Source organism: Canis lupus, chromosome 8 (genome assembly GCF_048164855.1).
Source record: "Canis lupus baileyi chromosome 8, mCanLup2.hap1, whole genome shotgun sequence".
In the NCBI taxonomy this organism is placed as follows: Eukaryota; Metazoa; Chordata; class Mammalia; order Carnivora; family Canidae; genus Canis; species Canis lupus.
Genome location: NC_132845.1, coordinates 54,727,205 through 54,940,384, shown reverse-complemented (window position 1 = coordinate 54,940,384; position 213,180 = coordinate 54,727,205). Strand labels below are relative to the sequence as shown.

Below are 213,180 nucleotides of genomic sequence, written 5' to 3'. Positions count from 1 at the left end.
ATCATGCCATATAGCCTGATGGCTTTGCACCTCATTTCTTCCAGAGTTCAAGGCTGTGATGTTAGTCTGACATGTTCTCTGTATTTATAACAGCTTGATTTTTCTTTAAGTGGAAGTTGTGAGTGAAACCAGGGTTGTAGTCAGAAATCCGGCCACTCCACCACTGCAGGCTCTCCTGTGCCTTTCAGAAGAATCCGTAGAAGCCCACAGTATACTAGGCCATCTCAGATTCATTGTCCCTTCAGAGAGGGGTAGGGAAGGCACGTGTGGGTGCGGCACAGTGTGGCTGAGGATGGGCAGCACCAGTGTCAGGGTTCCCAGTCCATGAATGCTCGTGGTGGGGAAAGTGCCCCTTTACTGTTGCACTCAAGACTGAAGTGCAAGTTCCTTCATTTAGTAGTGCTTCCTGTATGTCTATGTGTTGGGGATATGACCATGTCCTGAAGAGCTCAGGGTCTAGTCCTGGTCAAGTTGGTTGATAATAAACATTTCAGTGCTTACCGCCATGCTCTTTACTCCTTGCTTTTCCTTCAAGGCATCACCACATTCCCGTCCCTCTTCCAGCCCACTTCCTGGAATTCTGCCTAGAAGGCTTCTCTTCCAGGTACCTACATGGCCCATGCCCTCATGTTCTTCATGTCTTTACTCAGATGTCATCGAGTAAAGTCAGTGGAGGTCAGTGGTCAGCAAGGCCTCCCCTGACCACCCATTTAAAACATTGCAACCTACTTCATGTTCTCTCCCTCTTCTCTACTTTATTTGCTTCATGTAACTTGTCACTAACTACCACAGTGTATATGCAGTCTGTATGCAACATCAGTCTATCTGCAGTATATATGCAATGTGGAATATATGCAATATATGTAATATTTGGTCTATGTGCAGTAGTATATATGCTGTATCCGTCTATAAGCAATACATATGCAGTATATAGTCTATATGCAACATATAGTCTATATGTGATATACAACATAGAGTCTGTAAACATATATAGTAGGTATGCTCATCTCTAGAGCTTGTTTACCTGCTGTTCTTTTCCCAGTACCTCAGAGAGTGCCAGGCATATTAGTACTTAGTAAAAATCGACTACCTGAATCAGTGGGTTTGCTTGAGTAATTCACTTAACCATACTGAGCCCCCTTCCTATCTAGAAGATGAGGAAAAACTGTGCGGGTTCATGGAGTGTGAGGGTTACAATAGGAAGGATGCTCATAAAGCATCCAGCACAGTACCTGGCATAGAGAAAGTGCTCAGGGAATACTGCCATTCATAATCATAACACTAGGCATGGGGAGAGGGGCCGACCCTCATGGGAGCTTCATAGAGGAGGAGCCATTGGCACAGAGCTCCTATCTTCCTGACTGGGGACCCCAGGAATCCAGCTTTCCAGGAAAAATCCTACATTCCAGGAAAGTAGGGCAGGAAAGCAGGAAGTGTAGATGGAGGGAGAAGGGAGGCCAGCAGAGGCCTCATCTAGAAAGACCTATTATGACTTAGGTTTGTCCTGAAGTAAATGAGTATCCAGGAAGAAATTTTAATTTAGGAGAGAGATGAGATCCATTTTGTGCCTTGGCATGGTCACCATGGCAACAATGTGGCACCTGTGAGCTCGGGTTAGAAGCTTGTTGCAGGAATCTGGGTGCAGTCTGTGAAATGCTGACCTAAAATAGTGGGTGGGCAGAGAGGCACGAGCTGCTCCTGGAGGGGAGACATGCTTAGGTCCCAGAGGCAAGCTGCTAGTTCCAGTTCTGGTATCATGACCTCCTAGCTGGACAGCCTTTGGCAGATTACTTAACCTCTCTGTGCCTCAAATTCTTCACCTGTAAAATGTGGCCATTAGTGTCTGCATGCTCATTGGAAGCCTTAATTGGGATGGTTGGTTTATTTACATTTAATACATTAATTACAAGTGTATTTGATTTTATCTCCTGTCTTACCATTCCTTTGATATTTGTCCCACCTGTTTTATGTTTCTTTTTCTCTTCTTTCTTGCCTTTCTTTTAGATCAATCAAGCAGTTTTTAAATTCCAGTTTTTCACCTCTGTTAGCTTATTATTCATCCTCTTAACTTTGTTTTCTTTTTAGTGGCTGTCCTTGTGGTATCAGCATCCCTGATTCAGAAGAATCTAAGAAAACTTAGTAAGTTTTGCCCCTTTAGGATCTCAGAACACTTTGATTCCATTTTACCCTTTTTACCATTTGTTACTGGTTGCCATGCATTACAATTCCATGTGTATTTATCAAGCACAGATACATAATACACGTAACTAACATTATTACGAATGTTGAAAGCCAGCATTCATTTAGATGAACCAGTACGTTCACCTTCCATTGCTTATCCCCCTCTTCCTGTTTACCACTGTGTTTCCTGCAATTGTTTTCCTTCTGCCTGAAGAATTCCTTTTAGTGTTTTTTCTTTCTTTCTTTCTTTTTTTTCTCCCCAGCCTGTGCTCACGATGCACTCTCTTAGCTTCTGTTTGATTGGAAGGGTCTTTATTTTGCCTTTACTTTTGGAGGGTATTTTCACTGGGAATAGAATTCTAGGTTGCAAGTTATTTTCTTTCCTTTTCAGTCCGTGGTCTCTGCTGTTATTTCTGTTGATAAGTGAGTTGATTATTCATCTCATGGTTTTCCTTTGAAAATGTGTTGCAAGTTTTTTTTCTAAATGCTTTGAAGATGCTTCTCTTTGTTTTCCATTAGTTTCACTTAAGTGTCTTTTTATCCTGTACTTTATGAATCAGGCCTGGAAACTTTTTAACCATTATTTTTTTTTTTTTTTTTTTTTTTTTTTTTTTTTTTTTTTTTCTTTTTAACCATTATTATCTCTTTATTTTTTTTAAAGATTTTATTTATTCATGAGAGAAACACACACACACACACACACAGAGAGAGAGAGAGAGAGAGAGGCAGAGACACAGGCAGAGAGAGAAGCAGGCTCCATGCAGGGAGCCTAATGTGGGACTCGATCCCAAGACTCCAGGATCATGCCCTGGGCCAAAGGCAAGTGCTAAACTGCTGAGCCACCCAGAAATCCCTAGCCATTATTTCTCTAAATGTTGCTTCTGATCCATCTTCCCAGCGCATTCTAGAACTTAGTATATGGTATTACTGTCCACCCCAGCTGCTCAGGCCAGACCAGGGATCCATCCTTCAACTCCCATCCTTACATCAGATCCATTCACAAGCCCTGTCCAGATCTACTCCCACAGCTATGTCCTAAATCTGCCCTCTTTTCCAACCCATTTTATATCCTCCTTTCTTCACTTTCAGGCACAGAAGCTACTTCTTAGTATCTTGAAGCGGGTCTTGGCACCTGGTGCTTCCTCTCAGGAATGCTCATCCCCCAGGTATTCATACAAGTCCTTTCTCCTCTCAGTGGCACCCTACCTAGGAAGTCCTCTTTGGACCCATGTATCCAATGCTGTCCTCTCACTCTGCATTCATTCTTTATCTCATTACCCTATTTAAATTTCATGGGCTCCATTATTTCAGTTTTATGCATATAAAGACTGAGGCTTGGAGTGAGTTAATAACTTAACCTAAGATCACACAGATAATGAGTAGTAGGTGTTGGATGTGAATTAGGCCTAATTCTACAATGCTTGTGGGTTTTTTTTCACATTATTACATCCAATTCCCTATATGATGCTAAAAAAAAAAGAATTAAACAATCAACCTATAGAACTGTATTTGGCCATGCAGTTACTAGAAGGAGAATCTGGATTGTATAAAGTCCTTTTCTTTGTAATCTCTAGGTGATTTTTATTATGGCAAATTCAAGAAGTGAGGAAATTTCTGTTTTTTGGTAACAGAATTTAGGAGAACCTCCCTGGCTCAATTTTTTTTGAAACAAAAAGTAATAACTTTAGACACAGAAAAGTTGCTAAAATAGTTTGGAGAATTCCCATATACTCTTCACCCAGCTTCCCCAGATGTTAGGGTATTGTGTAACTCTAGTACAACGTTTAATATCAGAAACTGATATTTCTGGTGCAACAGAATCACTGATACCACTGGTGCAACACCGTCAACTAAACTACAGACTTCATTCAAATTTCATGAGTTTTTTGGTGTTTTTTTTTTTTTTAAGATTTTATTTATTCATAAGAGACACACAGAGAGAGGCAGAGACATAGGCAGTGGGAGAAGCAGGCTCCCTATGGGGAACCCAGTGCGGGACTTGATCCTAAGACCCTGGGACAATGGCCTAAGCCAAAGGCAGATATACAACCACTGAGCCACTCAGGCACCTGGATTTCACAAGTTTTTCCACACCTGTCCAGTCTTGGGTCCCACAATGCATTTAATTGTCTCAGTTCCTCCAATCTGTGACAACTCGTAGTCTTTTATGTCCTTGACAATTTTGAAGAACACAGCCAGTTGGGTAGAATGTCCCTTTGTTTGGGTCTTCTCATGCAGTGTCACAATTAGATTGGGGTTTTGTGTTTCTTGGCAAGAATATCACAGAAGCAATATCCCCTTCTCACTATATGATATTGCTATGTCATATTACTGGTGATATAAGAATCTTGGTCACTTGGTTAAGGTGATGTTTTTGGGGTTCTCTACCGTAAAATTACTAATTTTCCCCTTTGTACTTAATAAATGTCTTGGGAGAGATATTATTAGCATGTAAAGATCTCAGACTTTGGCCAACTCAAATTTTAGAATCCATCAGTGGATCTTGCCTGCGAGATTTTTTATTACTGTAGCAAAAGAAAGACATTTTAAGAACCTAATTTTGTAAGAAGTCTAGAAGCAGAGCAGGTGCAGAGGTTAGAGCAGTGCTCATCAGTCATTGAGAACCATGGTTCTTCTGTCTGCCATTCTTAGCATGGTAGCCTTTGTCCGCAAACTTGGTCTTCTGTGGCTGCCACAGTTGTGTAAACATAATGGCCTAGGTCTCTCGACCAGTAAGAGACTATTTCCCAGAGACCATCCCCAGCCTCCTCTAAAAATACTTCCCTCTTGTTGACCAGGATCTTAGTTATCTACTTATGACCAAATTGCAAGAAAATCGAAGGAAGTGTCTGACATTTCCAACCAGTATTTGGGAGGGTAGAAGGGTGGGCTCTGGCAGAGAAGCCTGGGGGAGTGAGTTTGGGGAGACAGCCCAGCACCTGAGGCAGTGCCTTGCAACTCAATCTTTGTAAATCTCAATAAATCTTTGTGGAGTGAATGAGGTTCTTTGTCTCTTGCCTAAAGACATAACTGGCCATTACATGGAAGCATTAGAGCTCTGGATTGTAGAATCAGAGAAGAGAGTGACTTAGAGAGTAGATCAGGGGAAGGGTGAGGACATCTTGGCAAGGATGGCAGAATGGCAAATGCGGGTCCCCAGTGGGAGAGCTCCCAGCTCTGGAAACCCTTAAACTTCACTGTGCTTTGATCTCCACCAGGATGATGCACCTCTGGCCCTGTTGTTCCTTCTCCAAAACATGGAGAGACCTTCACATGCATTTTTGAAGGAAGGCAGAGAAACCTATCTGCTAGACCCAATTGCCTCTACTCAAAAGGCTCTCTAGAGGCAGGGAGGCCCTGAAAGGAGGTCCCTGCTCCATAAACTCAGGCTTATGGCTCTGGGGGCCGTGGGCACAGCCTGGTAGCTTGTTTGGTAAATAATGACATTGTTATAAATATTTAATAAGTCAAGGGACTGCAGCACATGCAAAATTGATGAGGTCCCTGTGTGGGAAATGCGGGCTTTTCTCTGTATGTGTGCTCTGGAGAAGGCAGTTAGAGGCTGACGTCTGCTCCGGCTGACACCTGTATTTGTGGTAGGGCTGATGAATGGCCGGAGGAATATTCGCCATGTTTAGGAAGCATCAATCCATCATGCTGGAGTTTAGGCTGAGGGAGGAATTCACGGCCATCAATATTCTCCGTGTTTATTAAGCACTGCGTGCTGCATGAGACAGTGAGTCCTGCACTGGTCCTGGGAGCAGCGCCTCCAGAAAGGGCACGGTGGCTCCTTGATGAATGACTTTAATAAGAAGCGGCTTGGAAGTACCTTCAAGTAAGAAACTAATAACAATAATTAGATGTTTCTTAATCATTTATTTATTTTATAATTTATGCCCTGCCTGCTTCCGGAAAAGGAATGGTTGTTGCTTGCAATTAAAACACATCTACCCAGGATGGTTCAAATGAAGATAAACATGAGATCAGAAACCATATTGAGGGAGTGAATTTTTCTTAATCAACTTTGCTGCTACCCGCCGAGAATATTGTATTCCCTCTCCTCAGCAGTCACCTTTTGCTCTGCAGAGCCACAGGATGTAGCAGATGTAAAGCAGTGGCTGGAGGTGTCATGGGGACAGGAGGATGAGGCGGAAGCATGATGTGACCTGTAGTCTCAGCATCTCAGCACTGGGCTCCCAGCCACATTTGCATTTCATTTATCATCGCTCCAAACAAATCTGTGTGTCTGCAGCAGGGTGGCATGAAAAATTAATGCCCCTGTGTCAGGCAGAGCTTGTCAGAGTGACAGTGCAGAAAGAGGATAACAAAGGGGCGACATGCGTGGCACTTTCTACTTAACAACCACTCTTGTGTTCCCTGAATGCCTTCTCCCCAAGCCTGTGGGTTGGGCTAATGGGGCTTTAGCAGCCAGGCCCTCTGTAAGAGCTCAGGACAGAAAGTCTTTCTCTGTGCAGTTGCTCTGGCCCCATGTCTGACGTGTGCTATTCCCAGGGTAAAAGTGGCAGTGGTCAGAGCTGGGTGACCAGTTTCCCAGTCTTTGCTGAGCCATCCTGAGCTCAGAGGAGCAGAAGGAAGGCAGCCACCTAGAGGTTTCTCAGAGAGCAAGGTAGGGCAAAGATGTGCCAGAGAAGCTCCAGGGGAACAGGTGTGCACAAGGACAGGGAGGAGAGGTTTGAGTGTCCGATGCCTCAGAACCTCCGTGAGACTATGTGGATTTGTTCCTGCACATGTAGATGTTCCACAAATATTTGCTCAGAATCTCATGCTGGCTTCTTTCTGACCTGTGGTGCTAGTGGTAGGAAAAGCCACACACTTCCTGCAGCAGGGATGGTCTAATGGAGCAGTTCTGAAATCATGGATTCTGAAGCCAGACTGCCTGGGTTCAAGTCCCAGCTTTACCGCTTCCTAGCTTTGTGGCCTTGGGTAAAATTTTTTTTAGCAGTTTTGTGCCTCAGTGTCACATATGTATTTAGAAAAATGTCTGGCTTGGCATTAATCGGGTTAGTGACTATTATTTCCCTGACCTTCATCAAAGGTGAGTGGACAAGGAAGGCCATGGAACTCAGTGATCTAGCCTTGAGGCACATCAAAAAGGTTCTTGCAGTCAGAGCTGTGTACCAAGAGTTAGGAGCCTACTCACCTCCGGAATGGCCTTGGGAAAATATACATACTCTTCTCTCTGGTTGACTCACTAAAAAAAAAGTCCCTCTTGCCTCCCCTCCCCACCAAGCATGAGTATAAATGTGATGCTAGGTTTATGAGGTGAACTACTCTGACCCAAACCAGGGCTGAGCAAGGCACTGTCTTCTTATGACAGAGAAAGGAGCATAGCTTTCCTGCCCTCTGGAAATTTAGTAGTAATCTTCAGGTACTGGATCTCTTCCCTCATCGCATATTAGAATCCCTGGAGGGATTTAAAAAAAAAAATCCTGATGTCTAGAACCCTCACCTAAAGATTCTGATTGGTCTAAGGTGAAGGTGGGGTAGCAGGATGTTTTTATGGCTCCCTCCATGTTCATTCTACAGCACATTTCCCATAGCATCTGTGGAATCAGTGAAAGGATAGAGAATGTTAGGTTTTTTTCTAAATGAATGGTGGAGAAATTTAAAAAAACGGCAGAGCCAGGCAGTAGGTTAGAGAATGCTTTAATGGGGAGCGCTCCCAGGTGAGGTTCTGTGACTCCTAGAGGTGGCCCGAGTCGGGGAAGTTGTGCAGGGGTTGGAGAGTGTGGGGTTTTTTTTTTTTTTTTTTTTTTTTTTTTTTTTTGAGTGTGGGGGTTTTTAAGCCTTATTGGTTCCAGGTCTGGATCTGGGTGGGCCCCTTGCCAAATTAGGCAAGGGAACACCGTGTCTGTCCCTAGGTGGTTGGCTGGGGGTGGGGATAGTACAGACGATGGGGGGGTGGACCCTGGCTGGAAAGTCCCAGATGGAAAGTTTCAGTTTTCCAACTAGGTTTTGATTTACTGGAGATGATGTGGTGGTCACGGTTGCCTTGGTGGGAAGATCAGCCATTTTGGGTGCCCCTGTCTCTCAGCCAGCCCAACAGAGAAAAGGACCATTGAGTACAGGACAATCCAAGGGACAAGTCCTGAGTTCTAGGGAGTAGGGGTTCTACAGTACAATCTTGGAGCGGGCATTCACAACCTATAGGGGTAGGGGTTATCCTGTAGTGTGTGATTAGTACCTATCCTGTACTGTATGTGATTAGCCCCTTGGGGAGGGGGTTATTGGGGGGTGAGGGGAATAACTAAATATATGCATAAATAAGAGAAAGAACTTTCAATTATTTATGAAAAGAAGGCTTTTCACAGACTGAATATGATAATATGCCATAAACCAAAGGGCATATTTACCTCAACTTTCTGCAATTGAGGTCAGTTAGACAAACAACCTAATGATCAAACAAAGCAGAATTTCCTTCTTCTGGTCTCATGATCCATCCACAAGAGGAGTCATTAATGAAGCTCACTCTCAGCTACTGGCACTGAACTATCTTCACCTATTTCTGAGAAAAACCTCTGGACACATGAAAGAATTCATCAAAGTGAAGGAGGGGAAAGTACCCAGAAGACTCAGGACAAGGTATACACTGTGAAGCCAAAGCCATGCTGTTGCCAGGAGATATAGGGGAGTAAGGTAATGACAGAAGCACAAGCAGGGTCCTATGAAAAGGTATCATCAGAGGAGCGAAAGAAATTTTGGAGATACAAAGCATAATTTCAAAAATCGGATAGCATAATCAACTGAATAAATTAAAAGGCTTTATCAAGGAACTCCTCTAGAATTTGGTTTAAAAAGACAAAAATCATAAAAGACAAGATATGAAACTAGATCAAATTATTCAATACTTATGTAAAAAGGAGTTCCAGAAATACATAATGAAGTAGATGGAGGGGAAGAAATAATCAAAGGAAAGAAGAAATTTGGTTGACCTGAATACTTAAATTTTGTGTCAAAAGGTTTCCTGATTTATGCTTAGGATTAGTTGAAAAAAAAAAACTCTGCACTTGGAGATGTTTTGTGGATTTTTATAAATTCTAAGTATAAAAAGAAGATACTAAAATTAGCTAGGGGAAGAGAAGAGCAAACTAAACCCAAAGCAAGGAGGAGGAAATCATAAAGATTACAGTGGAAATTTGTAAAATAGAGACTAGAAAAATAATAGAGAAAAATCAACGAAGCCAAAAGTTGATATTTTGAATGAGCCAACAAAATTGGCAAATCTTTAGCTAGACTGATTAAGAAAAAAAAAAAACTCAAATTATTAAAATTGAGAATGAAAAAGAGGACATTTATAATATTGTGATTGATAATAAGAAATGCATATTTGGTCTTCATCCTGGTTCCTGGCACAGAGCTCCTAAAACCTTTGGAATTTCCTGAGAAGAGTGATAAATATGAAAGGAGTGTCTTTTGTTATTCATACGAAGCCCCTTTAACCACATCTGAGTTCATATTATTGAGGTGACTTGCTGCCATCATACTTGTGAAAAGCTGAATGCTTTCTCCCTAAAATCAAGAATAAGAAGGATGTCTGCTCTCACCACTTCTATTCAACATTGTATTGGAGGTTGTAGCCAGGACAATTAGCTATAAAAGGGAATAAAAGGCATCCAGATTGGACAAAGAAGTCAAATTATCTCTAATTGCAGATGACATGGTCTTGTGTGTAGAAATCATAAAAAATCCACTAAAAATGATTAGGACTAATAAATGAATTCAGTGAGACTGCAGCATATAAGGTCAATATACAAACATCAATTGTATTTCTATACTAGTAATGAACAAATTGGAAATGAAAAGAAGAAAATAATACCATTTCCAATAGCATCGAAAAATATAATAAAAACACAAAAATAATAATACACTTAACAAAAGAGATTTAGAACTTCTACATTACAACTATAAAACATTGAAAGATATTAAGCAAGATTTAAATAAACAGGCTCTATATTGGAAGACAGTATTGTTAACATAGCAATACTCCCTAAATTAATCTATAGATTCAATGAAATCTTTGTCCAAATCACAGCTGACTTCTTGAAGAAATCAACAGGCTTATGCTAAGATTCATATGGAAATTTATGGAAACCAGAATAGATAAAAACAAATCTTGAAAGAGAAGGACAAAGTTGAAGGACTCACACTTCCTGATTGCAAAACCTACTAGAAAGCTACAGTGATCAAGACAGTGTGGTATTGCCATAAGGATAGACATGTTGATCAATGGAATAGAATTGAAAATCTAGATAGAGATCCTCATATTTACAGCCAATTGATTTTCAACAAAGGCATCAAGACAACCCAGCGGGAGAAAGTACAGTCTTTTTTTAAAAAAAATATTTATTTATTTATTTATTTATTTATTTATTTATTTATTTATTTATTCATAGAGACACAGAGAGGCAGAGATACAGGCAGAGGGAGAAGCAGGCTCCCTGCAGGAAGCCTGACGTGGGACTCGATCCTGGGGCTCCGGGATCACGCCCTGGGCTGCAGGCGGCGCTAAACCGCTGCGCCACTGGGGCTGCCCCAAAGTATAGTCTTTTTAACAAATGCAGGGATAACTGGATCTCACATGCAAAAGAATGAAGTTGAATGTCTACCTCACACCATGCAGAAAAATTAACTCAAAATGGTTTGAAGACTGAGATATTAAGTACTAAAACTCTTACATTCTTAGAAGAAAACAGATATAAATCTTTGTGACCTTGACACCAAAAACACAAACAGAAGGAAAAAAGTAATTGACATCATCAAAATTAAAAGTTTTTATGCTCAGGACATAAATGAAAAGTGAAAAGACAGCCCATAGAATGGGAGATAAATTTTGCAAATCATATTTCTGATAAGGAACTTGTACTAATATAGATAAGGAGCTCTTACAACTAAAAAATGCAAAGACAACTCCTTTTAAGAATGGGCAAAAAAAAAAATAGTTCCCTAAAGAAGATATACACATGACTGGGATGCCTGGGTAGCTCAGTGGTTGAGCATCTGCCTTTGGCTCAGGTTGTGATCTGGATGGAGTCAGAGTCTGGCATCAGGCTCCCTGCAGGGAGCCTGCTTCTCCCTCTGCCTATGTCTCTACCTCTCTGTGTCTCTCATGAATAAATAAATAAAATCTTAAAAAAAAATATATATATATATGTATATATATACACATGACCAATAAACATGTGAAAAGATGTCAACATTATTAGTTATCAGGGAAATGCAAATCAAACCTACAACGAGATAGCATTTCCCACTTACAAGAATGGCTAAAATACAAAAGATGTGATAAGAGTTGGAGAGGAGAGGAAAAATTGGAACCCTCATCCACTGTTGGTGGGAATGTAAACTGGTACAACCACTTTGGAAAACAGCTAGGAAGTTCCTCAAAAAGTTAAACAATCCAGTAATTCCACTCACAGGTATATACCCCAAAGAATCAAAATCAAGATGTTCAAACAAAAACTTGTACATGAATATTTATAGCAACATTATCCACAATATTAAAAAAGGAAAACAATTGAAATGTTGTGTGTGTGTGTTGTGTGTTGTGTGTGTTGTCTTGGTGTGCCTCTACATGAATGGATGAAAAAATGTGGTATACTCATACAATGGAATAATCAGGAACAAAAAGAAATAAAGTACTGATACCTGCCAACATGGATGAACTGTGAAAACATGCTAAGTGGAAGAAGCTGATGTTAAAAGACCACGTAATGTATCATTCCATTTATATGAATCCATTTATATGAAATGTTGAGAATAGGCAAATCCATGGAAGCATAAAATAGATTAGTAGTTACCTAAGGCTGTGGGCAGAAGTGGGATGGAGGAAGGGTGGAGGGGGTGGGGGGAGTTTGGGTGAAATAGGGATTACTTCTAAGGGATACAGAGTTTCTTGTTGGAGTGATGAAAATATTTTAAAATAGACTGTGGTGATGGTTGCACAACTCTGAATATACTGAAAACCATGTACATTTAAAATTGGTGAATTATATGATATGTGAATTATAGTTTCAATAAAGCTGTTATAAAAATAACAGTGGTAAATCACTGATATCAGTGAAAATTAGAGTTGGCCAAGTAACAGTGTGGTGGTTAAGCCTATTAAAATTGAGAAAAACGTTTTATTGGGAAAAAGAAGATTCTTTGTACCACAATTATCAACATTTTGACAGTCTTACTTCATCTCATAGCATATTTTTAAAGATCAATGATAATCTGGGACTATATAAGCTTTTACATATTTAGAATACATATTTAGCATTCTTTTCAGCTGTCCATAGATGAGTAGGAAAAACTCCTTCCTCTTGCGTCTTTCTCCTTTACTCTCACACAACTACCACACTCACAACACTTTGGACACCAGATGTATGGTGTTTTTCCCACACAAAGCAACTCTCCATGATACCAGCTGGGTATCCTACTGGATAGTCAATTCAATTCTGACACTAACTTGAGTAGCACAGAATCCATAGGTTAAGGGCCCAGTCCCACAAGACTGCCCCCCCTCCCCACTTCAGATGCAATTCACAAGTGGTAGGTCACAGGTTACCCACAACTTCTGTTGACTTGGCTACAAATCAGAGGTTTCATGATTACCTTCACCTCCCTACTTTGAATTCAAGTATTTGCTAGAGCAGCTCATAGAATTAAGAGAAACACTTTTTACACTTACTGGGACAACATATGAAAAGATAAAGAGATACAAAGAGCAAGGTCTGGGAGGGTCCCAAGCACAGGAGCTTCTGTCCCTGTGGAATTGGGGTACATCACCTTCCTGGTATGTGGATATGTTCACCCGCATGGAAGTTCTGCAAACCCCATACTTTGAGATTTTTATGGAGGCTTCATCATATCAGCATGATCAGTTATTGACTCCATTTCTACCCCTTTTCCTTCTGTGGGGAATGAGGAGGAGAGAGTTGGTGGGACTGAAAATTCCAGGCTTCTAATCATATCTTGGTCTTTCTGGTGACCAGCCTCCATCCAAGGGCCACCCAGGAGCCCACCCGGAGTTCTTTCATTAGACCAAAAGACACTACTATCACCTAGGAAATTCCAAGGCATTTAGGAACTCTGTGTCAGGAACTGGAGTCAAATATTAGAACAAAATAAGTTTTCAGTGCTCTGGTCACTTAGGAAATTACAAGGGTTTTAGGAGTTCTGTGCAGGAACTAGGGGCAGAAACCAATGTATCTCTTTTCTATTATTTCATAACAATACTTTTAAAGAATTATTATTCACTGAAGATGGGAATTGTCTATTTTGTTTTACATGCTGAATTCTTTTATGACTCAGAAATGCTTTCAGATGCAAGTAACAAGAAACCCAACCACAGTGGCTTATACGAACATGAGGCTACTATTTTCTTCATATGAGAAATCTGAAAGTAGGCAGCTGCTGATATTGGTATAGATGCTCAACAATGTCAAAGCAAATATTTATGGAATTCTCTTGGTGTGCCTCTACATTAACAGTCAAGACAGGAAGAAGGAAGAAGAAGACAAGGCGGCACTAACATCAGAAAAGCAAAAGTTTAAAAAAAGAAGAAAAAGCTTTCCCAGGAGTCCCACCAACTTCCACTTACATCTGGGTCACATAGCCACCTCTGGCTGGAAAGCGGATGGGAAAAGGAGGGTCAGGGATGAGAATGGGAGGCAGGACACCAACCAACAATATCTGCCAGGATCCCAATGTCTCTAACAGTTTTTGATGTATAGTGGGAGGTATCTTCATCATCCTTTATAAATATCTGTTGAATGCATATGGTAAAATATTTATTCACAAATATTCAGCCGTCCTCCATTGAGAGGATAAGACAGCCATGCTCTGTTGAACTCAGGCCTCCAAACTTTCTTTGGCCAATGAAATGGACACAGAAGTGGCTTTAAGAGCCAGGCTCTCTTTTCTCTGCCCCTGTGATCATGGAAGCATGTGTCAAAATGGAGCCTCTATCAGCTCAGGTCCCTGAGTGAGCATGATGAGAAGAATACCCAGTTTACCCATGTTATTTAAGCCACTGAGAATTTTTGATTGTTACTGCAGCTTAACCTTAACCCATCCTGACTGATACAATGTATGTACCCAGGCAAAGCAATGCACAACAAATCCCCAAATTAAAATTTTACAAACTATATTTCCCAATCCCATTAATAGCAAGACTATGCCTAAATTAAGATAAGTGGTAGCCATCTGGAAATGAGACAAAATAAAAAATAGCCCTTCTGTCAAAGTGGAAATCGATACTGAAAAAACAGACTAGACATTTAAGATGATGAGGACACTCTATAAAAATACATACGGGAGTGTGACTAAAGTTATTCTTAGTAAAATCCATAATCTAAAGCTGTTATTACTAAAATAAATATGCTTGAACACTGAAGATGAGAATAATTGGATTAAGAATTCAAAATAAGGAGCTAGAAAATGAAGAGCAAAATAAAAGTGAGAAGAAGAAATTAATAAAGATAAGAGCTTACATTAATCAAAAGCAAAAAAGTCAGTGGAATTGATTAATCAAATCAAGGACCAGAACTTTGAAAGGATAAATCAAATAGACAAATTTCTGGGAAGTGTGATTTCCCTCAAAGCAGGTAGAAATATAGATAGATACTCAATGTAAGGCATGAGAAAAGAACAATATAAACTGCTACAATATTTCTGGTGGGTGGATTGACACAACTGTCAAAATGTAAAATGTGCATACCTTGAAAACTTGATGAATGAATAAATGTTGGGTTGAACTGAATGAGGTTCTGAAATGTTGAAGTCTCATAGGAAAATACTACCTTTCTGTAAGAAGTTTGGAAGCCCAGACTTGATGAACAGGGTTAAACTGGAACCCCCTTCTCCATTAGCCTTTGGAGAAAGATGTGTCTCAATCATTTTGGTCCTGGAGACGGGCCATATGACCTTAGCCCCGTGATCCTGTGAATCGGTCCTGTACAAAGGGGGTGATCCCAGATATCTTACTTCCTTCTTCCCTTCTGGAAATGTTTTTCTGAATTGACAGACAAACCATCCCCAGGCTCCCAGAGCTTCCCTGGTCTCCATGGGTGTTCACAGTAATGGCTTCACTCACGGAGCTGTCCTTGCCTGATGCCTTCAGAGAATCTCCTTGAGGCAACTTGCCCCTTCTCATGCTATGAACCAAGGCCTTTTCGAACTCACGTTCACGTCCCCCTCCTCTTTCACAGTGTTGCCCTAGGCTTTAATCAGCATTTATAGCTAGAAGGCTGGGGCTCATTCTGAGCTCTGGACTTTACTCTGCCCTTAGCACCTTCATCACCCATGGGAAGATTTCTTTAATGCCCAGAATTCTGGAATGCAAAGTGCAGATACATCCAGGCTCCTGGCCTAGAGTAGTCAGTCCCTGGCCACTGGGATTCATGGCCAGAAATGAATTCATTCATTTATGCATGTTTGCATTTATTCGTTCACTTCAGTCAGTCAAAAACAATATTTATTTGCATAACTATTCAGTGCCGGAGTCAGCAGTGAAACCAACAGAGGAAAATCTTTGCCCTCCTAAAGCTAACATCTAGTAGGCCAGATAAACAGTAAACAAAATAAGTAGGTGAACTAAAGTGTATGTCAGTAGTAAAATCTATGGGGGAAAATAAAACGGAGGTGGAGGATAGGGAGTATGTAAGGCGTAGAGGCCCCACTGAGAAGTGACATTTGGATAAAGGTGTGAGGGAGTGAACCCTGAAGCTTTCCAGGAGAGACATATTCCAGGCAGAGGGAATGGCAAGTGAAAAGCCCTAAAGAGGAAGCTTATGAAGAGGATCCGAGGAGACAGCAGGGAGGTCAGTGGTGCTGGAGCTGAATGAGCAAAGGGATGAGTACTAGGAGGCAAGGCCAGAGGGAACAGCAGGGTGGAGGCCATTGTCAGAACCCTGGCTTTCTTCTGAGTCAGCTGGGAGCCACTGGGGGACCCTCGGAGGGGGAGTGACGTGAAAGGACTCTGGCTGCTGTGCTGGAAACGTACTGTAGTGAAGCTGGGATAAACATAGGAGGCCAATCAAGAAGCTTCTGTAATAATCTGGTGAGAGGTGATGGTGGCGTGGGCCAGGGTGACGGCCTGGAGGTGGGTGAGAAGGGGAGTGTGAAGAAAGGTGACAGTGACAGCTCCAATGCCAGCTTTTCACACCCAGATCTTGCACCTTCTGTAGGAATCCCTGCAAGGTAGCATGAGCTCTCATCCCTCATCTTCTAACTCCTTCCCCTCTGAGGGCCTGCATGAGGTCATCTTGGAAAGCTGTTCCCTAGAACTCTGATTCTCCCTCCAGAGGGCTCTGTTCCCCACTGTTGGATGAAAACCGAATAGGATGAGAACACTGAGTGAGCATGGGCTCATCTGAATTCTGCCTCAGCCCCCTTGCTCTCTTCAGTGACAGGAAAAAAACATCGCCGTGTAAGCTGCTCAATGAAAAACAATATTTAATTAGGGCTGAGAGAGTTAGACAAGCAAACAATTAAATGTTCTATTACGATCAGTCTTTAGCCATTTAAGCTTCAGTTCAATAAGGAATCATTATAAAGGTCTAATAGAAATGAAAATATAAATAGGGTAGTTTTGTGTTGCATTTCAACCATTGCCTCAGCCTTGCAGATCTAAAGTCGGTTTGACCATGGCAGGTGAAGGCTCCCTGACACAAGGAGACTTAGCACAGACAGGAAGGAGGTAGAAGGCAGGGATGTCCACCAGCTGGCGGGGGCGGAAGCGAGAGCCTTTCAGCTAAGCCTGTTTCATCCTGCACAACAGGGGCTTTTTCATTTTATTTTTAATGTCTGGGAAGCAACACGAGAATTATAGCTGGGAGGCAGGAGAGGCAGCTTAAAAGAAGCTTCTAGATGTCTTGTGAGACGCTGGATTATAGAATAAATATGTCTAATAAAATCCCCCTGGTTACCCACCTTTGAGGATTTGGAAATAACGTTAAGACTGTTTCTTGAAGGGATTGCTTCACTGCATTGGGAAAACCATCTGCTCAGGGCACCACAATCACAGCAGAGGGCTTTGGAATAAAGATATCATCCATCACTGCGGTCTGAGTCTCTGCATCCAGGACACCTGCACATCCTCCTGGGGATGTAGAGAGGCAAGTCTGGGTCACCTCTTCCTTGTATCCTTTCAATGTCTTTTTTCCTCTCAAGGAGTTCCCGTCTCTTCTCTGGAATATCCAGTGTGTCATAGGGTCTGGTGTGGATGTAGTCCTAAGATGAGTCACGTCTTTGGGACTGCAAGTGACGGAATATCCCACTCAAATTTGTTTAGGCACAATGGAGAACCTGTTGGCTTGTATAACTGAAAATTCTGGGGGCTGGATCTAGCCTTGGGCATGACTGGATCCAGGTGTGGAAATGAAGCCCACAGGAATGCATCCACCTCAGTCTTTACTCTGCTTTCCTTGGTGTTGGCATCATTCACAGACAAGCATTCCCTGGGTGACAGCAAGACAGCTTCTGGAAACGCCAGGTTTATATATCAGTCTTTTCAGCAATTTGGCAGTAGAGAAATGACTTCTAATACCTCTAGTCAAAAACAGTTTTGGTTACGTGCCCATCTGCAATCTGATTATGGTACTCAGAAGAGTGGAACACTCAGATTGACCAGACTAGGGTCATATGCCCATCCCTGGATCCAGAGGGGGGATTAGCCCCTACATTAATCACATGATTATAAATGGGAGAAGGGTAGCTTCCCAGAGGAAAATCAGCGTACAGTTTCCAAAAGTAGATGTTGGCTAGGTGTAGTAAGAGATTACCCGACATCCTTGCCTCCTGCTTTTCACAGTCATGACAAAAACTTGTAAGTCTATTTAAGCTTAGATACATTGGGCATAGTAGGATTGCTGTTGTAGCTTCATCACAAAGGCAGCAGCTGGGGAGAGGAGACAGTTTGGACCCCATGAGATGACAGAGACCCTTCCCTTGATCTTCCAATATCTTTCAGGCTCCAAACTCTGACTTGAAGTTCACTTATCTACTTTAGGATATTGTTCAAGACATGAGCCAGGGAAGAACACACATAAAATGAGGTACAGAGTAATGTCTCAGGCTCATGGATCCAGGCCTTGAGAAAAGACCCTCTTTTTTCATTGCATGACTTGGGTTGTCATCAACTGTAATATCTAGAGCAGAAGTTGGCAAACTTTCTGTAAAGGCCCCCTGGCTATTAAATATCTTAGGTTTTGCAAGGCTCTGTGGCAGCTACTCAACACTGCCACTGTAGTGCAAAAGCGGCCATAGACACAGTAAGCAGTAGGCTTGGCTGTGTGCCAATAAAACTTTATTTACAAAAGCAGGCCACAGACCAGTATTGGGTCATGGACCATAATTTGCTGGCCTCTGATTCAGAGCACTGTTGCAGGTTGGGCTCCTTGGAACACCACAGTGGAGACAGAATGCAAAGGTTTTTTGCACTGTAAAAGAAAAGGAAGGAGAGAAGGGAGAAGGCAAGATGGGGTCAGGGGAGCCCTGAGACTACATTGCAGACCTCATAAGGTTTCTCCCAATCCAGGGGGAGTGCTAGAGCCCAGGCTGCCTATCAGAGGAGTCCCACATGGGCAAAAATGACGAGGCCCTAGTACTACAACCTTGCTCAGTCATTGGCCAGGGGCCAACCCACAAAGAGTGTTACCTTGATTCAAAGGTAAGGACCCTGAAGGAGCTACCAGATGGAGGCTGTCAATTATTCATAGTCCTTGCCACTGGGCAGCTTGCTTCTCTCAAAGGGAGACTTGAGTGATGTATCTCTGGGTCTTCTACAAGCCCCTAGATCAAGAAGTAAAGGTGGGGAAAGAGGTCAGGGAGAAAGACTTGCTTGCACCAAAGTAGGACTTTGATCTACCTTTAGAACGGGCCAAAAAGTTTAGTTTTGGGACAAAAGCCTTTTTGTACAAAGCTTGATTTTGCCTATAGCATTCCTTCTCTTGAGAACCTGTGGTGACATTTATCAGTAGAATAAGAAGCCAAGGCCCTGGCTTCTGGCCAAACTCATTGTGGCCACCACATTTGAGAGTGATTAATCAAGCTCAGTTTTTTTTCCCCACTGGCAAACATTTGATTATAGTTTGGCTTCCCATGTGACGTTCTCTATAGTAGAGACTGTGATGGCCATTGGGCTCGAGTGGACAATCATGTTTCTTTTTTTTTAATTTTATTTTTTTATTTATGAGAGAGAGAGAGAGAGAGAGAGAGAGAGGCAGAGAGGCAGAGATACAGGAGGAGGGAGAAGCAGGCTCTATGCCTGAAGCCCGACGTGGGACTCGATCCCAGGACTCCAGGATCGCGCCCTGGGCCAAAGGCAGGCCCTAAACCGCTGTGCCACCAAGGGATCCCCAGACAATCATATTTCTCATTGTAAATGAATATTTTGAAATTACACCTTACGTACCAACTTCTGTTTCAGGTAAGTCCACTTTGGAGAAATGGGTCCACTGGCAAAGTCTGGACAACATTTCAGCCTTAAAAACAGAACTGGACTGACCACCAAGCAAATGCCACCCTTTAAGGCTTTTTTGGAACTCAAGAAGGCCACCTTCCTTAGAAACTCCCCTAACTTGTAAGCTCTTCTTTGGACCTTCTACGTTACAAATATTTGAGAAGGTTGTTTGGATGAAAAACAACCATCAAATCTTATATGATGTAAAAGGCCCTATCATTCACCAATACCTGTTTTACCATGAGGTCAATACCAAGATTAGCAACCATAAGCAGCATTCAAAACCCCCTGCAGTGGGTCAGAAAGATGTGTGGCTTTCAGGCAAAGACTGCACTTCCCTGCCTTCCTTGCAGCTGGCTGAGCATGGCCATGGATTGAAGTTCTAGTCAGTGGGATGTGGGGATAAACCATAGGTGTATCTTCTTAGTTATGCTTTTACAGAAAAAAGGGCACACCTTCCCCACTTTTTCCTTTTCTACTATCTGGGATATGGATGTAATGATTAGAGTAGTCATCTTGGGCCATAAGATGGAGCCATGCAATGAGGGAGGCAGAGAAACAAGTTAGAAGGATCCTCGTATCTAGGTGATTGTGCAGACACCATACCAAACGCTGACTGCCTGCTACCTAGACTTTTTAATGACAGAGAAATTAATTTATAACTTTTAAAGCCACTATTATTTTGGATGTCTCTCCTATAAACAGCTGCACTGATATCCTAATTAACTCAGGTCTTTTATTCCTCATGTATGCAGTGAGAAAGGATCAGCAGAAACTGCAGGCTCTAGACAAATGTTTAAAGGGATATAGCAAAGGAGCTGTGACCTGACGGTTAAGGAATGGTGGTCAAAGCCTGGTTAAGGAGATGGATAGCTCCGGCCCCAGTGCAAGGTCTTAACTGGGGAAGAGAGAGAGAGTAATCAGGAAACAGGAGAGAAAACCATGGGATGTTTGCTATATTCCAGGCACTGTACCAGTGCTTTACATATTATCCAATCCACTGGCCAATAAGTCCCAAGAATGTAAGAACTTTATAGCAGTTTGCCATTATATTCTCAGTTTCTGGAAAAGTGCCTGGCTCATAGTAGGACCTCAATAATATTTGTGGAATGAGTGGATAAATTATCCCACAGTAATTCAATGAGATCAACGGAAATACCCTGATTTTAGCCAATGAGGCTAAAATTCAATGTCTCAAGATTCAGAGACATTAACTCGCCCAAGGTTGCATGGGTGGTAAATAGCTGAACCAGGATTCAAAACCAGGTGGGGCTGTTGCAAAGCTTTGCCTCTTTTCCCTGCTTGGATATCATCTCTTTTGGGAGTACAGAATTTTATGCTTATATGGCCAGAGGAGCTGTCTGTCTTTCTATCTTTTTCTTTCTTTCCTTTTTTTTCTTTTCTTTCAATTTTATTTATTCATGAGACACACACACACAGAGAGAGAGAGAGAGAGAGAGGCAGAGACACAGACAGAGGGAGAAGCAGGCTCCCTGTGGGTAGCCCAATGTGGGACTTGATCCCGGATCCCAGGATCATGATCGGAGCTGAAGGCAGACGCTCAACTGCTGAGCCACCCAGGCGTCCCGAAGAGCAGTTTTTCTATATGGATCAGTGTTATTCAGACAACTAGTCTTAAATTCTGCTTTGAAGTAGCAAAGAGTCCCTTCAGGATATCTGTGTCTACAAGCAACAGGAAGGCTGAAGCCATTGTGTGAATCCATGGTACAAGTAGATCTACTGGGGGTAGAGAAAAAGAAAAATATGGAAGGAGTACAGGTTAGCCTGGAACTTATTTCTGTGCTTAGATCCAAGACAGTTGTTATGTGTGGAAAACACCCCTCAGAAACATCATTGTAGCTCTGAATTTTTGTGATAACCAGAGGGGCTGTTGGTGATGAGAATTAACCAAAGTAGTGTCCTTGAGTACAGGCAAAAGCTGTAACTCACCAGATATTGGAAAGAACAGACCAAGTTGCAAATAGATTTGTTTTTATCTTGGAAGAGGGGAGCTTCCCCCCCCCTTTCTTTTTTAAAGATTTTATTTATTTAATCATAAGAGAGAGAGAGGCAGAGGAAGAAGCCAGCTCCATGCAGGGAGCCTGACGTGGGACTCTATCCCATGTCTACAGATCAGGCCCTGGGCTGAAGGTGGCGCTAAACCGCTGAGCCACCCATGCTGCCCAGAAGAGGGGAGCTTTAAAGCATTTTATAGCATTTTTAAAATGAGGAGGATTCATTTGAAAATCTAGGGCTTGAGTAGCATCTGCTTTCTTTCTTAATTTTTAAAAAAATATTTTGGTTATTTATTCATGAGAGACACACAGAGAGAAGCAGAGACATAGGCAGAGGGAGAAGCAGGCTCCCTGCAGAAAGCCTGATGCAGGACTCAAACCCAAGAATCTGGGATCACAACCTAAGCCAAAGGCAGATGCTCAACCACTGAACCACCCAAGTCCCCCAGCATTTGCCTTCTTTAAGTGGGGCCTAGGTTGCCATTCACCAGGGTCCACCTGGCCAGCTGCCCTTGTTTATATCCTCAGTCTGGCTCTTGGTTCCTTCTACATTTATAACCTCCATTTTATTTATTTATTTTATTTTTATTTTTTATTTTTTTATAACCTCCATTTTAGAGCACAGAGCAGCGGGACTCCCCAGAGGACAGTGGGTGTGGGTCTTTCCTGGGTCCTTGCAGCCGAGGATAGATCACAGGTATTGACTTGTGGATGGCCAACCTGGAGCCTCAGGTTGGCAAGATCCTTACATGTTTGTGGCATCATGGCCTGAGCCAGGGGCCATACAAGGCCACAAGGGGTAGCCCCTTCCTGAGGAGGAGAGTGACTCTTCAACCCCTAGAGCTGCAGAATGTCCCATCATCTTGCTAGGTGTTGGGGAGGTTGGCCACTGGTACATGTGACTCTGAAGCAGGCAAATGGATGAATATATGCATGGGATCTGTGTGTGAAGGCACTTTCCTCAGGTGGTGTCCCAGTAAGTGGTGTGTGTGTGCCCGGGGAGAGGAGCTTTGTATCTGTCTGCTGACATCAGAGGGAGTTCACACATCGTGTCTGTGTGGCTGTGACAGATGAGGAGCCTGTGCCTTGAACAGAGAGTGTGAAGCGTGTGTGCAGCATCTGAATGAATGAATTAATTGTTATCAACACACAGCTCTTTTATCAGCATATGATTTGTTTAGTTGATAACAGTTCTCCCTCCTCTAGGATAATTCATTTGGATTTAACATCGAGAACAGAACTAAGAAACATCCATCCTAGTTTTGCAGGATGTTTGGGACTGATCCTCTGATTCTGGTTTGTCTGTCTGATTAGTTGGTTAGCTAGCTGGTTGAGTAGTTGTACTTTAAATAACCTGAGTGGGTTTCCTGTCTTTTCTGAGCCACATCTCTGGCTTGTTCTGTGGAGTCATCAAACCTCTGTTCCTGCTGCAGCTCATTGCCACAGAATTAATAAATTCCTGTTTAATTCATTCATTCATTCATTCATTCATTCATTCATTCATTCATTTTAATGAGTTTAAATAATCTCAGAATATATTAGATTATCCACTCCTTTGTGTAGGATATTCATAAGGATGGAAGTCATCTTTTCTTCTCTTAATTGAACAGGGATTGACTGCTGAGAGGTTTGGTATTCTGCTCAAAGATGTCCCTGAATATCCACAGCTGGGCTTCTCTCAGCTCTGTAAACAACAAGGGCAGGCCAGGGCAAAGGTGCTCCAGCATTTAGAGCTGGAACCTTGGCATGTGAACGCCTGTTTGTAGCCCTACTGAATCCATGATGGCTGAGTCCTCCCTTAATTGGCAACCATCTGCCTCATATGGTAATTCACAGAGACTTCATGCCAGCATTTAGGCAGCTTCCTGTTTTGCAGATGATCTGTGATTCATAATGAGCAAAAGATGGCTCTTCAGATTACCTGTCAGGATCAGCCTAACTCGGGGCTGGGGTCCGTAGGAATCTATCCTCCATGTTTTGAGAGGTAAGAGAGATCCAAGGGGCCATGGTAGTGCAGGGGTGATGCAGTGCAGGCTTGCTGCTAGCTTATACAATGCCTTTGTGTGAATTTGCAAGATGCACCCTCTCTGGGTAGACACAGCCCCCTGGCCACACAGCTTGTCAAAGGGAGGGCTCGTTCTAGGAAGAAAATGTGCCTCTTTCCCCTGGCACATTCAGCCCTGTGCCAGAGAGTGTGCTTTGGTAAGGAGAGTGTGGACTGTATTTCAGGCCCCTCTTGACCTCTTAGCCAGGTGCTTTAATGCAGAGTCCTGAAGCAGATGCCACTCATTCTCTGGTGGCAACTGGTGAGCCTCTCATGGTGCTGGTTCTTCCCACCTTGAGAGTATTAAAAACGAGATAACCGGACCAAAATGGAGTCACTTATGCTAAGCCCTACCTCACCAAACCAAGGCTTACCTTAATTAGAGTTTTGACTCTTTTTTTTGCTTCCTTCTTTCTGCTCCCCCCTGCCTATAAAATCTCTTGCCTTATGTAGCTCTTCAGAACTCCTTTCTATCTGCTAGATTGGATGTTGTCCACTTCATGAATTGTGGAATAAAGTAAATATGATCTTTAAAATCTACTCAGTTCAACTTTGTTTTTTAATAAGAAAAAGAACAATCTATCCTTTTTGCCTTCTCTTTCTCATGTCTTCCTCATGTCTCAACCATTCTGTTATGATATGGGTACAATTGGTCCCATTTTAGAGATGAGGAAACTGAGGATCAGAGAGATTTTTCCAAGGCTATGAAGCTTGAAAGTGATTGGATTGGGATGATTAGAACCCAGGGCTATCCACTCTAAAGCCCATGGTTTTTCAACCACATTTCCTTTAAAGATCATTGGATGGATTCAAATTTTGTGTGATCAGGATACTGCAGTATTGAGGTCTTCTCAATCCTGTGATAATGCGTTGGTGTAACTCTAGCTACCAACTATTTGCCAGGCTCTGTGATTAATGCTGGATTTACAAAGTAAATGAGCAAAAGGAGCTTTCTGTCAGGAGCGATTGACAAGTCCTGTCAGCCAACTACCTTGTGTCTATTTCTGGTGTCTCCATGTGAGGTACTTAGGGGAGATGAAGGAGTCCTGAACTGGAGGTCAGGGGTCTGGGAGCCTTGCCTCAGGTTGGCTGGTGATTTGCTATTGATGCCCTGAACAAATCATTCAGCAAGATGACCACCTCATTCAGTCGTTTTGCTGGGGGCTTTCCTGGTTTTGGCACTGAAAGTCCTATACCCTGGGAATATCTCACACCTCTCCACCAACCACTGCAGTTGATTACCATACACTCAACCCTAAAACTACCATCTGACTCCTTCAGGAGGTAGATCTCAAAGCCCTTTGCAGAAGAGGAACATTTTCTTTTGTTTTTTCTTATAGAAGTCATGCATGTTGATGGCTGAAAATAGAGATAATAAAAAAGTACTATGCTAAAATGGTTAATAAACATAAGAAAAGACGCCCACTTTCACTCTTAAAGAAATGCAAATCAAAACAAGATATCACTTTCACCTCTCAGTTTTTTTTTTAAGATTTTATTTATTTATTCATAGAGACACAGAGAGAGAATGAGAGGCAGAGACACAGGCAGAGGGAGAAGCAGGCTCCATGCAGGGAGCCCAATGTGGGACTCGATCCAGAATCTCCAGGATCACTCCGTGGGCTGCAGGCGGCGCTAAACTGCTGCGCCACCGGGGCTGCCCTCACCTCTCAGTTTGGAAAAAAAAAAAATGAAAGCATTGAGAACACATAGTTTAAGCTGGAGAGACTGTGGAGGATGCATGTCCTTCCATTTTTAATGGTGGGAATGCAAACTGGTGCAACCTTTTAGGAGGTCCATTTGGCATATCTATCAGCATCTGAAGGTGTACATCCTTTGTCCTAGCAAATACATTTTAAAGAATGGGTCCTACAGAAATACTTGCATGAATCCATGAAGATGTATATGAAATAATGTTCAATATGGACTTTTTTCTTGTTATAAGGGAAATTTGGAACTAATGCAGGATTCCACCAACTGGGGTGAACAATAAAAAAGTGAACATGGTGGAATTTTAGACAGCCTCTTCCTGTGATTCCTACAGACTAGGGTTTCCAAATGTCAGTGTGCATTGGAATTTTCTGGAGGTCTTGTTTAAGCAGGTTGTTGAGACTCATTCCCAGAATTGTTGTTTTAGTAGTCTAAAATGTGAATTTCAGATAAGCTCCCAAGTGATGCTCCTGGTCCCAGGACCACACTTTGAGAACCAGTGATAAAGAGAGAAAAGAGAAAACCTGTTTCAAGTGTGACCTTGTTTAAATCTGGGAGGAGCACAATCAGAAACAGGGCGGCATGGGCAGGGGTCCAGGAGGGAGATGGGATGTACCCTCTGATTTCCCCTCCCCTGGCCCGAAGTTCTCATCTGATCACTCAGAGCATAAGCCTGGTGAAATCCTTGGCAAACAGGAAGCAAGAATGCCTGGGATTCCTCAGCTGTGGGCAGAGGGAAAAGAGCAGATTGAGGGTTGGCCTTGCTAGCAAAGGTACAGGGTGGGGAGGAGGAGAGGGCCAGCTGGGTGACTTCTGCCACCTGTGTTTGTTGGTGTCTCTGCTCCTCCCTGGGAAGCTGGCATTCTGGTTTCAAGGACAACATCAGATGCTTAGGGAATAGAGGAGCAGGTGTTCTCTGGAACCAAACCTTGCAAATGAATTAACAGGTGCTGATTGCTGCCAGGCAGAGGTGTGTTATGTGTGGATATTGTTCTGCCTTCTTCTTTCAGTTCCAGGCTGACATCAACCACATCATCCCCTCATCTAGAGGGATGCTCTTGAACTCTCTCCATGTGCATACTGTGACTTAATTTGGGGCTTTCCTTAGGTACACAGTTTTGTACTGTCTTCCATGGCTAGGGCAATGACTGTGGCATGATGAAGAGAATGAGAAGGAGTGGGGAAACACCCTCTTTCTTGTCTCCTGTTTGGATACTCCTGCAATCCCCATCACAACAACCCTTGCTAAAATTTTTCTCAATGTCCCAGGAAAGGTCAATGGAAAGAGAGAAAAGGAAAATAAATCATTGCTACTGCACTGCTCCTCACCCACCCATCTGGGCTCTGCTCCATTGCTGGTCTCTGTTCTTTCTGTATTCTATCTTTTGTTTCCACCAGACTGGTTCAGGTCCTTTAAAATGCTATACCTTCAGAGGTACTTGGGTGGCTCCAAGTTGGTTAAGCATCCAACTCTTGATTTCAGCTCAGGTCATGATCTCAGGGTGGTGAAATTGAGCCCCCTGTCAGGCTCTGCACTAAACTAAAGAATCTGCTTAGGACTCTTTCTCTCTCTTTCTCATAAAAAAATAAAAATATTTTTAAAAATAATAAAATGCTGTTCCTTCTACTGCATGTTCTGTGCATCACTTAGGGCATTCTGGTGCTGACTCACCATTCATTGTCTTATTCTTTTTTTTAAGATTTTATTTATTTATGAGAGAGAGAGAGAGAGAGAGAGAAAGAGAGAGAGAGGGAGAGAGAGAGAAAGAGAAAAAGAGAAAGGTGCAGAGACACAGTAGAGGGAGAAGCAGGCTCCATGCAGGGAGCCTGATGTGGGACTCGATTCCAGGACTCCAGGATCATGCCCTGGGTGGAAGGCAGGCACTAAACCACTGAGCCACCCAGGGATCCCCTCATGGTCTTATTCTTTGATGCATTCATCACACATTACTTCATTCTGGACTTGACTTTTCTGGCCATTGAATTTTGTTACACATTCTCCCACTTGTCTCTGTTCTTCATCCTTCCAATTCATACCAACTTGGCTCTTTTCAAAAATTCTTTTAGTTCTCCACCCAAGCTTCACTGCCTTATGTTACCAGGGGTGAATCCCACTCTTAGTTCCCCCTGCTTTCCCTTCTCTTATCCTTCCAGTTCCAGCCTGTAGACAGAACAGCCTCAAAAGAAAAAGACTGGGCATTTCTTCTAGGGGAATCCCTTCCCTGAACTGGAGAAGAGAAATATGAACTTGGAAGCAAATGAAGGCTAGAGCCACAAGAATACAGCCTAACTCTGCATCAGCAGTACAGCTCGCAGCACATCTTTGAGCCATCAGCAAGCAGACAGGGAAGGGCTAAAGGTCAGCGGGTGGTGAATGGTGAACGGAGCTTTGTGGTAACGGCCTTTAGCGGCATCTCTGCTGTCCATGGTGCTGAACCCCACCAGGCACTTGCCTCTAGGAGACAAAAAGATCAAACAGTCCACATGAAGGACATTAAAACTGTCCTGGAACCTAACTAAGCCTCACCAGGAAGATGCACACCACTACATTAAGGTCTAGTTAAACTGTAATTATTTCAGGTCGTCTGGTTGGGCTTCAGGTCCACTGACCAAGGAGAAAGGAAATAACGAACAGATGGCCAGGCATTGTGCTTGATACCTTGGCTACATTATTTATCTTAATCTTTAAAATCCCCAGCAGGGATAGAAATTATTATCTTCATCTTACTGATGGGGAAATAGAGGCCCAGAGAAGTTGCTCACACTTTGACCAAGTTCCTGCAGCTATTAAGTGGTAGAGTCAGGGCCCAGACACAGAGGTGCCCATTCCCAAAGCTGGAACTGCTGACATTAGACCCATGTGCCCTAAGGCTAGTGCCGCTGGCTCTTTGTTAGGCAGCTACCCAAGAGCTGCTGACATTTGGGCAGGTCACCAGATTGTATGTTTTCTCCCTGGGACATTTCAAAATTCAGATCTTTGAGACTCTGAAACCATTTCAAAAGCCCTCATTGTCCTCAAAAACACACACCACACCCACACAAATGAACAAGCTTCATTTACTTTCTCATTTATGGGAAAAGGATGTGAATATAAGCAAAATTAAAATTGACTGTTTTATTTTAATTGACCTTTGATTTCCAACTCACTATCTCCCCCGTGTCCCCATTCCGGCCTCTTCCATCCCTTGTTGTGCTCTGTGAGTCATGAGGGCCTGAGGCTCAGCAGCTGTAATTGGTTTGTAACTTCCTGGAATGTCAAAGCCAAGATGGAAATTTTACGTATCACTCCACCAATTCAGTCCTAGCTTTAATAATAAGTTGGCAGAAGGGAAGGCAGATTTACAGCGGGAGAGAAATGTAATCAAATTTGGAGGTGAAATGCAATAAGTACAAATGCTAGTTTTCATTTGGAAGCTTCTTAGATAAATGTGATCTCACCCAGCTCCCCAGCCAAATCTGTTGTTTCTTCTCCTGGAGCAGTGGAGGGCCCTGCTGTAGTAATAATCTCAATGGGAGAGTTTGTTTCCAGAATTCTCCCTACCCCAGCCCCAGCAGAGTGACCCTGGAGGGCCGGGGAAACAATGGTGAAAGAGGCATGAAGAGTCCATTAGGGAGACAAGGCATACATGGGACCTCAAACTGAATGCTGGAGGGAAAAGCTAGAGTTGAGTACTTGCTAGATAATATACTAAGTGCCTGTGTGTATTATCTGTTTGAGTTTCGTGGCAACCCTATAAAGAAGTGATGTTATTCCTCCCATTTAATAGAGAAATAAGGTGAGTTTTAGGAATGGGATTGTCAGCTACATCAGAGAGAGAGATTCAGTTTAACTCTGAAGCTTATATTATTAACTCTTCTCTTCCAGGAATTTTAACAGCTAACATTTTTTGAATACTTCCATGCCAATCACTCTTCAGGTGCTTCGTGAGAACTTTCACAGCATCTCTGTGTGGTAAGTACTATTCCCATTATTATTTCTGTTCATCAGGCTAGTAAACTTTCTCAAGATCAAGACCGATCTTGTAAAAGTCAATGGGTGTCATGTGAAAAGACATCCACATCATTAGCTGTTAGGGAAATGCAAATTAAAATCACAATGAGATGCCCCGATAGAGATTGGGATGGTTACAATATTTTTTTTCCCAAATACTTCTCTTTTTTTCTATTTCAATTTTTATTTAAATTCCAATTTGTTAGCATATGATGTAATATTAATTTCAGGTGTAGAATTTAGTGCCTCATCACTTATGTACAGTGCCTGGTGCTCATCACAAGTGCCCTCCTTAATTAATCCTCATCACCTATAGGATGGCTACAGTTTTTAAAAATAGTGATAACATCAAATGCTGGTGAGGATGTGGAGGATCTGGGTCACTTGTTCATTGCTGGTGGGGATGTAAAGGGATGCAAGTGCTCTCAAAAAGAGTATGGCAGTTTATTAGGAAGTTAAACATGTGCTTACCGTACAACTCAGCAATTGCACTCTTGGGTGTTTGTCCCAGAGCATGAAGACCTAGGGTCACACAAAAGCCCATGCATGAATGTTCATAGCAGCTTCATTCATAATGGCTAATAATTGGAAACAATCCAGATGTCTTTCAACAGGTGAATAGTTAAGCAAGCCGTAGAACATCCATACTATGAATTACTAGTCAGCAGTAAAAGGAACAAAGCTACTGTTACATGCAACAACTTGGATGGGTCTCTAGAGGATTCGGTTGAGTGGGGGAAAAAAAGCCATTCCCAAGGGATCATAAACCATAAGATTTCATTTATATAATATTCTTGAATGGCGGAATTCTAGAAATGGAGATTAATGGTTGTCATGCATTAGAGAGGAGGGGAGGGAGGCAGGTGGCTGTGGCTATCAAAGGGCAGCACAAGGGATTCTCATGGATCTCGATAGTGGTGGTGTTCACATAAATCTATATATGGGATCAAATTGCATGGAACTAAATACACACACACACACACAACTGAATGTAAAACTGGTGAAAACGAGTAAGGTCAGTGGATTGTATCAATGTCAACTTCCTGGCTGTGATATTGTATCATATTTATACTAGGTGTTACTATTGGAGAAAATGGGTAAAAAGACCTGTGTCCTTTCTTTTTCTTAAAAGTGAATGTGAATCTGCAGTATCTTAAAATAAAACCTTTAAAAAATGTCAATGAGAAAAATAACTAGAGAGAGCACAGAGGGGAGAGGTTAAGGCACTTGCCCAAGTTCACACATGAGGCAATTAGACTCCAGAGCTTTAAGCTCCTGTCTTCTTTCTGTGCTGTCTCCCCATCTGATAGGAAACTGTTATATCCTTTACTTCTGGGAGTTTCCCCTTCCTCTATTCATCTGACTTTAGTGGTGTGATCGATAAAGGGGCCTGGTAGGCTGGTCTTTAGAATCTTTCCATCCATCTGATGGAAAGGCCCGGACTGGAGTCCTGAGCTCTCTCCTCTCTACCTCTGGGCTTCTGGTCTGCTTCCCACCCCCATGTACCTGCTACAGGTATTGTACAGACTCCCAACTCCTCCATAAAGGGAATTACAAGCTGGTGGTCTACAGGTATGTTTTCTTTGGCTCACACAACTATTACAAAATGGAATTCTTTTGACAACATTGAAAAATAAGGATATTCATTCCAAAATCTAGACTTTCAGATTGTCTTAAGAAACCTAGAGGATCTTGTATGGCAAAAAGCTGAGTAGTGCTGCCCCCAGCAGGGGGGATGTAGTTTTCAGCTCAGCGCACCTCAAACTCCAAGGTTCCCCACCTAGTCTCAGTGGGCACTAGATTGGGACCCCTGCTCTGTGAGTCTGGGTCTGCCTTCATCTACCAGCCCTCCCACTCTGAGATGGGGCTGTCCCCTTCCTCTGAGCTAGATCACAGATGCTGTGAGGAGCTTCCTTCCACACTCTGCTGGCTGACTTTGGATGAACCACCAGCTAAGGCACCTATGGGGAAGAGACAGTGAATAAGAGATGTGAATGTCTTAGAAGCAAAGTGCTTAAATGCATGGCCAATGACTTGGCTGGATCCTCATTTTTTAGTATATTGGGCTCATTTGGTTTCTGGGGAAGTTGAAAAGATGTCAAAGACCCATCTGGCTGGCAGTAAATTGAGAGAGTTTACTATTTTCAGGTATCTAGTTACTTGCTCCAAGCTTATCTCAGGGAGGATGATTTTTTCCCAAGACTTATAGGCCATAGGAAACATCTTCTCCTAGGGCAAGAATAAATAGTATTTTCCAATTTTTAGTCTTCTCCTGCGCAGCATCATAACCAGCCACATTTGTAGCTGGGCAGGATGCAGGGGTTGGGGGGAAGAAATGCCTCTAGGAGACAAGGAGGAAAGTTTTCTGCTGTGCCTTGGGTAGGTCCCCATCTTCTCATCCTGAACTCTTCATCACTTCAGGATTTTTTAACACCTACTAAGAATATTTGGAGGATATAGGCTTCTTCTAACCACTGCCGTGCTTGGGTCTACCTTCCCCAACCTCGTGTCTCAATGGATGCCAACATTAAATCAATCCCTTGTAGCAGTGAGACCCATGTTTCTTATGGCAGAGTCTGTGGCCAGGTTCTGCTCTACCTGACTGGGCCCAAGAATCTGCATTTTACTAAGCTACACTCTAGCCAGGTAAAACTCAAATAGAAGACTGATATTTAACTGATATGGACTAAATTTTAGAGAAAGATTAAAAAATAATCTTAACTCAAGAAGCTGAGTTTCTCACTAGGTGGCTTTGTTTTATAGATAAGTTTTGGCAGGGTAGAGGGCTGCAGAATTTAAGACTGGGTTTAAAGGCTTTAAGCATTGAAAATATTATGGTGTTCCCTAGGTCTGCCACCATTAATTTAGAATAAAGACACTACTAAAGCACAAAACACAAAGTGTATGTGTTGAAATAGCTTCCTTCTAGATGTGCTAATTGGCAAAGTTTAAATTAATTTGTTGAAATGGAAACAGTTTTATTTTGGGGCTGGTGTCCCATGGTGATGTTTGTTCTGCCTCATGAATCATCTGGCTCTGGTAACATTCATTAATTCATTAATTCATTCATGTGATGAGTATTGAGCTTGGCATAGTAGTTAACCAAAAGGCAAACATCTTTGCCTCTACAGAGCTTACAGTCTAATGCTGGTGAGACAAGCAAGAAACATAGTCAATATATAAAATATATGGCATGTTAAGAGTGATAAGTGCTCAGGAGGAAAATAAGGCAGGAAAGAGAGAGAGAAGTCCTGGGGGTTGGAGGATAGGTCATCAGGGAAGGCTTCCCAGAGGCAAGGTTTCTCAAAGTGAGCAAGTGAGTCCTGGAGAAGGCAAGTCTGGACAGAGGGAACAGAGCTTCGCCTAATCCTGGGAACAGCCAAGATGCAGAACTCTGACCCTCAGGTACTAAGCCCTGAGTGACCCCTAATCCAGAGGGAAGCCATGCCAGACTATTGCTCTCCTTTCATAGGAGCAGAATTGGACCCGCTCCTCAGTGTTGGTGGCCACAGGAGCTGTCACCCAACCTCTGCTGACAGTTACCACCTTCTCCTTGTGGGGTCAGGTCTGATCTGTTCAGTGAACCCCAGCTAAGCACTGATTCCATGCCTAGACTTGTACCAGGCATCTGAAGGTCAGAGACTGGTCAGCAAACCTGACACAGAAAGTTAGAATCTTAGTGTGAGGCAATGAGCAGGGCCATAGGGGTGGGGTCAGGAGCTGCCCACCTCTTTGACTTACTCTTATCCCACATCCCGCTCACTCAGACTCTAGGCTTCTTTCTAGGTCTCAGAGTTACCAAGTCTGTATTCACTGTGGGGCTTTTGCTATTTCTTTCCCTTGCATTCTCTTTCCTGAGGACTTCCAGGGGTGAGCCTGTGTGCTGTCACTCTGTAGCTCATCCTTTATTCCCTTCCTATCACTGCTACCATCTGAGATGATGGGTGCTGGTGTCTCCTCTCTCTCAGTCTCTCCATAAGAGCTGGGGCCCAAATTATTGTATTCACCCCTCCATTCTTGGGGCCTGACAAATAGGAGGCTCTCAATGAATATTGACTGATGAATAATTGATTGGTGTGTACTTGAGCAACCTACATGTCTGACCAGTTCTCTTTCTACCCACACCCCTCTGCCTACTGTTCAAGCTGGTGTGGCACATTCTTGGATGCCCTCACTGGCCATGAGAACTGTTGTCATTCATCCTGCAAGACTCAGGGCAATGTAATGATTAAAAACATGAATTAGGGATCCAAATAGACTTGCTTTGACTTCTGGCTCTGCCCCTTTTAAATGGTGTATCCTGGGCAACTTAATTAACCTCTCTGAGCCTCAGTTTCCCCACCTGAGCAGAGGATGCTTTCAGTAAATAGTCACCTTTGTTATTCTGTCCAAACAATGGTTATCAGATTCCTGTGTCCAGAAGGGTGACTTACTCTACTTTCTTTCCAAGATGAAAGCCTTGGCCTAGGCTGGAGCCCCCAGAGACCCCTGCAGAGAGATGGACACATCTAAAAATCCAGCGTCAGTGATTGTGCCGCTGGGGACCAAGAGTTAATGATCCAGGGATGGTTAATGAGCTTCCTCCTCTGCTCTCTCCCATTGCAGGTGGCATGGCAGCCTTCCAGCCCAGTGGCTGCTCCCTGCACCTGCCCCCTCCACATCCAATTTCTTTGCAGTGTCCTAAAAAGCTAACCAAGCTGAAATCGCTTATACCAAGGTTCCAAAACTCCTGCACCATTATCCAGTGTTCTTGAGGCCCCAACCTCATCACTGCCTCCCCATCCTTCCCATCTGCTGGGAGCAGTTGAAGGACCCAGTGATAAACGCTGAGATTGGTCTCTTCGGTACCTTGTGTCTGGCCCTGCTTGGGTGGGAACAGAATGAGGCTACCCTGGAGGGCTCTCTTTGGTTGTGAATTCCTGTGGCACCCCTTCTCATCCCTGAGCATTCTTCTCAGTGCTCTCCTAGGTAGCCCATACATTAGAGTCGCAATGATATTATCACATAATAAATGCCACCAGTGATTACCCCTGGAGAGGTGGCAGGACAATGTGGCTAGGAGCAAAGACTCAGGAATCAGGCTGCCTGGATTGAATCTTGGCTCCACCATTTAATAACTGTGTGATCTTGGCCCAAAATAATGTTAGTATTTATATCACATATAGCTTGCTTCATGGGAGCCAGGCATTGTTCATAAACCAGCAAGCTAATAGTAATAATAGTAGGAGCTATATTTATTGAAAGTCAGGCAATACTTTCATGAATTCCCTTAGTCTCCAGAATACAGGTATGTTAATAGATAACTTTTGGGGGGTGGTATTCAGGGCCGTGCTTCAGCTGGGACTGGACCAGAAGCCTATGAACCCCAGGCATTATTTACATGGATGAGTTACATCAGTGCAAGGGAACTATGATGAGGACATTGTAAGTATTCATTTCCAGGCTCAGAGATGGCATGTCTTCAGCCCAATTTAGCTCAGACCACACCACATCCTTTTGGCCCTTGTCAGATTTCAGCAGCAGCAGTGGTGGGCAGTTCTCCTGCATGCAGATACCATACCACCTCAAGTGCCCACCTTCTCTCTGCCTCTCTGTCTCACTGAGAGCTGGCTCAGCCCTTGGGGAGGCAGGGGAGATCATGCCCCCAGAGATAGACCTCAACCAATGGGATATGGGAGGAGGGATAAAATGTCTCAGCCTCTTATCCTTCAGAGAGACAATTCCTCAGAGTTCCATGGTAGGACTGAGTCTTATCCACAACAGTTACCGGGTGAACAGCACACAATTTATTGACTTTTCTTCTTTCCCCTATTACTCTTCCTACTTCTATTCTCCTACTTCTTGGGATCACCTCCCAAATCAACCGTTGACACTCAAATCCTTGACTCTGGCTCTGCTTTGAGGGATCCCAAACTAAGACAGTCACACAGTTCTGGGAGCTCAAGGGGACTGCCCTCTGGTCTGCACAGTGTTTTCTCTGCTGATTCCCAGAGCACTGACAGAGCAGACATGGCCAGTATACAGGAATGATGGGACTTAGATGGTGTTCAAGCACACATGCAATGTCTTCCAAGGCTCCCAGCAAAACTTGAGGTGGTATTGTCATGTTGGCTCCTTATTGTCCCCCAAAATGTATTCTTCCCTTCTTTTAATTATAGGACTCTGTAGGCTGATCAGTGGAAACTACATTTCTTAGCCTCCCTTGCAGCTCAGCATGGCCATGTTCTTGCCATTGGAATGTGAGAGGCAGTGATGTGTCACTTCCTGAAATGGAAATTGCTTGCCCTCTACTTTCTCTTCTCTTCTTTGCGGGGGCTAGAATGTTGTTGTTGGTGGTAGATGAGCTTTGACTTAGATGAGAACAAGATAGAAGGAACCTGGGATCCTGAGTGACATTGTAGAGCAATCACTCCCTGTCCAGGACTACTATCCACCTCTGGGATGTTACATGGGGGAGAAATAAACTTCTATTTTGCCTGAACTACTATGTATTTAAGTCTTTCTGCTCCAGCAACTTATCCTGTGCCCTAATGAAGGGATCTGAACAAGCAAATTACAAGTATAAATCATTTGTGCCCCAAGGCTGATGAGGCCTGGGGGCATTCAGGTTGCATAACTCTCCTGTGGTGTGCTGAGCACTACAGAACACCTGGAGTCAAGCGAGACCCAGGCTCCTCTCTGACTCGTCACAGACCTCAGAGGCCCCCTTCTCAGCTCGTGTCCTCCTCCCTGTAATGCTGTCTGCTTCCATGTTCTTTCTTCCAAACACACTCTTCCCAGGCTTGGCTGTACATTGGGCTTGGGCTTTCTTGTGAGGAGAGGGTTTTAAAAGGGATACTCAGCATTGGGGAACTGGGAGGTACAGTAAACAGGTAGGTAGTAATTCTAGAGCAAACATGCCTTGGCTTGTGTCTTCTCATCTTTATGTCCAGGTGGGGGCAGTATTCCACCTTTTGGTCATCCTGTACCTCCTTATCTATTGAACAGGTAGTGGTGACTTGTGGTATTAGTTTTCTATTGGTGTGTAACTACTTACCATAACCTTGGCAGCTTAAGATAACAGCCATTTATTACCTCACAGTTCTGTGGGTCAGGAGTGGAGTGGGCTCAGTTGGGTTCTCAGTTTCAGGTTCTCCAAGGATGAAACCAAGATGTCAGCTGGGCTAGGCTGTCATCTTGAGGCCCTGGTGGAAAAAACTACTTTCAGGGTCATTCAGAGTGTTGGAAGAATTCAATTCCTGCTGGGACTGTCCCATTATCTGGTTCTTACACATGGTCCCCTTCACGTCCAAAGCCAGCAATGGCACGTTAAATCTTTCTCATCCTTCAAAAGTCTCTCTGACTTTACTTGTCTGCTATCAGCTTGGGAAACTCTCAGGCTTTAAAGGGCTCCCATGTTTTATGGGGCTCTCCAGATAGCCTCCTTTTTGATGAAACTCAAAGTCAACTGATAAGTAACCTTGATTATATCTGCAAAAGTCCCATTTGCCACATAAGGTAGTGTGATCACAGGCATGATTGTGCGTCATATTCACAGTCATGGTCATTACAGCAGGAAACCTTGGAGCTATCTTAGAATTCTGCCCACCATGTGTGCTGTCCCTCAGATTTTAGAATGTTTAACCTTCGGCCTTCCTCAGGGGGAGGGAAGGTGATTTCTTAGTGTTGGATTTAGGGAAAGAGCCCTACTATGTCAACGTGTCCAAGGGTTCTTGAAGGGAGTGAGATTAAGAGCCAGAAGCACAATTAATCTTGGATGAAAGGAAGCCATTTTATTTGCTCATCTAGCCACATTTGTTGAGAACCTCTAGCTCTAGTGCTCTTGATCTGGCAGTCAATGGAATGGGGCAACCCTCCCCTCCTGGAGTGATGGTCTAGTGGTATAGCAGATATTAAGGATGATGAGGGCTCCCCAAGGAGAACTATAGGGGTCAGTGGAAGGGAAACTGGGGCTAGCATGCAGTTAAAAGTGAAGAAAGCAGGGATTGACACAGGTTTGAGGTTACATTTTACAATTTCTGTGAGGAATGGGAAGGCCACCATCTTCTTGGTGAGGCTAGAGCTCAAACACTAAAAGCACTGTCTTCTAAGAATCCTGGGATCTCCTTGGTTCTGCTGGTTCACCAAGAAACTCTATGACTTAGCTTATTAGCTTAGCTTGGGGGTCACCAACTTGAGTAGAAATGACTAAATCAGCAAAGCAGCCTGAGTGTAAAATAAGGAATAAGGCAAGAATGAAGGCAAATGGGGCCTGGCCTGTGGCCTCAGTGTCAGGGGGTAACAGGGAGCAGTGATATCTCTGCACAGTGGAGCATGGATACACCTATCTCGGGGGGGAAGGAATCTAGCTAATTGCACCATCAGGGACAGATCATCTGGTCTTCTGATTTTTAACTAAATTCAAATGATTTTGCAAAATATCCCAAAATATTTTAAAATTTAAGTAATTTAAAATTTAAGTATTTTTTTAAATGTAAGGATCTTCAGAGAGGTGACACATGTGTGGGTGTTTGTGGCCCAGGGCCAACCTGCAGGCTTCTGTTTGTGACTTTCAGTAAGTTGCCCTCACTGAGTCAGATTTGGATGCTCTGTCATCAGCTTTAACTGAGAAACAGTTCTGAGGAGGCATGTGGCCTCTGCATCTCAGAGTTCCCAGCCTGAAGTTCTGTGTGAGAAATGCCTTTGAGATATCCTTCTCAGGATTCCCTTTGCTTTCTTCTCTTCAATCGTGACCTTGAGAACAATCATGTTGCCCTTTCTGCCATGTGTGTTAGGTGCTCAGTGTTCAATTCTATTTATCCCACCTCCAGAACCCAGTATTTTGTCTTCTCTTTCTCCTTAAAGTCTCAACTAGGCAGCTGTAAAGGCTTCTGTTCCATTTCTTAGTACTTACTATCTGCCTTTGGGCAGGGAAGTGTTTTATTTAGCTCTGTATCTGCAGTGCGTGGCACGTGGTAGGCACTCAATAAATACTTGAGTGTTGGACCAATGACTTGAGTGTTGGACCAGTGATATGTTGACCATTATTTTTGGTTGATACCAGAAATGGGCATGTGTAAAAAGAACTCTGAAATTTGTGTAACTGCTGTTGAGAACTCATCTCTCAATGTCCCTTAATTAATTAAGGTGACCAACCATCCTCATTTTCCCAAGACTGAGAGAATTCTTGGGATGCAGTACTTTTAATCCAGGAAAACTGGAATGAGTTGGTCTTCTGCCCTTAAAGACCCAAAGGAAAATAAGATTCTCTCAAAGCTCAAAAAAGTTGAAAAAGCCCATTCCTCCTGCTAATCTGAGATGTTTCATTTTGTCTGTTGATGGGAGGTTTTGAAGCTTGCATGTTTCACTCTTTGCTTTGACCTCTGAGAAGCCTCAAGGTAACTTCTCGGTTGTAAGTCAGTAGCATCTGTCAGTCCAGTTCATGTGAAATGTCTCATTGCCTCTGCCTTGGTTTTTATTGTCTTTTTTTCTCTTTAAAAAATTTTAACATATGGTGCAAGTTGCACCCAGAATTACATTAAATTATTCTTACCCAGGGGCACGTGGGTGGCTCAGTCTGTTAAGCGTCTAACTCTTGGGTTTCAGCTCAGGTCATGATCTCAGGGTTGTGAGATTGAGCCCTGGGTCGGGTTTCATGCTCAGAGTCTGCTTGGGATTCTTTTTGTCTCTGCCTCTGCCCCTTCCTGATTCCCTCCTTGATCCTCTGAAATTATTCTTACCTGGCAAACATGAGATAATGTTTATGTCTTTTTGCCTTTCTTCAGGTGCACTACTATTCTATGTGTTTATTATTTCAGATGTTGGCAAACTTTGGTCTTTGGGCCAAATCAGGGACTGTTGCCTCTTTTTGTAAATAAACTTTTATTGGAATATAGTCATCTTCTTAATTTATGTATTGTCTATGGCCATTTCAATGTTACCATGGCAAAGTTGAATAGTTGTGATAGATCATGTGGCCCACAAAGTGGAAGATACTATCGGTAAAGTTTGCCAATCCCTGCTTTATATCAGAGACCTCAAATCCTTTTGAACAGATTTCAATTTAGAATTTAAAATTTTACATATATAGGTATACTTTCTGCTCCAAAATGTAGTATCTGTGTATATTTCTCTGTATGATACATGCTCATTATAAACATGTGAACTTTGCACAAATACGTAATGAAGACTCAAGACAAATATATAATGTAAACTCAATTCCTATGAGTGGCCTCAGTTATTAGTTGGTATAGATTCTTCCTCATTCCTTTCAGTACATAAACTAATCTGCATGTATCATTAAAACACTAAAAAAGAAATAAAGCTCCATGCGAGCAGATTTTCCTGGGTAAGCATTCTTAAATTCTCCATCAGCAGCATTTTTCAACTACATCTCCACTGACACACTTGCTGACATTCTCACTCATTGTTTCCAATATCTTTCCTCATTGATCTAGTTTAATCAAAAGCCTTTTCTAACTCGTCTTCACAACAGCAACATCACTGCAAGTTCTAATTATTCCTGGTACCTCTCATTATACTAATTATTCTTTTTTTTAATCATTACTAATTACTGTGACTTTAAAACATCTCTCAGAACCAGTGAGGATGTCAGATGCCTGAAGATAGTCACCTTGCTTCTAAACCATTAAGCTAAGTATTTAGGATGGTGGCTTCTGCTGATCATCACTTGCTTCTGGGACATCACTCAGCCCCAGAAGTCCAGGCCTTGTAGGGCATCTGTTGTCACCCAGAATCTAAAGTCCATTGTATTTTCTACATCCTGATTGGACCATTTTCCCTTATCCCCCTCTTCCCTCCACAGACATTTGCTCTGTGCCCTCTGGAATTCCCATTTGTAACCAGCAGACATCCCTATATTCTCAACCTCTTCTCTGACATTGTCTTTCATTTCTTGTCTAAGCTTACATTCAGAGGTACCCCAGCCTCCAAGACAGCCTTCCTGAGTGAGGTTGCTTGTTTCTGTCACCTTATGTACCTCAGCGTACCCATTTGCCACTTCCAAAATATTTCCTCTTTAAAAAAAAAAAAATCACTGAATCTTTCAAGTGGAATCCTCAGATTATGGTAGCAGTTGCTCCTCTTCGGCGTGGTCATTTAGCATCTCCTCACTCATTAAAGACTCCAGTGCCCACTTAGTCACTCTTCATTTCCATCCTATTCTCCTCATCATTCTTGGTGATTTCCACATTTCAACATTTACACAGCTAACTCGTCCAACCCTTTGACTTCTCCATTCCTTGGTCTTCCTATATGCCCATCATCTGTTTCTCCATCTCTCCTCACGCGTTCCTGTAGCATTGTCATTGATGGTAACTGTACAACCTCAGACTGAATTTCAAGTCTCTTAGTCTCTGACCAGTATTTCTTCTTTTATTCCAATACCACCACCCCACACATTCTCCCAACTCAGTTCAGCCTTGTTCAACAGAAACATAGTGCAAGTCACATATGTTATTTATGTTTTTCTACTGGCCACATTGAGAAGTATAAAAGAAACAGTTAAGATTAATTTTAACATTTTAAATTTAACCCAAGAGATCCAAAGCATTATCATGTTACTATTGTAGCCAATATAACATTTTTAGTGAGACTTTACATCCTCTGTTGGTCATACAATTTTTGAAATCTGTGTGTACTTTATACTTACGTGCATCTCAGTTCAGCTACATTTCAAGCACTCGATAGCCACATGTGGCTAGTGGCTACCATGTTAGATAAAGCAGTAGTTCTAGTCCACTGCCATAATTAAATTTTTACCCAGCCTCTTGAATGTCTTATGTAAGTTATGTGTCACATTACTATCATCACACTATTTCAAATAATGTGCCTTAGTCTGTCTATTCATCTAGAAAAAAACCCTCATTATTGGTTGGACCAAACCATCAGTCTATACCCAGGCAATTGAATACCACAGGGAAAAATCACACATCTGGGTTGCCTGCTGCCTTGCTTCACCTTAGCTTCATGACCACAAATTTCAGATCAGCACACAGCACGCCTCAGAAACTTCATCACATGATTCTCATTGAGTTTGCTTAATCACCCTCTGAGACTACCATTTCAAATGTTTCCACCTTTTCTCAAGCCTCTTTTCTTCCCCTCACCTTTCCCTCTCAGCAGATGCCCTGCTTCATTATTCACTACCAGACATCATAAGTGTAACATGTCTGGATGGAACCCTATACTTCCTAGCCTGTTTAATTCAGGTGATGGGGCCATCATCAAGCCCAAAACCTAGGAGTTGGCTTTAATCCCCTCTCATTTCTAATTTACCAGGACATCCTGTCATCCAAAAAAACCCTAAAATCTCTCCCCTTCTCTTGGGAGTCTAGAGCCACCATCTTGGATATCAGTCACCACCCTGCTCAGACTTCAGTAATAGCTAACTGGTCATCCTTGTTTCCATTCTGCCACCTTGCAATCCATTTTCCACTCAGCAGCCAAAGCAGTCTTTAAAAAACATAAATAAATCAGAGCATGTTGCTCCCTTTCTTAAAGTCCTCGTTTCCATGGCTACCGAGGTCCTCCATGATGGCCCTTGCGTCTTCAGTGTAATCTTTTGTTGCTCTCCAGCCCACTCCCCACACTGTAGTCATACTGACTTCTCCTCTCATTTTTGGAACACACCAAGCTCTTTCTTGCCTTCTGGCTTTTTGCATTGCTGTTCCCTCTGCCAGGAAAGATCTTCCCCTAGTGTTTCTCATGATTGGTTCCTTTTCTCCTTTTGCTTTTTTGGAGATATCTTCCCTTAAAACCCCATGTAAAGTCTCCTCTCTCCTCTCCTATCAGTTAGTTTCTTACCAGGTTTGTTATTTCCCTCAAGGCACTCGTTATCTGAAACTACCTGGTTTATTTCCTCATTTGCTTCTTTATCATCTGTTTACCCACTAGAAATAAGCTCCATGATGGTAAGGATGTTGTCTTGTTCACCATTGTATTTCTGAGCCTGGCACAGTACCCAACACATAACAAACTCAATGAATATTCACTGAGTGAATGAAAGAATGAGTCAAAGAACTGGATGTTCCAGTATTTCAGGGCTCCCCTCATTATTGTGAAATGCACAGATTCCCAAGACTGAACTTAAAAGCCCCAGCAAGATCATTAACCTCCTATCTGGGTCACTGAGATTGACAAAGCACCCTCTTCCCCCCACCTTGATAGAGATCATGTCTATAAATACTTCTGGATGTTTGAGCTATCCAAATGTGGTAAAACAGCAAGTCTAAATAGACTGCTTTCCTGACAGGGTTGGGTCAACGGAATATATTATCCCTCAGAGGCAGATGGGGTTGAAGCCTCCGGGCTACATCAGTTCGGGAGCTCAAGGGATGTTCATCATGCAGGCTGTACAAATAGGCTGTGACCTAGTAGTAGTTCTGGGAACTTATCATATGTTCACTTAAAAAAAAATCAAGCTGGCTTCTGTGTGGATTGGAAGAAGGTAAGAAGGGATATGGGGCATCTGTTAGAAGTCATTCACTTGCAGATGACAGAAAATCAGCCCTGATTGGTTCCAGCCATACCAGAATGTATTGACTCACATAACTGAGAAGGCCAGGGGTGTATGGCTTCAGGTATAGGGAAATCCGGGGGCTCAAAGCTACCATTGGCCAGGATATTCAGCTTGGTTACCTCTTCTCTCTTGAGTATGGGCTATACTTAATGACTTACCTCCAAAGAACAGAGTATGGGAAAGGGAGGGAAAACAAGGTAACTTTAATTAGAGAAACCTGGCAAAATGTTGGCCAGGTGACCAAGGTGAACAGTGACAGCCATTTTGATAATATGTACCTCCTGTTATGATGTGACCAGGAGGACACTTCACATCTGGAACATTTCTCCCCCAAGCCTGTAACTCTAGTTTAATCATGGGAAAAACATCAGACAAACTCAGATTAAGGGACATTCAGCAAAATATATGACCAATAGTCTGCCAAACTCTCAGTGCCATGGAAACTAAGGAAAGACTGAAAAGCCATCACAGGCTTTAGGAGCCCAAGGAGACATGACAGCTAAATGGAATATGATCTCATGGATTGGATCCTAGAACTGAAAATGTCATTAGTGGAAAAGCTAGTGAAATCTGAATAGAGTCTGGACCTTAGTTAATAGTGATGGTGTTGGTAATAGTGGTAATAGTGTTGGTTTCTTAGCTGTGATAAACGTACTATGGCAATGTAAGGTGTTAACCTTACGGGAAACTACGTGCAGGGTTTATGGGAACTTTCTGGACTATCTCTGCAACTTTTCTGTAAATCTAAAATTTTTCCAAAAGGAAAATGTTATTAAATCCTGAATAGTTACCCAAGTGAGTTGAAAACTTATGTCCACAAAAACCCAGCCCACAGATGTTTATAACAGCTTTACATGTGATTGCCCAAAACTCAAAGTGACCAAAATGTCCTCTAGTCAGTGAATGGGTAAATAAACTGTGATACATCCAGACAGTGGAGTATTAGTCTAAAAAGAAATGAACTACCAATCCATGAAAAAACATGGAGAGAGGAACCTTTTTTTTTTTAAAGATTTTATTTATTTATTCATGTGAGAGAGAGAGAGAAGCAGAGCACAGGCAGAGGGAGAAGAAGCAGGTTCCATGCAGGAAGCCCGATGTGGGACTCGATCCCAGGACTCTAGGATCATGCCTTGGGCCGAAGGCAGGCGCTAAACCACTGAGCCACCCAGGGATCCCCATAAGGCCACATTTTTAGAAACTCTGTTTCCCTATGGACACTGTTTCCTCTGGCAGCCCTTTATTTTTATTTTTATTTTTTTATTTTATAAATTTTTTATTGGTGTTCAAGTTGCCAACATATAGAATAATACCCAGTGCTCCTCCCATCAAGTGCCCACCTCAGTGCCCGTCACCCAGTCACCCCCAACCCCTGCCCACCTCCCCTTCTACCACCCCTAGTTCGTTTCCCAGAGTTAGGAGTCTTCATGTTCTGTCTCCCTTTCTGATATTTCCCACTTATTTTTTGGAAAGAGGAAACTTAAATGCATATTACTGAGTAAAGAAGCCAATATTGCATGATTCCAACTGTGTGGCATTTTGGAAAAGGCAAAACTATGGAAAGACGAGTGGGGGCCAGGGGTTGGGAGATGGAGGAATGAATGGCAAGAGCCCAGGGATTTGTTGAAGTGTCAGAACTATTCTGTATGATATTGTAATGGTGGGTATGTGTCATTGTGCTTTTGTCCAAACCCATAGGATGTACAACCCAAGAGTGAACCTCTAATGTAAACTGTGGACTTTGGGTGGTAGTGATGTGTTGGGGTGTAAGTTCATCAACAGTCACAAGTGCACCACTCTAGTGGAGGATATTGACAGTGAAGAAGGCTGAGGGTGGGGTAGGGGTACAAGAAAACACTTTGTACTTTCCACTCAACTTTGCCATGAACCTTACAACTGCTCTAAAAATAAAGTCTATTTAAAAAATATTTTAAAAATGAAACTGCCAGCTGGACTCAGTTTCTCTCACCTGAGATAGCCCCCATGCCTGCCTGCTGTCCAGTATAATTACTGACAGTATCTCCTTCTACTCTCAAAATGTCCCAATTTGGATGATTAATTATGTGATCATCCTCTGTGTAGACCTCAGCAGCTCCAGGCCAGCCTCCTCCCAGCTTCCAGGACAAGAGGCAGGAGAGATCCTTGTTTCTCAGCAGTTCTGACTAAAGTCCCTGCATGGAGTCTGACTGGCTCTGATTGAGTCTGGTGACCAATCTAGAACCAATAGGCTGGGGCATATTGTGTTCTTATTGGCCACATCAGGGACACACACCCACTATGAGCAGGAACTGGCCTGGAACTGACTCTACCCCAACCACACTAGGAAGTTGGGGTGTGTGTGCTTATTGGCTGAATTGGAGGTAGAAAGGATACCAGGCAGGCAAAAACACAGATGTCAACCCAATGTGGAGACAGTTTTCAAGTGATTTACCTTCCAGCTCCTAAAATTAGAATGGGCATAAGATTGCACGCATTATGCATTATTCTCACTCCCTTACATCATAGTTAGTGTGTTAAGAATTACACGTAACCTGCAGACTATCTCATCTTGGCCATAGTTCATAGTGATGGATTATTGCCATGGTGTTGTTTTCTTAACTGTGATAGTTGGAAATTATTGGGCTGCCTGTAAGTTGTGATTTATAGTTGCGTCAAGTTTCTTTTACATTTTCCCCATGTGCAGAGTAGAAATTTTGCTATGTCTGCAGAGGTATATTGTGAATTCCACCTGGTAAGTGTGTCAGTTGTAGGGAATGGGAGAGAACCATCATTTCAGTGGACAGATGGCCATTCTCTGTAACAAGAGGTTTCAGGGACACCCAGCAGGGCTGGCATAGTCCTCAGTGTGCTGAGTTCTTGGCAAGTCCCATCCACTTGGGCAGTTGATATAAGCATTGGTTAAAGTCACATCTCAGAGGGAGGACCGCCTCAGAGGGAGGAACCTTAGGGCGGCCAAAACAGTGTGACCTTGGTAAGTTACTCCATCTTTCCATGAGAATAAATGAGACTAATAATCCCGCTTCCCTCAGAGTATTGTTTTAGGATTAAATAATGCAAAGGAAGCATTTAGCAGTGAGTAGCACATAGTAAGAGGTCAATAAATATATGCTGTTACTTTTGTTATTTAATACAACTCCAGAGGCTTGCCTGCAAGAAGTCAGCATGGCAATCTAGGATGCCTTAAGGCAGTGTAACTCAAAATGTGGTCCTGTTAGAAAAGCAGACTCATGGGTTTCAGCTCTCTCTCACTTTCCAAGTCAGAATCTCTGGGGTTGGGGTTGCAGTTTGACAATCTCTCCTGTGATTTATCTGCATGCAGAGTTGAGAACCACTGCCTTTAAGTGGCTTTCTACTAACCTTAGCTTCCAATGGCAATGATTCCAAGCCATAGCCTTGCTGTTGTGAGAAATGAGGCAAGGGGAGAAGATAAAGCAAGAAGCAATGAGGTTTTGGGAGGGAGGTATTGGTCCCCGGGAATATTCTCTGGCCACTGAGACCCAGACTCTGGCTGAAGGTGCAGGAGGCTCTTCCTGTAAGAGTTTAAGAAGAGTGGAACCCTGAGGCCACACCTGTTAGACTTTAAACTGCAAAGGAGGGTGGGTGGCTATTTAAGGAAGCTGTTACTTTGCAAAAATCTTTCTCTCCTTTTCTGGCTGTCAGGACTATCCTGAGCTCTCTTGATGGTCCTTGACCCTGAAGGCTCCCTTTTGCACCTCCTTCCTCCCCAGCCTTTAAATACTGTTCTCTGGGACTCCATTCTTAGCCCTGTCCTGTGTGATCTCACCCAGTCAATAGCTTCAACCACCATGAGTCTATGGAGCCCTTGCTTCTCTCTGGAACTCCAGGTGAGTGCTCTTAATAGCCAACAGAACTTTCCATCCACCAATAGGCCACTCAGTCACGTCCCACTTAAAATGCCCAGTGGCAGACTCAACTATCTTCCTCTTTGAAACCTGGTTTTCTCTCTTTCTTCCTTGTCCTGTTGAATGCCTTATTCTACTGCTCCTTCCCACCCACACACACCTTATGTTCCAACTGCATTAGACTAGTAGGGGATTCTTGGATATGCGCTGATTCTCCTATCTCAATGGCTTCAGATTACCTTGGCCTGGAATCCTTTTCATCTAATGTCTACCCATAGATTGCCTACTCATCCCTCCTCCTCATAGAAAATGGCACCACTACCATCCAGTTGCTGAAGCCCCAGATCTGGAAGTCATCCTTGGTCTCTTTGCTTCTTCTTCTTACCCATAGCTAAGCAGGATGTTAGTAGTTTGTGCTGTCTTTAATCTGTGTTCAGGATCCATCCAGTTCTTTCTGCCCTTGCTGCCACCTGCTCAGTCCGGGTGTCTGTCCCCTTCACCATGCAATGTGATGTAACTTTGTCACAGGCTTCCTGCTTCCATACTTCTGCACCTAACAACCAGAACCATCTTTCTAAACTGCAGAAAATATCCCTCCCAGCTCTAAATCTGCCAGTGCCTTTCCATCTTTCCTAGAATAAAATCCAAACACCTAACCTTAAGGCCTTACATGACCTGGCCGCCCCTTTCCCCCAGGCTTTCTCCTGGATTGACTCTCAGTTCTTCATTCTCTTCATTAAACACACCTGTCTCAGTGCTGTCTGAGGGTCTTTGCATTGCCACTTCCTCCACTTGGACCCTCTTCCCCCAAATCTGCACCTGGCCTACCCATTCGATATTTTGGGGGAAGACCACCCTGCCCAAAGGAGCCCTTCTCTGTCATTCCATTCATAGTCTTAGCTGCTATCATTTTATTTTCTTAGCACTTATCACTGGCTAAAAACATCTTGTTTGTTGACTTGCACATGAGAGCAAAGACCAGATGAGTCTTGTTAGCTGCTGTATCCCTAGTGCCTAGAACAGTGTCAGGTTAGAACAGGTATTCAATAAGCATCAGTTGAATAAATACCTAAAATGCCTTTGCAAATCAGCTGGGAGCTGACTGCAACTAATACTCTTGGCAGCTGGAGGAATGAAGGCACAAAGGGAAGAAATGGGCAGCCCACCTGGCATCTGCTACCCACCCCTTGAATAGCATTTATCAGAATCTGCTCTATATCACTTATTTGTATATTTTCACATCTCCTTCTCAATTTATTGGCCTCCCAGAGGGCCAGCACTAAGATTTCCCCATTTGTCTGCCTTCCATAATGCTCAACACATGTGTTTAATAGATGGTATTTGAATTGAATTTAGCAGGAAAAAATTATACCTAAGAATTTTCTTTATTTGGGAAATTCTCAATGTAGACTCCACAGAAGGGTTAATAGAAATGTTTTTTTGCGTCAGAGTGGGGAGGCCGTAGCCAAGCTCCCAGAAATGTAGGTATGGGGAATGAGTAAGAATGACTTAATAAGTTTCAAATATGCTTAGCCATTGGGTGCCCTCCTCTCTTTGAGAAGCAGAATGTAAGTGAGTGTTGAGCATCGCAGATCTGGAGTCCTGGCACATAGTACTCCAAGGTGGGAGTATTTTTATAAGATGGAAATTTTGGGGGAAATTCAATGTGTTTTTTTGCTGCATGCCTTCCAGACATGATACCTAGAATTCATAGGCTGGAGGAAGGAACCAGAAGGAAGAGGAATAATTGAGAAAAATCATGGGTTTCAAAGTAGAGTTCAACCCTATTTGGTAAAACATTTGATGTGTCTTTTAATGGATGAGTAATTGAACAGAATAAGAAAGGGGATGCCAAACATAAGGCCCTTGACAAGGATTATCAATTAAGGGTTGGACAATTTCAAATCTATCCTCGTGCCAGACTCTCCACCCAGCTGGAATGGCTTATGTCTCTCCCACTCCTTGTTCTTAGACTCACAGCTGTTGGGGTTTTACCAGTCCTATCCCAGCTGGATGAAGACAGGTGACCGGGTAGGGGTGGAAAGGGTCCCATTGATTTAGGAAAGGGAGAAGCAGCTGGAATGGAAAGAAGAAATAATCTGTGACAAAATGCTGTGACTTGTCCCTTTGGACTCCAGGGTTAGACACCGAAAAGTAGAGAACAGAATGAATCACAACACCTCTGAAGTTTCATTGATGTCATGATACTGTCTACACAAGGAGAATAAGACTATGATGTCCCCAGCAAACTCAAAGGAGTTGTGTGTATTTGAACAGTGTTTAATGAGTCACCAGCCCATTCAGCCATTCTTCACATCATTTGAATAACCTACCTTTCATGTTAAGTGGCAGGGAGGCACCCCATTCATCAAAAGAGGTAGCTTAAGGAAACTTTGCATGCATCAAGGCTTTGGATGGTTCCCTGTATTTCCCATATTTGAGATCTTAGTGACTTATTTATGGCACTCAACAAATGCTGAATACAGTAGACAGTTGACTAGAACACTCTAAGGTTTATTCACCTGCCTATCCCAGTAATCTCACAATAGTTAGCATTAACTATTCAAATACTCAGACTGGAGTCTGGCCAGATTATGAAGATGGACAGTTGGGATGATGGGACAGACACTAAGTGTCCCAGTGCACCTGCAGTGGGCCCTACCTAGTGTGTGTCCTGGGGCAGCTCACATGAAGTCTTGGGGCCCCACAGGCAGATGAGACCCAGGGGTGAGAGAGACAGAGATGGTGATACATTTGGGAAGAAGGTGGGTCTTGTCAGGGACACTTCTTGTTATGAGTTGAACTGTGAACACCCAAAAGGATATGTTGAAGTCTTAACCCCTAATACTTCAGAGTATGGCCTGATTTGGAAACAGGGCCTTTATAACAGTAATCAAGTTACAAGGAGGTCATTAGGTAGGCCATGATCCAGGATAACCAGTGTCCTTATAAAAAAGGGGCAGTTTGAACACAGAGACAGAAATGCCCAGAGGGAAGACGATGATAAGATACACAGGGAGAATGTGGCCATGGAACTGAAGGGATGCATCTATAGGCCAAGGAATGCCAGGGAACACTAGGAACATCAGAAAGTACGTAAGGCTGGGAAGGATTCTCCCCTAGAGCCATCATAGCATGGACCTACTGACACCTTGATTTTGACCTTCTAACCTTCAGAACCATGTGAGACAATAGATTTCTGTTGTTTGAACCCACACATTTGTTGGTACTTTGTTACAGTGGCCCTAGAAAACTGGTAGACTCTAAGAGAAATTGGGGCCAACTGAGTGGGGGTAAATGCTCCATGACATGGTGAGAAGTACGCTTAGTTAGGGAAACTTCCAAGTCAAGAGCCAGGAGATGAAGCAAGCAATACCCTTCCCCCATTCTCTCATCATTCCCCAGTGTTTTTTCATAATGTGGGGCTGTACTGTGGGGGAAGAGCCTGGCCCTGTGTCTTTACCTTTTTATAGCACCCTGTATAAATGGCCTTGTGCTGGGGGAGAATATAAGGCTCTGGCACAGGCAATCAAGGTCTAGATGCTAGATGTGTAGGAATGGCATATGGCCACCAGTTTCTTGTTCCTGGAACCCTTGACAAAGCTGGTATGTGCTACAGTCCTGCCTCTGAAAGCAGAGGACATTCCCCTCCGTCTAGCTTACTGTCAGCAAACCTGAACTAGGATTACTCACTGGACAGTCCCGTTTGTTTCTCCAGAGGAAGCTATTCCTTGAATGGGCTCTGTGCTTCTGTTGCTAGGATGATAGCAGAGCAAGGGAGGAAGGCAGGAGGGCCGCAGATAAAAACGGGGAAGGTTCAGGTTATGGCTCAGGGCATAGTACATGCCCAGCAGTTGTCCCTTGGCATCAGATTTCAGATCAGCGTGGTGGAGAAGGAGTCAGGATGTAAGGAGAGAGCCCAGGAGTGAGCTCTTTGGTTCCCAGATTCCAGATTTGGGTCTGTGACTAATGCTGTGTTCCAGGAGGAGAAATGGGTGCAGGAGAAAGAGGCTGCGGGTACTGCTGCAGATGTTGGGTTCAGAAAAGTCAGTGCTGCAGAAAGACTTTTCAGGATTGGTGTAGGACCTGAGGGAAATGGAACTGACCCAAATATGCAGACAGAGGAAGGAGTGGGTAGGTGGGCTGGGCCAGGGCCAGGGCCAGAGCCAGGGAGAGAGCCTAACAATGATGGACCAGGGCACATAGAAGTAGCTGGAAAGAGACAGGTGTATAGTCTGGGAACTCAGCTTCATTTGGAATTCTGGTTGGTGACAGTTGATGATTTTATATGAGTGGCATGCTCTTTCTATTTGCTTAGTTTTTCTATGAACTCCTTGAGGGCAGAGATAAGCTTGGTTTACATTTTTAGCTCTGTGCCTCATTGAGCGCTGCCACAAAATAGATGCTCAAAAAAAAGTTTGTGGTTGCATGGATGATTACTATGGCTACCATGTGAATAAGTTATTTGTGGCCCTGGAGAAGAGAGATTTTAGTATGGTTGCTTTCTTATGTGTAGGGAGGGTGAGCTCCTAAGGATTGCCCATCTCTGTGGGAAAAACTGATACACAATCTGGGAATGGTGATTTTGGAGTTTACAGAAGGTCAACAGTGAACAACTATTCACTCCAGAAATGATTACTGGTGGGAGGTAGGGGCAGTGGGATGTGCAGTGCAGGGGTGGGGAAAGGAGTAGGCAAGGAGAAAGGATAGGAAAGATCTGGACTGGCCAAATGATGTTGGTGTTCACCAATTTGTGTGTTAGTTGGTGGAAATACCAGGACTCTTCCCTGCTTACTCAGTGAGGCTGCCTGGCCCTCTGGGCCATATGGAGAAAGGACAGATACTACTCTGGCTTAAAGAATTTTAACAAACTCTATGGGCCTCATGATGCTATCTGGCATCCTGGAAATCAGACATGCCATAGGGTAGGCCGGGCTCAAAGGGATATATATCCGATAGAACTTGCATAAAGCTAACAATCATTTTTACATAGAAAAATGTTAACCATTCTCTCCCAGTCCATTCTCCAGACCTCCCCACCATCTCCTATAACCCATATCCCATGAAAAGTGACAGGAGAGACACAAGAAGCAAGGCAACCAAGGAAACCTGTTCCCCAAGATGGAGATGGTCCTCCTTAGCATCTCACGTGGGAAGCTGTCACCTTGTGTGCCCTGGGAACCCTCTGACAAACTGCTGCTGAGTGATCAGGCTGTTTAGTGATCCAGGCACTGAGGGGATGCTTAGGCTCATATATTCATTCCCTCTGGCATTTGCATATCATTTTTGCCTTTTCCCCAAGACTCTTTTGGAATTTTGATGAGTTTCTTATCAAACCGAATGACTTATTTTGATTACATAGATCTTCATTTGTACCATGTCAAGGAATGTTCCTCCCTAGTCCATTTTTCTTTTTATTAGAGAATGCCAAAGGAGAAGAAAAAAATTTCACATATTCAATTTCCAGTGGCAAAAAAACAAAAAACAAAAAACAAGGATATTTAAATGCTCAAAAAGAGATTTCCCACAGGTTAGATGGAGAAAACACCCCTACCTAATTTCTTGGTGGCTGGCAGATACTTGCATCAAGCAGAACTCTTGATTTAAGCAATGGAAAAAGAATTTATTAGCTTATGAACAAAGGTCAGGGGTACAGTTAGCTCTAGACATGACTGGGTGCAGGACCTCAAAGTCATCAGGACTTGTCTCTGTCTCTTGGCTCTGCTGGACTGTCTAGGTCAATTTCATTTTTAGGCAGACCCTCCTCAGGTGGTGGCCATGACAGTCCCTCTGTGGTTCCAGACTGCATCCAACTAGCTTGCATATCTAGGACAAAGAGAAAAACTTTTGCCCAATCATTCTAGCCAAAGCCCTCGGGATGGCATTTGGTGTCTCTGATTGGTACAGCATGGGCTCTCTGCTCACCTCTGAACGCATCGCTGTGGATAAGGACATGCAGTGCCCTCATTGACCAGGCCTGGCTTACTTGCCCATCCCTGGGGCAGAGGAGTGGCCTATGCCTCCCCCCAACCAAACCTCAGGGACTTATAGGTTAATAGGGAGGAGAGGGGGCCAAGGAGGGAGAGTGGTTCTACAAAAGATACCATGGTGCTTTTGTCAAACAGGTTGACAGTACGCCGGACAGAAAAACGTGGCTATCGCTCTATTTCCATACACCTCCAACAAGAATAGCCTGTCTTTGTCATATGGCAGGTTGTCTAAGTTTGCACTGCCACTTACCAAAGACTTTCTTTTGTTGTTACTGAACAATTTCTTCCTTTTAGCTTCTATTCTAGATACAGTAATGAGGCATAGGAAAGGAGGAGCTCTCCATCTTCCTAGAAGATGCTTCCATATACCCTTCTTTCATTTGCTTCCTTTCGTCACTTAATGAAGGGAGTGGCAGCTTTGAAACACAGCTATTATTCTGCTCAGCCTTTGGGGAAGCCAATTTAATCACTGTACCCACCTTGTCATTAGCACATCCAAACAGTCTCCCCCCCTTTAAGGACACATAAAGGCAGCTTTTGTTTACACCTCGGAGCTAATGCAGTTTGAGTCTAGGAGTAGTGTTGGGTCCCCTATTGATACTTTTGGCCCCAGAAACTTCTCTGACTCTGCAAGAATGGAAGTGTGATATGAATATGAAAGTGAGCACCCAAGGTGAGGGTCAGAGATCAGAGGAATGATGGCTACACAGTGGCCAAGAGACTCTGAAAACCCAATTGTGCGGTAGCCAGAGGAAGAGGCTGCTTCTAGCCTGTGTCCACACAGGAATGGATATTTCTTAAATTGGCCAATGCAATGCAAAGTCTTTGCTGGGAAATGGCTCAATTCTTGGGAAGTTCCTGGATCTCTGCCTGCTTTGGCCAGACTGAGGTCATGTTAGGTCATCTCATTTCATCTCCACAATTCCTGTCAGCCCCACTCAAGCTACATGGACTGCGACAGGGGATGGGATGATTTTATCCAAAAAGTGTTGCCAGGAAAGCATGAGATGTCCACTGGTGCCTAGGATCACAGGGCTCCTCTAATGACACTTGTGCTCTGTGATAATGATAATGATATAGTGACGACAACAGCCCATAAAGCCCTGTAATTACTAGATCCAGTCAGGGGTGAAGTGTCTATAGCTGCATACAAGTGGAACTGTAAATGGAGTAGGAAACCCACCCACATCAGTGGTGATGGCCAGTGTGCTTTGACACAGTAGGGCTAGGTGCTGTGCGCAGTCTCCACACCCACCATCCCATGTAACTCTCAGCAGTCTTTGGACCAGCTACTGTCAGCCCTGTTTTTGTTTTTTAAAGATTTTATTTATTTATTCATGAGAGACACACACACACACACAGAGAGAGAGAGAGAGAGAGAGAGAGAGAGAGAGAGGCAGAGACACAGGCAGAGGGAGAAGCAGGCTCCATGCAGGGAGCCTGACATGGGACTCGATCCTAGGTCTCTAGGATCACACCCTGGGCTGAAGGCGGCGCTAAACCACTGAGCCACCTGGGCTGCCTGTCAGCCTTGTGTTGCAGTTGAGAAGCCCAAGTCCCAGAGACATTGCATAAGGTGACAAGTAAGCAGTGGCAGAGGTGGGATCTGAGCTCAGGGCTGTTCATGAACCCACAAAGGCATCCTGTGTTGTATGGGGGCTCACTCTGGGTGTGGGGGAAGGGTGGTACATGAGGCAGGCCCACTCACCCCAGTTCTCAGAGGAAGAAAAAAGGAAGGGAGAGCAGAAGGGCTCTGGGCATCTACCACCCATCTCAGGAAATCCACTTAGACCAATGGAAGAAGCCCCTTAGAATGGCGATGACTCTACAAGGATCCAGAACCACCTTACTGGTTGGACCTTTGGGCTTTAGGAGACTTGGTTTCTCTAGGACAGGGCTGGGCAAACTTTACCTGTAATGGGCCAAATAGTAAATATTTTAGGCCTTGAGGTCATAAGATCTTTAACAAATTTACCCAATTCTTCTTAGCTGAAAGCAGCCCTAGAAGATATGCCAATGAATGGGCATGGCCTCGTACCAGTAAAATTTTATTTACAAAAATGTGTCTGGAACAGGCTATAGTTTGCTTAAGGGCATTTAGAGAAAGAGATTGCTAGCACCCAGGCTAGACCACAGAAAGTGGGGCTTTTGCCACAGAATCAACCCTTCTGGAGGAACTTCTTCCGAATAAACTTCACCCAACCTAAACCTCTTTGCTCTGAGCCTCAGCAGAAGGGCCTTAGGGGCTCTTGTACTGTCCCCTCTCTGACAAATGAAAGATAATTGGTCATCAGCCTGTAGGGTCATCTGCAGGAACTGATATGGTGATGGAGAAATTGTCTAGCAAGTATAGCAAGTTTTTAAATTTATCTTCCTGCTGTCTTACTACTGTTGCATTATCTTGTTACTTCTCAGCTGGAACCTCTTCCATGGCTCCATATCACCTAGAGTAAAAGCTAACATCCTTGTGATAGCCTGTAAAGCCCTGCACTATCGGGGTCTAGATACCTGTTAAGCAGCATCTCCTACCCCTTGGCTCACTGCATCCACCTAGCTTCACTACCATTCCTTTTTAAATTTTTTAAAAAATATTTTATGTATTTATTCATGAGAGACACAAAGAGAGAGAGAGAGAGAGAGAGAGAGAGAGAGAGAGGCAGAGACATAGGCAGAAGGAGAAGCAGGCTCCATGCAGGGAGCCTGATGCAGGACTTGATCCAGGGACTCCAGGATCATGCCCTGGGCCGAAGGCAGATGCTCAACTACTGAGCCACCCAGGCGTCCTTTCCCTGCCATTCCTTTAACACACCAGGCACACTGTCACCACAGGACCTTTGCATTGATTGTTGCCTCTGCCTTGGATTTTTTCCTCCCATTTATCTGTATAACTTGCTCTCTGATCACCTCTGTCAGGTCTATGTTCTTATGTCACCTCATGAGAGCCTTCTCTGGCTATCTCATGTGAAACTACATTCTTCCTTTCCCATTTCCTCACAATCCTTATTCCTTTTTCCTGCTGTATTGTTCTCCATCCCAGGTAGCACCATCTGACATTCTATCCATTTTAATGATTTATGTGTTTGTCTGTAATCTTGCATTCAAATACAGGCTTTCAGAGTGCAGAGATTTTATTTTATTCACTGCTTTATCTCTAACATCTGGAATAGAACCTGGCACATAGTATATATTTAATAAACATTTGTTATATCTTTCTGTTTGATGTAAATTAATTGCACAGTTCTTATGAATTCCATTACATGGTTATATTCTCATTTATTTAACTGACTTCTTTCGATGGATGATGTCTACTGGTTCCAGTGCTTTGTTATTAAAAACAGTGCTGCAAAACCTAGACTGAGAAAGTCTGCAGACAAATGACCTGGTTTCTTCAGCAAAGAAATTGCAAGGAAAATGAGAGAGAAATGGGGCGGGGGGTGGGGAGGGCCTGCAGACTAAAAGAAATGAGACACATGTCAGTAAATAGAAGTGTGTGAACCTTCACTGCATCCTGATTAAAATAAACTCTTAAAAATATGTGTTTTTGATATTTATGGTAAAATTGGAAATCTGAACCCTGGATATTTAGTGATATCAGGAAAACACCATTAATTTTGTTGGGATATGCTAATAGTACTGTGTCTATGTTAAAATAATGATGTCCTCACCTTTTGAGATACTTAATGAAATATTTATTGATGAAATGATTTGATGTCTAAGGTATGCCTACCAATAAGACAGGGATAGGGAAAGCGAGAGGGATAGAGATAAGACAAGCTGGTCATGTATTAATAATTATTTTTTAAAATTTTGTGTGCTTATTCATGAGAGACACACAAAGAGAGAGACAGACGACACAGGCAGAGGGAGAAGCAGACTCCATGCAGGGAGCCTAATGTGGGACTCGATCCCAGGACCCCGAAGGCTGAAGGCCGACGCTCCACCACTAAGCTACCCAGGTGTCCGTGTATTGATAATTCTTGAAGCTAGAAGGTAGGTTTATGGGGGCTTATTGTACTGCATGGTGTTCATTAGTATATGTCCGACATTTAATAAATATGGTGCTGTAAAGTCTAATGTGGTGGGTAGGATGGAGTAGATGGGCTTTTAGATTACATAAAATTGTCTACGAGTTGGATCATTGTTAAAGATGGGTTCTGTGTACGTGGAGGTTTGTTATAACCTCCTTTCTCTCTATATGCTTGACATTTTCTATAATGGAAAAATCAAACAATTGCACTGGAGTGAACATTCTATTGCAAATTTTTAAAGTCCTCTCTGATCTCAGTTTCCTTAATTCTTTTTGTTTTGTTTTAAGATTTATCTATGTAGAGAGAGAGCACCAGTTGGGGGAGGAACAGAGGGAGAGAATTTCAAGCAGACTCCCTGCTGAGCAGGGAGATCATGACTGGAGCCAAAATCAAGAGTCAGACACCCAATCAACTGAGCCACCCAGGCACCCCTCAGTCTCCTTAATTCTTGAGGTGGCTTATTACAGAGCTGCTACCAGTGGTATCTGACCAAACTTTGTTTTGGCTTTGATATGCTAATATTAAAACTGTTAACAAAAAACTCCCAATTTACTGAGGGATCATTTACATATCATACACAAAATTCACCTGTTTTAAGTGTGTGATTCAGTGCTGTTTAGTAATTTGGTAGAGCTGTGCATCCATCACCATAAACTAGTTTTAGAAAATTTCCATCACTCAGTAAGACCCCTTGAGCCCCATTATACTTAATCCCCTTCCCCACCCCCCACCCCCGACCCCAGTCAACCACTAATCTACTTTCCGTCTGTAGATTTGCCTTTTCTGGAAATTTACCTAAAAAGGGCCCCTGCCTGGAATTTTTAACATTCTCTTCCCTACCCAACAAAATGCCATTTCTTACTCAAGGATGCTTCCTGTTCTGTTATCACTGAACCACGTTTTTGGAGACATATCTTCTCATTTCTGTTCAGAAATTTAAATGATTCCATTTCCTACATTCAGAGAATTATTATGTCACAGTGATGGTCTGTGACCCCTGCTTTACATAGAAATCAATGATATGCTAATAAGGCAGAAATGATCAAGGCTCAGAGAATGTCCTGCAGATTAATGAGCAGCTTAGAAAGCAGGCAGACAAATCCAAATCTGGAGGTCACCAACCCTGATAAGTAAATTTCTCAATAAATGTTCCAGGACCATGGCAGTTGACAAGGTCCAAGAGCCCTCTGGTATTTTTTGCAGTTCCAGGGCTCAGTTTTGCATTAGGTCCATGTCACGGATATTTGACCCCAGATCCTATGGGGACTTCAATATAATCACACTGCTGAGCTTTAGTTCCTTATTTACTGGGGATTTACATTTTGTGAGCTAGACTTCTCTCAGGATCCAGAATACGGATGTGGGACCTGATTACCTAGTGATTGAATAGTCTGTATCTCTTGGATAACTTTATTTGAAGATCCATGGAGGCCATCCACCTATTCAATAAATACAAATGAACAAATACCTAGTATGCGTCAGATGCTGTTCCAGGAATTGGGAATACAGAGATAAAGAAAAAAGTACTTCTTGTCTTTAGGAAGTTCACAGTCTAGTGATGAAGACAGACATATAGAAATAATGGTAAAACCTGAAAAATTACATATAAGGTATAGTGATAGTGTAGAGGGAGTCAGGAAATATTTGACAGAACTTATGCTTGATTTGGGTCTTGAGGGATGAGTAGGAGTTTGCACATGGCAAAAAGAGGGAAAGACCATTTTAAGAGATGGAACATATATGAAGCATGAGGTGTAAAATGAGATTTCCTTCCTTTTATTTTCCATTGAGTATGACCTTTCTCCTTTCAAAAATCTAAAATGAAATGCCTTTTTTATCCAGAATTGCTATCAGTTGAGTAGAAAGCTGGCATATGGATTTGAAGGATTATGTGAAAAATTAACAGCTCTGTAGCTTTGGAGGAGGATAAAGTTGTAGGTTGGGTTCATCCAGAGGGAAGAGTACCATGGAGGCAATGAAGGGAGCTCTGGAGCATCCTCCAGAAGAGACTTTCTAATGTTATGGTGGCAAAAGGTTTTCTGGACCAGTATGTTTTAGAGGGAGAGCATCTTCACATTTTAACATTTTCAAAAGGAACATCTGCCCATCCCTGCTTTATGGTGCCATTGTGATGTCTTCCTTATGCTCTTATGATTCTAGCCAGATTTATGTAGGACCAAAATAAAAAAACTGAAAAAAAAAAAAGATTTATGTAGGACCACCAAATCTGCAGACCTGACTTAGGAACATTTCTTTGTGCATTTTAGAACTTTCTTCTGGGATTAACTTTCTTTCTTCCTCAAATACTCCCTTTGTTAATTCCTTAATGAAGACATTATTTTATTCTATTTGTATGAAATGGCATTATTTTACTCTTGTTAGAAAATGATAGTTTAGCTAGGTATATAATTCTAAGTTGACATTTCTTTTCTATTAGCACTTTGAGATCTCAGTCTATTGTCTATAAATTTCCATTGAGAAGTATTTCTACTCAGATTTCTATTCCTTTGACTTTTATTTCTGGCTACTTTTAAGATCTTTATTATTGGTGGGTTGAGTCAGGGCAGGAGTAGTTTGCATATTATTCAGTTTCTGTGTGACATGTACAGGTGTAGATTTATTTATTTTTATTTGTTTTAAAGATTTTTATTTACTTATCCATGAGAGACACACACACACACAGAGGCAGAGACATAGGCAGAGGGAGAGGCAGGCTCCCTGCAGGGAACCTGATATGGGACTCCATCCCGGGATCACGACCTGAGCTAAAGGCAGACACTCAGCCACTGAGCCACCCAGGCGTCCCACAGGTGTGGATTTAAAACAACTTTTTGGATTTATGCTTTCTGAATCTCAGGATTAATTTTCTTGTTGATTTTTGAAAATCATTATTTCTTCAAGGATTGCTTTTCTTCATTCTTTTCATTCCCTTTAGTTCCTTCTTTGGAGGGGAAGTCTTGGGATTGTGTGCCTTTTCCCCATTCCACATAGTCAGGGCAAGGGCCAAGAGCCTCCTGTTTATTTTCCCCAGGACAGTGTCTTGAAGTGTGCCAGCTTGTGTTCGCCCAAACCTGCAGAAACAAGCCTGTTGCTAATACTCACATATTGTCGGCAGGGGTTTGCAAATGCCATTTGTGGGAGCCTGTGCACACCATTTATGGAGGCTCATATGTACTATCTTAGGGGTACACATGAAGTGCTGGGGGCTGTATTGGTCCTTTGGGGGAACTGCAGGTGAGAAGTTCCATGGGATTTATGGACAGGCCTTTTGGTGGAGTCTGAGTAGTTAGTAGGATCTGTGGCTGGACTTTTGAGATCCCTGTGGATGAGCCCATTTCTTTTCCCTAATTCTAGCTTCTACAGACTACTATGCTTATCTCTTCAGCAATCTGAGTGGTGTGAAGCAGAAGTGGGCCTCTTGGGCAACATCTGTCCAGGCTGGGGAAGCCAGGCACTCACTCTGCTCTCACTTTCTCCCATGGGAGAAATTGCAGGCCAGGGACCTCTCTTGGTACTGAGTGTGCCACCCAGGGGAAGGGTGACAGAGATGAAGTGGAATGGTTTTTCTGACTCTCCTCAATGCATTTGTTTTTGTATCTTGAAGAGGGTGCTGGAATTTCTCACTGGGCTCCCAGGGTCCCACAAAGGTATTTTCATCCATGCATGGTTGCCAGAATTGATGTTTCTGTTTGAGTAAGGAAGGACTGGCATCTGCTATTCCACCATCTTGCTTATATCACCTTGCACATTTCTTCCCTTCTTTTGGAAATAGGATTGGGTATATGTTCCAGAAGCAGTGTCTCTTTACTACTTATAAATTTATATCTCTATTTCTCTGTGCAATATTCTGGGTAGTTTTTTCAGGTCTGTTTTCCAGGTCATTATTTTTTGTCTTTATCTCTTTCTGATGTGCTGATTTATCTGTTCATTGAATTTTCCATTTAAATTATTATTTTATCTTCTAAAATGATATTTGGTTATTTTTCACTCTTGCCTCTGCTCTTTTGGGATAGTATTTTATTTCTTTCTCCTTTAAAAAGTATTTTTTTTTTATTCTGAGTCTGACAATTCTATGTTATGAAGTTCTAATTCTACTGTTTGTTGTTTCTGCTTATTTTCATTTCTGGTAGCACAGTTATTAATGTGTTTTTAGTTTTGATTAGTCAGCCAATGTTTAATGGGACATTTTCTGTGGAATCCAGGGAGGCTTGAGTTAGGGTAGGTACCTCTAGAGAGAATATGCATTTTCTTCTCCTGGGTGTTCTGAAGTACTACCAACCTGTAATCACTCTACTAATTTTACACCTTGGGGTTTTCCAAACCTTGCAGAGTGTGCAATTTAAATCCCAAATGCATGTAAGAATAATTCTGTGGTTATGAATTCTTAAGGAAGTGCTCTTTCCCTATCAGATCTCAGATTGAGTCAAACAGGCTTCCTTAGTCTTATCTCTTTGCCAGTGGGTAAGTTATTTTCTAGTCAAACTTTTCACGAAGGGCATAGTCCTTTGAGGATCTTGGCCTTATTCTTTCACCATGGGGAGGTCTAGGACTTTGGTCATTTGTTACCATGTAATTGTTAAAAATCTATAAAACTGCTGGGCAGCCCGGGTGGCTCAGCGGTTTAGCGCCGCCTGCAGCCCAGGGCGTGATCCTGGAGACCGGGGATTGGGTCCCATGTTGGGCTCCCTGCGTGGAGCCTGCTTCTCCTTCTGCCTGCGTCTCTGCCTCTCTCTGTGTCTCTCATGAATAAATAAATAAAAATTTTTAAAAAATCTATAAAACTGTAAAAACTGCTTGGTCACTGAGACTGGCAGTTGTCTTCAAGCCTCAGTGTCAATTTGCCACTCTGATTTTCAGCCCTCACTTCAAATTTGGTATCTGGAGAACTTCTGTTATTTGCATCCTAATGCATGTATTCATTTAGAAGGATTTCTACTACATTTAGAAGGATTTCTACATGTTTTTGCGTTGGGGATTTTTGTCAAGATGCCTAGTCCATTCAATTATTAGAAATGCAAACCCTATGTTGTTTTATTTCATTTCTTAACAATATGTAATGAACGTACTTGGTGCCAATAAATATTCATTTAAAACATCATTTTTATGAATGAAAGTATTTACCAATTTGCATATTTCTTTGTACATAAGAGATTTTTATTTCATTAAAAATATTCTTTATATAGACAAATTTAAACATATGGATTAATTTCTCCATTTTGAAAGTTAGCATTTTTTTAGTATGGCAAACAGGCAATTACATCCTTATTGTTGCTGCATCTTAATGATAACTTAAGATACTCCCTTGAACTTTTGTCCCAGATGTGGGTCTTTTGTTTCTTCCTTGTACAGATTTTTTTTTTTTCTCTCCTTGGCTAGCTGTCTCAGACCTCATTATCATTGCACATGCTTACCAATGCTATTTTTTTTAAAAAATATTTTATTTATTTATATGACAAAGAGAGAGAGCACAAGCAGGGGGAGCAGCAGGCAGAGGGAGAGAGAGAGAGAAGCAGGCTCCCGGCTCAGTCGGCAGCCTGACGTGGGACTTGATCCCAGGACCCTGGGATCATGACCTGAGCTGAAGGCAGATGCTTAACTGACTGAGCCACACAGGCACTCCACCAATGCTGTTTTTAAAGGGGAAAAAATCCAGAATATGTGTGTCTGTGTGTATGAGGGAAAGAGAGAGAAACAGAGAGGCAGAGAGAGATTGAAAACACAGGCATACTTACTTACTTACCTGCCATACACAAATCTTTATGAGAAAGGAGAAGCATATACACTCCTATGAGTGCAGTTTTTCCCCAAGTGGGCACCTGGAATCACCACAGTAGCTTAACTGGGTCTGTGGCTAGGACTATTCGTGCATTTCTTAGGGCTGGCATGGGCAATCTATTGATTCCAGGGTTGCTAATGACTGTGTGGAATACAAGAAGCTTTTGTGGCCAGACTGAATCCAGATTGGGAATTGCATGACTAACCATTCTTGAGACATTACCTGCTGAGTTAGTCAAAGCGGGTTTTATTTTTGATAAACTGTCTCCAGTTGCCCTGTGGCTACAGGTGAGGTATAGCTGGGAAGGCAGTCTGGGCAGAGCCGGGTTTTGCCCTGAGAACCTGGATATTTAACAAGAAAAGGGTTTCTTCCTGGTGCAGTGGAGAAGGACGGGTGTCCTTGGATAATTATTTGGACCCAACGTTCACATAAAGTGCAGCCTTCCCTCAGTATCACCCACAGAATGGTCTCTTTAGGATTATCTATATTGGGTAGGCATCACCTCTCGAATTCAGTTAATGCAAGGTTACATTAAAAGTGCTTACAAAAAGAACCACACACTCAGCCTTAAGTCAGCAGATGTTTCACACTGAAGATTCTGCAGTGTCCAAAGCTCAGTTTTTAGAATGTCTCTCACCTCAATTGAGACGACTGATGTCTCTAGTTCTGGCTTCTCCCAGGCATCCGATGAGGCTCCTCAGGACTTTTGCTGTATTTACAACTTCTTCCTTTTTTTTTTTTTTTTTTTTTTGTTAGTTGGGGGCATCTCTGGAATATCCCTAACTCGTTGGTTAGCTCCATGAATTATTCTAAAATTGATCAATCATAACTCTATGGTTTGAACAAAGGAAAGTGGAGGAAATGGAACTTTCTACCCGATCATCCATCCACCCACTCATCCATATATCCATCCATCCATTCATCCATCCATCCATCCATCCACACATCCACACATCCATCCATTCATTGGAATGTCCACTTAGTATCAGACACTGTGCTGGGCACCTGCACACAGAACTAAAAAGACAGGTCCAGTTCCCAATGGCAGAGAGCTAATACTCTCTTGGGTGGGACGGATAGGACACAAGTGATTATGGAATTAATTGTACCTGTAGTAGATGCTCCACATGAGATGTGTTGACTCTTCTCTAAGTTTGTTGCCAGAGTTGTTTTCAGAGTCCTATCACTTGTTACTTTCTCCACTGCAACTCCCCTGGTCTAAGCCACCAACATCTCTTGCTTCCTCAGTGGGTGCCTTGCTTCTGCAGTTGTCCCTCATCACACTTGACCCCTTCAGTCAATTCTCCATATAGCAGCCAGATTGACCCCATTAAGCATAATTTAGATCTTGTTACTGTTCTGTTGAAAACTCCCCGAAGGCTCCTCACCTTCTGGCCCATCTGTACCTCCTTTTAATAAAGGTTTATTTATTTATTTGAGAGAGAGAGAGAACAGGGGGAGGAGGAGAGGGAGAGAAATCCTCAAGCAGACTCCCTGATGAGCATGGAGCCTGGCATAGAGCTTTGATCCCAGGACCCAGAGATTATGACTTGAGCCAAAAACAAGAGTTGGCCACTCAACCAACTGAGCCACAAAGGTGCCCCCAACTTGGTACCTCCTTGACCTTATCTCTGACTTTTTCCCCCTACTCACCTGTTGCAGCCACACTGGCCTCCTTGTAGCTCCTGGAACATGCCACAGTCCCTCATCAGGGCTTTGTACTTGTCTTTCCCTCCACCTGGGATGTTCCTCTTTCAGATGTTCACACAGTTCAGTCTTTCCCCACTTCCGGTCTTTGTTCTATGTCACCTTCTCACCACCTTCTCATTTACCTGATTTGTTTTTCCTTAGCACCTATCACTAACACACTATGTGTTTTACTTATCTTATTTATCGTCCATCTTTGTGTTGAGGAATTCAGGTCCAGGAGAGCATGCATGTCTGTTTTGTCCTCAGCTGTGTCTCCAACACCTGAACAGTGCCAGGCATCTGGTATGTGCACATTAAGTATTTGTTGAAAGAAAAAGAGAAATGAACCTTTCTGCCTGCTTGGATGATTCCCTCTCTCACTAGGCCACAGTCTCTTCTCTCTGTCAAAGTAAAGAATCTGAGGGAAAGAGAAAGTGTGGGAAGAGGCCCCATTCACCTGGCATGGCCTTTCCCTGCCCATTTCTGCGATGGTGGTAAACATAAGACATCCTTAAACTCAACTAATCCTTCCTTGAGGGAGAAATACCTTGCTCTTGATCCTGGCTCCTGCTTGGGAAGGAGCAAGAGGCTAGGTGAGGACAGTGGCAGAGAAAAGAAATCTTATACTACATTTTTAGAGGCTGACACAGGGCACTTTTGTAGACTGATGAGTGGCTCCATTTGATAGTAGTGAGTAGTTGTTGCCACCTAGTGTGGTTTGGGTTTCTTCTGGGCAGGGCAGGATCAGTTTGCAGGTATCTTATGAAAGGGGTAGAGGCCACCCCTCTAGATGACCATACTTCTGAGCAGAGAAGAGCAGCTCTTTTCCACATTTGGGGGAAGACCAGCTGGCTTGAGCCATGATGATGGTACAGAGCCAAATCACACACAGCATTCAACAACTGAGTAGCTGAGACCAGAAATAAGGCACATTAACCAAGCCAGTGGTCAAGCAGCAATCTAAATAACCATGAACCAAACCAGAAGCCACGCAAGTCCAGAATCAAGCTGGCTAACATCAAGAGGAGACCCCTGCCCCCCAGCAAGGTGAAAAGCTAGAGTTGTCATGAGGAGTGCAGGGCAATGATAAAGAGTGGTCCAGGAATGGACTTGGGAACATTTCCTAAGCTCACTGAGTGGCCAGCTATCTCTTTCTGAATTCACTTTCCCCTGTCAAATCACACCTTTCTATTCACCTCTGAGGGCCGTATTGGCCATGGTTTTTCTCATGTCCTGTAGGGAGCCTGCAGTTACCCTCTTATACCACTAGGTGGTAACCCTGCTTTGAGGAGTCAAAAGCTGCGATTATTAGGAGCTGGGCACTGTGGTAGGCAAGGTTTTTACATACATTATCTCATTTAAACTTCAGACAACCCTGGGGAGTCAGTGCTATTATTATCCCTATTTTACAGATGAAAAACATTGAGGCTTAGCCAGTTTTGAGACCTTGGCCTAAAGCCACTCATCCAATAGGTGGCTCTCTTATCACACTGGCTTTCTAAGTGAGTTTGGGATTGGCAGAAACCAAGCAATGACTATTTTGAAAAATATATAGAAAAAAATCATTAATAGTGTTTAGTGCTCACTACAGAGCCCTTTCTATGTCTCAGGTACCAGAATAATGTTTTACAAACATGATCTTTTTTTTTTTTTTTTTAGATTTTATTTATTTATTCATGAGAGACACACAGAGAGAGGCAGAGACATAGGCAGAGAGAGAAGCAGGCTCCCTCTTGGGATCCCAATGTGAGACTTGATCCTGGCACCCTGGGATCCCACCCTGAGCCAAAGGCAGACAGACGCTCAATCACTGAGCCACCTAGGTGTCCCTACAAACATGATTTAATTTAACCCTCAAGGGATCCCTGGGTGGCGCAGCGGTTTGGCGCCTGCCTTTGGCCCAGGGCGCGATCCTGGAGACCCGGGATCAAATCCCACGTCGGGCTCCCGGTGCATGGAGCCTGCTTCTCGCTCTGCCTGTGTCTCTGCCTCTCTCTCTCTCTCTCTCTGTGACTATCATAAATAAATTTAAAAAAAAACTTAATTTAACCCTCAAATAACCGTGTAGATTAGACCTGTTATTATTCTTATGCTTGTTGAGGCTCAACGGGTTGAATTAATTGCTGTGTAAGTGCTTCTGAGTAGGTGACAGCCCCCAAACCAAAAGCAGAGATGGCTTATAGTTCATGATGCTCAAGTTCTGAGTAAGGTGTGGGGGTGATCTACGTTATTGCTCTCTAGCGTGGAAGTTGGGTCTCAGAAAGGCAGGATCCCCAGCTCCCACAAGCAGCGCAGTCAGAAGTCTGACCCATGTCCCAATACTGGCTGTGATTCAGGGATTTAGAGCTCAGGGATTTAGGGTGAGGTGGAGGACTTGGTCTTCTCATTTACAAAATACATGGTAGGACTCTCAATATAAAGGTTTCGAACTCAGATGCTTGCAAGGACCAGACAGGTAACAAAAATGAGTGACGTGGATCAGGTAGGGACTGTAGGAAACTGATGAACACATACTCCATTTTAAGGGGCGATCCCAGCCAATTGTTGCCACACAGGAATGAGTTGATTGTTGCTGGATCTCCTGATTTTCCAGGAGAATCCAGAAATGTAAATTTTTATGAAAAGAATCTCTTTAAAAAAAATACTGGCAGTAGATTCAAAGCTTAAAAAAAAAAAAAATCTGTATAGATGAAAACACACGCACACCATGAGCCGGATTTGGCTGTTAGAGCCTCATTTACTGTGCTCAAAGATGCCTACAGTTTTTCCAGTTCTGAGGTTCTCTTGTTCCTTGATGTTTAAGAGCCATGGTGCCAGACAAGTGGAATTGAGGAAGAAGAAGAAATTAGGATGGAAAGAAAATTGTATGGCAAGCTTCCACGGGACTCTGCCTTCACAGTGCTTCTCCTACTTTGGTCAGTTTCAGAATCACTCGGGACTTGGTTATTCTTACCAAGGCTAGGACTGTCCTCTCTCATCCAGCCTGGATATCTGTGTGCCCAGTGAGCTCCCCAGATGATTCTGACACACACCAAAGAGTGAGAAACCCTGTCCTGGGTCAGCTGTTAGTACCATGGGCTGCATGTGAGAATTACCCGGGGAGCTTTTAAGACCACTGATCTGCAGACTCTGCCCAGGGCCAATTAAATCAAATGCTCTGACTGTGGAACACAGGCTTTGGGTATTTTAAACAGCCCTCAGAGGATTCTAATGTGCACCCAGAGCTGAGACCCGCTGACCTGGATCAATGTTCCCGGTCAATGCTCTTCACACTTTAATGTGCTGGAGGGTGGTCACCTCTAGGATCTTGTTAAAAATGCAGGTTCTGAAACAGTAGGTCTGGGGTAGAGACTGAGATTCTGCATATCACACAAAGCTCCCAAGTACTGCTACTGCTGCTGTTGCCACTGCCATAGCTCTGGGGGCCACACTTTGAGCAGCAAGGGTCTGTGATGGTGTTTTCCAAACTTCCCTAATAAGAAGAATCACTTGTTCTGATTAAATATACAATTAAAAAATATTTTTATTTATTTATTCATGAGAAACACAGAGAGAAGGCAGAGATATGGGCAGAAGGAGAAGCAGGCTCCTCACAGGGAGCCGAATGTGGGACTTGATCCCAGGACTGGGACCACACCCTGAGCCAAAGGCAGGCGCTCAACCACTGAGCCACCCAGGTGCCCCTAAATATACAAATTCCATGGAAATAAATGAATAGCACCTATATAAGAATCAGCAAAAGCTATTTTTTTCAGAGCTTACTCTAGCAGCTACCTTGAGTTTTGGCAGAGACTCAAAGACAAGCAGGGAGTAGGAAAGCTTTGTAGTGGAAAAGAGAGAAGATTTGGGGTGTTTCCTGATTAGAGGCTATTGGTGTGGGGACGCTGGAGGGGGACTAACTAGAACTGGGGCCTCCTATGTGATTGCATGGAGGAGCACATTTGCCTTTCTTTGCTTGGTCCTAGTTGGAAGCAAGGCCAAAAATTAAGGAAGCTATTGATCTAGTCCTGGCTGTGTTGAGTTGATGGCTACAGAGGTTGCTCAGCTTTGTGGGTTCATTGCTGCAAATAATGGGTCAGAGCTCTATTTTTATATATAATCTGGCCAATGTCCATTTGTATATTCAGTCTCTCAATTCTTGGACCTTTTTCCTAGACTTTTTGATTCAGAAGTTCTGGCTTGGGGCCCAAGAATCTCCAGGTGATTCCTGTCATCAGGAAAGGGAGGGGAGGGTGCTGATGCACACCATGTGAATTAGTAAATGCCTAGGGACACAAGTTAACAGTAGCTACCCGGATGCTATCCCAGACTCACTGAGTCAGAATCTTGGGGTAATGGTGAGCAATCTACATGTTTCATATATCAGTTACCTAGTCCTGATCAATGAAGTGCCTCAAAACATAGTGGCTTAGAACAATAATGATTTATTATTGCTCATGTTCTGTGGGTTGACTGGGATCTCCCCAAGGAAAATTGTGGGAAGCCCTCCTCCCCCTAGGTCTATTATGTGTCCATTAGGAAGCAAGCTTGATAAGTACTAGGGAGTCATCAACAAATTAGGTTGAGTGAATCTGAAACTTTTTTGGGGGGAAGTTTTAGGTATCAAAGTGTAGTGATTCCAATGGATTCCAAGGGAGTTTCTTATGATCTAGTGACTACAGGTGTTTGATTTGCTGTGTGAAGCCTGGTCTGGTGGGAATGATATAAATGCTTGAAGTTTTGAATGATAGAGGTTGTAAGAAGGTACATTTCAAACAAGTTAGAACAATGATAGCTAATATTTACTGGATACATATTATATGCCAAATACCATTGTAAACACTTTGTGTATTTAATCCTCATTTAATTTTCATGACAACCCTATAAGTTAGATCCCATTTAACAGGTGGGGGTAAAGGCACAGAGCAATTTGTTAATTTGCCTGAAGTCATAAAACTGGTAGGGAGAAGAGCTGGGATTTGAACCCGGGTAGCCTGACTCTACACTGCATACACTCAAATATATTGTATATATTGTATACTCTCAAATAAGAGGAATTAGCTCCTTCTGAAGCCCTGGGTATAAACTCTCTTGTTCTATGTTTTCATGGGTTACAGGAAAGACACTGCTTTCCTGGCCTGGCTGGATTCAACAAACAGTGGTTGTCAGGCCAGAAAGGACTAGTCAGGGTGCTCAGTCTCCCAAAAGAAATTACCTCCTGTCAGTGTCCAGGCCTCAGCCAGAAAGAGGTGGCCTCTCTATTTCTCTTCCCCTTGCCCAGTGCCTGTAATTGTCCAAACATACCTACAGCCTGCTTGACAATCTAGAGCTTGTAAAAATAAAACCGTAGAGAAAACAGCCACATCATTGGTTGCTATGCCAACCTATGCTGCACCCAGGGCTATTTTCTGGGGGTGTTGAGGTAGAAAAGGTTCTGGAGGCTAGGGTGGGGGATATTCAGAGTCTGCCTCAGTGGATTTTGTGTCTAGTCTGCCCAAAATATCCTTCAGTGGCTTTTAATGCCCTTAGGATAAGGTCTTCCTGCATCACATGCTGTTTCTCCCCACCTGCTCCCAGATTCATCTCTTCCCATTTCCTCATTAAGTTCCCCATTCCCATTATATTGGACAATCCATTTTCCTTGCTGTCCACCACCTCCACACATTTGCACATGTTGTTCTTTATCAGAAACTCTCTTCATCCCTGCTCCCTGCTTTATTTATCCTCCAGCTTCAGTTTGTGCCACTTTTCTTGGGAACATCAAGAACTATGATGGGTCTGAGTTTTGCCTTCTTGCAAGCTAACCTGTTAGCTTTGCCACAGCTTCCTAAATGCTGGCAGAAGACCAGAGATACCTGGGTCAGAGAGAGAAGACAGTCTATTACTCACAGCAATAGCAGAGTCCAGAGTATCATCATTTTGCTTTGGTTTTCTGAGTCCCATTTCCCACAGGATGATGTGAAGAGGACTAAGTGACACTGTGCATGCAGTGGACTGCATTACAGGAGAGGAACCCAGAGCTTAGGGAACCCGAATCTTTTATACTGGGCAGTGAGCATACTGACCTAATGCTCCAGAGGGAGGTGTTATCTCTATCTTCCAAGGCTGTTCACTATGCAAGTATCCTTGAAAAGCTAGCCCAGGACAAAGGCAGTTAAGATCTCTGCTGTTAAGATGTGTGGAGAATTATGAGATCTATGGAGAATTATCTTGCAGTCACTCTGGGTTTGACTCTATTCCCCCTGGTCCTCCTAGTTAACTTCTTCCCACTGTCCTCCAGTTGGAGGGGACCTCCTTTCATTCCCCACTCTCATGGTCTACCCCAAATCCCTTTGAGGTAACTTCTCATAGAACTGTGCTTTTGTCTTTTAAGAGTACTTACCTCAGTCTGGAATTATATGCTCATTACTGAGATTATTTGGTTAACACCTATTTTGACATTATGCTAAATGCTTCATGAGAGACAGAACTATTTTCACAACTGTATCTGTGTTGCCCAACACAATGCCTGTCACACAGTGGGAACCAAATAAGTGTTTATTGAATGAATGGGACTACTGAATTAAGCAAAATAAAATGACTAAGGCCCAGAGAGATGAGGTGGTCTAGCCAAGGTCCCACAGCTAATTTCAGGTAACTAGACCCAAACTCCCTGATTCACAATCCACTTCCTTTACCTTCCATGGACACTTAGTCAGATTCTGTCTCTATATAATGGTGGAGTACTATTTGGGTGGGACATTGGGCATACATAAGCAATATCTGGTCCTGTTTGGCTATAAGATTTATTCACAGCCATTCTTGTCCAGAGCTCCCTTGAGGCCCAAAGTTGGAGTAAGACTATTAGAAACATAAGGGCTTAGTTTAGTGAGAAGTTCAGAGCCAAAACTATTGTGGAGATTATAAAAATAGTCCCTAATTATTCCCCTCCCTAAGTTCTTGACTTTGGGTACTTCCCTCCCACACTGACTCTGGGCTGGCCTTGTAACTTGCTTCAGCCAATGGGACACTGGCAAACATGGTATGAGTGGAAGCTCAAAAAGCACTCACATATTGGGATCTTCCCTCTCTCATCCACCTCAATGTTAATAATCTGGAATAGCCTACTGGATGATGAGAGATACACAGCAAGTCGTCCTCATCACCACAGCTCACTTGGATCCAATAACCAGACATGCAGATGAGGCCATGCTAGCCCATCTGGCTCTGCCCAAGCTGGCAGCAGACCACCGACATCAGTGGAGCTGGCTCAGGCCAGAAATACCAGCCTGCCAACTCATATATTTGTGAGAAATAATAAATGTGTGCTGCTTAACGCCATGCTGCTTGGGGATGGTTTGTTACCTAGCAAAAGCTAACTGGTACAACTATGGTGTACATTTGTTTAGGCTGAAATCTCAGCCTCACCATTTAATTGTCTAACCCAAGAGAAGTTCCTTGACCCCCCTGTACTTTAGTTTCCTCACCTGTAAGATGAGGATAAAAATAGATCATGCAGGGGCACCTGGCTAGCTTAGTCAGCAGAGCAGGTGACTCTTGATCTCAGGGTCATGAGTTCAAGCCTCACACTGGGTGAAGAGCTTACTTAAAAAAAATAGATTGTGTAATGTAAAATGTTAAAGCATTAAATGAGTTAATATTTTAAAAATTCTGAGAATGGAGCCTGGTATACAGTAAGTGCTATACACAAACATAGATATTATAAAAGATTATGGTTTTTTACCTCTCATCCCATATATAATTAAAACAAAAACTAGGGCAGCCCAGGTGGCTCAGCAGTTTAGCGCCACCTTCAGCCCAGGGCATGATCCTGGAGACTCAGGATCAAGTCCCATGTCAGGCTCCCGGGATGGAGCCTGCTTCTCCCTCTGCCTCTGTCGCTGCCTTTCTCTCTCTCTCTCTGTGTCTCTCATGAATAAATAAATAAAATCTTAAAAAAAACCCTAAAACTAAAACTAAAAAAAATTAGTACATGTAAGGATGTCTACAAAGTCTGTTTTGGAAATATTAAATGCTAAGCAGCATCAGCATTCACCACCCCCTCATTTTGTGTGTACCCCCTAAGTATTCTAGTCTGGGGAAATCCCAGCTGAGAACCCCTTGGTGGAAGGATTTTCCCTTGTCTCATGGCAGACATTAAAAAGACTCCAGCCAGCCTTTTCCCTGCAGGCGACTGGGTTTTAGCAGGCTTCATCTGTATTCCAGCCGGGGAGCCACAACACAGAGCAAGAAATTCACATGCACATTTGAGATTCTGTGAGCCCTGTTCTCCAGACCATGATCTGTAGGGAGGGAGGAGCCCTTCCTGCTGACCTGAGCCTCTGCCCTTCCTCCTCAGGGGTTGTGTTCATTGGAAGGAGAGCTCAGTTAACGGAGGTGCTCATCCACCCCAGCTAGGACCTTGCACATGCTCTGCATACATAGCCTTGGAAGGCCCAAGAGGTTACAGAGATTAAGGCCTTTTCCCACTTCCCTGGCCGCAGCAGTAGATACAGGTCTGTTTCTTTAACAAATTTCCACTGTATGGTATTAATAGAAAGAGATGGAGCTGGCTCCCCACCCTTGTATTATGTGATATCATGAAATCATCCCCTGGCGGAGGAGGGATGTCATTGTGAGTAGTCCTCTCTCCTTGAAGTCTCTGGTTTACATCCGGCTCATTATTACTTCCCAAGCCCCCAGTGCTCTAAAATCTTAACAGAAAAAAATATTAGAGCATAAGAGAAAAAGATATAATGTTTAAAGGAATAGCATAGATGATCCCAGCCTTTCTCAACCTTTTTAAATTTTATATTGTTTTCTTCCTGGGCACACAGGCTGTGGCATAGATAAGGGGTACAGAGAATGACTCAGAACACAGGCCTTGATGGCAAACAGATTTTTGTCTATGTCCCAACTGAGTTGCTTCCTGGCTGTGTGAGCTTGAGCATGCTGTTAATCTGGTCATACCTCAGTTTGCCCAACTGTAAAATGAAGATATTAGTCACAATTGGAAAGAGGTTGTTTGAAAGTTAAAAGAGATAGGCAAACTTGACATGCTTCTCTATCTCTACTCTTAGATTCTGGAACACTATCAGGTGCACTGCCACTCTCCTCCCACCTGATGGAACTATCTCATTCCATACAGGAGGAGACAAGACCACATACAAACTAGTGACAGAGCCATTCTCAGAGTGCAGGTCTCCTGATCTAGCCCTTGACTTGTCACTCTGTCACCCTCTTAAGAATCTCTCCACATCAACGCAGTGCCAGCTTTCCAAGTGTTGACCAGACAAGGTCAAGATACCACACCTGAAGGGTGGCTGATGCATTCTTGCTGTCAGGAATTTGACCTGTGACATTCAGTCTCAGCTGAAGTGGCCAAATCACATGTAGAGAGGTTTTCACATTGAGTAGGGGCCATGTGAGGGAGGAGTGTGTGTCACAAACAAGGGGCAATTGTGAAGAGACAGTATTTATAATGTAAAGAAAAGATAAAATGTAGATGATGGGGAAGCATCAGGAGATGCAGACAGTCCAGAGAAAAGCAGGCATCCAAAAGCAACTGAGAGCAGAAAAACCCTGGTCCAGAGTGGCTACTCAGAAGGTGTTTATGGAATGAATGCTGGAGGGGTGGAAAGAAACACTTGGAACTTCAGGTTCTGCTTATCCCCAGGTGCCCAGTCTCACCAAGGCCAACCTGCCTGTGACTCCTGCTCTTGGATTTCTGGGAGGCTTGCAATGCTTTATGCCTCTCAGGCATTCTAAATAAACCTCCTCACCTTATCTATAGGCTAAATTCTACTATCCATAATAGGAGATGCCCTGCTACAAAGTAAGGGGCAGGTGGTGAAGGTGTAGAAGGAGGAAAGAATGACCTAAGGACAGGTGGGAAGACAACCTGACAGCCTCTTTCAGGTTGAGCACTGTTCTGGTTACTCATTTCTGCTGTAACAAAACACTCTAAAGCTTAGTGGCTTCAAACAACAAAGTATTTTTATCTCTCATGGTTCTGTGAGTTGACTGGACTTGGCTGAGTGTTTCTTGCTTGGGGTCCCTGATGCAGTTGCACATAGATGGTAGCTGGGCAGCAGTCATATGAAGGCTTGATAGGGTTGTATGTCCAAAATGTACACTTACATGGCTAGCAGTTGATGCTGGCTGATGTTTGGAATCTCAGCTAGGGCTCTAGGCTGGGGTGCCTACACCAGGCTCATAGTGTGGCTTGGGCTTCTCAAGGTATGGTGGCTGGGTTCTGAGAAGGGGCATCTTGAGAGTGAGCATTCCACAAGGTCCAAGGAGAGGCTGCAAGGCTTCTTAAAACTTTGCCTTGGGACTTGCCCAGGACTCTTGCTGCATTCTGTTGGTTCAGCAAGTCACTAAGAGAATTCCAGATTCAAGAAAGGAGAAATAAGACCCACATCTCAATAGTAGGAGTGTCAGAAAAATGTGTGTCCATCTTTAATCTACTGCAGAGTCCAATCCAAATAAGCATGAAAATGTTTCCCCAGAATCTCAGCAGAGATGATGAGGGTGCATGGACCCTGGGTGGGGGTTTTGCAGGGTAATGAACCTGAAAGGATGGGGAGGAAGAAAGGGGCATAGTAGGGCAGCCTCCAAAGACCCCTCATTCCTCTAATCTTCATCATTCTCATGTTCATCATCATTAACTTGTTAATAAAATTAGCTAATATTCATAGAATGGTTTCTATGTGCTAAATTGTCCACAGCAATCCAATGGGGTAGTGACTATTATACCTAATTCAAGGAGGAGAAACTGAGCCAAAGACAACTAAATAACTGTATCACATCCACAGGGCAAGTAAGCAATAGCACTGGGCTTTGAACAAAAAGAATCTAGCTCTAGAGTCCCTATTTTCAACCACAATCCTGCACAGCCTAACATTATTGCCCAACTACCAATTACTGAGCACCTGTTATATCTCAGGCCCTGTGTTAAGTCCTTTGTTATCTCATTTAATACCAAATGGAAATGAGGAATATGGCTGGAACTCAGCTCTGGAATCCTACAGCGGGTATAATTGCCACTAATTGCACCTGATTAAGCCTCCCCTGCCATTCATTTTCTATTGCCTGTGCCTGGGATTTACCAGTGGGTAGGGGAGTGAGTGACTATGTCACAGTATGAGCATTAAAGACAGACAAGCCAAGTAAGCCCTGCCATTCAGGCCACCAAAGTGTGACATGGCTCGGAGTTTCACAAGGCAGCCATGGGGGCTGAGTGTTGGAATGATCTATGGCTTGATGGCTACGGCTCAACTGGATCTGGATAGTGTAGCTGTATCATTGTTTAAAGAATTCAAATATAAAATATTATATGTATATAATAAGTAAGGTCATGTGTGCTTTTACTGGGGTGCCTTTTTTTGACCCTCTCATGCACCATTTTGATGGATCAGATGAGGAAGTCTTGACCATAAACAAAGACGGTGTGCTCTTAATTCCCAGAGATGGGGAGATCTGTTGTCAAAGAGACTATCTTCACTCTAGAATTAAGAATGGACATGTGGGCTGATTAGCCTCGCTAATCTCTCCAAGCATGGACAATCCCTTGCTTACTTAGGTCATTGCACAAGGACACAGTGATCAATAAGGGTCTGTGAGGAATGCTACTACCAGGCTCCACTGCAAGGTGCTGAGGAATTGATTCCAACCTCTGAAACTGTCCCTGGGGGGCAAGCATGGTGGCCTCTTAAATGGCAACAGTGTCATAATCCACAGAATCCATTAGAACAGAACTTTGTTGGGACAGCTGGGGGGCTCAGCAGTTGAGCATCTGCCTTTAGCTCAGGGTGTGCTCCTGGGGTCCAGGGATCGAGTCCCGCATTGGGCTTCCTGTGAAGAGCCTGCTTCTCCCTCTGCCTATGTCTCTGCCTCTCTCTGTGTGTCTCTTATGAATAAATAAAATCTTTAAAAACAAAACAAACAAAAAACAAAACAAAAAACCCCACAGAACTTTTTGTTGCTGCTTGGGTCAGAGACAGTGGTTGGTTTACTTTTGTCACAGGTTCTACGTACAAGCACCAACATCTTAATGAAGCTGAAAGACTTGATTTAGTTTGACAATTAAACCAAACACACTTATGCTTCATTCTTCAACTTATTTGATTTCCAGATAGGTTGGAAAGCAAAGCCAATGCTGAAGATTCTGCATTTGTAGTGACTTTTGTATGAGTTTCTATTGTGGTTTTTAGCAGCACCTGGGTTAGGGAGGTGGTGGCAGAGGAACAGGAGATTGAGAGTGTGGGTGGCAAGCAGTTAGCTAAAATGAGGGATTGTGGGGTCTAGGCTGGCTGGGAAAGGTTGTAAAGCCAAGAAATTCACAGGCTGAGAAAAAGAGAAGGACAAGACTCTGAAGGCATCAATGTTATTGGCGCAATGTGAGAGAGTTTGCAGCTGAAGAATTAGCATTTATGACATGAGGCACTTCTAGGAGATGCTGAGAAGTTCCAGATATGGCACAAGTTGATACACGGGAGACATCACAGTTGTGGGGTTCGAAAACTAAGGGGCTTTTTGTTGGACAGGTCATCTCATGGACACTGAAGTTACCCATGGTAGGGATGTCAGTGATAAGGCTATAGGGAGAGGTGATCAGGCAGCATGAACTTCTCTTTTGCATGGGGTTGGAAGAGTTGGTAGGGAAGGACACAGTGATCAATAAGGGTCCATGAGGAATGCTACTACCAGGCTCCACTGCAAGGTGCTAAGGAATTGATTCCAACCCCTGGAAGGGGTAGGAAGAAGCTTCTCTGGTGGGGAAGAAGCTCAGGATAAAGTAAGGTTGGGAAATATCTAGAGGATAGATTATCTTTTTTTAAAACATTTATTGGGGCACCTGGGTGGCTCAGTCAGTTGGGAGTCTTCCTTTGGTTCAGGGTCCTTGGATTAAGCCCCACATTGGGCTCCCTGTTCGGTGGCAAGTCTGCTTCTCCCTTTTCCTCTCTCTCTCTGTGACCTCTCTCATGCTCTCGCTCAAATAAATAAATAAAATCTTTTAAAAAAATGATTTATTTATTTGAGAGAGAGAGAGAGAGAATGAGTGGGAGGGGCAGAGGGAGAGGGAGAGAATCTCAACCAGACTGTGCTGAGTGCAGAGCTCAACATGGAACTTGATCATGACCTAAGCTGAAACTAAGAGTCCTAGGCTTAACCAACTGGGCCACCCATATTCTCCTAGAGGATAGATGCTCTATGCTGTTTGCATCTTAAATGGTGGCCAAGAATGACAGAGCTATCTGGTGGCATGAACTGCCTTAAGTTTCTGGCTCAGGCTAATACTTTTGCAGGAGTCCAAGAGATGTTGGCTGCTTCTAACTTTTGCTCAAGATCTCAGTTAGTAGGTCTTGAAAAACAATATGTTCCAGAAGCAAATGAGGAAGTGAGTTGGGAAGCCACCATGGTGGACCCAAGTCTTACCTGAATGACACATAAGCACACATCCTTCTGTGGAATCACTTACCTATCCTCTTTTTATGTTTGTATGGAATTTTGGAGTGAAAAAAGTCCCTGATGGCCTCTGAGCCCAGAAGAAGCTCCCTTCCTATAGAAATTTCTACCACAACTTCTCTTGTACTGATCTAACCTACCTTATTCCCTCTAGGAATGTCAGTGGTGTCCACAATTGTAGTTGTGTTACAGATGCTTCCCAAATGGCGAGGGTCTTCTTTTTGGATCTTTGACCTACTCCTGATTACCCACAATTTTGTGTGTGTCTGACATTTGTTAGGGAATAATTATTTTAGATATTAACCAAGGAGTCTCTGTCCTTCCTTGTCCATTAAGTCAGGGGCTTTTATCATCTCTGAGGAGGAATGGTACAGTAGAAAAGCAGGTGAGTGCATGCTATTTGGGGAGAAGGGTCTGGAAATAGCTGAATATCTGGCCAGTGTAACTCTGCCATGGGAGTGAGCAGATCTCAGCAAGGATTCTGCATAGACAATGAACAATGGCCAAGGCAGGAGGGAAGCAGGGTGGCTTGGAGAATGCCAGTATGGGCGGTGGACAGTGACCAAGGATCAGATTCACCCTTGGCACTTGACCCTTCCTGCCTCCAGAATTTAGGTATCCTGCTCATCCTGGGAACAAGCTGGAGTGGGGCCTCTTTGAATTGCTGAGATTGTGTTTCTACCACCAAAAGAAAATGGGGCTTAGGATACCAATAAGATAGGCTATAGAACCATCCAGAAAACTCAGTTTGTGGACTGAAATTCTTACCTCTGGGGAACATTCTGTTAGGAATTCTAAACATCATGTCTTTTTCTTTTTAAGAATTTATTCATTTGAGAGAGAGTGTGTACATATGAGGGAGGGTGCAGAGCGAGAGGGAGAAGGAATCTCAAGCAGACTCCATGCTGAGCACAGAGCCCCTCAGGGCTTGATCCCACAACCCTGAGATCACGACCTCAGCTGGCATCAAGAGTGGGACATTTAACCAACTGGGCCACCCAGCATCCCTAATCATTGTGCTTTAGATTAAATTGCATGTGTGCATACTGATAGCAAGTGTTAGAAATAAAGCCTCATTTCCTCAGGGCAGTGCTGTGGCTCTGAGAGAACTAGGGGGGTAAAGGAGGTGGCTTTCAGAAATCACTGCTGGTTTTTTTAAATGATGGTCCCTGTGACAAGAATGAAGGAGGAGAAATGTAGATGAGAAGGGCTTAAGGGAGAGAAGAACAGGGAGGGAGGCTTGCTTCAGGAGATCTCTTTTAAGGGTGGAATTTCTGAGAGGACTAGATCTTCTACTGGAGAGGACAGGGCCAGCCATCAAGGCAGAGAAAATTCTGATATCAGGCCAAACCAGCTTGCCTCTCATTTCTCCTAGAGGTGAGCCACTGGGTGGTTCAGAGGAGGAGTGGGTGTCACAATTCTTTTAAGCATGGAGGCTCTTGGGTGGAGTTGGTGGTCAGGGCCCTTGGCCTCTGGAGCTTGGCCCTCATTAGCAGTCTCTGGTGTCCCTGGGTGTGGATTGGAATAGTTTAGACATAAATGCTGCGTTCCTGATTGACTTGTTTCCATTGAGTCCATACCTATTAGGGATCTGTTGGTAATTATCCAGCTTCACTTCAGCCCCTGGGGGCCTGTATTCTGCAGCAGTAATGAGTCTGAGCAGCCTCTCTGGCATAATAAACAGCACTGGAACGGGCACAAGGGCACTGGCTTCCTCTCTCAATAGGGCGACTCGGGGCTTCAAGGACGATGAAGAGACTCACGATCACAAGCAAGCTTTAATTGCTTTTGTAAAACTGCAGATGAGTAGCAGGCATTGAGATCCCCTGAGCCTCAGTTGAGAAGTGAGATCTTTATTCGTTTTGCTTGTTTAGAAAGTAGTGGGGATTAGTCACAACAACAACAGCTATCATTGAGTGAGTATTTATTATGTGCCAGGCTCTGTGTTAAGTGCTTTCTATATATTATTTTATTTAAAACTTATCACTACCTTATGAGCTAGGGGTTACTGTGATCCACATCTTACAGTAGGAGAAGCGGAGGGTCTTAAGAAATGATGTGATTTGCCAAGATGGTACAGGATGGATCTGGTTGTAAATTTGGGGATCCTGGGCAGGATGTAGGGGTCCTAGACAGGAGGCTATGAGGAGTCTATTCCGGTTCCCTTTGTCTTCAAGCTTGATGATGGGGTGGCTAGTTAAAGGACATGGAGGCAGTGGCACCTGGGTGACTCAGTGGTTGAGCATTTGCCTTTGACTCAGGGTGTGATCCCGAGGTCCTGGGATTGAGTCCTGCATCAGGATCCCCATAGAGAGCCTGCTTCTCCCTCTGCCTATGTCTCTGCCTCTCTCTGTGTGTCTCTCATGAATAAATAAATAAATAAAATCTTAAAAGAAAAAGATGTGGAGACAAAGTGATATTTTCATATATGAAATCATTGTCACAAGCCTTCCTGTCTCTCCTAAAGGAGAGAAGACACCAATAAAATCTCCTAAAATCTGCCTATTGAACAATCCCCATGGAAGTTACTGGAGGAACCCCAAGAGTTCACAACCCCTGAAGAGTAGTAGCAGGAGGTCCTAATAACCAACATACAATATCTAGGAAAGAGAGGCTTTTAACGTAATATAGATAATATGATTTTTTTTTTTTTAAGGAAAGAAGCAGCTGTATGCACCAGTGGTTGAAACGATGTATATAACCATCTGAGTGGTGAATTCTGGATGAAATTCTTATTTTTATTTTGTATAATGAACCTATTTTTAGTCTAAAATAATCTCTGAAAGAGTTATTTAAAAAGAAAAAACAACAACAGCCATTAAAACTCTCTCCTAAAAACTCAGCTGTGGATATAAACCATTTCAAAGAAAGTGGAAGTGAAATGTAACATCTTTGGTTTTATGGGATAAGCTAAAGCTGGATTCAGGAAAAATAATTGTCTTAAATGTTTTAGCCATTAAACAAGTAAAGAGAAAACAAATGAAATGAATATTGACCTCAAGAATTAGGAAGAGAAGGTCAACAAAACAAATACAAGAAAATCAGGACAGCACTTAAAAAAAAAAAAAAACCCAACCAAACTGAAGTAAAAAAAAATCTAAGACCAGAAAACATTGATAGCTAAATATAAGACCTGGTTCTTTAAAACAGCCAGTGAAATAGACAGACCTTTGGGAAACTAAGAAAATAAGTAGAATTCAGAATGGAAAAGGAACCAGATGTGTGGAATTAGAGGATCTTTTATAAGAATTACCAAAGGATATACTACAATATATTGTAAATGAATTTAAAAGTCTGGATGAATTAGCTTCTTTTCAAGGAAGATACAAAATGAGTGAAACTGACTTAAGAAAGAAATGGAAAATGTAGATGGACCAGTAGCCCTGAAAGAAATAGTGAAAGGTATAAACAAACAAAACTCCACTTCTCTGAAAGAGTCAATGCTCAGATAATGTTATGGATGAGTTATTAATTCATTCATTCATTCATTCATTCACTTATTCATTAGAGAGAGTGTGCAAGGCGGGTGGGAAGACAAGCAGAAGGGAGAGAAAGAATCTCCCTATTTCAGAGCCTAATGTGGGACTCTATCTCAGAACCCTGAGATCATGACCCGAACCAAAATCAAGAGTAGGATGTTTAACCAACTGAGCCACCCAGGTGCCTCTTTGTTTTTATTTTTAAATTCTTATTTATTTTTTTGTGTAAGTAGGCTCCATGGCCAATGTAGCGCTTAAACGCATGACCTCAAGATCAAGAGTCACATGCTTTACTGACTAAGCTAGCCAGGTGTACCTACAAATGAGGGTTTTTTTTTTTTAATATATAAATAATAAGTCATTTCCAGACTACCTGAGTAGGTAGAGCAAACAAAAAGAAGAAAAATTCCTCAAATTGTTTTATGAAGCTAGCATAACTGATAGCAAAAACTGATTATAGACATCACAAGAAAGAAATATTACGAACCAAACTTTCTTATTAATACTGATATAAAAACCCTAAATAAAGCATCATCAAATCAATTCTAACCAAATCTGTTCTAGCACTAACAGTACAATAAAGCATGACCCAATCAAGCTTAGTCTTGTAATGCAAGGATGGTTTGATATTAGGAAAGTTATCAACACATCTGATTATATCAATAAGTACAGAGGGAAGCCAAATGATCAACTCTGTAGATTTTGTTTCAAAAATGAGTAGTCATTAATATGCATTTTTCTTAACTACTCTAGGTAAACTCAGAATAAAGAAGTACTACTTCCTTAATAGGATGAAGAATTTCTATCTTAAAACAACTTCCACATTAACTTAAAAGCAAAATACTAGACATAATCCCATATGGTCAAGAGCAAAAAGAGATGCCAATTATAATCCTCATAAGATCAGTATTTAATACTGCCAGTTTTTAAGCAAAGATTTTCAAAAATAATAATATCTAGCTGGAGACAATCTGAGATGTGGCCTCTTCTGGGCATGCTACTTGGTGTCTCTTCAGATCTAATTCAAAAAGTTGAACATTTGAGTTACACAAATTGTATGTTCTTGTTGATGCAATTAAAACAACTGACATAATTCAAGCATATAAAATAAAATTAATAAACTTTTCTTCCCCTCAACAGACTAAATATTCCTAATATGCCTTGTTAAAATGTTGTATATTATCTTCCATATTTTCCTTTGCTTATATAAGCAGATGGAAACATATGAGTGCTTATGGAAGCTCTCTTTAAAAAGTGGGGAGTATGGGACACCTGGGTGGCTCAGTGGTTAAGCGTCTGCCTTTGGCTCAGGTTGTGATCCCAAGGTCCTGGGATCAGGACCCACAGGGGGCCTGCTTCTCCCTCTGCCTATGTCTCTGCCTCTTTCTGTGTGTCTCTTATGAATAAATAAATAAAATCTTTTTAAAAAGTGGAGAATACAGTGGCTCAGTTGGTTAAGCATCCAACTCTTAGCTCAGGTCATGATCTTGGGGTTGTGAGATTAAGCCCTGCCTGGGGCTCTGTGCTCAGTGGGAAGTCTGCTGGAGATTCTCTCTCTCCCTCTTCTTCTGCATTTCCCCTTGCTTACATGGGCTCGCTCTCTCTCAAAAAATTTAAAGGAACAATAAATTTTTTAAAAAGTGAGGAGTACAAAAGATATTGTTCTTTGGTTTACTTTTATTAGTTATCAGTTTACCACAGATATCCTTCCAGTTAATACAAAATACATGATTAAAACCAATGCCCATTAAGCATTTGTTCAGTAGTTAAAAAGGAGAGTGTCTGAGGAAGCCCATTCACAGTAGTATTCAGCCTCTCTCTGTGCCCCAGCAGTTTGGCTCTGGCCCTGAACTTGCATGCTCCAATATGCAAAATAATATCCCTGTAGTGATTTGGACCCACTTTCCTTAGACAGCAGGTTAATGACCATCTAATTGTTAGTTAAGTAAGCCTCTTGAGGGGCTTCAACCCTCCTTTAAATGGCTCAGCATATTTCTTCCAGCCACATTAGAACCTCTCTTTGAGGGTTTTGGTGATTAGGATATTCAGTAACATTTGAGTCTCCTGGGGATGCTTTCGTTGATGCCCTAGGTGAGTGTTTAGGTGTCTCACCCCATAATCTGGCTCTGAATCTATTATGGATGAGGGGGTGGAGAAATGAGCACTCATGCACAGTATGTGAAACTTTGGTACAAATTTATGTGGGGTAACTTGTGCATCAAAACTGGCATACTCTTTGACCAGGTAGTTTAACATAAAATATTATAATATAAATAAATAAATTTATCATGTAAATAATACAAATAAATAACCAGAGCTATGGGTAAGCTTTTTCTGGACAATGTATTTACAATATCAAAAAATTAGAAACAATCTTTATGCCCATCACCAGGAAATATAATTATGGTACATTCATGCAGTGGAATTCTATGTAGTTGTTAAAAACAATGTTAAAAGAAAAATGTTTACATCCCAGGAAAATAGTTATAACATGTGGTTGTGGGAGAGACACAATTTTGAGATATTAAATACTATATTTGCACATAGGCATGGGTAAAAATATTGAAGGAGTGTTTACAAAGTTTCCCACTTTTATGCATAACGGTCTGCTAAAAGTATCTTTGGAGGTTGGTTCTCTGAAAGTGAAACTGTAGGCTCACATATCACAAAGGATTTCTATTCCTAGAGAGCTAAAAACAATGAAAATCCTGACTTATGGTTGCTATAAATCTCATATGAAGGAGGGGGTTATTTAGAGATGCTTTTCCTGAGTCTGGGGTAGGAGGATTGTTGACATCATGGATCACTCAGTAGTGGTCACTGAGTACCTACTTTGTACTCACGCCTCTGCTGGGCACCGGAGACATGCCAGGGCACGAAACTGAATTCATTTCTTACTCTCATGTAGCTCATAGCCCAGTGGGTGGGACACATCTTACTGAAATAACTACATGAATGAATCATGTCATCAAAGAAAAGAACACATCAACTGTCCCCCTTAGGAGAGACATATGGGAAAATGGTCTTGAGCATCTTCCCTTACCCAGGACCTGCTGTCCCTTCCCTACTCTTCCTGGGAGCCCACCCAGGCTAGTGGTTAGGAGCCCCCAACCTTAAATCTTGCACCTAAACACTCATCTGAGGCATCAATGAAAACATTCCTGGGTGGCTCAAATGTTACTATACATTGTACTCACCAAAATTCCTCTCAAAGAGAGGTTATTGTTGTTGTTATTGTTTGCTTGTTTGATTTGTTTTTTCAGAGAGGGAATGAGTGGGTGGGGGGAGGGGATGGGGATGGGGAGGGGAGGGTCAAAGGGAGAGGGAGGGAGAGAATCTTAAGCAGGCTCCATGCCCAGTGCATGACATAGGGCTCAGTCTCACAACCCTGAGATTATGACCAGAACCAAAATCGAGAGTCTGAAAAAAAAAAAAAAAAACCAAAAACAAAATCGAGAGTCTGACGCTTAACCAGCTGAGCCACCCAGGCGGCTCTCAAAGAGAGGTTCTTATGTTATGTGGTGGTTGAAAAGAATATGCTGATGATCCATTTGTAGAAGAGGGATGAAATGCTAGCCAAGTGGCAGAGGAAACTGTCATCTCATTGTCTTAGTGGCAAGGGATAAGTGGGGCCCTTGCTGACTGCCTCCTCACCCCTCCACCCCCTGGTGCCCAAACACAGGACAATTAGAGTGAGGCTCCCTGCCTAGGACTAGAGCTCTTGAGGCCACCCCATGGAGAAAGCAAGGATGACAGGTGTAGGAGAAAGAAGGGGGAGGAGAAGCTTCATGAGATACCTCACAGTTCAGATTAGGCCTATTTGTTTTGTACAGCAGGTTTTTAAAAGTGAATTAGTTACCAGCATTTAAAAATTGGTGGTTTGGGGCAGCCCAGGTGGCTCAGTGATTTAGCACCGCCTTCAGCCCAGGGCATGATCCTGGAGACCCGGGATCGAATCCCACATCAGGTTCCCTGCATGGAGCCTGCTTCTCACTCTGCCTGTGTCTCTGCCTCTCTCTCTCATGAATAAATAAATAAAAATCTTTTTAAAAATTGGTGGTTTTATTTTAAAATCCAGATTTCTATCCTCTTTTGGAAAAATCACATGATTCTGGCAATACTGGTTCCATATCCTTGCATTGTAACAGTTCCCAAGAGCTGCTCTGGTCCTTTAGTTTACCTATAATTCACTTTGTGTCATCTTTCTAAGCCCTGTAATATGACTGCCAAGTTCAGCTGCATAGATTGTGCACTGCACAACTTCAGGGGGTGTCATTCCCACAGACCAATATGAACAATGTTCCCTCGAATTGTGCAGTGTGGTGAAAACAGATGCTCCTATTTTACTTGCATTTTGGATCTCTAGATTAGGGACTTTTATATATAATGTGCAATTTGCACAAAAGCCATATTTAAGAAAGTCAAGGGCCACTACTTACATCTCCATATATAGCAGTGCTTATTTCTGGCTGGTGGCATTATGGTTGAGTTTTATTCTCTTTGTGATTTTCCATGTTTTCACATTTTTCTGCAACAAACATGTATTCCTACTATAATCAGAGAACAGGAGGGAAACGACAATAAATGTTACATTAAGAAAAAAAGCAAATGAGGTGCCTTAAGATTCTGGCAGGAAAGAGAGCAGAGGCCAGCATCTACTTGCAAGCGAGAGGCTGGAAGCAGGCAACGAGAGGATTTCTAATGAGGCCAAGAGTCCAGGGAATGAGCCAGAAGGGGGCTGTGATTACCATCCGAATCTAACAGCCTTCTTTAGAAATTACTAAGTGCACAGTGTCCTGGGAACACAGGGAGACACAGAAACGGGCACAAGAGCAGGGTACACGGCCCTAGGAATGTGGATTGAGGTTTGCTTTCCTTTCTCTCTGTCCACCCAAAGGAAGTGAGCATAGGCTTCGAGCTTGGGAGAACTTGAAAAATTGCCAAGCTGTGGCTGGTGAATAAAAGTTCAATTACAATTGTGCTTGTTAATGAAATCCAAGTGCTACAGCAGGGAAGCTAGCAGAAGCAGCCCTCTTTCCTGAAAGCACAAACCGGGAAGCTGGTAAGGGTGGGGCTGGGAGTGGGGTGCTGGGGAGAGCAGTTAGGTGCTCCCCTGGGCTGGAAGTGCTGGGGGCGAGAGTGATTTCAGAAACAAATTGCGTTCAAGTGAGCAAGCTGTAAACCCTTTTGTACTTCAGTGACCTCATCTGTAAAATAAGGATAATAATGCCGTCCTTGTGGGATTATCATAAGAATGAAATGGTGTTACTAATACAAAGTTAGTTCCCCTTCCCCCCACCCCAAGCTAATTCAGTATGTGGAATATTGAGAACTTGCAGAAGGCAGACCACTGTGCTAGGCTCTGCAGGGAGGAGCGGACAGGGGGATCAAGATACAGCACCTGCATTCTTTATGTATGTAATTTTTTTAACATGACTTATCCCATGAGATAAATATATATTTTTTAAAGATTTATTTATTGGTTTGTTTGAGGGGAAGAGGGGCAGATGGGAGAGAGAGAGAGAGAGAGAGAGAGAGAGAGAGAATCTCAAGCAGACTCCATGCTAAGCTGAGATCATGACCTGAGCCAAAATCAAGAGTCTGGTATTAACCAACTGAGCCCCCCAGGCACCCCAAGATAAATATTTTTATAACAAATTTGTTTTTAACTTTTCATTAGAAATAATTTTCAGATTCACAGAAAAGTTGAAAAAATGGTATAGAGTTCCTATGGACCCGTCATACACCTTCCCTTAATATAGATATCTTATGTAATCCTAGTCTAGTTTTCAAAACCAGGAAATGAACATTAGTGCAGTTCTGCTAAGCAAACTGCAGGTCTTACTCAAATTTTGCCAATATTCCCCCCTCCCCTGGTGCTTTTTCTCTGTTCCAGGATCCTGCATTGCATTTAGTAGTTATGTTTCTTTTTTTTTTTTTTTTAATGATTTTATTTATTTATTCATGAGGAACACACACAGAGAGAGGCAGAGACATAGGCAGAGGGAGAAGCTGGCTCCCTGCAGGGAGCTCGATGTGGGACTTGATCCCAGGACCCTGGGATCACGAACTAAGCCAAAGGCAGACATTCAATCACTGAGCCACCCAGACGTCCCAGTTATTATGTTTCTTTTGTTTCTTGTCTTTCATAATCTTGACACTTTTAATGAGCACCTGTCATACGTTTTGTAGGATGTCTCTCAATCTGATTTTGTCTGATGTTGTCTCACGATTGAATTGAGGTTATGCATTTTTGGTGAGAATACCACAGAAGTGGTGTGTTCTTCTCAATGCATCCTACCCAGGGGACTCATGATGTTACTGTCTCTTAGAATGACTTTCTTAAAAAACAGGTAAGTTGACTAGCCTGATGTTCACAGACCAAGCAGAATCATGGACCATGTGAAAATGGTCTTGGAAGCAGGAGAGATTTATAGATGTTAGAAATGCAGGATTGAAATTAGGTAAGAGATCATGGTTGCTTTGGATTTAAGTTGTTATTTGAGTGTAGGTGTGACCTAAGCTAAGATCCTTCCAAGAGAAAATACAGAGCTTTAGGGTCACTGATTCAGTAGCAGAAGTAGCATTAGGAAGGCAGGGGGACACAGTGGGACTAAGGCTTCATCTGCAGGGGCAGCTGTACTCAACTGAGCTGGCTGTGGCCATAAAGGAATGTGAGCCTTGTGTGGCCTGATCTTGCAAGTTTTTTAGAGCATTCAGTAATGTGGATTCCCATGTGAAATGGACTTTAAAAAATTATTTATTTATTCATAAGAGAGAGAGTGGCAGAGACACAGGCAGAGGGAGAAGCAGGCTCCACGCAGGGAGCCTGATGTGGGACTGGATCCCGGGACTCCAGGATCACGCCCTGGGCCAAACGCAGGCGCTAAACAGCTGAGCCACCCAGGGATCCCTTGGACTTATTTTTTAATTATTGTTTTCCCCCAGTTTTATTAAGATATAACTCACATGTAACACTGTGTAAGTTTAAAGTGTCAATGTAATGATTTCTTTTTTGTGTGTGTGATGATTTTATATAGATATATATTGCAAAACAATTACCACGATAAGGTTAGTTAACATATCCATCATCTCCACATAATTATAATTGTGTATGTAAGGACGCCTGGGTGGCTCAGCAGTTGAGTGTCTGCCTTCGGCTCAGAGTGTGATCCTGGAGTCCCAGGATCGAGTCTCACATCGGGCTCTCTGCATGGAGCCTGCTTCTCCCTCTGCCTATGTCTCTGCCTCTCTCTCTGTGTCTCTCATGAATAAATACATAAAATCTTTTTAAAAATTGTGTATGTAGTGAGAACATTTAAGATCTACTCTCTCAGCAATTTTCAAGTATGTAATACTCTGTGGTTAACTAGTCACCAACCTGAATGAATATTAGCTCCCCAGAGCTTGTCCATCTAACTGGAAGTTTGTACTCTTTGACCAACAGCCCCCATTTCCCCTACCCCCAACTCCTAGCAACCACCTTTCTACTCCCTATTTCTATGACTTTGCTTTTATTTTAGATTCCACATAAAATGAAGATCATACTGTATTTGTTTTTCGGATTTATTTCACTAAACATAATGCCCTGAGGCTACATCCATGTTGTCACAAATGACAAGATTTCCTTCCTTTTTTGGCTGAATAATATTCCAGTGTGTGTGTGTGAGAGAGAGAGAGAGAGAGAGAGAGAGAAAGGGAGAGAGGGAGAGAGAGAGTTGGAGAGAGAGGAAGAGAGTTTCTTTATCTGTTCATCTGTTGACAGACACTTAGGTCGTTTCCATATTTTGCTATTGTAAATAGTTCTGTGAGGAAACTGGGGGTGCAGATACCTATTCGAAATAGTGATTTCATTTCCTTCGGATGCATACCCAGATATGGAGTTGCTGGATCATATGGTAGCTCTATTTTTAATTTTTTGAGGAACTTCCATTCTGTTTTCCACAGTGGCTTCCATCAATTTACATTCCCACCAACAACAGTCTGGAGTTCTGTTTTGTCAAACCTTGCCAGCATTTGTTATTTCTTGTCTTTTTAAAAAATTTTATTTATTTAATCTCTACACCCAAAGTGGGGCTCAAGAATGGCACGTTCTACTGACTGAGCCAGACAGGTGCCCCTCTCTCTTGTTGTTTTGATACCAGCCATTGTAACAGATGTGAGGTGATATCTCACTGTGTTTTTGACTTGTGTTTCCCTGATGATTAATGATGGTGAGCATTTTTGCATGTGCCTATTGGCCATTTGTATGTCTTCTTTGGAAAAATGTCTATTCAGATCCTCTGCCCATTTTTCCTTTTCTCTTTCTTTCTTTCTTTCTTTCTTTCTTTCTTTCTTTCTTTTTTTTTTTTTTTTGCTATTAAGCTGTATGTTCTTTACATATTTTTTGGACATTAACCGTTATCTGATACATGGTTTGCAAATATTTTTTCTCATTGTGTAGGATGTTGCCTCTTTATTCTGTTGCTTGTTTCTTTTGTTGTATAGAAATGTTTTAGTTTGATGTAAATGTTGCAGATGAATTAATTCAAAAACAGTAAGAGCAACCCTTTATGGGCCAAGCAAAACATGTCTTTTTGCTGGGTGTGGTTCACATACCACCTCTGGGCAAGACGAGCAGAAAGCTGAGAGATTATTATATTTGAGGTAGAGGAGGAGAGAAGTCAGCCCCCCAAAGTTAGAAGTCTTGGCCTGATGGCTGATGTAGCAGGGAAGGGCAGCACCCCAGAGACTGATTGCAGGGTAAGGAAGTAGCGTAAGGTAGGGATGTCAACACTACTGAAAACTGCAGAATGGCAAACAGTGTGGCAGAGACTGTCAGAAGCCTACTCCTTCTCCTTAGTAACAAAATTCAATTTTCTCTTGTAGATAATCTCTTGGCCATGTGATTAACTGAGTGACTACTGAGATGCAAGAGGAAATAGGTAGGGTTTCCAGAAAGTCTCCTTAAAAAGTAAGGGATGCATGCTTCTTTCCTCCTATCCTTCCTCTGGTTGCCTAGAATATGGATGTAATGGCTAAGCACAAGCAGCCATCCTGGACCATGAAGTGACTAAGGATAATGGAACATTAGGAGGCTGGGTTGCTGATAACCAAGGAGTTACCAGAGCAATCCGGGACTCCTCTTTTTTTTTTTTTTTTCTGGGACTCCTCTTTTCAAGACCTCTTACTTTTGCAAGAGAAAAATAAATCTCCATTTTGCCCAAGTCACTGATATTTTGAGTCTTTTGTTGCATGCATCTTGAGCAAGGAATGAGGAAAGGTCATTTGGAGAAGATAGTAGTTTCCATCTAAGGTTAAATCAGTGTTTCTCAAAATGGGCCATATGCCACCAGACATCAAGGCCACCCAGAGTGGCTATGCGTGTCCTAGGGGACCACCCCAGATCTTCTAAATCACCCTCTCTGGAGGTAGATCCCAGAAACTACATTGAAACTTGTCTCCTAGTGGTTTTATACATATTAGAATTTGTGACCTAGAAGAAGGTGTATATATAGGGAAGGAGGAAGGAAGTAGAGTATTAACCATTTGCCTAAATCCAGTTTTCCTGAAGTGGAAGGTTATTATATGCTGCCCTCCTTGTGGGAGAGTTATATATCCCTGCCCTGTTAAGCTCAAGCAAAACATTGAGATTTGCTTCTGTCAATCATATGTGAGCAGAAGTGACATGTGTCACTTCTAAGCAGAACCTATCAACATTAACACATGGTTTACCACATTTCAGTAATATTCCAGTTGAGGGCTGTATTATCAGCCTGGGTCCTAGGATGAATATGATATGGAGTGTAGCTGCACTCAATGTGTGCTGGAAATGTGGAGTGACTGAGAAATAACCTCTATGTTAAGCCACTGAGAGTGGAGGGTTTTACTGCAGCAGAACCTAACTCATTCTGACTGGCAGCAGCAATTTTTCTATTGACCGTTCACCTAGCTGACTCTATATGTCAATCTACGGCCATTTTCTTCCATTGGCCTAAGGAAATTTTTTACTTAATTTTTTTATTTCTTTGAAACGTTGTCTAAATTTGTACTGTTTCATTTTTTTTAAAGATTATTTATTTATTTATTTATTCATGAGAGACACAGAGAAAGAGAGAGGTAGAGATGCAGGCAGTGGGAGAAGGCTCCATGCAGGGAGCCCGACGTGGGACTCGATCCCAGGTCTCCGGGATCACACCCTGGGCTGAAGGGGGCACTAAACCACCGAGCCACCCGGGCTGCCCTGTTTCATTCTTTTGGATGTCTTTTCTCTCTTCTGTCTCCTGAATAACCTTTCTTTAATGTGTGTTTCTCCCCCAAAATATTCTCAGACCTGCTGCATTTTGTATAGGATTTACCAAATTCATTCCTTTTGATTATTTTTGTCTCCTTCTTGAATTTTGTTTTGTTTTGTACCGTGCATGCCTGAGTATATTTTACAAGCTAAAACCAAATTAATATGTAGCTGGCATTCTCACCTGTTTAAGAAGGCATTGCCTTTTGACAGCAAGGATGAAGACATGAGATAGAGGGGTTCAGAATTGCATTGAATTCCACTCTATTTTATTTTTCAAGATACTTAATTCATAAAGGAATTCTGGGATTATGAGACACTATGATACATACAACATTACTACCAAATGTATTTGTTACTAAATCATAAAACTTTACAGGAAAGGCTCCAGACAAGCTAGCAAAAAAATCACTAATGAATTTGAACATTCATTCATTCAACAAATATTTATTGAGTGCCTCAAATCTACCAGGGGTACAGCAGGGATAAGATGGGTGGCTGTCCTCGTGGAAGGCAGAGAGGCAGGGTTTAGGGCCAGTAGCATGACTGAGCAATTTAATTCATCCTGCCACCCTGGAGCCTCAGTTTCTCTATCTGTAAAATGAGGATGATCATAATTCACACAGTCATATAAGAAATGGATGAGCTCATGACACAGAGTTGGCAGAGAGCAAATGCTTAAGAATTGGTGGCTTTCTTGGCATTAGACAGATGGCTTAGAGGAAGCAGGGACCATGAACAGAGGTTGCTTTTCTAGAGGAAAGTGTGATGGTGGAGAAAGAAAGGTGGTAGGGGGCTGAGGGAAAGGCTCAGGACACGCAAGGATGCTTCCCAGCAGAGAGAGGATGGAAAAATACTGAAGACTCAAGAAAAGTGAGACAATAGGTAGAATCAAGCCTTGGAAAACCCAGGGTGGTGTGGAATTTAGGGCTTGGGGAGAAAAGTTAGATTGAACCCATGAGGTAGGATGCTCTGCGGAGGCAGTAGTGAGCCTCAGGGCTAGAGTGTAAAGGTCCTCAGGGATCCTGAGGCAGGGAGGCAGAAGCTGAAGGGCTCATTGGTCTCTGTAAGGGAGAGGACACTGATGTGGCAGCTTGAAGCGGTTGGGAAGGTTGGCAAAGTAAGGGTAGCTCTGGCCTGATCCCTTCCCTCTGGTTCTTCCTGTGGGGTCAACAGGTACCGAGAAACCTATGGGATGACGCTGGCCAGAAACACTCTCTTCTTCCTTGGCTTTTTAAGAGATTGCCTTCCTCCCCAGCCCCCTAAAATTTCATTTTTAAAGAACTCACATGATTTCTAAACTGAGAAGCATGACTTTTTTTTTTTTGCCCCAGGCTTCCTAGGAACCTAAAAGCAGGCAGGCTGTCACTCTGTCCCCAGAGTGCCTGTGCAGGAGGAGAATCTGGTCAGCTCCCCATCACTCAGCCCTTTGATGATTTGCCATTTGCCCTTTGTTTGAGAAAGGCCAAATGAGTTAACCTGGCTTACAAGGCCCATGGTGACCTGGCCTCACTTCCTCACCTGCTATACCTCACCTCACCTCCTCCCCAGAAGTGCCTCAGATTTTCCTATGCAGAAGGTAAGGCTCCTGTCCCCAAGCTATAACAAGCTTTTACAGTGGCATAAAACCTTACAACACTTTGCCGAAGATTGAGACCACCTCAGTTGTCCATCTCAAAGAATGGAGGTAGTGGGACCAAAATTAGAAGGAATACATTCATTGGCTTCTCTCATTTTCTGCTCCAGCTATATAGGAAACCTGGCTGGGTTGCTCTAGTAACTAACTGATGAGGGAGATTTTGTGCCATGCTGATGCTCACCCCTGGGCCTTTGTCCATGCTATTCCCTCTGCCTGGAACATATTTCTCCACCCTTCTTAGTCTGGGTAATTTCTGCTCATCCTTGGGATTGTAATTTGAATGGCCCTGGCTCCAGCAGCCTTTCTGGCTTCCCTCCCCTTTCAACTATGCGTCCATCCTCATTACAATTGCCTGCTTAACCGTCTGTCTCCTTCACTAGACTGTAGGAATGTTGTGTCCCTGGGCCTGCAGCCCAATTCTGTGCTCTTGGCACAGAGCATAAATCAATACACGCTTGCAGAATGACTCACCCAATGAAGGAAGGAATGAATGAATTCAGTGGTTGCCCAAAAGAAACAGTGACCAACTCTACCTGCAGGTGGAGGTAGTTGAACAGGCAGATGGGAGTGGGAAGGGCATTTAGGAGCTGGAAGGTGGGAGGAGGAGACAGCCTGGGTTGCTGGGAGTGGTTCCTTACCCCTCATTGCCAAAGTACACCCCAAGGTCTTCCCCTTTGTGGCTGGTAAACCATGTTCTACTTAAGAGCTGCCTTTCGAGGTTGAAGTTGATTTATTTTGGAATGTGGGTGAGGTCCAGAGTTAACAGCCAAGAAAGAATTCTTGAGACATCTTTGGTGGTAAAAAGGTGGTTTTATTAAAGTGCGGGTACAGGACCCATGGGCAGAAAAAGCTGTTGCACTGGGGTTTTAAGGGGTGACTGACTATATACTTGGGAGTGTGTGGGGGGACCCAGGTAAAAGGAAGGTTTTCAAAAGAACTTTTTAAAAAAGATTTTATTTATTCATGAGACACACACACACAGAGAGAGAGAGAGAGAGAGAGAGAGAGGCACAGACACAGGCAGAGGGAGAAGCAGGCTCCACGCAGGGAGCCTGACATGGGGACTCAATCCCTGGACTCCAGAATCACGCCCTAGGCCGAAGGCAGGCACTTAACTGCTGAGCCACCCAGGGATCCCCTCAAAAGAACTTTTGTATGCTAAAGAGGACATTCAAGATATTAGAGGCCTTGCCATTGTCAAGTTAAGGTTATATTTCCTTCTAGTAAAGCATTAACATTAAGACAGTTGGAAGTTTCCTTCTGGAAGTTAGGTTATTGATAAGAATGCTTTTTTTCTTGTAAATCACTAAGATGTTTTGTAAACTGAGCGAGATTCATGTCTTGCTGGACTGTGATCTCTATTAGTTAACCATTTGTTTTTCCTTCCCTTAGCTTTAGGGCAGCCAGGAGTGCCTGAGGAATGTCACACCTATCCCACCTGGGAGTGGGGGGGGGGGAGGCACTTGGGGGGTGTCAGCTTGGGCTTTGCCCTCAGCTTGCCTTCTGTGCCCTCATCAAAGTGATAGTCTTATTCAAAATATGGGTGCTGAGCAGTCACCTAGTGATTAAATCAAGACCATCCGCTTTGGAGTTGGACTTTCCAAGTTTAAATCCAGGCTTTGCTCCTTGCTGGTTGTGAGGTCTGGAGCAAGTCACTTAACTTCCCCTGAGCCTCGGGTTTTTCCTGACAAATGGGCATTATGATAATAGCACCCACGCCCTTGCGGAGATGCTAAAAGTGGCAGGGGAAGCGGAGCGCTCAGGGGTGCCAGGCACGCAGCAGGGCGCAGGCACTTGGGGATGATCCGTCGGAGAGGTGGGAGTTAGTCGGGTTTGGGGGCATCAGGCTCCCCTCCAGCTCACCCAGCCGGGGGCACAGGCGCTAAGCTCCTGCAGCCTCTCCGTAGGCGAATACGAGGAGGGGCAGCAGAGGTTCCGGGGTATCCAGCCCGACTGGGGGCTTGATGGGAGGCTTGCGGGCACGCGGCTTCCGCTGCTCCCCCCTCCTCCGGTGAAAGCAGCGCTGCGGCTCACAAAGTGGCCCTTTAAATGGTTTTTATAGCGGCATAAAGTGCCGGCAGGCTGCCGGCTGGGTCCCTCCCGTGACCTCCGAGCTGGTGGTAAATTGCCTCTCCTGGCAGAGGCGGCTGTGGGCAGCGCTGGGATCAATAGCCGAGCCTGGCTTGCAGGGGCCGCTGGCCGGTGCAGCTCTGGCCTGATTGCGGGCCCTGCAGCGGGGGCTGGGGTCAAGGAGGTGGACAGGCAGGGCTGCAGCCAGGCCACCGCGAGGCCCCATCCTGCCTGGGAGGCTGGGGTCCCTGGGTGCTAGGAATCCTGGGGTCAGAGGGAGTGTGTTGGGGGGCGGCGCGGGCAGAGAAGGCACTGGATCCTGGGTGTTAAGGGAGGCTGTATAGCCTGAGCCGGAGGCACCTGGCACTGTCCCCTTCCAGCCGGAGGGCCATGCAGGCGCTGGTGTCAAATTAGGAGGCTGTCATATAAGATAGTGATTGCAGACGCCAGCCCTGGCAACAAGTTTGGGTGTGCGGTTCTGCCTTTGTCTCTGCGACCTTGAGGAAGTGACTTCACTTCCAACCTCCCCTTCTTATCTGCAAAATGGAATTAGGAGGTAGCCCTCCGCAAGTTGATGTGCTCTCACAGGTTTGGCACATACAGTTCATGTCCAGGCTGCTGTGATCTGGATGCTTGTGCCCCCACCCCATTCATATGGAGTCGGCTACCCAAGGCCGTGGTATTAGGAGGTGGGGCCTTGGGGGGTGGGGGGAGACCTCTCCATGGGATTAGGGTCCTCATGAAAGAGGACCTAGAGTGCTCCCCCTCTCCTTCCAGCATGTGAAGACACAGTAAGAAAGGGGCTTGTCTGTGAAACAGGAGGAGAGCTCTCACCAGACACCAGATCTGACCGTGTCTTGATCTTAAACTTTCCAGCCTCCAGAGAGAAATTAACTTCTGTTGTTTATAAGCTCCCTCAGTTTATGGTATTTTTGTTATAGCAGCTGAAGGGACAAAGACACAGTCTTATGGCCCTGCAGATATGACTAATCGATGGCTGCAGTCTTCACCTAAGCGTGGATAGCCTCAGCCTTTGCTCTCAGAGCTGCCTAATCAGAGTTGGGCTCAGGATGAAAGCTAGGGCCCATCACTGACCTTGGGCCTTGGCAGACCAGGTGCCTCAAGCCACATCACGGTTACACCCTCTTACTCTCACCTAAGAATGAATAGCCCTGCACTTATTACCCATAAGCATGTTCCAGTTTTCACTACACTAGAGAAGTTTGTGTCGGCCAGTGTGTTTACACGTAAATGTAATATCTCTCAGACATAATTTAGAGGTAGATAAAGTACCTGAGGACATTTCATCTGCAGAATCTAATGAACTTCATCAGATACTTACTTAAATGGAAACTTTGGTGTATCATTTGCCTGTTAGGACCTATCATGAAGTTGTAATAGCTCATCAGATTTTGGAAATTGGATGAGAAAATGTATGTAAAGTACTTGGCACAGTACCTCGAATGTGGCGTGTGCTCAGTAAAAGTTAGCTAGCACTAATATTAAGATATCAGGGACCGCAAGCCATGGGGTGTGAGCATATATCAGTGTTTAGTTAGGATTAGGTTCTGCTGCATAGGTAGAAACTCTGTTTGATGAGGCCATGCCCATACCTGACCTACTTCCCTTTCAATCCCACCCTCCTAGCCACACGGGGTTTTCTTGAGAGCACAGCTAAGAAACTACTTTCATGTGAATCCCCTTGTTTTGAGGCCTGCTTGTGGGGAACCCATTCTAGGATAACTACTAACACTCACTGATATTGGGACCAGTCAGGTTCTAAGCCAGTTCAACTGATCAGAACTCAGTAGCAATCTTATCCCTGCTGGTCATGCTCACATCAATAGCAGCTAACATTTGTAACAGTTACTACAACAATTGCTTGACATATTTGAACTGATTCAGTCTTCAGAGTAACTCTGTGAAGTGGATAGATACTCTTATTATTCATATTTGCAGGTGAAGAATCTGAGAACCAGAGAGGCCAAGTGACTTGCCCACAGCTAGTAAGTGGTAGAGCCTGAGTTTAGATCTAGGCAATTTGGCTCTTAGAGTTTGGGTCTTAACAGTACACTCTAGTCAATCATTACAAGGGACTCAGGAGAACTCAGGCAAGGGATGTAAGATAGGGGACTGGAATGTTCAGGATGGCTTCTTTGTACACAAATAGGTACCTGGGCTGAGATGGCTGAAAAAGCTAGATGTTAGCTGGCACCCCTGCTCCCCTGCCCATCTCTTTTTGTCTCTCTGCCTCTCTCTCTTTTCACTCGAACTCTACTTCTGGCTAGCTTGGGTTTCTTCATAGCATGGAAGTTTCCAGGTAATCTGACTTCTTACATGGGGTTTGGCTTCCACCCAAGTGTGTAGCCAGAGGCTATTCACCCCCTTAAAGGCTAGACCAGCGGCACCTGGGTGGCTCAGTGGTTGAGTGTCTGCCTTTGGCTCAGGTCATGATCCCAGGGTCCTACATTGAGTCCCTCATTAGGCTCCTCACGGGGAACCTACTTCTCCCTCTGCCTATGTCTCTGCCTCTCTTTGTGTCTCTCATGAATAAATAAATAAAATCTTAAAAAAAAAAAAAAAAAGAAGAAGGCTAGACCTGTCACAGCATCATTTCTGCCAAATTCCACTGATCAAGTCAGTCATGGGCCAACCCAGCTTGAAGGGGAAAGGGAAAAGACACCATCTTTCAGCTGGAGGGGTGGCCAAGGATTTACTTTACCACAGGCTATGATGTAAGAAAGATATAAAGTTTTATTGTTAAGTTACTAGGATGTTGGGATTGTTTGTTACAGCAGTTGGCCTCTACCGACAAATACACCCTGTCATAATTCAAGTGTAGGGGCTCATTTACATCTTTTGTCCTATAGAAAGGAGTCCCTTTTACAAGGAGCATCTAGTAAATGAAGCAAAATTGAGAGAATTGAAGACACTGTACATGGAATAATTTCTAGTTCTTATGAAGACCTCCTTTTTTCTGATCTTCCAACTCCTTCACATGGAAGGAAAATAAGTTCAAGTGAGAGATATAAGGACTCATATTTGGTTCAAAGAAAGATTTTATTAAGGAAATCAAGCTGGTAGTCAAAATACCTATAACCAGACTGTCTTGGAAGTAATGAGCTTCCCATCACTGAGAGGTGTTTGAGCCGAGGCTGGTGTCACTGGATATTGGAGGAAGATCCCAGTCATCATTGCTCTCATCCCCAAGATGAGTTATATTCAAACCTTGTGAGATCCCAGTTTGGTGGGAAACTCCTATCCTAGAAGACCTGGTTAGGAATCTAAGTTCTACAGCATAGTAAACAGGTAACTAAGGAAAATGAGCCTTCATCTTTCTAGGAAGTTCCAAGGCCAGGTAATAAGAAACTGGTCCTTGGCATTTGATAGGAATAATGTATTTTGTGAAAGTCTTTTGTGGTCCACTGTGAATTTCTCTAGAATAGGAACAATACCTTAAACATACTTTGTTCCATCCTTCCTATCCCTCATCCCCAACATCCAGTGCTTCAGCATGACCTCCCATCCCTAGCTCCAAAATACACCCTGCATGGGTCAACTTCTTGTCATCTCTCCTGCTTCCACCTTGGTCTAGGCCACCATCATTTCCTGCTTATAGTACTATACCAGTCACCAAACTGGCTTGGCCAGGTATGTGTTCATCTCTCCTCCTGCAATCCATTCTGTACATTTGAGGCTGAGAGATCATTTTGACATGAATCATGTACACTCCTGACTAAAACTCTCCAATGGTTTCTCATGGTGATTACAATAGAGTCACAATTCCTGTTATGACTAGAGGCTTTATAGGTTGGGATTTCTTATTTCATTGACTTTGTCTTGAAAACAACTTAAGCTCAGCCATACTGGCTTTCTTCCAGTTATTCACACATCCAACACAATCCTACTTGCTTCTCCCCCTTCACAGAATGCTATTCTCTCTCATCATCTTATTGTCATCCTTATCCTGCTCAAGGTCACCTCATTAAGGGACCTTTTCTGATCAGCCTGTGTAAGATAGAGACCCCTGGGGCGCCTGAATGGCTCAGTTTGTTGGGCATCTGACTTCTGATTTCGGCTTAAGTCATGATCTTGGTGTCTTGGGATCAAGCCCTATTGGGCTCTGTACTCGGCATGGAGTCTGCCTGGGATTCTCTCTCTGTCCCTCCCCCTGCTCACGCTCTCTCTCTCTAAAATAAATAAATAAAATCTTAAAAAAAAGATAGAGACCTGTATCATTTCCCACCACCCTACACTGCCTTAATTTTCTTTCTGTCATCAATTTATCTTCTTAGTTATTTGTTTATCTTATGTCTTCTTCCATAAAATGTTATTTCCACTAGATGCCTGGGCGATCTTGCCTTCGTGTTAGAGCCTAGAACAGTGGCTGGCACAGAGTGAGCACTCAAGAAGTATTAGTGAAATGCATGAGAAAATGAACAAATATTTGGCACTCCCTCAGCCTTTAGCTCAGAGCAGGCAACCACTGACTTTGTTGAGGGACTGAATGGACTCCGAGATTGGCTGTGGCTTCAAGTTGTTGCTTATGTTATGAGCCTATATTTCAGTACATGCAGCGTGGTGATTTTATTCTTCAGAGAGGTCTTCAAAATCCAAGAAAGAATTATGTAGGAAACCACGGGGTAGGGTCAGCCCTGGGGGCTCCCTGGGGGGAGCTGCCCAACTCTATCTTGAGCTTCCAGAGATTTCTCCACCTGCCTCCTCCCTGGATCACCTTGCACACTCTCGCATGAACATCTGATCCAGCAAGGAGATGGTGGGAAAGTCAGTATCTTCAAGGCTTGATTAAAACACCATCCACACTCTGAGTGTGTTGGCATGGCCCTGAAAAGACAGATTGTCTGAGTGGATATAACATGTAGTCAAGAATTTCTTAAGTAAAAAAAAAAAAAAAAAAAAAAAGAATTTCTTAAGTGCTGGTGTCCGGATAATATTGCGAGACACGAATTTGTATTTCCTCTCTTTTCCTTTCTCCCATGCAGGCAGGTGGCAGGCCTGGTGTTTGATTGTTTCGGGGGAGGAATGTGTCAGGGCTGAAGGCAGAAGTATCCCTCGAGATTTCTGTTGTTGTTGCTGAAAGCCTAAACATGTTGAGGATAGGTTTGTGGGAGGAGGTAGACTGGCTTGGGAGATTCAGAAAGGAGAGAGACTAAAAAACAGAGAGATATCCCCTGGGCTGGGGGAGGGGAGGAAGGCCAGTAAGGCCCCAGAACAGTGGGAAGGCAGAAAAACCCCAGGGAGAAATGGTTCTGTGATGTGTCCGTGGACATAGAATAGACCATAGGGGACCTGCCATGTATCCTGTGTCCCACTCCTGGGGTGGAAACAGCACAGAGCAGAAGGCATCACACAGGGGTAACTGATGATTGATGATCTCGGGCCCCAGGCCTTGGTACTGCATAAAACCCCAGATCCTTGACAGTGTGGCCTGGGCTGAGCCAAGGGGGCCCCTAAGAAACCAGGATAGAGGTTCCCGAGAGCACCTGGAGCCTTGGAATGGGGAATTAGGCTGGTTATTGAAAAGAGAGAGATGTGACCGTTGGTGTACCCCTGACTTTTGAGACAGGGATTTATATCCACTCTGTATTTATTATTGATGGGCTGATTGCTGAGTGAGAGAGGAAATGACGGATGGGCACCGTGACCGCATTTCTAGTTGCCTGAGGGGGTGGCTGAGTCTGTACTTGGTTTCCAGCATGTCCTTGAGGAGTTCTAGAGCAGCTGCTTCCCCTGGGCTTCTGTATTCACAGTTAAGGAAGTAATCCATGCCTAATGATGCCATAAGCACCATCACACCTTCTTTGTGTAAATAATGTCTGATAAAATGAGGTGTGAGCCTGCTGTTGCAAAGAACACTTAGCTGTTAAATGCTTTCCTTTCCACTCCATTGGCTTTCCCTATTTATAGCTATTCCAGCAGAGCATTTGTGTCATATTTGTTTTCCTGCCAGCTGCTGGTTTCCTCATCTTCATTCTGAAGGGAAACCCACAGGTACCTCCCCAGGACCACCCAGTGCCCATAGCACTGGCTTCTGCTTGGGTCAGGTGTTAACAGACAAAATGCAAGGTGAGGCCCCTTTTCTCTCTCTCTCTCTCTGGACTTGGGCCAGAAGCTTCTTTTCCAGCTGAGGCAGTAAGAGTTTTTTGATCTGGGTGTAGCTGCTGGTGTAGAACCCTGCAGAGTTGAGGGGCCTATCCTGGGAGCACTATACTGAAGAGCCTGAACATGAGGAAGCTTTTTGTCTTGAAAAGAGGATGTATGGTGGGGAAGTACAGCTGATGTAAGGACTCCAGTGACTTCTAAGGAGGATGGTGAAAGACGAATACTGAAAGTAACATTAATACTAATAGTAATACTGGTCGTTAATCTTTATTGAGCTGTTTGCTATGTACTGAGCACTGTACTAAGAACTTAAATACATTCCCATTTAACCTCATCCCAGCCCCACGAGGTAGGTCTTGAGTAGGCAGTATTGATCAGAGGGGAATCCGCTTACAGGAGGAGATAAGATATTGTGGCTGGTGAGTAGAAGTAAAATGAATTATGTGGTACATTTGGGAGAAACCATAGAGGTCAACTACGTGTTGTCTGGAGAAAGACAAAGTGAGGAACTAAAAGCACAAGGAGCTGTGGAGTGCTTTTTGTTCTCTAACCCCAAAAGTGGATTTTAACCAAGTGGAATTCAGGTTTCAGGGAAGACTGAATCCACACTGGCCCTGCTTCCGGTTGCCCCGGTAATAGGACTCTCACTTTAGGATAATAACATTATAATGAGAAAACGCAGATGAAATAAGCAGTAATAAGAGAAAGAGCTGTGTGCGGCCCAGTGAGTGCCACCTTGGGGAAGATAGGCTGTAGATGAATGCAGGAGGGAAAACATTTGTGCCATATACAAAAGTTACCTGGAGAGAACTGGGCATGGCACAGATCTTTGGTTTATCCCATGGACTTTGGTGAAAAATGGAAGGGATAGTAAATCATGCAGTTACTTATCTACATTGGCTTCCTTTTCTGCCAGTGGCTTTCCCTACTTATAACTGCCCAGAGAAGTGTCTTCCTGGGAAATGGTGAAAGATTGTCTTCATGGCACTTGATCGCCATCGAGTCCATGGCTCTGTACTTGGCTTTGGACACTGGGGTCATGGCTGACCTGGGATCTCAGGGGACAGCACAGAGTTAGCCTTTGCGTCTGCAGGCAGGTAGGCTCAGGGCCACCACCAGACAGTGGTTTTGACAATCTGCTGTTTAGATTTTTCTTCCTGTCCTTACTACCAGACGGTTGGGCATGTACCAATGGAGTAATGGGAATTCACCAAGGGGTCAGAAGTTCTGGCTACTGATGTTACTGTATAGATGAGGAAACTGAGGCTCAGAAAGCCTGAGTAATTCAACATGTGCCAGAGCTGGGGTTAGAACCTACCTGTTTCTGACTCTAGTCCAAGCACATCATTCCCTTTGGCCTCTTAGGCCCCTTCTTAAACTTTAAGAGACCAAAGTGGGGCAAAGAGGATATAATGGTTTGATTATTTTTTAAAAAATGGTCACAGTCCTTTCCTTCTCTGAATCTTTTTGCCCTGCAAGGTGACATTGTCCTCCTATCAGGAGACACTTCACTGGGCTGGACTTGTTACTCACTATGGAAGTGATGGTGTGTCAGCTCTGAGCCCAGGCCTCAGGGGGCTCTTGTAGGCTTCCACTCATCTATTGGAACCCAGTCATTGCCATGTGAAGTAGCCCAGGCTGGCATGCTGGAGGACAGGAAGCCCCATGGGGCAGGGCTGAGGATCCCAGCTGACTGCACGTGCAGATCAGCCAGCGATGGCCTCAGAGCAACAGAACAGCTCAGCCAACCCAGGGACTCAGGGGCAACAATAAATGCTTGCTGTTTGATACCCCTGAAGTTCTATGATTGTTTGTTCCACAGCCCTACTGGGGTGATAGGTAACAAACACAGAAGGCTGTGGAGACTCCACCCTGGAAAGATGCCCAATAGAATATCAGACAACAGGATGGCGAAGTAGATTTGGTGAGTCACAAGGCCTCTAGGAATCTGAAACTCTATGAGGATTCTGCACTCAGAGATGGATAGAAAAAAATAGATATTATGCAATACCATCCTCGGGGATGCTGCCCTTGGAGAAAGAAAGGAAACCAACATTCTGCACCAAGTAGTCTGGATTCACTGTTCCATTTTGTCCTCACAGCTACCCCCAAGGACGCCATTTCACAGCCAGGGAGGGAAGGGGGCATGCTTAAGGTCACAGGGCAAGCAAGGAAGTGACAGAATGGGGATTCTCATGCAATCCGATGGACCCCAAAGACCGCCCTCTTCTCCATCATTGTGTTTGCCACCTAGTCACAGAGCACATATTTATTATGTGGGCCATGCGCTCAGCCTGGGATTTCCTGGTTGAAGGGAAGATAGTCTCTGCCTTGAGAGAATTAGAAGTGCATGGGAAGTAAGGTGCTGTAGGTGCCATGAGTCCAGTCTATTCAGAGTGTGGTTCCTTCTCAATAGAGAAACGCTGGGTTAGAGGGTTGTGGATTCAGGTAATGACTAATGAATGCATGATGGTTTCCAGTAACTTAATGCTTTTGCCTTGCCACCTTATTCCTCATCCTGACATGGGCTTGGGATTTGGACCCTGGTTGTGGATTTAAGGCAAGACTGAATGCAGGACTACTATTTTACTAGGTTCTGGATTTGACAGGGTTCTAGAATGGGTTATGGAGAAGGCTCTAGGGTTCTACTTAGATTGGACTTTGGCTTATGTCCAAACTGCCCTGGGAATTGTAGCATCCTTGCTTACCTTTGATTTTGGCTAGGCTGGGAACTAAGTTTTGTGCTCCATTAAGTTCTGTACTTGGCTTTGGACACTGGGGTCTTGGTTAAGTTGGAGTCTTAAATAGATAAGGCAGGGGAGTCTGGGACTGCCACTGGATAGTTCTTTCTTTCTCTTGCTCAAATAGCCCCTAACATCTCATCTCCCAGGAGTCTTCCTCATCCTCATTGGAAGAAGGCCATACTTTGTCCCTCACCCAGGAGTTGCCACATAAAAGCATGCTGTGAATGATTCTTCAACCTATTAGCTACTTCCCCAAACAACTATACCACTTCCCTGATACTTGCTGTTGGTGAGTCCCATGTTAATCTGTGTCCCAGAATCCAGAGCAGGAGAACTCTAAGGATAGATTCTGACCATAAAATGCCAAGGCAGTCTTTCTAAGAGCCTGCAATCAATGGATCACCTTCTGAATGGGCTGGGCTGCCAGGCTGAGAGTCGAGCCAACCTAAGGACCTGGGATACTTTCTGGGCTGGGTTTTTTTTGGGGGTGGGGTGGGGCAAGGGCATCCAAACAGAAATGAGTGCCTTATTTCTGCCGGGTCCAGGCCAGTGGGTGGCTGTGTACCTCTGCTCAGTAAAAAGCCACAGGACCAGAAACAAGTTTACAGAAGTAAATTTTAAGATTCTAGGCAGGAGAAGACAAGCACTGACAAAGATGGGGCCACAGCTGGAAGCCACATTGAGAGAAGAGAGGGGAGCCAGGAGATGGGAAATTTAATAATCACATTAAAAAATTAAACACCAGGCCCCAGTAGTTGTCGCTTTCCATCCGCTGAGATTCACAACACTTGACATCCAATTATAATTGTGGGTTCCTATAAAACAGCCCATTAACTGCAACTATAAATTATTATTGCTTATGTGGAGTAGGCTGCTGGCTTAGTAGCTGATACTGAAGATTATGGAAATTATTAACAAGCAACCATGTCTGTTTGAGTCCTATTGCTCTGCGCAAGATGTATGAACCTGGAGGAGCAAAGACAGCTGCCTGGGAGTTTGGAACTGCGTGTTCCGCCACAACATACCGCTGCCTTTGTATCTGATGGAAGGAGGGCTTCTTTCTCTGTGCTCCTTAAATTTCCATCTGGTCACCTTCCACAGCAAGGAGCCTACATGGCTGTGCCTGAGGATCTGAAATACAAATATGTGCATGCATGTACACCCCCACACCCCCACTCACATGCACATGTGCATGTGTGTGCACGCACACACACACACACACTCACTGGGTAACTCCTGCCAACCACTGTATCTCTGAAGAAGGAAGCATGGAAACACTTGCAAAAATTCTTTAAGGGTATATCCCATTCTTTTCTCAAGCCCTGAGTGAGCAATTCTTTTTTCCTCATTTCTCTTATCCAGGCCAGTGGGCAAGGATTCTTTCCATCCCCAGCAAAGCTGGAGTGATCAGCCCTGTTGGAAATTTTCTGTCCTTCTGTCTGGTCCTTTTACACTTTCCAGGAATTCCCCAGAGCTTCTGAATTTATTGGTAGTAGCTTTCTCTCTTTCTCAGGGTTACCAAGATTTTTGCTTTGTAATATTTCATTGGTATTTGAGGAGAGAATAGAGGTAAACACGTAGGCTAAATTCATTCTCTAGAAACCAGATGTTGTCCATTGGATTTTAAAATTGGGTAGGTTGGGACATCTGGGTGGGTCAGTGGTTGAGTGTCTGCCTTTGGCCCAGGGCATGATCCTGGGGTCCTGGGATCGAGTCCCACATCAGGCTGCCTGCATGGGGCCTGTTTCTCCCTCTGCCTGTGTCTCTGCCTCCCTCTCTGTGTGTCTCTCATGAAGAAATAAACTTCTAAAAATCTTTAACAAAATAAAATTGGGTAGTTTTTTTTTTAACAGCATGAAGAATAATATTAGTGACTGCTTTGCCAAACATTGGATGTGTATCATTACATTAATCTTGAGAATTCTGTGAGATAGGGACTATCATTACCAGCCCTATTTACAGATGAAGAAACTGAGACACAAAGAGGTCAAGCTCACACAGCTGATAAATGGCAGAGCCAAAATTCGAACTGGGGTTGTCTAAATCCAAAGCCTGTCCTTTGAACCTAGCCCAAGCTTTCTTTTGGCTAAAAATAGTATTTCTTAATTACTGTCTTTTTATAAAATGTAGTATCTTGTCAAATCTCAAGAAAAGATGAAATAGGAATAATCATAAAAAGCTTTCTTATTTTTCCTGGCTTAGGACTAACACAGTCTTTACTTAAATTCCTGAATCTTCTATTGGTGGCGCCCCCCTCAGCCTCACAGCCCCCTGCCCCCTGTCATTTTTTCTCCTTGGGTATCTTTACAGAAGGAGAGCTTCCTGTCCAATTCTGGGTTTTAAAAAATAGATCTGTCAGAGAGCCTGTGGGTCCTTATTCGATCTTTTTGTATCAGACAAAAGGGAGATGGGGAAGCTTGTATTTTTGTAGTTATCTTTTGCTAGATTGGGGTTTTGGTTGCCTGCAACGAGTAGGAAGTGAGTTTCCGGGGGAGTCAGCACTGTAGGAGAGAAGTTTCCTGCCGGGCAAAGCAGTTTCCTTTCTGAGTTTATTTTGGCAGCAGAAGTTAGTAGGGCACCGTCCTTCCCTCTAAGTGCTCTCATTAGGAGCTCGCTGCAGAAATGCTTCCATGTGGCTTGGCATGCTGTCTGGGGGACTCGCCAGGACCAGCAGCTCCATGGGCCCATGTCCTACGCCCCGTGTCCTGCTCCGTCCCTGTCACTCTGCATTGGGAATTCTTTGTGGAAAACAAGCATTAGGCTTGCTGCCTGGCAAGCCTCCCTGTTTGCCAATGTTGATGAAAGTCTCCCTACCCCATACCACCTACCCTTTTTATTTAGTTTTCTGTGGCCATTTCAACTGAGATTTGTGAAGGAGAGGAATTAAGAACACACGCTTACATAATTATAATAAAAATGCAAATTTAGAATTTCCTTTTTAACAAGAAAAGGGACTGAATGGATAAATATCCAAAGGTATATCTGGCTAGTGGAATTATGGGTGATTTTTATCCTTTTCTTTGCAGTCTTCTTATCTCAGTTGGGTATCTATTGCTTTTACTTAATACTTTTTTTTTGTCTTTTAATTTCAAAATTTCAAACATACAGGGAATAATATAACAGACATCCAGGTACCTACCACAGGCGTTTAACAAATGTTAGCATTTGCCCTCTTGGTTGCAAATCTTTTTTTTTTTTTTTTTTTTTTTTTTAGAGCCTCTATTCTTTTTATAATCAAAGGCTTCCATACTCAAAGTTAGTTCAGGGACCCTGTAAAGTCCTCCTGGAAATAATGAGTTTCTTGACAGTGAAACAGGAAGCTAACACTGTTAACGGGAGGCCAGGTAGGTAACCTGGCTGCCCAGGGCCCCAAACCAGACTTGGGGGCACTCGTCTTATTGCCACAGGAGGGAAGATGGGTGGGTATGCACAGCCTGGTGCCTGGGAGCCAATTCCAGAGTCTAGTGTCATCCACTCCCTGCCTTCCAGACCTCTGAGAGCCTTGCTACTCAAAGTGGGGTCCATAGATTGGTAGTATCCCTTGGCAGCTTTTTAATCTTTTCTGAGAGGGGAGGAGAAAATCCTTTAGTACTGTCTCTTTAAAGCAGCTTTATTAAAGTGTAATTGTATACAAAAAGCCCCACAAGCCCCGTGCATGTTTAATGTATACAGTTTGATGAGTTTGGACGTATGCATATACCCCCGATACAAGCACCACAAGTAAGATCCCAGACAGCCAACACCTCCCAGTTTCCTTGTGTCCCTTTGTGATTTTAAAAAATATACTACTTAACATGAGACCTACACTTTTAACAATATTTTAAATCCAAATATGATATTGTTAACCATAGGCACTATGCTGTATAGCGCAGATCTCCAGAATTTATTCATTTTGCATAACTGCAGTTTTATACTCACTGAATAACAACTCCCCGTTTCTCCATCACCACCCCCTCACCCCCACCCCCACCCCCACCCCCAGGCAGCTTTTTAGAAACACAGAAATGCACCATGCTTCTCACACATTAACATGCATATGAATCACCTGGGGATCTTGATAAAATGTACATTCTGATCCTGCAGATCTGGAGTGGGGGCCTGAGAGTCTGCATTTCTGACATGCTCCCAAAAGGCTGATGATGCAGGTCTGCAGCCACACTCTGGGTAGCAAGGTCTCAGAGGACTTTGCATTGCCCCAAGCTGAAGGAGGACACCCTTAGTTATATGTGGCTGGAATCTGTTCTCATTGTCCCAGCCAATCTTGTACTGGCTTTTAAATCTTTTGAACATCACCCTGCTCCTGGAGAGAACATTTGACCACTAGAATGCTTTATTTAGACTTTGCTCTCAGTTTTGAGTGCCCCAATTATTACACATTATTATCACTATCTCTTTGAATAGAGTCCATCAGGGTAAACCCAAAGTATAATCTATTCTGGCTAGAAAAAAGGGATACATTTCTATAACTTCCCAATCATTGTCCATTTTTGGTGTATCCCAAAGTGAGAGGAATAGTTTTGTTGGTGCATGAGAGGATTTTAGGTAGTATATTGATCATTTCTTTAGAATGTTAGTATTTGTTGGGATTGGGGGGAAGTAATAAGTTTTGGGGATCCAACCCTATCCTTTCCATCTGAATTCTGAATCAACTAGGAAAAAAGACAAAAGCACAAGGTGGGTGGGAGATTACAGTGGCATCCTTATGAGAAAGGCTAGACTGAAGCCTCACAAATACCCTCTTATGTCGCCCCCTCGCTGACACCTGGGGCAGCACACCTGAGGGAAAGAGTGAGGAACAGACCCAATAACATTATTGCCTTACTCCAGTCCAGCTGTACAGGGAAGGAGGAGACAAAAAGGTAAATTCTTGCCACCTTTGTCTGGTCAGAGAAGAAATGTTTGACAAGATTCTAGGGCTGTTTCATGAAAAATCTTTTCTTTGAAACTAGAGGAATGGGGACAAAGACATCCTCTCATAATGATAGTATGCTTTTGTATTTTAATTAATTCGGGCTAGTGGGACTGATGTGATCCATGAATGATAGAAATGTGAGGTTTCCTTTTAGAACAAACATAAGTAAGTAAAAAGGAGATGAGTAAAAGAAAAAGATTAAGGTAATGATAGCACAGGTACTATGTGGGTATGACAAAAATTGTAAAGATGGTGCTCAGATGTCTAAAGTTTGGGAAATGCTGGTCAAAATAATATTCCTTGAAATCTCAATGTCATATTTCGTCTTTACAAACTGCAGATCAGGCTCACTTGTTCTAATGTGCTCTGTGAGGGACAAGCAGCTTTAGTTCACTTGTTTGACCACTGATCATGGTTTGATTCTGTTTCACTCAATAGAGAACGTTTAGAACGAATAAACTAAGTCCCTTGATATATTATTGGCTTTGATTTCATGTATATAAATCATTTATGGTTCAAGTCATATGATCTTAATAGTATTGATCCAAAGCTTTTAATTCCCTCTCTCTCATTTTTCTAAATTCACTGCGAGAATCAGAGTGGTGGGTAGGATAGCAAATTCTGTTTTTTTTTTTTTTTAAATGGCATAAAATGAGACTGTCCTTCAACAATTTGACACAGTTTCTAAGTGAACTAGAAACATTTCCTGGCAAACAGGGAGACCAGTATCCTTTTATCCATTGGATGTCAAGGTTATATTCACAGGTGCCAGGAGACAACATGAGATAGTCAAACTGGTTGTCTAAATGGTGCCAGGTAGAGTTAGCTAAATGTGAATTATGCCAAAAAGAAAACCTTCATTTGGAAAAAAAATCTTGGCATCCAAGTGGGAAACATTAAATTACCTACTCAAAAAGTTCATTCACTTAGTTACCTGGGGGCCATTTTGCTGCCGAATTTTCCAGAAAGGTTAATTGCTAACACTTGTGCTCAAAATTGAAAGTAGTCTCCCAAATATACTTATGTAAGGGATGACAGCTTCCCTCTGCTAAAAAATTCCCTCAGAAAAGATAGAGTCATCTTATATTTGAGTCCTTAGAAAGTCTCCTTAGTAAAGGATTTTCTTTAAATTATTTAATTTTGAACTATGAAATATTGTTTGTACATTCTGAGGCGGATTCAGTGCTAATTTGGGATGTTCATGTAGGTCGCTGGATGGACTTGGTACCAGAGAAGGCATAAAAATTTAATAGAGATTTAGTTATTCTTTGTGATATGAAATTAAGGGCAAGTGTCAGATGTAATCAAGCCATTGGAAGGTTGTACAAAGTGAGATATTAGATGATTATGTTGACGGAATCATGATACCATCACCCCTTCCCAACCAATGACGGAAAAGTTAACGGTCCTAATATCCTGAGAATGGGTGTATGGGGTAGGGAGAAAATCCCCCTGGTGCCAAACAGTGGGACTCGACAGACAAGTGTGGCAGACAACTGTTTGATTAACTCAAGGCCCTGATTGCAAAGATTAATGAGGAGAATTTGAATAATGTAATTTCATGAGATATGAGACTGGGGAAAGCAGTCTTTTAAGTCCGTGTATCTTTCCAGGTGATTCCATTTTATTTTTTATTTTTTATTTTTTGGTGATGCCATTTTAAATACATCTGAATAACTAAAGTAAATGAGACATTACAGGTAGCTAGCTAGCTATTGCCTCTAAATTTCTAAAAACTTTATATTAGTTTGAACCGAATGAAATTGCCATTTTTGCAGGTCAAAATTGCAGTTTCACATGGTTCAACTTCATAAACTCAAGTTGACAAAACACTTTACAAAACTATCATTGGAAAATGGTGGGTCACTTAATATGCAAGCATCTATGCCAGTGAGACCTTGGGACTTTCTAACTACAGAGTTCAAGGTTAGGGCCATGATGATATTTCAGAGACTCAATAGGGCATTTGTTGAATTTTGTAATTAATGGATGACCATTTAGAGACACAAACTCTTGGCTCTGTCAGCTGTTCCACCAGTAATCCTCCTTTTAGAATAATCAAGCTTTTAGTTGTCTTCATTATAAATTATACTTTTTGTTCACTATTTGCCCAGTTTCTTTAGTAGAAGTTCTTTCACATGACATTGTAGAATACTTGTCTTTTGTGTGCACACTAGGAACATCAGCGGTGAATCCTTTGCCTACAGCTAATGCCAAAACCAAATGGTTAACGTTCTAGGAGAGATATGGTAATAATTATTCCCTCAGAATTCTCCAGACTTTATCCCTGTATCAATTCAGACCAGTCATTATTTGCAAATCTGCATGATACCACCTTTGTCTCCCATAGAATCCCCTTAGTAGACCCATAAATCCGTTTTCTTACTACTTCTCTTTACCATTATTTTATGTAAGGAAGACAGGTGGTTATCCCTGGGATTCCTGTAAAAGTAATTATCAAGGATACATTATGTTGACCAGCAGCTCCTATGTCAAGATCTCTCCCAGGAAACTGATTTTTTCTGCTTTGAGGTCACATCATTAGATCACATGAAGCACATTACCCATCAATTTCGTCTTTGGCTTGACTCATATGAAACTCAGAACGACGTTTGAACTCAACACAGAATCTTTATCATATACTTAGACGTGATGTCTTATATACAAGTACATTGTGTATCACACACATTTCTAGATAGGATGCTCTTTTCCTCTTGGTGGTCTACTGTTTGATCTGGATTTTTTTTTAAGATTTTATTTATTTATTCCTGAGAGATACAGATAGAGAGGCAGAGACATAGGCAGAGGATGAAGCTGCCTCCCTGTGGGGACCCCTGATGCAGAACTTGATCCCAGGACCCCAGGATCACGCCCTGAGCTGAAGGCAGAGGCTCAACCACTGAGCCACCCAGGTGCCCCTTGATCTGGAATTTTATGTTGATTCCTGCTGCTACTCTGCTCTCTGGATGTCGGTTTTGTTCCCAAGGGTAGGCTTGGATCAAACCCACACCCCTCTCTTGCGCTTTTTTGCCCCAAACCAAAACCAGGATTTATGCCCAGTTTCTTCCTATTATCTCCATTTCTCAGGTATTAATATACTTCAACCATGCTAGCTAAAAGGTGACACATAGCTGTTCCTCATTCCCAGACCTGACCATTTTTGTTGATGTCAGGTGTTTTCCAAAAGACAACTTACATTTCAGTGCTGCAGTGCAAGTCTCTTCCTCATAAACGCAAGGAATCTGGAGCTAGAAGTTACAGATTTGAGTCCTGTCTGTGTGACCTTAGACAAATTGCTTTAAAAAATTCTCTGGGGGGCAGCCTGGGTGACTCAGCAGTTTAACGCCACCTTCAGTCCAGTGTGATCCTGGAGTCTCGGGATCAAGTCCCACATCTGGCTCCCTGCATGGAGCCTGTTTCTCCCTCTGCCTGTGTCTCTGCCTCTCTGTGTATGTGTCTCTCGTGATTAAATAATAAAAATAAAATCTTAAAAAAAATATCTCTGGGCCTTAATTTTGTCCTTTTGCAAAATGGCAATAAAAATCTTAGTTCTTTCTTTTTAAAAATATTTTATTTAAATTCAGTTTGCTAACATATAGCTTAACACCCCCCCTCTTTTTTTTAAAAAAAATCTTGGTTGTTTCAAAGAGAAAATGCCATTAAGTATGTGAAACCAGTTTATAGATCATGTCATCATTATTCAAAGGCAGGAGAAAGGCTAAAGTCCTGCTTAATACCTTTGTTTCCTGGATACTTGGCCTCTGCTTTTTTATCTTTGTGTCTCTGTGTTACCCCGGATCCTCTTTGCTCTGTCTCTACCCAAGGGCTCTGAACAGCTGCAGCCTCTGGAGAGATGCTTGTAAATCCACCGGGAGGGCCCAGCACTGAACTCCATCAGGACCAGGTTTATTTGGATCATGTGGGCTGCAGGGCCCATGCTACGCAGTGATACAGATGCCCCAGCGTGGAAGGAGGGCCAGGTCAGGGGTTGAGGAGCAGGTGCAGCCAAGCTATAAATGCATCCTTTTCTCCAGGCCTTAGAGAGGAACAGAGACCTTCCTAGGAACCTGAGGGCAGGACCCAAGGCCTACCAGCCTCTGGCAAGCCAGCCCTACTGCTGCATTGAGCATCCGTCAATCAGACCGATCCTGCAGACAGGCTCCCAGCTGGGGTGTGCTGGGTGGGCCGTGCCCACGAAGCAGGTGTCAGTCAGCCAGGATCCAGTGAGTCATGCAGAGTCAATCGCATGCCAGTCGGATGTGGGTCAGCCAGACAAGTCAGGCACACAGGCTTCTCTCCGGTCCTTTAAGGTCCACGGAAGTAAAATAAATGTCCACCACACACATGCCCGTTGTGTGCATTTCCCCCAAACACCCTGCCGAGCGAGGAAGGGGCACAAACTGTGTGCCCCCAGCAACAAGCAAGAGGAAGGATGATGTGGGAATAAAGAAGTCCTGTCCTCCCCTGCTTTTCTCTTGCAGTTTCCATTCATGTTCTGATCCTTTCCTCAGCAGTCTGAGTGTGTATCTGGGGGATGGAGACGCCTAGTGGTGGGGGGCACGTGAAGCCACTGCCTCTTACTCAGAGATGGGGTTCTGAGGTCCACAGGCCACATGACAAAGGCAAAGTCACCTTGAGAAATGCCCTCAATCCAGCACTGCCACTTTGCCCTCCCATCACTGCTGTGGATTTTTGTTCATTTACCCAGCGGGGCATCTGAGGAAGTAGTTGGCTTTCATGTAGGGGCCAGGGAGGATGAAAACCATAAGCAATCGTTGACATTAGAATCATAATCACTGAAGCAAAATGCTTGCGCTGTGACAGGGATGCAGGACTGGAGGGGTAAGAGGGTCCCTGGTACCTTCTCGTGGTCACCGAAGTACATGTTCATGGAGCAAAGAACTGCTCACGCTATTTGAACCACCCCTCTCCTCTCGCTGACAGAATAAAATTGAATTTAGGTGAATTGAGGGTTGGTATGACGTGACTCCTTTGCTCAGATGAAATGCAATCTGACTCGTTGTGGAGGTGTTGGAAATCTGCTCGGCCCAGTGCCCGGAGCTCAGGCTCCATCCAGGCACACAAGTGCATAACAAGTCCAGGGTCTGTGTGACTCATTCTCTCAGGTGTTTTCTGGCTAGGGAGGCAGGGAGATGAGAGATGATCCACTGGTGTGCCAGAGCTGGCTGGAAGTGACTCCTGGGCGCAGAGAGTGCAGCCTCTGGAGAGAGAAGACTTCACATCCATAGCTTGAAATTGCCTGAGGTTGGCTGCCTTTGCACCAGGGAAATTGGTAAATGATGCAAATCAGACGTCTCCTCCCTCCACTCCCTCAGCCAGTTTACTAGCTGAGGATGAGGGCAGGGAGAATGAGATGAGGGATGAGTGCTGGAGGCATGCGCCCTGAGAAGTCAAATGGAGGCGATGGGAAGACGAATACAGGATCTCATATTGGGAGATACTAGAAGATGCTTGTTTTGGAGATGGTTGGAAAATATTGGGAAGCTAAGAGACAGCTTTTTCTAACAGTTGGGAGTTTTACTGTAACTGATTATGAATTGCACCCACTCTCTTCCTTAGCCTCAAAATCTTGGGTTGTCAGGGAGAGGATGTGTTCCGCTGAGAGACTGTATTTTCTGGCTTCCTTTTCAACTAGAGGTGGTCAATGAGATAGAATTTACTGGTAGAATTTTTGGGCAATCTCAAATAAGGTTGACCTGGCTAGGAGGAGTATTTTTCCGACTTCTTTCTTTTCCTCTTCCTTCTAACTGGAACATTGAGGTGGGAGCTGGTGCACCAGCATCAATCTTGGGCTATGATGACAAAAATGATGGACCAAGGATCATGTGGCAGAGCGGAGGAGCCTAAGTCCTTGATAACAAAGTGGAGCTGCTGTCCTAGCCCTAGCCTGACCAGTTCCAGATTTCTTTAAATGACCTCTTTGAGAGAATAAATCCCTAATTTGTTGAAGCAGCTGTTATTGGTCAAAAGCAGTTAGGGATATAATTTTTTTAAAGATTTTTTTATTCGAGAGAGAGAGAGAGAGAGAGAGAGAGAGAGAGAGAGGCAGAGACACAGGCAGAGAGAGAAGCAGGCTCCATGCAGGGAACCTGATCCAGGACTCAATCTGGGATTCCAGGATCATGTCCTGGACTAAAGGCAGGCACTCAACCGCTGAGCCACCCAGGTGTCCCAATTTCTAAATGACACATTCTTACTTCCATTTCACATTAGAAAGTGAAATAAAGTTTGTTCTAAGTTTGTTTTGGGAGCTGAGGTATATAAGCTTTTTAATTTTTTTTTTAAAGTGAGAAAAGCAATATATCTTCTTATTTATCAGGAAGCCAAGTTTATCAAGAGCCCAGTTCATTGTCAAAGTGGGAGGAGCCCCATTGGGGCACCTATTTATCTATCTGATTTTATTCTTCAGATTTCCAGTGCTGGGCTCTGGGAAGTAGGGGGAGAAGACAAAGAGATTACAGATGTTCCCCATGGAAAGACTCTAAGTTGACTAGTGGCCCATCATATCTGGAAAAAGAGTGGATCTGGATTTCTACTCTTCATATCCGGTAGGCAGGTGTGAAGTTCACTCTGAATTGGTTGAAAAAGCTGACAGTAGCCTTGGAACTAGGGTGTGACAGAGATGGGTTCAATCCAGTGACCAGAATGTAGCCCAGGGCTCTTATTCCTTGGTCACAGTTGACCCCACCTAGAAAAACTTGCCCCGGGGGCATTTCACACCTATGTAGAACACTCTTCTCCAAAAGATGAATTCCTCGTCATCCTTTAAGGCTTGGCTCTATTACCACCTCCACCAGGAAAGTCCCTGCTCTTTTCCCCTAGTCATGCAGTTTCAGATGATTACATTATGCAGTAATTATTTGTTTACGTAACTCTCATCCTCATTTGTCTGGGAACTCCACAGGGGGTCAGAGAGGAAGGCTAAGACAACTATGCATCCTCTGCGCTTGGCTAAGTCTGCGTAAGGTGTTCACTAAATTAGGCGGAATGAATGAAATCCCATCAATTCATTTTTGTATACTTCATCTGGTAGGGTTGCCATCAAATTTGAGGAATGGTCCACATTATTCCGTTCTTGTTCCTGGGAGATATAACATGATTATACCCATGGTATCTAATGAAAAAGTTGAACTTTATCCAAGAGGCCATGAGACTTGTTATAAGGGGAGAAGGAGCAGGAGGGATCTCCATGCTCTCCTTCATAGAGTCTGCTGATTCCACCTTCAGTTCCTGCTTTGGCTTCGATTATTGTACTTGCCTTACTCTCTTAGGCATCTCTTGTGTGTATTGCTCCAGGATGGCATCCAGACAGTAGCAATCAAGGCTGTGGCACCTTCATAGTCTAGGGGGTGGGAAACAGAAGCATGAGGAGCATAAAATAGCTTGCCTGAAGTCCCAGAGTCAGAGAGTAGTGAACTACAGATAAAACTAGGGTTCCTTTTTTTTTTTTTTTAAGTTTTTAATTTAATCTCTATAGCCAACATGGGACTTGAGCCCACGACTGGAGATCAAGAATCACATGCTCTTCTGACTAAGCCAGGTGCCCCAGGCAGCCTGTCCTCTTAACCACCATACTGACATCTTGCATTTACTACACTTTGAAATAGTTCTTGTTTCATAGGGTTAAGATATGGAAAACACAACAGCTGCCACACCAAAAGCATTCAGTAAATGTTGGCTGTCCTTACTCCTGACCCTTCTTTTGCAAACACTCAGTAAATACTTGAATAGTTTTGAGTGTTATTAAGTGTGAATGAGCACATAGGAAAGAGACAGACACACACATGAGCATGCATCCACAGAGACACATGCATGCAAATACCAGAGAGAGCAAATGTGATGTGTGGGCTACCACTCAGCACCAGGACACTAGGAGGGACAGAGGAGCTCCTCGAAGACAGGGGAGGCAGGCAACAGAATCAAAAGTATGTTGGATGTCTCGGTGCTAATTCCAGGAGCATTCAGGGCCCAGGGATCCCAATGAATGGGAGGAATAGTGGTTAGGGCTGCCATGCATTGTTGTGCCATCTGTGCCCTACACAAAATGACAGTTGGGGTTGGGGAGAGTAGGGGCTGAGAGCTGTGTGCATCCCAAAGGGGCACGCTTTTCACATTTATCTGCCAAGGGGAATAACTTTTCTCAACCCCACAACAACGCTGTATAAGCTAATATTGACAATAAAGATCCCAAAGACCAAAGAGATCCCAGGAAGAAGAGAGCCCTTAGGGACTTGACTGATTGATTCTCGGGGTTGAGCAATAGTCAAAAAAGCTGATGTTTAGGGAACAGAGCCCCAGTAATTCATTGACTCTAATTATGAAGTACCTATGGTATGTTGGGCGCTCTGCTGAAGGAGATGGATACGGACTGCACTTTCGTGGAGCTTAAAGACCCAAGAGGGAGGCAGATATCAGACAAGGAAACTAATATGTAATGTCAGCCAGTGGTTAGGGCTATAATGGAAGGAAAACAAAATGAAAGATTGACAGTGACAGAGGAGGGAGAGCAATTCTGGGTAGGTGTTTGAGTGGAGAACGGGATGATGGGAAGGGGCCTGCTATGATATCTTGAAGATCAGCCCTAGTATTGGGGTCCAGGGTAAAATCTAAACAATAGATAGCAAATGGTTGGAATGGAAGAAAGGCTACCTAAGGAGAAGTGACTTCTACCCAAAGGGATGTGAGAAAGTAGTCCTGCTACCCTTGCACAACCCCAGGGGGCACCATTTGTACCACGAAGAAGAATGTTACGGCCTCAGACGGAGGTGACTTGTTCTGCCTATGTCCCCTTCCCTCCCAGGAGACCGAATATTCAAATGGGTAACAGCCAGGCCAAATATGACAACGGAACTCTGACCCACAATTTCTGGAGCAGAATGATCAGGACTTGGTGAGTGGCTGCCAGTGCTCCTATTTTTACCTCCTTGCTTCCAACTCAGGACCAACCAGAGAAAAATCACTCATTTCTGCAAACCAACTACGTAGGAGGCCCTACTTCTAGTTCACCTGTCTCCGGCTTCCCCTGGCCACAGCTTCCCATCAGGGCGCCCCTGAAGCCTCCCCAAAGCAAGACCCTTTGCTATGGCAAGCTCTGTGTCAGCAGGCTCTGTTCTCTTTTGGGAGGGTCTTCATGGATTTCTAGGCTCCCTTTCTGCTGAGTAGGGATGCAGATATGGGGTGAATCGTGAACACTAGAATGCAAGGAGCCTGGCGGACTGTGGACTTGCCATTCACCCTGGACTGTTAGAACCCCCCCCCCCACACACACACACAGGCACCCCTCCCCCCAGAGGAGCCTTTTTGGTCTCAGATTGAACAAACTTCATCTATTTAAACTGTACTAATTTGGAACTTGTGCAAGTTTGCCCTGGAGCACCCTGGATACATTTGCACTGGATTAAAAACCAGAGTTTGCTGAGCAGATTCATGTACACCAGATTTTACTCATTTAAACTGGGATTTTTGAGTTACTTTAGCCTCTTTCATTTGCATACAATGATTGATATGCTAATTATAATAGACTCTGATCTGTGCATTAGTACTTAGAGCACAGTTAGTCTGGGAGGCCTGGGAATGCTTGTAATGGGGAGGAATAAAGCTGTACTGGGACACACAAAATTCTGAATTCTTGTCAACTTTGACTGGATTCCCCCAGTCGGGAGAAACAAGCAAATCTTACTCTTTCTTGGGTGTTTTGTGTCCCTAATGTAAGTCTGTCTCTCTTTGGATACAGCTTTGGCCACCATGTGGCCCAGGAGCACAGGACACCACTTTTGGATGGGGGATGTATCAGGATGATTCATTAATGTCCACATACATCCAACCCACCCTTCTTCTGGTCCCTGGATATTCAGGGCCCCAACTTCTTCATGGTGACAGCTCCCACTGGCCTCCATGTCACTTCTCTAAGGGGAAGAACAGAGGGAGTAGACTTCCAGAACTGGCTTCTCAGTACCATGGTCTCAGTCACCTGATCTCCTGTAAGATGCTTGGGACCGGAAGATAGGCCACGACACAGAACTAATGTCTTAGGCTTTTGCATCCTTCAGTCTTCTAAGTCAGACTCTCATTTTCAGGAACTTTGCACCATACCTGACAGAGCAGACAAAGACCAAGTGGCCCCTGGAGTTTCGGCGATCCTTTTCAACTTAGCTGTGAGTACTCTAGAGCTTTCTGGGAATCTTGACCTAGAAGTGCAGTTCTTTGGAATATTCCTGTCCATGCTCCCAGGCATCCAACATCCATCCACTCACTCACACACTGACCTGTCAAACATTTGCTGTGCCTATTGTATGTTAGCAAGATACAATCTTGATCTTCAAGGAGCCATGGTCTACGGTGAAATGGACATACAAATAATGCTAATCTAGCATGAGAAAAACTGTAATTGAGCTGTGTGCAAACTACTGGGTGAATGAAGAAGAGTGAGCAGATAACTCAGCTTGACTGGGGATGGCTTCACAAGTATCAAGCAGGTGACGCTTGAGTGAAGTCATATGGAAGCTTCCATTAGCTGGAGACATGGGGTGGGGACAGAGGGTAGGGAGGGGAAGCATTCCAGGCAAAGGCAGTAGGAACTTAAAACAGTTAAGAAAAGGCACATAGTTCTGTGAGGCTGGAACAGAGGATGAGGGAAGGGAAGATCCCAGAAACTGTAGTAGAGGTTGTCTTGCTGGAGGATTTGGTCTTTATTCTGAGGTCAGAGTACATGCACCCAAAGCAGCGTCGTGAACTCACATGCCAACAGGGGCCAGGCAGATGATGTCAATCAGTGAGGTGGGCCAGGTGGGGACTGGAAGACCCAGGAGCACAGGCTTCATCCAAAGGTGGCAACTGATTATTGCCATGCTAGAATGCAGGCTCAGGGTAGCCAAGTTCCCATTAATAAATGGAAATCCATATTTTTATATGAACACTCCCAAGTTTTAAATGTTGGGAATTACTTCAAAACATCATGCTGGCCAAGCATAAACATCTGACGTCCTAGCAGTCCCTAGGCTTTTAGTTTGCCACTTCAGATATAGCTTAAGCAGAGAGCTGTCATAGTCAGACTTCCGTTTCAGTGTCCCCACAGATCTCTAAATGATGTTTCTGCAGCAGCCTCTGCCAGCAAGAACCTCTTTTCCCCATCTTCACCTCCTTGCTTCTTGCCTATGTGGTTTTTGCATCCCTCACTGCCCTCCTAAGACTAGACCTACCCCTGACTGCCCTCCCGGACCACACTCATCCCTCACTGCCCTCCCGAGACCACGCCCACCCCTCACTGTCCTCCCAGACCATCTTCAGCACTAACCCCCATCTTGCATAGGAGGAGCTGGATGAATGAGCCATGCTCCAGGCCCAGCTTATAGAGAAGAGCCCAGCATTAAGGACACGAGAGAGCCATATTTATTTCACATGGACAAGCATGATTCCTTTGCATGCTGAACATGAAAGCTCGCGTGAGGAAAGTACCCGTAACAGCAGAATTAATGTGCTTTTGTCCATAGGGAGCAGGGAGGGTCACAAAGTGGTTTTCAAAGACAGTTACCCTTCAAGCAGAGTTGAGACCCCAGGCTTTGAAATCTCTGGTTTATTTCATCATCAAAGGGTTTGTCTCCCAGGCGCGGCCAGGGGTGCTTCTGGCTCTGCAATGTCTCGATGAGCTGCTAAGGTCAGGAGGAAGAGGATGGTCTCCTATCCTACCGCCCAGGGTGGCTAGGGAGGGTGAAGCTCAGAGGGGAGGTACATGCCACTAGGAATTAGCAAGTCCACTCCTGGGTGGACAGTGACAGGGACAGACTGCTGTGTTCACAGCAACAGAACCATCACCACTTATAATATCTAGCATAATCAGAAGATCCGCTCTTCTTAAAGCAATTTCCCAAGGCCTCTTATGGGCTGAAAGGAAATAATTCAGAATTGACTGGACATGCCAGAAGCAGGTCAACTTAGCCTAGACAGACTGGGAAGAGCTAGTGGCAGGGACCCCCCTGGTCTCATGGCCTTAGCTGGGCTTCCTAGTGCCAGGATGATGGAACCCGAGATGGGAAAGGGGGCTGGAGCCTAGGTTTGGTTTGCTGGGGCAAGAGGATCACAGATTCTAGGGGCAAACCTCATGGAAGAGACAAGCAGAAGAGCCCTTGCATCTTGGTAGCTCACTCCCACCTGAAGTCCTGTCCAACAGTTTCATAAAATTTAATATTATAAGGTCTATAAAATTCCCGGAGCTGGTCTATCACTTCAGGATCAATCTGTACATGAGTTCTGCCTTTCGATTTGCCCAGGCACCGAGGCAGGAGGCTCGATTCTGTTTTTCTCAAGCAAGGGAATCCTTTGGTCTTGTTGAAATAGAAGTGCTTGTCTGTGATGAACCTCTTGATGCCCAGAAAGTCCTGGACCCGGCCCATCTCGCCTGCCGGGTCGGTGATGAGCCGCTCACCACTGACAAAGTGGATCTGAGCCAGAGGGAAGTACTGCAGCCAGCTCTCCAGGTGCAGCGCGTACATGCCGATGCGGATGGCATTCCACGACACGTCCACCTGGCCCAGCGTGCGGTTGCGGAAGGAGAGGCCCTCGAAGGTGGGGATGTCCGGCTTCTTGGAGAGCGTCTGTGTGTAATCCGAGATGGCTCGGGTCACAGGGTTCCGCACGACCACAATCAGCTTGGTGTCTCGGGACATGTTGAAGATGCGTCGAGGGGCCTCCTGAGTGACGAAATAGCTGGGTGTCTTCTCCAGGGTGATCTGGCTCTCGAGCGTCCGTGGCATCAGGCTCCTGTAGGATAGAAGCAGCACATCATCAGACAGGGTCCGGGGGTGGGGGGTGGGCCAGGGAGACCATTTCCCTATACCCAGCTCCCTAGCGGAGCCCCCTCTCTCCTCGGTGACATCTGAGCTCCACCTGAATTCACCGGGTGAGGAACCTACTTTGGGAACTAGGCTTCCGACAAGCTTGACTTTTTATAGTATCGTATTGTCGACATAATCACTACCCTGCATTAGATCTCCAGTGAGGAACCCACTTCAACTCGTGGTAGTTGTTTAAAAAAAATCTTTAACGAGTTTGCTTTAAGAGAGGAAACAACCTAAATGTTCATCAGTAAGGGTTAAATAAACGATGGAATAGCCAATGAATAGAAACTGGTATATCTGTGTGTACACAAAGGGAATGATTTCGAAGATACAGCGTTAAATGAGAAAAGACAAGATACACCATATTCACTTGAGGAAGGATAGGCAAGAGACCAATGAAAATGGTTGCTTTTGGGGAGGTGTTGTGTGGTGGGGCACAGTTGAGGTCGGGGATAAATGAGAATTTCTTTTATTGTATAACTTTTTATCCTGCTTAAAATTTTTAATGTGTTTACTACATATCCAAAAAAATACAAAAGGAAGCCACCGAACATTCTTCTGGCAAAAGAGATTTCTCCCAACATACTAAGAAAGTCTTTTTCTGGGGAGAGGGAAGGCTTGTTTTGTAGGAATAGCAAGTGATTTTATTTATTCATTCATTCATCCATTTATTTATTTATTTGCAAGTGTCTTAGAAAGGAGTTCTGATGTCGTTTTCTGCTGGAACACATCTGAGATACATCCTCAGTATAAGCCTGAAATAGCGCAGAACTCCAGGCTGGAAACCAGGTAATGTAACCTCTTGCTCCCTTTTTAATTTCCTGGTTCTGCTTGAGACTTTCAGGGATGATGGTGGGGAAGCTCTGAAGTCTCCTTCCTCGATGTGTCTCCTTCAGGCTTTGATGGAGGGGAAGAGTCCTTGGCTCCCAGTTGCTACTTCTCTCTGAAGGTTGTTATGCACTTTAGACCACCCAAGGTATTTAAAAAAAAATGCAGACGTCTGGGGCCCATCCTAGACCAACTGATTAGAAATATATGGGGTGGGTACTTTTTAAAAAATCTCCTCAGGTGGTTCCAATGTGGAGGCAGCATTGAGAACCCCTACTAGGTCATTGTTTCCCCACTGTGACTCCCCTATCCCCAAAACATTCTCTTCACCTTCCTCTGGAGCATACATTCCCATTTTTTCCACATTCCCATCATCCACTGCATCCAACAGCCCCGCTTCACGGCTCTTTACCCAAAATCTCCACTTTCTCTTTCCTTTGTCTTTCCTTTAGTGTGATGATCATGTGCTCTCCTCCTCATGGCCATACTTTGGGTCTTGTCCTTGGAATTACCCTAATTCTGAAACAGCTCGCTCTGAAATTCCACTCTGGGACTGTGGAGTGGGTCGAATGGTGACCTTTCTGAAAAATATGTCCACTCAGCACCTGTGAATATGACCTTACTTGGGAAAAGGGTCTTTGCAGATGTAAGTTAGTTGAGGACCTCTAGATGAAATCCGGGTGGGCCCTAATCCAATGAGCAGCAGCCTTACAGGGGACAAACAGGGGAGAAGAGACAGAGAAGACAATGTGAAGATGAAGGCAGAGCATGGCGTGTTAGATGTACAAACCGAGAAATGCCAAGGACTGCTGGCAACCACCAGAAGAAGCTAGTGGCTCTAAGCCACTCAGTTAGTGGTCACTTGTTTATGGCAGCCCCAGGAAACGAATACAGACTATAACCTTCTTTCTTTCCACCTCGATTTAACACAGTCTCAAGTCCCTTATATGCTTGATCTTCAAATTCATCTATGAATCTCTTGATTTCACGTTCCTCCATGCCTACTCTGGACCCATGAATAACCACTGCAGTGGCACCATGGTCATGGTCATGAGCATCCTCCTCCTCATCCATTTCCTTGCAGTATGTGTTCTCTCCTTCTCTAGCAATGCGTCCTTCCAACCTTCCATCCTCTCCCATTCTCTCCTGGACTGACAAACAGCAGTGGAGAGAACCACAGACACCGACAGCTAGATCCTTGATATTAGTTTCAGTGGAACTCTCAAACACTGCTCAGTAATTATTTGTATTTGTCTCTCTAGGCCCCCCACATGGTTCTTCCTAATAAGTGCTCCACAGGGATCCCTGGGTGGCGCAGTGGTTTAGCGCCTGCCTTTGACCCAGGGCGTGATCCTGGAGACCCGGGATCGAATCCCACGTAGGGCTCCTGGTGCATGGAGCCTGCTTCTCCCTCTGCCTATGTCTCTGCCTCTCTCTCTCTCTCACTGTGTGCCTATCATAAATAAATAAAATTTAAAAAAAAATTAAAAAAAATAAGTGCTCCACATTCTCACCAGGAGCCCCCATCTCTACTCCCATTCTCCCCCCCCCCCCATGTATCAGTTCTTCTACTCTCCTCTCTTCCACCTTTAGTCTGTTACCTGCACCCATCCTGGGTCCCTCCCACTGGTCTTGGAGGACACAGTGGGCTCATCTGTCCCCCTGTGCTCTCAGATCCCTTCCCCTGGGTGCCTCTCCTGCAAACCTGCACATTATCCCTTGGAACCTGCAAATTCACAGTGTACCTGACAGGCTGACACAACTGGTATCTTGCTTCTTCCAGGCTCAAGGTCTATCACAGACCCTTGCAAGTTGAAAGTTTAGTTTGTTTTTTTAAGATTTTGTTATTTGAGAAAGAGTGAGTGAGCACATGCAGGGGGAGAAGGGCAGAGGGAGAGGGAGAAGTAGACTCCCTGCTGAGCAGGGAGCCCAGCTTGGGGGCTTGATCCCAGAACCCTGGGATCATGACCCAAGCTGAAGGTAGATGCTTAACTGACTGAGCCACCCATGTGCCCCTGAAAGTTTAATATTTATTAATACTGAGTAGGCCAATTCTTTTTTAAAAATAGGATATCATTATTAGCAATCACAAGTACACATGAATAGAATTCTTTGGCTGGATTTTCTTAGAAATGTGCCTATATTATATTATGACTCTGGCACACACTGTAATTAGGTGTTACCCTTAAGGACAGGAGCAGATGACTTTGTATAGATGTGACAGTGCCTTGAAAATTAAGGATTTTCAAACTCTATGGGGGTGACTGATATAAAGGTTTTCCCTAAAACAAAAAGTTGACTTGACAAGCTACTAAGCAGATTTTCTGCACTACCCCTTTAACACATTAAAGAATACCCAAGAGAGAAAGTTGTGGGTAAGGTATTCCCAAGCTTATCTGAGTAAGGGTAGATACTTTTGCCAGAAGCACCAAGGAACATCTCTCTGTTACCAGTTTGGAAAATTTTGACCAGTTCCAATGATTTCCAGGGTGGCACATCATTCCCCCCACTGTGCATGAAAGGGAAGTCCCATCCTTCCAATTCCTAACTGGCATATTAGCTGCAAAACCAAGTTACACATACTAAGACACTCACACCAGACTGGAAACCTCGCACAAACGTCAGCATGCCAGGAGTCAAATGGCTCCTGTGCACTGCACATTTTCTCCGTCCCTTACGTATGTGTTCCCCATCAGATCATCAGGATAGAGTTCTGGAGGCCTGTGTGATGATCACGTGCAAGGAGACTCCATATACACCTTGTTGCTCTGCACACAGGCAGGTGTTGGGGGCACTGGATTTTCCCTTGAGGCTCATTTTCCCTCTTCATGTCATCGTTGAAATTTTGCTTACCTGCTTCCAGCTGCTAATGGCTGAACTCTTCACTCTCGGCTTTGGCCTCCTTTCTTTACCATGTAGCTCTGAAAAAATTCCTGGAAGAATGGTCTGACACCCCCGGTCCGGACTCACTCACCTCCCATCTGTTATGGTAAACCTGCTCGGCAGCAATTTTCCCTACATCTAGCCACAGCCCCCAGATTTCTCTTTGAGGAACTATCGCTCCCGCTTTGGATAAAATCTTGGCAGGCCAAGGGGTGGCTGAGTGGCTGAGGTGAAGACAGTGCCAACTGTGTCGTAAAGACTGGAAACTGCTGGACTGGGGCCCCCAGCCAGGCTGCCTCCTGAAGAGCCTCCTTACTACGCTCTCCTACCAATCCCTTTGGCTGTCTTCATTCTCAGCCTTTCTTTTCTTTTCTTTTTTTTTTTTTTTTAGATGTATTTATTTGAGAGAGAGAGAGCACGCGTGCATGCAAGTGCATGCATGTGCAAGTGGGGGGAGGGGCAGAGGGAGAAAGAAAATTTTTTTTAATTAAAAATTTATTTTTTATTGGTGTTCAATTTGCCAACATATAGAATAACACCCAGTGCTCATCCCATCAAGTGCCCCCCTCAGTGCCCGTCACCCCCACCCCCCGCCTTCCTCCCCTTCTACCACCCCTAGTTCATTTCCCAGAGTTAGGAGTCTCTCATGTTCTGTCTCCCTCCTTGATATTTCCCACTCATTTGGAGAAAGAGAATTTTTTAAAAATATTTTACTTATTTATTCATGAGAGACACACACACACACACACAGAGCAGCAGAGACACAGGCAGAGGAAGAAGCAGGCTCCATGCAGGGAGCCCAACGTGGGACTCGATCCCGGGTCTCCAGGGTCACGCCCTGGGCTGAAGGCAGCGCTAAACCGCTGAGCCACCCAGGCTGCCCGGAGAAAGAGAATCTTTAGCAGAGTCCCCGCTGAGAGTGGAGCCCACCGCGGGGCTAGATCCCACGACCCTGAGATCACGACCCGAGCCAAATTCAAGAGTTGGGTGTTTAACCGACTGAGTCCTGGTGTCTTCATTCTTGTCCTTCCTGACACCTGGTTCTTCCACCTTCCTCTGTGTTCTCTGAGTCCCCACATGTCCTTCCAATGAAGTATTACCAGTTTAAGTTGGTGAGCATTGGTTTCTGCTGTTTGCATCCCGAGAATCCAAATCTTATCTTTTGCAACCTGGCTTCCTCTATGTGGAAGCTCTGCTCACCCCACTGGATTACAAACTCCATGAGGTCAGGGCAGGGAACCATTCTGGGTCTTCCCAAGTCTCCCACTTCCCCTATTCCACATGATCTACCCGGGTGACCTCACTCCTCCCCCAGCCTTTAACTGCCCCCAAGGAGCTGCTGACTGACCAGTCTAACTGCAGATCCAATGAGCCCATGCTCTAGACTGGAATGCCCAACTGTCTGTGGGCTGGACACTGTACCTCAACAACCGACCCCCCCATTTTCCTTCCCCAAACTCCCTTCTCTCTTTTGCCTGTTCTTGCAGATGATATCACCATGAATCCACTCACAAAGCAGAAACCCTCATTCTTGACTCCTTCTCATACCTAACATCTTTCTTTCCAGTAAGTTCTCAAACAGCCCCCTCCTCTCCCAGCCTGCTCGCACAGCCTTGAACTCTTACCATCTATTTCTCTCTTATCTCCATGCTTCCACTCTCTCCTCCCTTTGTCTGTTCTGCATCCTGTGTCTGCCAGGGAAATCTTTCTAAAGCAAATTCAATCTTGTCAACCATCAACTATTCTTTTGAATAGAGCCCATATTCCCTGACTCAGTACTCAAGGCCACTGCCTTACCTTTCCAGAATTAATCTCTTGCCACTTCCTGGCAACTCGATGCTCATGTCATGCTGAATATAAAATCCACTCCTCAAACACATCCTGCTCTGTCATGTGTTTTGCAACTTGCTGAGTTTTTTGTTTTTGTTAAGACTTTGGGTCATCTTTCTTGTCTCTCTCAGCCTGGAGAACGTTGACTCATTTTTCCAAGTCCAAGCCAAAAGTCACACTGTCTGTGAACCCTTTTTTGTAACTGCATGGCATCTGGTGCATTCAGTTACCAGCACCCTCATCCCATCATGCAGAACTTATGAGATACGCATTCACTTATATCAACATATTGTCAGCCACTTGAGCAGGTTTCTTGTGCATTTTTGCCTTCCTAGCACAATACCCAGTATACCCCAGGTGCTCAATAAATGGGTCAAAGATCCTGTGTCAAAGGCAAGTGCCTACTGAGAGGTTATCTTAAGTCCTCAGAAGTTACCAGTGTTTGTTCAGGAAGCCCAGCCTTTTCTCGGCTTTCTGGCCTGGGGCAGAAGAAGGTTTCAGCAGACAGTCCTGGGGAGTTGGGAACATGGTGCCATTTTTAAGATTTTTATCACGGCTACAGGTACTTGGGCTCAGGCGATGGGACGCCCAAGCTCTGCTTCAACCAAACCTCCACATATAAGAAAACAAAATGAGACATAAGAAGGAACATATTTTGTGCCCTGTTTTGCTGCCTACGTGCTGTCCTTCACCCAAGGCTCCTGAGGTGTTGAGGGAGGACTGGGCTGTGGTCACTTTGCAGTGTGAATGGGGGTGGGGAGGGGAGTTGGGGTGAGCAAAGTCATGCTGCCCACTGGGGCCATCTGCAGGGCTTTGGGGGATAGTTCAATGGCCGGGCCCTACACCAGACACTATTTAAATTAGTTAGTCTGAAAGTGGGGCCAGGACTCCTACAATTTTAAAGCTCCTCAGTTGATCCCAGTGGGTCCCCAGGGCCAGGAACCTGTTGCAGACTGCATGTTCCTTCAGCCACTTAACCTTTAACACAATTGTTCATGAGTATTAGCTGGGGTGCCCACCAGAGAAATGGAATCCCAGGCCCCTCCCCTGTACATTCAGATCGAGTGGGTCTGGAGGGCAGGCACCTATATTTTTAACAAGCTCCCCCATGATTCTTACCATCAGAAAAGCTTGGGAGGAGCTGCCTTAATAAAATGTACTCTCATAAGTAATGTGATCATGCTCATTACTGTCTAATACTGATTGATTTGTCTGTTCATGTCTCTGACCGTCCCCGGCCCCAACCACAGACTCCCAAGTTCCAAGAGAACAGGGTTAGTGTCTGTCTTGTTCACTGTTCTCAGACTGGCACTTAGTAGTGTTGAAGGGAAAAACAAAGTCAGGGATTTACTCTGGGAAGAGTGAGGAAGAAGCTATTTGTGTGCCTCTTCTGCACCATAGAAGTCTCTACTCTTCTCTTCTTCCCGAGGGAAAAATCACAGACTTCCTGAGGACCCCCCCACCCCCCCCCAAAAAAAAGAAAATCTAAGTACGCTCTTGCCAGCTTGAGGCTCTCTGGAAAAGATATTTTTTTACCTACCTGGTAGGGCAGTGGCCACTCCCTGGGCCCCCACTGTCCCCACAAAGGACATCTTAGGTGCACCAGCATATGGGAACCTGGCTGAGCAGAGCCTCCCTGGGGACTTACAGAGCCAGCACACCTCTGATTATTACCAATAAATAAGGTTCTCTGGAAGATTTCATTTTCTACTAAATCTATACACTCCATGTATGTGTTCTGAAAGGCCTGGCTGCCGGGGGGACTTTGGTGATTTATTAGCTCCTAACTGGGCAACTAGGCTCCTTGAAAATCATTGGCAGTCTCCGGAGGGATAATTAAGAGCAAAAGAGAGGGGAAAAAGGCTTTATTGCAAGAAACTGGTTCTTAAAACGAAACCTGCTAACCCCCTGCATGCTGAGCCAAGTGCAGGCGCAGCACCTGTGGCCGTTTATCCTCACCTGGTGGAGAGGAGAAAGGAGGACCACTTCCTTCCAGGTCCACAGCCCTGAATCCTTACACTTACGTGACCCTGCAGCTAAACATGAAGTCCCAGCTTGAACTCCATCAACAATTTCTCATTGCTCACAGGATGAAGCCACCCCGGGCTCTGGCCAGACTGGACGATTCAGGGTTCTCTCCACAAGACTGTATTTCATGCTAAGGGATCTTTCACATGTTGTGCCCTTTAGGTGAAGCCCTCTGTAGCCTGTCAAGGCAAAACTTCAGCTCTTAGCTCATCATCACTTCCACCAGGGAGCCCTCCCTGCTCCCCTTCTTTCCTCCTTCCTGGAGGACTTAGGCATTTGTTACCCTTGTGATTCCATGGTGCCCCATAGTGTAAGGTCATGGAAGGCAGGGATCATGACTGTTACATCTCTACATCAACAATGCTTATCCTATGTCTGGTAGGCACGCATGTATTCATTCATTAAAAAAGCATTCGTGAAGCACCTACTGTGTGCCAGGGATACAAAGATAAGCAGAGTGTAGCCTCTGTCCTCAAGGAGTTAACAGCCTTGTGGAAACAGGAGTGTTTGTGGGGGGTGTCCTCATTTCCCAGTGTGAGGGTCAGGACCTGAACCTAGCTTCCTACAAGGGCTGGGGGTTTCTTCCATCTGACAAGAGGGGCAATGCCTAAACCCAGTTTCCCCCATAGGTCATCAAGGTGCTGGACAGCTGGCTTTCCCAAATAACACTTGTAAATAGCTGGCAGCCCAGCCCAGCCTGCCTGGTGTCCCAGTGGTGTGGTTGTCCCCCAACTGGCAGGGCTGCACTCACCCCTGCCCCACAAGAGAAGAAGCTGATGGAGATGTAGGGGCAGAGTCCCTCCCCTGGAGCATAAGCCCAGTGTGTCCAGGCTCTGGCATGTCCCTGGGGGCAATGTCAGAAAACAGTAACCCCACGCCTGCCTCTTCTACTGAAACCCATGGTGTGCAAGTTTACCCAGTACAGCCTGACTATTCTCTCTTCCCAACCTTGTGCATTATGGAATTTGTCCTGGGTCCTGCCGTGTGACAGAGACCAGAAAGGGACCCTCCTTGGGTGAGATATCCATACAGAGATGTTTGGGGGCAGTGGACTACTCTAGTGGTTGGCGGGGAGTATGGGATTTGGAATCAAAGAGACCCCTGCTAACCACAGAAATGGGCACATAGTTTATTTCACTGAGCATAACGTGTCCCAGGTTCATCCGTGCTATCACTGGTGGCAGGGTTTCTTTTTTTTTTTTTAATGGCTGAGAGAAATAAGCCAGACACAGAAAGACAAATACTATACGATTTCACTTAAACGTGGAATCCCTATGTTGAACTTACAGAACTGGAGAGTAGGGTAGTGGCTGCTAGGGGCGGGTGGGAGGGGGCAATAGGGAGATGTTAGTGAAAGGGTACAAGCTTCCAGTTCTAAGATGAATAAGTCCCAGGGATCTAATTACAGCATGGTGACTCTAGTTAACAATACTCCATTGTATACTTGAAATTTGCTAAGAGAGTAGATCTTAAGTCTCATCGCTCATGCACATGGTAACTATATAAGGTGACGGGTATGTTAATTAACTTGACTGTGGTAATCATTTCACGATGTATGCGTGTATGAAATCATCACGTTCTCTATCTTTTTTTGAAAAGAAAGCAACAAATGTGCAGCATGCATCGGCCATAGCCGTGGTCTGCTGAGAGCTGAATGTTTATATCCTCCCTCAAATTCATACTTTGAAGCCCGACCTGCACCACCGCCCACCCCCGCACTCCATGTGACCGACCATCTTTGGGGAGGGGGCTGTGGGAGGTGATGAGGTCTTGAGAGTGAAGTCCTCACAAATGGGCTTAGTGCTATTATAAGGATAAAAGCAAGAGAGTTGATCTCCCCCACCACAGCAAGATCCAGCAAGAAGCTGTCTGCAAACCAGGAAGAGAGCTCTCACCAGGAACCAACCTGACCGGCAATCTGATTTTGGATTTCCAGCCTCTGGAGCCGAGAGAAGTAAATGCCTGTTGTTGAAGCCCCGCCACCCCGCCATGGTAGTGTTGTGATAGTAGCCGGGGCTGACAGAGATGTGGGTCACCGATGCCCTGGACATAAGCTAGTGCCTGTCGCACAGTGGCCAGCGGGGGGTGGTGGTGGTGGTGGTGGTGGTGGTGCTGCGAGGTTCTCAGTTCTATGGGAGAACTGCCTCCCTCAGTCTCCACGTGAACTCCAGGAGGCCACCAGCCTCACTATTCCTGCTTGCTGGCAGAGGAAATTGGGGCACTGAAAACACACGTCATCACCAAAGCAACAGCAAGATGCAGAATCTGGACTCAAGTGTGACTCTAACACTAGAAGAAAACGTGAGAATGTAAAATTAATCTTGGCATGAGGACAGCCTTTCTAAGCATGAGACAAAAATCATGAAGGAAGAAACTGAAAAGTTAGGCTATGTGAAAAATGGAAGTCTCCGGGATGGAAAAAAAGCCCACCATAAATAGAATAGAGGGAAAATGACCCCTTGGAAACATATCTGCAGCATGTGAGACTGAGAAACGAAAGGATGACTTCACATATGTTGCTTCGAAGTTCTTGAAAATTAGTAAGAAAAAGAGAACAAGCCAGTAGAATAAAGGCACACAGGCCCTGAGAAGAGTTAATAGTAAAGGAGCTTGGATTAAAAGAAATACATGAAAAGATACTCCATCTCTCGCAAAGTTATAGAAATGCAAATTAAAACCACGATGAGATAGTATCCACCTTAAACGTTGAAAAAATACATTTAAAAAATGATAACAGTTATTGCTGGCAATGGTGTGTTGAACTAGTAAGCACTCTCCCATATCGGGAGGAGTGTCAATGGGTGCAGCAGGAGGGCAATTAGAGAGGATCTCCCCAAATGTAAAATGCACCCTTTATTTATTTATATTTAAAGATTTTATTTATTTATTCATGAGACACACACACACACACACAGAGGCAGAGACACAGACAGAGGGAGAAGCAGGCTCCATGCAGGGAGCCCGATGTGGGACTCGATCCCGGGACCCCAGGATCACGCCCTGGGCCGAAGGCAGGTGCTCAACCACTGAGCCACCCAGGGATCCCTTAAAATGCACCCTTTAATCCAGCAATTCCACTTCTGGAAATTTATTTGACCATGTGCACATGACCAGTGTGCAGGTGTGTTCGTTGCAGCCTCTGGGGCAGAGATGGGGAGGCCTGACCAGACTCCTGCTCTCACCTCCAGAGTAGAGCTGTTGGTAGAGGGCAGCCGCCCAGCCAACGACCACACTTCCAGCACCCACCGCATCCACGCGGGGTGCCGTGCCTGGTTCTTGCCACATCAGTGAGTAGAAGCGCAGTGTTAACCTGCAGCCAAGGTGCTTACGTAGCACTGTCACGTCCGTCCACCGGCTGAATGCAGAGGACTCTGGAGGCCCCAGGAGAGGGATGGACAGTAGTGTAGAGTGGGACTTTATTCCCACCTTTCCCTTTCTGCACTCAGTGGCTTTTTCTTTGCCCTTAACTATGTATTCCTCGTAGTTATAAAAAACCAGCTAATAAAAAAAAAAAAAAACGATGTTAAGAAGTCTCCATTGATAACAGTTTGGGAAGAAGATGGCCTGTATGGAAGCAGTTTCGTGGAGTGAGGGGGAGGAAGCGTGTTTGGAGGAGCCGAGGTGTGGGTGGGGAAACAAGGCAATGTTCAGCTCCCCTCTCAAGAAGCTTGGCTCTTGAGAAAGGGGGGAGGGTGACCGTGGGTGTTGGATGAATGGTTTTTGCTGCTGCGTGTACAGCTCGGCAAGTTTCCAGGGAACTGGACCTCCATTTCTCAGGCCCCACCTGTGGCCTGCGTGGCCTGACCATGGGGACACTACAGGGCGACTTCTGGGGCCAGCTGCGGATTCCCACCCTCTTTCTCAGACTGGGCTTGGCTCCTTCCCCACACTTTAGCCTACCCTCCCCCTCTCCCCTGGGAGTGGGCCCCTTAAATCAGTGCTTTTCACACATTCCTGGGCATCTGAAACTCCTGGGGGTGGGGTGTCCTGCTGGAACGCAGATTCCGATTGGTTCAGTCTAGGGAGGGGGCCTGAGACTCTGCAGTGTGACCAGCTCTGCAGGGAGGCTGACCTGCGGGTGCAGGACCACGGTGTGCGCAGCAAGGTCTCACAGGAGTCCTGGTGATACTGGCACAAAGGAAACACTCAGTGGATGCTCACTGAATTCAGGGGAATTAGCTAATTCTGCTTATTTGGTTTTTATTGAGATGTTTGTTAACTGACACACAACATTAGTTTCAAGTGTGCAACGTGACTGGCTGTCCCCATATATTACAGGACAATCACCACGGTAAGTCTAGTTAGTATCCATCACTACACAGTGACACATTTTTTTTTTTCTCCTGATGAGAATTTCTAAGATCTAGTCTCTTAGCAACTTTCAAATATACCATATTATTAACTGTAGTCACCATGCTGTGAATAGTTCAAGTCTTTTTGATTTTTAAAAAGCGAATCCTCCGTCCTTTCACCCTCTCCTGCCACAGTCCTAGAGCTCTCCTTTTCTCCCCGAAGTTCTTGAAATAAAGCTTGGTGGCTCCTCACATTCATCCTCCACTTGTCCCATGTGCCACCCCCCCTCACCCTGTGAGGTGTCGCTCTGTGACTACACCCCCAAATGGCAGTCCCAGTTCCATCCTGGTCTTGTCACACTTCCCCGTGGCATCAGAGGCGCCCACTCCCTACTTCGTGAGAAATGTGTTTTTTCTTGGCTTTGGGAACATCTTTTGGTCTTCTTCTCCATGCATATTTATTTTCCCTCAACTTGCCATCTATCTCCTCGTGTTTCACTTAATGACCCCACTACCCGCCAGCTGCCCCAGCAACCTGGCATCTAATCCAACTGGTAACCCCAGCAATCTGGCATCTAATCCAACTGGTAATCCAACTGGTAAGCCCCAGCCAGCCCAGGAGCGTGCAGCTTCCCCTTCCGGGGTCAGGGCTGCAGGGAGCAGCTCTGCGCTTCTCTCCAGCTCGGCCCTGGCTTCTAGTACCATCCTGAGCCTGCTCACTCTTGTGTGACCCTCCCCAGTGACGCCAGCATCCAGGAAGCAAGACAGTACCTGGCGGCCACCAAGTGGTAGTAAGGCTACCAGTGATGGTGCCAAGTGGTGGCTTAGGGGATCTTCACCCCCCTCCCAGTCTCCCGAAGACAATTTTTGTGAAAAGAGATGGAGGAAGGAAGGGTGGGCTGGGGGAGGCAAGAACACCCCTGAAGGGCATCTGACACTGGCAGACTGGCTCTGTTACAAATGCCCAACTGCCAACAGACAAAGAGGGCCTCGGCACAGCTAGCAATTCCAGCACATTCGTCTGGCCAAGCCACACTCCCGTTCCACACGACTATTTCAAACCTTTCCCACTCTCTGCCAATGATCAAAGCCTGCCCTTTCCCACCCCTCTCTGCTGCCGAGCTCACGTCCTCCACAGAGAACTAAAGAAGCCCTTAGGATGGAATGTTCTCACTATCCCGCTGCCAAATACAGAAGGTCTGCCCCATGACCAGCCACAGGCTGAGGCTGGAGGCGGTCGGCCCGGTGGCCTTCTGATGCCCCTGTGTCCCCATCTCCACCTCCCAGTGTCTCCTGCCTGCAGGAGTCTCCACCCTCCACCTGTGCCCTCCTGTGCTGGGATCCACTCCAAGGACCTGTCACTCCTTCCCAGTTCTGAATGCTCCCCAGGCATCTGTGGACTCCCCAGCCAATGATCAGATGAGTCAGAGAGTTTATGTTAGTTTTTAACACCAAGCTTTACAATCTCACACTCCAGAGTCCCTGGGGCTACTAAGTTTTGCAGGGAGGAGTTGCAAGGCTGCCCCACTTGCTGCAGCATAACAGTGTCCCCTAGTGGGAGGTGATCCAACTGCAGCTATTGGAGTGAACACCCACTGCCTGCCCCTTGCAATTCTCCCCTTGCAGGCACGGAGAAATTAGGCACAGACAGGAGTCTTTACCACCTTGTCTCCAGCACATGCAAGTGTATCAGAATACATTAAGCTCCAAGGTTGCAAAGAGTTAGCTAGGGCTGGCTTTCCGATCATGCAGGGAGTAAGGAAAGCAGGGGACAGTGCTGCTGGGAAGTCAGCTGCTGGAGTATCATCCAGGCCTCTGATGCGCCCAACCCCACATGTAGGATTACTGAGTCAACAACACTTCTGCAGGGTCCAAGGCCTGCCCAAACTGTACAAACCTGGATTCTTGTCCAGGCTATGGTGTAGACAGTCCAGCTCTGTACTTCAGATCTGGAAAGCATTCAGGATGCCCCTGTACATTAAGCTAGCAGATGCTCTTGAATCCCATAATCCTACCTTTTCTGGTCTCCAGGCCTTTGCTCTTCTTCCTGCCTGGGCCACTTTCCCTGCTCTTCCCATGGCTAGTCCTTCTCTCCTCTGGTCTCTGTTTACCTGTTACCCACCACTCTCGGATATCTAAACCCCATGGTTTATTTCCTGCAAAGCTCTAAGCAGGATCTGTAATCATCTTGCTTATCTGGTTGTAGATCTAATGCCTTTCTCCCCAGTTGGTTTGCAAACCCCATCAGGGAAGGACAGTGTTATCCCTGCTGACTGCGCTATCTTTGGTCCTTCTCACTGTGCTGTCCTGTTACAAGCCAAAAGACAATGACTCATGCTGGCTTGAATGTAGAACATGGGAAGGAATCAATGGTTGGATCGAGAAGACCTGAGCTCCTTGAGGAAATCCAGCAGGCCAAGCTCTTCTATAGAAAGGGCTTCCCAAAGTGCAGTCACGTCTCATCTGTTGTGTGCAAGCGATTCATGGACGGAGCTTACGTGTAAGTTTATTTTAATGTATTTTAGAAAACTGGAACTAGGACATTTCCTTTATTTCACAGATTTCATTGCTGAGGCAGAGGCTTAAATATGTAGTGAAGGCAGAAAATGTGAACTGATCTAAAGACGAATGTTAAGTAAGTAATAGTACAAATGGCACATGAATATGGAAAAAAGATCCTTTAATGACTGGTCTGGGAAACTCTGGCTTAAAGCAATGTTGGTAGGGGCCAAAGGGAATCCAAGGCAGAGTAATGTGGACCTACACTCATTCAACAAACAATTATTAAGCACCCACTGTTTGCTAGCCATTGTGCTAAGTGCTGAGGTATGGCTCTAAATAAAACAGATATACTATGGGGGCACCTGGGTGGCTCAGTGGTTGAGTGTCTGCCTTTGGCTCAGGTTGTGACCCTGGTATCTTGGGATCAAGTCCTGCATCAGGCTCCCCACAGGGAGCCCACTTCTCTACCTATGTCTCTGCCTCTTTCTCTCTCATGAATAAATAAATACAATATTTTTAAAAAACCAGATGCAGTATGAAGCCTCTGGTCTGGTGGAATTGATGATGGACAAATAAGTAAGTATAGAATTACAATGTGGGGTGAAGGAAAAGAAGAGCAAGGTTAACAAGGGAATTGTGTGGCCAGAGAAACCCAGGGCGGGGGGTGGGGGACATGTGAGCAGAAGGTCAAGAGATGAGTATAGGTTTGGGCAAAAAGACCAAGAAAGACAGGAGAAGACAAGAGGATAAGAAACAATGGGCATGGATGAGGTAAGCTGGTACTGCAGAGAAGCTAAAAATGCATTAGCAAATGACACTGGTAGCAGGGAAGAGCAGAGCTAGTGGCACAGAAAATTAAAATCAGAACACGGCTGAGCCTGATCTTGAGCTTCTCAAGGAATAGTCCACAAGACTGAACTGATGAGGGAGGAGGTGACATGGAAGACAGAACTGTCATAGGCAATTCACAGTCTGCAATGTTATTGAAGAGGAAATCTAAAACAAACCGGGCAGAGCAATAGGCCAGATTTCACCAAGGAGGTATTTCTGGAGATAAAGGATGGCTATGTGGGCAGATCAAAGGCCAACTGAGTCCTAACAAAAGAAAACCCACATCCATGTATGCATCTATCTATCCATCCATCCATCCGCCCACCCTTCCATCATCCATCCATTCATCCATCTACCCATCCGCCCATCCATCATCCATCATCCATCCATCCATCCACCCACCCAGCCATCATCTATCTATACACACACATATCAGAACAAACATTTTACTACAAAAAAGTTACAAAAGCTATTTAAGTATTATAAGTACCCAAAATGGATAAAGCAAACAAAAATGAATTTTCTACAAAATCAAGCCAGGCGAGTACTTTGCAGCAGCATCAAATGCTAGAAAAGCACAGATTATCATTCACAGAGTTTTGAAAAAAAAAATTGTGATTCTCAGTACTTAGCCAATTTGCTTGTGAAGGCAAAAGAAAAGCATTACAAGATGTGCAACAGCTTTAAAAGCATTCCACCTTGCTCTCCAGAAAGTTCCTTGAAAATGAAAGCAATGATCTACGTGATGGTGAGAAAGAATTCGAGAATGGGGAAGTTGTGCATAAAAGGGAACAAGGGGGAGGTCCAGACAGCGAACAAATTCAGCTTCTAATATCACAATTTTCCTTTAAAAATATAAAAAATCATTCATACCTCCATCAAGTTAAAAAATTAGTTATTTGATAAATCAAACCCAACATCCCAGATTAAATTAACAAAGAAGCTGGTGACAGAGGAAGAAGGGGAGAGGGGCAGAGTGAAAGTGTATGAGGCTCTCTCCCAAAGGGCACTGCCTACCCGTTTGCTCTATTAGAGCAGAGTAAAATGAAAATTACAAAAAGAACAAGTATCTTCCCAAACACTGGAAAATAAAAAGAGCAAAGAAAATGCAGCTCATATAACAAAGGAGATGGGAAAGGAAAGCCAGGAAAAAAAATAGCCAAAATTGTAGAGCAAGATGACAGAAATGTACAAGTAGGAATGATTGCGGTAATATTAAAAATTACTGAAAATAGGCTAAACACTATAATTTTTAAAAAAGATAACAATAAAGATTTCTCATTCTAAAATGAAACCTAGTCATTTTTGTGTTTATAGGACCACCCCAGGACCCAAAGACAGAAACAATTTATTTGAAAATGGAGAGGTTCAGATACATCAGGAAGATGCCAGTCTAAAGAAAGCTAGACTTTCTTTGGTATTAATACCAGAAAAAGTAGGATCCAAGGCAGAGACATTAAATGAGACAAAGTGGATCATTTAATATCAATAAAGGGCCCAAGTCACAGCAGAATTTCTATATAACATGGTGGATCAAACACAGTGTTTATCTCCACTCTCTCTTGGGTCACCTCTAAATTCATTATGAATGGATAAAAAAATATATAAAGTCAACATATTAAGAGACAGGGTGAGGAGTTGGTGGCAGACAGCAAATAGAGACATGGTTTTGGAAGAAGGGAGGCTGACCTGTGAGGGGTCCTGGAAGAGAGAGCCAAAACATCAGTGGCTGCGGGATGGGGAGGTCGCTAATGGGAAGAAAGGGATTCTCGTTACAGAATTTTCTGGAATTGGAGCAGAGAGCCGGGTGGGGTGAGAGGCACAGGCAAATGTATAGTCAGTGTCAGAGATCTCTAGAAGCAGCAGCTACATTGCAGAGCTTGCCCCCAACCCTAGAGCCAGGCCATGGCCCTGCTCCTATTAGGGAAAGGGGGGGGGGGTTATGCTTTGGAGCTGCTGAGCCAGGCGGCCCCCAGACTCCGGTCCCCAGACTCCTGCTGGCAGGCCCATCTACCCCAGGCTGACAAGGGGAAGCTCCCTGCCCAGTCAAGGTTTCAGTAGTATCTACCAAAGCATAATTTATTAAAAGAAAAGCTGTCACGTCCCATTGAGATCCATTATCATCACATCTAATACGAAATCATAATTCAGTGCAGAAATAGGTCAGAAGAAAAAAACGATCATCTCAACAGATTCCAGAAAGGCACTTAGTAAATTCAACATCCATTGCTAATCAAGAAAAAAATAATCTTAAGAAAGCAGGAAGGCTGCCTCTAACATGAGAAAAGAACAACCATCTCAAACCCATAGGCACTAGCAGATTGAAGGATGAAATAATACCAACAGCTAGCATTTATTGAGCGCCACGGGGCAGGTATGGCTCAAAGTGCTTTCACATGTATTATCTCATTTAAACTTCATCCCAGTATCACCAGGTAGGTATTTGTATTAGTCTTATTATTCACATAAAGAACTTTAGCATAGAGAAGTAACCTGCCCAAAGGCCCAAGGTACTGACTGGTGAAGCCAGGATATACCCCAAGCATTTCGACTCTAGTGACTCCATGCTGGTAACCTACAGGCTACAAGTCTCATTAAAGTTAGGCAAGGCAAAGATGCCTCCTAACACAATTAATATTTAATACTGTTCTATAATTTATAGACAGTTCAATTAAAACTTTAATAAATGGAGAGATGGGAAGTCATAACATTAGAAAGACATCCATTCTTCTCAAATTAATCTATAAATCAAATGTAATAGCAATCTAAATCCCAAGAGGATTTTAAAAATTGAATTTGACATTACAATTACAGAGTTTCTTTTGGATGAATAAATTAAAGATAAGAGCTAATGCACTGTGCTGGAAGGAAGAAGAATCATGGGCAGGAAACTACAATGTCACAAAATATATATTATGAAGCTGTAGTAATTAAAACAGTGTGGTTCTAGCTTGGGAATAGGCAAGTGGATGAACAGAATCAGAAATCAGAAATAAGCACACCTACATAAAAAGCACATAGTAAAAGTGGCATTTTAAGTCAGCTGGGAAATTATGGCTCATTGGGACTTTGTTGGGGGCAATTAGAAAATTGTGGAAAAAATGGAATCAAGTTTCCTCATTATTATACCTACACCAATGTGAATTCAAAACACATGAAGTAATTCAAAGTGAAAAAGAAAACAGTGGAGTAAAGTTTTAAAATATCACTAAATATGTATATATTCTTGAGAATTGGGAAAGCTTTAGACTCATAATACCAAAGGAAGAAAGCAAAGAAAAAGACTTTAATATAACTGCATAAAATTTTAAAGTTTTGGGAGACCCCCAAAAAAATCACCATAAGGGGAAATAAAATGCAAAAGAACAAACTGTGTTTTCTATATAATAGATAAATATTTTATTTCTGTAATAAATAGAGTTTTATAAATCAGTAAATACCCCACCAACAAACTGAGGAGAAGACACAATTCCTGAAAGAAAATATAAAATTGGAAAAATATTAAAATTCATCAGGTATCAAAGAAACACAAATTAAATCCAAAGAAGACAGCATTCTGACCTATCACAAAATTGAGAATTATTTAGTGTTATCCATGGTGCACAGAAACCTGGTAGGTTTTGCAAATAAGTTTAATTTTTGTAGAAGGCACTCTAGAATTTGTTGTGTTGGAATGTTAAGATATCTGCAGGCAGATATATATTTTAAGGACATGCAACATAGAATTATCCATTTAATGTGGTAAAATATAATATTAGAAACAACCTAAATATACACAATATTTCACTGATTAAGTGATGGTACATGCATTTAATGAAATGCTTTGCTATGATTATATATAATGTTTCAGAAAATAAGACATGGGGAAAATGATGGTTCTAAACTGGTTTAAAAAAAAGGTCAGAAAACACTACATACACACGATAGCTGGTCTCCGTGTGTGTGCAAGTACGTATACCTGGATATCCAAAGGAAGGACATAGTTACCCCCACGATATTCTGATATCTTCTACTTCTCCTAACTACATGTAAAAATATAGGACCTGCTGTTCATGATGACTTTTCTTGAAAGATGTGTAGAACAGCCTGTTCTTTGTTTGACAGTCATACAAGATCCTTCCCCACTTTGCTCCTGAAGCATTTACAAATTTTAAATAGGAAATGCAGTATGGACAGAGAGTCCATCTCAGTCAAATAACTTATAACAGCAACCTAAAAAGGAAAGAAGGTGCACATGCATAGAATATACTGGGTGATACAGAAGAATAGGAGGGTAGGCCTCTAGGAAGGAAAACTGGAAGGCTAGGGGCTGGGAGGAAACTCGTTTTCCATGACATATCCTTTTTGCATCCTTTGACCTTTTTTTTTTTTTTTTTTTTTGTCAAATGCACTTTTCTCTTTTCTTTCTCTCTCTTTCTTTCTCCTTCCTCCCTCCCTCCTTCCCTCCCTTCTTTCTCTTTTTCTCTTTCTTTCTTTCTCTTTCTTTCTCTCTTTCCCTCTTTCTTTCTGAGACTGTGTGCAAGCAGAAGGGGCAGAGTAGGAGAGAGAATCCTAGGCCGGCTCCACTCCCAGCACGGACTCATGGCTTGATCCCACGACCCCAGGATCATGACCTGAGCCAAAATCAAGAGTCAGATGCTTAACCAACTGAGCTACCCATGTGCCCCTCAAATTCATTTTTTTTTTTTCAAATGAAGAGGAAACATATAGGCTTTGGAGCCAGGCACGATTCTAAGTTCGAATCTCTGTCTTGCCACTCACTCATGCGTGGCCTCGGGCAAGTCACTAACCTCTCTCTGAGTCAGTTTCCCCACTAAAGGGGGAAAAAAGAAAAGTCTTGCAGGACTGTGTGAAGGACTGATGACATATGGAAATTTCCCAGTGTGCTCGCTGGCACGTAGTAGGCGCTTGTTAGTTGTAGTTATTATGATTAATCTTGTACCTGCCGGAGACTGTAGGGAGAGCCGGAGCAGAATCTAATTATCCATGCTGGAACAAAGCCAGGATACCTGAGTCTTGCAAAACATGCTGTTGAATGTTCAATCAAGATATGTAAGTACACACAGCCGCAGAACATACCCAGTGCTTTCCCCCAGGGCTGGGGAAGTAAAATGCATTTTACCATGGCACATCTGCTCGTTTTTTAAAATTCCACAACTAATTAACCAGAATCCTCATCAGCAATCTCCTTGTGGATTAACTAAACATGTCAGCAAACCCTGGCCCTTTTCTGTTAAACACAGGCGATTTCTTCTACCCACTAGTGCCTCCAGCAAGATGCTGAATGCTTGGGGAGTTGAACAGAAAACAAAATCCAACTTTCACTTAACCCACTGAAAGGCATTCCTCATGCTGCAGGTCAGTATGCTGGGTCTTTAAAATGAGGAAGGCATGCTAACTTATCAGTAACCCCACAGACTCTGGGGTCTGATATGACTTATTGACCACCCCTTACCGGAGAAGTTGCTGGTAAGTTACTTGACCCTCTCTAAGCCTCAATTTTTTCTCATCTGTGAAATGGGGCCAATTATGGTGCTTACCTCATAGGATTATTCTATTAGTTAAGGGTAAAGATGGCTTAGAATTAAATGTATACAATTAAATTGGTGGTGCTTGGCAAGGCCTCAAAAAAAAAAAAAAAGGGTAACAGGCAAATGTGCTTTTGCATTAGAAGACCCAAAGGGAGGATGATGTCCTCATGAGTGCAATGGAAAGAAAAATGTATGATGTACACATAAACTTTGTGTGGAAAGATGTATGGATGTATGTAGCTCCACTCTCTTTAAGGAACCAGAAAAAATAGTTGCAAAGAACAACACATTGTCCTCGGTGTTAAGCTTATAAATTATTTGCTTATTAAGTATCTCCAAGACAAAAAGTGAGGAAAACTGTTTAAAGGTGTGATTCCATTATAATCAAAGCCATATCCCGAAACTAATGTAATACTGTGTGTCCACTATATTTCAACAAAAAACAAAAACACATTTTCAATGGTTTCAAGGGGAAAAAATACAGCAATGCTCCTTTAAGAAGAAAATCCCTTTAGAAAACCCTAAAGTCTGGTGATTATTGTGATTATCTAATGGGATCTCTCATATATCAACATTATTCAAGGGATGCGCTATCATATAAATGTGATTATTATTTAACTCTACATACTTTTTAGAAAAGTAATTTTCTGATTAGTAAGGAGGTCAAAGGAGAGATGTCAGAAGCTTTTTTTCCCCTTTCTGATTGTACAATACGGTCTTGAGGAAGATATGGTTGTTTTTTCTTTTTAATAGTGGAAGAAAGTAGCCACTATTTAACTGCTATGCCTTCAAATCAAACTTAGAAATAGTCACTGCTACAAAGGCAGTTCTTTAGTCTGTTTTATTTTTAAAGAAATATTTTTTTCTTAAACATTTTATTTATTTATTCGTAAGAGACAGAGAAAGAGAGCAGCAGTGACATAGGCTGAGGGAGAAGCAGGCTTCCTGCAAAGGGCCTAATGTGGGACTCAATCCCCAGCTCCAGGACCATGCCCTGAACTAAAGGCAGACGCTCAACTGCTGAGCCACTCAGGCGTCCCAAGAAATATTTTTGTCAAAAATCCATTATTCCCCAACTGAGAGCCTTTTGCCTAAGATCAAGAAAAAGACAAGTATGTTCACTCTTACCAGTTCTATTCAACATAGTACTGGAAGTCCTAGCCACAGCAATCAGACAATAGAAAGAAATAAAAGGCATCCAAATTGGTAAGGGAGAAGTAAAATTTTTACTATTTGCAGATGACATGATACTATATATAGAAAACCCAAAAGACTCCACCAAAAAAACTGCTAGAACTGATAAGTGAATTCAGGAAAGTCACAGGATACAAAATCAGTCTATAGAAATCTGTTGCATTTCTATACACCAATACTGAAGCAGGAGGAGGAGAAATGAACAATCCCATTTACAACTGTGCTAAAAATAATAATTACTTATGCATAAACACAGCCCAAGAGGTGGAAGACCTGTACTCTGAAAGCTATAAAACACTGATGAAAGAAATTAAAGAGGACACAAAGAAATAGAAAACATTCCCTGTGCTCGTGGATTGGAAGAACAAATATTGTTAAAATGCCTATACTACCCATAGCAATCTACATAGTTAATGCAATCCCTATCAAAATACCAAAAGCATTTCTCACAGAGCTAGAGCAAACAATCCTAAAATTTGTATGGAACCACAAAAGACCCTCAAATAGCCAAAGTAATCTTGAAAAAGCAAAGCAAAGCAGGAGGCATCACAATTCCAGGCTTCAAATTATATACTACGAATGTACAGTAACCAAAACAGTGTGGTACTGGCACAAAAACAGACACATAGATCAACTGAACAGAACAGAAAACCCAGAAATAGACCCACAATTATATAGTCAATTAATCTTCAACAAGGCAGGAAAGAATATCCAATGGGAAAAAGATAGTTTCTTCAACAAATGGATGTTGGGAAAACTGGACAGCCACATGTAAAACAATGAAACTGACCACTCTCTTACACTATACACAAAAATAAATTCAAAATGGACTGAAAGCATAGCTATCTTAGAAGCGAGCACAGGCAGTAGTTTCTCTGACACTGGCTGCAGCAACATTTTTCTAGATATGTCTCCTGAGGCAAAGGGAAATAAAAGCAAAAATAAACTATTGGGACTACATTGAAATAAAAAGTTTCTGTACAGCAAAGGTAACAATCAACCAAACTAAAAACCTACTGAATGGGAGAAGATATTTGCAAATGACAGATCCAATAAAGGGTTAGTATCCAAAATACATAAAGAAATGATTCAAGGGCACCAGGGTGGCTCAGTTGGCTAAGCACCTGACTCTTGACTTCAGCTCAGGTCATGATCTCAGGGTTGTGGGTTGTGAGATGGAGCCCCACATTGGGCTCCATACTGGGTGTGGAGCCTGTTTAAAATTCTTCCTCTCAATGCTCTGCATCACTTGCCATCAGGGAAATACAAATCAAAACCACAATGAGATACCACCTCACATCAGTGAGAAAGGGGAAAATTTACAAGGCAGGAAACCACTGCACTGTTGGTGGGAATGTGAACTGGTGCAGCCACTCTGGAAAACTGTGTGGAGGTTCCTCAAAGAGTTAAAAATAGACCTGCCCTACGACCCAGCAATTGCACTGCTGGGGATTTACCCCAAAGATACAGATGCAGTGAAACGCCAGGACACCTGCACCCCGATGTTTATAGCAGCAATGTCCACAATAGCCAAACTGTGGAAGGAGCCTCGGTGTCCATCGAAAGATGAGTGGATAAAGAAGATGTGGTTTATGTATACAATAGAATATTACTCAGCCATTAGAAGCAACAATTACCCACTATTTGCTTCCACGTGGATGGACCTGGAGGGTATTATGCTGAGTGAAATGAGTCAATTGGAGAAGGACAAACATTATATGGTCTCATTCATTTGGGGAATATAAAAAATAGTGAAAGGGAATAAAGGGGAAATGTGAAAAAATGAGTGGGAAATATCAGAAAGGGAGACAGAACATGAAAGACTCTCATGCGCTGTTGGTGGAAATGTGAACTGGTGTAGTCACTCTGGACAACAGTATGCAGGTGCCTCAAAAAGTTAAAAATAGAACTACTCTCTTATCCAGCAATTGTGCTACTGGTTATCTACCCCCCCCAAAATACAAAAACACTAATTCAAAAGGACACATGCACCCATATGTTTATAGCAGCATTGGTCAATAGCCATATTATGGAAGCAGCCCAAGTGTCAATCAACAGATGGATAAAGAAGATGTGTTACATATATGTATACACACACACATACACACACACACACACACACACACACACGGGAATACTGGTCAGCCATAAAAAGAATAAAACCTTGACATCTGCAACAACACGGATAGAGCTAGAAGAGTATTATGCTAAGTGAAATCAGTCAGAGAAAGACAAATACCATATGATCTCACTCATACGTGGAATTTAAGAAACAAAACAAATGAGCAAAGGAAAGAGAGAGTGAGACAAATCAAGGAACAAACTCTTAACTACAGAGAACAAACTGATGGTGACCAGAGGGGAGGTGGGAAGGGAGTGATGAGTGAAACTGGTGATGGGGATTAAAGAGGGCACTTGCTGTGATGAGCACTGGATGATGTATGAAGTGTTGAATCACTATACTGTACCCTTGAAAATAACATAACATTCCAGTTAACTACACTGGAATTAAAACAAAAACTTAATATTCAAAAGTCCATATTTCCTAGGAAACGGGTAGAGGCAATTCCCCAATCTCAGGTCTTACCCTCACTTTCTGAGTTGTGGTAAACAAAACAAACAAAACATAAACGGGTTGAATGTAAAGCATGACCCCAAGGAAAAGTGTTTCAGTGCAGTAAATGCTCAGGCCTGAGTGGCAGTCCAGCGTCTCCCACTTTGAAGTTGAGGCACATGGAGCAAGTCACGACAGCTCTGAGACTCAGTTTCCACACATACGAAATGGAGAAAGTCATGTTGAAATGCATAATTTTATGCGTCAGTTTGACTGGGGTGTGGGAGGCCCAACTAGCTGGTTAAACATTATTTCTGGGGGTGTCTGTGAGCGTGCTTTTGGAGGAGATTAGCATTTGAATAGAGTAAATCCTGAGTAAAGAGATCTGCTTCATCCCATCTGGAATAAAAAGGCAAAGGAAGGGTCAATTCACTTTCTGTTGTTGAGCTGGGAGGTCCGGTTTTTCCTGCCTTCCGACCTTGGGGCTCCAGGTTCTCGGGCCTTCAGACTCGACTGAATTTATCACCAGCTTCCCTGGTTCTCCATTTTGCAGACAGCAGATTGTGGGACTTCTCAGCCTCCATCACCGTGTGAGCCAATTCCTATAATAAATCTCTTCTTATATATAATCTATATATATCCTATTGGTTCTGTTTCTCTGGAGAACCCTGACAAATACAATTTCTTGCAGGGCTTCTGTGAGGATTAAATAAAATGTATATAAAATGTTAGTGCAGTGCCCTGCATGCAAACAATGTAATAATGTTCTGCTCAGCCTCCCTTTCTATTTGTTATCATTGCCACTATGTTTGATTTTGGCTGTAAATCTATCACCCAAATTTTTAAGTCAGCTTGTTCTCTGAGCTTCCTCCTTTGTTTTTAGAAATGTGTGTGTGTGTGTGTGTGTGTGTGTGTGTATGTATCTCCAGATTTTTGTATTCGTGTTATTTGTATTTTGTGACTGTTTTGTATTTGTATATTGTCTTTGTATTGTTTTTCAGGTAGACGTATCTATGTGTGTCTAGAGTAAAGGAAAATGGGTTGATCTTGATTTTCATGATGCAACAGTTATTAAAGTTTTTTTAAAAATATATTTTATTTATTTATCTGAGAGAGAAAGAAAGAGATCATGAGCAGAGGGGTGGGGAAGAGGGAGAGGCAGACTCCCCACTGAGCAAGAAGCCCAATGCAGGGCTCAATCCCAGGACCCTGGGATCATGACTTGAGCTTTCAGGCAATTTCAACTCCTTCCTTCAATAGTCATTGAGAAGCTCATTTGCCGGTGCCAGGCGCTGTCCTTGGTGCTGAGAGCAAATTTTTTGCCTGAATTAAGGGGCTCGTGATCTAGTGGGGGAGACAAATAGCTACAGGATGAGACATGCTGAAGGTGAACACACACTCAATGTGCAATGAGAGCAAGTGAGGAGGTGCCACTTTACTCCAGAGAGTGCAAGAGTGAGAAGACTTCTCCTAGAGAAGATGTTGAACTTGAAGAGTAAGTAAGAATGTGCCCAGTGTGCTTGGGTGGCTCAGTCGCTAAGCATCTGCCTTCAGTACAGGTCAGGATCTCTCTGGGATCAAGTCCTGCATCAGGCTCCCTGCTCAGGGGGAGTCTGCTTCTCCCTCTTCCTCTGCCCCTCCTCTCTGCTCATGCACATGCTCTCTTTCTCAAATAAATAAAATCTTCAAAAAAAAAAAATGTGCCCAATGGGCAAGGGAAGGGAAATCATCAAATGCAAGCAGAGTATGTGAGCAGCATATAGCATTCTAGGGCAAGAATGAAAGGTGAGTATGATGCAATGGGTGGAAGTAAGGTGGAAAATTCAGGTAGGGGCCAAACACAGGAGTGCCTTTCACAGCATCCTTTGGAGTCTGATCTTTCTGTGGTAGTTGATGGGTAGCCACTGTAGGAGTGACAGCACAACTGTACCACAATCAGATTCATACTTTAAAATGGGGCCCAAAAATGCCTACAGGGGCCAAACAGATGACATATATTAAGAAACCCTTTGGGTTGGTTCTTGGGGAACTAGAGAGCCTATGTCCCACCTTAATAAGGCAGCTACTCCTTGTTTGCAGGAATTGCTGCCATGTAGACTTGAGTATGGAAATGTGAGTTTCATATGAATAATAGCTCAATATTCAGATGCTGATATCCAATGACTTTTAAAAAACCACCAAATAGACCAAGAAAATCATATGTAGAGTGTGATGATGGCTCAAGACATCCAAAATGCAACCCCTGATGGCAGTGTGGAAGGGGCAGACAAGGAGGGAAAGAGACATGTTTGTAAGCTCTCTTAATGCAGTAGGAATGATGAAGGCTTGAAGTTACCATATGGTTGGAGAGGGAGCATTAGGCATGTGTGTGGAAAGTCTAGTCTACAGTGACTCTCCAGCTTCTGACTCAAATGGCTAAGGGAGGAAAACTGGCACTTTCCAAGTTAGGGAATGTGAGAGGATAAATAGGGTAAGGAGCAGGAGGAGGAGATGATCAGTTCAGGTTTTTAATGACTGGGTTTGAGATACTGAGGAGATCAATTTACAGTAGGTGCTGGGAAAGTCAAGCCAACAGAGCAGAAGAGATCTGGAAGGTTGGATCTGAAAGGTGCAGCCTGGAGGAGGCGTCTGAAGGGGTAGGTGTCGAGGGGCGCCTCCAGAAACATACTGTGAGTGAGGAGAGAACCATGGTAAGCAAAGAAGCTAAATAGGCTGGCACAAGAAGTCCTCTGGCAGAGGACTTTGAAGAACAGGATGAGAAAAGATGAGAACCAGAAACATGCGACTGCTGGTTGCCTCCTAAAGCCTATTACCTCCTTTCCCCATGGTATTTAGAGCCTCTCATTTCAGCTGCAAACGTGCCCACCAAGGTAAAGACTACACTTCACAGCCTCCCTGTGGCTGAGTGTGGCCAATGTATCTAAACCAATCAGTGTGAGCAGATGTGATGTGTGTAGCATCTACGTGTGCCCACACCACACCCCTGCACCTGTGCCTCGCTTCCCAGGGAGCCACCTTGGACTAGGGGGGGTAAGAACAACACTGCAGGGACAGTGGAGCAACGAGGCTGAAGGGGTGTGAGTCCCTGGCTGATGTGGAACAGATGATCATGCCGGCCCCACGCTGTCTCCCCACACTGGTAAGTAAGAGAGGCATAAACTTCTACCTTGGTCCAGCCAGTATTAATTTGGCTATGCCTATATTTTAACTAACTCTCTGGGGGAGTGGAAGCCAAGGGAAAATAGAGTTTCCAGAAGGAGCAAGATGGTCAGTGGTGTCTAATGCTGTAAATGAGCCAAAGAAGTCCTTGAAAAGTAGCCTTGTGTTTATGTGATCATGGGTGGTCTCAGCAAGAAAGGAGTGTAAGCACATGGGGCAGCTGGTCAGCTCTGAATAAGAAAGGAGATGCGCCATGGCTTTAGGTGGCATCTAGGTCAGATTTCTGCACCCCACCCCCAGAAAGAGTCACGGAGACAAGGACTTGAGTGCAAGAAAAGCAATATTGAATGTAATAAGGGGATATCTACTGGAAGGTGGGATGAGGAGACACTGGAGACCAGGAGAAGGAAGTGAGGACAGAAAGTGCTATCAAGCCAGCCAGGCTGTGCAACTGCAGCACGATCCTGCTAGGGACTCTGGGAGATGGTACGGGATACAGCCCAGAGCTGTCCCAACGGAAGAACAAGAGAGCCGGAGTATCTATCCACCGAGTCTCCGTCTGTTATCGATTGAGTGCTGTCTCCAGGGCTGAGAACTCGCCAGCACTTTGATTGTCCTTCCGAGGCCACGCACGCTCCTGCTGAAGCACAGCCTGCAGCGCGTGAGGGTGATGACCAAGCCGTCTGCCCCCGGCGCACACGGAAACAGGTGGGTGGGTGTGAGGGAGCAGGGTCACCTGCTGGAGGGCTGCTAAGGCACGGCACCAGACTTCCAGCAGACTTTAGATTCTGAAATGACCGCGGGGGGATGGTTGTGGGAGGCCACAAGGCGTGCGTGCACATGTGGGAGTGCACATACACACACACACACTCAGAAATGCTAGGGACTCTGATGAAATCTGTGACTCAGAATTCAAAAGTGGAATCAATGATCTCACATGAACAGCTTTAAAACGTTAGGTTATAAACCAGCAGAAAATACTGGGGGCAAAGGTCTCCTTGGTTTCTTGAGTTTGGATTTTTGTTGTTGTTTTTTGAATCTAGGAAAGCAGAAGCCACTTTCAGGGCCAACTACTTCACGCTGTGCGAGAGCTTTCCCGCCCGAGGGTGCCCAGCAAGGGGGGATGCTGCAGGGACATCCAGTCACCACGCTGTGATGCACCAGATGTGTCTGGGCTCAGTAGGGCTAGTGCCGCTGTCTCTTCGGCAGGAGGCTGGTGCTGGCCCCGTGCTACATACAAGGGACCCGCATCCACCCAGGTCAGGGCCAAACGTGGATCTCCAAGGGTGGGTCATTCAGGCCCTGTGCCCAGTGGAGTGATATGAACACCCTCTTACCTTATAGCGCCCCCTCCCCAAGTTACACCTGCCAAGAAAGGTGTTCGGCCTATTAGTATTGGAGAGAGAAAAGGAAAGCTATATTTTACTTTATTTATTGCTCTAAAGCATCTGTTACTTTGCTGTGATTTGCAGGGAAACTTGGCATCTCATATTCATAAACAGGCCGCTTTGGGTTTAATTGTGCAGCTAACTTGGAACTATCAAGTAGGCTGTGTGGTGGCCTGGAAAGGTTTTTGAAGGAGAAGCCTCAAGGGCTCCCTTGCTTAGAAGAGAGTGTATGTGCTAAGTGCACCCTTGGAAAGGATGTGCAGTCAGCTGTCAGTCTTGGGGTGCAAGGGAGCCTGGGCCCCCCCACGAGTCACAAGAAGGTGGCTGATCCCTCATGACCTGACCCTCACAGAGAGCTCAGCTAAGGTCAGGGACAGTCTGCCGAAGTCTCTGACTCCCTGCCTTTCAGCATCCAATGTCCAGCGACCGCGTGCCTGGCCTTCTGTGTCGCACCCAAGACCTGGTCTGTTCCTGACACACCACAGTGAGGTGGATGCTGTTCCTCCAGGGAAAGGTCCCTACCTTATCCCCAGGAGAGGAGCATCTCTGGTAAAAATCCAGGACAAAATGGGATCCGCAGGGACGTACAGTGAGGCCACTCTAGTAGGATGTAAGGGCAAGGGCCCCAAGTTCAAACGCTCTGTTCTTCCTGGGGTTTTCTTTGCTTCTGTGATTTCTGCCTCTGGGGCCTGTGGGTTCATTGGCCTTGTGTGTGTGTGTGTGGGGGGGCTTCTTCCAAATTGGAGGCTTCAGGAAACGAGGTGAGAAGACTTTCTTCTTCCAACCCACTGCTCACAAAACCTTAAGTGACAGGCGCAGCAACAGGGGGTTGGGTGGTGGCGGTGTATTGTGGAAGAGCCAGAAGCACAGCGGCTCGGAGCTGAAGAGGTCTCCGGCAACAAGGAATGACTGTCAGGGTGGGATCGATGCTGCTTGGCCTTTCCCAGGGGACAGCACTGACAGCAGATCTTTTTTCCTCTGTTCTACAGACGGAAGAACTGAGGCTGGAGGAATTACCCGAGGGCATCCAGCTTGGAGGTGGCGGAGGTTTGAGCCATCCCCGTCTGATCCAGAGCCTGCCCTGGAGGGCAACTCCGTGGGGCCTGTCTTAGGGTCCAGGGAGAAGATCTGGGTGTGAGTCTTCTTCTGTGGTGGAGTCCTGTGCCCAGAGCCACAGAGACTCCTGCCAAAACTGGCATCCTCTTGGAAAAGCACAGTGAATGAAGCCTCCGCTTTTCCTTCCATCTTGGCAGGAGCTCCAGTTTGGAGTCAGATGGACCTGCATTGGAAGCTCAGCTCACCCACTTACTAGTGTGGCCTCAGGCACATGACTGAACTTCTCTGTTCCTTGGTTTCTTATCTATAAAATCGATGATAACAGTAATATTTCATAGGGTTGCTGCAGGATTAAGTGAGATAATACAGTGAGATAAATCAGATCATGTGAAGTCCCTAGAATGATCCCTGACACATAATAAGCACTCTGTAAGTGTCAGATGTCCCAAGTAACATTTAGATGGTGACATTTGGGTCCGGTATGGCTCAACTTCTTTCTGGACCCTGTTTCCCCTTCTTTCTCTGTGACTTGCCTAGAATTGGAGTCCTTGTCCCACCTGCACCAGAACCCACCTCTTCTGGTTTCTAGAGGCCAGTCTGCAACCCTCTGGCTTTTCTCTACTAGACCCAGAAAAGAATGAGGCAGGTCCGGGTCCTCTCGGTGACTGGCTAGGTGATGCCCTGATTTCTCCTGTAGGCTGGCCCCAAATTCAGAATTAAGGAGTGATGTGTAGTTGTAGAATGCCTAATTTTGACCTTGGGTTCAAGACGCATTCTGCAATCTAGCTTGAGCAGAACACAAATAGAACTTACACTTTCAAAAAAAAATTACATTTTATTCCACTAAATTTAGTTTCGAACCAGGAAATGAGGGAGAGGGGTATGATTAACTGCTAACCTCAAATCTCAACAGAAGGGAAAGTTCAACTAGCATCTATGATTTTATCTTTAAACCAACAACAAAACCCCAGTTGTTACTCCAGCCACTCCAGTGACTTTCTAAAACAGCTCACTTCCTTTTTCCTTTTTTTTTTTTTTTTTTTGCTAATGCACCTATGATTCCTTCAATTTCCCATCCCATCCATCTTCTACAACATGGCGAGCCTTCCAGCAAACAGGTCTTCCATGTAATATACTTCTATCACAGAACTCTTGTTTGAGCAAAATTGCTCCTATTTCTTCAACTCTTGCCCATTGGACCAGTTGTTTCATTGTGTGTGTGTGTGTGTGTGTGTGTGTGTGTGTGTCCTCTGGCCTCTCCAATTTATCTGCCTCACCCTTAAGGGTATGAAATCCTGTGAGCTGCTAGGCTAATGCTCAGGGCAGCAATTTCCTGATACTGTGAAGCTGAGAAATGGTCTCTGGCTTTTTTTTTTTTTTAAGGTTTCATTTACTTATTTTAGAGATAGGGAGAGCATGCAAGCGGGGAGAGGAGCAGAAGGAGAGGGACTAGCGCAGAGCCCAACGAGGGACTTGATTCCACGACCCTGAGATCACAACATAAACCGAAACCAAGAGTTAAATGCTTAACCAACTGAGCCCCCCAGGAGCCCCTTGGAGCTTCTTTACTATCATTTCCTTTCATCCCATGACTCTCAGAGAAGGAAGCACAAATGGTCAATGTGTCCGGGAGGTGGCATCTGTTTACAGTTTATAATATTCTGCAAGCACCATATAGTGATTCAAATTCACCCCAAATGGAGCATATGGTTAGCAGGGATGTTGCTATGGTCTGGGAATCTGAACACAGCTAAGTTCACCTGCCTCCCTGATCCCCAAGACTCTCTTTGGAAATCCCACATATGCTGTGTTTTTCTTGAAAGTGAAGTCAGAAATAGAGATGTTCATGTGGAATTTCTCAATTATAAAATTTTGGCAAGTGTTCTTAAACAACATCAGTAGCCACAGAAAAACACGATGAGGATCAAGTCAGATGGGTCCCCTGATGCTGGAGCGTCCTGGCTGCCAGCTTACCACCTGAGTGCCCAGGCGACTGGCACTTTCTTTTTCTTCCTTTTCCTTTTCTATTTTTTTTTTTTTTTTTAGTTTTTTAGAGAAGGAGCAAGCACAAACGTGAGTGGGGGTGAATGGTAGAGGGAGAGGGAGAGAGAGACTCTCAAGCAGACTCCCTGCTGAGTGGGGACCCTAAGATCATGACCTAAGGCAAAATCAACAGTTGGACGCTCAAGTGACTGAGCCACCCAGGCGCCCCAACACTTTCCTCTTGTCTTACCAGCTGTCTGCTAAGGACCCCTGAAATGCCAGTAACTTGAGAAGATGCTGGGAGCAGAGAAGCACACAAAGGACCCACAGTTCTTGCCACTGTGATCTGCAAAGAACTAGATTAGGCTAAGAACCTAGGGTATAAGTCTCTGAGATGCTATAAAGTGTCTTCTCCAGCTTCCCAAGGTCACTGGAAACCTGTCTGTCCCCATTTTGCTGAGAAGTTAGGATTGTGCCGTAGAAGTCACCTAACCCTATGTAAACCTTCGTTCCCACTCCAGTCAAAAAAAGTTCTACTTCCTCTCACTTCCTTTGCTTCTCACACTCTCATATGGCTGGACATGCATTGTGGAATGTTCTTTAGAGCATGGAGGGGGCTGGTGACCAAGGGGGAGATGGGGAGACAGAGAAAGGGGGTAAAGAGAGCACAAGAGGCAGGACCTGAGAGCAGCCTTCAGAGCTTACAACGTTCATGAAGGTTCCACACCTCCTCCCGACAGCACCAACATCTGCACTTCCTACCGAGAGGCAGAGTGTCCTCCCAGGTCTCCCCGTGGACCAGGGAAGGAAGGGAACCTGTGCTGCTCCCAACACCTGTTCATGTCGCACAACGGTCGGGGGCATCCACGTTTACCCCACCTGGCAGCCCCACAAGGGCTGAATAACGTGCGATTATTCTCAGCCTGCAGACGAGCGACATGGGTTGAGTGAGCGCCCAAGATCACAGAATTCACAAGCGGCAGAGCTGGGATGTGAACGGAGGTCTGTCCTCGGCTGCAAGGGAGACAGACTCCACTCAAACCAGCGCAACCAACAGGGGAATTTATCGTCCCACGTTCTTTGGTGGCGAGTGATTCATCTGGTCTCAGACCCATCTGGATCTCGGGGCCCAAATATGCCATCCCCAGATGTGGGTCTGTCCCCATCACTTGGCTTCGCCTTGCAAACCGCCCCCCCATGTGACTGGCAAAGATGGGCATCGGCCTGCAGATCCCAGAGGAATAGGGGGTGACTGCCTGCCTGCGGGGTCTGCAGACCACATGCAGGGAGGCTCTGGCGGGCCTGGCTGGCGTCCCGCGCCGTCAAGCCCCGTCGGGCCAGCCTGCGTCGCGTGCCCCGCAGCAGAGCGCCGCGGCCAGCCGCACTGGCCAGCCGGGCCACGTGCCACAGAGCAAGTCCTCCCGAGGACAGTCAAAGGCTGGCACCAGCCGGAGAGGGTAGCAGATGCTGAGCAAGCAAAACCCGTGAGTGCTGTCTAGACTTTCCGCACCAAAGCCTTCCCCACACCTTCATTAGGAAGAAGACGGGGGCGCCTGGGGGGCTCAGTGGTGGAGCGCCTGCTTCGGCTCGGGGCGTGATCCCGGGGTCCTGGGATCGAGTCCCGCGTCGACTCCCAGCAGGAGCCTGCTTCTCCCTCTGCCTGGGTCTCTGCCTTTCTGTGTCTCATGAATAAATAAATAAAATCTTAAAAAAAAAAAAAAAAAGACAACGGGCCAAGGGAAGAGACGTAGCAGATGTGCACCTCCCGGGCCCGCGCAGAGGTTGCAGAACGACTCGAGATGGTCCCGGGTTCGGGCCTCGGCTGCCCGGGGCTCGCGGGGCTGCACACGGTCCTGGCTCCCCCTCGCCCCCTGGCTCACCTGGGCCCCGGCTGCCGGGCACAGTTTCCCTCCTGGGCCGCCGGCCCAAGCCCCATCGGTGGGGCCTGGCTCCGGAGGAGCCCCATGCTTTGGTGGCCGGAGAAGACAGTGACCGCTCACCCGCTGGGGCGCCCAGGAGAGATGGGACGAAGAATGCAGCGGCGGCGCTGCTCCCCCCAGATTAACTTCCCAACCGCCTCATGAAGCTGGGGCCAGCTCGCCAGGCCCGCGCCTTGACGGCAGACCCCGGGGGGGGAGGGCATCGATGGGCAGAGGGTGCCCCCCCACCTGCCTGCGTCCCCCCCAAGGGCCTGGCGCTGACACGCAGGACACCCGGCGAGACCGTTTTCAGTGAGGGGAGCGCAATCGCCTCCCGCCCGGGGGCTCAGTGGTGGCTGCGAGGCCGGGGGGCTGGGCCCCGAGGCTCCTCAGGGGGTCCACGAGGCACTGAAAGGGGGTGCTGGGCCCCGAGGCTCCTGGAGGGGTCCACAAGGCACTGAAGGCCCGCAGTCTGCTGGAATCCACAGATTGTCACGCTGGCTTTTGCTCAGAAAGCAGGGGCCGAGTTCGGGGCGGTCTAGACACGAACCCTGGGTCGGTAATGACACAGTACTAATGTTGCGGGTGTAGACAGAGCCCAGACAATCTGTGGAGAGATGGTCTTGACACTGGCTGGTGAAGGCAGGTGCTCCGCATGCGAAGACGGAGTACAAAGTGGCTGAGTGAATTTTTCACTCCCCCGCCCCCCAAGGTGGTTGGAGGGATACACGGATGGGGCTTTGGGCAAATGCCAGGAGACTGCACCCTCTCCCTTACTTCTGTGAATTTGTCTCCACTTGTTTGCCCTCTCTCTCTCTCCCTTCATTCCAGCCTCATGGGCTATCTTGCAGTGGAACACACCAGGCACACGTCTACCCCAGGGCCTTTGCACTTGATGATCTCTGTGCGTGGAAAGCTCTTTCCTCGGATCTCCAAGCCGACCACCTTATCTAGAAATGTAACACTCCTCCCGCTGTGCTCCTTATCCTCATTTCTTGTTTTACTTTTCTTTGCATCACTTGCCACTTTCTAGTGACTCCACAGTTTCCTTGTGTCTATTGTTTGAGTCACACTGCGCTGCTGCTTACTATCCTTCATCTCTTCCCCGTGGCTTAAGGGCCTCTCCATGGTGGGATAATTTCCGGGGGCGGGGGGGGGGGTAGGGCATCAATTAACACAGAGTCACAGACCAGAAAGGCGATTCCCTTTCCAACCTTTCCTGCTTAGCCAAGGACGAAGTCACAGTTTGGTGTTAGTGTGTCTCTAATACCTGTCATTCTGCATTTTTAATGAAGAGAGAGCACGTCTCAGGCCCCGAGCCTGCGGCAGGCAGCACCATCTAACCAGACGTGAACAACATCATTTTGGTTTTGTTATATTTATTTTTTCGACAAAAGATACCGGTTTCCCTTCAGCACAGCAATAAAGAGCTTACTTGCTAAATAATTTAAGTAGAAAGCCCAAATGCCTGACACAGAGAAAAATGAACAAAGGGTTCCATGCACGACAGAAGTTGAAGAGATGGTCGTGCCTACGAGCAATTCTAAGTATCCTCATGCGGCGCCCCCTGCCCTCCGAGAGCTGGTATTTGCTTCGGTCCCGCAGGTTCTCTCCTTCACAAACCTTCGACTCTGGAAATTGAGGAGGATTTAACGCCCCTCCCCCCACTCTGTGTGGTTCCCACACCCCTGCCCAGAAGGAGCATTCCCAGCATTGCTCTCCCAGCGAACCCCTGCTCCTGCCTCAGAGCTCAGCATCAGCCTCACCTCCTTCGAGAAGCCCCTTGCTACCCCTCTGTGCACGACACATGCGTCCTTCCGCTCTCTGCCTCCCATGCACCTTGCTTACCCCCGCACTGTTGCACCGATTACACCACTAACGCCGCGCTGACTCGTGTAGACAGCAGTTCCTCGAGGGCAGAGGCGTCCTATTCCTCTTCCTGCCCAGCGTGCCCAGCACAGGGCCTGGCACGTACCAGATGCTGCGTGAACGTCGAGGGAGACACCGTCTCCCAGATACTCTGCAGGTCAAGCCAACAGCCTGGTGCTCCGGGGTTAGGGACAGATCAGAAGTGCAATCCAAGCTGACACTGGCCCACACTGTCTTCAGGGTAAGTCATGACCGTGGGACACCCCCGGGGCTTCGGATCCCCTCCCCGTGCAAGTGAGACTCCCAGGCCGTCACAAAGGGACAAGCATCCTCCCCATACGTGTCGCCTGGCCAGCCGGAAGTGTTAGAGGGGACCTCCTCTTCCCTGCCGTTCTAGCCGGGTGGAAAGGCCTCAGCGTGACTAACCCCTGTCACTCTCCACGGTGACTTAACCAGCCGGCAAGTTTGGGAGAAGGAGCCAAGGACATGGTGGTCAGCAACCCACCCTGAGCCTGCCGGCCGGGGACACCTGCAGTCACGCCACGATGCTGGTGAGCAGCCAGGTAAGTCTAGCAGGACGGCAGCGGCTCTCCTGACCACCCTCTCCGGCCACCTCCACCAGCGACGGGGCCCACATTTCCATGTCCTGTACTCTGATGCTTGACTCCACTGGTTCATAACTTGGTCTTTCTTACATACCCCCCCCCCCATCCCAACAGGTATAAAGTCTTGGAAATCCACAGAGGCCAGAGGTCACAGGTGCAGGCAAAGTACCCTACCCGGGCCTGAGTTGTCTCCCAGGGGAACTGGCGATCAGCACCCAACTGGAGGTGCTGTCGGAAGACTTAGTACCCCATGCCAAAGCTCCAGAGTCCCAACCCCTCCGAGGAGTGTGAGTTGTGGGAGAACCACACCACGGCACGGACCCACCCTTCCTGGGTTCACTCATTTCCCCTTCCTGCTTTCATCTTTCCCAGCTGGCCCGCCAACCTCTTGTGGCGACCTTGGTAACCCAAGCCTGGCGTCCCAGTGCAGGGATCAAGGGTGCCTGAGTCAGATAAGACAAGCTAGGGCTTGATCCTCCTCCCCTCCGCTTACTGCTGGCTGACCGGCACAAGTGACTTCCTCTTCTGGTGCCTCAGTTCCCCTTTCTTTAAAGCGGCACCACCAATAATACCAACTCCCAGGGTATGTGCTCGGCACGGTGCCTGGTGCACAACAAACGCCACCCGTGGTGGCTGCTTTTGTGACTCGCCCATCTGGGCCTGTTTCTGCAGCCCTGGCCTCCAACGCCCTGTGCTGTTTGTGATTTGGGACTGACACTCCTACTCTGGCTGCACCGCATCACCCAGCCCTGGGGGCGGGGGGCACACACAGGATACAGCCCACACCGCCTCCCTGTAGGGCCGAAGCATAGGCAGGTCCCAGGCTGTCCAGATACTGGCAGAGTTCTCAGGGGGAAAAACCCTGGGGAGTCTCTTCTGGGGATCTTGGGGACTCAGGACATGGCCCCCTTTGGGGGCTGGCTGAGGGGGAGTAGAAGGCAGAGATCGGAGGGGAAGCGCGAGATCCGGCACTGGGCTAGCCTCTTGGGCCGCCAGGGACAATGGGTCCTGGTGCTTGTCCTGACTGGCCTGGGTTCTGGCCCCAACAGCTGCCGCTGCCAGTTCTCAGCAAGGACGTTCGCAGTAAATAACGCCTTTTCCCAGACAGCATATGGCCTTGGCAGAGTTAGGCATGCGGGGGGCCCAGACTCGCAGCCGCGGAGGCTCACTGCCTAAGCTGCTCTAAGTCAGGCCACGCTGGCAGCGCGGCCTGGGCCACTGGAACAGGTGTCTCTGTGCACCGGGCTTGAGCGGAGCATGGGCCCTGCTGGGAGGCTGGCGGAGATGGGGCTCTGGGGAAGAGTGCTCACCTTCAGGATTTCTACTTAACAGAAGCTGAGGGGGTCATTTTCCAGCTTCACTTATGGTCAAGGTGGGGTCAACTGTCTACACACCTGGCTATGATGAACTCCTCTTCCTGCATCAACGTCCTCTGGGAGAACCCTCTCACGGGCCCCTGAACTTGGCCACCTCTTGCCACAGGATAGTAGCAAATACGACACCTGTAGACACTTCAAAAGCTCTAGTGCATCAGGGCTTGTCCTCTTGAGGCTCCCGGAACCCCACGGCCACCAGGGAGTGCGCCCAGGCCAACCAGTGGGAGGGTGGGAGACCACATGGAGATGGGCCCCCATCATCTCAGGGGTCCTGGGCCAAGCCCCACACACCAGCCAGCCCTAGTCACCCTACAGCTGGCCGTGGATGCCTGAGTGAGCCCAGCCAAATGCAGGTGAGCTTGGCCCAGGCCAGAAGAACGCCCAGGTAAGCTCCGGCCCAAATGCCAACCTGCAGAGCCACCCAACTTAATCAACTGCCATTGTTTTAAGCCACTAATTCTGGAATTGCACAATAAAGCGTGTGGATCTGACATCAGAGATTGCCAGAGGAGAGCCACACACAGACACATATCTGTTCGGAACATCTCTGAATGGTCATTTATAAAATCTAAACAACAAAGGGAGTGGTTAGGTATTCAAAACTCTCTGTACCGGGGATGAAAGGCCCTGTCCCACTGCTGTCTCTCTTCCAGCGTGGTAAAGACGTGGCTTTAGCACCGCAGCCACGGGTTCAAGCCCAGCTCTGTCACCCAAAAGTTTTAGTTGGCTATAAGGAGAAGTCAAGGGCAAAGGATCCCAGAAGCTTAAAAATGAAATAAGTCTTAACAAACATCTAAGTGTCTGCTCTGGGCCAGGCTCTGAATGTAGTGTTTTAACCATTCCTTTCTCAGTTTTTTCCCCTCTACCACCACCCCAACCCCGACCTCAACCCCCCATTAATAACCCATGGCATGGAGCCCGCTTTTGTGGGTTTGAAACCTAGGCCCGGAGCTCTAGCACTGCTGTCCCTTGGGGTCGAGGAGCCAGGGTTTGAAATCTGCTCTGCTAACTCACAGTTCAGTGTGTTCACGACTGCAGGATTTCTGTTCCGGCGAGCTCCTGTCCACCACTACTCACATGCCGAGTCCTTTTCTGAGCACTTTACATGAATAAAATAACCCTTAACTCTAACCCCACTGCGTGGAACTACTGTGGTCACCACCTGACAGATGAGGGAACAGAGGCACAGAGAGGGTAAGAAATCTGTGTGTGGTCACCAACGGTGAGGCGTGCTCGAGCCAGGGCTTGCCACAGGGGCCTTCTGCCTCGAGAGCCCATTGTAGCCAGACTGTTCAATGTTAGGGACTGGAAGTCATTGTAGAAATAGCTCCTTATCATCTGCCTCTTGGAAGCTAACACTAAGGTCCCAGGCAGGGTAGTAGGTTGCCTGCAAAGTCCATGTTTTGGATTCTTTGAGATGAATTTGGGAGAATCCTGTGTTCTGGGATCCGGAGCTACCCCTTCTTGTGCCCTCAAGGGAGCAGCCCAACACCTGGTGGTGGGCGCCGGAGTGGCCAGTTCGGACGCTCACAAGGGCCACACAGGTAACAGGTGAGCGGGCCGGGCCAGGTGGGGTGGCGGCTGCACGCCTCGCCTGAAGAGGAAATCCTTTCTCCCTATTTTTGTCAGAAAGCAAAAATATGGGTTCACCGTTGCCCTATTTCCCCATTTTCCAAGACAAGTCAGAACTTTAATATTTCCATGTGCTATTTTTAAGTTGGCACCCAGTAGAAAAAAAAAATATTTTTTCCCTCAAAATACCCTGTGAGCCAAACAAAATTTCTCTGGGCCAAATATTGCCCAAGAGCGGCATTTGCTACATTTGGTATAGGAGATAAAACTCAGGGTAAATGACAATAAAAATCAGAATGAGTTTAAGGGGGAACTTATCTTCTGGAAAATAAGTCTGGAATAATCATCTTTAGGGTCGATATGAGAAGTGAAGGGTGGATTATTAAATAGTCTTTCACTCGGGTTTATCTCCAGGGCCTGCCACTTGACATCCTAATACTCAGCTGACAAATCACACGGCTGTCCCCCTTCTGTGTAGAGAGCAGATTTACAAGCCAAGTTCTGAAATTTTCATCTTGGAGTGTCTGCTGTGCTGCCGGTCTCTGGGTATCTCCGGTACACAGATCTCGTTTCCGTCAACAATAAACAGACCGTCTGGAGAAGCACAAGGCACCATCTGTAATCATTCCAATGGCACCCAAAGAAATGTCTGCAGCCCTGCTCCATTCCCCACAGGGCCATTCCGGGCCCATCTGCACCTCCCAGGTGAGCCTCCCCTGGCCCTGGAATGGGGTTCTGGTCCCCTGCCAACATCAGAGTCAGACACCCGGGTTTCTAGCCCACGAGGTGCCACCAACAGTGGCTGCTCTCAGCACAGGAGCCTGCCTAGCTTTCCCGGGACTTTGCCTCCAAAGGATCCTGGACCAGGTTCCTTGCTTCATCAAATATTTATTGAGCATCTACATATGCGAGGCACTGTTCCAGAATCCAGAAGCACCCTGAACAAAAGAGACACAAATCCTTTGCCTTTATGGGGATTGTGTTGTTGTGGGGAGATGAGCAGCACACAGGGCGAATTCACAAAATTTATGGCATGGGAGGTGCCAAGGTGAAAAAATAAAGCAGGAACAGGGAAGGTGAAGGGTCAGGGAGGTTAAAATTTACCAAGGGGGTTCAAGGAAGGCTTTCCTCAGAGGGGGTGTTTGGGGGGAGACCTGAAGGAAGTGAGGGAGGGGGCACGAGGCTCTTGGAGGAGCAAGCGTTCCTATGTAGGCGGGGCCGGAGCCCCGACGATGACGGGGTGCAGGCCAGGCACAGGGTGCCCAGAACGGGAACAGAAACGGGCAGGAGAGATCAGAGAGACCAAGTGGAAGAGGTCATCGAAGAACTTGGATGTTTACTCTGAAGGGAACCAGAAGCAGAGGAGTCACCTGATGGGACTTGTGTCATAACAGATCTCACAAGGCTGCGGCGCTGGGGACTGAGGGGAGGAAGGGGCAGAGGCAAGAACCGGGAGGCTGCTGACAGTCATTCACCAAAGGGACGACAGTGGCGTGTCGAGAGTGGGCGAGTAGCAATCGGACGGTGGGGACAACCAAATCCCCAAAGCCTCAGCTCTCCCACCTACCGCAGCTTACTGAGGATTCCTGGTGGGATCTGGGGGGCGGGGGATGGATTCTGTTTTGTGGCTGGTATATACCGGGGAGGGGGTCAGCCTAGGCGGCACACCCCAGGGGCTGGAAACTGGGGTGTGCAGATGGCGCAGTGCAAATTCCATGGGAGCCACTTACCCCCTAGGGCCCTAGGCCCCCCTCTCCCTGAGCCTGAGCATCCTCACCTGCAAACACAGGGGTGTTAATAACCGTACCCTCCTTTAATTGTGAGAATTTAAGACTATGTTCGCAAAAGACTTCATAGTGAGTATTCAATAAATGGTAGCTATTTTTTATCCAATTTTCTGAAGGCACCGGTGACCCAAATAAGGTGGAGACTCCAAGGCTTCACACTTTCAACCTAAGCTGCACCATGGGTGATGACAAATGGTTCCTTCTGCTCCCCGGGCCCAAATGAAAAGCAGGTTGGGGGGCACCTGGGTGGCTCAGTTGGTTAAGCGTCCGACTCTGGGTTTCGGCTCAGGTCGCGATCTCAGGGTCCTGAGATCGAGCCCCATGTTGGCCTTTGTGCTCAGCGGAGAGTCCTCTTGAGATTCTCTCCCTCCCCGACCCCCTCCCCCCGCTCATGCTTGCTCTCTAAGAGAAATCAATCTTTAAAAAAATAATAAATAAAAGCAGGTTGAAGATCTGGGGATGGGGTCCAGGCCTACTCTATAGTCGTCAATCAGGAAAGCGAGTGTTGGGTGGGCAAAGCAGATTGCAATAACCTACCCAAGCTTATGGAGCTAGAAAGTGACAGAGCTGGGCTTGAACCCGTGGCTGCGGTGCTAAAGCCACGTCTTTACCACGCTGTCCCCGCAATGGGATGGAAGACTCCTGCTCAAAGATTCGTGCAGCGGGGCTGGTGAGGAGCCCTTCGAGCCAGGCCTGCCTCGAAGGGCTCGTTTTACAGAGACCTCCTTCTCTGGCTCCACCGGGCTTCCTTCTGTTCTTTGAACCGCCCAAATCCTATAGCTGCACGTCACCCTGTTAAACACCTGTCAGGAAAATGCTAATTTCATTGCAGGTCCCATGGCTGTTCAGACGATCACAAACAGGTCCATCAAAAATCCTCAAGGGACAGCACTTAGGAGAGATTCCCCCTGTAGGCTCGACTGCTGGAGCCTCTTACAACTGCTGCTTCATTAATGGGCCATCTCCATACTTGTTAATGTCTAATTACTGACACTAACGGGCCCATGTATTTTAAAAATGAAATTATGGGTTTTATTCAATTAGGAATTGCTGAGTAAATCTGGCAAGGGACATCAAGCACCAGTGGTTAAACAGACACCCCCAGCTCAGGAGACCCCAGGATGCTGTGGCAGCAAAATTCACTCCAGAAAGAAACAAATCAATGCCCGGACTTGTAAGCCGGAGCACGGCCGTGGATGAATTCATCTGTAGATGAACAGCAGTCCTGGGCAGGGCCCGGGCTCAGCAATGGATCTGAGACTTAACTGCTAGTGACTTTAAAATATTTCCTGACTTGGCATTCTCTGGCTGATTTACATGGAAATAACGCATCAGATAAGCAGAAAGGGGGAAAAATGAAGATCCTGTGTAATCCCACCAAGCAGAGATAAACACTATTAACAGTGTGGTGTACATTCCTCCAGACTTTTCATGTTTCTCTTTGGGTGATGTTGTGCATGCAGAGTATTTTCAAAAAGCAAACAGAATCACACTAAATGAATGTGGCATTCCCATGACTTTTTAAAACTTGGTAACACACACTGGATAATATTCCTTTATCAAAGTTTGCATTCAGGGACCTCATCCCCGGAAACAGTTGCATAGTATTCTCTAACAATCTCCTAGCCTGGATATTTAATATTCAAACAAAACTTACAAAACAACTTTGAGGTGAAATACGTATCTACTCTTTCTTCCCTTGACGCTATCTTTGAAAAGCAGAACTTCTGGGTGTCACTGAGTCTAAGGCTTTTCAACAAACGGCCAAATTCCCTTCTAGAACAGTTACACTAAGTGACACTAAACCAGCCCTGCAAGAAATATTAAAAGGGACACTTTGAGTGGAAAGGAGAGACCAAAAGTGACAGTATGAAGGTAGGAAATAAAAAAAGCAGTAAAAATGAATATCTCTGTTAAAAGAAATCAAGGATTTCACAAAATAATATTCAAAAAGGCACTGCAAGAGGACAGTTCTCACGTTTCCCAACCGCACAGGTAAAAAAAAAAAATGTTATTATTTCACTTCATTCTTCTCATGACTATGGAGTGGAGCGTTTTCCTTTCATTTGTAAATTGTCCATCTGGTTTTCAGCTTTTACGCATTGTATGTTGTGTACACCATTATCCACGTTACCTTCCACTTTACCTTTATGATTTCTTTTTTAGTGTACAAATGTCTTTATATCTCTACGTAGCCCAATTTCTTGGCCTTTTCCTTTACATTTTCTGTCGAGTGTCACGCTTCGAAATTTTCCACCATTCCATAACTATAAAGCGGTTTTATTTTTAAATCTAAATCTGTAATCACCTTGAGACATTTTGATACACGTGAAGGAAGATTTGTTTTCCAAATGGCTAGCCAGTTGTCCCAGCACCGGTTGTTGAATAAATCTTTCCCACTGACTCAAATGCTACCATATCATATGTTAAATTCAAAATTTTTAATGGATTATCTCTTCTATTCCACTGATCTTTCTTTTATAGCAGTATTATTGTTTTCATTATTACAAACTTCTATTTTATTTATTGTTGTTGTTTTTCTAAGTAGATTCCATGCCCAATATGGGGCTTAAGCTCATGACCCTGAGATCAAGCTCTACAGACTGAGCTAGCCAGGTGCTCCAAGAAACTTGTATTTTAATAAGTACATGGGAATCTTATTCCCCATGTTAACAATTTTCTTTCTTTCTTTTTTTTAAAGATCTTATGTATTCATGAGAGACACACAGAGAGAGGCAGAGACATAGGCAGAGGGAGAAGCGATATAGGACTCAATCCCAGGGCCCCGGGATCACGACCTGAGTCGAAGGCAGACGCTCAACCACTGAGCCACCAAGGCATCCCAACAATTTTCTGCCGTATTCTCATTGATCTCCAGATGAGCCTTAAAAGTCAGTTTTTTCTTAAAGTTTTTCATTGGGGTTTCCATTTCACTGAATAAAAGGAATACATTAAGGGGAACTGACATCCAGGTACATTCTGCACTGTCCACTTACATAGGCTTTCTGTTTACGTCATCCAGTAAAGTTCTTCATGCAGATTCTTCCTGTATATTTAAGTATTTAACATTTTTGTTTCTGTTGTAAACAACCCTGCCCACATACACAGTGCACATATTACTGAACTGGTTACTCTGTGTGTGTGTGTGTGTGTGTGTGTGTGTGTGTGTCCCCTTTGCCAAACTTGCTAAGCTTTCTTATTCATTCTAGTAGACTGCCAGTTGGTTCTCTTTGGTTTTGTGGGCACACAATACTATCATCCTCTAATTCATGAAAAAAAAATGTGACTTCTTTTTAGGATTTGTATCTATTTTCTCTTTTTTCTTTTCTTATTGCATTGGTGATTCCTTCCAGAACAACACTAAGTTACCACAGTCATTCCAGTGTTGTTCTGGGTTTTATTTATTTATTTTTAAAGATTTTATTTATTTATTCATGATAGTCACAGAGAGAGAGAGAGAGAGAGAGAGAGGGAGAGAGAGAGAGAGAGGCAGAGACACAGGCAGAGGGAGAAGCAGGCTCCATGCAGGGAGCCCGATGTGGGATTCGATCCCGGGTCTCCAGGATCGAGACCTGGGCCAAAGGCAGGCGCCAAACCGCTGCGCCACCCAGGGATCCTTGTTCTGGGTTTTAAACATCATGTAGGGAGCCAGTCAGATAAATAAAAAAGGGTATCTTCCAGTCCTAATTTAGTATTTTGGTTTTAGAAATGACCACTGACTTCCAGCAATGCCTAACTTAAAAGCCATCCAATTCTGCATTTTTCCTTCCTTTGATTCACCGAAGTGCCTTGGTTGTGTTACTAGGCATCCCAATGACAAGCCATCCTTAGCATTCTTGGAAGAAATATTACTTGGCTACAACATAGTCTCTCTAAATTCTCTAGGTACATATTTCTTTCTATTTGCGCCTGTGTCATTTGGGTTTTCCGCATCTGTATTCAGAGTCTGGTATCAGGGCAATCCAGTTAACTTGCTAGTAAAATAAACAGGGAAGTATGTTTTTCATACATATGTCTGGAACAGCATAAATAATCTGGTTCCCTGAAGATCTCACTGAATTCATACATCAGATATTTTTGGTCTAGCAGCTTTTTGGGGACATTATTTTCAAATATATCCATGGTTATCAGTATATTTTCAGTTTTTCTATATCTTCTTGAGTCAATTTTATAAGCAGACCTTTTTCTTAAATGACATTTTACCTAATAAATGCAATATATATATTTAAAATCTGTTTTGTCTAACATTGTGTATTTGAGGGTTTTTTTCTCCCTTGATTTACCTATCAAGAGATCCATCCTGCCTTAAAAAAAAAAAAGCACACTTAAAAAAAAAAAAGCATACTTGAAGGGTGCCTGGTGGTACAGTCAATTGGGTGTACAGCTCTTGGTTTTGGCTCAGGTTGTGAGATTGAGCCCCACATCTGGCTCAGTGCTAAGCGTGGAGTCTGCTTGAGTTTCTCTCTCCCTCAGCACCTCTTGCTTTTGTGTGCTCTCGTTCTCTAAAATAAATTAATTAATAAAAAAAAAGGCAGCCTGGGGTTATTTATTAACTATAGTATCTTGAGGCCATGGTCCTGGAAATAGTAAATGTGTGATTTATATGTACCCAGTCACTACAATAGATACATCCCAGGTTGACATTTCCCCTTCTATGAGAAGCCCCTTCACCCCCAAGACTGGCCCCCTGTGGCCACGTTTGGACTGAATAGCCTGTCCACCCTCATCTGGACTGGACCAGCTGCAGACATTTGGTTCAGGCTACGGCATTTGAACAAACCATCTCTCTGAGAACTTGGAACTGAGGATCAGAGATGCTAACTCATGTTTGCCATTTGCTCCAACAGGTAACTGCTGGTTTGGTTTCTGGCTACAGTCCCTCATCAGGTCCTGCCCTCATCAGGTCCTGCCATATTTCCTATACTACATTCCAGGAAATATCCCTATAATTTTATAATAAATCCCCTTTTCTGCTTTACCTGATTTGAATAAGGGCCTTCTCCTGTACACCCCTTAGAAAGATCCTCACGAGAGCTTAGCAAAACTCTGCTCTTTTTGGTTTGAATGGACCAATCTGGCCTTAGCCCAGACGCCTAGATTCCTCTGCACACAACCTCAATAATGGCACATGCCCCAGGCTCTGCCTCTCTCTGCGGGGCCCCTTGCCTTCATCTCCCCATGTGACCCCTCAAGATGTGTCATGTACTCCCTCTAGGACCTGTGAGTCATTAACTTCTCTATTTCAATTTCTCTTGTGGTCTTTTGTTGAACCTCCTCACCATCTGGCACCCTGTGCTCCACTTAACAAATGTTAATTTAGCAAAGTCTTAACACGTGGTCACATGAGCTCCATGATTAGGGGCTTTCAGATGGAGTGAGGAGCTCTGCCAAACTCAGCTCAGGAAAGAATAGTGGAGCCTGGTCATGGGTGCTAGGAGTTATGGAGGGTGAGAGGAGGGGATGGGAAGGGTATATGCCACTGAGCTTCTTGCATCGCCTGGAAAACTATGGGTTGTGCTAAAAATGAAATAAAAACTAACACGAAAAGGGCTTTAAATGGGGAGAGAATTTTTGCCACCAAAGGGGAAGATGCAGACTCTGCCGGACCCGGGGCCTCAGATGATGTCCTCAGAGCTTGGACTCTCTGTTTTGTCTATGTGGCAGGGCCAGACATCCTATCGGCCCACCGGCCCCACCGGAAGAATGCAGGCATCCTAATGACTCTGGCAGGAAAAGTCCTGCAGCAGACACCACAGTTTGTTTATTTTTCTAAAGAGTTTATTTATTTGAGAGAGAAAGAGAGAGTGAGAGAGCACAAGCTGCAGTGGGGAGGAGCAGAGGGAAAAGCAGACTCCCCGATGAGCACGGAGCCTGATGCAGGGGCTCAATCCCAGGACCCTGAGATCGCGACCTGAGCCAAAGGCAGACACTTAACCAATCAAGCCTCCCAGGTGTCCAGACACTATGGTTTAGCTTGTATCGAGAACCAACTGCCACAAGTGGGGGGACGGACGTTCTTGGATGTGTGAGATTAGGAAGCGGGTATGACGGCAGAGGTGCAGAGAGCACACCTGTGCCTAACAAAAAACTGGGGGGGGGTACAGGGATCTTGGGATGCCCGTGAGAGGGAGGGGCCGTTACCACATTATACACAGTTCACAGTCACGTCTGCCTTCATCTCGAGGCTCCAAAGGTTTTGTTGTTGTTGTTTTTACCCCAAGTGGAACTATTACCTGTCAAGTTCAAGTTCACGGGAGCAGGAAGCTCCTGCCTGGGAATCCCGAGGGTAGGCTGGCAGGGAGGTGGAACTTTTTTACTGGGCCACCCACACTGGCACTGCTGCTCACTGCATCCTGAAGGTGCCACGGGACAGCAAGCTCCCCGCTTTTACCAAGCTCAGGTGGAGAGCACGGAGACCTAACTAAACAGGTCTTCCTTGGCGTCTACCCGTCTCTGAGCTGTGCTGGGTGCAAGGGATGCGGCAGGGAACGACGCTGTCTGGGCTCCCGCTCACCCGGGATGTCCCGGGAGCAATAAGCAGCAGCCAGGCCCCCCCAACCCCAGCTCCGGCGGCCTCCTGAGCTCCGACTCTGATCTGGCAGGACAGCAGCGGGGCCCCAGGTGTCCGAGTGACCCAGGTCTACACCACGTGGCCCAGCAGCCCGAGGTCACCGGCCGGCTCAAACACTGCAGCTGCCAGGCAGGCCTGGGGACGTGGCAGGTGGGGGAGGTGGGAGGCCGTGGATGCGACTGCTGGGACTGCCAGAGTGACAAGTGCCTGCTTAGTTTGCCCTGAAAACCCTGTGGGGGGCAGCCTGGGGGGCTCAGCCGTTTAGTGCCTGCCTTCAGCCCAGGGCGTGATGCTGGGGTCCCGGGATCGAGTCCCACATCAGGTGGAGCCTGCTTCTCCCTCTGCCTGGGTCTCTGCCTCTCTCTCTCTCTCGGTCTCTCATGAATAAATAAATTAAAAAAAAAAATCTAAAAAAAATCACCCTGTGGGAGGCCAAAGCACTTCAACAAATCCACAGGCTCCAGCCAGCTCCACGATCTCTCTTTGAAGAAATGACGAGAAAGCTGCCCCGTGCATGAGGCACCCACACTGGTCGCCTTTAGATCCCGAGACAAGAACCCCTGATGGGCCCGCTGGTCCGTTCATTCAGGCGTTTATTCTACAAATGCTCACTGAGCACCCCCAGGGCGGGCTGCCGTGCTGGGCATGAGGGCCATGGTGGCAGGGGAGCCCCACTGCCTCCGAGCACCCGATTTGGAGGTGCGGCGGCCAAGCAGTGGAAACCGAACAAGTGGGAGCAACGTGTTCCGAAGAAGAGAAACAGGAGCGGGGAGCCTACTGCGGACAGGAGAGACCTCTTTGATGGGTACGCTGGGCCCAGCTTTGAAGACGATGGGGGAGCGGAGCACCCTAGAAGCAGGGGTGAAGGCGCTGAGGCAGGAACACAGGTCAGCGGTTTCAAGAAACACAGGGATTCCAGGGGGCCGAGGGGTGGGCCGGCGAGGTGCGGGAGGCCAGGCTGCAGACCAAGATCTGAGAGGCCAACACGTGAGGTCTGGACTTCATTAGTCCCACTGTCTCCCGGGAGGAGGCTTCCCGCCCAGCTCGGGATTAAAACTTAATCAGGGGTCAGATGATGGTGCAGGTGCCCGCCTAGGAGACGACCCAGGCCGGTCCTGGGGCTGCAGCTCCTCTGGCAACCCTGTCACCTCATCGGCCACCCCCAGACGTTGTGGGGCACAGCCCAGCCTCTGGGCATCTCAGAAACAAGAACCCCCTGCCCAGCAGGTACAGCGTCCACGCTGTTTGCACCAGCAGCCAATGGGGCTGGGCCACCTGTTCCGCCGCCGCAGGCCACGAGCACAGACAAGGTGGTGACCGGTGTCCGACAAGGCCAAACAAAGAGCCCCTATGTCCAAACCCTGAGACGAGACTGGCCGTCTCATCCGTTCCCTCCGCCAGTGACTGGGAACCTGTGATAAGCCAGGAATGGCTGTACGAGGCAGGGATGACAGCAGTGACCAAGGAGAGCCCACGCCTGCCAAGAGGGGGAGAGTGTCCCCCCCCCCCCCCCGCCACTGCAAATTAGGCAGCAGGAAGCGATCGCAGCTCTGAGGGAAAAAAGCAGGGCAGTGGGCTGGGGATTTTGGCGAGTATGGCAGGGTGGCTGCAATTAGGGGGAGAACCTCACTCCCACTGAAGCAGAGGGGCCAGTAAACAGGGGAGCAGGACCCGCGGCCGTCCTGGGGGACAGGAATCCAGCCAAGCGCAAGGGCCAAGGTTCCGAGGCTGTGTCCCTGACCTGGTGCCAGGGGAACAGTGATGTCCTAGATGTCGGGGTGGCAGGGCGGAGCTGGGGTGCACATCATCGCGGCTCCAAGTCCAGGTCCCCCTCATCCCTCTCACCACCTGCCCCAAGGCTACCTCTCTGTCAGGTCCCGCCTACTGCTGGAAATTAAGATTTTAGGTTTACTTCGGGGCACCAGGGTGGCTCAGTTGGTTAGGTGTCTGCCTTTGGCTCAGGTCATGATCCTGGGGTTCCTGGGATCGAGTCCCGCATTAGGCTCCTTGCTCAGCGGGGAGCCTGGTTCTCCCTCTGCCCCTCCTCCTGCTCTCTCTCATAAATAAATAAATAAATAAACAAACAAACAAACAAACAAACTCTTTAAAAAACATACGTTAGGTTTACTTCAGCTATAGATTGCTGCAATTTTCCATCAGGACAGGCAGAGGGAATTTCGAAGGCCGCGGTAGACACCTCCCCTGAGAAGCCAATGCTGGCAGGAGGCGACCTCCCGGCCCGCTCTGGCTCAGAACCGAGGAAGGTGAGCACGCTGGATTCCTGACACCAGCCCAGAAGGGAGACGGGCCAAGTCTGGCAGCGGCTACTCCCGACAGGAGAAGGAGTAGTAAAGTTTTAATTCAATTACATTTTCAGCAAATAATAACAGAGCACGTACTGAATTCAGTTGTTCTGGGCTTCCGCAAATTTGTGAGTCCCCAACATCCTCTCCCAAATTCCTGGAGGCAGTTTGCACTGTTTGCAAACAAGAACGGGAACCTCGAGTATCGCAAAATACTTCTTACCCGTCTCTCACGTGAAGGCTCGGCTCTCTCCAAGGCATGGCTAACATTAGACCGGGAAGATTGGGAGGGGAGACAGGATCAGAAAACACGAACTGAGGGGTTTTATTGTATTTCTCATCAGGAGACTTTGAGTTTTATTATGCTGATTATTGATGACAAATTCATCAACATATCCCAGAGAAGGCAGTGGGGTAAGGCTTTTCCCTCCCTTTACGATGCAGAAACAGGCTCAGAGAGGTAATGGGACTGGTCTAAGGTCACACAGTACAAAGCAGGGACTTGAACCCGGGCTGACTGCACATTTCCTGTTCTTACTGATCGGGTTTCCTTGCTAAATTGGCTACCTCCCTAGAATAGCTCACTCCTCAAATAGAAGGAACCAGTGCCAAAATAGGTCTTCCTAGAATTATATCCGTAATAATAGAGTAATCTAATTATCCCGTACTTCATGATCTGAGAATATAAAACACCTCGGTTATTTCAGCAGCTGAATTTTCTGGTTTAAAGACAAGTGCCGTCCATACCACAAATGTGTGTTTATGAATCCGCCTCCGCAGCCTGTGAGCTGCTCAAGAGGGCCAAGGTAGGTGTGATCCTTTTACCTCTGGTGTAGAGCACTGCACCCTGCATGTTGCAGATGTCAGGGAAGGTCTGTAAAATGAATGAATGAGCAGCAAGAGAAAAGCCAGCCTACTTGACGATCCCTTCCATCTCTCCTTCAGCTCCCCTCCAATGCACCGAGTGCCTTATTAATTATGGATGGGAATGGAGGCTCTGAAACAGAAGCCGATGTGGGTATAATCACACCCTGTGTTTGCATGATCATAAGTAGATTATTAAAAATGGATAAGGCAGCCATAATTGGGCTCCAGCCTACCAGAAATCTTAGAGGAAGCAGATGGAGCATTTGGGCATTTTCTGTGCTTTAATCTAAACCAGCAGAAAAAAAAATTGATTGGAAGATGGTCTTTCACATTCCATTATTGATGTGCAGACTATCATTAGCAAACAGGTCACTGTAAGAGCTTTCCCCAGCCCAGAATCAGAGACATGGGGATTTTATTTAGAGAGAGTTAAACTTTGTTCTGTTTGTCGGGCTCTTTTGAGAGTTTGGGCATTTGGCCAAAGTTGTAAGTGAATTTTTCCCCAAACACATTTCCCTTTCATTTTGAAATGGGCCTGGAAAGGAAATGATATTAACGCATTTTCAACTGTTTATGCTTTAAAATCATCTCGAATACTCATCAAGAGGCTTTGGTGGGAATACCAAGGGGGAGCTTTCTTAAAGGGAAATGATCCGGTGTAATGAACGTGCAGAAAGACACAGGAAGTGTCTTGTGAAGCAATGTTCCTATTTTCTCATGTAAAACTCAGGACTGTGAATACACATGATTTACAAGCAAAACACATGTAAATAATCAAGGAAGACCATTTACTGAGTGCTTATTCCATTGTGGGCATAGAGCCCAACACGGGGCTTGAACCCATGACCCTAAGATCAAGACCTGAGCTGAGATCAACAGCTGGACACTAATTGACTGAGCCACTCAGGCACCCTGAGTGCTTATAGTATCTTATGAAGCAAGTATTATGTCCACTTTACAAAAGAGAAAATAAAGGTTTAAGGTCAAGTGACAAAGGCAAAATCTGAACCCAGCCCTGTCTGAATCCATATCACATCATCATCCACATTTGTTATACAAATGGGAGTCATTACAATTAATATTATTTTGTCTCTAGACTTAGCAATAGGAAATATCAAAGTCATGGATGTGAGACCAAACAGAATCTTATTTTTAAATATTCAGGTGTTAGTGGTGCCTGGGTGGCTCAGTTGGTTAAGTGTCTGACTTCAGCTCAGGTCATGATCTCGGGGTCCTGAGATCAAGCCTCACATTGGGCTCTCTGCTCAGCAGGGAGTCTGCTTTGTTCTCGGCCCCTCCACCCCCAGCTCATGCTCTCTCTCCCTCTAAAATAAATAAAATCTTAAAAAAATTAATAAACATCCGGGTGTTACTTAGCCTCTCTGAACCTTACTTTCCTTACCATAAAATGAGGTGACAGTAATACATATCTGGGCTTTGTAAAATTTTAAGGATTAAATGACATACTGCATCTAAAACAGTCAGGGAAGTGTCTCAGACAAGATGTGACATATGAGCATTGAAGGTCATTGAAATTGAAATTAGGTAGCATTCGTTGAAATGTTATTCTTACAATCAAATGGTATCTCCAGGCATCAAATCTGAGGGGCAGGAAGGCCTTCAGAAATTACTCAGCCCTGCTCCCTCCTATAAAGGCCCAGCAGAGAGATAGGACACACTCAAGGCAGAGAGAAAAATCAAGATTGCCACTTCCTGGGTGCTCGGAAGGAACTTTCAGCTTGATGATATATCAGCTACCATGTGGAGGCAGACAAGGGCCTTTCCTGCTCTTCCAAAGCCTAATCTACTAGTCCCAGAATGGACTTTCCAGCAGTCTCTGCCACCAGAAATGCTAAGAGGTAAGGAATGGGGAAAGTATGGTTTCTTAGCGAGGGTATATGTTTTGAGGCTAAGCATGGGGGCACCGGAGAAGAACCATCGTATATTAGCAATAAGATTTCTATTTCTGAGAAATGACACAAGAGTGAGGACTTACATGCTTAAATATGCAAAAACAAGCTAGAGAAACGGCATCAAGCCTGTTGGCTCAGGAGAAGGAAGCGTGGCCTACGAAGAGAACCACTGAGTAACAGCACCTGAAGAGGCCTGCTCTTTGATACCAGCCTCTAAAGGTACCTTTATGCAGTTAGCAAAAGACCCCCCATCTGATACTTCCACCTGTTAGAAAATTAAAGAGATACAAATCTAGGTCTATGATCTGACTTGGGCCCCCTGAGATGTGGCATGGTTGCATAGTGCACAACCTGCCCGACTGTACCGATCAGCCCTGTTGGGTCTGTTCACAACTTGCCACTCTGTGGGAACAGGGCAGTTTCATGGAATTTAGTGGCGAAGTATTCTACAATGGACATCCATCGTTTGTGCCACTACCATCCATTCATCCTTCTTGTAGTAATGGTATCTCAACATTTCTTTCTTTCTTTTTTTTTTTTTTAAGATCTTATTTATTTATCCATGAGAGAGACAGAGAGAGGCAGAGACACAGGCAGAGAGAGAAGCAGGCTCCATGCAGGAGCCCGACGTGGGACTCGATCCCGGAACTCCTGAGGCAAAGGCAGATGCTCACCTGCTGAGCCATCCAGGCACCCCATGCCTCAACATTCCTTCTTGGGATCTGGACGTGGCAGATTCCAATCCCTGCCTGACAAGTGGACATACAACCCTTGCCTAAACCAGGCGGCACATCCCATGCCCCGGATCCGACGAGCAGTTCAAAGATGAGCATATGACCCAATCAGAGCCAATGAGTCTACAAGTAGACTTTTCCTGAAAATGCTGGGAAACAGAAAATATTCCTTCTGTATTTGGAATTGGGAAGATATAAGGGCTGAAGCCATATGGGCATCATGCTGTCATAAGGAACCTAAGGCTGAAGGGGAGGGAGGGATGGAGGGAGACAGACAGACAGACAGACACTTGACACATTGTTTCAGATACCCCTGAACCCAGCCATACCTGAGGCCCCAACGACTACTGAAGGCTTCAGTTACATGAGATAATAAATTCTCTTTTGCTAAAGCCAGCCTGTTATATTTATGTCTTTCACGCACACAAGATTCCTAAACTTCACTCAAAACCCTCCCGTGTGGGCTCTGAACACAGACACTTAGGCTATCTGAAACATGCCATGATACCCTTGTCGAATGTGAAGTCACAGTCCAGGGCTGGGATGCTCTGTGGCCTTATCTCCCTTCTCTTTTCTCCCAGGATGTTCAATCCCTGCACTTGCAAAAACCTCCAGCTCAGGATCCACTGGGCCGAATTACCAGAAAAACCCACCGGCCTCTATGTGGGAGGAGATCCCAGACCTGGATAGAACGCTCATCAACTAAAAAATAATAAAAAGAGGGTGCCTGGCTGGCTCAGGCAGTGGAGGATGGGACTCTTGATCTCGGTGTGGTGAGTTTGAGCCCCACAGTGGGCAGAGAAGTTACATTAAAAAAAATTTTTTTTAAATAAAAAATAATAAAAAGGAAAAAAGGACCATGAAGCCTATGAGATCTGTCATAAAATGGGCAGAAAAGACATGCTTTTGAAAATGATTTTCTGCAGGAAATGGAAGCAAATTCCAAACACATTTACTTTGTACTTTCAATAAAATTAAAGAAAATGGGGGATCCCTGGGTGGCTCAGTGGTTTAGCACCTGCCTTGGGCCCAGGGCATGATTCTGGAGTCCCGGGATCGAGTCCCACATCGGGCTCCCTGCATGGAGCCTGCTTCTCCCTCTGCCTGTGTCTCTGCCTCTCTCTCTCCGGGTCTCCCATGAATAAATAAATAAAATCTTTAAAAAAAATTAAAGAAAATGCAGACATCATGAATCAAAAACATGGATGAGATTTTAAAAAGAGATGAAAATGGTTATGGTTTCGAAGCAGAAAGGAATTCAACTATTTAACCAACACATTCGGTCCAGTAACAGCTGAATTAGCAATGCAGAATTGCAATTCGCTGGCTAAAAGGCCAAACTTGAGAAATTTCACCAGGATTCAGAGGCGGTCGTGGTGAGGGAGGGAATTGCTGGAAGCGGTGGGGCACACAGAAAATGTGTATCTGAAAAAAAAAAAAAAAAAAAAGGAAAACGTGTATCTGTGAACGAGATACTAAAGCAAATGTAGCAGGAGCAGTATCTGATACAAGAAACAAATTTCCTGAATTAAAGAAAATCCAAATCTGTGCTTTAAAAGAGTACAAATTGTATCACGGAAAAAAGAAAATTCATAAAGAGACTCCAAACACTAGACACACATCCCGATAAAGTTCTCACTTCAAGGCAGAGAACTCGACAAATACTCAGGGGAAGAGCTTCCCGACGAAGAAAAAGAGTCAGCCTGTGGCATCAGATAGAAGGCAATGTCAAGGTTTAAGGGTTCTGGAAGCCTGAGACCCCCGGACTCTCCACACACAGAGCCAGGCTGTCATTCCCGTGTGCAGCGAGAGGACAGTCTCTCAGCTACGGAAGGCCCAGAATGTTCCACACTCACATTCTACACTGCTGAACTAATACTCCAGCCTGTCATCAGCTGATTCAAAATACAATTCCAAGGCCACATGTGTCTGTGCTTATAAACAAAAAGTTGGATGAAATGGATGATTTTCTAGGAAAAGGTAAATCAAAATTGACTCAAGAAGAGAGTCAACAGGCGTTTTTTTTTTTTTTTTTTTTTTAAGAGTCAACAGGCTCACACTAATAAGCACGCCAGGCTTCTTGCTCCACCAGCCAGCCAGCCTCAGAGGAGGCCTGGTCCCCGTGGATTTTTTATTTGCTTTGGCTGCCAGTGCTGGGGAGATGCCTTCCACGGAGCCCTCCTGCACGGGGCAGCCTTCCAGTCTGGGAGGGAGCCCAACCACCACCTGCTTCAGGAATCTCTGCCTACCTGTGGCCCTCCCTCCTCCCCTGCGCATGGGACCGTGAGGCTGCCTTCCATGGTGGTACCTCGGGACCAAGCTCACCGCTACCACTGTAGCAGAAATCCCTTCAAGTTTCTGCCAAACAGGTAAAGCTATTCCTAGAAAGGTATCCCAGACCAAAGCAGACTTTCCTCCTATTATGTTGACTATTTTCATGGGAAGACAGAGGAAAGCAGGGGGGGTGGATTTGGGTGCCCGTCTTCTTCAGAAGTCCCAAATTCACCCTTTTACCCAATCATGGCCTCCTGAAATAGCAGTGAGGGAAATGTAACCAAATCTTTTCTCTTCCCTGTGGAAGAAGCTACGGAGAATCATTCAAACACAGGGATGTAAAGAAGCCAGACGCAAATGAGCAAATACTACATGCCACATTGTATGATTCGGGCGATGTGAAGTCTGAGAACAGACAAAATTAATCTTGAGTGACAGAAGACAGAATAGTGATTACCTCTGGGGGTGGTGGTGGTAATCACCACCACCTGGAAAGGGACACAAAGGGACTTTCTCAGGTGATGAAATGTTCTAGATCTTGATCTGAGTCGTGGTTACACTGGTGCATACAGATGTAAAAACTGATCAAGCCATGTCCTCAGGTTTGGTGCATTTTACTGTATGCAAATTATATCTCAATTTTAAAAAACATCCTTCAAAGTGGGTGGAAATGGAAAAGGTAAGCTGGTATAAAATAGAACTGCTTGTTCGGTAGGTTAAAAAAAAAAAAGCTTCTATAATTTCTTTTTGTGCAGATTAGTCAGAACCCGATCCTTTTCTCAGTTTGGGAACCAAACTACATGAAAAGATCCTACGGGATGTGGGGATTTTATAAAGGACCAAAAAAAAAAAAAAAAAACAATTTTCATTTTTTTCTGAGAAAAGTCTGGAATGAATGAGGCTCCTCGGAGAGGCGAGTCACCACTGAATGCACGGGGTCGTCAGGGCTGGGGGGCCAGCCTCAAATGAGGACAGGAAAGGCTGAGCTTTCCTGCAGGAGGAAACAAGCAGTAATAACCAGCTGGAGAAAATTCTTCAGACAAATTGAACGTGATAGAGAGGGGAAGGGGCAGGCCGGGCCAGGCAGAGAGTCAGGCTTCAGGAGCCAACAAGAGGGTGACGTCTGGCTTGAGGGAGGAATCTCTGGGGCCCCCGGGGGTGCCTTCCTTCCCAAGGGGGTCTGAGAACTGGTAAGAATGCAAGCTGCTGTGCTTGGTCACCCTGGCCTGGGGGATATGGCCGGGCACCAGTCTCGGGAAAGAGCCATATAGGAGCTTGGGTCCTAAAACGTGGTTCCCTCGTTTGCCATCCTATCTGCCACTTGTTACCAATAAGCTGCATTAAAGACCCCCCTCCAGGGTGCCTGGGGGGCTCAGTCCATTAAGTGTCTGCCTTTAGCTCAGGTCATGATCCTGGGGTCCTGGGATCAAGCCCCATATGGGCTCCCTGCTCAGTGGGGAGTCTGCTTCTCTCTCTCCCTCTGCCCCACCCCCTGCTCGTGCTTTCTTTCTCTCTCCCTCTCTCATAAATAAATAAATAATAAATAGGGCATCCCTGGTGGCGCAGTGGTTTAGCGCCGCCTGTGGTCTGGGGTGTGATCCTGGAGACCTGGGATGGAGTCCCACGTCGGGCTTCCTGTATGTAGCCTGCTTCTCCCTCTGCCTGTGTCTCTGCCTCTCCTCTCTCTCTCTCTCTCTGAATAAATAAATAAATCTTTAAAATAAATAAATAAATAAATAAATAAAATCTTTAAAAAATTTAAAAACTCCCCCCAACTCAGGTTTCAAATAACTGTCAATTACTTTTGCTCACGTGTCTCTAGATGGGCTGGAAGTTTGCTCATCTAGCCCAACCTCAGCACTGCTGACAGTGGTGCCCAGAGAATTTTCTGTCATGGGGGGCTGTCCTGTGCATGACAGGATGTTTAGCGGCATCCCTGACCACAGAGGCCCACTAGGTGCCCAGGGCACCCCCCCCCCCTCCTAGTTGTGACAACCAGAAACGTCCCCAGACATTGTCAAATATCCCCCAGTGGGCTAACTCACTGTCAGCAGAGAACCATGGCCCCAGGCTGAGCAGGGGCTGGGCTCACCTGGGCTTGGGTCCAGGCGGGCACCGCACGTCTCCCATCCTTCTAGGACCAGCTGGCTACCTGGAGCATGGTCTTGTAACGACTGCAGAAGCACAAGGGAGTGAGCCCAATGACGCAAGCACCTTGCAAAATCTTTGATCATGTGGCATCGGCGCCAACAACCCTCCGAGCAAAGTGTGTCACATGGCCAAGGCCAACACCGAGGAAGGAAGCATACTCTGCCACCATGGTGGGGTGAGGCATGTGAATGCTTATGCAGTAATAATACAAACTCTCCCAGCCATCAACACCATCACTGGCTTGAAATTATACTAGTCTAGAAAGTTCTGTACTTATATCTCAAATTATCCTAAAGGACACACGGAGGGAATGTGATACAACCAGCAGGGAGGGGGAAACTCCCAGGAGTCAGGAGAATCCAGATTATATCTGAGAGCCTCCTCCTTCAGGAGGATGAATTTTCATCTGTATTCTTACATCCATGTACAACAGCTGGACTGGTCCAAGGAGGAGACAGCTGGTTGCCACAGAGAACAAAAAAATGGATGTGGAGCCAGAAGACCAGAGTTCTCATCCTGGCTTTGCCATTTGCTACGTGTTTGATCTTGCGCTGGCCTCTGGACTCCACAATGCCTTTGGTTTCCTCATCTGTAAAATGGAGCTACATTCATTTTGACCCAACAAAGCTGATGCTGGCGGTGGGGGGGGGGGGGGGTTACATGACATAACGTGGGTAAAAAGCACGTGGCTGTGGCTGACACTGCGAGATGACTCCATCAATTCCTTCCCTCCCTGCACACGGGCTCTAACACCCCTGTCCTTGAATCTAGACTGGCCTCAGTGATGGGCTTGCCTGATAGGACACAGCAGAGGGGATGTTCTGGGATTTCTGAGACCAAGTCATGAGGAGTCCTGCAGCTTCCACATGGACCTCTTGAAATGCTTGCTCTTGAGATGCTTCTTCTTAGAGCCCAGCTGCCACGCTGCCAGAAGCCCAAGCCGTGTGGAGAGGCCATATGTGGTCACTCCAGCTGGCAGCCCCAGCTGAAGCCCCAGGCAACTGCCAGCACCAACGGCCAGCCGTGTGAGAGAGCTGGACGTTCATCCCTGCAGAACCTGCAGATGATCACGGCACCAGCTGACATTTACTGCAACCGTATGCAAGATGCTATGCAAGAACCACCTGGCTGAGCCCCATTAGCCCCAAGGAACCAGGAGAGGTAATAATAAACTACTGGTTTAAGCGACCATGGGAGGTTGTTTGTTACACAGCAAAGATAACTGAAATAGTGTCATGCCCTAATAAAGTATCATTTTAGGGCTCTATCACCATATACATCTAGGGGAAGCATCCCATGCATTCGGCATTATCACAGTTATGATACCAAACAGCTGTGCTTTGTGCCACTCAGAAGATACTGTCTGTTATTCTGATAATACAGGATCTTGATTTTGCTTTGGAGGAACCACACTATCCCTGCATGTGATCCAGGACAAGGTTCCCATATGGAGTTGCCAGTTTTAGCAAATAAAACTACAGCATATCCAGTCAAATTTGAACTTCCGATAAATGACAATTTTTTTAGCGTAAGTATGTTCCCTGTAATATTTGGGGCTTCCTTATACCAAAGATATTTTTTGTTATCTGAAATTCAGAGTTAACTGGGAATCCTGTATTTTATTTTGTGGGAGCAACCCTAGTCCTATACCCAACCCCAGAAGTGGGGGTGATCTACACTAAGCTGAGAGTGCACTGTATTGCCCTAGCCATGGTTATCACGTCGGTGTGGCTATATTACTTAATCCAGGGCGATGAGAGAGAGACTCCCAGGATGTGTGTGGGAACTATTTGAGGGGACCCTGTCTCTCTTGTGGAGTTGGGTGCTGTGATGATGTGAAGCTTAGAACTGCCAGAACCCGAGGATGGAGATAACCCAAAGGGAGCAGATCTAAAAGATGGGAGCATCATGTGCCCTGGATCAAGCCTTTCCTGAAGCTGCTCCCAGACAGAAACATTAAGAGCCAGCACACACTACTGAGCACATTCCCCTTCCGCTTCCAGAAGCCTCCATGAGCTGGGTGTCTGCGTGATCATGATGAGTAGAGGTCCCCTGCTGATCTCGATCACTAGCATGAGCAAGAAACAAGCCTCTGCCATGCTAAGCCACTGACACACCGGGGCTGTGCGTAACTACAGCGCAGCCGGGCCTCCTCAGTCTGTCTACGTGGACTTAGACAATACGACGGGTGGTTTCCCGCAGACAGAAGGTAAGCCGTAGTACTTCCGTGTGGCAACATTTTAGTCAAAGGCTTTTTCCTCCTTCATTTACACGGAGTCTCTGGGTGGGCTGGGTGATCTTAAAGAGAGGGAGCACTAGACTATTTTAAAGAGGTAAATGTGTATGTCTGCGAGCTCCTGCTGGCAGCGGTGAAGTCGCGCGGGTGGACGAGTGAGAACCAGGGAGTGAAAATCTCTGCTAAACCTGCTATTTCGGGCCCATGGCATGCTTGGCGGCCCTCGGGGCGTTTCAACGCACCAGGCTGGAAGTTCAGTCCCGTTTCCTAGATGAGAAAAACAAGGCAGGGAGAGGCAAGAACGCCCGCCCCAACCGCACGGTTTCATTGTCCCAAATCTGCAGGATTTAAAACGTTCAATGTGTGAACGCTTTTACAGATTCTCAGGTTGAATGCAAGATTTTAGAAAGCAGCTGGATAATTTTATAGCGCGTATAACCTGCTGCTAGGATGAATGCAATCAATCTAAAGGCCTCAGAAAATCACCACCGTCCACGGGAGAGTGTCAGGATTTCTACACTGTGCAGCAGGCGTGGGGATAATCACCCAGCCCCGCGTCGAGTTCTGGTCTAACAGACAGCAGAGAACAAAAGGGAGGGAGAGGTCCACCTGGAGTCCTTCGCTCCAAGACCAGCAGGGAGGAAGGAGAGTGAGAAGTCCGAGTCCCCAAGATCGAATGCAGAGGGAGACACAGCGCTGGGGAGGGACGTGGTGGAGGTGTGTGGATTCCACGACCACACTCGGAAGCAAGCCTAAGGCTTTAAAACAAAAACAAAAATGCGGTGCAGAAGTTGTTTTAGCTGGACCTAAAGCCACCATCTTTAGTCCTCTCTTTGGTAAATATTAGAGTTCATTTCTGTCCACGAATTTTTTTTTTTTAAGATTTCATTATTTGAAAAAGAAAGAGAGAGAGAGAGAGAGAGATCATGTAGGAAAGAGGCAGAGGGAGAAGCAGACTCCCCACTGAGCAGAGAGCCTGATGTGGGGCTCGATCCCAGGACCCTGAGATCAAGACCCGAATCGAAATTACATGCTTAACTGACTGAGCCCCCCAGGTGCTCCCGGTCCACGAATTTTTTAAAATTTTTTAAAAATTTATTTATGATAGTCACAGAGAGAGAGAGAGAGGCAGAGACACAGGCAGAGGGAGAAGCAGGCTCCATGAACCGGGAGCCCGATGTGGGATTCGATCCCGGGTCTCCAGGATCGTGCCCTGAGCCAAAGGCAGGCGCCAAATCGCTGCACCACCCAGGGATCCCCCTGTCCACGAATTCTTGATAGGCCCCCTACAATGTGCAAAGGCGTATGGGAGGCATAATCAAGAAGAGGACGCTTTACTTATTTACGGAGTATCTGCTATAGGTTCTGTATTGGGAAAAACAGTGTACACTTCCTCACTGAGCCCTGGTAACAACACTCAGAGGTCTTTTCATCCTTGTTTTCCAACTGAGGAAATCGAAAGAGGGTGTGACCTTGCCCAAGGTCAGAGGGTCTGCAGAAGAGGCCCACCTGACCCCCAGATCCATCGTCTCTCGGCCACATCTTGCTGCAGCCATGTAACAAAGAACAAGACACAAATGCGGCATTTAAAGAGCTTATCAAGGGAGGGGGGGGTTGGGGGGAGAAGATGCATAAAATAAGAATTACAGGATTCCAGAAAACACGTGAGGCTGGCCTGATCAGGCAAGAATTCAGGGAGAAAATGAGACTCCCAACTGAACAAATGTTCATTTCTTTCTTCTTCTTCATCTTTTTCTTTCTTTCTTTTTTTTTTAAACATCGTGTGTTGAGAGTTAATCATGCTCCTTGCTCTATGGCTTATCATCACCGTTGGTCTGTGCATGGTCCTTTTCTTACCTATTTATTAATAATGTATTCACCTCCGTTCTCATTCTCCTCTGCCACAGGCAATCCATTCTCATATATTTAATGTGTATCTTTTTCCTTGAGTATGTTCTTGCAAAATGTATATTGTTTTGCATGTGGGTTTTTAAAAATTTACATAAATGGTATTGTGCTGAAAATCCCATTCCTTTTTCCTGCATTTGTCACTTGCCACTATACTTTTAGGTCTATCTGTGCTGCTTTGTGCTCATCTACTCTGCTGAGCCCGAGCACCGCAGGGGCCTCTGCGCCAGGGACCCCCCACCTTTGCCTCCCACCCCACTTTCTCAGGCCAGACACTGCAAAGGATGGTAGCCACCTCCCTACCACCGTTATCACATCACTGTGACTTTCTTTGTACATGTCTTTTACGAAGCTCTGTGAGAGTGTCTTTAGGCTCTCTGCCCAGGAGTGGAACTCTGGAGTTTGACAGGTTTCATTTGGCAGTAATGTCAGACTGCTCTGCGGAGTGACATCCGTCTGCCTTCCCGGCAGGGATCCAGGAGATTCCTCATATCCCCATGTCCATGCCACCATGTAGCGGTATTCTAATTTTTGCTAGTCTAATAGGTGTGAAATGACATCGTGAATTGTTTTAATTTTGAGATCTCCTATGACAAATGAGTTCACAGAACGCATATAGATTTTTTGCCTACTATGTGCTTGGCACGGTGGGGATAGGAAATAAGGCCGTGACATGTCTGGATCTCACTGAGCTTACATGAAGGCACCGGGCAAGGTCAAGCATATAATAAGGGAAGCGCTAAAGGCGGGAGGACAGAAAGGGCTTGCACTGAGATTTACAGGGGACACCACTGTCTACAGCCAAAAATAACATATTAGCAGATGTTGACTGGTCCTCTTGCCCCAGTGTGGCAACCAGTCTGAAGAGTCTACTCATGTCTATCCATCCTCAAGTGGCATCAGACCAGAAGGATCTTTTGTTAACGAGAAGAAAACTCAATTTCAAGAGACTGGGACTTTACCAAAAGCTGATTTGCTTTAACACAAAAGCCTTCTCCTTCATCGTTCTGCTATGTTTCTTATTGAAAGCAAATGTAGCCACAACTAATGAGACATCATGAGGCCCCATAGCAAAGTAGTCTTAGCCAACGTGAACTTGCCTTTCAAGAGAAAGGCTAGATAAGATATTACAATAACAAATGCATAGGTGAGTTCACAGAAAAGAAAGGGAAACCCCTGAATGCCAGAAATGAAGAGAACACTGATGGTCAGAGTGTGCCACAGTGGCCCAGAGAAAGAAGAGATCACATATGGGCTTTAGTTGAGGAGTTATTATGTCTGGAAAAGGACTGAAGGTGTGACCCTAAACTCATGTGAGATTACCTAGAACCGAGACCCCCACGCAGAGATGGGAATCTTGGAGATCCCATTGTTGGAATTGAACACTGGACAAAGTCTCCCCATTGGGCCAGGAGAACTGCCTGGAACTCTGTCTTCACTCAGGGCTCTGGGAGGAAAACCTAAGTCTCAGGACACTAAAAGCCTGACCCTGTGCTGTGTTTAGGACACAAGAATCCCAAAGCAAGAAATTAACACAAAAGTTTGTGCCAGTGGGGTGGGAGCAAATGCAAAGCCACTCAGAAGAAACACTTCACACCCAGGACACGTAGCACTCACACGGCAAAAACAACGCTGGCTAAGATGAGCTCACAATTCAAAAATTACAAAACATGCCAGGAAATGATCCATTGCAACGGAAACTAGAAATATGACAAAAAGGAAGTGGATCTTCCAAAGAACTTAAGATAATAAAGCAATTTATTTTTTTAAAGATTCTTAAATTTATTCATTTTAGAGAGACAGAGTGAGTGAGCAAGAGCATGGTGAGGAGGAGAGTAGAGGGAGAAGCAGACTCCCTGCTGAGGCAGGGAGCCTGACATAGGGCTCGATCCCAGGACCCTGGATCATGACCTGAGTGGAAGGTAGATGCTTAACCAACTGACGTGCGCAGGCACCCTGATAATAATATAGCAATTTACAAGAAACCATAAAATAAATATTTTCTAAAGCTGAGGTGATACCCCAATTAAAAATAAATGGAAAGCTTTTGAAGTACAAAATAGGGCGTTAAATAAATAAACCTTTAATATAATTGAAGAGATCGGAAGAAGAAAAAGAGAACACAAAGGAAAAAAGGGCACATTATAGGGGAGGAAAAAAAAACCCAGGCAAATCCAAGTTTTGGCAAAAGTTCTAGCCTTCCAAATAGAGCCTCTTTCTTGCTAAGAATGGATACTCTCAAACAAATGCAAACTACAAAGGAAATTTTCTATAGTTCAGCACAGAGAGCCTAAGAGAGCCTAAAGAAGGAACACGGGAGAATGTGAAGTGCCAGCAAATATTCACCAGCAGGTGCAACACGTGTCTCAGGGGAGGTCCCCAAAGGAGGAAGGAGAGAATGTGGAAGTGAAAGCCCTCAGAGAGATGATGGCTGAGGATTTTCCAGAACTGACAAGAAGGCATTAAACACCCTCAGGTTTAGGAAACAAAACGTGTCCTGAGATAGCAGAAAAGCAACCAGAGATCCCAGACCTGCTGCTTCCTTCCAGAAGAGTGACGAGTAGATTCAGAGCAGATTTCTCCATGACAGCAAGGAATTTCAGAAGATGCTGGGATTATGCCTTCCAGGATCTGTGGGAAAAACAGCCACTGACCTAGAATTCTGTACTGCTAACTATTAATCAAAGATGAAGGCAAAATAAAGACATTTTCGGGGGTGGGGGGAAGATACTGGCAACACGGTGGCTACAGGGCCTACTCTGGGGGACAGCAATACAACTCAGAAGGAGAAGAGAAGCGAGATGAGCGAAGGAATTAGGAAAGCTCTACACAGCTATTTACTCTTTCACGGAGGCAGTAAAAGAGTAAAAAGAGTTTTTCCCCCTTTCACCCAAAGATCAGATATGCACCCCCTGCTGGGGCTGTAACTGAAATCCTACATGGTACCTGGTCAGAGGACGTGGGGTGGTGACAACACCCTGTACATGAGGTTCCTGGATTCTTTGGGAAGAAGGTGCAATCCCGACACGTCCTAAGATGGTTTTGGTAAAATTGTACGGATGATGCCTACAAGGCTCCGGGCAGGAGAACTTGGAGAGTCGTGGAAGCAGAGGCGGCAGGGAGGCTTCGGAGCCGCCTATGGCTTGGAGCAGTGGAGGAAAGGGGAGTGGGGCCTCTGGATAATCCTGCCATCTGCTCTGGAACCACGTTCCTCTCCCCTGGCGGCGTGAGGCAGGTCACGGAGGGAGCGCTAACTATGTCACCGTCCCCAGCACGCAGCTGGATGACAGCGTCGCTACCTCCCACTGCAGCCGGTCGCTCGCCCTCACCTCTTAAATGCACCCTGACACCATCAAAGAATTCCTATTTCACAAGCTCCTTTGGGTAATTGCAAAAGCAGGCGGCATCGCTGAAATAATGAAGTTTCTTTGCCAAGCAAAGAATATGCAGACCAGGCTGGAGGTGACCTCCCTGACACGCGTACAGTGGAAATGATGTGGCATGAATTCCACTTAGGGAGTCTTGGGAAAATCTTGTGTTCTTTGACACAAGGCCACTCTCCCTGGGCGAAGCTGCCTGTGGAATCTCTGATTCCATCTGCTCCTACTTGCCTTTCTAAGTCAGGTGCCCATCGCCATCAAAACCAAAAGTCAGGATCGATTTGATGTCAAAGATGACATGCGCACTGCACCACAATTCAGCTTCTGTGCCAGCAAACAACATTGGCAGCACCGGCACTGAAGCTGCCCTTTAAGCATACTTGAAGGTAGTGTCTTATGTTGCACAATTTGGGGTTCCTGCCGCCCCCAGAAAATGACCATTTACATTAAAGAGCCGAAGTAAAAAAACATAGCTCTGCAAAGATCACACTCCTCCTGCACGCATTTGAAGGCAATCAACTTCCATTGCAATAAGATGAATCCTCTGCAAAATGTTGCGGGTACAGATTTATAAATTTGAGGGGGATGGGAATATAGCTTTCGGCATGTTGTCAGAAATTTATGAGCAAAATGGAGCTAGAAGCATCCAAGGCATTAATTCTAACTAGCAGGAGTGGCGGGAGGCGGGGGGTGCATATCTGATCTTTGGGTGAAAGGGGGAAAAACTCTGTATCATCTTAAAAAATAAAAAAAAAAAAACCCCAGCATTTAACGTGCTCCCTTGAGTTGAAGAAAAAGTGGAGTCGTGGCCACCCTGGGAAGGAAATTCCACATAACTCGCAGGAGCTACTTCTGCAGCTGCTTTTGTGCCAAAAAGAAAGCGGCGTGAGAAATGCTGCTCTAAGGTATGATTTCGTGTATCAAATGTGATTGACGGACCATTCAAAATTACAACTATTCTAAAGCCATAGGCAGAAAGGAACATTGTCGTGCTCCTCCTTCACTACGTACACTTTTGTTCTTTTCAAGAGCTCCTTCCAGATTTCCCCTGAGACGCTTTTTGCTCTTTCGTGCCTTTGCAGCCGTGAGCGCAACGGGCGCGTGGGGGGCACCTGCGAGCTCGGCTCGGCCCTGCCCCGCCGGGTGGCACAGATACTCATTCCTGCGACAAACCGTTACCGATGTTACCTGGTGCCAGGCACTTTGCTAGGCACGGAGGACAGAGCCAGCGACACGGCTGTGTCGTTCTATGTCCAGCGAAGGAGGGCCTTCTACAGGGTGGCCCCGGGCAGTGCAGCGGGGTGGGGGTGGGGGTCACCGAGATCATCACAGCTCACTGCACACATATGGGGTGACAGTGTCAGCTGCATGGGGCTGTGAGATAGGGGGCTGGGGTTCCTGGCCGGGCAGTGAAGAGCAGCGCTGGCCTGGGGGGCCAGCATCGCCACACCTGTTGAGCGCTACGGTAAGGACGCCAAGGCAGGGTTCCCCAGGAAGAAAGAGCATCCCTGGGCTCCTCTCCCCCTGCAAATGGCAACAGGGCACCCACCAGCTGACACGTGGACCCCCCCACCTGACCACCCACAAGAAGGAAGAACGGACTTTTTTCAGGGGCTGCCACTGTCCTTTGAACAAATTGCCTCCCCGTCTCTCAATACGTTCCTGCCTTTCCTTATGACCCCTGGCCTTTCATAAACGCAGCTCTAGAAGCTTCTGCTGCTCGGTTTCAGCAGCCGTGGACACCTAATCGATAGCTTTTCATAATGATTTTCTCCCCAGCGAGGACTCTGGCCCGAAGTATTCAGCTTACAGCACACCTAGATTGAACTACACGAGGATGTCAAAGCAGCCAAAGAGGCAATTTACCGGTTATGATTTTTAAGGGCTCGTTCTGTGGCTGCTGGAGGAGAGAGAAGCGTCTGCCAACTGTCAAAAATGCCTCTTTGATCCCCTGTTGTAGATACTGCCTCCGAAGGGTGATGCTCGGTGGGTTTGCTGGCAACGCATTCCAAAGGAATCCAACACGGATCATTCAAAATCCCGGGCCATGGAACGTCGTATTCGGAGTCCCGACTGTGATACATTTTTACTCAGAAAGATCCTAGAGCTGGAAGGATCCTTGAGTATTCTCCAAATTTGGCCAATCATAGACAACCTCCAAAATTCTGGCCATATTCTTGCATTAATGTTTACTTTATATTTCTTTTTAAAATCTACTTTTTTTTTTGTTTTTTTTGCTTACATATGTCTCTGTCTTTAGTTTTTATCTAAAACTTTGTTAGAACCCTACATGGAAAACCAATATGTCTTGCCACAGACAGGAGGCAACTGTAAAAACAAACACAGGGAAGAAAAGATTTAGTTTTAACTAGACGGTCTTGGAGATGCGTTACGGGCCCTAAGACCTTCTCTTGATATAATCAGAAGAAAGGAATGAAAATTGAAAAGTCAGTCACGTTCTATGTGTCTTGATGTAGGTCACGTGAGTGCGTATCACCCTGAATCACCTTGAAGGTCACCCCAGACCACCCGGTTCAGGACATGTTCATCTCTCAGGGCACCCAAGTCCAGACTCACTCTATTAGCATTCTACTAAGATCACTCAAATCATTCACCCAAGGTCAAAGACAAGTTCATGAACTTACTGAACCTACAACACAGGTTTCTTGTTTTTTGGATGTCACTACTAGACTGAGATTTCTTTCCCTCATGGCACAGGACCCTGAGCACCACTTAAGATGACTCCTTAGAGGTCCTTAGATTCCCCAGCAGGGCTGAGCTGTGGCCAACATACTGCTGACCAGCTATCCCTAATCAGCCCTTCCTCCTTCCCTGTGCCCCTCCCTCTCCACGGTCCTGCTTCCAGGAATCACTACTGAAACTCCCTGCATTCTCGTTCTTGTCAGACATATGGAAAGTCAAGGGTGCCAACCTCACGCACTCCAGATAAGTGCCAGTGTGCGTCATGCTGGATAGAAACTCTGGATACAAGAGGGCAACTCCTGTCCCACTCAGCAAGGGCATGCTGTCCTGGAGAGAGAGAGAGAGAGAGAGAGAGAGAGAGAGCGCGAGCACTGAAAGCCCAGGGATGCAACAGAAGGAAGGAGAAGAGGCTGTTGGTCAGCAAGAGAGCTAGACTGAAAAACTGCGCTCTGGTGAGAACCACCACAGAGAAATCCAGTAGTTCCAGGAGGCAAAAGACGAGTACCATGCTGGTTTCAGGGAGAAAGGGCTGCTTGCACCTTCAACTTCCCCTACCTCACCTTCCTTCCGCTAGTGACAGAAACAGGAGATGGCTATGTTGGTGTTGGGATGCTTAACTCACATGCCAGGAGTTCCAAGGATTTTTTTTTTTTTTACAAGGCGTAATTAAGATGAGACCACAATAGCCAAGACATGGAAACAACTCAAGTGTCCATGGACAGGTGAATGAATAAGGAAGATGTGGTACATATATACCATGGGATCTTATTCAGTCATGAGAAAGGGGGAAATGGGTCACCTGTCTACTGCCACAGAGGAGAGAAAGATCACCAGATACATGGAAAGATAAGGTTCAAAAACCCAGCATGAGGAATGACAGTACATGTTTATCAAATCAGTTGAGCTGCAAGAAACAAAAGTAATGTCAGAAAACCGCCAACTGCATTCTCAACGGGACTCAAGAAAACATTACATCCATGCATCCGTGGAGAGGGAACAATCTAGAGGCAATAATGGCTATAGAAGAATAACCAGTCTTGGTTAAAGTAAAAGCCAAGACTGGAGCTGGAACCCCAGATTCCACATGTTAAACTACGTATCAGTGAATAGAACAAGTCAAGAGAAGCAGCAATCAGAGGTAAAGGAAGAAAGTCTCAGAAAAGGGGAGAACCAAAGAGGACAAATCTCTAAAATCAAATAATTTTTTTTTTTAGTTTTTTTAAAAAAGATTTTATTTATTTATTTGAGAGAGCAAGCAAGCACAAGCGGGGGTGGGGGAGGGGAGAGGGAGAAGCAGACTCCCCACTCAGCAGGGGCCCTGCCATGGGGCTGGATCCCAGGACCCTGAGATCATGATCTGAGCTGAAGGCAGATGCTTAACCATCTGAGCCACCTAGGTGCCCCTTGAATAAGAATTTAATGGGAAAAAAAAAAAAGAATTTAATGGGAAATCCAGATGAATAGATAAGGTGGATGCTACTGATCAGAAGGGCTAGTAAGTGGCGAGATAAAGTCAGGAACACACCTGAACATATCCTGATTAAATGTTTTAATTTAAACAATAGAGAGAAATTATATATGAATCCAGGCAGGGCAGCCCAGGTGGCTCAGCAGTTTAGCACCGCCTTCAGCCCAGGGCCTGATCCTGGAGACCCGGGATCGAGTCCCACATCGGGCTCACTGCATGGAGCCTGCTTTTCCCTCTGCCTGTGTCTCTGCCTCTCTCTCTCTGTGTGTCTCTTATGAATAAATACATAAAATCTTAAAAAAAAAAACAGGGAGAGGAAAAATGAAATAGTTTGCAGAGGGGAAAAAAATGAATCCAGCTGACCTCAAACTTCTCCTCTGCCATATACACAGAAACACACATATAGATGCACAGACATAAACACACACACACACAAAGATAACAGGACCACATCTTCAGAGGTGTTTTTGAAAGATTTTATCTAAAATTTTTAAATCAGCCAGATTATCACTCATGCATGAGAAAAGCAGAAAGTCTCCAAATCTACAAGGGCTCAAATTAAAACAGGAACTGAAGAAAAAGGTTTCTTTTCTTCATAAGAGTTTGTCAACTGGTTGAGAGATAAGTAAGAATGAAGAACTAATGAGCCTGCGTGGCTCAGCGGTTTAGCACTGCCTTCAGCCCAGGGTGTGATCCTGGAGACCCGGGATCGAGTCCCATGTCGGGCTCCCTGTGTGGAGCCTGCTTCTCCCTCTGCCTGTGTCTCTCATGAATAAATAAATAAAATCTTAAAAAAAAAAAAAAGAATGAAGAAGAAAGGTGAGGCTCACTACACATAAACACAGACTTCTGCTGTTACTACAGTTTCAAAGCTGAAGTGAGACATCAAATGTAGCATTTGAAACAGAAGACACGTCATAAGAGAGGAGTTAGTCCCAATTACTAAGCAGCTTAGTCCTGGGCCATGGTGGCTGCCACTGCCCATTCTCTGTGGCTCCTGGGGATGACCTTCCCTCACTTCTCGGCTAAGACTGTGGTTTTAGCTGTAGTGCCTTGTCTGACTCTTCCCGTACCTACACTTTGAGCATGTCCACGATTACCAGCAGACAGAGTCTGGGGAAAAGGCTTCCCCTGGCCGCCCAGGCCACCATGCTGAAAATTAGCTTGAAAACTGTTTTCAAGATCATGCTAAGAAAATATCTTTAAGATACACTGAGTGCTTTATGAGGGCTAAATATTAGATTTTATCTGCTTCTTCTGCAGCATGCTTAAGCCCTTTGGGGAGTTTTAAAAATCTTGTGGTTACATGCTCTTTCTCATTCCTAATTTTGCCTATTTGTGTTAGCTTTCTTTCCTCCTCCTTGATTAGGTACCATTGACATTTCTTTTATTTTTTTTTTTACATTTATTTATTCATGAAAGACACACAGAGAGAGGCAGAGACACAGGTAGAGGGAGAAGCAGGCTCCCTACGGGGAACCTGATGTGGGACTCGATCCCAGGACTCCAGGATCACACCCTGAGCTGAAGGCTCAACCACTGAGCCACCCAGGCGTCCCTTTATTGATCTTTCAAAGGCTTATTTTTTTTAAATTAATGTTACTGCTTTCATAAATTCATTTTGTTTTCATCTTTCCAAAGGACTCCTTTCCTTGTCTATTACATCATTCGACTCACTTTTTTGGGTGGAATCCTTAGTCAATTCATTTTTTTCGTGTCATAAAGAAGCCAAGTTGCTGCTGCACCCAGATTTGGCTACATCTGACTGGTTTCAGCAAATATTATACATATTATCATTACTTTCTACATATTGCACACCTGCAGTTTTGAAATCCTTCATTTACCTGAGCAATTGAGGGGTGCAATTTTAGCTCTCAAGGTTAGCCTTTTTGCGATTTATAAGACGTGGCAATATAAACATATTATTTGGTAATACGGAGGAACGTAGAAGTCTCAGAAAGCCAAAGCAATCAAAATCGGTTGCTCCACTGCATGGGAATCAGAATGTTGGGAGATACACAGTGGGCTGCAGTTTTGATGATAAGCCTTATGATATTATTTAACTGTTTAGACGATGTAGGCATTATTTTGATAAATATTAAAATGACAAAAGTAAGTGGAGTGAAATACTGGGCAACCATAATATGGATGATGTTGTGGGGGAGGGTGGTAAAAAATATGGATGGTGTTGGGGCACAGGAGAAGTTGGGAGTCCTGATGCTCTATTACTTTTTGCTAAGGCTTTGCTTGGTCAGATGTAAGGGCAAGCATTAAAAGCACAGATATAGCTTGTATAACTTCCACTCCAATAGAGGGAAGAAAAGTAAGCTCCACTGATCCAATCGCAGAGTCAGGAGAGGGGAAAAAAAAGGAGGAAGGAAAATGAACAAAATAAATGATAGATCAAAGTCCAAATAAGCTGATAATCAGAACACACATAAACATGCTCTTATTGAAAGAGGATTATCAGACTGCAGAAAAATACATAAAAGCCAGCCAAATTCTATTCACCCAGAAACACATCTGAAATAAGATGGTGCTAAAAGTATGAAGTGAACCCAGAATGAACATCCTGAATCTCTCGCCATCTCTTTTAAAAAGACAAAAGTCTCTGAAAGTAAAAACTATTAGCCAAAATTTTCAGAAAATAAATATCAGTGGCCAGTAGACATGTCTAAATTTCTACCAAAACTTTTCAAATTAAAAGGAGATTATTTTCACGCATTACATTGGCAAAGATCATCAAATCGATTGCTGAAAATCAGCCATGACAAGGTTATAGGAGGAAAAGCCCTTTTCAGCTCTGCCAGTAGAGAGTAGAGATGCCTCTGCCATATTGTCATAGGGGTAGGGGAGGACTGCTAATTTGTCTCAAAAACTTTTTTCTTTCAAGTATGCTTATTCTCAAGTCCAGAAATTTTTCTGTAAGAGATTTATCCTCAGGGGGAAGAAAATGGACAAGATGCTTGTGGCTGACATTTTTAAATAATAAAACGTGAGGACAAGCTAAGTGTCAATATGATTATTGTGATTAAATGTGATTAAATAAATAATGGTCTAACTAAAGGCATTTTTATTTTTATTTTTTTAATGTGATTAAATAAATAATGGTCTAACTAAAGGCATTTTTATTTTTATTTATTTTTTAAAAAAATATTTATTTATTTATTATAGACATAGAGAGAGAGAGGCAGAGACACAGGCAGAGGGAGAAGCAGGCTCCACGCAGGGAGCCCGACGCGGGACTTGATCCCAGGACTCCAGGATCGCACCCTGGGCCAAAGGTAGGCGCCATACCGCTGAGCCACCCAGGGATTCCCTAACTAAAGGCATTTTAAATGATTCTGTAGATCCATGCATATTGTCAGGGAAGGATATCCATGTTATATTTTTAAATGAAATCGCAAGTTATAAAATGATGTAAAATAATATATATGTATGCATAGAATGGTATAGATTTGTCTGGTGGGGTAAAAAACAGAATGCTAACAGTGGTTCCAACCATAAGTACCATTTGGGGGACTTTTAATCCTTTTATCAGTTTCCTTATTTTGTCATAATGCAGTTTCTATTTTAATTTTTCAAAGAATATACTCACACAGCTCAAAAAAATATAAAACGTGTGTAGTGACAATCTCCCTCCTACCCTGTCCCTAGCCACCCAGTTTCTTGTGTATCCTTTCAAAATTTATGTATGCATCAGGAAGAAAATTCTGATATATATTATCCCCCTCCATTTCACACAAAGTGTGTTTTTCACCTTGCTCTTTCTTCACCTGAACAATAGATCATGAGAACTTCCCATGTCAGCGTGTATTTTTCTTTATCTGCTATGCTGAATTCCAGCATGTGGCTCTATCTTTATTAGCATGTTTTCTTCTTTACTTATAGATGAATTATAATCAGAAAAGCCTGAGTATTTGTATGCTGGGGACGTTGAGGCCAGCAGCAGATGTCAGACGTCTTGATATGTAGTATGATCATCTTTTTTTAAGATAGGTTAGTATGATTTGCTGAAGCTGACTCTAGAAGAGCCCAAACAGACCAGTAACCATGGGAAAATTGTAAAGTTGAGAAAATAGAAGCAATCTTTCCCTCAGGGGCTGGCACAGAGGAAGGGATGCTGGATGGGTGGGCATCTCGAACGTGCACCTGACCTCTGCTTCACTGTGGCTTCTGCACAGACCACCCTTTGCCTCCTCCCTGTCACCCACATTCATTTACTCCCTGGTCATGCCCCCTACCCCCGTGCCCTCCTGCTGCAGCTATTCGGGCTCCAGAGTTAACTGCAGCCACTTCCATGAATCTAGTCACCACCCATGGGCTGGCAATGTGCACACTTTTGCCTCCAGCCCAGGTAGGTGGCTTCAGTACGACCATCCAAGTATCGTCTTAGCCACCTAAGGCAAAGAAACCCATTCAAACCAAGCCCAGGAGGAAGTGGGGTTCAGGGGAGGATGCAGGGGAGCCTGGTGGCTTTTGTGGCTGCTTTCTGTTATAGGCGTGGTCACTGTGTCTGATTTCTGTCACCATGGGAAGAGAGAACATGACTGGGTGCCCCCCTTGGGCAGCAGCTGGGAAGTGAAGTCTTGCGGCATGCAGGGGCTCGGGGAGGCATGGGGTCTCTACCAAGTGCTGGGCAGAGGGAAACTGGGCACCTCCAACCTATGGTGCTCTTCCCCAGCTCTGGGGGTGCTCAGGCTGGACAGGGTGCACTTTGTCTCCGCTGGGTTGGTTGAGGGTGGAGGCTGGGGTGAGCAAGGGGATGCTGCTTAGTTCAGTCCTTAGGTTTGTCTGGTGGTCAGGAGGTCAGACACGCTATCAGTACACTGTGAACGCTTTTGTTTGAGGGGGAATCCTCAATTCTTCTTCCAACCGTGGTTTGTGACCCATTTCTCCCCACGCTGAATGTCCCCAGGACCACAGGCAGGTCTGCTACCCACCAGCAGGCACTCTGATCATGAGATGCATCTGCCACTGCTGCTGCCCACAGTCCCGACCTGAGACCCTCAGGGGGAAACCTGGCTGGATGTCTGTGCCAGCCCCACTGTGGCCCCAGACCTCAATGGGAACGTCCCAAGCTTTGCTTCAGCTCCTCACATCGTTCAGGAAAGGGGAGGCTGGGCTGGGGGGGACGGATTCTAATTCATAATCAGGGTGGAAGTGAGGAAGGCTGGTAAACTCCAAAAATGTGGGAACTGTTGGCTTTTTGGTAATGAGGATTTGGGACCTGGGATGCCTATTGGCGGCAGAGTTCCACAATCCCAGATGTTTTCTTTTTTAAATCAAGTTTTGGGTTTTTTTTTTTAATCTTTAAAAGTACTGCACAGTGAAATGGACTTTTGACTGGTGTTCGGCTCTATGAATTTTAACACGTGTATAGATTCATGTGATCGCCACCACAATCAGGATACAGAACGGCCCCATCACCCCCTAAAAAAATCTCCTTATCTGCTTCTTTACAATCATATCCTCCCCCTGCCCTAAACCCTGGCAACCACTGATTTGTTCTTTATCACTATAGTTTTGACTGTTTGAGGGTGTCATATAAATGGAATCATACAGTACATAACCTTTCTTTCACTCGGCATAATGCCTTTGACATTCATCCAAGTCACAGTGTTTTTAAGGAGCAACAGATAAAGGTTTTACGCAGGTCGTTTAAACTGGAATTGTAAAGCAACTTTGGGTTGGCCCTCAGGTAATAGAGTAGCGAGAAGCTGCTGGAACTTACCAAACCGAGAGTCCAGATAAAATTATACAAAACCGATCCAGGGGGGAAAAGAAAAATCTAAAAATACAGCAGAGCTGGATCTTCTCTTCCAGATCTTCACGTCTCCATTCGCTTTTCCCATAATGCCCCATCAATTTGCAATTAAAATTGGAATCACAGCTTTTGAAACCACCCAGACTTGGTAATGTCAGCCAGTCCCTCCCAAGCTGTTGATGGACCATGACAAGCAAGTATGATAAAATAATACAGCGACATCAAAGCAAGAGGGATCTAAGTGGGCTGGCCGGTAGGTCCCTAAAGTGTGCGACGTGTACCACCAGCTGAAAAGGAAAAATGTAGGTGGCCCATGGCCATGACCCATGATGCCACTTTATCACATCACCAGAAAATAATGATCTTTCCTTTTTCTTTCTATTCAAATCTTCCTATTACCCCATGGAGAGAGTCTCAGGTGCTAAAACATTGTTAATGCCTCTCTAATGGGCTCCATCCCCCATCCCTCTCCTCACCAGAAAGAACGAGACTGGGTCTCCGGCTCCAGCCGAGCGTGGCACAGACAACTCTACGGGCTGGAACTGAAGTGTGCTGTTTGGTTTCTACTGACTCTGTTTTTATGACAATTTTCTACTCAGGGCCAGTGGGGGATTCTCACATAGGTTGGTGACGTGAAGTTTCACGTTGAGGTGAATATGTTACAGCAAAAGTTATGAGTGAACTTTAAAGGTCATGTGACGTAAATGGAAGCTCTGTAGACACATCCCCAACTGTGAAGATGGTCTCCAAGTGACTGAAGGTCATGATGCGGTGTCAGATCTCAGAACCATGGTGACCCTATGCTTGAGGAGGCCAATAGACAAGGCTGGCCCCAGGCGTGACAGAGCCAGCTCTTCCATCCACGGTTCATGTATCCGGGGTCTCAGTACTGACCATGTAGAGGTCCCAAGGACCTCTCTGCCCATCACAGGTCTGCTTGGCTTGAAAGGGAACAGTGTCAACTCTGACACAACTGGTCCTCCTCAAGGGCAGCTGCCTCCTCGACTCCATCATGATCCCTCCCCCAGCCTCCTCTGCAGCCCCCATCCCAGTGTTTGTCATTCTGAAGGTGTCAACTCCTGGTGGAGGCTGAACAAAAATTCTCCCAGGCTGATCTCTAGGTCTACCCCTTGCCCATCCCTCTTAGCCTCTCCTTGCTAGCAAGATCCACTCTCCAAGCTAGACTTTTGTCTACACCCAACCACTGAGTTAGAGAGACAGGTACCTTTTGTGCAAGCCAGGTCATCTGTAAAGCATGGACCGCTGAGCTGCTCTACCCTATCCAGTTATGAAAGAAAAAAGAAGGATCAGAAGGCTGTAGAGTACTGAGCTGTTCTGAATGGCCCTGCGCACTGGGGGCCATGCCCAAGCTGCAATGGCAGTCTGGGGCAGGGGTGGCATCACAAACTCAAGATCCTCCAGGGACTCCAAGGACAACACACAAGAATGATAACAAGGGGTGCTGGGGATTGGAGGCTCCCTCCCTGGGGGCCAGTTCTAGAAGCACATGGGTTCCTCCAACCATAGGTCATCTTGGCTCTAGATTCTTCTCCTCCCTATTGGCCCAACTGATAAGACTCCAGTTTTCCTCCCCTTGAAAAGGTCCATGTTGTGCCTCTGTCTTCCAGGCATGCCCATCAGCTTAGTGACAGTCATACCTCTCCCGAGCACGATCCCGGAAGGGGGATCACAACAGGAATAAAATCTAACGTGTACTCACAACACTGAGTCACTACAACCACCTAGTCCCATCTTGCATAGGAGAAAGCCACGCTTAGAAAGGTGGCAACTCACCTCAGAGCTAATGCAGGCCATAGGCAGGACAGGCAAGCAGTGGTGCCTGTTTCTACGACCCAGCCTGTCCAAGTCATGAAAGGATGGTTAGTTACAGGTAACATCCAGCCCCAAAACATGCTCGGTTTGGTCCACAGCTATTCTACAGAACTTATGAATCAGTAAGACACAATTATAAATTGAATTTTGCTTTTCTTTTTTAAAGATGCCACATTTTAAGTTTTGTTCTAAAAAAGGAAAAACCTAGAAGATCTGGCAATAAATCTGTTGAGATTAACTAGTGGATGTCCCCTCTAAATGGGACAAGCACCCTCTCTGACTGGGACTGGTCTTGTCCTTTTTCTTTCCTGTCCCACAGCCAACGTCATTCACTCACGTGTGTGTGTGTCTACGGAGTTCCTGGAGGATGCCATTGTCACTCCAAACTGCTCCTCTGCAAGATGCAAGGTCTGGGCAGCTCAGTCACTGCCCCTGCTCACCATGCCATACTCATACCAGCTCAGAGCTCTCCGTGCTTTTTACACACTTCCCTGGGCATCAGCCACCCGGAGAGGGTAGAGGTGCTCAGGGGTGCATGGTGGAGAGATGACCTTGCTTGCACACTTGTCCTCTGAATGATGCCCAAATTTGAGTGCCTATCAAAATGGCTTTGACATAAATACTTCCCAGAGTCATTTATGCCCATTTCCCTTGCTTCATCCTCCGCAGGAAATAACTGAATCAAGTCAAGTTCTCTCTCTCCTGGAGAAATGACAGACAGGCAGACAGCGATCCAGTCAAGGGGCTCCAGGACTTCTGGTTTAGGGAGACGTCTGTGCTAGAAAGTACCAGACAGGAAGGGGGCCTCCAGTAGGGATTTTGCCACCACGGAGCTTTGCAATGACTTAACTCATTTTTCACGGAATTAATAATTCAGATCCCCCATGGTTTCAGCCAGAAGTGGCCATAAACTGCAGACAGTTTAACCAACCACTTCTGAAAATGGGGATTGATCCTGGGAAATGCTACCTCCACTTTCAGCCATCTCGCTTGAGCAAAATGAAAGCTGTTAGGTGATTTCATATCTTCATTAAAACCATCAAAGCAGAAACACTGCAAAGAGGCTGCCAAAGCAGAGAATATTTTCCCATGCTCTGGCAGCTCCGGGGAGGTCGGGGAGATTCAGATCCCCATTATCTTGCGGAAAGGCACTACAGTGTTCAGTTCTGTTTGAAGGGACCCACACATGCAAGCCCCCTCAATCTAGCAATGCCATCAAGGCTGCTCCCTCGTCATGCATGTTGATGAGGCTGGAATGAGAATGAGAAACTGGAGGACACATATACACCAAGTGGCATGTACCTACTCTGGGGCAGAGCAAAGCCAATTTAACCTTCAAAGGATCTCAAGACGTTACCTAAGAATGCTGCATTTGCAAAAAGGGCCTCAGAGATCCCTAGAAAGAGGGACAATGCCATCTCCTACCTATTTGGAGGAGACTCTGAAGCCTCCAAGCTACCACAGAACATGACTTTCCTGTCTTTGGTTAGTTCAAGGACAACTAGAGATAGACATCTGGCCAGGCAAGCCAGGGGCTGTTATAGGAAGAGTGTGAGGGTCAAGCCCCAGCCTGTCACTGGTCAGGGCCTGAAAGACAGCAAGCCATTAATGGAGGTAGTCGGCAGCAAGCAGCACCACCACCGCCCTCGTCCCACCTCGGCCTTCCTTGACACCCCACCCTCTCGCCTCGCCATGGCCAAATCCCTCAGCACATCCTGCATATGCACCTTCACACCGTATCTAGTGTCCAACACAGATGCCTTTGAGTAGGTGACATCTGAGCTGGAGCCTCCACAACGAGAAGCAGCCAGATCTAGGATACGGCAAATGCCAATGCACTAGAGCTGAGGCATCAGCTCCCCACAGTGCCTCTCTAAGCCATGCTGGGTGGGGACCCCTCCCCTGTGATCCCACAGGGCTGAAGCATTCTCCCTCTCTGCTAGTCTTGCTACTGGACTTGTGTGCCCTTCTACTCTTTAAGGGAGAGATCCTATTTCCCATCTTCACGTTTCCAGGGCTTAGCACTGGTATATAGTCTGTGTCTGGTATTTAGTCGGTGGTCAATAAATGTGCACAGGACTGAAATGAGAAGTGAAACTGTGGCATGAATGTACTTAGAAACAGCGTCTCTAGACGCCCCCTGCCCCCAACTTCAGCCACCCCCTTTGAATATCCTATCTGCCCCCTGAGACCCAAATAACACACTGCCTCGTCGTCCAGGAAGCCTTCCAAAACTCTCCCAGTTGGATTTCATCTCCTTTTTGTGCTGCTACAGCTCTGCCTGGATCTCTACATGGTATCTCTCACCATCTGATTTTCCATGAACATCTCATAACCGCATCAAACCATGAAACCCCGTGGCAGGAACCATACCCTACTTATCTCTAGGCCCTCAGCATCTAGCTCAATACAGACTAATAATGACAGGTAACCCTTGTTGGACACCTTCTGATGCCAGAAATCTGAGCACCTGTGCATGTTATCACTCATTCGATCCTCACAGCAAGCTACTGGGGTGAGGAAACAGGATTCATCCCAGTATGCAGATGGAACTGAGCCAGAGAAGCCGCTGGCTGGTGGACACACACCTGGCAGGGGCTGGAAGTGAGAGTCCAACCTGTTCATTCTGATTCCAGAGGTGAGTTTTTAGCCACTGCATGGAAACCACCTGCCTTGGTGCTTTTTGCCTCCTTAATCCCATTTTGAGGTCATCTCGCCCATGCCCTTTGAATCTGGGCTGTTCTCCCTTCTTCCAATGAGATGCTCCTTCTCATTCCCCCAGAGGAGCATGGCTCCCCCAAGAGCCAAGGCTGCAATGCCTTGCTCATCTCTCCACCAGCCTCAAGGTGGATGCGGGACTCCTTCACCCAGCTGTGAGAGCTGAGATCGGGGGTGGTGGGGGGCTGAGTTTGCAGGAAGCCAACCACCTCTTCATCAGTGTTGATGGCGATCTACCCACCTAAAGGCAAGCTCGGGGAGCCCTGACATCACAGACACCCTCTAAACTGCTGCTGCTGGATATCCAGGGACAGTATGTCCCAGGGACAATTCTCCCCTGTGGAGCTCCCTCTACGGAGCTGAGAAAGCAAAAGTGTCATCTTGTCCTGATACTAAGTTGGAGTCTCACATCATGCATCACAAAGTAGAAGAAGTAGAAGTAGAATTTGCATCCTGAAAATTTAAAAAGACAACTTGTCTTGCATAAGCCTCAAAAAAAAAAAAAAAAAAAAGGCTTGAGCCCAATTGCCCTAGGTTGCCATAAATTGTTGAGTCCCTAGTGGAAACAACTTATACGTCTGACTTTTGCAACACTGATGCCTTGCAGATGTGTATGTAACGACCCACATAGATCTGATCTGATAATCGTGGGGAAGAATGCGGTTTTTCCACCCATGGGAACAGTGAAAAAACCAATGGCAAGGTTTCGATTTGGTTTTATTTCCCCCTTTAAATACTGCTATACCCTTTATTCTGGGAAGCCTATTCTTCTGAAGGCTAGGCTCCCTTGTAAATACTGCAAGTCAAAATACTTCTCCGAAAGCTCTTATTTGTTCTAAGTTTTCCTCTGGCTGTCTCTTCCAATCATTAACACATCAAAGGAATCTGAAAGGGAGAAACCTCTCAGGATTTATTTAGGGTGGATTTCCTGCAAATTGTAGCAGTGTTTCCCCAGATGGATGTCGGCTGGATGGCTCATCTCGGTAATCTGGAGTACTCCACAGACCTGCTAAAGATCACTGGGTAGTTGTGAATTATTATTAAGTTATGAATTATTTATTAAGTATCATTGACTATTTCTCATGGTGAGAAAATTTGTTACCTTTTACATTTTGCTTCCACTCCTTCTATTCACCTACACCAAGGAAAAAGGAAAGTCTCATGCTGAAATTAAGATTTCTTTAACTGGCTCTTACTAGCATCCCCTAGTACCCTCTTTTAGAGGGCAAGCCACAGGCTTGGAACATCCTAGCCACCTGAGGAAGCAAACTTCAATTGCACTATTTATTCTTACGTTTCCCTTCTAATTGTGGCAGGTGAGGCTGGTTTCCCATGTAGGGTGGTTTTGAAATCAAGTTGTTTTTTTAAAAAACATGTGTTTTCACTCTACCTGCCTATCGTGTCTTAGGTTTACAAACACATTAGCACATCTCTAGAAGGACATGTGATGGCTCTGGGAAGAGGAACTGCACACACAGAAACAGGGGTGGGGAGGACGGAATAATTTTCATGGGACATCCTTTGTCACTTCTGAAGTTTACATTAAGTTTCCAAAATATTCACACTGAAGACAAAAATAAGCCCAGTTCTTTATGAAAAAGTTACACTCTTTAAATGTGCTAACTTAAACAAAAATATTAAGAATGTAATAGCAGAGGCCATGCCAGAGTTTGGGAAACATCACGAAGGTGGCATAAGGATGTCTGAAGCTTGGGAAACGCTGCTCTCAGAGGATGGTAGGGAGAGGTCCCTGGCTCCTACCCCGAGCGGATGCACTAGGTTTCTTCCTCAGGGGAGCTGGTGGCCATGGGCACTGAGCCTCTGATTCCAAAGCTTTGGGAAGACACTCCCAGTGGACTTGCGCCCAGGAAGCCACATGTCGCCCAAGCCCCAGGCAACCCGATCAGTAGCCCTGGCCCGTGTGCCTTGGAAGATGCTCAGTTATGCCCCCTTTCCCTCGGCCATTATCTTGCTGAGAAAGCCAACCCCCCCACCCTCCCTCCATGAACACAGCACTGGGCCAACAGCCCAGCTGTGTGGCTTGACAGGCAGCAATTACCTCTGAAATGCTAAGTTATTTCCACTCACTGGTGGCTTTACCCACCCCGTCAAGCTGCCCGTGGACTACAAAAGCACCACGGCCCATGCCTGCAGCCCATGAGGAGAACAAAGTGGCAGCAAAGGCTGGCCTACAGCAGCCTGGCACTGAGCCCGGCCCATGGTAGGCATTTGACAAATACACGGATTAACCTGTCCCGGGTTACCTCTGGAGGAGAGAGGGAGTCCCACAGGTTTAGATCGGGCTGCCACCTTTCCGACCCCTCCAACCTGACTACCCGCTCCCTCTGCTGCCAAGCCCTCTGGGCCTCCCCTCCAAGTCCTCCGGAGGTGAGGGGACCCTGATGGATAGAGAGCTGTGTGCTCCCACCTCCTCCCCACCCACTCTGTCACTCAGGCATTCAGGGCTGACTCACGGAGGTCTAAGCAAAGGGAAGAGAGTTGTTCTGCACTCTGATGCGGCAGATGTACGGGATCGTTAGCAAGCATGCAGGCAGTAGCACCTGTTGGGCACTGCCTCTGCCCTGAGCCTGTTAGGGATGCTCCGGATGCACCTCCAAATATCCAGGCGGTCCAGCAGCCCAAGAAGAACATGTCTGCTATGGCATCTTATTATCTCCTTTTGGGAAATCAGGCCACACTGTTTCTCATTTCAGGATGGACACTGGCAGGGAGATGGCATGGGTGACACAGATCTAAAATGGGTGCAGCTCCCTGAGCAATCAGAAGGGGCCCCTGGTGGCTGTAGAGACAGCAACCTGGGTGCTCCCTGCTGGGGCAGGGGATCTGCCACCTACTGTCGGGCTCTTTGGAAGATCCAAATGGGTCCCCACGGTAGAAGGCAGCTCTGGGGGACAGAGTTTCCACCCAACATGGAAGCATTACCTCACTGCATCTAAGATCCCATCAAATGTCAGGTACCCCCATTTCAGGGATGTTAAAAATGCAGGAAGAGAGGGGCTCTTAGAATCTTTGATAAATGATATTTTCACATCCCAAATAGCCTTAACAACGCGTGGCAGCTTGAAAAGCACTAGGGTTGTAGGGTCTTTTCCCCTTAAGTAGCCACATACCAGAGGCCTGGAGGATAGCATGTTCTAGGGTGAGCTCACCCACTGTCCCTGTAAGCTCTGGGGGTGGGGAGTGAAGCCAGCTCTTCAAAACATGTTTCTGAGCAATGACAGTTCAGCCTGCCCATCCTGAATGTTCCGAGGTGCCTGACAACCGTACACGTGCTAGAGCTAACTATTACATCTCCAGCGTGCTGCCAGGCTGACAGCAAGCGCACGAAGGACGGAGGATTTATGGACTCAATGATTTCATTTAATCAGCATATGTGACATCCTCCTGGACCAAGGCAGGAAAACTCCTCTTAAGACCTGTGTCTGCAGAGACGCTGTAATTGGGCGTGCAAGGGCACATGTGTGGGTGTGCACGCGCATGATTCTGTGCACACCTGACCGGCATGAAGCAGCCCATGTCAGGTGTTGCTCAGTTGGTTAAAGATGGCATAGACTTCTCCCTTTGGTCTTATTTCTTTTTTTTTTTTTTTAAAGTTTTTATTTATTTTTTAAATTTTTTTATTTATTTATGATAGTCACACACAGAGAGAGAGAGAGAGAGAGAGAGAGAGAGGCAGAGACATAGGCAGAGGGAGAAGCAGGCTCCATGCACCGGGAGCCTGACGTGGGATTCGATCCCGGGTCTCCAGGATCGCGCCCTGGGCCAAAGGCAGGCGCCAAACCGCTGCGCCACCCAGGGATCCCCTGGTCTTATTTCTTTCTAAAGTTTTGCTTTGCTATCAGAATTTGACTTCCTGATTGAAAGGGGCTGCAACCAGTGATAGACTGTATTCTTTGCTTTTGATTCCCTTTCTTACTGAGGCTGCTGTGTCCAGGGCACACGCTGTGTCTTCTCTGCCTCACACCCTCCCCACACCACCATCAATGCTGAACAAATAACCTGAGATGTGAAGCCTATAGTTTACAGAACAGGCTTATCTATCAAAATGTTGTCACCAGAGCACAGAGTCAACGATCATGTCTAAACTTGCCCATGGTGGCATTTCGATGCACTGAGAGAGGAGTCACGTCCTCCTCACACCCTGCCCTCACCCCTCTGCCATCCCCAAAAACTAGCAAAACGGAGAACACTTCCGATGAAACTGAGCACCTCCGCCCCCAAACTAAAAACTACTAGACAATGTACAGTTTGTATTTCTCTATGAAAAGTGAAGACCCCAAGTAATTCTGACTCACACCCAACCCTTGCTAAATGAGAACATCCCAACTATGATCTTAGATTGGGAGCGGCCTCTTCGCATATTGTCTTACTGGAGTTTCATGAAGGTTGTAAAGCAGGTCAGACATCAGTTCCATGTTAAAGGTGAGCAAACGGACACCCAGAAATGTGATGCCACTTTTTTACTGATGCTGAAGAAAGGAAGCAAGAGAGGGAGGGAGGAAAAGAAGACCAAAACCGAAAAAAGCAAATTGAAGCAGAGCTGAAATTACAACTCAAGATCAGGACCCTACCTAGTTGATCATGGAACTACTGTCCTGGGAACTAATTCCTCAGCCCCATCTGGTTAACAGCAGCCGAGGCAAAGCCCAGTAGTTCTAACACTACTAGTACTGACAGTGATCTAGAAGTGCTGGTAGAAGCAGCAGCCACAGTGGCAACAGTAGTAACACGGCTGCCCCATCTTTACATACTACAGACTTTTTTTTTTTTTTTTTTTTTTTTTTAAGATTCATTTGAGAGAGAGAACAAGAGATAAAGCGAGCAAGCACGCACACTGAGGGAGAAGCAGACTCCCCACTGAGCAGAGAGCCCCATGTGAGGCTCAATCCCAGGACCCTGAGATCACGATCTGACCCAAAGGCAGACACTTAACTTACTGAGCCACACAGACGCCCCTCTCACAGACTTTTCCAGGGCACTTTCCCACACAGTGTTTCATTCATTCTTCAAAACCACCTTCTGTGATGGTTGCTACAGGCCCTACTCTAGGAGGACCACAGTCTGCCAATCCCACAGCATCTGGACACCATCCCTGGTTCCCTCTTCAACCTACTGTGACTCTGCCGACCTGTCTAGACATCTAGTCGACCTCACCCTGCAGGCCCAGCTGCCATTTAGGGAGCTAAACTGGGAGAGGGCAACCAAGCCAGACACATGTAGGTGACAGAACTCAGAGAAACATCTAAGGGGAGGGATCCCAAAGCAGAGTGCTGAGCTCTCCTAGGGCGGCCAGAACTGGGCTGGTTCCTAGAAGGGGCTCAGGTGGAGACAAGGCAGGCACAGATTCCGGCTCCTGGTCTCTCCAGGTGGAAGCACTCCGTCTTCAGGCACTGTTTGTTTCCTCCTGGCTTCTCTCCATAGAAAGAAGGCTCTCCTTTGGGTTGAGGGTAACGTTGGATTTTTCTACTATCTCTCTGTTCTGGGGCCTCGGGACCCAGGAAGCTGTCCCCGGGGACTTGGCCATGGAGAGATTATAATGTGATCCACGGCCTGCTTGTCTGTCACTCTGAACTCCACCTCTGCAAAACAGTCTGCCACCATGGGTGCAAGGGCTCTTTGGCCATGCCTACCCAGCAGACGCTGGCACTATGGTGGCAAGCTGTGCAGAGCAACCACCAGCGCACTTGGCTGGAAACGCGCACACACACACGAGTGTGTGTATCTCTGTGGGATACAGCATGCCATTGACTTCTGGCTCACAACTTGCTCTGTGACCCCATTTAAGATGCTGTTTTGGGGCTACAGTTTTCACATCTGTGAAATGACACAGGCAGTGGGCAGAAAGAGGAGCATCCTATCACCTGCTGTCCAAACTCACAGAATTTGGGGATAAAGTGAGAACATGGGTTTTAAAGGATCACAAGAATCCCTGTCACTCCTGCAACGAATGCCTATTTCTTGAGTAGTAATAAAGGATAAAGCACATACAGAGAAATGTTCTGGAAAGTGTGGAAACAGCCTCCTAATGAGGCAGTACGACCTTAAGTAGAAATGGCAATCCACAACCTAACCCCTGGGCTCTGAGAGTGTGGGTCTGCGACGGAGAGAAGCACAAACCACACAGCCCTTTCTTGAGCTGTAGGCTCCCAGCCCTCCCGGGGAAGTGGTAAGATGGGGCAATCTGGTGCCAGACCTCTGGGCTAATCGTTCTAGAGACACAAAGGGTGATAGGGAGGGTAAACTCAGACCCTGGGAGGTAGGGTGGAGGGGGGAGAGAGAGAGAAGTGGAGCTGTCAGTGTGCTTGATGTTAAATAAAACCTACCAAGATTCAGCTGAGAATTTTAGCAGAATCCAAATGTGCTATAAAAGAAAAAAAAAAAAAAGGCATGGCTCCCATCTCTAAGGTTCACAGCTAAGCTGGCTTAGAATCACACATGCCAAGGTTAAAAATAAAAAGCAGCCATCCCTGAATGACACAGGCTCTGCAAAGGAAGCCTGGGGTAAGTTGTTTGCTGGTGGACCCAGGAGAGAGGAGGGCAGACGCTGGGTGTGGGGTATGGGGTTTACTGGAGGACACAATACCTAAAAGCTCAGAATTTTGCTATTTTGCACTTAAAAGGTACTTCGTACTGGCAAAGGGTTTCACAATAATCTTTCAGATTTTCCATCGAGGAAAGCCTGCTGTGCATTACCATGCTGACCATGGCTGACCCACACAGGGTTCTGCTGCCCCATGCGTTTGCCTCCCTCTCCCTAGGGTCTGGCTCTGACGCGGTCCTCGAACGCCCCGTACACCCAGACGGGATGCCTGTGAGTCACAGCTCGGGAGGCACCGGACCTACCGTTCTGTGTCACCCTATTCCATTCAGCCAACATAACGGTGCCAGGGCCACCAACAGGCTGGGTGTCTCCTGCTGGGCTCTACCGGAGACACAGTGTGTGTCTGCCTCCTAGGGACAGTGCGTGTCCCGTCCTTTGCCCCCACAACCATGAGTATTGCAGGTCAGGGCTAAGTGGCCCTGTTGTCCCCTTGGAAATCCAAGGGCCCCTTATTGTGAGCCCAGAGCGGTCCCTTCTTCTAATGAAGTTTTCATTTGTCCAATATGCTTACGACTTCTACTAACAGGTAGTAGCAAAAATCAGCTGTAGTTACTGTGTCAGCTACCATGTTACTCCTCCCCAGTTCCAGTACTATGCAGACATTTCTAGAAGGTCTTCAAGGGGTCAGGTAAATGATGGGAATTCTGGGACCCACGTGTTATGGGGAGCACATACATTATTTCACTCTGGGGGATGCCCTGACTCAGCCCACATTTGGGCCAATCCTGCACCACACTGGGTCTAGGAGGCAGATGGGCATTGAATAGCAGAGGCTGTCACCTTCCAGAAGCTTCAGGCTATCCCCCTTCAGACACCACCAGCCTGGGGGCCTCTCATCCCTGTCAGTGCAGTGGAGGAGTGAACAGTCTATGATTGGCTGTCCCTAGGACCCAGGCCAGCCCTTATGTGAGGCGCCGGCTGTATCCCAAATTCCATATCCTGCCTGCTGGTTTAGAAGCACCACCTAGTGCAGGTGTCTTTTTTACACTTTGAAGGCACTTTAGGAAGACCTTGGAAGGTTTTCCTGCCCATTGTGATGGATCTCGAAGAGTTTCAGGCATTTGCTCAAGCTAAGTGACAGAGGACTCAAATCCAGGGTTCCTTTCCACCACCCAAGACCACTAACTCAGAGTCAGAGCGACTGGGGGGGGGGGGGGCAGGGAGAGGTGGGTCTCAGCTCACGCAGAGCAGCAAATACCTGGAGCTGGGAATGACCCTCCAGAAGGGACCACCTTCATCCCCACACCTCTCTGGCCCGAGACCTCACCCAGGCGCGCGCCCTGCCGCAAGGGGGCCCTATTCCAAGCTTCCCTTCTCAGGGTCCCTCAGATGCCTGGAAAGATCAGCGAAGGTCAGGGGAGCGCCCCCCTGGCCCCCGGCACCCTGCTCCACCCCGGAGGCTGGACAAGGAGGCAGCCCACCGGCTCGCCCGGAGGTTTGGCTAGAGACACCCCTTGCGTTCCGGCGCCTCCAGATACAGCTGCCCTTTGCAGTTCTAGAAAGCGCGTGGCCGTCTACACCATCCCTGGGAAGTTCAGCGGATTTACTCCGTGGAGTCCCCCCCACGTGTCAGCCTGGACCCACACAACGAGCAGGATTAAGGGGGAGAGAAGACGCGGGAGGCGGCCCTAAGGATGCACGCGACGGGGGAGGGGGGCGCGGCGCGCGGCGCGCGGGAGGGGGCGCCCCCTCCTTACCTGTACCAGTCCAGCCCGCGGCCGTAGTTCCTGTCGAAGAAGTGGGGCTCGGTGCCCAAGGCCCGCACGTCCGGGTGCACGCGGATGAACTCCAGCACGGCCCGCGTGCCCCCCTTCTTCACGCCCACGATGAGGGCTTGGGGCAGCCGCTTGGTGCCCAGCCTGGCCGAGCCCGAGTGGTTGGCAGCCGGCAGGCGGGCGGCGGGCGCGCTGGGCGTGGGCCCCGGGGGATCGCAGGGGCGGGACTTCGGGAGAAGTTTCTGGCCGCCCGCGCCGGCCCCGCGCAGGCAGCGAGGCGCGCCCAGGAGGCGGCTCCGGCCCAGGTCGTCGCAGCAGCACAGGAGGCTGTAGCACAGGTAAGTGCAGGAGAGCGAGAGCGTGAAGGCGAAGAGCAGCCTGCGCGCCCTCCGCGGCTGAGCTGGCCCCGCGCGGCCCAGGACCCTATAGGCCATGGCTCCATGGGCCCGCGCCGGGGGTCATGGTTTCCGGGGGGCGCCGGCGGCGGAGCTGCTGGGGCCCTGCGGCCGCCTAGGGGGCAGGCGCGGCGCGGGCCCGGCTCCGGCCCCGCGGGGCGGGCGTGGGGGGCGCCGTCTTCTCCGGGCGCTGCCGGCCGGGGCGCGCACCATGCCCGGGGACCCCGGGCTCGGCGGCTCCTCGGGGCGCGGGCGGCTGCGCGCCCCGCATCTCCCCGTCCCGGGCCGCGGGGCTCCGGGCGGCGCTGCTCGGGTCTCACGTGCGCCGGCTCCGGAGCGCGCCCGAAGCCCGAAGCCCCATGCCCGGTCCCCGGAGCGCGGCGCCCCGAACGCTCGGTGGCGGCGCGGGCAGGCGGGCGGGCGGGCGGACCGGACGGTGGCGCTGGCGCTGGCGCTGGCGCGGGCCCCGCTCGGGCTCCTAGAGAAATGCCGAGCCGCGCGCGCTGCCGGCTCTATTTAAGGAGTCGCCTGACGTCAGCCGCGCGGGTCCCCCGAGCCGGCGCCCCGCCCTGGGACCTGGCCCGCCCCCTGCGCCCCCACTCCCCAGCCCCTCCCAGGGACGCGCCAGTCCGCGCGCTCCCCGCGCAGGCCGCTCCGTGACGAGCCGCCGCCGGCCGGGGCTGCCCAGGCATTGACGCCTGCCTCCCCACCACCCCCAGGGCTGGGAACCCCGGGCCGGCTTGCGCCAACACCCAGACCCGGGCGCAGACGCAAGCGCTCTGCACTGACCCACGCGCACGCACACACACACACACACACACACACAGGTGCACACGTACCCTGACCAGGACACACCCCCTCACCCCACATGGGCGTGGAAACACTGCCAGGGACGCTCCCCTGTCCCCCTCATCTCCACCTCACCAGGCACACGCAGCCCGGAATCGGACATCGTGCCGTGTGCGCACACACGCGCGGGACTGGGACACACGCGCTAGACGGGGATGGGTGGAGGAGCCGAGCGTGAGTGAGATTCCGTGACTATTCGCGGAGCTCCCTAGCCCCCCGCGCGCTGACTCATACCCAGGCGGCTCGCTGTGTCTCGCACCCACGAAGCGTGCGCCCCCCACCCCGCTGTCACCCCACCGTTCCCGGGACGCGGCGGGAGAGTGAGCCCCAAGGGAGCGGACTCGCGCGGCTGGTTCCCCTCTCAACGGCCGCCCCCTAGCGGCGGGCCGCTCCCCGGGGTCCAGGGTGCTGCAGACTTCCCCAGGGGCGCGAGCGGGAGCAGAGGGGGACGACTTATCCAGGAGTAGCTCCACGCCCAATGATTCCCCAGTAACCGCCCACAGTGACCATGCCCAGAACAGGCATGTGTGACCAACGCCAGTGCTGCCCTGAGTGGCCACACTGGTGGATCAGAACAGACCTACGTGACCGTGGCCAAGAACGCAGCTCATTTGTCGCCCCACAGCGGAGCCAAATCCCTGTGCCCAGATGTTCAGCAAGTGCTACCCCCACAGACTGTCTGAGGGACCACCATCCCCTCTGCCGTCCCCCCACCCCCCAAACTAAACATCCTTCTTCAGGGAATAACCTGATCAGGCTCTGTGGACCTTAGCCCAAGTCAGGGAGTATTTTGTCCCCCAACCAGGCCCATCCTAGAATCTACCACAGATCATAACTACCAACTTTGTTTCGAGCCCTCCGCACATTAACTCAATTATTTCAACCATAGCCTATGAGTTTGCTACCATTACCCCCACATCACCTCGCTTCCTTAATTCTCATAGAAGCTAACACTTATTGAGTGCTTGTTTGGTGCCAGTCCTGTGCCTATCACTTGCCATGCACTCCCACCTTATTCTTTGGAGATACGTACTCCTTTATGATCCCTGATTTACAGAGTGAGAGTAAGGCTTAATGAACATGTGTTCATTAATTAATTAATTAATCAATCGGTAATCAACAGGGCTGGGGTTAACCCGACTCCAGGATTCAAGCTCTTAATGACAATGCTTTGCAATTCCCTCTCTTCCTTTGATCATTCCTGACAGCACTCCAGCCTAGGCTCCTCTCCCAGGTGTGAACTAACACATCTATACTCATTACTTCTAAAATCTGACATCTGGAACCAATGAGGACTTCCAGGTGTAGGTTGAAAAGTCCACCAGGATGCTCACCTCCCTTCTGTAAACTCTGCCTTTAGTAATGCTGCCTCCGACTCCATCATCTTTTTCTTGTAGCTACATCACACCGCTGACATCTCAAGCTCACAGCCAAGTAACATCTCTGAGTGTCCCTTATAAGTGCAGCCAATTAAGGCATAGCTACCCCATACTGTGCTTGTAACAGTGGGCTTTTTGGACCCAACATGTGACGTAGGTCCTTACACATCTGACCTGATTAAATTTTATCTGGTCTCATCAGTTGCTGCTCCAGTTTTTAACAAGTGTCTACTTGAATCTTGAATCGCAATGCAGCTTTCATTTATTCAAAAAGAAAACATAGGAAGATTGAATTCCAGCAGCTTGACCCTTGATTCCAGGTGTACCTTGGGCAAATGGGTTGACCTTTCTGAGCCTCGGTCTTCTCAGCTGTAAAATGGGGAGGTAGGATTAGCTACAGAAACCTCCTGAG

At 45.5% G+C, this 213,180-nt stretch overlaps 1 protein-coding gene and 3 long non-coding RNA genes across 7 annotated transcripts; 3 read left to right on the top strand and 1 right to left on the bottom strand.

Moving 5' to 3' along the window:
• Window positions 1-2,101: 2,101 nt before the first annotated feature.
• LOC140638572 (uncharacterized) lies at window positions 2,102-17,286 on the top strand. The gene is made up of 3 exons (XR_012035593.1): window positions 2,102-2,139; window positions 3,271-3,347; window positions 17,160-17,286. It is a non-coding gene; the product is annotated as an uncharacterized lncRNA (long non-coding RNA).
• Window positions 17,287-86,177: 68,891 nt separating this feature from the next.
• On the top strand, window positions 86,178-132,858 carry LOC140638568 (uncharacterized). Of its 3 annotated transcripts, XR_012035589.1 has the most exons (6): window positions 86,178-86,242; window positions 117,763-117,852; window positions 119,039-119,116; window positions 121,229-122,584; window positions 122,692-122,771; window positions 131,213-132,858. It is a non-coding gene; the product is annotated as an uncharacterized lncRNA (long non-coding RNA). The 3 variants fall into 3 exon arrangements; XR_012035588.1 differs by lacking the exon at window positions 122,692-122,771; XR_012035587.1 differs by lacking the exon at window positions 122,692-122,771 and having other exon boundaries at window positions 130,964-132,858.
• On the bottom strand, window positions 120,328-210,681 carry HS3ST2 (heparan sulfate-glucosamine 3-sulfotransferase 2). The gene is made up of 2 exons (XM_072836164.1): window positions 210,128-210,681; window positions 120,328-121,718 (listed from the first exon to the last, which is right to left on the bottom strand). Exons 1-2 carry the CDS (start codon window positions 210,577-210,579, stop codon window positions 121,100-121,102), a joined length of 1,071 nt encoding a protein of 356 aa, XP_072692265.1. The 5' UTR covers window positions 210,580-210,681; the 3' UTR covers window positions 120,328-121,099.
• On the top strand, window positions 146,243-155,526 carry LOC140638569 (uncharacterized). 2 transcript variants are annotated; one of them, XR_012035591.1, is made up of 5 exons: window positions 146,243-146,856; window positions 148,817-148,904; window positions 149,276-149,407; window positions 149,802-150,135; window positions 151,805-155,526. It is a non-coding gene; the product is annotated as an uncharacterized lncRNA (long non-coding RNA). The 2 variants fall into 2 exon arrangements; XR_012035590.1 differs by having other exon boundaries at window positions 150,471-155,526.
• Window positions 210,682-213,180: the final 2,499 nt, after the last annotated feature.

What these genes read in the sequence shown, in the direction of transcription:
- HS3ST2 (XM_072836164.1), bottom strand. Translation starts at nt 210,579, where the DNA reads ATGGCCTATAGGGTCCTGGGCCGCGCGGGGCCAGCTCAGCCGCGGAGG. An exon ending in CGCGGGCTGGACTGGTACAG is followed by an intron (nt 121,719 to 210,127) that starts GTAAGGAGGGGG and finishes TCTATCCTACAG; the next exon opens with GAGCCTGATGCCACGGACGC.